Source organism: Mugil cephalus, chromosome 12 (assembly GCF_022458985.1).
Source record: "Mugil cephalus isolate CIBA_MC_2020 chromosome 12, CIBA_Mcephalus_1.1, whole genome shotgun sequence".
NCBI classification, from domain to species: Eukaryota; Metazoa; Chordata; class Actinopteri; order Mugiliformes; family Mugilidae; genus Mugil; species Mugil cephalus.
In genome coordinates, this window is record NC_061781.1 from 6632284 (window position 1) to 6867299 (window position 235016).

General features: G+C 42.5%; 9 protein-coding genes across 15 annotated transcripts; 4 read left to right on the forward strand and 5 right to left on the reverse strand.

Annotated features, from left to right (window-relative positions):
• Positions 1-3350: 3350 nt before the first annotated feature.
• On the reverse strand, positions 3351-5859 carry LOC125017768 (pancreas transcription factor 1 subunit alpha). Its single transcript, XM_047601243.1, has 2 exons — positions 4887-5859; positions 3351-4046 (listed from the first exon to the last, which is right to left on the reverse strand). Exons 1-2 carry the CDS (start codon positions 5464-5466, stop codon positions 4009-4011), a joined length of 618 nt encoding a protein of 205 aa, XP_047457199.1. The 5' UTR covers positions 5467-5859; the 3' UTR covers positions 3351-4008.
• A 29422-nt stretch (positions 5860-35281) lies between these two features.
• Positions 35282-41530, reverse strand: asb1 (ankyrin repeat and SOCS box containing 1). The gene is made up of 5 exons (XM_047602020.1): positions 41125-41530; positions 39998-40136; positions 38740-39042; positions 37438-37820; positions 35282-36483 (listed from the first exon to the last, which is right to left on the reverse strand). Exons 1-5 carry the CDS (start codon positions 41219-41221, stop codon positions 36353-36355), a joined length of 1053 nt encoding a protein of 350 aa, XP_047457976.1. The 5' UTR covers positions 41222-41530; the 3' UTR covers positions 35282-36352.
• A 2128-nt stretch (positions 41531-43658) lies between these two features.
• Positions 43659-63440, reverse strand: traf3ip1 (TNF receptor-associated factor 3 interacting protein 1). Of its 4 annotated transcripts, none has more exons than XM_047601747.1 (17): positions 63201-63440; positions 61333-61401; positions 59533-59694; positions 58731-58859; positions 58139-58543; positions 57994-58062; positions 57793-57813; positions 57567-57590; positions 56678-56753; positions 56233-56253; positions 54949-55036; positions 54181-54267; positions 53793-53928; positions 53676-53712; positions 53476-53552; positions 46473-46690; positions 43659-46178 (listed from the first exon to the last, which is right to left on the reverse strand). In XM_047601747.1, exons 1-17 carry the CDS (start codon positions 63321-63323, stop codon positions 46013-46015), a joined length of 1908 nt encoding a protein of 635 aa, XP_047457703.1. In that variant the 5' UTR covers positions 63324-63440; the 3' UTR covers positions 43659-46012. The 4 variants fall into 4 exon arrangements, with proteins under 4 accessions (XP_047457703.1, XP_047457702.1, XP_047457705.1 ...); XM_047601746.1 differs by having other exon boundaries at positions 54181-54270; XM_047601749.1 differs by lacking the exon at positions 57793-57813 and having other exon boundaries at positions 54181-54270.
• Positions 63441-63973: 533 nt separating this feature from the next.
• agr1 (anterior gradient 1) lies at positions 63974-67827 on the forward strand. The gene is made up of 8 exons (XM_047601122.1): positions 63974-64125; positions 64649-64782; positions 64887-64950; positions 65241-65293; positions 65970-66046; positions 66227-66290; positions 66649-66732; positions 67674-67827. Exons 2-8 carry the CDS (start codon positions 64683-64685, stop codon positions 67721-67723), a joined length of 492 nt encoding a protein of 163 aa, XP_047457078.1. The 5' UTR covers positions 63974-64125; positions 64649-64682; the 3' UTR covers positions 67724-67827.
• A 5277-nt stretch (positions 67828-73104) lies between these two features.
• LOC125017779 lies at positions 73105-76521 on the forward strand. Its single transcript, XM_047601262.1, has one exon. The coding sequence runs from the start codon at positions 73285-73287 to the stop codon at positions 76225-76227; it is 2943 nt and encodes a 980-aa protein (XP_047457218.1). The 5' UTR covers positions 73105-73284; the 3' UTR covers positions 76228-76521.
• Positions 76522-87890: 11369 nt separating this feature from the next.
• Positions 87891-205126, reverse strand: adarb1b (adenosine deaminase RNA specific B1b). Of its 4 annotated transcripts, XM_047600219.1 has the most exons (13): positions 204885-205126; positions 204498-204757; positions 159164-159227; positions 129151-129186; positions 107560-107634; positions 103659-104584; positions 101760-101874; positions 100104-100272; positions 99758-99909; positions 98616-98784; positions 94736-94917; positions 92297-92475; positions 87891-91303 (listed from the first exon to the last, which is right to left on the reverse strand). In XM_047600219.1, the coding sequence occupies exons 5-13, from the start codon at positions 107585-107587 to the stop codon at positions 91127-91129; spliced, it is 2097 nt and encodes a 698-aa protein (XP_047456175.1). In that variant the 5' UTR covers positions 107588-107634; positions 129151-129186; positions 159164-159227; positions 204498-204757; positions 204885-205126; the 3' UTR covers positions 87891-91126. The 4 variants fall into 4 exon arrangements, with proteins under 4 accessions (XP_047456175.1, XP_047456174.1, XP_047456176.1 ...); XM_047600218.1 differs by lacking the exon at positions 204498-204757; XM_047600220.1 differs by lacking the exons at positions 129151-129186; positions 204498-204757.
• A 5828-nt stretch (positions 205127-210954) lies between these two features.
• Positions 210955-212621, reverse strand: LOC125017848 (olfactory receptor 10R2-like). Its single transcript, XM_047601366.1, has one exon. It carries the CDS (start codon positions 212348-212350, stop codon positions 211418-211420), a length of 933 nt encoding a protein of 310 aa, XP_047457322.1. The 5' UTR covers positions 212351-212621; the 3' UTR covers positions 210955-211417.
• Positions 212622-216552: 3931 nt separating this feature from the next.
• zgc:162396 (uncharacterized protein LOC555292 homolog) lies at positions 216553-220104 on the forward strand. The gene is made up of 7 exons (XM_047601131.1): positions 216553-216825; positions 216947-217117; positions 217213-217373; positions 217722-217938; positions 219119-219219; positions 219629-219766; positions 219860-220104. The coding sequence occupies exons 2-7, from the start codon at positions 217007-217009 to the stop codon at positions 219948-219950; spliced, it is 819 nt and encodes a 272-aa protein (XP_047457087.1). The 5' UTR covers positions 216553-216825; positions 216947-217006; the 3' UTR covers positions 219951-220104.
• A 386-nt stretch (positions 220105-220490) lies between these two features.
• On the forward strand, positions 220491-228619 carry zgc:162780 (uncharacterized protein LOC555377 homolog). The gene is made up of 7 exons (XM_047600194.1): positions 220491-220696; positions 223984-224124; positions 224230-224390; positions 225354-225570; positions 227086-227189; positions 227352-227489; positions 228092-228619. Exons 2-7 carry the CDS (start codon positions 224014-224016, stop codon positions 228186-228188), a joined length of 828 nt encoding a protein of 275 aa, XP_047456150.1. The 5' UTR covers positions 220491-220696; positions 223984-224013; the 3' UTR covers positions 228189-228619.
• The last annotated feature ends 6397 nt before the right edge of the window (positions 228620-235016 follow it).

Consider the following 235016-nt stretch of genomic DNA (forward strand, 5'->3'; position numbering starts at 1 on the left):
CCTCGGTTAAATGAGATGTTATCCTATTTTCAGTTACACCAGTTAAAAGCAAAGCTCAGGAGTCAGAAAGTTAAAGCTACTTAAAATGTCGTAGTTTCAAAATTGACGATAATAGGTCACTTATGGATTTAATGGCTTGATAACGCACTCAGTTCTTTAACTCTTTCTGCATATCGACATGTTCAGCTTTGGTTTTTGCATTTTAAAGAGGCAACCTGAAAAAAAGTTCTAGTTCTATCTACAAATCTCTGTTATGTCACATTTTGTGTTCAAGCGTGAGAATAACATGGCAACTGAGTCCAGGGCGGGCCAATCAAGTTGTATAAAAACACTTGCCCTCACAGTACTAAGAAACTGGAGTCTGTGGAGACATCCCACACAAAATCCTAAGCAACTTACAGTTAGCGTTGTGTGACCCTGTCATCTTCATTGACTGTATATACAACTGACTGATGATGTCACATGGGCACATTGAGAAGTTCAAAAACAAACCTGCTATTACCACTTACTGCCACAGGTGTCGCCAAAAACAAACTCGGGTCCTCAAGACTGCCATGTTAAGTACACATCTTTTTGTCACCTTGTTGGTTTGAGTTTGTTCTATACTGTGACAGTTTTTTTATTTGCACATTGGATGTATGTGTTGTTAGAGGTAAACATTTAAAATGAAAAAAAAAAAAAAACGTCAGTGACCACATTCTGTGTGATCCCAAGAGTGCAAAATATACCAGCCGAGAAAAACACTCAGTTTTAACAGCCTCCTCTAGTTTCCCTCTAATTTTTCATGCACTAGAATAAAGAAAGTACAATTTCTTTAGTGCAATAGGAATTGAATTAAAAAAAAAAAAACTAAAGCTAAAATACTTATACTAAAATACCTATACATGTTTTGTATGTGTCTGACCCTACTGTACCTGTGAGTTCAAACAGTATGCAGATAAATAACAGCCTTATGTCCCGTGTTCAAAAATCTGTACAAACAGGTGTTTTTCATCTCCAAGTCTACATCAGTGCACCCTCTGGCTTATTGGAAGTATTAGTGGGTAACGTGATATTTTATACCTAAACTCTGTAGTAGAAAACTTCAAAGTGAGCAATTTCAACAAAATCTTAAATTAAGTTTAGTATACATTTTAACCACTTTATGCAATGCATATATGTCACATTTAAAACTTCGTAGGCTTTTCTATTCTGACTGATTTGTGACCTCTGGGCAGATCTGTTTCAGATCTTCTTTCATCCAGATTCCAACATTGTTCCAACAGGATGTGATGCACTAATTATATTTACAAGTGCAAGGGCCAGACTCCAGAGTTACACTAACATGATAAACACACCTGCCGGCTGATGGCAGAGCAGCCTCTCTGTGTTTGTCAGTATGACTCTGCCGGATGTTAAATCAATAAACTACCTCAACGCAAAAAAAAAAAAAAAAAAAAAAAAAAGGGTCTGATGCAGTCCACAGACTGGAAGAATCTTACTCATTCTGGACCACAGAATTTTCCGCTTGGCTGAATCATATCTCATCTGAATGGAATTCAGGGCTGTTTTTGATGGGTGGAGATCCCGCTGTGATCGTAAGGAAACACTATATGGCGTCAAGCAATGCTTCTATATAGACCATTAATAAATACGTGAATTGACTCTTTCATGGTTTGACTAACCTTGTGTACTTACTAGCTTTTAACTGCATCTCGTGGTCTTCATAAGCAGGTGGAGCTGGGTCACAGGAGAACTGTGTTTAAGTTCTTTTAGAAACTGAATATTGTTAATTAAATTATACTCAGTGTATAATCACTTTTAACTAAGAATGTTATTTGGCTACCTGTAGAGTGGATCCTCTTCCACATTTCATTTCATTTTCATTCATTAGTATTTGTATTTCTTTGTCTGTATTTGTATTTCTTTTCAATTGTTCTGTTGTTTTAATTTCACTGGTCATTATTTGTTTCAGTTTTTGGTCTGGTACAATACGTGGGCCGTGTGATTGAGGTCAGGAAACGTGTCTGACCTCTGAAACACTGAAGTGCTTCCTTTGGACATGGGAATAAAGTAAAAAGAAACAGAATTAACTGATCTGCATCTAATCTGCCAGTTTTTTTATGTCCAAAAATCTGCTTGTCCAGTTTACCTTAGCTGTTTCTCCTCATTAATTTCCATAATAAGTGGGCAGCCCCTGGTAATTTACTGTGACCAAAACCCCCCAAAGCAGAAAGTTATTAGCCATATATTGCCCTTATGACTAAAGTCTAGGTCCCACCACTGGGTTGCTTCATAATTGTTTCCTAAGGGCTCTATTAGTGGCAGTAAAAGTGAATGTGCAATAGGAGAATGGGAGGGTTGTTGACTCCCTTTGCCTGGTTTAAACATCTAACTAGCACCTGGAGCAGCAACTGTGTCCGGTTGAGAGGAAACCTTAGCCTATGACGAACTACAATGTTGTAAAAATAATCTAGCCACTCTACATCACCCGCTTTGCTGATGCTACACTGGCACATCTGAGGAGTAAAACAATGGCTATAAATGTACCTGACATGAATTCCTTAGCAACATCAGTCTTAACAGTGAATGAAAGGACTGAATTAAAACTCCATATTATGCTGAAACTTGATGACTGACCCACTTAATAATAAAATAATAAGCTGAGATAACGTTGCCTCTCAACTGTACTTTTTGTTTAGCATCATTTAGCAAAGGGCTACGGTTGCATTACATTGCACTACAGCATTCTCATTGTAAGCATGTTAGCACAACCTGTCTGTGCTTTAGTACTGGTGACATGCATTAGCACTAGTGAACATGTCTAAAAAACATAACACTGGTGACATACAGAGATAGGTATGAGCGATCCGAGCTCACCTTACGGCTCTCCCCTGTATTTCAACATGAAATACGCAAATTCAGTAATTTTGATGATAACAATGATTAAAACGATTGGAATCATTACATCTGTAGCACAGATCAGCTGTAAACTATTAATATTTATTTTATGATTATTTGTTTTTGCTAGCAAGGCTCTAGGAGGGATGTTTGTGTGTTAGATGGATATTGTCATATTAGAGTGAAGCCACACAGAATAAGTGTAAATCATTTTACACAAAAATCAATTCTCTCTGAGAGAGATGAGCTACATAAAGACCTTAATACAAAAAATACATGAAGTAAGATGTCACAATTAAAACCCTGGTGAAAATGTAGGAATAGAGATGTATAAAAAGAACCTCTCTAAAGAGCTGCGGTGATTCATTTATGAAAAATTAGACTTTTATACAAGTAGCTTTAAATGTGCAGTGAGTCACGATAAAACACAGCATGCTCATTTTAGCTCGAAATTCAACACGTAACTACAATTTGTCTTGAAGCAGATATTCATAAAGCAGTACAAATGTTTTTGACATAAATAATTCAGAATAAATAAACAAACAAACAAATAAATAAATAAACAAATAATAGCCGAGAGGGGTTGCACATGAAAAAAACAAAAAAAAAAACACACAACCAGCCTTACTGCCATCTCTCCACACAGCACCTGACATGCGAAAACATGTTGCACTGATCTGCTTCTCACGCCCATGGTCTCATTTACATGATCATGGCTCTTTTTAACACGTCGACTCGCAGCCTAATGAGCGGGAGTCCAGAAAACACTTCAGAGCTACATGCAGAAGTATGAGTCCTCAGCAAGTCCATTCAGTCTCATGCCAAGGTGCCCCTCTGTGACAAGTGCCATGAATTTGGGAAAACAATGCCAGGACCTCCCCTGCCCCAGCAACAATAGCTCTCAATTATCAGTCAACAATAAATTAGAATATAAAAAAGCCTCCGAGGACAGGGTTCGAAAGAGTTGAGAAAGCCTGAGGTGTGTGACCTGGTGAGAAGTCTGCAGATGTCGGTCGGCAGGCTCTGCCGCGCCCGCCGGCCTGTCTTTGACATGTAGAGGAGGGAGGAACAAACCTGCACCACCTCCCTGCAACAGTCTCCTCGTCTGGGGTGCCCAGTGTTTTTCAGCTAATCCCACTTTATCCAAGAGAGGCGGGCTGTCAAATCTGAGAAAGGGGCGCAAAGGGGCAGAGAGAGACAAAAGCAGGACAAACACATAAGTTTCGATACATTTTAATGACTGTTTAACAAGTCCTAGGGTCTGGGCCCAGTGATTGGGGGCACACTTACTCCTGAAAAGAGGCTTCAGAGCAGATTCCCACAGAATTAGTTAAGCGAATGGAGGCAGTAAGAATACAAGTGCTTGTTTTTTGATAAAAGTGAGGCTCATTTAAGGGCAAATGCCCCGGAGGAACCCACCTGGGGAGAAAAACTCTGCACCGAACACACAGAGAGCTGCTTGAAGTGACATCTGCTTTGTGGGATTATAGTGATTAGCTAACAATTCATATTTTCTGTGCACTGATGACATTATAAATAGTTGTCAAAAGTCTTTCTGTAAGAATAGGTTCCAGACTGCAAATGGTTCTTTCTACTGTGGGTTATGTAAATGTCGGCATGTGCCAGCCGTATCTAAATAACCAGCACACATCAAATTGAGGCTTTAAAGGCTATACTTTACACTTTTTGTTTGTATGTGTTTATGTGCATATTTCACACACAAGTGAACTTGAAGTATAAATAATATTAAGGTGCTCTTATAGCCCACCTATGGTATTTTTAAAAACTGTGCAGACGTGTTCAGCTAAGTCGTGCAAAAGGTTGTAATAATAATGGAATAAATCATTTCTTGTTAATGTCATTGTTTAAATTCTGTCTCTCAGCACATTTAAATTGGACTGTCAGGAAGATTTTATTTGGTTGCACCTGTTGTTTAAGATTCAGCCGTTTGCTTGGCCAGTGACTATTTCATGATGTTGATGAGCTAATGACAGTGATTATCTCACCACTTGTGTTCCAAATAGCGTTGGTTTGATTCTTGTAGCCGTTCTTCATGCACTCGTCCACGTAGGACTTGGGGTCGCAGCCAGACATGAGGATCTCTCTCAGCAGGGCGATGTAGGCTATGGCCAGCCTCAGCGTGTCTATCTTGGACAGCCGCTTCTCGTAGGGAAACGTCGGTACGTGGCAGCGGAGCTCCTCGAAGGCGGAATTGATGCTCAGCATCCTCTTCCTCTCCCGGATGTTGGCTGCGTGCCGCTGCACCTTGTACGGGGGATGCGACAACATCCGCCGCGCTCTGCGCCTGGTCACCTCCAGGGGCTCGTCCACAGAGGAGCTCTCACCTTCAGCGCAGACGCCCGCCCCCGGAGACTGCACGTCGAGGTCGGTGAAGGTCAGCTGTGCGTCCGGAAACATGGACTGACAGCCAAAGGAGGACCAAGGGGAGAGCTGGCCGTTGGCTGAGGTGCAGTCCAGCAGGAAGGCATCCAGTTGAGTCTGGAACTGAATGTTTTGATCCATCTGTCCCCAAAATGCAAAATCCGTGGTACCATCTTGGTCGAGGTCAAAGAATATGTCTTCCATATTAAAAATAATTAAACAAACAAAAAAATGCGATATTTATTTTCCTGACGAGGAGAATAAACTATGGAGGTTTTCTGGAGGAGCAGACGACAGAGTACTTGGAGTTTACCGGAGAAACTGATGAACCTGCGCGAATCTCTGCTGTGTGACAGCCTCATGGGCACATCTCCTGGATTAAATACTTCTGGGCCTCCACGTTGCTCGGCGGGTCGCTCTGGCCAATTCTAAAGGCTGAAAGGAAGCTCTTAAGAAGCCCTTACCCCTCCTTGTGGATAGTTCATTGCTTTAAAAAACAATTACAAAGGGGATCAGTAGATCTCCAAACGACAAAAAGCGGGGAAAACACGTGTCCAATTATAAACTTCCCCCAAGTAGTCCCGCTAATATTGACAAAAACACTTAGCAGACATTGAAGGGATTGTGCCGAGCATTATGGCGCAGCAGGCCATGCAAGCCCGGTGGCCTCTGAATGGGACTGTTTCACCAATAAGCTCAGTTGACAACAAACTGTCACAAACACATGAACGCTCTTTGTTAGTCCAAAATGTAACGAGATTTTAATGTAAAGGAGTTTTTTTTATGTGTTCGCTTTGGCTCTGGTTTTATTCTGGTGTCCACATATTTTTACGCACTGAACTTAGATCCCAAACAGACCTACAAGATGTAAAATATTCCAACAGTATCGCCACAATGCGTCCCACATAATTTGGGTCTAGGAGCCACATTAATACGTTCCTAATTTGCAAATGATACGACTGACTAAATGGCAAACCGTGGAGAGGACGCACGCTGTAATTACGCTGGGGTTAATCAAATAAGCGAGCTCTTTTCTTCGAGGTTGGATGGAGGGCAGCGCGGGGATGAACTTTAATTCAACAAGGCTGTATGTTTGCTAACACGTGGTTTTGATTTGACAAAGTCCTTCAGGACGCTAATTTAAAGGGAATCTGCTTGTTGCAGTAAACACAAGCGGCATGAGGTCTTTCCGTGCGGCGAGAGACTTTATCAGGAGGCAGCAGCTGATTTAACCAGAATTATCCAGACGACTAACAATGCAACAGGTGAAGCTTGCGCCTGGCAGATGTTGGCAGAGCCAAGCGTTTAAGCCTGACAGGTGACTGACAGTTGCATTTTAAATAACACTGAAGTGCTTCGAAATTAAACCCAGGGCTATTGGCAGAAAATATGTGGCCTAATGTGAAAGCATTTTTGTATCATTAGCTGGTCGATTAACTGCAGGATTGTAACTGAAAGTCCAGCAATGCACGTTTCGTTGTTGGTCCTATTTCTTATTATTTTCGTGCACTGATCCGAGTTTATTGAGCTGCTAAAATTATGTATTTTTTATTATATTTTTTAAGATACAATACCAGTTAAAAATAGAAGTTTACAATAAAGAGATTTCTGCTTAGATGGAAGGAGGAATACAGGCCACAATCCAATCAGCAATCATCTTTAGTGAGTTTGATTTGATTCCCCTCCGGTATTTGTCTCAGGAAGCAACGTTGTTCTTATTTTCCAAGGGATTGAGTTACACTAGTTAATGAACGTACAGTTCCAGTGTTGCTCTAACCCTCCCCCCTCCCGCACATCAACTCACCCATGGCACACGAGGAATTTGAAAGGACGACATTTTGATTAATGGGGGCGTTGTTATCGTGGCCAGCTTCCTAATTTAACTCCGCCGATTAACAGCATAAACCCGTCTGCAGCGTAAATCACATACGAATGAGGAAATGCACGGTTCCAATTAATACGTCATCTTCATATTTCTAATCCCCGGATGCCATCTAGTACTTGTTAGGGGCTTAAACGTCTAATGGAGATAATAAAATTAACGACTATGGAACAAATGTATTCGCCTGTGGTATGGCGCAGTTTAATATGTATTAAATGATACCAGATATAAACAGAAATTGCGGCCCTTAATTAGAAGTGTGATATTATAATCTATCAGGAGGTCCAAACACAAAAATCGGAGCTTTCAGATTTTATTTATTTATTTATTGCTGGATTGTGCGTAAAATAAAATTTCGCTGTTAGGCTCAGGTGGACACGCTTTCTTTTTTGCAGCTCATCGGACTGCCTGAGCAGTAAAACCGTGTGATTTTTTGGCTTTCCAATTTAAGAAAGCACAGCAGACGGTCCACATTGAGAGGTGCGGGGCCTGTCAGGACCTTCTGCCGTTCTGTCAGCAGCATCTCTCCCCCAGCTGACGGTCCCGCTCTGGACCCGCTGAAGAGACGCGCCTGTCAGATTCAGATCCGCCTTATTGTTTATACGCGGATACAAGAGGCCGCGGGGGCCTTAAAAGGACGAAAGACAGCAATGCTTTTGAAAAACCGTAAAAAACAAAAACGAAAAAAAAAAATGCAATATCCTCACTATCAAGGCATCTGCTGGTTTCTAACAAACAGTATGTGTCGGGAATCGAGAAATGTTACACTTTGCTCTTTAAACACAGTAATTAAATCCCTTTCCGTGTGTGGTGACTTTATTCACTGACATGCAGGTTAGGCTGGAGCTCAGATGAGCCTTTCCGACGATTTTGCTGTAAAATCCCTTCCACTGCTTCCAGCCCAGAGGGAACCGGACAACCTGGAAAAGTCAAGTGCGCCTTGGACTCTGCGCAAGGCCACATGCTCGCAATTAGGGCTGCGGTTTTGAAGCCGTTTCCCACCTGGGAGTTGGTGTGTGGAAAACAAGGAAGTTAATGAAACTGCGAATCAAACACACATCAGGATTGATCCACACCTGCGCTTTCATGTCCTTTCTATTGTTATAATTTTTAATCAGTGACATATTTTGTGGGGTTAATGCTGGACACTGTTAGCTCATAGAGCGGTTGTGTCATTTCCTACAAATGATCTGTGTTTCTAAGCTCTGACGGGGTTTTAGAAATCAGTGCCAAAGTGCCCCCCACCCCCATTTCTTGCTTTCTGTATCTTTCCTATAAATGTCTTTAACACGGTATGACCAGATTTACTGTATGTCCCTGCTGCGTAATACACAAACCCACAAAGTTGTGAACAGCAGAAATGTTTTGACCACTCGCCATCAATGCAAAAACAAAAAGAAAGATTAACATTTCATGGCTGTGTTCAGTGACGCACATCTTGTTTGTTTGGGTACAGGGACGATAGCATCTTTGTCCTGAAAAACCTCTGTCTTGGCTGCTATGAGAGAATGGCATAGCAGCCAAGTGTAATCTTCAGCGCTGACCACAAACAGCTCTTTGATCCGCGCTGGGACCGAGCCATTACAGTGTCACGGCACATTGAAGTGATAACTCAGAGCAGAAGTTAGCCTTGACCACAGATTAGGATTCAGATAGCTCCGGGCCTTTACCTTTAAAGGTAAACTACAATCAGCATTAATGCAATGAACAGTATGCGGCGGGCATCAAAGTGCATGCCAGCCAACTGAATGAAAATAATGCAGGAAATGCCTTGACTGATTGCGTGCAAGTCTCACTCGCATGTGAAGTATGTAAGGACTTGCGGTGGCATTCTTTTCTTGCGTAAACTCTTAGAGCATCTTTGGGGCAAGAGCAGCGCTTTGTGCATGTGACCCTGCGCACGAGATATTTGAGCGAACTGTACCATCAAAACAAACCCAGGTCCTTATACAAAACCTGCCAACAATGCATCAGATTCTTGAAGTTAAGAAGCAGCAAACTGGCTCTGTGCCATTCTTGTCTGCATTTCAGGTCCAGGTCTGGAAAAAGCATCATAGTCGTAAAGTGGGCCTTAAGCAAACACCCCTCCAGGGGCACCACCCCTCTACCTTGACTTTTGGGAGCCTGAAGCTGGAACTCAGCCCCTAGCTTGATAAAAACACTTTTTTTTTCACAGTAAGGGTGTGTGTACACTGCGTGACACCAGGTGGTATTTAGATAATGTAAGTTCATATGTGTGCACGGCGTATCATTATGTTCCCCCCTTTGCTGCACCATTATTCATTAATCAAGTATGTGCATCCAGTTTTAGACTTTCATTGTAGCCCTATGTGAAATGTATGATAGGTCACAGAGCCCATGGGAGACACTGATACCGGAGAATACGTCATCGGTCAGGAGTGACACCCGCAGTAAACCAGGGGCCAGTATTGTCTTAATATTGTCACTCCCTTTTTAAACTGTCTGACTACAAAGCGATAATTTATTGTCAGACACAATGTTCATTTTCTTCGTTGTTATTGCAAGTATTCAACATCCTAAATTGTTTTAACATATTTCCGCAACCCAAGGACAATGAAACTCGCTCAACCAGCAAAAAGGACAGTTGAACTTTCAGACCCAATAAGAACCATCAAAAGAAAAGCACCAAGACTGCAGTCACATGATATTTCCATGACAGGCGTAGAGTAGTGGGGAGGTTAGAGAGGCCCTTTTCACTTGAACGGATACACAGAAACACCGACGCTGTGTTAAGTTTATACCCATATTTGCGCCAAATGGCAACAGCAAGATACAACCAAGAAAATTAAGGCCAGTATTTGAGGACAACAATCCAGTACCACAGTTGACACAACTTCAGATGAAAAGTGAAACCAGTGCCAAAAACTGCAGTTCCTCAAATGGCCACTTGAGGAGAACTTGAGGTTCCTTAAGTGAGTTGATCTCCATAAACCTCAGTGTTAAATTTACATAAAGTTGTAGTCCCTATAGCTAAATTCCCCACTCATGGCAACTACACAGGGGAAATTTTTCATGGCTGGCTCCTGAGTGACAGGTCGGTGCCAACACATGTTATTAGCCGTATACCTAGGCAGCTCTCCTGGCTAACTGGGCTCTACTTATGATCCACCCCTTTTCCCAAAATAAACAAAGAGTAGGAGTGAGGCACTGCCAAGGTGGCAACAACCGGAGCTACGCTGCTGAGCTTCAAAACTGACCTCCAGGAACACAATGAGTGGCATCATGTCCGTAATACCCACAGGTGTACTCACCCTACCCATGCCTCCAAGAGAGAGCTCAAGTCTACTTGAGTACAAATATAGAAAGGTCAGAGGGGAGACATGTCTATTGATGGAGTCGTCAGATGAGGTAATTACCTATGCCAGAATAGTAGCCTATATTCCACCACTGAACAAGTGGTGGAATATAGTTAAATTGAACTCATATAGACTTTCAACTATTAATCAAGTGCTGCCCTGACAGTTACTTCTAAAATGGTTATTTGTATAGATCGACAGGCTTTACAGAACTAACGGACCAACTGGTGATGATTTCTAGCCCTGGCGATTTTGTTGTGTAACCCGCAGGTATCATTTACGGGGGTCGCCTTTGCTGAAACCAGATGTTAATGTGCTCCTCCTGCAACTCTCCACTTCCTCGGAACAAAACATTATCAGGTCCATGGAGACACACATACACACTCAGACAGAGGCCTGATACTCAGGAGATGGTCTTAACAGGCACAGGGGCGTCTTAGGTCACAGCAGAGACATGCCAGTGGACACACTGCCCCTAAAGACCAGCTGCTAGCTTTGTTGAACTCCCGTTGTCTTCCTCTCTTTTTGTCCTGACCCTGTTGTCCAGGTCAGCGAAGTGTTGCACATTCTCCCAGCTTGATTAAGATAATGAAAGAAATATTTGCCTGTTCAGTCTTTTCTGCTCAGGGTTGGAGTGGCTTTGGATTTGATTTAGAGCTGAAAAGGAACTCTGTCACTTAGGACATTCACACTCTGGACAACAACTGTTTTCACAGATCAAGTGGTGGATAGGATATAGTGTTCGAAGGAGGCCAGTGAAAGAGAATGTCCTGTGGCTGAACTGAGGATAGAGAACGCTGAGGGTAAATGCGATGTTGAATGCCCAGTGTCTGAAGAGACAAAGCACAGAATGCAAATAGGGAGCATCTCTAATGTCGCTCTATAGGAAATGTGGTGATTATCTGATCATCCAATTATCTCTTTTCTTCTGTTCTAAAGAATGCTTTCCTCCTGGTGACAGATGCTCTGTGTCTGTGATGGGACTGATACTTCTCTCAGTGTAAGACGAATGTGATAAGTACGACTGCTGTCTGCTGCAGTAACGATTGTGTAGAATGTATTCTAAAAATCATGTTTCCTTAAATGTATATACGTTAACCAGAGACTTTATGAAGTCAAGTAAGATAAAGAAGTAGTAATGGAAATAATGTCATAAAGCACAACAAACATTCTTATTCTCTCATGTCTTGTCCAGAACCTTATTATTTTATTATAAAATTTGAAATTGAAAAGGAGGGACTTATAATTAATGCTAATTCCGCAACTGCACATTAACACAGACAAAACTGGAAATATAAAAATAAAAATAGGTAAAAACTGGTGAATGTCATTATTTGACTGGCAAGGCCAACATTGTTAGCATCTCTGTGAGTCCGTACGTAGCTACAGCGGAGCTTTGAGCTGTATGCTAACATCAGTATACACCACAGATTCCACCCTCCTGAGACCCTGCGTCCTCATATGGGGACGTAAAGTTTTAGGTTTTATCGCAGCTTGTTCTGCTTTATTTAAACCCGTTGTCCTCATTAGCAGACCCTTTAGTCTGCCACCTAGTGGTAGCAAAGGGTCAATACGCTAGTCGTGTAAAAACGTGATAGTGGATTCATTCTACAGACGATTACAGGACAAAAGTGGACGAGGTAGAAAACATCATTGAATTTTATTGTTGAAATGTATGTATTTATTGTTGTTAACGTTTCTAGTTTGATATGATTTGCAAATTTAACAAATTTTATCGATAGCAACGAGCTACAATGTTGCTAATTAGTAAGCACTCATTTTTGAGGACATTGGGTCTTCATTGTTCTGTCTTTGCTCAGTCATGTTCAATTATTAAAATAAACAGTTTTATATTTTGTCACACATTGGATTACTTTATCATAATATACATAATGTAATAATTCCAGTGTCCACATATGAGGATGTGGTTTGATTGTTTTAAAAACTACTATTTCGTGTTCAAAGATGCTTAGTTTTTATGCATCTTAGATCCTACTAATCCCAAATACCTTGGAGAAATTAAAAACACAGACCAAATAAAAGCAAATAAAAGGGTCTCAGGAGGTTAAGGCTTATTTAGGGTACTATGGGACATAGATGACATAACTTATGCACGTAACCTACTTCAGTGTGAGCCATTCATATTTGTGCGCTCCTCAGTCTGGCTCGCTCTGAAAAAACATCACCCAAACATTACTCGGTGCTGTGTCTTTTTTTGGCAGTCGGGTTATTTTTTGTTTCTCCTTCACTTTCAACATAATTTCACAGAAAACGGGTCTTTCAAATATTTGTATCTCTGAACCTCCTCAGTTAACCATTCCTTGATGTGTTCCATCTTTATTGATCCAAACAAATCAATTCAAAAATTGTGGAGATGGAGAAGCAGCCAGAAATATTTATGACCTCCACAGAGCTCGTGCACCTACCGCAAAGATTCATGTCAGGCTTTGGCATTAGGGTCTGCGTAAGCTCTGTGAAGAGTCTGGGCTGTCACAGTAGCTACGGTCAAATTTATCTTGAAGCCCAGGCCGCCTATGACAGTAACAATGTTTTTACTCTGTTTTTCATATTCACTATTTAAGATTAGATCGGTAGCATGTTAACATCTGCCAGTGAGAACTAATATTAAAGTACTCTGAAGCTGAGTGAAATGTCATTAGTTTTTTATGATGACAAACCACAGTATGAAACAAATGAATAGAGCAGTTATTACTTCACCTTGGGTATGAATGTGTGCAAAAAACATCTCTACAACTCCAAATTCCTCTTGACGGGTTAATCAGCTTTATAATAGTTCATTTTTTGGAGACCTTGGGTAGCTGAACCACATGTTATGACAATCTTTCCAAATGGTGCTTGGAACAGAGTGGTGGGATCATTGTGGTGGGACCAAAAGATTTGCTTCTGAATCCATTACACACTACCGACTGTGTCCAAAAACAAATACAATATTTTGACTGCTTTTTTAGATCTCCCCTTTGTTGCCTGCACTCATGGCCCTGACTCAAACCCTTAGCGGTGTCCTTTCACATTCATTGAGGATTCGGCAGCGTATAAATGCAAAACCAAAAGATTCAAAAATGCATTATGGTCAAAATACATGTTGAGCTTAATGACAATGGCAGATGAGTAGAAATCATCAAAACATCTAAACCAGGATGAAAATCAGGCCCTTGCCAAGAGAGGAAAGAGAGTGGGTGAATAAAGGAAGACGGTTAGGCTGTTAAACATATAGAGCGCTTATTTAAACAGGGCCCATCTGAAAGAATAATGATTGCTCTTCTATTTTCCTTAGTCGTTGGAAGGATTGAGGCAAATCTGGATGCTGGAATGGAATCACAACTGCACCAAAGTGCTCTGGAGGATAAAAGTGGTCACTCAGTGGTCAGAGTTTGTAACGTTAGAAGCCCGCAGCAGCTTGATGACAGCGGTCAAGCTTTCAGGTGAAACCAGAAACCAACTAGGGGACGATCAAGAAATGACTGACTGAACTTTCAATCGGATACCAAACGTTGGAGAGACACAGAGCAAGTGATAGGGTTTCATTTCACAGCAGAGGACGACACATTATACATGATTTCTATTCGACTTTGTAACTTTTCTCTGTACAATAACATTGTTTTGCTTTCAGTTGAGGCCCATATGACCAGTGAGCATGATGAAGAGGAGGTATGGACATTTTAAAAGATTATATTTTTGTTTTATGGTAGGTTTTGATGGCGAACTTAAAACATCAGTTAATTGCAGTTTGCGGATTCTTTGCGGATTGCAGAGTGAAAATACATCTCTGCATTTGTCTTCAGTATGACTTGTGGCTTATCCAATAGTGTACTAAGAAGTAAATCCACCTCAGCTGTTTATTGCCATTAGGCACAAACAAATCTAAATACTTCTTTGCTATCTAAGCTCTGACTATTTGACCTCGTGTTGATTCAGACCATAAGCCTGCAAGTCACGCAAGCATTTATAATCAACGGGTGTTGAATTAATCCAACCTTACAAAGTCACACATTGCGGCTCACACCAAAAGCTTCGGCATCTGAAAGCAATTAAATGTCTGGTTTCCATGAGAAGCTGATTTGCCAGTTGACAGTTGCAGTCGGGCCGGGGGGTTGAACCCTCCCGAGTGCCCCACTGCTTGCCCATACTATACCACCAGCACACATTAGCAATGAGGCCTGAATGATTTTAAATCACATAATCACAGAAAACATTGTTTGAAAATAAGAGCAACAAATGCTAACCCTCTGTAAAAGCCTGTAAATATTCAGATCCATTTGCGGACGTGAGAAGCGCATTCCTGCCTGGTACACCATGCTGCCTTCCCCGTGGCGCCACCTCACGCGCTCTGTGTTTATTCTAAAATGCCACTGAACTATGAATTTTTGACACTGCAGTTTTGATGTTTGCAAGGCTGGTGTTAAAATGCCCAGCCAGTCCTCTAAACGGTTTGGTAATTAAAGAAACTGTTTGACATTATGGGTAATACACGTAGCTATCGAGTGAGAGACAATGAGATGATTAATACCTCATAATGATTAATCTCATGTTTGGAATTCATGTAGACCTGCTCAGCGCAGAGTTTGGAAACATTGGTTTTGTCCAACTGCAACAAAAACTTCCCACCAGCACCTCTAAAGGTTGCTGGTTGACACCTTGCATTAGGTTTGTTTAATCTCTGCAGAAATCAACGTGTAAAAAGGACAATCCGCCATTTTATGAGAGGTTACGTGCCAGACTGTTTCTTGGCAGTAAAGTCTGTGCCTGTTTCACAAACTCCAGGAAGTGTACCAAAACTAATGTTAACCATTGTGCTTTAAAGGCTATTGGTAGGATGTTAACTTTGTACAAGTTGTACAGTCTTGTGCTTTGGAAAAAAGTAACTACTCAAACTTTCTGGACAAAAAAAATAATTAATAGGACTATTATTGTAAGATATTCTTCAGTATCCTTGCATGCATAGTTATAAGGGTTGGAGAGCTCCTGTTGGTGAAAGCCAAATCAAAGCTTTATCTTCCTTAAACAACAACCACCATCCAAGGTATGAGACAGAAACATATTCACCAGTTCTTTGAGGGAAACAGTCACCACTTAGTGGCTTGGTCATGCTTTTTAGCTTACTGTTTTTTTTTCTTCTTCTTTTATTTCAATTTTATTTGGACAAATGTGGAACCAGGATTGCTGAGAAAAGAACGTACTGGCCTTGCTGAGGTGTAATCAGTTTATGGTACGGATCCAAATGTCAGTGGATCCTTCAGTGGTCAGCCTGTCTAGCTCCATACAAAGCCTGTGTTTGCTTGACAGAACGAGCAAAGTCTTCTATGGATGTGCATCTGATCATTATCCCCATGGCTGTGACACAATGTGCTAATTTTGCCACATTTGGAACGGTGCATTTTTCTTTTTCCGCCGAGCGTCGTCCCTCTTCGTACATTAGTGCTGCTAGACCGTCTGTGGGGATGGATGACACTTTCTTCTGTGTCATCTCAATTAATGATGAAAAGTGAGAGGAGCCTAAGAATCCAGGAGTAATCTGCTTTTTCCATTTGATACGAACCTGCCTTCAACACACTCACACTCACACACACACACACCCCACCCCAAATATGGACATTTGGATTAGATTGAGCCCCACGTGCTATAGGTGTTGCCATTTTATTGCTGATTTAACTGCTGCCAAGCACTAAAAGCCCCTCATCCTTGAGTCGGCTAAATCCTGGAACAATTTATACACACAATAAAGAGCAAGTCTGAAAAAAAAACAGAGTGAAGGACAGAAATTAAAAGTGCAAAACAAAAAGGTTATAAGAAACAGATTGCTAAACATAAACACTAATCAGTTGACGGGAGCAGAAACAGGAAATTAGATTCCCAGGAGCTGGAAAATGCATCCACGAAAAGTATCAATGATTCATTGTTCTTCTTCTGCTACAGTTGGATGAAAGAAAGAAGGGGCTGGACAGGAAGAATGAAAAGAAATGAGCTGGAGAATGAGACGAAAAGAGAAAGAGAGTAGAGGGAGACTGAAAAAGAGGAATGAGCTGATCGAGAGGGAGGACCCAAGGCCTCGAGGCTGCTCTGCAGATACTGCACCAGGCTGAGCACGTTTGTCCTGGCTTCACAGGTCAGCAACCTCCTTCTCCCTCAGTTCGTACCAGACATTTCATGCTGTAGAATGATCCAATCTAGACAGTGTTTAAAGGGATGGGTTCTAGGAAATACACTTGTAGCCGTTCTTTCTGAGAGTTTCAGAAGATTTACGCCACTCTCCTGAGTGATGCTACAGCCAGATGATGGTAAGCTGATCATAACATGAGGACCGGTAACAATCCTTATTCCAAGGTGACTTTTTGGTTCAGCTTTGTCTTCTTTAATTATCATTCATTTTCAACACTCCCAGGTTGCCAGAAAATCAGCAGAGATTCCAGGAAGTCACTGGGCTGCCAAGAAATAGTCCAGCTCATAAATTCACAGTAAAACCCCTTTTACACTTCAGTTTTTGTACAGTTTAAACAAACAATGTGTAACATGTTAGTGTTTTTAATGGACAGACTCATGTGCGTCTAGTCTTTACCCAAAGCCAAACTGTTGAACGTATTTGTTGTTTTTTTTTAATATTTTCTACAGACACAATATTTAAACACTGGAAATCGTATGTTGATGCTTTTATAACCACCACCCCGACTGACAGGATCTCCACTCAGCCCCTTGTCTCCTCCTTGTCTCCATTTCCGACATTTCTCTCGTGGGAAACATTTAGCTCTTAGTGTCTTGTGGAAATGAGCATAACATTTTAGATCACAAAACACAGCCTCTGTGATTAATGGAGTCACCTGAAACACTGGAGCCATCTAGCCAATTTGATGAGTCACTGCATTCTTGAAGACAGAGTCATGACATGTCACACAGTGAATTATAGGGGATCGTGAGCCACCCAATTATGCATTAACATCAAACACGGTTTAAGTCAGCTAAAACAAAAAATAGTCAAAAACAAACGCTTAAAATGTTGAGTGCGGCTCAAAAGGGCAGCCACAGCGACAAAAGAAATGTATTTTCCTTCACTTCTGCTTATTTGAAGTGGAATATCTTTGGTGACGGTTTCCCAGTTCCAAAAGTTGACAACTGAAAATAAAAAGAAAAAGTTCAATAATGCAACATGAAATGCTTGTGTAACAATGAAACCACTGTCTCGTGTTTAAAGTGAAACAAAACTGAAATCCTTGACAAGATTTTTTCTTCACTGACCCGGTGAAGATTGGATTGGATTCTCCTACTGCAGAGACGTCTGGCCAGTACGTTTATGATAACACACAGCCTAGTTTTGTTCTGTGGAGAATACAAATGGGTTAAAGGGTATGAGTCCGGCCTGTGAACTGTCTTTCCTGAAGGCCTGACCTCACAGCTGCCACCTCACGGGCTGGAGGAGCCCCGGCCTTACAACCTGAGGACGAGCATGAGCGGCACAAGGCCAAACTGGCAGGAGCCGCGGTGCTTTGGGGGCAATGAAAAATAATTTCCTCCTAAAGATGGGCCTCGGGGGATCTGGCTTGGCCCAAAGCTGAGGAGTGTGAGCCACGCAGGAGGAATTCCAAGGCGGGGTGACTGAGAACGTCAGAGGGAAATGTCAAAGACAGACGGCGGCGTCAGGCTGCTGCAACCCGGACCTGTTTACTCAATGCCTGATTAAACTGCACCATAAAGGAATTCACATCCACTCTGGATATGAGTCAAACAAAAGCCTCTAATGTGCGTTGCAGACATTTCAGTTTCACAATGTTATCCGCAAAAGGCACATTTACCTACATAATTGAATTATACTTGTGGGTAAGATGATACTGTTTAAAACGTACGTGTAGCAGCTTATAGAGCAATGTTTAAGGAGGTTCATTATTAACAGCCCTGGGGTTTTCAAGCAATATTATATTATGTGTTGCGAATTTTTAGTCGTTAGTTGTGAAATCTTTTCTTGATTTAATGGTTGTAGCCAATTTCAGGTTCCACTTAAATAGAAAAGCTGAAAAGATGTTTGATAAAGTTGCACAAAATTATCACCTATTGAGAAAGCTGGAGTCGTGGACTGAGCCAGTATCGTTGGCTTGAGCTGATCAGCAAACTGATCCCAGTGCAGGTTAGGTTGGTTGCGTGTAGCTGATGAAGAAACACTGAGGTATGGTTGAAGCATCTGTTTTAGATAATCAAGTGAAGTGTCAGTGCTCTGACTGACCATGCCTTGATTTGTAACCGGTAGTTTTAAAACTAGATAAATAGAGACACAAATCAAGGACCTGTTTAACAATGAAAACTCTCAGACTGTCACCAAAAGTAGCGATCACCACAACCCCTGCTGCATCTCCCTGGGTACCTGGGTATGGAAGGCTACAAACGTCATATAAGACGTTTAAATTCAAACAAATGGAAAATGACCCAGTTGGTAAAAATTAGACTTCAGCTGATTCAGTCATCCACGGTGACATGTTTTTTCAGGCTTCTCCTGTCAAATCAGTTGGGCATTTTAAGTTTGGAAAAAAAGGTTCTTGATGGAAAATCCTCGTCCTTCTGAAGGTCCGTCGCTGCCTTTTATGAGGAGATGATCACTGGTATTTTTACGGGGTATTTTAGGGTGTTCTTTAAGGTCGGTGAATTCAGCTGTAGGCCTTACACTGCAAAAACAGCATTACTAGAAAGAAGCAAAATAATCTTATATTCAGTCAAGTCATCTGAAAACAAATCTGCCAGTGAGTTAAGATTTTTTTTTTTGCTTGACAAAAGTTCAAAATATAAGGTGTATTTTTTTGATACAAGGATTTGCCTTTCTTGAAATAACTTTTTTTTTTTTTTTTTGCAGTGTACTGTGTCCTCAACATGGCCTAAGACAAGGAAAGAAGACAAATTTTGCGCGAGAATTTAGCCGCAAAACAGTCTTCACATAGAAGCGCGTACATATCGCCCACCTTAGCCCGCTGATTGTTTTCGAACGAGGAGGCGAAAAATGGTGAGCACCAGCGAGGCCGTGACCTTTCCAGAAGCAGACGCTCTGCTGGACTTCTGTATGAAGTTTTTCCACTTTCCCAGGCGCTTGTTTCAAGGCCCAGACTTCAAAGAGCACTTGAAAAGGTAGAGATATCTACTCCAGCCTCACACCCACCACATTTACACAAACGGAAAGTGGAGCAATGTGGTTCATATTATTTGATAAGCATCCCATATTCTCAGAGGTATTTTAATGACCTGCGGCTAGTGTTTTCATGGTCCTGGCGTTAACTCTCCAGTGACACTTTGGGAGCGTGCACATCTAAAGGTCCTGACTGAGAAGGGTTAGCGGGATCTTTATTACACAATGGCACCCGACGTGTACACTGTGTATGATGGAGATCAGTTTTCCTTTCTCCCAGACCACTGGTATTCATTATGTATCTGTGTGTTTATTTTTTGCTGTCTGGAGATGTCAGGGCGGTCGTGTGTTCCTGCCTCGGCGTGACTGTATGAGTGTGTACTGATGGCCGTCAGGGAGGACAGTTTGTGTATTGTTTTAGGCCGTGTGGCACGCCAGCTGTCACGCATGGCCTTGGCAGACGTTTTCTCTCGATGCGGCCTTTCTCAGTCCTTACATATGCAGCGTGTGAGATCCTTGGCAGTTACGTCAAACCGTACACTGATAAGTTCAGACCAAAGAGAACAGGGCTCCCGCCGCACAGGGTTTTTCATAATGTAAAGATTGATCTGAGCCCCGGTGATGGCCACCCACGCAGTCAAGCTGTCAACATGTAAGGATTGAGTAGTCACAAGAAAAAAAAACTAAAAAAACTTGTGTTTTCAGACTGATTGTGTGAACGGTAAGATGTGACATGACGAAGCTGTGTCATATAAGATAGCATCCGGCAGCTGTCATCGTCCTAAACTTTTCTCAAGGTGCGCCAAAGCAACCGCACAAATACCCGGCGGCACGGGTGGGAATGACTAGTTCAATTTACCGTAAAACCAATTTCTCGGGGACGACTACCATCCGAAGGGAAGTATTTCACGCCGGTGAGGTGCAGTTCAGTGTGACACATCTTACCACTTTCCAGTCTCCTGTCCCGTCCCCTCGTCAGCACACAGCTGAATTGTTTGCCTTCATCAAGCTCCACCACAAAAGCCAAGTCTCACCCTTCGGGGGTTGGAGTTCGGCCTCATTTACCGACATCAGAGTTTGTTTGTGTGGATGAGTTATGGACTTACTCTGCTGGTATGTTCTTTTGTGGTGATTACAAAGGCCTATACAGTGACTGGGAAGCTTCCACTAAACTGTCACACAGCGACTTCTTTGTTTCATAGGAGCTTTCAGGAGGTGGCTCTTTACATAGCAAACACCGCGATCTCTCAACAACCACACTTGCCCCCCCAACTGTAAACCTGCCAATCCCTCCGAGACCTACGGCATCTTAACAGAGTCAAACAAAAAGGCCTGGACCCAAACTCAAGGCTTTTACTGTTGGAATATGTCTGGAATATGTATCTCTCACTTTTTTTCATAATGTGTTTATTTTATTTTTTTTGGAATACTACTTCTGAGAATCCACATTTTCCTTTCCTCTAGGGGACTGCAACGCTGGGGAGAGGAGGGGGTGCGTGGGGGGGTGTGTGTGTGTGGGGGGAGTACTAGTCATGTCGTGGTTTTTGCATGCAAAATCACGAGGTTCTTTGAAGTGTTTCGAAACAGACCACGCAGCCCAAGTGACAGTGCCCGGCCCGAGCGCCTACGCTGGCTTCATTCTTGCCGGATTGTCTGTCCGTGATTTCCCGACGTCTTTTATGTCTGAGAAAATGTGTTGTGGATTCCTAAGCTGTAACATATTGTAAATTGAGTGTAAAATGACAGAATCATGTGAATTATGAGGATTGATGCATCATGATCTAAATATGTGGTTTGCGCAGAGTGCAGATTTGGACTGCTCCAGCCTTTTTATTTTCCCTCAAAAATCACCCAGCTCGAGGAGGGTGAAAAAGGGAAATCAATGTGGTGTTGGACTATTTACTTTTCATTTTTTTTCAATACACTGGATCATTTCGATGCAGAGATATCCTATAGGCGAGGATTCTATATATTTTCAATGTCTTTAATTTCCTTAAATTGAACTTACATTGAGTGTGGCCAGACGTTGATGCTTTAAAGCGATGCCAAAGACTTTCTGAGCGGAGAAGAGTCAAAAAGTGTAAAATAAACCAGACAAACTGGGAGGCCGATTACGGTTTTTAAAAAAGCGGAACAATAGACGGTAAACAAAAGCATCCTGCCTCCAACATTCTTCTGGCCACAGTCGTGTTGGCAAATACTTCTCATGGTTCGGTTAATCTTGTTCCAGTGCCAGATGTGGCTGCGGTGCGACAAATAAGGAAGCAGCAGGTGTCGTAAAAAAATAAAACTTTTTGTTGTTTATTTGGTTCTCAGGTTTTTATTTGGAGCCTGTCTGGAGCATGTTTTCTTTTTATTTATCCCTGCAAGCTATAAAAAAAAATTAATAATTTTGAAAAATTACAAGAAGAGACTTTAAATCAAAACTACATTAAATACTGGTAGATTGCTACGAAATAGTGTCAGGGCCCATGAGAAAATAAAACATTTTATTTTCAAAAAATGAGGTAGATTTTTGTTTCTTCGTGCACTTTGAGAAAAAAAAAGTCAGAATTTTGAGGGGAAAAAATGAAATATCGAGAAAAACTGTCATAAATAAAAAATACATTGTCATAAAGCGAACCTTCAAACCGTCAGTACCGTATGTGTACGTGGGGAGGTTTGACTTTAAACTCACTTTTTTTTCTCACAGTGGCCCTAATTCTAATATTCCGCGGTATTGGGGCTTTATTCTTAAAATTGTATTTCGACCTTTTTGTAAAAACTTTGACTTTCTCTCAAAGTGCTTAATAAAAAATAAAAAAATCTACCTCCTCTATTTTTTTTCCTCATGGATTGCCCTGATATTTCTGTATATAAGAGCTATATTTATTCCAGTCATGCATTGTCAGAAATCAAACAGTAAATTTTACCTGTGTTTTATGTTTTATGCATTTTGATACAGCATTTTCATTTGGTTTTAATTGATCCTTCAAAATTAAAAATGTCTTGTTTTATGAAGGTTAAAGGGTTTTTTATGTAGCCATATGTAGACAAAATCGATTTACAGAAGGTAATCAAATTTAACCCAGATGAATGGTAAATGGTCTTGTTTTTAACACAGTGCCTTTGTAGTTATTGGTGCTCAAAGTGCTTTACAGACACACACCAGTGAAACGCACTGGGACAACTGGAGGTTCAGTGTCTTGGTCAATGTGGAACCCTCTACAACCGTTACCTGCATGCAAACACAAGATCGTTTTGGCAAATGAGTGTAAGATCAAGACAGATCAGCATAAATATCTGTGACGGTCCATAAGCCCACTTCACTGTAGTGGCATGTCTTTGTGCGTTTGATCCCAGCCAGTTTTCTTTGTAAGCCTCACGTTAGAATATAGTGGACAGCATGACTGGTCAGAGTTATGGATAACTCTTGACACAGCTGTTTGATCTTAGGCACACAAAGAGAGCGGGTGTCATCAACATACGGCGGAGTGAGAGACACATAAAAAAAGATGGAATAGACAAGCAGGGTATCAATCAAACAGCAGCTGATGGCCGTCTTCGTGAGATGCAGAGTTCAGCACTCTGCCTTTCTCCCCCTCCTCTCCTCTCCCCGTCTTTTCTGTTCTTTTATCCCTTCCTTCCCTTTCTGAGCAGCGCCCCGTCTGTCTTGTCTTCGGCTTTCTTTGTTTTATGCAAAAGCCGCCACGTCCAGAAGGAACAGATTTGCACAGCCGCTTTGATCCTGTTGTTATGATTCTTTTATTTGCCTCAGCCACATCCTTCTCTCTCCGATGCAGTCGCTTCGCAAGGCGCTTCAAATTAGGCCGGAGGACAGGAGAGGAGAGGAGAGGAGAGGAGAGGAGAGGAGAGGAGAGGAGAGGAGAGGAGAGGAGAGGAGAGGAGAGGAGAGGAGAGGAGAGAGAGGAGAGGAGAAGGAGAGGAGATGCTCACACTGATAAATTACTGAGTAACTCAGTCACTCTACTGTTTGGATCCAAGACCTTTGAACCAAGATGCTTACGTAAGCCAAGTAAACTGGTCCCTGAGATGGAGACGATGTTCTCCTCTACTGTGGTTACGTCCTTTATTGGTGAGTGACCCCTTCTTAGAAAACCCAAGAAGGATGATGTTGTGTTTTGTGTCTGTACTGTACCGGTCTCTGCAGGCAGGAGTGAGTGTGTGTATTTGTGTTGCGTGGCAGTAATGATGAACTGATTCCCCCAAATCGTTTTCCACACTGTCCTAGAACCAGTTCATTAAGGTTAGGATCAATAGAATGAACACAGTTGGCCTATTTCTCTTTGTAAATTGCCTGACCTGCAGACTATCTTAGAAAAGAATTTCGTGGAAAAAAAATATTTGGCGATTGATGAAAAAGGAGAAATTTACAAGACACCACGGCGTCTTATTTGAAACTTTCCTGCTGTGCGCTGAGCTTTTCATGAGACTGAGGTTTATGACACTGTGAAGAGCAATGATCTGTTCATTGCCTTGGTTCACCCAGAATGGTTTAGATGTCAGACATGTCTGCCCCGGTCTGAATATGAAAAGATGAAATATGTGAGTGCAAACATTTACCGACGGGAAGAGTGGAAAGATACTGCGAGGACGGATTTGAGCGCGCAGGTCTTGAGAAAGAGCTTAGTTGTACATAACTGTAAACCACGCGGTGAACAACACAGGACAATGTGTCTGTCTGGGTTTATATGTAAGAGGTGTTGCGCTCTGAGAAAATCTGAATATAAAAAAAGCCTCTGGGAAATGAAATGAGTCCATAGTCGACATACACCAAATATGCGGTTGAAATGAGGCGGTTGCTTGATTCTGTCTCTGGTGAGGTAGACTTGGACGGGTACAGACGGGGCAATGAGTGTAGAACAACTAGCCACAGCTAGATGAGGTTTTACAACCATGGTGAGTGATGATGAGTGTTTTGCCATTTTATGCGGTGTAGCCTTATTTTATTTACGACTAAAAACCATCTGCCTCGATGATGAATTACATTTTTTTTTCTTGTTCTTGTGACTATTTTCTGCATTTTGTTATCTGTCTGCGGGCACAGATTTCTGTTCTCTCAGTCAAACATGAAAAATGGATAGATCAGATATGGGTCATCTTGAGTTTGTCAAGAAGAATCTGATGACAGAAGATTTCCATTGCAATAAACAACAGTTAAATCTTTATCTGTTAGCCTACCACCCACTGAGGATATGACATTAAAACCTTTGCATTTGCAGTGTAAAGAACATAGCGACTGTGGAGACGTCCCAGCACGGAAAACAACCTGCTGCATCACCTAGGAGTTACCTTTCTGCAGGAGAGGGAAGGTCGAGCTGATGTTCAATCTTAAGCAACCGACGAACATCACTTGGGCAACACTATTTGGATCTCGAAGTTCAAAAATGGTCCTCCAATTCCAGATTTTGTCCAGAGGTGTCGCCAAAGACAAAAACACATCCAAAAATGCACAAGACAAAAATAGAACATTATTGTGAGCATTATGGTCATGTAATATACACACTGCTCTATAATGTATACACGACTCATCTAAAACAAAACTCACTGGACTGATCTATGTGACTTTTTCACTGCTAACTGACTGGTGGGGAGGTTGGGTTCACATTACTGGGAACCTTCTGAAGTTAACAACTTCACTCAATATCAATCAAATATCATCTGCAGATAATAAATCAGAACTTTCAGAACTTTTACAATTTTGTTGTGAAATCTGTCATCCACCTGGAGCCCCAGCGGTTTGGCAATAACGCACAATACAAATGTACATAAAACTGGGAGAACAAGATTCTCCGCTCAAGTGCGGTGGTGGCAGGCAATAATGGAGAGGAAATGTGCACGGGCTAAGACCTGCACCCACATGTGGGATACATTTGACAGGGTAAACACGAGTACGCACACACACGCGTGCTTGGCAGGACTACTGTCCATCAAACACTTGCCACGTTGCATGTGAAACACCCACCCACACAGACCAAAACACACAAAGTGCACGCATATCCATGCAAACAACCTGTTTAGACACACTTGCGCTGCCCTCTCATATGCTGTATACAACCAATAGCCTTCAGATTTCTGTATATGTATACATTCACACAGACTTACGCTATCAACAACTTCCTGGCACATGCACATACACCGGACCCTTTCATCCCAGAAATGTGGCGACCATAGCCATAGGATGTGGATGTGAGCTGTGATAAATAAAATCAGGATCAGAATCTGAAATGTTTATGTGGTGCGTTATAAAAAAGAAACCAGAGCAGGCCTGTTTCCTACCTCCCTCTCCCAGCAAGGACCAAACCAAATACACAAAAAGAATCAGCAGCAACACATACTGCGGAGGGCTGATTATTTCACTCGCACACACCCAGTGACGAACACATGCACACGTTTAATTTTTTCTGCAGCTAAACCTTTCAGATCGCTCCCAAAATAGATATTGCCCAGAAAAAATAGGGCCTCAAATTTAAAGTGCCACTGACGACAAATCACTTTTTCTGTGTTAAATGTAACTACCGTTAGTCAGTGCAGAATGAGATCAGATGGAGATTCTTGTCCCTCCAAACAAAACAAAACAAAGCTGTTTTCTGCCATTAGTTTCTTCTTCTGCTGAGCGTTCTCCACATTAACATTCCCTCACAAAACCCAATCCACTTAACTCATTTTATGCACATGTATTTAATTTTCTAAGCCATTTGCACGTTTCGGGCACCTTTGTGTTGCCAATTTGTGACTTTTATGTCACAAATAAAACAAAATAAAATATGAAGTCCTCTTGAGACGGTAACGTTGTGTTCTCGTATGATTCTTCTTACAAAGGGAACTCGTCGTCATTATATTCAGATGTTTTTTTTTCCAAACACATGCAACATCCTGAGAAATGAAATGAAACAGATTTGTTGTGGTTCAGTAACCCTGAAAATCAATTCTCACATGTTCGTGCCGATGTTGCATCTACAATCAAAGTCACACAAAAAGACCTGCAGAAGAAATAGAGAGAAAAGTGCGCCAGTGCGTTAAAACACTTGTATTGTAAATTAGGACATAACATTTGTATAATGTTTTTATTTTTCTTGCCTAAATAAAGGCTTTTTTGTTTGCACAGGATGCGGTTCCCTTCATATATTTAGCTGCTCAGTCGTCTCTGGGCTCCCCGGCTGCTGCTCCACCACCACCTGTCCACCTGTCACTGACTCACTGAGGCTTTAACAAACCTCTCTCCCACAGAGCGGGCGTGCCAGTGGGTGAGAAAATAAAAGAGGAGGCCTGCTGCGGTCGACAGAGCGCCCTTCGGTGCCTCCTCCAGCGGCCTGATTAAAGAGATGGGTTGTGCTAATGGCTGCCTGCCTCTCAGACCACAGAAGAAGACACAGATAACTGCAAGAGGAGTGGAAAAAAAAATCTTCACCCTCTCTTTAAGACTGTCTTTAGACTTGATGATGGCTCAGTTGGAGTTGCTTGTAAATAATTTATAGAGCATTTCAAGCAAAAACATTGGACGCATGTTTTTTTATATATATAAAAAGAAATCTTCAGCTCATAATTACATTTTGAATTTTGTGCACCTGCTACAGTTAAAAAAAAAAAGTATCAACAAGACTTCTTGTCAAAATGTAAGTTTGTCTGATTTAATCATTTCATTCAACAGGTTACACCAATTCCAATTAGGTGACTTTTATTTAATGAGATGGCTTAAATAGTCAAATAACACTAAATAATTCCAAATTGCAGTAAATCGTAGCAGCTTTGAACCACCTTCTCCCTACCCACCTGTGAGCTAGCTCTAGTAGGAAATATGTATTTATTTTACAGATGTATGAATGGATGAATCTTAAACAAACTAGGAGGAGACAGGAACAGACAGTAGAATACAACTATACTGCAGTTACCATGTTAGGACATTTAGTAAATGACTTAATAAATAATTCAAGGGCATTTAAGAAACCATAGAATAAAAGTGTTTAGCAGAATTTAATTAGTTACTGTCTCTAAGGTCATGTCAAGTTAAAAGGACGGTGGTAATGGTCTTATTTATATCTGGGATGTTCCCACTGCGACATGTGAAGATTCCCCAACTTTTCAGAGCCAGAAACCACAAGATTTGTCCCTTATCACCACTGGAGATATATATTTTTTCTTTCTACCGTGGTGACTTGTAAGTGAAATATGTGCCACTGAAATTTCCTGCGCATCTCACCGTCAACTGTGATGGGCATCGTGGCGCATTTACGCATCCGACTGTTGCGCAACACCACATCCAAATATTAGCGCAGACACGCCCCGATTTAACAGCAGCAGGGGGACGTTACATCAGCCCCTGTGAATTGAGAACACTATCCCAGATTTCTCTCTGGTATCAAACCCGACCACGTCCTCTCACTTCAGTCTCCGTGGTGCGGCAAAGTGCAAGAGATGACTTCTAGAAACATAAATCAAGCCTCTGTGCTCCCCACGCGCATACATATAGCGCGCACTCGCCGTTCGCTGGGACTCTCGAAAAAGCATCGAGAAAACCAAAGGAGCCGCACACTCCTCCATGGAATTCACTGAGGACAGGATGTTGGCTTCATGGTCACGCAATGCTCCACTCATCCCAGCCTGCGCTCCTTATTCCCACCACACATTATACCGTCATGCATCTGTATCATGTGCCGAAGGCTGCCAGAATGAAGACCTTGTAGTCTGAATGAAAAGGGTGGGTGTCGATACGTTCACTGTGTTCACTCACGTTAAGCAGCTACTTCTGCACATTTAGGCAATGTTAATTCTGTCTTCTTGTATGCTTTATGATTGTTTTGCCTCTGTCACTGTGTTTTTCATTTGTGTCTGCAAATAAGGTTTGGGAATACCGAGAATAGCCTGAGCCCAAAGGGGAATGTTGATTTATTGTGTTGCAAGAAAAAATCAGAAAAACCAAAGACTGCGAACAATGGTAGCCAATCAGCAATAATTAAAAAAAAAAGAGTATTAGACAAACTAGAATTTCTGGAGTTTTGGTTTCCATGTTTAGTTTTTTTTTTTTTTTTTTTTTTTTTTGGAGGAAACCTGCAACAGACAGGAAAGGAGAATATTATCCTTGATGAATAATTAGTTAATAATATTAATTATTATCTGATGCCAAAACATCTGAGGATTGTGAGGAGATCCACCTTAAAATCAATGAAACATTGCTGTAGCTACTCTTTTCAAGAAGCAGTCAAAACCCCTAAAAATATACACTGTAAAATCTCTCACACTGTATGAATAATGCTTCACTCGCTTCAGTTTAACCACGTTTTACGCTTTAGCAACAGAGCCAGCTGCCAAAAACTGATTCCCTAAATGTTTTTCTTTTCTTTCTAGCAGATCTGGGAAGCTGCTTATCAGCGAAGGGAAATGGTTGATTTGATGTGGTGGACCACGATGGCCTCCTAGCTGATCCTGCATGCTCAGATAAATATACATGTTGATTTTCATCGTTTTTCATTTCTCTCTCACGTACTAATTCACCAGGCCACCACAGTAATAAACACATATTCCTCCTCCTGGGACGGGACTTTTTAAATGTCTTATTGGCTGTTTAATCATTGGTCAAAGTATAATTTGGAAAAGAAATAAAAATCTACACAGTTCATTAGGTATATCAGGAAAATACGGAATGATTTCTGCACTAAATCCTTCTTCATGTTAGAATATTAAGCTGATATTGGAACAGCATCAGAAAGGTGGTAATTCATCTGAAGGATAACTTTTGAGGATGTGGTCTGTGGTGCTGTTAAACTGGACTGAATGAAATACTGAGGTGATTCTGTTAATAATACAAAAGAAAAAAATGTAATAGTTCAACAAATTAAATCTCTGTTTTTTAAAACAAAAGCAAGTTTTACAAATAAAAGCTTCAGTCCAGAACATAGTCTTTTCTATCTCATCCTCTGACTTATCTTTTGTTTTGTTTTTTTATTCAGCAGAACACCAACTATGCCAGCCTGCATGGAAAGTAAAGGCACCTTTAAAATATGACTTTTTAGTCCAAACCAAACGCTGACAGTCGTGAGAAAAACTGAGATTTTGTCACAAATCCACAGCTGATGACGTGCCTGCTATGTTCCATTTCCACTGTGACTCACCGTGCATTCACCACACAGACAATGACGAGCCTTAAACTGATATTGGCACCGACTGCAGCAGATATTTTACAGTATCACTGTTGTGGCACCGTCTAAGATCGCCCTCATTCTTATAATTCATCAGCTTGAGAGGATGAAAATTCATAGGTTTGGAAAGAGACCAAGGGGTCAGAGCGACGAGCCCACAAGGAGGCTGTGACAGCAACAGTTTTTTATGCTCGAGCCTTTGTACTTTGTTGAAAGGCGTGTTTGTTTAAGGCACACTGAGATTCGTGCCTCTGTATTTAACAGAGCAACCCAATCTTCATGGTCAGTGTTTGATATTTGGTCCACAGGTTAACTAAAGACAGATTAGCTAAGGACTCTCATGGCAAACTTGAAATGTTGCTGTTTGGCGGAGGATGCAAGATGGTTGGGTTTGCAGGAGTAGTGCACAGTAAATCTGTCACCTTCTTAGACGGTAAGCTCCCATTTATTTCCTTATACCTCACTAAACAAACCTTTCTGTCCCCACTACTGTAATATTTAGATTTTCTGTTCTCCATCAGAGAAAGCGCCTCGCTGCCAGCTCCCCCACACTAAATGATCAAGCAATGTTGTTCTCTCTCTGACATGTCCTCTCTCGGGGGATGCAGGCCCCGTTTTCCATGCCCGCAGGTTCTGCTCTGGTGTGGGATTCCCAAGGCCTCAGGAAAGCACAGTTTACAAGATTCCCACAGTGGTGGCCACCGAATGACTCTCTTCCTCTTCTCCCCTCTTCTGTTAAACTGGGGTTTCTTCTTGCCCGTGTTGTTGTCAGCCAGCGGTTTGGGAAGCTGCCCAATGGTTGCTGGTCCGTTTTGTGAGGGCCGACATGAAGAAGGAGGAAAGGGAGGAGAAGGGGGATGAGGAGGGGGAGGGGGACCCCGCAACCCAGCCACCCCCACCCCCAACCACAGCCCCTCCAACCATACCATCCATGACAGCTCCACAGCTTTGTTCTCCATCCAACACACCCCCTCCTTTCTCCTAGCCACGGGATCTTCTCAGTGGTGGAAAATCCTTCCCATGAGTAGTCCGGTTCTACGGAAGTAATTAAACACGGGCAGTTTGCTGTAATGGACATTGTCATGCTGCCATTAACCGGCCCCCAGGCTCTCCAACTCAGATACCAACCATAATGTCAGTTCCGAACAAAAACGACAGTTTGTTCTTAAACTTTCTCCTCTGACATGTAGCAGAGGAAGAGTCCGTTGAGTGTTCGTGTCTGCTCTCCGTGGGAGGACAGCGTTTCTAGAAAGCTTGAAAAAAAAAGAAAAAGTCAAACTTGAGTTTACTTTCGCTGATAATTCGATAACAGGATGGAGTCACATATTTAATTCAGCTCCACGGTATTGCAGACATTAGCTGTTGAGATGTTTAACCAAAGTGATATTGCGTAGAGTGAGATGCACTGCTAGCAAACCTAAAAATGACATGTGCTTTAGAGACTTTAATGATGCATTTCTTTTTTCCCCCATTATTAAACTTTTTTTTTTTTGTACCAGTGCAGCTGCTTATTTAAGTGGTGAACCAGCACATTTTTCATCTGATTCCAGTGCACATAGCCGCGCTCATAATGAGTTGATGATACTTTAATGCCTGATGTGTAACACCCCTATAGCAGAGCAGCAACAGCAGAACCAGTCCATCATAGCGGCTCTGTTTTCCACACCAGGCCCATTCCCTCATTTCTCATCATCACTGCTAATGAGTGAATATGGATAGTATTAATTTAATGTGATATGCCTTTTTTTTTTTCTCATCTGGCAAACTCTTTAATCTTTGCAATGACAACAGCTGCTTTAGGACTTGGCCCCACACAGTTTTTACAGCTTTATTGTTCCTGAAAAGCAGAGCATTCAAGACGAGCTGTTGCACACACGCAATAACTAAACATCACCCAAATGAGAGGGAGCTAATTAAGTACGAGACTCAAGTTGCAGACTGTGACAGTAATTACAGAAGCAATCACTTCACATCCTTCCTGGCCTTGCCGCATTTCACCACTACCGGCTCCTTTGGAAAGCAGTCAAATTAAGACTCATTAAGCCCCTCTGAGGTTTTTAATTAAAACACACTTTTATTTATGCCTAACCCTATACTGCTTAATTATGTCAATAAAGCTGATGGAATTCCCTGTTTGTGTCGTGCTGGAGCGCTGGATGGGTAGTTTATAGAGGAAGACGGCTTAAACAGAGCAAAAGTGCATCCGGAGATGCAGTTGCAGCCCACATGTGCTGCTTAACAGTATTACACAAAAATGAAAAATGATCAATACCTTCAGGCTCATTCATCCACACCCTGGCTTTCCTGTTCCGCTGATCAAGCCTGAGCTGAAACTGAGAAGGCTGCTTTTATTGGATGCTACACGACTAACCTTATGTCATCTTTTCAAATCACCCTAAAACAGCTCCAGGTTTTGATCCATCTGCTCTTGCAGTGCGGCGGCAAAAGGAGCATGTACCCGATACAATAGTGGCATGTCACTGGGGCACATGCAGAAACACACCTTAGTGTGTGTGGTAGCAGTAAACACAGTAATGCGGTCACTGAAGGAAGCTGAGATTTCCGGAACGCCTGAGGAATGAGATCATTCAAATTAAAGCACGTGGCAATTACCAAATGCTAAGAGGCTAGTCGCCAGCGCAAGTGCAACAGAGATGGCCGCCCAAACAACAGAGCGATGGCGGTGGAAGTACTTAACGAGTTGCAGGTGAGTTTTGAATGTCATACTCTCCCTTTTACACGAACAGGATTCATTCGTGTTAAACAAACACATTCACAGAGCTCACACACGCCAACAGAACGTTATGTGGAAACGCTAAATCCATGGAAATTACAATTAATCCATATCTAAGGGCTGCGGTCGGCTCATGAAGCGGGCCGCGCTGCAGTCAACATCTCCTTGCACGCTGGTCCCCACTCGGAGCGGAACACTGCGGTGATATTAGCAGGGGTTGTTGAGATTTTGATTGCAGTTTGTGGTGCAAATAAACTCAGGAATGAAAAACAGCGTTCAGCTTTTCCAGGCTCCGAGTGATTTTCTGAGGAAATAAACCATTTATCGTCTCTGTTTCCGTTTTGCTGCAGCAACATGATCAGCTTTGGAGTTTAAAAAAAAAGAAAAGAAAAAAACCTGTTAATGTGGATCATTTGAAGTTTTTATGAATAAACCGGTCACCAGTAAAATATCATGTTCTGGTGTTTTGCATTTGCACTTCAAACGAGGGCTGACTGTGATCTTATGCTATCATTTTTGCAAGAGTTTATGGGATATCTCACTTTTAAATAAAGCTCTTTATGTGCAAACCCAACAATAACCCAAACGGATTGATCCAGAGTGAACATTGAAGGGCGCCCTCTTAAACAAATCGTAACATTAAATAAGTCTGACTTGAAAGAGAAAGGCTCTCGCAATGGAAATTCCCCACAGGAAGATTGCGGTCGACCAAACTATCCTGTCTCTTCTTCACTCTGCTCTGGTGCAAAGGACCTCATTCTCCGCCTGTGTGTGAGTTCTGTTAATGAAAGGCTCGCTCTAATGGGATCTGAAAGGATGAGGCTCTTGAGGACACATGCTGAGGTCTGGAGCTGGAGAAGAGAAGTGAGAGGAGAGAAGGAGTGAGGGAAGGAGACATGGGAGACATCGAGATGTCTGCCATGCTTGAAAGGAAGACAGTGCCATCTAGAGACCTCATGTAACAGTTGAGCACTGCTGTGCACAAGTGTGCCTACAAACCTGTTCAATACGTCCATGTACGTATTGGAAAACATTGTTTGCTCTCCACCTCTGCCAAGATTAGTTTTGTTTTTTAGTGATTTCACTGTCTAAAATGTCAAAGAAATTGCATCTTATTCATTTGGATTTATAGTGAAGCTTTTAAAAACATGTTCAGTCTTCTTCCAGACTTCTCAAAAAGGGAAGAACTGCTACTTACATGTTTGCATGCAATCTTCATTTCCGTCCGAGGCTTTCTCAGTCCATCTTCTCAGGTCTTTGCCAGAACAGTTTTGGACTGAGAGCCCTCATCTTCCTCTGCTGTTGTGCTCCCTGCTGCTTCCACTCAGGGTTCCCAGGCTGAGCATTTTCCACTGGGCCAGTTATCACCAAAATGTGGTTTTGTCAAACATCAAAATATCCTGGACCGTTCAGCAGCTATGATTGTTTTATTCTTCCTCAGTGGGATACCAGTAGGTTTCATATGAAACATCAAGGCAGAAGACATAACAGAAAAACACTTTCGACCCATAAGTCGCCGTCATTCAAACCAACCAACAGTTGTGGTAATATACGATCAGAAACTCCAAAGTCAACCTCATGGTGACAATAAAAGCAAAGGTCAGGGTGTTACTTGACTTTTAGCCACTCTGTATAACCAGCGTGGACCAACCAACCAACCAACAGACCCATGGTGCTAGTATACGTAGAGTATGCTAATAGTGAATTTATTTCTATGCAAGTCTCCCAACTAGCTGTCACTGTGATGCACCAGTGTCATTCTTACAGCTTGTGTAATCTGTACTTTATTAGTCGGGCACTCATGGGAAAAACTTTATTGAACTATTGCTCCACTGTTTAAGTGACCCCTTCATTAGCAAAGAAATATGCTAGACCTGCCTTGCATGTTAATCATATTAAGTATGATTAGTTCCATGTTGTTTCCGCTGCAAGAGTAATCCTACCTGGATTTACCCTCTATCCTGATGGGCAAAATCTGCTTAAACACTAATTTTCAGATTTCAAGGAACCTCGTTCCAAGTCAGTCTGTTTCACAGCAGGCTGGGAATTCTGAATTCAAATACGTCATCCATTTAAAATATTTAACTTTTTCCAGTTTTGTTCGAATCAGTGTTTGCATTCCAGGAAAATGGCGTCAGCCCCACTGCCTTCGCGTTTCTCCGTTTTATCCTCGGATCATTTAGAAATGGTCCAGAGCGCCGTTTGTCCAGGTCGTCTAAAATGTCGAGTGACTCACATTAGGTCAGACCAAGATGTTGCTGGTTACGCTCCAGGCTGAAAACAAAAACAGACTTTGCTTGACAGGATGTTCATTTTTATCTCAGTTTTATTCATTGCTCTTACTGGGTCTTGGGGAATAAGAACATCTTGTTTGTGGGATCTTATGTTTAAAGATGTTACTTTTAATTATCCATAAAGAGCAAACTTTTTATTGTCCTACTCCAGACATCCCTAGAGAGGCTACAACTCACCAGTTGTCTTATCAGTCAGCTCACAAGTAGCCTCAGTGGCAGTGAACGTTTATCACTTAAAAAAGTGGCACATGGTAATATACAATACATACACTGAATTATTGAAGTGTATGTATTAGTAGCGCTTTTTTTTTTTTTTTACCTTTTGTGGGCTGTGCTGCCGTCTTATCAACTCCCAAGAAGGATTTTGTCTCACTGGATTTAACCGAAGGTAAACTCCAGATATTTTGAGCGCATAAATAATCTTATAGAGGGCTACCATTAAAGGAGAAGGAATAATTCTTCCCTGCTCACTGGAGCAGCGATCTTTCTCTTCCAGAACCACTAGGGAATAGATAATAAAAACAAGGGACAGGAGAAAATACACAATTGCATCACATTTACTGAATGCAAATAAAGATAAAACATACAAAGCAAAATCCACTGACATTTTAACATGGTCGGCGTCTAAATGGCAACGTCCGAGAGACAGATCTGTGCATGCACAGTAGACGAAGGGGTGCAACAGACTCACAGAGAAGGCAGCTTTCTGGCTAATAAATACAAACCTATTCCCATTATTATTATTATCATAGATTTCATTCTCTAGTTCACCGATTGTCAGTTTTATTAATCCTAAACGGCACTAATTTCTAAAAGGTCTCCATCATATTATTTAATGCTGACACGCAGATCAATATGTAAACTTCGCTCCTGCAACCAGTCAAGATCCAGGGCCGCAAACTGCTCATGAATTTACAAATGTTCTCGTCAAAAACCTCAGGAATTTCATACTTCGGTGGTTTGGTTTATCTTTAGCAGGTTTTGACTGATAAGTCTTTGAGGCTATGTTTTTAAAAACTCAAAATTAAGGCATGTGGCTGAAAAAGAATCAGTCAGCACCCAGTGTGCGGTGGAGTGTAAACAGCACTTAAAAGCAGAGTGATCTAGATCTAAAAGCTTGAGCACTTTGCACTAGTCATCGCTTAGAATCTACATGATCTACGGTATACATTTAAGATTGCCGCGTTGCTCGCACGTTTTTCCTGCCTCAGGTCCAGGTTTACGTGAAACATAAACAAGCAATTCAAGGAGCTGGGTCTGGACGCTGTTGCTCTGCTCATGAACGCGATGCTTATGGCCTGGCGTGTTTAAGATTCTCACTCACATGGCTGCTAAAAAGTGCTTCTTGACAACGGTCCAAAACACGTCCTGCCGATTCAGGAGGTCACAACATTCAGAATACAGTTTCAAGACCTACCTAAGGCTTCTCTGATATGTTAAGAAGCGTTCAAATCGTCATTACAGGGGCGGGAGGATTTTATATTTTGAACTGTTAATTTAAAGAAAATAGTTAGCAAACTGGGTTGACCAAAAGCTCTGTCCTGTTGTTTCTCTTTGGGAGTGACTGAGGTGTTTTTTAGTTAAGGACCGGATGAGCACGTTGGGCCGGTGGTCAGTTTTGGTGAAGCAAGAAGTTCTTGATAGGTTCTGGTAGCGGTAACGACGTTATGTGGTTGAGGCGGTTTTTGCCCATCACTCTGCGGATCCTGATGCGACACAGGTGTGTAAGCCTGAGAGGGTGTCCTGAGAGGAGAGAAAGCAAGAAGAGTCAAACTGCAGTTCAGGTAAAACAGATCACTGTTCATGTTTTCAGTCAGACGTCTTTATAGGAACATTTTACCATGTAAACCAAGCTCAAAATGATAAGAAGTGATGACTGCAGTTCATTTTTCTTCTGCCTTTTTTGTTTAAAATGCACACAAATAATTACAGGGCAAATACAACACAACTGGTACAGAATATCTACAAAACTTATATATATATATATATATGTGTGGGTGTAAGTGGGTGGAGGTGGACAATGTATAAATATTTAAATAAAGTAAATTATATTGAAGAAAAATAAATGCATGAAAGAGAATGACACAGCCTATGAGGCGCCTGGGATATGCAAAAGTTACTACAAACACTGACTAGTGTCCTGGTTAGCCGGTCGTCATAGTGATGCACAATACCAGTGCTGTGTCAGAAAACACTTCCTCGTTCACTCTTTCACTACACCTTGTGTAATCACTTCTTTGTAGCTGGACACCCATGGAAAAAAACTAACTTAATTGAATTCTTGTTCTGTCATTTATAATTGAATCCTTCCTTATTATGGTAGAAGCAATGAGCACGACATACGCAGCCAGAGAAGTGTGCGCTGCCGTCTGGGGGTTGGGTGCTTTGCTCAACTGTGCATTAACCATGGCGGGAGGGAAAAGTAATTTCCATTCGCATCCCTCACCCACACCGTCCTTCAGGGATTTGAACGGATGATCTTAACCTCTCTAAAGTCCCCCTTCGCTGTAGTCATACTCTGTGACGTTTATTGCTAATCCTATTTATGTATTTAATACGACGAAGAATTAGCAAAATCTCATCCACTGGAAAATGTCCCACTTCGCTAATCATGAATCAGGCCCGACTGCTTCCTGCTGGGGCTTCCCCTGAATGATCTCAGTCCCCGTGAGTCCTTTTAAAATTCCTTTTACTCACTCTTTGCTTCCAGGAAAACCCTGAGCGCTTCCGGATCCACCTTCCTCCTGTTGGGAGACTCCAACTCCAGCTCGTCCCAGTGCACAAGGGCCGTGTTGGCTCCGTGGTCCAGCAGCAGGTGGATGAAGGCCACCTCGCACCCGTGTCGCAGCACGGCGTCCAGCAGGCAGGAGGCCAGGCCGCGGGTCAGCGCCTCGTGGCAGACCGGTCCCGTGTAGTTGAAGTCGGGCTGCGCGCCGGCCTGGAGCAGCAGCCGGAAACAGTGGAGGTGGTGGTAGGCGGCGCTGATGTAGAGAGGACACACCACCAGAGTGTTGAGGGTGCGGGCGCTCAACAGGAGCCGGGGACCCAGCTGGTGGTCCATGTCAACGTCAGCATTGAACCTAGGAAAGAGGACACCACAGGTATAGTTTAACTTCTGAAAACCTGGTTACACTCTGACAAAGATACAGGCCGACAAGCACGTCTGAAAACGAGCAGTGTGCGTCTTTTCCTTGTCCAACATGTATGCACCAATGTGGCAACCGTCCCATGTGGCCTGCTTTTAAAACTGGTGGGACCCCTGTGACTAAAAAGGTTTGTTTTTGTGCATTATGGGAACGGGAGAGAAGCTGTTTATTAATGCTGCCTGTAGCAGTGGGAAAATATTGCATCACGCAACAAGCAGCAGATCAAAAATGGAGCCTTTAGAGCATCCACAGCATAAATAAACAAAGAATCAGCTGACATTGTGAAAAAATAAACAAGTGCAGGCAGAGAGATGGACTGGCCTGACATGGGCGTTCCACCCTGGGATCAAACAAATCATGTCGCCAGAATACTGAGCGCATCAGCCACAACATTAAAACCACTGACGGGAGAAGTAAATAACATTGACCGTCTTTTGACAATTCAATGTTCTTCTGGGAAACTTTTGGACCTGGAATTCATGTGGGTATTACTTAGACATGTACCACCCACCTAGACCAGACCAGACACCCCCACCCCATAGCAATGGCACTCCTTGACGGCAGCAGCCATCCACAGACACACATACAAAAATGGTTTAGGAAACGACTCAAAAAACATGAAAAACAGTCATCTGTGGGATGCACTGAAACAAGCCTGATCCACAGAGGCACATAGCACCCAAAGGCCCCCACAGTCTGTTACCAGGACACCCTCAGAAGACCCATGTCCATTCTCTGATGAGTCACAACTGTTTTGGAGGCACAAGGCAGACCTACACAATATTAGGTCATAATGTTATGCCTGATCGGCGTGTGAGGTCCAGGTGTTAGCCTGATCCATTCTAAGCCTCACCTGATTAGCTCCTGCAGTATGTCCAGCCTCCCCACCCGTGCGGCGTGGTACAGAGGGGTGCTGCGGTGGTGCCGGCTCCCGTTGGGATCAGCTCCGGCTTCGAGGAGGATCCGGACACAGTCCAGGTGACCGTTAACCACGGCCACGTAGAGCGCCGTTTGGCCTTTGACGTCGACCAGGTCCACGTCCGCTCCCTGAGCGATCAGGTAGGCCACGCACGCGGCGTGTCCTGCTGTCGCCGCAATCCGCAGGGGGGTGCAGGGCAGACAGCCGCAGCACCACACCGACTTCTCATTGATCCGCCTGGAAACGGGGGAGAGAGAAGACTAATCCAGTACATTGGATTTTTTACCACTTCCACACACACACACACACACACACACACACACACACACACACACACACACGACGTTCTCTACAGACTTTTGTTGAACAACACTGAGCACAAAAAACACATAAAAACAACAAAATCGGGCAAGTCTTACAGTATCACGCTGTGCGGTCAGCAACAGCTACCTACTAAACATTGCCTCAGCAGAGTTAGGATGGGAAGGGCAGGACCAACCCAATGAGCTAAAATGATTTTATTGAAATAACAGCACGTTGTAAACCAAGTGGAACAGAGATGAACAGCCTGAAGCTAGTAATAATGGGTTGGGTGTGGAAACACAGAGGAAAGAATGACGGCTGCAGAAAACTGCTGTGGGACTGGTGTTAATATATGCTGACCACCATGAGGTCTTCCTGTGTGTGTTTCAATTGTCAGAACCAGTGTAGGGATACTACTAATTCCAGCAAAACACAATAAAGTGTTTCCTTTGCACAAGGCGCTGAAACGTTCCCTGTGAGCATTTAGACCTCCAGTGGAGCTGATGCTGTAGGGTGATAAAGGTAAAGGCGGCCAGCGTGATATTATAAGAAGGTTTTGTGGTTAGGATGGATGTATGGACGTATTCTTTACAGAGTTCGACTCTCAAGCTGTCACTCAGCGAAACTACAGCGCAAACCCACAGAGCACAGAAACCTCAAACCACTTAGTGCCTGAGGAAAAGCTGCCAGTTCCTGCAGTAAGAAGGATCATTGACACTACACTACTCTGTATGCCTACAACTAAATGACCGTCTTCCTGCTCTCACACTGTGGTGTGTCTCTGCTATATAACACCTATATATTACAGAATCAAACCTCTCGTCTTGCAGAGAGTGAAACGTCTGCTTACATTTCTGTGTTTTGCTAGTTTTCTGATAATCTGCCTCACCGTCTGAAGTCGTCTTCCTGCAGCAGGTTCCTCAGGGTGTCCAGATCCCCGACATAGGCGGCGTTGTGGAGCCGCATGTCGTCCTGCTCCAGAGGTTTGTCGCAGAACTGCTCCTGGAGCCATTCCTTCAGGTTACGGCCTGGTGATGACACACGTTTGAGAGAGAGGTGGTTAGCGAAAAACACGGCCCTGTGTCGGACGTTTCCCAATTCACAAAAAAAAAGGTGTAGAAGTCTTCACAGTAGATTTGACTGTACGCCCTGCTACTCATATTTAGGACAATTCTAAACAAACCTCAGTTCATCCAAAATGCAGCAGCTCTTCTTCTCAAAGTTAATTTTGGAATTCATACAGATTAGAAGATTATGCCTTTAGTTTTTACTTTAGTCCAGTTATAGATCACTTTACACTTACACTTAACTCAACAGAAGATATCAGCTGATGCAGAAGATACCTTCAGACGTATCTACTTTGTGCTTGCACAGCACTTATGTGCTTAAGTACTATCGATTTATTCCTTTTATTTTCTGTTTGTTGATAGGTATTGTCTTATGTTTTAGTTCCATCCTTTTCATCATACTGAGTCTTGCCTGAGTCTTTTGTATCAAATTATAGATGACAGAGCCAAAAAAGACACTGGCTGCTATTGATCAGTGTCCCTGCTGCATTAAGTTCTGCAGTGAGTTTATTCCTTGTGTTTTAGTTGAACTCCAGATGGGAACTGCAGGTAGTCCGGTAGAAAATACACTGCGGCAGTTTAGTTACAGACAGGTTAGGAAGGCAAGGAACAGTGTTAAATTATGTTGTGTTCCTATTTTTGTGTCCATCCTTTGGAGAACAGATAGCTGGGTTCAGGACCCATGACCTTTGGGATTCACTCCTTTTTAACGCTTTCATCATAAAACAGTCAGTTTGATTTTCACACTTGAGACGTGAATACCTCCTGAATCCACAGGCCACAACTTATAACTCACTCCACAGCAGCACATCTGTAACGTGCTGGCAGCCTATAGAACCCTGCCTGTCTGCCTGCTCTCCCCCCACACACACTGTGCCTGGAAGATAACACGCTCCCCGGCGAGGACTGATGAATCATCCCCGGCCACGGCTCGTCCAGCCCCGGTTACCTGCGGCAGTAGCGCTGGGCAGATCAGAGACAGTGATGAGCGGGGGGAAATTGATACTGGGCGGGTCGTCGACATCGGCCTCTGGACCGTCGGCCATGCCTCCTCCTCAAATGTCAACAAGCCCGTCAACCCGAAACCAGCTCCGATCGACAGAACGCGACAGACCCGGTGGTCCGGATCAGACAGGAGGAATCAACGTAAACAAACGTGACCGTGCTGCTGGTGGAGGCGTCCGCTGCGTTGACTGTTCTACTTCCTGGCCGCGCACAGCTGGGCGCTCTTAAAGGGGACACGACCTCCAACTTAATAAACGTTATAAAATACTAATGAAAAACAAATGAAACAATCGCACAGAGGACTATTACTTTCTTTCACTATAAGTGCAGTAGTTTTAGTGCAATAACTGTGTGATGTGCAACTACCTCACTGTTTACTTTTATACTTGTTTCTTTTTTTCTTTTCTTTTTTTAACTGTTCTATTCTATCAGTAGAACCATTTAAAAAAAAATTTATAAACAACATTTTGGTGTAAAATGCAATGCAACGCTAAAACCAGGATTTTTAGTCAGCAGCCTATAAGGAACAAAATAGTGAAAAATAAATAAAAAGTTACCGTTTTATTTTCCACGGTATTCTCGAAGGTCTCATGCTGTATCAACAGCCTTCTCCACACTGCACACATGAAAGGCTACAAGAGAATCCTTTAATTATTTACTTGGTTTAAAACAAGTCAAACTTAATCTGAGTCTAAACATGTGATGTGTTACAGTCTACCATCTATGGTCACAGTAGACCATTATGAGTAAATATGGGCACAAAAAAAAAAAAAAAAAAGATGCTCATGGTGGTATTCCATTTCAGATCCAGGCCTTCAAATAGCTCTCCGTTCAAATCACTTTTATCCAGTGAACTTAACAATAAATGCCCAAGCATAGACTCTGTGTACTCATGGAGCAGTTACTCAGTTGTAATATTTGGGTGGGTAACGTACACCAGGGAGGCATGCAGCCATGCTGCCTGATGTCAGACACCAAGTTCCGGTGGCGCTCTAAAAATAAATGCACAGGTCAGCAGGGCCTTCAGTGGAGTGGTCGCTTATAGACATCCAGGTCTGTGCATAGAAGGAAATGGAATGGAAAACAAACGTATTGAAAGATTCCAGTTAAGCTAATATCATAGTTCGACAGTAACAGTTTTACTCAATGTAGCCCATGCTGCCACTTGACATGACAAAGTAACACACAAAATACTAACTAGATTGTATTAGATAGATACTTTATTCGTCCCATGGGAATTCCGGTGTCCAGAATCTATGTAATATGAACAGAACTGTTGCATAAAAAGTACACAGCAATGGCAGCGATGACCACAGACCAGTTGGTTCCTCACAGAGGTGTTGTAGTGTGATTCAATCAATCAAACTTTATTTATATAATGCCCTGGGGGACAAACGTCATCCTCAATCTGTCTGTGCAGCAGGACAGAGACAGCAGCCTGTCACTGAAAGAACTTCAGTGACAGGCTGTAGATGGACTGGAGTTCGTTCCACGTCCTTGTCTCCGCCACTGATGTCAGGGACTCCAGTTCTGCCCCTACTATGGAGCCCACCTTCTCTATCAGTCCATCTCAGCGCTGCCTCGTCAGCTCACCACAGCGCAGTAGAGGACACTGACAACCGTAGTCTGGTAGAACATGTCCAGCAGCCTTGAGCAGATATCAATCGACCTTAGCCACGTGAGGTAACAGAGACAGCTCTGACCTTTTTTCATATACTGAGTGTATGTTAGCCAACCAGCCCAGTTTGTGATCCAGCTGTAGACCCAGGTACTTATTAGCAACTACTTTACTTACTTTTCCGAGATTAGGGTTATAAAAGTGACTGAATCGTTAAGTTTGGCCTCATTTAAGGATTAGTAATCTTTAGTCTTGAAAGTCAAAGGTGGAGTCACTCATTAGCAGACCGCACAATTGTGACTTTTTTTTTTGAAGAGGCGGTCATGTTGTGAGTCACTTCTTCTTCTTCTTCTCCATGGAGGCCCACAGCTGAAAGGTGAAGGCAGATGGACAACTGAGCCTTCCTTTCTCTGGCCTGCACTGAAGTCTTTTTGAAAGCACCTGTTGAGACTGGGGCCAGCATCTTTGCCGAGAGCAGGTGTCATGCCTTCTGCAAGAGGCCTTTGGCTCAATCTTGAACTTGCGTCTTAAATGCTCTGTCCAAATCCGACTTAATAGGTATTAAAGGGGTTTCCTAATATGTTTTGTGTGTGTCGCAGCTGTTTCGTGGCTTGCTGCTAGTCCGGCTTGAGGGTCCTAACCTCTACCAAGGCAATAGCACCCTTGAAAGTGTGACTTGGCCCTGTGGGTCTGCACAAGGACTTCACATGGATTCTTCCTAATCACAAACCGGGGTCACTTATCATTTCACTGTGAATGTAACCAGGACAATCAGGAGCTCTCGTTAAATGCCACTGTAAGGATAACTTGACCTTTAAGTTACCACCATCCAAACAAAAAAAGGAGAAAAAAAAGACATATTTAATACAATGTAACCATTTATTTCACTCCACTACAAAATTATATAATTATTTCATCTATGATACAGTCTCCACATATACATAATGTACAGTTTAAAGAAAACTGAGGATATGATACAAATAGTGTACAGTGTAAATAGTCCTTTTATACAACAAATGAGCATGCAGGCTTCCTGCTTTCCAAGAATTTTAGTTTATAGTTTTTTTTTCCATAGGTTACCACTTCCTTAGCCATTTACACTTGATGGAGTGAATATAATACTGTAATAACAATAGTAACATTAGATGGAATGATATCATATTTCAACTGCTGAAGCTCACACCGTACTGTACTGCAGAGTGTCCATTAAGACATTAGTGTAAAATGTAGTTTTCTCTTCTAACCATTAACATTCAGTCTAAAATGAAACATTAGAAACATTCTGGTACAGTTTCAAGCTGTAATTTGTTTTTGTTTTTTCAAAAATAAACAAGGTCTGTATTAGTTATTTACAAATTGTCACAGAATCAATGCACATTGTTAGCATGTGTCGTGTCACCTTTATTTTGGTAATCCATTGGTCTGACCAGGCAGTGAGAGTGTGTGTATGGTCATCACATTGACTTAAACCTGTTTTGTTACATCTGCAATCATTGGTCATTGTGGAAAAATAAAGTTCAATGATGGATTACATTCATCAATCCAACCAGGATTTTTCTTTTTGTATCATTTCTTGTAAACACAGATGTGCAGTATAACTAACAGAGGTAGCAACTGCATGTGTGCAAGTATTAACAGTGTAAAATTACATTGGTTACTGGTACTTAAATGTGGTAACTGCATTTTTATTTGGGCTGAGATTAGGCCACCACACAAGGAAACATCTTCTTTGTATTTCATTCACGCATCGACAGCAACGAGACAATTCAGTTAGTGAAATGTTAAGGAAAACAATGGCTTCTTTCAGTCTCACACGTCTACTACCTCATCTCCTACTACAATTATCAGTCTGGTATTGCTTAATATTTCCATATTAGCTACTTGTGTGAAGCATATGTCTTAGAGTTTCAAAAGGAGCTAGTAAAATAGGATTTAATATGATCTTCTGATTTATAAAGCAAGTTCACAAAAATGCTCCACCTGACCAAACAGTGTGTCAAAAACAGGAACTATTTGGCATATTTTACAGTACCTCCATAATGGTGGCTATCCTGCATGCTCACTGCCAGGAGAAGTTTCCCTGAAGGTACATAAGATTAGTGTGTATGATATTATTTTAAAGATGCTTGAAAGAGAGAAAATTCTAACACTGCGTAGTTGCTAAAAGCATTTCCTCCAAACATAAAAGGTACCTCCCCTAATCATACTTATCAAAGTGCAGCAGTGCTTCAAAAGTGGAAGAGTGGATGAAGCAACAGAGATACTAATTTGGATAAAGTTGTACACACAATAATAATAAAAAAAGATTGGTGTAACCCCTCTTTTTAGGGAAGGTAGCCTGAGGGAATGATGGGGTTTGGAAGAAGAAGGAACGATCACAAAAAATAGTCATGGAAAAATATACACCAAGAAAATCATGTAACATGTAATATTTCCATCAACTTGGTCACCAGGAGCCCCCTAGTGATCCTTGATTTCTCCAAGCAAGTGTTAGAAAATGTCTTTCACCTTTCTTGTGCCAGCCAGCTTAATGTGCCACAAATAAGTCTAATTATGTTCCTATAGGTAGTCTAATAGCATTGCAGCAGATACCATTATCATCATGGAAAACAGCAAAAGAACCAGAAAACAAGATCTCTTACTACTCCAAACTCTAGGCCGAAGTTCTGCTTCCTGACAACAAGAACACAATGCTGGATTCTAAAAATGCAGTTTGAGTTTCTGATTAAGAGAATATGGAAATACACTTTGAGTTTGAGCTAATGCTGAATGTGCAGCATTAACTAAGCATTAAATATAACTATCTACTCTAACGCCCAAGTCATGAGCTGGACACTGGCTCTCTCCAAAAAGGCACCGTTACAGAACAGGGGCCAAAGATGTGGTTAGGCTAGTGCACAGAGCAAGAAGACAACTTTTATTATCATCAAGTGGCTCATCTCCAAACCAATGAAAACCCACTCTCTCCATTCCATCGTGTAACTATTTGTGAATATTGTCAAACCACTAATCCTCTGAGCAGCTCTGTTATTTGTCCAGATCTTAGAGATGTTTTCCGCTCTTTATGTGTGGGAACATATTTGGATCGATCCCCTGTTCAGACAGGAAAATCTAAAAGTGCTGTGTTTGGTCCCGTCCCACATCATCTCCATTGTCCTGAACAAGAACTGCAAAAGCCTAAATATTCAGTGCATTTTAAAACCTTGTTTCTCACTCAGGTTCTGGAAGAGAAGTTGATTCCAGTCACCATCTTCTGGATCTTCTCTTCATTCTTCAGTATGTTGGACCTCACAGCGCAGATCTTGTCCTGCTGGTCCCTGATCAGCTGCTCCAGCTCGGTTAGTTCTGCTTTCAGAGGCTCCACTGCCCGGTCTGTCGCTCTGCAGCATGGACGGACAAACATACGCACAAAGAATTGATAATTAGTTGCTCAAATGAAATCGTCTTCCTTCTCTAATCTGAACAGCAGAAGACCTGTTGTTTATTAGTAAAATATCAGACTCAGACAGCTACCTCAATTTTTTACCCATGGCAAGGACAAACTTTGGGACTCATGCTAACACAAGTATCATTTTGGAATCAGCATTTAAATCAGTAAATGTGATAAAAAGATAACACCATTGGAATGCATTAAACAAGACATAAGAAGAGTGTTTTGTGAGTGTCAATCCAACCTCTGCTCCTGCAGCAAGGCCTGTGCGTGCTCCTTGTTCTCCCGCCGCCAGGTGTGCAGTTCAGCCTGCATGGCATCCATGTCCTCCTGGATGTAGTCCATGATCTTACCCAGAGGCAAAGAACTGCGGCACACCATCTGAATGGATGAGCGAAGCCGCTCGATCTCCCTCGTCACCATGTCCCGCTCTTTTTTCCGTGCCGCTTCAGACACCAAATTCTGAAGTTGAAAGAGGTGCAACGATGCGATTAGTGGGATAAAGTCATTGATGCTAATCTGAAACAGCATATAATCATGAAATACTAGAACAGAATCGTTGGTATTTTCACTGCACGTTTAATTTCATGGACACATCATGGGAAAGAAAGTTTTTTTTTTATATTTATATGATCTGCATGATTTAAAACTCAGCACTGTAGCAAACAGCTGTAAGAACACACACACAAAAAAACACTTGTGTGTCCCTAGACTAAAACATAATAAACTCTCTTTGGGAATTCCACCTTTAAGTCTCAAATGACCAGAAGCAGTGCAAGGCTGTATTTAGTGGTTTAGGATTTCAAGGCTAAAAATGTTAGGCAGGAATTCTACCAACCTAGCTGTATATATAAAGATCAAACGCCCTGCTGAATTGTGTTGGCTGAAGTAGGGGGCCTGGCTGAAATGTTGGTGAAGGCTTCCAGTGTATGGTGTGCGGCTGAAGGGGGGGGGGGGGGGTTCAGCATATCCCAATTATGCTCAGTCCCTTGATGGCAAAAAGGAGGGGAAGGTAACAGGGAAGAACCTCCCTTGGCAGGGAGCAAACCCAAGGATGTTTGCTCAGCTGGGCTTCGCAAGGCCTGTGTGTGTGTGCCTGCGTGTGTGTCTTTGGGGTTGACTACTCAGTGCTTTCACAGGAGACCCACACACACACACACACACCCATCAGAGGATCAGGCGAAGCATACAGTGAACACACATAACCCCTGCCCGCAATCTCGGGTCTTTAAGTCTTGTTTATTTTAGTAACAGGCTGTGGCAGTGGGGTTATTTTACTACAGTATTGAGTAACAACTACTACACTTATGCCTCCTTTCAAGTTCCACTCTTGGCCCAAATTATGCTGTTTGGCTCCACAGATGGGAGCACCTGCCTTCACGAGGCATCAGAAATCATACTCGCAGCAGTGCGTAAACTAAATGACAGCTTCCTCTTCAAAACACACAATCTGTCATAGAGCCTGCTCGGGTGGCAGGCCACATATGCTTGGCGTGGCTGATGCACACAGCATTAGCCTTATCAAGCCATCTCTGAAAACAAACTAAAAACAGCGAACTAATTACAATTTTAAAATTGAGCTTGACAAGACAAGACCACACTGCAGAAATGACATCAGGCATTATTGTTTGCCACCATTTTTTTTTTCAGGAAGCAAGTACAAATTTCTGAAAACCTCAGTCCGCTACCCGTTCGTGGCGGCCCGAGAGTGTGAGGGGTTGAAATGCCTTGGCCCAGTGGTCCCCCAGCAAGGTGGGTGGCTTTCCACTGGGCGCCCTGAACCTTGCAGCTAGACAAACACTCTATGGCTCATTCAGCCTGCCTGACTGTGGTTTGGTCTGCACGGCCCAGACAAGACCCACTGCTTCATTCTATTTGCCGTCCCCTTGCTACCTTAGCGCCTACCCCGCCCCCACCTCCCACCCCCAACACCCCTGCTCTGCTGGAAAATACAAAAAAAAAAAAAAAAAAAAACTTGCCGTGAAAACATGACCTCTTGCTCGTGTGCAATCTGTCTGGATAGATAAATCACAGCTTTATGGAGGTCTCCGTCGGGGTCTACGAGACCCGTGTGCTCTGAGTTTTTCTTCTTCTCGCCCAGATCACAGAACAATATTTAGATGTGGTGACCACAGAGGAGCAGAAGGTGAGAGAGGAGGAACAGGGGCAGGTTTTCTCATTATCCTAGACAGTGATGGAAGACACTGCCTTCGACTTGTGCTAGAAAAGTGGACGTGGTCTTATAAGTGCAAGAAGTAAAGTTTGACTTTTAGAACTTTTCTTGCAAGCACATAGTTTAACTATGGATATTCCAACCTTGCAAATTACAGCACAATTTCAAATTCCTCATCAGATTTTTAATCAGTTTGAATAGGAACTGTTAAAAAAATGATCTATGGATGACTTATAGGGGTTTTTCTGGGATAAGAGACAAACATTCTCCAAAGCATCCTCACAAAAAAAGATAAATTGAAATGACAGGACCTGTCAGTGCCATAGCAACCTATGAAGTATGATTGACTGGAAAAACAATGATGTAGTTTATGGAAAGAGATCCACTTCTCTTTTACATAAAAAGGCGTAGCCCTGTCCATTATTGTTCTTACATGAAACAATCCGTGTAATGTACAATGCAGCACAAGACTTGAAACTACATTGACTCTGTATGTTGCCATTATGTCCGTCTATTAAAAAAACCTTGTTCAATACATGCTTACATGTTTACACTTTACCACTGTTGCAATAAAACAATATATATTTTATATTATAATTTTGTATATTTTCAATATTTTTTAGTATTGGTATCTTAACTTTAGCTGTATGTCTTGTAAATAGTACCTCCTTTGCCCTATTTTGTATATATTTCATTGCAAAAAAAATAAAATATTTTTTTGCAATGAAAATGAGAAGCTCTGCAATCTCGTCATACACTGTATAATAACAATAAAGGCCATTCTACTCTATTCTAAACATCGTTCATTACAGAATGAATTTGGTCAGGACAAGAGCTTGGCAGACGAATGCAAAGGCGTTACATAAAAGCTTGTATACCCGCATTCAAGTTTTCACTGCAAATACAATAGACTGAAATATAAATTGTAGCACTTTAAACAAAAAATAAAATAAATAATGGATCACTAAAGACCAAACTTAAGCCTTTAGAGTGCCTGGCTGGGAGCAATGATCTTGGATACTGATGTTCATTTGGAGACGCTTCCCATAAGGTTCTTATAGTGTCTTTCTCCAGAGATCGGCCAGAGAATGAGAAGTAGGCCTGTTATTTTTCATAAAAGGCTACTCAGAAGTCTAGCTAGATCATAAAAATAACTTGGAGTCACTGAGGTGAGGAGAAACGCAATGAGGTTAAAGGATGTTGTTATAAGGTCATTGTAGCCCCTTGGGAAAACAACAGAGATTCCCACCGAGGGTACGGGGTGAGCTGAGGGGAGACGTTCGGGGGACCATCGGCTATAGTGCACTGAAAGATTGGAAACAGTATTTTTTTTTTGTGCTTACCTATATGTTTAATATCTACCTTTACGAAGAGGAACAGCAGTTTTTAAGGTATAACTTGGAGTAAAAATATGTCATCAAGGCTAGATAAGAACATCTGGCTCCCTCGTAAACCTGACCAAATTCCTCCAACAAGTCAATATGACCTCTACAAAAGTAATATGACTAATGGAATGCCACAAGGTCATTTCCTTGTGTTTCCACAAAAAACGCTGGATGTTTATGAAGAGACAGAGGTCTGCCGAGAGGAGTATTTATTTTCTTGACAATTCTGCAGAGAGTATTCTGGCCCTTCTCCTCCGTGACTCTCACTCAACAGCCATCCATTTGTATGCCACAGCGTTTATTTATACATTACAAACCTTCATCAAGGCTAATTTGATGGGGGCAAAGAAATAGAGGGAAAGAGTACACAAAAAGTCTTATGAAAACGCAGCTGTTACAAGGGGCAGATTCTGTCTAAATAAAAAGAGAAGTATCTTGGAATAATATACAAGGCCGCTGAGGGGTCATGAGGAAGGTCATCCCCATAAATATACAGCAAATACTTAGGTCACAGAGACAGTGGTGGGACATGGCAAAAATCACTTGACTGCCTAAGCTTTCATTTTATTTACATCAGTTTTGCGAGAGCCAAATTACTATAGGAATGACAGAACAGAAATTTATTCTCTGTAAATGTCAAAAATGGTTTAAAGGCTAACATTTCTAAACTAAACCTAACATTAAGAGGTTTTGTGCGTTATTCCATATTTTACTTATATTACCACTGCGTTTTGACAAACATTGTCATAAAAAAAGAAGAATCACAGCAGCTGTAATTTCAAACCAGCCAAGCCACATAGAATGAGGAAGCTCAGTATTTACATTTTTTTGTCCCTGCGTGTTTTACCATGATTACAATTAGAAAAGGGGGGGAAAAATAACTCCATTAAGCTGACCTCTCCAACCTTTCATGTCAGGAAGGAAGTCATTATAGTTCTTTATACAGCTGACGAGGCAAAGCCAATAATGACGGCGGGGTGGACTCGAGCAGCTCGCAGCTCCTAAGTGCAGACATACCTGGCCTCGGTGCCCTTGCAGACCGTACGGGATACAAAGAAAATGACGGTTTGGAGCAGCTGAAAACTGAGGAGGCTGCATTAAGAAAATTGGCATAAACTCTACAAGGCTATGCTCATGTTACTAAAAGAACTCTGCTATTTTGGGTGTTTTGCCTGTGCATGTCTAGTTGGTTGAACTTGTCTTGAGGGTAGAGATACGTAAAAAACTGCATTTAACACACACCGTAAAGTTGGTCACATTCTGAGCTTGCACATTCCCGTCAAGCTAGTTCAATCTACTGCTGGTTAAGCTTCGACAACTTCAGGTGCGCGTTGTGAGGGATGATGTCGGACGGAGCCGCAGTTAGGAAGAGATAGATCAGGGGCCTTTCTGCATGGGTGACAGTCCAAAACAGTGCATCCATCAGAGTCAGGGTGGTCAGTTAGGAAAGGATACAGCGAGCGTATGCCTCAGTGAAGTGGACCACCCAAAGCAGACAGCATACGCCACCTCACACCATGGAGTGCAGACCAAACTGTAAGCTTCACACTGTTTCATACTCCAAATATTGTTGAATGACCACTCTCTCTCTGGCTGCTAAACAGGCTTACAGAGAGGAACCCATGAGCAACGGCAGCAATGTGTCACCTTGAGAAGTCCCGTGCAGAATAAAGTCTAGATCAAAGAGGAGATGAAAAGAAAGAAGAAACCTAACTGTCCTGCCTCTCAACTGTATATGTATTATTTTTATCAGAGGCTGTTCAGAGACAAAATAAGGTTTTGTTGTGAACCGAAAACAGTTCAGATACAATGGATCTAATACATTGTCTAAAAAGTAGAGAAAAAGGCAGCAACAGAAGCCTGGAAAAAGTAATACTAATACAACAAATACCTGTGAAAGATCTTGGCAACAGGCCAGTAACATAAGTGTGTACAAAAAGAGCGTTCCAGAGGGGCCGAGTCTTTGACGAGAATAAAGAGAGGAAGGTGAACCACTGTGTGAAAGAGGTACACAGGCAGTTCAGTAATTAAACAATTATGTTTTATAATTGCAGAGCAGGAGGGTATTTCATCACTTAAACGTGACTACGTATCACGTACGTATCTTTAAAAGACAGAGAACCAGAAGAAAAAGCCATCGAATGGCTGTGATCTCACGAACCCTCAGAAACACTTCTGAAAACTGCACGCACAAATGCAAATTAGAATACTGAAGGAAAAATAAAGATCCAGTAATACTACTCGTTCTGGACCAAAGTTGATTGCAGATGGAAAAAAATATTTTTTTTTATTTTTTTTTTGGAACTCATGGACACCAAGTCCATGTATATAATATATATTTACACCAATCTGTTTCTTCTGTTCATATGGCAATTTTGTGTTGTTGTTTTTTTTTTTGCTTATACTATTTTATTAATTTTATTAGATGTTTAATATTTTATCATTTTTTTACTTGGTCGTTTTTCATGGTTCTCTATGAGGTGCAACTAGGCTATTGTGACCAAGCGATTTCCCTTGTGGATGATTAAAGTCTGTCTAAGTCCTTGAGGCTAAAGGGCAGAAGGCACTTGTTAGTGTAGAGTTCAAAAGCCAGTAACGGATTAATGGGGTGCTTTAGTGAACACATAATGACATATGTCACCATCAAAACAATTTTTCAAAGTGCAGGCAAAGTCTTCTTATCTCAGCAAGACAAAGCCAAACAACTGCACGTATTACAGTAACATATCAGAATGACTCCATATTAACAGAGTCTGAGTGTTAAATGGGCCATTCTGCAATTAATTGTAATATTATGAAAACAAAACTACAACAAAGGAAACTCTGAACTGTTGGCCATCTGAAATGCTATGTCAAACAAGAACAGGAAATGGGAAACAGTTTGCTTTCAGAACTACAGCGACTGACCTCTTTAGCTACAAAATGCTTACAGAGTGTTGTTAAAGGAAGAGGTTATGCATCACAGCTATAAACATTTGTCCTGACATTTTACTGGCATCAGTTCAAAATTGCCATATAGTTTTTGTCTTTGTGCTATTTTCAGATAAATACTGAGCTTAAATGATGGTTGCATTCAGTTTTTATCAACAGTTTATTACTTCCCAAGTTTTTGGGAAACTGTGTTGTAGAGCAGGACTGAAAAAAAATTTGACCAATGAAATACTAGGTGTGCATTGTATGATTCCTATCAAGTTAAAAATTGGAGAAACGTGTGAACTGAAAACAAGTCCTAAGAGCTTGTTCCCAAGATGGCAGATACCTTTCAACAGAGCTGAGAAGTCTGTAAAAAAAAGTAAGCATACCTAAAATATTGAGCAACCCAAGAAAACAAACTCATTTGGCTCCAGACATCTTGATGTGTGTATCAAGTGTGTGTGGTCTGTTAAGGGCCATACTCGCTTGTCTGGTTATTAGCCCTTCAGCTTCACTGATGGGGAACATTTCTGTGGTTTCAAGGGAGTGCAATTACACCTCCGCGTTCCATTTGTTTATATCTCTCTTTTGATAAAAACCAGCGTTTCACAGGGTTTTTCAGTGCGGTCAAAACATGATCCCTAGGAGCAACATTTCCGCAGAGTGGCTGACAGAAGTTGTGAAGATTTTTGTCACTGATGTGGATTATCTGGAGAAAACAGGGCTAATATTGCACCCTAGTGGAAAAACAAAGAACTACGGTGTACAGTACATACCTGCTCTTTAGATTTGGGAGAAGATGGTGACAATTCATAGTCTTTCTTAGTCTCAAGGATCTTTTTCACAAGGCCACCTGAAGTGAGCGAACCAGTGAGAAAAGAAAATCAATGATTTATAAACATCTACGTCATATGGCAAGTCTTCATTGAGTTGTTGAAATAAAGAAGAAAAGCAATAAAGAAATGTAAGTATGTACCATGCTTCTCTTCACTGTTTAGTTCTTGTGCAGGTTCCTGTAATACAGAAGAATAGAAGATTAGTGTCCCGAGCCCCATGTTTTTCTATAGACAACTCACTACCGAAATAAACTTACCAGCTCCATTTCAGGAGCATCTGAGGGTGGAGGGACTGCCTCCTCCACAAGAAACTGCTCATCTTCATCCTCCTCATCCTCAGATAACCTTTTCCCGTCCATGATGACAGGGGCTGAGGGCTTGGCACTAGACAGCCTGAAAGACAAATAGCTTAACTCATCTGACTACTACTAATACGGCATATACGAGAAATGTCTATCTTGAGGACAAATTTATACTGTGTAACTGTTCCAAATGCCTTTGCCAATATTTTTGGTTTGGTCAGAAGTAATCTGTTCTGCTAGTACAAACCAAAAACAGACTAAAAATCATTCACAAAGAGAATTATTTAGTTGTTGTTGGTACAAATTTAATGTGAAGATCCGTGAAGATAAAAGAAGAAGTCACCTCTCAGCTGGGGTCACATCGGTGTAGCTTTCTTGTTTCTTGAGACGTGGCGGCGCTGGGCGAGCGCTGCTTGGCCGTGCTATTCGTCTGCTGCAGTAGAATGAGGGACCGTATATATAACATGGAGTAAATCTTAGATCTAAATCTTACAAAGGCAAGGTTCTGTTAAAAGCACTTTGATATCTGCTGAATGTCCACCTCGTGACAACAACACAGAGTCATTCAGATATATTGGGGATAACTTTTGTTCTGTGTTACATCAGTTGAAGCTGATGTAATACAGACGCTCAGCAAACCAACCATAACCTGTAAATCAGTAGAAGAAAAGAATTTCCCAATCATCAAAACTGTAAATTCTACTGGAACTCGTCCCTGTTCAGGCCCTGGGTAGTTTCAGAAGCAAAAGCCAAGACCAATTTCATATGACACAACATAATGCAGTGCAATAACACTACAAATGACACTGAATAGGCTTTTCTATGAAAATTCTCAACAAAAACAGAACATCCTAAGCTTCATAAATACTTTATCTACTATTTTGCTATGGTACAATATTGCATTGTATATCGCTTGGGTTTTGGTCATATTGTAGAGCGCTTGTGTACGTGCATATTCAACAGATGAATGTGAAGTCAGCCTAGGTTTTGGAAGAGTGATTGTTTTGTGAGCTTGAGCAGAACTTTTTGTGTGAGAGAAGCAATGAACCCTACACAGGAACATCAGAAAAGCCTAGTGAATATAGGGAGGTTGATTGTTGACAGTACAGACCTGGAAGTCATGTCGGATGGCACTGAGGATCCTCCAGTGTCTCCATTTTCCTGGGGGACATGTCTCTGGGCTAACTGAGCATCTCCATCTGTGAAAGGAAAACAATCGGTGGTGGTGGTAAGCTTCACGCAATCGAGCAAAGATCACACCTAGCCCTAGCATATTGAGTCTTGACCAGTTGAACAAATAGTCTTCTTTCTTTAACTGCACAAAACTGGTAACACATGATTTCTTCATAAATAATAAATGTTGCTTTCTTACATTCTTTTTTAACACGTGTTAAGAATAGGCTTCGGCTGAATGCTTCATTTGCATACTTTCTTATAACACCATAAGAATGTATTTTCAAATGTATCTTAAAAAACCCTTTGAAAATCTAGTCCTTGTAGACTTCCCATAGTTATCTTCTCCCCTGGATACCGTGATGTGTAGGTATACTTCAGGATCTAATGACATCCCTTTTGGGTGTGGTTATGATGCAATGGGACACATTTATCTCCACACTCAACGGTGCAGAGTGAGGCCAGAGATAAAACAGGTTCCAAACTGTCAAGTAAAACAGCTTTAACAGTGATGAGGAAGTGCTCAAGATCTGGGATTCGTTTTCTCCACAGTCAACAAAAAGAACCCACAGATTTTAGACTCGTATAGTTTCAATTATCAGATGTCAACTCTGCTCTTTTTTTTGATGTTCTCCTACATTTGAAGTCACCTGATGTTCAAGGATAATAGTTCCACACATATACGTTAACCTTTTGTACTTAACACTAACATAGCTTTCTGTTTCTTCTGCCAATGCGATTGCAGTGCAAATTGCCTCAGGTGTATCTCCTCACTCAGACAAGTTTGGGTTGGGTCAGGATCCATTGTTAGTGTAACCTATTTAGGCACTGTATCTAATACATGGCTTTATAAATAAACTAGACTGACTTATTCAGATGCTTTAACAAAATATTACACTGCCCTTAATCACAGAGTGAGTCATTTATTTACTTAATGAGTTATTAAACTTGTACATTGAAAGTCAGAAATGTAGTTGACTTACTGCAGCTAGCATGGTCTATATCAGGATTTTATCACTAAATATGGGTTATATTATTTATACAAATGTGTGAACAATAGCCATTACTGAAGCTTTGCACAACTAGCCTCAAAATGCATTTTACATTTGTCTGCTGTAATGTTTATCATTTTTCAACTAGATTAAAAAAACAACTTTGTATATCCTTATCTACATGAACGGTAGAAGAGAGACAGAAGGGGACGGGGGGAGTGAACACTTACCTCCCTCACTGTCAGATTCATCTGTTGGAAGCAAGCAACAATGCATTGTTAGGATCCCTTCTTGTAAAAAATAAACATTACAAAGACACACAGGCACAAGTATTGAGTATAGAAAACGGATAAACAGATACCCTGTATATTTCTGTAATATTTATAGTAGAATATCTTTGTAGAAAATGACTTAGTGTCAGTTTGTAGGAAAATGTATTACAGTAATTGTGATGAGTAACTACCAACTCTCATTAAGTGTACTAGCCAACGATTTTATTAGTGGGATGCAAATAGAAGACTGTAAAAATCAAGTTGGACACACTAAAAGCCTCCTGTCGATGATTGAAAGACAGTGAAGAGTACTATCATTTATTTGCACCAACTCTATGAAATGCATTTTGCTGGTACAGGTAAGTTACATAAGATGTAGAATGAGGTGGGGCTGGGGTGTTACCTTGACCTCCAACTTTGGGTCTCCGCCTCTGCCCTTTGGCAGATGAAGGCCGAGGTATTCTGGCTGGACTGTCAGACTGTAACGGGAGGAAAGATAAGGGAAAGTATAGATATTTAGGACGACAGGCGCTGAAAGGAAACACACACTGATGTATTCTTATTCTCATATCTCTCTCGTGTGCAGCTTAGCTTCAACACAGTATTGAGCCCAATCCCAGCTTTACATGCTGCATCACACATTCAGAAATGATCTACGCTGCCAACAAATATTTACTAGGTGTCATGCTAAAGGTAAACGCCTGGAATTTTTCCATTTAACATCATGGTAGTATAGGACACAAACAAAAGTGGATTCCCTTCAAATCAAAGTGTGAAATGACTGTAGAGTGGTAGAATAAGCACTAGAAGCCTCAACACCAGACATCCAATAAAATAACAGTGGAGGCGGCATGCAAAACAATACTGAAAACCAGCCAAAAAGAAAGAGCGCAACAGTATCAAAGGGAATGTAGGATGGAAGTGTAAGCTCTCTCCCGAAAACAGCAACATAGAAGGGCAACCAACGGAGACAACTGCAATTGAATTGCTTTGACTCGACACACACTGATTAACCAACATTTCACATTTGAAATGAATATCACACATCTATCTGGACAAGCAGGCTGGAGATCATATGAAGCACAAACCTATTTATCTTCTACCTCTTTAACACTGGTAAAATGTTTTGATTTGCAACAGTAATTCAGGCTAAACAGTCGAGTAGCTGCCACACAGGAAATTCCCTCAACATCTCACAAGACATTCAAAATCTTAAGAAAAGCAGATATTCAAAGAATCTGAAGCATGTGAAAAGAAAAATCATCTCAGCAGTTTCAACAGTAAGTTCTTACCTGGTTCTCAACTGCTTCTGTGGGCTGCACAGGTAAAGAACACAGCATTACGCCATAAACTAAATCATCACATTTAGAATTAGAGGAAACAAGACCTCACGTTTGTTACAGCCAGATTAGTACTAAACCAAGCAGCTAGCCATCCCAAAGCGACTACAACCAAACACTAAAACATCTGCTACATGCTAGTCTATTTTCTACTGAACATTACTACAGGCTTGAATACCTCTTCAACTGGATTAGGTTCCTTGCAAGAATAAGAGGCAGAATTTTAGAAAAGTAATTTGAATGTCTTACTACCTTTATGTCACGTTTTATTTGTCTAATGTGTGAAGTCATTAGCCAAGTCAGCGTTTCTTGGCTTTGTCGTACAGAAATCTCAGAAATTATAAACATTGTCAATTGCCTGTCTAAAGATAGAACTTACTGCTGGCACAGTTTTGGCTGTTTTGCTGGGCTCTTCAGGCTTTTGCTGTGGTTCCTCGGATACCGTGGCCTGGGCACAAACGTACACATTTAATGTAAACAATGAGAACTGTAGCCAGCATTTAAGCTATGAGTAAGTGCCATACCTTGCTGTTGCCTTTTTCTCCACTTTTGATCCTCTCATCCCCATCTCTGTGTCGCTCTCGCTCTTTCTCTCTGTCTCTTCGTTTTTCCTTGTCTCTTTCTCTTTGAGAATCTCTTTCTCTTGTCTTCTCCCGGTCTTTGTCCCTCTCCTTGTCTTTCTCCCTCTCTCGGTCCTTGTCCTTGTCCCTATCCCTGACGCGTCCTTTGTCTCGCTCCCGATCTCGACTCTTGTCTTTGTCACGGTCTTTGGCATGGTGGTCTTGTTCACTGCGCTGCTGCTTATCAGAGCGCTCCCTTTCCCGGTGGTGCTCTTTTTCTCCATCCCGGCGTCTGCTCTCATGCTCTCTGGACTGGTCTGGTTCCTTTTGGTCCCGGCTGCTGCTGCGCTCTGTAATTTTTTTCTTCTCCTGGAATTGTGTGCATCAACACAGTGGGTAAGAATTCAACTGTAGTCAGAACACACTGGGAAGATGATCATTTCAACAAAAGCATCTGACCGCAAAGTCAAATGCCAACACATTTCACAGCATACGTTTAACTGACACAATGTAGCAAATTTAAAACTCCAGTATTTAAGTGGCCGAGGACTCTCACCTCTCTCTCCTGATGACGTTCACGTCCCTCCCTGTTCTCTTTATCCTGTGACCTGGAAGTGCTGGCCTTGGACTTTATATCTGCCTTCTCTCCTTTTAGCACTCGCTTCACTGCATCTTCACTGGACATCTACGCATCAGATACAGAAGAATCATAATGCAGCAAACAAAAACATGCCAAAAAAGTTCAGCCATAGATATTTATATTGCTATTTCTTACACATATGAGCAAACATGTTGCATTTAGTGCATTTAACAAGGTGACTCACATACCCATTATAAACACTGTCATACTGCTTTGAATGCATTTTACTGTCAGAGCTAAATATACATTAGCAGAATGCTTGTCTATTTGATCACTTTTTATTAGTTTAATACGCATTGAAAACTTTAAAATACTATTGCTCTTGCAACTGAAACCAGATGTCTTCAAAACAGCAGTCAGACACCGCATAAGATCTGAGAAAAATCCCCAAGAATTGACTACGCACAGTTTAGAGAACAACTACGGCCCCGGCATCAGCTCGTCTGTTTACAGTCAATCGCCAGGGTTCAATTAAAATATTTTGCATATCAACACTGTCCCTGAGGCAGCCTGTTTTCCCAAAAGTATAATAATTGGATATGGAAAAATAACAGTGAATTTTGTTTTTATGCATGTTTTTATGCAGTGCCATAACTACATGTGGGTCTCTTCTGCAACAGAAAAATTGTTAACAATAAATAAATTGGACAATCCCACATGAAGTGTGAGTGTTTTCAGTTTGTGTATGTTTGCTGCGTAATCTTCTAAGAACACAGACCTTACTAAGGCAGCACTTAGCGATGGCCTGCAGCAGCTCATTGGTTTTCTCAGGCTCATGGCCGGCCACAATGCGTGCCGGCTTTGCCGCCAGAGGCTCGCCACTCACCAGCATCACAACATCTATAGCTTTCTGAAGGAAAGCTATCTTAGAGTCTTTATCCTGGAAAGCAAAAACATGTTGTGTTGTTTAAAAGAGACGACAAAGGGTATCAGCTTGTTAAAGCAAATGAAGTTCAGCAGAGTTATTTCACACCAAACTTTAGTATGAGTAAATCCTTGAAATACACACATTCTTGCAGAGCACAAATTACTCCTAACACACTAGGATTCTGTAAAGCCAGCATATTTAAGCAACACCTGTAAATAGCAACATAGTCCAACTAAGTCCAACTTCTGCTAATACAGAATTTCTGACTAGGCAATAATAATAAATTGTGTCTACCATTCAACTCTGATTTCTTTCCTTATAAACTAAACATATTATATTTTACCTTGTAAAATGTAGATACTAATTTTCCACATGTAATAAATGTAACAGGACTGTTTCTCAGATGTTGCTATGAATTCACGTTCAAAACTTGAATCTCAAAGAGACAGCATGTTGCCTAATACAATGTGGCACGAAGGAGGAAATGGAAAACACAAATTTAAAACAAGAACTACCTTCAGAAAAGAAAGAAAAAAACAGTGCTCCTTTGATTTAACTCTTGCACTTGTATGTATATAAATAAAACAGAGCTTCTTCTCGACAAATGACTCGGATAAGCGGTGCCTCTTGTCTATCAGCCTGCTGCATCTGAGAAGCCAGCCAACTGTGTAACATAAGGACTTGTATCTGGTGCAACCACCCGGCCCTTCTGTGTACCATTTGACAATAGGCTGGCCTTTTCAGCGTTGGCTGCTTGGTTGCTTTATAAAAATAAAAAAATTTTATTCCGTAACACACAGGGGCTTTCTAGAAATTTAATAAAATATAAACTGATAGGCAATTTATTAAAAAAATATGTCCCACTCAATTAACCAGTGGAATATCTATTCCTAAAGGATTTATTGCTGTCAGAACCTTTTCTCAGGTCTACCTCAGTTTGATTTAGCATTAATTCTTGTGTAGTTCATAACGACTTAAATGGTCTCACACCAAAAAACTGAAGCCAGTTGAATTTATTGTTCTCTGTGAATGCATAACCCTGCTGACTATTACCAGACAGTAGTTTTAATAAAATAAGTCAATTAAAGGGTAAAAAATAAGGTGTTCAAACACATTACCATCATATTTATGGACTGTAGTATAATGTCAGATGATGTATAAAAAAGACATACGTTTAAAATGTGATATATTGCTTTCACTACTGAATATTTGCCTATATTCATCAGTCTTCTTGTCCTACACAAGCAAAGAATCAAGTTTTGTACATAAACATTTGTTTAAGGTCAGCTAAAAAGATTTTTCTCCTGCCAACTTAGCAAATTCCTATTTAACTTCCTATTTTTACCAGGGTCATCTCACAAAACAGCCTTGACTTGGGTTCTGAAACCTTAGTAAGCTCTCTCAGCTGTGTCCTGCCAGATCCACTCACTCAGAGTGTTACAAAAGCAATGTGTAGGGTTACTGCAACACACAGACACTAGCAGCCTGCCCCGTGTAACAAATGGGCAGTCAAGTGAGGCTGCTTCTTAGGACACCAAGCAAGCACATAAACAGAACACAGACAGGACAGGAGCTCTATTGACTGAAGAATAGTGATAGTGGAGCAGGAACCCAGGGGTAACAATAACAGGAAGAGAATGGTTAGCTTACCTTTACACTATCTGACTTCATCTCATTTTCCTCATATAGGCCTTTCATAAAACCAGTGGTTCTGATGACCTACAAGTGGTAAGGGAAAAAGGTTACACAGTTGTTACATAATTTTGGTGTATCTGAAAGATACACACTGTAAACCACACACATACTCCAGCACAAGCTTCAAAGTGGCTTCTGGAAATCTATTCAGAAATTTGTTGTTGTAATTTCAAAAGTGGCAGTAGTAACTTTTTTGCAGACCAACTGCTAACAATATCATTCAATTTAAACTTGAACATAGTGGTTTAGTTGAAAAGAAGATGGAACTGTTTCATAAATTATCACCTTGTCTTGGACAGCTTAATGACCGGTGTCAAACTCAAAGATATTGCTAATCAGAGGAGAAGAGTCACACGTAAAGGAACGCTTCCCTTTATAAAATATAGATGAACCTATAGTGAAATATAACACTACCTGACAGGTGGAGAGTGACAATGACCTCTGCTTAGAAAGGTGAAACAGATTTTTACTCTGCTTGACATCACATGTCAGATGTCTGCAATGTGTACTAGTTTAGTAATTAAATTAGATAATCTATTATATAACATAGGTACGATTAGATTTAAAGATCTAAAATATTTTGAAAAGAGGTTTGGTGAAAAAATGGGCTCAAATTAACTGCCAGTGTGTTACATGTGTCATGTGTTAGGTTTTTTTTGTTAGCTGCGGTTTGAGAAGATAAAATGCATATTAACAAACTGAGGGCAGTTTCAACCCAGGGAATTGTGTTGGTATAATCTACATTGTCTGTGGATTAAAATTTCTTTCATATCATTTGATTCTTCCTGTAGTTAAAAGTGTACACTAAGTAGATAAAACCAAATGTGGGAGACCATTCACATGATGAAATACTCTACATTAAATGTACACACTCACTGTTCAACTCTGTTGTGCATATATTCTCTTGCCTTTCCTTTTTTTACTTCCTAAAGTCTAATTTATGCTGTACAATTTTATTTTTTAGATTAGGTTAGGTTAGGTTCTGTGTTTTTGTACAAGTGAGCAAAGTACCCAGAGTTAGATTCCTCGTATGTGCACACAGCTGATTGTGATGCTTGTGACAGGAGGACTGCACACAGCCACTTGAGTGTAACAGCTGCTGCAGTGCTACTGAATGATCTCTGCTGGCAGGAAAATAGACATTTTAAAGTGTTCCACCCAGGATGTTACTTTAAATATATGAACCTTAAGCAGTTGTAAGCAGCTTTAAGCTACTCGAACAGAACCCTAGAACATCAACGCTGTTTTTGGCGAGCAACAATAGAACAATGTAACTATTGATTACCAAACGATCCAGTTACGATAATCTGCTCAACAGCCCTGTTTTCAACGTGACGACAACCAGACACAGCCTGGTGTTTCGTCCACCTTGTCTCACTCTAGTTAACCAGTAGATCACTGATACGGTTTGTTGATCATAGTGTGGGCTGGAGTCGTGCCTAGCAACTGGGCGAAGCTATTGGCATGTCTAGCTATCTAGCTAGCCTACAATGTTAACTGCGCATCCCAACGTTTAAGCTTATTGCTAAGTAGCAACCAGCTCTTTAGTCGGATATATATTTGTATTTTAACTGCTTGGCAATAGAACAGATAGTGTTAAGCAGCAGGGGAAGTAACGTTAACGTTAACTTACGTAGTAGTTAGCTTAGCTCGTGCTACTGCTGGTGTATTATCTAGCTAACTGGTCGCCCCGTTTGTGTTTCTAAATGACACAGGTGCCGTTGGCATCAGCCTTTCCTTAAACACGGGGGAATAGGTTCACGGCTCCGGTTAAAATAATGCCATCTTGCTCAGGTTGCCGAACATTAGCAGCTCAGTCTCACCTCGCTTAAGATGTCGTGCAGGTATCGAAACGGCGGCTTGCTGAGCAGTTTCTCCGTGAGAGGTGGCTTCTTTATCACTTTGCCCAGGGTGTCCTGAGTCTTTTTCACCACCGCGGCATTCATGGCAGCCGTCGAAAATAAAGTGAAGCACTTTAAGCGCGGAGCACAAAACGAAAAAGTACTCTGAAGTGGGGAGGAAAAACTTAGCGGTTCTGTCGCCTGGTTGCTATGTCAATATTCTGCAATCCCAGAATGCACTCGTGATGGAGACTGCGCCTGCGCCTCTGGGTTTAGGGTTGCTAGGCATTCTTTGTGACCATAGCAACAGCTAACAAACGGCAACAAATCAGATAGATAGTTTTTCAGGCCAAGGACCCCAAAGTGATGGAGACATTAAGTAGGGAACCCTACCTACTATATGTGTTTATAAATATAAATCATTGTTTTTATTATTTTGCATTCAATATTAAGCTACTAAAATAATGCACAGGTTCAAATATTCATTTTTTTTTTGTTATTATTATTTTTTATTTCAGACATGTGCAACAGTAGGGTGGCCCTGCAACAGCTGTAAACATAAACATACCTGATATAAGCATAAATACATACATACATACATGCATGCATGGGATTTCACTTTAAGTATTACAAATGTCTTTATTTTCAGACTGGCACACATGGCGAACAAGAAAATCTTCTTTTGAACCTCTGGGGTCAGATTTCATTTAAGAGCCCTAAAGTTTTCTTAATCCTGAGCTTTGATTTTGTGATGTACTTTGAGTGTGTGTGGTTCAGTGTGTGATAGTCATCTATATTGACAGCACACTAATGCTATACCTGTTTGGCCAGTTCAGTTGAAAGAAAAGCGTTTCACAAAAAGAGCCGGCATATGGGAGCGTGACTGCAGATGCTTCACGCTGTCAAGGTAAGACCTCGCTGCAATGTCTGATTTATGAGCATATTTTATGTCTAAAGCAATATGTTGTCTTTCAGAATAGCTAGATGTTTTTTTAAAATTTGATTTGAGTCTACTGTGAATAGTAATAGGGTTGTTGTAGGGAGTTTCAAGTCATTGTTTTAAGTTTAATTTGTGACAATGCCACAACTGATGCTTTTAAGTGATGGTAAAGTGATGTATGACAAAAACGTGTGTGATTAATATGCCTTGAATAACAGCACACACAAAGTGAAAGTGTTAACACAGACGCAAGCGAAGTTTTAAACAGTAGTACACATTGTGCTTGAAGACAACGTTTAGTGATTCATTCTTAGCTGCTCTAGTGCGTATTCCACTCTGAATCCCAGACCTGTCAGGCTAGTTTGGTGAGTCACCGTAATGACAGATATCTGTGAAGTGTGCCGTTGGCCAGCGTTGTTACTGCTGCAATATGCACATATAAAATATAGATGTGCCTATTGCTGAATTTTCTTCCTAATGTAATTGCCAGTAGTGACTCCAATTCTCACAAAGGACGGGGAGGGATGATGCTTCGCTGGGTCTTGTTAGCTCTGTTCATCGGCATCTGTGCCAGTGCTGGAGAACAGAAAAAGAAGAAAGCGAAGCCTCAGTCCTTATCAAGAGGTGGGCAGTCCTCCTTCTGTCAACTCTAGTTAATATGCCATGAGATACAACTTGTTTCAACAGAACAATAAACTCTCATTGACACTGCGTTTTTTATCTTGCAGGATGGGGGAATAATATCAATTGGGTCCAAGGCTATCAAGCAGGCCTATCAAAAATGGTCAAGAGGTAACAATCTCATGTTCGTTTATCTTGCTTAGATTAGTTTGTTGATGTGTTCCAGTATTGTGCACTGCACTGATAGAATATGTTGATAGAATATGTTGCCTCATTACTGTGCAAAGTGTAAAAAAAAAAAAAAAACGCAATTGCAGTGCCTGTGCTTTTCTTTTAAAATGCAGCATGCACACATCACAGCTTCTGGTATTTCCTTGTGCAAGACTGCTTACACACCCATCTGTGTGCTTGTTGTGATGTGGAATGCGTTGAGTTTTGTCTTTGTGGTTTTGCTTTCACAGTCAGAAACCTCTCATGGTCATTCATCATCTGGAAGACTGCCCGCACAGTCAAGGTACCGCAGTAACTCTGGTTAATAGAAAAATATTGAATGTAAAATTTATAGACGTAGGCATCCGTCACCGGCCCTCTCACCCAGATTTAGATGCGGTTTCACGCCGAACACAATGGGTGCATTCCTTAATACCTGCAAAGCAGGCAATGAAGTGGGTGAGAATTATATTCATAAATCACTCAGTTGGTTTCCTGGAAGTCGACTCGATGGAGGCCTCCACCGGCAATTCTCCACACACAAACAGTTGAGACCACCTACGGGCCAAAGTCTGGCTTTTACTGTAGACTTTTGCTAGGTCTGAGCAAAAAAAAGAGAGTTTTGCTATTTCCTCCCTTTGAGTGCCTGAACATAACGACACTTCATTTCACTACTCTTTATTCTGGTGCGTGGTGTATCCACACCATTTAAGAAAAGATTTAAATGAAATCTGTTGCATACAATTATGGTTCATGACCGCGTGAAATCTAGAGCAATAAAACCAGACATGGGTGTTCTGTAGGTCCAACCTGCAAAACTTGTTTTTAACTCCCTGTGTCTGCATAAAGGGAAACTGTGACAGAGGACAGGGATTACCGCGTTTGATACACCTTTTAAAAACATATATAATTCCAGAACATACAATACTGTCCTGACTGGTTGGAGAAAAATATGAAACTAAACACAAATGTTCCAACAGCACTGAAGAAGGCATTCGTTGCTGACAAGACCATCCAGAAAATGGCCAAAGAGGATTTCATCATGCTCAACTTAGTGGTAATTAAAAAACTTTTACATTCAGTATATATGGAGAAGATCTCTTCTGTTGTAGTACAGCATGTTAACACAGGAACTGGAATGATCAAACCAAATCTCTTCAAATATGATAGGTGTGGAGTCGTTACTAAATTAGCAACTTTAATACATGTGCAATTAACTACCATCGTCATTTTACAGGAAGAGTCTGGGGACAAGAATCTGGTACCTGATGGCCCCTATGTTCCCAGAATCCTCTTTGTTGGTAAATACTTTCATTCATTTATTCTATATATGTGTAAAAAAAAAAATATATATATATAAAAAAACAAAAACAATGTATTTCCTGCTGAGATTGGATCAGAGCTAATCTAACGGTCAACACACACTGAGCCTAGCGGCATAACAGCGACGACAGAAATGGTGCTGATGAGAATGAAAGGGTCAGTCATGTATAATTAACGATGCTAGTCAGCTTTAACTCGGCCAACTCTCACCGTTTGCTGTCCCTCTGGGTCATTTCATATTTTCACTTTCTGCTGCCGTCACAAGCCGTCGAAGGCGGCGGTGCAGGCATACGACGAGAGACATTCTCCTCATGAGTGTGACACGTCTCTCCGCAGATCCATCCAGGACCGTGCGTGCAGACATCACAGGGAAGTACGCCAACCGCCTCTACACCTACAGCCCGGACGACATGGAGCTCTGTGAGTGACTGCCCGCTGCCTGACAGACTGAAGCCCTCCTGCTCTTATTCCTCCCTACCCATGACAGTGTTGACAGAAACTTTTCTAAAGAGAGGGGTCTGACAGAGAGAAAGCCGGGCTTTACATGGACGTTAGTCGGGAAGTTTTGCAAGTTTTAGGTTTCAGCCGAGGGACAGGAGGAGGGTGGGGGAGAAGTGTACGCATTTGTGCTCAGTTTGCAGAGGTAAAATCTGGTTAATAAAACTGAAGTAGAAACCACTGAAAGTACTGAAACTGACCTGGCCTCCAAATTCACTAGATCCCAAACTGAAACCCACAGATACTGAACGTATCTGTGGGATAATCCACAAGTAAGTCAAAGAAGGCTTAATAAATCTAAAATAATATTTTGGAGGGCATTTAACAGACTTAAATGGGCAAAGAGTCAAAGGGATTTACGTAGTGCTTTGTTCTGAAGGTTCATGGTTTCTTGAGACTGATACCCTGAACCTGAAAGTTAGCTTCAACTTAACTGTGTGCTTCAGAATACTGCGTTTGTTCTTCTCCAAAATCTGTAATCTCCATTAAAGTTGGCCATGCCAAAAGAATAAAAACGCGCAATCATACAACTCATAATAGTGATAAGCAGCATCTGCTCCTCCGCTGTCGGCTCGAGTGGGTGTCCCCAGGTGCTCCAGCTTCCTCTCAGCAGCCCAATGATATGCTCGTTAGGTTAACTGGCGATCGACCGTAAGTGTGCGTGCGAGTGTGCGCGGTTGTTTGTCTTTCTGCGTTGGCCCTGTGATGGACTACCTCGCCTCTTGACCGGTGACAGCTGGGAAAGGCTCCAGCTCCTCCACAAGCCTCTGGAGGATTAGTTGTAAAAGATAATGGATGAATGGATGTCAGGGACGTGAACGCACCGTGTGTGATCTTTATCCTTTCTCTCTCTCTCCCGACAGTGGCCAGCAACATGAAGAAAGCCAAACTCTTGCTGCACACTGAACTCTAACGTGCCTCGGCATCCCCGCGTTTTCTCCGTGCCTGCCCAGCGGTCAGCACTGAAAACATTACTCAAAACAATAAACTCATTAAAACCAAAATGGATGAAAACAATTAAAGGTGTCAGTTTTTGTTTTCTGGTTTAAACTTCAAGCTTAAGAATCAATAGGATTTACTTAAGATCGGTGAATTTGAATTTGCACTGGATAAAGGAGAGTGTATCTTTAAAAGCACTCTTAGAGGAGAGACAATAGAAATATGTTTTCAAAGTGACTTTTACCTCAGAGAATTCACTATTAAATGCTTTGTTGAACTGAGGTGTTTTTTCCATGTGATAACACTACGGAAAGAATTTATTCTCAGTGGACAGAACCTGGAAAAATAGTCTGGGTCTCACCTCACCTGACAGTGGCGCGGTTTTTACCACTAGGTGGCAGTACAATATAGATTCACAAAGTGTCACGGCTCTGTGGCTTTTCCCACTGAAATGCAATTCATTCTAAATATTACACATTAATTAGGAGGTTCTTCTGAATTCATGTTGTCAGTTGTATAATATGATAATGTTCAGGTAGTGTGCATCATGCAAACGCACATTTCAAACAACACCTTCACTTGCTTTAGAGACACTTTCACATATTTTTATTGCATATTTCACTGCGTTTACAGTGAGCTCCTCTACATGAAGCTCAACATGCATCATGTAATTGCGTGTTCAGTTATTATGTTACTTCAGCTACAGCGTAGTTCCCGGACAGCTCTTGCAGTGAGATTCAGGCTGCATCTCTGTTTCTCCTGTGGAACAATGGCAAAATAAATAAATCACAAATAAATAACAGCAAAAGAAATTCTAAATAACTCAGCAGGATGGGACCGTGCTGCACTGCCACAAATAACCCAGATGCAGTTTTCTGCTGTCATAGCTTGAGTTAATGAGCCATTCTTCAATTCTTAAGGCAACACTGAGCTGCCTTTACATTTTTAAAGGAAAACAGGTGGACATAAATCAACGTGAGTCAGTGTTTTCCAAGCTTGCACTCGCACCAACACACACTCGGAGCCATTATGACTAATAAGATGCATCCTGGATTAATAATAAAAAACACATTTTGCATTTCTTTGAATTCAGGGACAATTAAATGGGTCTGTAGGTTTCATTCCTCAATTTTTCCCCCAAACACAAGAATATGATCTCCGAGAAATGATTAAATAATTCACACTTCTTTTCCCACAGTAAGCGCACCCCTTTGAAGCAATTGTGCGCTTGCTTTTCCTTCATGTTTTTCAGCTTTCTGTCTTTCCCATGGACCCAAGATGATTCCTCAGGAACTCTTGAGAGTTTCCAGATATCTCCCCATTTCTTTTCTTAAGAGATGGGCTTTATGGGCTTACACTCCTGGGTTCATAACAAATGTGTTTTCTGCCCAGACTTTCCTTTATCCTGGGCTCAATAATTCCCTCTCTGGATCAGTGCGGACATGTTTCAGTGCTCCGTGAAAGAGAATTCTGCTTCCGAAATCCTCCAGCACCTCTAAAAAGCTGTCACGCCATATAAGGAATTAAACTTTCTCCAGCATTACTTGACAAAATGATGATGTGAAGTAAGTAAAACAAATATATGGGGAAAAAATAGGACAGGCTTCTTAAAATGATGAGTTGGCTTTATAGCATACTATACATTTCTCATACAAAATAATGGAGAAAATATGGGTTTATTTACTGTATATTCGCAGGTGACTTCAAATAAGTAGGTATTTGACAAATAACTTCTCAAAGTTATACTTTCAGGTTACTTCTCAAACATGGTTGTTCCATTTCTACTGCAAACCTGCAGGCCTCATTTAAAACACTACCCCAGTGTGCTGCTTTCAGTCCCAACCCCGGACAAATGAGTCAGGGAGACACTGTGTGGGATGTCAACGTCAAATTACAGGGAGCATTTCTCGAGAGACACACATATCCTGCAACAGAAATAAATACTGGGGGCGCTGGAGCCTATCCCAGATGTCATTGGATGGGGAGGTGGGGTACACCCTGGACAGGTCTCCAGTCTCTCTCTGGGCTAACGCAGAGAGACAGTCGACCAGACACTCACACCTACGGCCAAATAAGAATCACCAATTAACCTAACGAGCATGTCTTTGGGTGGTGGGAGGAAACTGGAGAACCGAGAGAGAACCTACGCAGACACCGGGAGAACATGCCAACTCCACACAGAAAGGCATCGGTGCTAAGGCATATTCGCCTGTACAGTTGTCATAATTGGTAATGAAGTTTGTAAAGCATTTGAGAAAGTTTACCTCCCAACACACTAAAATTTACATGTGAAGCTTAAGCTATTATGTTTTATCTTATAATATCATCTCTGCAGCAGTGACTTACACTGGGTCATCACCAAATAATCGGCTTTAGACAAAAGTTAACCAGACCTCATGCTGGCCCCTACTGTGAGAAAGATTTATTCTCCGTATTTCAGGGTGAATTATTTTACAACAACAGCTACGGCAGTCTGGTAAACCCTTGGGAAACTGAATGCATAAGTCATATACACCGATGAGCCACAGCATAAAAACTACTGATAGCAGAAGTAAACAACATTGACCATTTTGTGACAATTCAACTTTCTGCTGGGAAACTTTTGGACCTGGCATTCATGTGGATGTTACTTAGACATGTACCACCCACCTAGACCAGTCACCCCCACCCCATAGCAATGACACTCCTGGATGGCAGCAGCCATCCCAAAAATGGAAAAATGGAATGATCCACGGAGGCCCCTCCCCTCAACCCATAGGACCCAAAGGCCCCGACTAAAAACATTCTGTTTCCAGACACCACAGGACACCCTCAGAAGACCCATGTCCATTCTCTGATGAGCCACAACTGTTTTGGAGGCACGAGGGAGACTTGCACAATATTGGGAAGGTGGTCATAATGTTATGCCTGATCCGTGTATATATGTGATGGTAGAGTCAGATGAAAACTGAAGATGCAGGTTTAGGTGTCTAGACTTAAAGTGGCAAAAGACAACTCTTTAACTTTCCCTCTTCATCATTTCGAAATGATATTACTGGTTCAGCCACTATCACAGGGACTAGATCTTCTCAGAGTGACAAGTATGAACACCAAGGGACACAAAATGATCAACGCGTCTTTAGCATGTCTGCTGAAGGCGTTAAACTTTCATGATTTTATTTCATGCGCAACAACAACATGGTATTACAAAGAATTGCCTTGCACAAACAAGTGGCTCCACAGGGGTTCAGATGGAGTAGTGGGCACAGGAAAACAATAACAAATCATGGCTTTATTCGCTTATTTAGTCCACAGTGGAGATATGAAAGTGGCATAATGTTATTTTATGTTTTTACAAAATGAAATAAACTCTTTAAACAGAGGCTTAAGTAGTAGACACTGCCTCATATGGAATGCAACAGACAGGAGCGTTTATAGCACAGACATATATACCTATCCACATTGACTGCGGCCACTCACAGAATGCTTCTCGCTCCTGTGTGCATTACACTTATAGAGAAATTATGTGTGTACACAATTATAGCTATATAAATAGTTCAGTTGTCAAGCTATTTTCATGGGGTCGTTAGAAAGGTCAGATATGATAGATATATTGATAGAGACAGAGAGATTGCCCCTTTTGCCTTCAGAACTGCCTTAATTCTTTGTGGTATACTTTCAGAGATTTTGGTCCATATTAACATGATGGCATCACGCAATTGCTGCAGATTTGTCAGCTGTACGTTAATGATGCCAATCTCCCGTTTCACCACATCCCAAAGGTTCTCTATTGAATTGAGATCTGGTGACTGTGGAGGCCATTGGAGGACAGTGAACTTATTGTCATGTTCAAGAAACCAGTTTGAGATCATATGAGCTTTGTGACATGATGCATTATCCTGCTAGAAGTAGCCGTCAAAAGATGGTACACTGTGGTCATAAAGGGATGGACATGGTCAGCAACGATATACTCAGGTAGGCTGTAACATTTAAACCATGCTCAGTTTGTACTAAGGGGCCAAAGTGTGCCAAGAAAATATCCCCCACACCATTACACCGCCACTACCAGCCAGAACCGTTGATACAAGGCAGGATGGATCCATGCTTTCATGTAGTTTACACCAAATTCTGACATGTTGTGTGTTCAGAGATGGTATTCTGCATTCCTTGGTTGTAACAAGTGGTTATTTGAATTACTGTTGCCTTTCTATCATCTCCAACCAGTCTGCCCATTCTCCTCTGACCTCTCACAGCAACAAGGCATTGTTGTCCACAAAACTGTTGCTCACTGGATATTTTCTCTTTTTTGGACCATTCTCTGTAAACCCTAGAGACGGTTATGGTGAAAATCCCTGTAGATCAACAGTTTCTGAAACACTCAGACCAGCCCGTCTAGCACCAACAATCATCCCACGTAAAGTCATTTAAATCCTCTTTCTTCTCCATTCTGATTCTCGGTTTGAACTTCAGCAAGTTATCTTGATCACCTCTACATGACTAAATGCATTGAATTGCAGCCATGTGATTGGCCGATTACCTATTTGTGTTAAACGATTTAACACCTGTACCTAATAAAGTGGCCATTGAGTATATATGATATTTATTATTCAAATTTTTTTGTCATTGTTTTAGGAGGGTGAGATTTGTATTTAAGTAGTAAAACCAACATTTTGAAAATATCATAAGCACCCTGTATCATAGCTACATGTGTGACATTTTTAACAAATCAAACAGTTTGGAAAGCGGTCCAAAACTCAGTGACTAATTCTACTCTAAAATTGCGTAGAGAGAGTAGAGTACCTCTTTCTTTCGTTGGTTTACATGCACCCCTGCCTCTGTATTCAGTCAAATGTCTGTCGGCCATGAGCCCAAAAGGAATTTAAGAAATTTAAGATTGTCTTCATGGAGCTGCGGGGAAGTCATAAGTTCAACAGCCTGACAATTAGAAGGTATTAACACATAATTTTATTCAGAGTTATGGGGATGTTGGTCTAATTTTGTGTATTAACGTACAGACGTACAGACATACGTGCACACTCACGCACACACGGAATGATCAATGAGACAGGGCGACCTTTGATGATGTCATAGAATGTTTTCTTTCGATGATGTCATAAAATTCTGTCCTTTTATGATGATGTCATCAAATGTTTTACTTTGATTATGATGGCATAGAATTTTTGCTTTTGATCTTATCGAAAGTTTGTTTTATATAAGCCTCTGTTGATCTGTACATTCTTTAGTGCGCATCAGAGCTTCAAACTGACTGTAAGCAAGACAACGATCACACTTGAACAAAGTTTCGTTTTTCGTCCACATTTTTACATACCATTTCCTGACTAACAAGCATCAATGGCAACCAACAAAACAGCAAAAGAGCTGAATATCTCCGTAGGGAGCACACTGGGCAATTGCCTGAAAGTGGAGTCTTTCCTCGGAGAGGGCGGCTTTGGATTTGTTACCAAATGCTGCAATACAAAAACCAACGAGAAAGTTGCCGTCAAAGTCAACAAGAGCCATCCTGAAATTTTCAAACAGGCAAAAGTTGAAATTGACATGCTGAAACAGCTGCGACGGCTGGATCCAGACGCCTGCCACATTGTAAGGTGGAACGGCTTTTTCTTTGACAAGGATCGTATCTGTTTAAACTTTGAACTCCTTGACCAAAGCCTGCACGCCTACATACAGGAACAGCACAACCTAGGTCTTCCCGTCACCGAACTGAAACCAGTTTTATACCAGCTGGCCATAGCCCTGTCCCACCTGAATTCCATAGGAATAATGCACGCAGACCTCAAACCTGAAAATGTGATGGTTGTGAACCGGCATCAGAAGTCGCTCCAAGTCAAGGTTATTGACTTTGGCCTGGCGCGTCCTCTGTCTGATGCCGCTCGCGATCACTATGTACAGACCCTCTGGTACAGGGCGCCAGAGGTGATGCTAGCCGCCCCATTTAATGAGACCATTGACATGTGGTCTCTGGGACTGGTAGCTGCAGAGATGGTTACTGGGTGTACACTCTACCCTGGAAATTCAACTTATGATGTTCTCCGGTTCATCGTACACACTCAGGGCCAGCCAGCAGACAATATCTTACACTCTGGGAGTGCTACAGATCATTATTTCGAGATGGATGAGGAGAAAAACGAACTATTCTGGAAATTTAAGACCCCAGAAGAGTATGAGATTGAGACGGGATACCACCCTCAAGATACCAGATACATCAGACTCAACAGTCTCGATGACCTTAAGCAAGTGATGAAAATCAGGAGAGGACATCACGATGATCAGCATCTACTGGTGGCCCTGATTAAAAGCATGCTGAACCTGGATGCTAATCAACGGATCAAACCAATGGATGTTCTGAAGCATCCTTTCTTTGCATCCATCCTCCCTCAGAGCTCCTATGTAGACTCCTACACAGACAAGAACCCTCAAGTTAGTCAACAGCAGCCATTGGAGGAGAACATAAACAGTCAGAAAGATGACTACATAATGGAGGAAATTCTTGGGCAGGGTGGCTTTGGAGTTGTAATGAAATGTCATAATAAGAAAACCAACAAATCTGTAGCCGTCAAAGTCAACAAAAACATACCTGAAACAGTGAGACAAGCAAAACTGGAAATTGACATTCTAAAACGGCTGCGATGTCTAGATCCAGATACTTGTAACATTGTGAAATGGAATGGCTTCTTCTTTGATAGGGAGCAAATCTGTATAGACTTTGAACTCCTTGATCAAAGCCTGCACTCCTACATACAGGAACAACGCAGACAAGGTCTTCCCATGACAGAAGTGAAGTCAATTATACAACAGCTGGCCACGGCCCTGTCCCACCTGAACTCCATAGGAATAGTACACGCTGATCTCAAACCTGGCAATGTGATGGTTGTGAACCGCCATCAGAAGCCACTTAAACTCAAAGTTATTGACTTTGGGCTGGCACATCCTGTGTCTGCAGCCACTCCTGGTGTCTGTGTGCAGACCCTCTGGTACAGGGCACCAGAGGTGATGCTAGCTATCCCATATAATGAGGCCATTGACATGTGGTCTTTGGGACTGGTAGCTGCGGAGCTGGTTACTGGGTATCCACTCTACTCTGGACTTACAGACTATGATGTTCTCCGGTTCATCATACACACTCAAGGCCAGCTGGCAGACCACATCTTACACTGTGGGCAGGCTACTGAGTATTTTTTCCAGGTTGATGACAGCGGCCAACAATACTGGAGACTTAAAACCCCAGCAGAGTTTGAGAATGACACAGGATACCAAGCTAAAGATACCAGATTCATCAGACTCAACTGTCTGGATGACCTTGAGCAAGTGATGAGAATGAAGACAGGACACCATGATGATCAGCATCTGTTGGTGTCCCTCATAAAAAGCATGCTGCACCTGGATGCTAATCAACGGATCAAACCACTGGAGGTTCTGAAGCATCCTCTCTTTGCATCCAGCAAAGACAAAAATCCTCAGATTAGTCAGCAGTCACTCTGCTGGCAGATTACAGAACCAAGAAATCATGACACAAATCAACCTGGGAATCGTGTCAAGCTTGACATTAATGCCTACATGGAGAAGGACATCATCATGCAGTCGGCCCCTAGATCCCAGAATAATGACTACACGGAGGAGGATTTACCTTCGAAGGGCGGCTCTAGATTTTTCACCAAATGGCGTAATCCAGAAATCAACCAGCCCATCAAACCACAGGAATTTGTGCAGCCCCCTGTCGGCAAGTCCAGCATCCCTCAGAGATCCTATAAAAAGACCTACACTGAAATACTGGACATAGAATACAAAGACCCTCAAGTTAGTCAGCAGTCTTTCTGCTGGCACATTGGAGAACCAGGAAAACCTGACACAAACCAACCTGGCCATTCCGTCAAACGTGACATCAATGCCTACATGGAGGAGGACATCATCATGCAGTCGGCCCCTAACTCTCAAAATAATAACTATGCGGAGGAGGATTTACCTTCGAAGGGTCGCTCTAGATTTTTCACCAAATGGCGCAATCCAGAAATCAACCAACCCATCAAACCACAGGAGGTTGTACAGCTCCCTGTCCTTGAGTGCAGCGTCCTTCAGAGATCCTATGAAAAGACCTACACTGACATACTTGATATAGAATACAAAGACCCTCAGGTTAGTCAGCAGTCTTTCTGCTGGCAGATTGGAGAACCAGGGCAATCTGATACAAAACAATCTAGTCATTCTGTCATATGTGACATCAATACCTACATGGAGAACGACATCATCATGCAGTCTGTCCCCAACTCTCAGAATAATGGCCACATGGAGGAGGATTTACCTTCAAAGGGTCGCTCTAGATTCTTCACCAAATGGCGCCAACCAGAAAGCAACCAAGGCATCAAACCACAGGAGGTTGTGCAGCCCCCTGTCATTGCATCCAGTGTTCCTCAGAGCTATGAGGACGGTGAAGTTAGTCTGCAAAACTTTCTGCTGCCAAATTGGAGACCCAGGAAACACTGAGCCTAGGATCCAAAGTTCAACTTTATTACTGGTCGATGCATCAGAAGAGAACACAGAAAACATCACCATCCAGCCTGGCAGAAACCCTCAGAAAAATGGCTACACAGACGAGGATTTCCTCTTGAAGGGAGGCTCTAGATTTTTCACCAGATGGCGCCATCCAGAAAACAACCAAGGCATCAAACTCTTGATGTTATGCAGCCACCATAGGAACACCAGCCCCACCTGAATCAACAACAATTAATTTATCCAGCAAATGCTATTCATTAGACATAATATACTACTATATATATAGCTATACCTGCTTTAAGGGTGCATGTGGCTCAGGTGGTGGGTTATTCACTAATCCTAAAGTTGGTGGATCAATCCACAACCCCTACACATGCTGTGTGTTTGTATGTTTGTGTGTGTGTGTTTGTGCACACGTGTGATGACCTTGTGTGGTAGCCATGCAGCCTTTAGTATGTGTAGCGAGTACAGCTAATAGATTAAAGTATAAATAGCATTTTGTTGATAAATTATAAATATGTAAAAAATAAAAAATAAAAATAAAAAAAACATAAAATTATTGACTAATTATTAGAATTATTTTGAGTCTCCTAAAATCTACCAGCTTCAATAAAAACAAAAAAACAAAAACAACATTAGCATTTCTATGCCAATTGTTGAAGCGTGTTTGACATTAATTCATTCTTGTACAGTATCAAATACAGAATATACAGCATCTAGCTCAAGATACCACTAAAGAATGTGAGTGGTCTCCGCTCCTGTTACTTGTAGAGTTGGCAGACCTTGGGTCGTAGTCGACAGCTAAATGACTCGTTTCCTCGTTGCAGGGTGTTCTTGGCAAACAGGGAATCTTAGTCAGGCTCTAGTTCGGGCAAATTCGATTGAAACTAGGTAAAACTAGGTAAAACTTCAAGGCCTTGTGTATTTTATTTAATTTTTTTACGCATTTCCCATTGCAATCTCAAGGTTCCGATATAAAAATTAAACAAGGTAAGCATTTCCCAATTGGAGGCTATATCCACCCTCAAATAATGAGTCAAATTTAAGATAACCAGAGAAACCAGAAGAGAACCTGAATCTAATGACTTATTCCTGATTGCATGCTTTTACTAAATTGGCATTGAAATGAAGGACTGTTGCTGTATATTTGCAGTGTAACAGCTGAGTTTTGTGGAAGTATTTTTATAACATAATTTATATTCTTGGGGCGTGTTGGGAAAAATAGAAGGTTAAACTGTTTCACAAGATGTTTTCTCTATTTGTAATTAAAAGTTAGACTCTCAGCTTGGAAACCACAGGCATCCTTCTGAGACCCTGCGTCCTCATATGGGGACATTAAGTCTTAGATTTGTTGCAGCTTATTCTTCTTCCCTAACTTAGTGGTAGCAAAGGCTCATACATTCATTCATTCTACATCCGGCCACGGGACAAAAGTGGACAAGGTACAAAACCTCATCAGGTTTTACGGTTTACGCCTCTAACTTTTCTAGTTTGATTTGATGCAGAAATTTAACAAATTCTATCAATAACAAGCTTCAACATCGCTAATTAGCAAGTACTCATTTTAGGACATCGGGACTTAATTGTTTGCAATCCTATTTTTGCACAGCAATGCTCAAGTATTGAAATAGCTTTATACATTTTATTGTATTACACAATGAAATAGATTTTTTTTTTCCAAAAACTAGTTCCCATTAAAAGATGATGTGTTCAGAGTTTTTATACTTCTTAGGTTCTACTAATCCTAAATATCTTGGAGAAATTAAAAATGCATTGCAAACTAAACCTTTGGGTCTCAGGAGGATATGTAAAGAGAGGAAATCTTCCGTAGATAAAGCACAGACACAGCTGCATCCACTCTATAACCTCTTTAATATATTAATTGGCTTCACACAAAACTGTCTCTTTGTTATTGTATCTAAGGTGGGATGTGCTCTATATGACTGAATGGAACTTTACTATTTTCAGCAATATATACTGTTACTGTATCTATATAATATATATTTGTATACGGCGACTGAGATATGTGCGATTCCTCTGACAATTCTACTTTTTTGTCTGAGTTATGTAGCAGCAATGGATCCATCTTTATGGAGAAATTCTCGAAACAACACCAAAGAAAACGGGAGAACAAAACATTGTTTTTGGTACCTGTGGATGTGGCCCTGCATTCAAAAGGGTCCAGTCAGAAAGATTCGGATCTGTCATTGATGGCAGGCAGAACCGTGCAAGCCTTATGCGGTTGCACCTAAAAATTGGATTTGTGTAAACATGGTCTTATTGCGGACTTAATACAAGAATAATCAGAGAAACGCAGCACACATTTAACTAAGTAAGGCCTTCCCACATTGCAGTGTTACAGTTTTTCGAAACTAAAAATAATAAAACAGATGACACCTTTACAGTAAATACATTGTCTACTGGTTTACTTTTGTTAGTTTAGTAAGACTAGTGCTTTAGCATTGTGAATGTTGTGTAAATCAACACAGGCCACTTCAAGTTTTAACTTTTAGCTTTTTATTATACTATTGTTGTATAATGTTTGTATAGTTGTTTTATAATGTTTTAAGAGTAGTTTTGACTGTGCTTGCTGTCGTTTTGTTTCACGATCACTTGTTGTTATTGTGACCTCTGTAGTTCTAAACCCAGAGGAAGACGGGTAGGTCATTACAAAGTCACTACAGGTTAACCGTACATTCACAGTGTTTTATGTGTGTGTTTGTGTGCTTGCAGATGGGTGAGTTGCAACAAATACAAACCTCCTCACCTGAAACAACAACGCCATTTCAGTGTATAACACATTTATGTGTAAAGACATTTCAGGCAACAACATTACCAGAGCTGCAATGAGTTTATAGTAGGTGTGTGAATGATTGATGATCAATATTATTGGCCCAAAATCAAAGTTTGCTTAGGGCCGGCTATAGCCAATCCATTGCGAAACCGCATCCAGTTGTAGAAAGACTGTAGTGCATATCCCAGGCCTATGCATGGCGCTGTTTCTGATACTTCAGTCAAAAAAACAAGATCAGGTGGAGCATGCGCATCAATCGTAGACAACTTTGGTTGAACGCAATTAAAAGAAAGAACTGGAGTGAGACAATGATCAACAACGCTTGCAATGCACACTTGATATCAGTTCAGATTAATAAGTAATGCATCATCAATTTCAGCCTGGATGACGTTATGGGTTAGACTAAACTGTGACTGAAATTACGTTAAATTAATCATCACTTGGGGATTCTCATTACATGTTAATGTTAACTGCTTGCTAACACAACATTAGTTATTTTTTGGGTGTCCAAGCAGAAGTTAAATTTGCTACGTTACCCTCCAAAGTGGTTCCACTTACTTCTTGTAGGAGAGACTTCAGTATATTCTCTACAATATGCGTTTTCCTCGTCCATTCTTGCCAAAACAGTCTGTTAAAATATACTAACACATCATAGTGTTTAAGATGTTTTGCCTCCAGCTAAGCTCCACCCCTCAAAAAACGTCACATTGTGACAAAGGGAAGCAAAGGATGAAGTTGAGAGGGCACGAGCAGATCCAAAAATGTGCACCATAAGCAGGAGAGACCAGTCCTGTGGAGCTGTTTATAGCTCTTCCTAGCAACTCCTAACGCTTTCTAGAATGACAAATTCAGACTACTGCCACCTGCTGGAATGGAGAGTTATTTTCTTTTACACAGGCACAGAGCGTACTCCAGTGGCGGTGGGTTGCACTCTTTGCAGTGTGCTCAAGTGCTAATTCTCGGCTCAGTCATAGTCCGCATTTGTTGCCGGTAGTTCTTTGATATCTGTAACGTGTCCATGCCCTTACTCTCATAAGGCATAATGGGGCTAGCATCAGAAAGCTTACTGTTATATTTATATTTTATTAAAAGCAGTCTCACCATAGTGAAAAGAACCATTGTTTTCATAGAAATACTGTCCCTGGCTATGCTGTCAAACACAGACACACTTACAGGTCTAAGCCGCTTCAGTTTGACTTTGGCAGTGACAAGGGCACTGGGCTATTAGTCCTCGTTTGCACACTGCTTGGACAATTTAGCTATTCAAATAGAGGCCGCTTACCGGAAAACAGCTCCTTAATGAGGAGATGGCCAAGTAATGCGCCATAAACCTATTCTTTTATTCTTTCCCACACGCTCATAAATACACACGGCCTGTATGCGTACAAAGCCATTATGTACACCTACGCATAAGCAATCTTAAACGCATACTTAAATGCACAGCTTTACACATGCACACACACAAACATGCACGCACACACAAACACACTAATGATTATAATGTGATCTTGAGGAAACGGTGCCAATTTTTGCCACGTAAGTCAAAAAGGTCAAATTGCAAATGTCAGCCTTTTTTTTTTTGCTACCGGATTTTAATTATTCTGTCAGGTTCAAAGAACCTTCATCAGAAAGGAGCTGCTCTGACAAAGGAAGGCCTGAGCTCCCAGATAAGCTCAATCTGCGTCTCCTCTTGACACTTCCTTCTCTATACTTAGCCTATCTACACTCCTCTCACAGGCAGCGACACTTAGCATCACCTCAGAGTAAATCGCCACGTATCACAGAGAGCAGTGGCGCCGAAGACATGGTTTAACAGCTACCAGCAGGCTGTCAATGTGGAGTCAATTAAGGTGAGCTGTGTTTTGTTTTGTTTTTTTCTTTCTTTTTTCTGAGCTTATTCAGAAAACGCAGCTGAAACACAATAAAGAGTCGGGTGTTGGTTCCAGTGACATATTGGTACCAAACAAATGATCCACTTTTAAGGGCAGCATAGCGGTACTGTGTCCTTAACTAGACTGGCCAGAGAAAATATTTATATGAAATCATAATATTTTTAATACAGACTGCTCCCAGCATTTTGAATGCAGACCACACTAAATGTATCATATTTGATACATGAGGTGACACGTATCATGTTGAGACATCTGCACCATCCCCATAATCGGTAAGTAACTGAAAAATATAGAATTTGATGCTTATTTTCTGCCCCCAGGTGGATTGATCCATGCTCTGCAGACAGTAGCAGGAATTTCGCATATTTCCAAAATAGCTTCTTCCATGGATTGACTCTCTAGATTGCTAGGCTATAGTAATCAAAAAGGCGTTGAATAAGGGCTACTAGACTTGCTGGCTTCCTTTACTCCTCTGTCAAACCATCTGTCCTATCTGGCAAGGACTTTGATGTTTGTATCTTTAAAGAAGTGTCTTTTGTCCTTCAGATAGAGGTGAACTGCTGAGTCACTCCCTGATGAGCTGGCCCTCCTGTGTTGAGCCATGCATTTATGGATGGGTTGTTTGGTCTCCCCAATATACAAGTCTTTACATTCCTCACTACACCGAACAGCATACACTACATTACTCTGTTTCTGTCTAGGTGTTTTGTCTTTGGGGTGGACCAGTTTTTGTCTTAGCGTATTGCCAGGTCTGAAATAAACTGGGATGCAGTGTTTTCCGAAAACTCTCCTCAGTTTCTCCAATAAACCAGCCACGTAGGGGATGATGATGTTCTTTCTCCTGCTGTGCTCCTCTTCCCTGTCCTTTTTGGGATATCTTTTTGAGCCTTTAACAAAGGCCCAGTTGGGATATCCGCATCTTTTGAAGGTTTGTTTGATGTGCTGCCCCTCCTTCTCCTTTCCATCCTGTCTAGTGGGAACAGTCTGTGCTTGGTGCTGGAGGGTTCTGATGACTCCTAGTTTGTGTTCCAGAGGGTGGTGGGAATCAAATAATAAGTGCTGGTGTGTGTGCGTGGGTTATCTGTATACTTAGATGTTGAGGCTTCGGTCATCTTCAACATGTACCTCCTCTGTCCTGACTGTCCTCCGTCCTGAGGTGTCGTCCACATACCTGTACCAGTGGGTGGGGGTGGGACCTGCAGAGGTGTCCAGGGCTCTGGTCTCTAGTTCTTCCACGTAGAGATTGGCCATGATTGGTGGCACTGGTGACCCCATTGCACAGCCATGTTTCTGCCTGTAGAAACCTCCTGGAAATAGGTGGTGGTCAGGCACAGGTCGAGTAGCACACAGACTGGGGTGAGGTTTATTCTTGAGGCCAAGGTGTCACCCTTTTGCAGTCTTTCCTGTACTACATTTGTGGCTTCTCTGGTGGGAATGCAGGTGAACAGTGAGGTCACATCATAGGACATGACGGTTCTTGACTGATGTGGTGTGGGGTGTTGCCCACCAACGGAGACAGGATGGATGCCAAATGCCAAACCGAGTTAATGCTGCTGACGATGGGTCTGAGTGGGGCTCCTTCCTTGTGTATTTCGGGGAGTCCATAAATACATAGTGTGTCTTCCCCTGAGTGCAGCCGGTAGTAAAGGAGTCTGACGATGGCCTTCTCCTTTTCCAGCTGTTGTAAGTAGTTTATTATTCTGGTTTTGTATGTGTTGGTTGGGTCACGTTGCCCTTATGCAATTGCCCTTACTCAACGCCTTTTGGATTACCATGACCTGGATGACTGAGAACCTTCACGGACATAGACTATAGTAAAAAAAATATTGTTTCTGATATTTGCATCAGAACTTATCTTGACGCAACCTATACAGACTTCACACTGTGTTGAAATGGTGTGTGTCAAATGTGAGACAGCAGGTATAGATGTAATTTATTTCAGTATCTCTCATGAAGCATGATCATGATGCATTATGCCTGACATAATGGCAATTATTTATTTTATAATTGACTCAATTACATATTTAAAAGATTACAATGCCATCTTAAAATCTGCATTCATTTGTTTCATATTATAGGAACTGTTGCATAGAAATTATGTAATTGCTGTTTTATTGTTCTCATTTTATTTCACACAATTAAATGACTAATGATAACCTAATCTAGTATTTATCAATCCAGAGAAGAAATCAGAGACATACATTTCTTTTTCAGTTCATCTTTATCAGAGCAAGGACTAGGATGACTTACAGCTGCCATTGTTACTACTATTTTATTTGAACATCCAATTAAAGGTTATTTCAATTTCTCTATTAAAAGAAATTTGGGTTTCCTTATTCCTGTCTCAGCAACCCCGACCAACAGAACAACTACACTGAATCACTACATATATATATATATATATATATATATATATATATATATATATGGAATTATACAATTCTAATGATGAAACCATGTAATATTTCCCATTTAAACTCATACATTAATGCACAAGAACCCCCAGCAGCGTCATTGCTACTGTACTTTATATTCCTTTAATGGAGAATTATTACTGCAGCATGTGCACTGCAGGACAAACGTACTTTCATTTCTCCTGAAACATTGTTAACAGAATCATGATTGGAGGGACCTCAGGCCCGGCTTCGCTGCAGTCTGCGGTCCCATCGCACCTCATTACTGTACGCGGCCCTCTCTTTCCCCGTGGCATCCATCTGCGTTCCCCCTGCATTATTTGCCACTCATTATCCATGCACCCTCCTATTTTATTCAGTATTGTCGAGATTACCAAACTGTCAGGCGAGAGCTCATGCCGCCGTGAAAACAGCGCAGGCCGCGGCGTTCTATGAATTTCTCTATTATTGTACCTGTCATGGCGTTTTTGTAAGCAGGTTTGCCGGCCGCGCTACGCGGGGACCGGCATATCATTTTCTTGTTTAACGCCACGCCGTTCGTCTTCCCCGTCCAGGTGCACGCACGCTCCGTTTTGTCCGTTAGGCACGGTTCACGTGCTTAATTCTTCATTGTCGGCTCACGTCGCGGGACGTGTCACCCCGCGACATGCGCCCCGAGTTAATTCGCCTTTTCTAGACACACTTCTATCTGGAGGCTCTCCTCACTTGTCTCTTTGCTTTGTATTCGGTGACAATGAGCTGCGGCTATCTCTGGGTGAAACACACACACACACACACACACACACACACACACACACACACACAAGGACGCGGGGGTCGCAGACGTCCTCTAACCAGTGAATAACAGGAGGCTGGAGACGGCCGAGGTGCAGGCTGGTCTCGCCACGTGATTCGCCACATACATCAACGCTGCTGAGCAGAAAATTGAAATGGAAATGTGGGCCTTGGAAGAGTGTGGCTCCCATTTACCCCTGGACCAGAGCTAATGATTTGTCATTTCTCTCAGGGGCACAAGCTGCTGCTGCCGCCGCCGCCGCTGCCCTCTCCCTCACACTCTCCCTGCACCGGCGTGTAGGAGCTGCCTCCTCGTCCTCACCTGCACGGACTCCTGCTTTCTTTCCAACTATTTGTGTTTAACTCCAGCGTAAGAGGCTTGTTTAAGTTCTGGACGAGGTCTCGTTTTCCCGCTACAGCCGAAGCAGGTAACATTTTGACGTGAGAGTTCTTAAATGAGGCGCTCTGATACATAGACGTGATAATACTGTTTGTGTAAACAGCAGCGTGGCTGCTCAGACGCAGCAGATGGTCGTTGCATTATTAAAGGCTGAAGCTGCGAACATGTTTTGGTCTGGGATGCGTTCACCTGTCAGGGCTGTTTGGATCCACTTCCCCGGCTTTCATCAGGCCAACCGAGTTATGAGCAGCAGGGGGCTCCGTGTTTAAAGCAAGCACGTGTGATTTATTATTGATCTGATGTTGGCGTCTGCGGGGACGACCCAGACAGACACACAAACAAGCTCGCATCGCTTTCGGAAAGAGTTATCTCCTGGCTGGAACGTTTCTGTGATTCCTTCCAGATCTTTTGAGGACTACTTTGAGGTCAGAGATGTACACCATGGTAGCATGAAACATGTACGTATGCGATCACATGTTGTTATCTACTCCTCAAGGCGTATGATGGGACATACGATGGCAAGCTGGAGTCCTCCTTACAGGTACAGGTTCAGTCCCCGCGCAACCCGGAGATTAAACCCCGGCGGTAAAAATGCATGAGAAGGTTTGCGGCTGACTAATCCGGCCTCGCCCCGAGTCTGATTGACACCGAGCACGTTTGAAGTTGGCGTCCGCTGAAGTTTCTCTCTCCGCAGGAAAAACAAGCTTCTGTTCTAATCATCTAACGGTGTACGCAAGCGTCAAATAAATATTTTAAACTTCTCAGAAAGCTCCCATGCGTAATTCATTGAGAAACAAATATTTTACTGGAAACATCCTAAAGACGATATTACACAGCACAAAGGGTGCACGTTTTCTAAACGGATGGCTGATGCCGTTTCAATTCAGTCCGTTCTGTTCTGCCAGATGGGAGTCTCGTCTATGACTTGATACGCCATCAGTGCGGGAGATGCTGCCCCTCTAACACTTAGTGCTCAAACTTTAGAGGTCCAAAAGTAACAAGAATAAAAATGGTAAAACTAATTTGTTATAATCATTTGACTCATGCACGTCAGCAGGATCTTTGTACCTTCAACAAGTTAAATGCATTTCAGTCAGGCTGATGTCAGGTGATGGATTTGAACGTCACAGACATGTTCCATCTCTGCATCCTGAACACCTCTCGGCTTTCTTCAGCCGCACGCCTGCCTGTGTTTTTGCCGCTGAATGTGGAAGCGCGGCCCGTCGAGTTCTGACACATCGGCCTGAATCTAAGAAGACAGAATGCTCCAGTGTCCATCTCCCCGTTGCTTCTTTCTGCAGCAAAATCATCCACAGACGTGCCCGTTCAGACAGCCTCACACACTCGGGCCATAACAGAACCAGCTGCTGTTTCATTCTGCTCGCTGCTTTCTTAGTTTTGCTCCGGCTGGCCACAAAATACGGAGCCCCAGGCACGGCAAAAAAATAATAATAATAAATCCAGGCCATGAAATACTAATTCGTGGGCAATCAATATTAATTTGTGAGCGCTGAATACCTATTTCATGGGTTCTCGTTAATGTCATGTCCATAAATTACCTGGATACACCGCCAACTTCTCTGGATATTGCGGGAACTGCATCTTGAAGGTGAGTGTCTTTTGATTTTCTGCTCTTGACAGTATCATGTTATCTTCATGCAGTTATTTAACTGTGTGTTATTTTTTTGTCATAGTCGGTACCCTTTCTGGTGATGTCTGGTTGCATCTATCCTTATGCTGCTGCTAGCTTACACATTGTTTTCCTATGCTAGTGTGTGAACGGGAGCTCACAGACTTATTTCTTTGGACTAAACAGAAAAAACGGAAATGCAACTGCTGCGCTACTGTAGTTTCAATACATGTCTTTTTTTTCTCAGATGTCATCTGTATCAAAAACTTTGCTTCTCAGGCTTACCCACCAAGTTTAAGGTCTCCAAGCGTGTAGGCGTACGGTATATTCCGTAGAGCCTACTGCTGATTGCTGAGAAGTCATAAATGGGGTTTTCATCTCTGTAAAAACTGCTCACCTCGCCTCCTCATATTGACGGCAGCCTCCTCTTCGATCTAAAGGGCGGCTTGAGACTCTCAGTCCACCGTGTCGTGTCTGGGCTGTTTGGGCACAGATAAACAATGAAGGACTGCTCAGGAAAAAAATAGTAAATAAAGTAAATAAATAAGTAAATAAATAATAAGTGCAACTACCCAATTTTTATAGGCTGGACTGTTTAAATTACACTTAAGATATATTTTTTTCTTCCTCCAGACTCACTCGTGTTTTCATTTAATTAATATCTGCTCTACTTCCACCAACTACAAGGAAACACTGGATTATACACTGTATTTATTTTTAAAAATAGTTTTTACAACAACTCAGTCCAATACGGCCCCTTTACGGAGCAGTTGGCACACATCCTGTTTTTAAAGTGTCAAATAATTATAACAAAACTTATCCAAGAAAACTGACAATTGAGCATGCATCAACATTATATTAACTACCTAAAATGACTGAAATCATCCTTGAAAAAATAATATGATGTCTATTTTAGTTTGTTTAACTCCAATCCACTAACATGCAGGAGGTGGAGCTTATGACCGATACTGCAGCCGGTCACCAGGGGGAGCTCTACTTGCTTTGGCTTCACTTATTAGGAGCACTTCTGCCATTCATATTTATAGTCTCTGATTAGTACTCAGTGCAGTTTGCTGCCACAATGTCACACCTACCCATTCACTTACATAACCAACATATATATATGTGCATATGAACCAAACAGTTAATTCAAATCTCCACTCAGATGCATCTCTCCATCCTCTCGGTTGGTGGTGGGCGTTCCTCGAGCAGGTAAAAGAGCTCCCTGGATATCCTGCGTGGCTGACCACTGCTCCAAGGCCTCATTGGGACAGATTAAATTCCGTGAAGAAATGACCCTTGCATGTGTGCGCATGTTAACACAGAGAATAAAAAGAAGTTTGACTGGATTTTTCTTGCCTCTTGGCTCCAGCCCCTGAAATAAAGTGTGTCTGTGTCTGTAAAAATGGTTCAAACTAATCCAAATGGAACAGCTGCTATTGCAAGCGTTTACATACATATTAATGACATAGTAATTTAACATAAGTTAAATATGATATGCATACACCACAGCTCTTACAGCCACAGCAGCAATTTGTTTTTGTTTCATCTTTGATTAAAAACGCTGTTGCACTCCGTAAAATCTGCATTTAGACTTTGTGTGCATTCATTCAGTGCAGACCACACAGACAACAAACAAACACTTTTTGATTGATTATGCACCAGTACAGTGAGACCTCGTCTCATCATTTCAAACACACACAGAAAGCAACACTCGGCATCGTGAAATGAAAGAACTCCAACCATGTGCAAAAGTAAACTAAGAACTCTTTTATTCTTTTTTGTTCGTTTTATATATCTATCTTTAGCTGTTTTTTTTTTTTCTTCTACACGAGTCCTTTAAAAGTTTGTCATCATGCTAGGTGCAGCTTCAGTGTTGTAGAACATGCAAGGTTGTGGTTTTTTTTCTTCGTTGGTGGAGGATTTCACACACTGGACAGCTGGAGAGAGGGAGGAGGAGGGGAGGGTAGGGAGGGAGGAAGAGGAGGAGGAGGAGGGGGGGCTACCCAGAGTGAACCAACACCGACCAGCTCCGGGTTCAGTGAAACGAAACCCGAAAACATAACCCCACCACGGGCGCAGCTGGGGGAGGGGGGGGCGGTAGGGGGTCAGGGGGGGTTGCACTGATCATCATCGAAGATTCACAAAAGGGTTAAGCAGAAGCGGTTCAGTCCTCGCCGTCATAGTCCGATCCATCCGATCCAGAAACGGGGACGTTATTGTTATTTTCAATTTTTTTTTATATATATATATTTATATATATATATATATATCATGACATCATCAGTTGACATATTTAGTGCAGTCAAAAAACAAACAAAACTCTAGAAGCAGGCAGTCTTTAGAGGGAAATATACAAAAAGAAAGAAAAGAAAGACTTCAGACAGCTTTGTAGAGAACAGAAGAGAAGACGACCGGAGGGGAGGAGAGAGGAGGGGAGGGAGACTTCGTTCAGACTCCTGTTTGTGATGGGCTCACAGCAGAGGAGACATCAGGAGTATTGCTCATGACTTTGGTCTGGGTCTGTTTGCCAGGGAGGACTGGATCCCGCCGATTTAAAAACCTAATTTCCAGCTCTTTACCTCTTAAGTCAACACTGGGAGATTCCCTTTTCTTCCTGCTTCTCTAACACCGACTCAAAAAAAAGTTAGTAAGGTACATACATGACATCACATGTGCCAGCTGGTGGATGCCACTTTTAGCTGAGGCACTTTACAGTGCATATATTCTTCTTTTTAAACATGGGTGGCTACAATGGGGATGAAGCGTGTTAACCCCCGGCAGTGTTGGTGCCATGCTTCACGGTGCCCGGTGAGTCAAATAGAACCACAAGTACTTCACTCAGGAACAGCAACACCTTCACAAACCCCGGCAACAAGAGGAAGGATCGGAACGGGTTTTTTTTTTCGGGGTGGCTCCATTGTACAGGGAAGAATCGTTGTCACCTTTGTTGCTCCTTATATACACAGAACTACTATTTCGTAGCAATAATGATCGCAGGTCACAATATACACGTGGTCACCGACAGCTACAGATGCACTAGAGAAGCCTGACAGTTCGATTGCCCCCCACCCACACTCGGTTGGATACATCACTTTTTGTACAAAGCAAAGGAACACTGTTGAGTGGAAATACAAACAAACAAAAAAAAAAGGAGACAGTAAAGGGCGGATGCCGAAAAGTTTTGCATGAAATATTAAAAAAAAGGAAAAGAAAGCTCAGTAAGGAAAATACTGGGGCAGAAACACACATGGACATCATCCTCTTTGGTGAAAATTTGACAGAGTATGCTTAAAGACACCTGAGCACACACATTAATTGTACACACATTTTCTTTTTTTTTTTGTTTTTTTGTTTTTTTTCCATTTCCCCTACAGCTGGAAACAGGAATTCACTGCAGTTACTTGGAAACGTGTCCTCGTTTAGAAATTTAAAGGACGTTCGGGGTGCGGAGGAGTCACAAACAGACGGGAGTCTCTAACTGAAGAAGGTAAGAGAGGAGGATGCATGTGACATCACGCTGTGATATATATTTGGTTGTGATCTACCGGCAGAGTCGACCCGATGTCTACGTACGAGTCCGTTCATGCGGGGCTGGGGTTTGCATGACGCTGCACTGCTATTCTAAGGGTTCCCTAAGAGAATTACGTGGAAGGATTTGCCACAGGTTTGCATCTCGAACAATCACTACTTACTGGAACAATGTGTCACGTGCTGCACGGGCAGCTCCAGCACGTAGACGGCTAATCTGACAGCTATCGTGGATCCCTGCCACAGCGTGACATAATTACAAGATCTGAGAGGTCTGTTATTTTCACTGCAGTATCATCCCCATCCCTTAAAACATTTTAAGAAAAACAAATAAACAGTCGAACAAACGAAGAAACGAACAGAACAACCTGTCCCCGCCCCTTAAAAACCAAACAATCAGGATCACGAGAAATCTAGAAAATAGAGACAAAGATTCAAAGCTGCCTGTGGAGGAAGATGCTGGCATTCATTCTAAATCATTCACTGATGGACGCACGGGGCTCCCCATCGCGTGTTTTCTGCTCTGCAGGCCTCTCAGTTCAGTTTCCATGCAAAGCCATGGCTTAGATCGAGGAAAAAAATACAACGTGCAGCACCTCCCAGAAAAGCTTGTCCCCAAGACCCAGGCGAGAGAGGAGGCGTCGACCCCGACCGCCCTCCCCCACTGTTCAAGTATGAAATGAGAGTCGACACAAAATAAGTTACAGAAAACACACGCACGGATGAGTGACATAAAAATCAACAGAAGTGTGCTAAACTGCTGTCACGCCTGCCTCGCGTATATTCTTTCCAGTCAGTGAATCAAACAGGGCGACTTCATTTAGTAGCATGTCCATGTTTAATACAAGGGCTAAGAGCATGTGGTCTCCTCTAAGGAACGGACCAAATAACACACATTATATGGAACTATTTTATGTTCGCTCTCTTTTATAAGTATTAGATTTACATCCTCAAGATTTTCATTAAATTAAAGTTTACCATTCATTTTTGCATGTATATATACGTTTTCTTTAGGTCCATACACGTTGGTTCTAGTCAACAAATGCCTACGTTTCACCCTAACCCGGCTACACTCAGGACTGTATAACTTCTTTCACGTCTACAGCATAAGATTAAAATTTATCTGGGAAACATAAAACACCAAATGGTGAGAAAAATAATAAAACGCATTCCAGTTTTCGAACAGAAAAAAACACGCAGACGGACGACGCCATCCGATAAAATCTAAATAAAATACGATGAGAAACAGCATGAGGTCCTCTGAGGAATGAGAATGATGGAGCTATGGATGGTTTGTGAAACTACGCACGTTCATTCTCACGAGTACAAAGTGCACGTGCGAGCCCACGCATGGGACGGAAGAAGACGTTGTTAATAAGGGGCTCTCTTGCTTTCAGGCCTGGGTCAGGGAGGGAGGAGTGGGTGGTTCGGGAACCCCTTGGTCTCCCGGCTCCCTCAGGAGCTGAGGGTGAACTGGTCTTGCTCGATGGGCTTTTTGACCCAGGCCCCCAGGCCGGCCTTGTGGAAGGCCTTGATGAGCGCCTGCTTAGCGGAGTGGTACTCTGTGGCCGCCTGCTTGGCGTCGTGGTACGAGCTGGGCTTGAGCACTTTGATCCGCAACAGGGACGACAGCTGAGGAGGAGGAGGAGGAGGGAAAAACACACAAACGGTCGTTACTGTAGGATAAAAGACACAAAACTCATAACATTGACTGGAGCTGAATCTGTCCGTCTGTGCAATAGGGGTGTAATGATCCAAACCAAACTGAGAAAACACATCCCACGGTATGTACCACAATACAATATTTTTATTAGTTAGCAGATTTCCTTTTAGAGAATAGTATTTTATATTTTTACTAAGATCATTTTTATTTGTTTAGGTAATGCATAACGTCTAACTAGTGATCAAAAGTTATTTAATTCATATATATCGTTACTATTTAAAAGAAAAAAATAGTCCAGTGTTCTTTGGACTGGTTTAAGTTAAACTTGCACTGGCTCGCTTAGTTTCTGCATCTGATCCATGCAGAGATTGTTAAGTTACTCTGGGTTCAGAGTAAATGTGTGTAACAGCAGTTACACATAAGGAAGTAGAGGTTGTAGATTGTATGTATGGAGGAGGAGGAGGAGGCTCATTTTCCGGGCCTGTCTGGCCCCTGGATGACTTTTGACATGGACTAGTGGATGTTTTTTTGTTGCAACGTGTAGTTACATTTCTGAGAAGGTGCCTGTCAGGCTACAGCAAAGCACAGAGCTCCTACTTGCCTACGGCAAAGACCAGAATCTAAATGGAAGTCATAAATCTAGCCCTAGCTTGATATTTAGAGTGCGAAGGAATTACTAGCTGTTACAGTTTTATGCTTTAATTTTTGCTTCAAGGCTGGAATAGTCATCGAGGACTATTTTATTTGTCACGCTGCAGTGAACGTTCACCTCCTCAAATTTCTCAGGTGCAAAAATATTTGTTGCAAGATGTACGGAATTTAATACCACGCTATATGTGCCCGGGCTTGTAAATTCATGTGCAATCTTTCGGGTACGTTGCGACACCAAACTGCTCCAATGCACCTGGGGGCAGTATGTCTAGTGACACGGCCGTGTGCGTGCTGCCTTGGCCTCTCCGTACCTTGTTGTGTAGGCGCACCCAGCGGCTGTAGAGGGCGTGTTTGCAGAGACGTGAAGCTCGGCCCATGTCGTCCTTGCCTGTGGTCGCATTGATCACCTCCAGGGCTTGGTCACCCACGGTCCAGTTCACGCTGAAGTTCGGTGCCTTGCCTGGCTGCCGGGCTTCTGCATTGCTTATACCTGAAACCAGAAACGCACGTGGTTTAAGTCTGCAGCAAAACACGCCAACGTTTCAACAGACCTGACTTGCTTGGTCCATATCGGGCATCACAACAACTGGTTCCCACAGCAGCTAAACCTCTCACTACCCCACCGCATGGATGTACTTAACAATGGATGAGATATCCAAACACGGCAGCCCATTCCTTTAAATGGCAGCTGTTCCCACGGCTGCAATAACTTTAACAGAACATTATTTCTCTCTTTTCCATTTGTGTAACTCAGTAGAGAAAACTGTAGCCTCCACATGGGGGGTCTCTGAGGACAGAGCATGCTCTCTTCCAACACACTAAAGGGCTTCGGCCTCCACTGTATCTCCAGCATAAATGGGAGATATATGGATGTCATAAATCCCCGTGTCCTGCACTTTGTGTGTGTGTGTGTGTCTCTGTGTGTGCGTATTAAGCTCCTCGGTTCCATTTGGTAGCACTTGTGGCAGAAGATGATTTAAAGGGGATGAAATCCTCAGTGCTCTAACGCCACAGCCCTTCACCGCTACAAACTCTCTAAAGCGGAAAAGGTTAATAACCCCCGACTATTATCTCCTTTACCCGCCATTTAGAGAACAACCAGAGAGGAGCAGCAAGGGGGAGCAGCACGGATATCCAGGCTCTGTGTTTTGATGCCTTGGGATCTAACAAAATGACCATAGTGTCATTCACTTCACCTGTCTCATTCTGATTCTGAGTGCACTCTTTTCTCTAAGACAGTGGTTATATTGAAATTTGTTGCGCTGGTTTATGTGGTGGACACAGACAAGGAAGCAAAGGGAAGATTGTCGAGGCTTTGAAGGAAAATGAGATTTTGTCCGGAGAATTAACAATGATGATTTAATTGACAAAAGCGAAGCAAATATTATAGTGACTGACGGTTTGTGAGTATCTGTGCATAGACTGTATATAAATATGGACCACGTATATGGACCAGTGTAAATTATGCACTTTATCTTCAAGTTAAGCCAGCCCTTGAACGTAGCATTTACATAAACTGAACCACTTTTCACTTAACCTTTAAGCTCATATATTTAACAGGACTCATTAAGAGGATGTTTTAAGTAGCTGCTGGTGGAGTAGTACTCAAGTAGTGACTCCAATCACGGCTCGGCAATCAAACTCCGCAAGCATGACTTGGATTTTAGGTTTTCTTCCTCTATTTTTGCCTTTCCTAAACCAAATTACCAGAAAAAAAGATATAATGAACAGCAATAGTTAGCATGTCTAGCTAACTAGGTTCTAAGAAGAAAAGTCCTGTTCTTCATCACTTGTCTACAGTAATCATTTTGCACTGACTGGATTGGCGTATACTTCCATCAACCACAACCTCTGATACCTGAGGTAAGAATGTATTTGCCATAAGCATCAGTTAATCATCATCCAAAAAGCCTTTTCACTTCTGTGAAAAGTGAAATGATTCTACTTCTGAAATGCAGTAAGTTAAAACACCTGCTTGTCTTTTTTTGTCTTTACCCGTTTCATTTCAAGGATTCATTTTTTCAAAAGTCACTATTAAATGTATCCTCCAGCATTAACACTGAAAACTACAAATGCGTTGATAGAGCAGAGAGCAGAAACTCTAACTGAGGAGCAAACAGCTTGTTATTTACTAATTTAGGATTTCCACTTTAGCACTATCATGCATTCTATTTGATGTACAAATAAGAGGGAGAGAGAGAAAGCAGAGAAACATATGTACACATGTAAAATAAAGAAACACAGATACATAAATGATTCACACACACAAAGAAAAGAATGAGGACAAATAACAGCAGGCTCCGTGTGGTTGCTGAGGAAATGATTTGGTTTGTTGCAGTAAAACTTTACATCATATTGTCTTCCAGAGTCCCCTGAACAGCCAGAGGGCGAAGACAGAATGTTCTAAATCTAAAAATGGAAAGTACTAAAAACAAAATAGAAACAAAACAAAAAACTACAGGAGTGCCGGTCTATACGGCCTTTTTAAAAGGTCAAGCCAATGCTGAGAATTTACACAAATGATAAAGCAATTCAAATTCCACAGCAACTAGGTAAATGTCAGCTCAGATCAAACAGAGGAGGAAAGCAATAACTGTCTTCCTGTCCCGGTGGGACTGACCAGCGAGGTGGATAAACATGTTTATCACTCAGGATTAAAATCTTCCTCCTTGATATTTAGACAGCAGGAGTTTGAGTGGATGGCGTCAGGTTCGCATTTGTGTGTTGTGGAAATGTGAGAGGGCCCTTACCACTGAGTAGGGGCCTGTTGAGGGTGAACTGCTGGGGCAGGTCCTCGATGTCTGCAATGCGTTGGTACATGGCCCTGGATAGGTGGTCGGCGTGGTAGAGGCTGCCGAGGATGATGCTGGAGAAGTAGATGGGCTCGGTGAAGTAGCTCATCAAAGAGCCCTGGATGCCCACCACATTCCACCTGCAGAGAGGACACACACATGCAGGAAGACATCTGCAATTAGAGCCAAGTTAAACAGAAAATGAAAAGAAAAATGACCAGGTACATGTGGATCTGCCTGACTTTACTCCACAAAGCTACAGCTTAGTACATTGACATCAGACCAAACCAATTACCTGCATTATCTGCCACAAGCTGGAAAGCTCGACAAATACTTAATGTACTTGAACTTGACAGAAAACACAACTTCTCTAACAGAACCTTTGGAGTCCTTTATCTGTTTTCAGTCAAGTTACTGACAATTTCCCATCTTTTTCAACATGTCAATGCACAACAACTTCAACGGATCATATGTAAGTAAAGGGTGTCCTTGGCAGAAGATTCCTTAACCACTGGAAAGTGCGGAGAAGAGGCAAGCACACACAAGAAGAGCACAAACACAACCGTATTAGCACAAAGCCAGCCGAGGCTATATGTTCCACACAAAGTCACACATAATTGTACAGTTGTGTACACTGTGAGGCATCCAATTTCATTTTTCCAAGCTTCTGTGTATCCCTACGCTGTGTCATTAGACATCTCTCCCCAGTCATTTTCCCATTGATATGCTCTGTGAAGCAGCTCCTGCCCACCTCTCTGAGAGAGAGGCGAACAGGAGAGAGAAAGGGCTGAAGGACTTCAAGTCTAAAGGTGTTTTTTTTCTTCCAATGTATTTCTTATTGTCAGTCATTTCCATTGAAAACCAATAATGAGTTTCTTCCTACCTCTCCAGACCTTGCATACGGCATTCGGCTACGTCCCCCCTTCAATTCCAAGACTGTAACAGTTTATGAAAACATCCTTTTTTATATGGCTCAATTAAAAATGTGTTAGGAACTATTTTCTCCTGTGAGTGTTGCTAATTCATTAGCAGGTTAAAATGCGTTGAATTTAATCAGGACATTCCATTCATGCCAATGGAGAAACTTATCATTCGATTGAGACTCGTGCTTTTAAACAGGTTATGGACAACAACAGAGCTGCACAGCAGGGATGAGCAAAGTATATGAAGTGTTGGCTGCACACACAATACTAGTAATTACTGTAGTAGGATAAACTACATGTTGGTTTTGGGCTCGTTTTTGCATGTACTGAGAAAAACACTAATCATCACTGGCCTTTGCAGTTAAAGGAACTTAATGTGTGTTGATAAGTTCTCTTCATTCTCCGTTTCACTCCAGGCAGACTATTTGAAAGTGTGTGAAATTACAAACATGAACCCAGAACAATGAGGGATGTGCACACATAAGACCCCTGGCTACACATCGGGTCCATTGTTTCCATATACAATATTCTCTGTGTATATGTGTGGGAGGAAGTGGTGTGCAAAACTGTAGGAGGGCAAAATGAAATCTTTGAATTCGTAGCTGCGAGCAGCAAAACACACATTCAGCACAATAGAAACAGCTTCATAATATTCTGCGGCACGCACAAACTGCAGCAGTACATAGGTGCACTCCGTTTCGCCACGGCAACGGGGTGACACGAGCACACCTGGATACCTCTGAGAGACACACGCGCTGTAGAATGGGAAGAAACGAGGGCGCGCGCACATTTTGAGTTATGTTTTCAGAGGCATTCAATTTCATTCCTGTCAACACATCACTGTATTTCTTTTTTTATTTTACTCGACGGCGGGCTGAGGGCTTCTACGAACCTACGAATCATATGCACAAACACACACACGCACACACAAAACAGGGTCGGGGCAAGTCAGAAAGCACACGTGATGAGCTGGTATGGAAATAAATGACACGAGGAAACAGGACAGACTAAGAAGGAGAATGAAGCCGGTTTGCTAATGAGTTCACTGAAATAGTGGAGGACAGACAGCGGGGAGAGGACGGCTTGTTCACACAGACGCTGCAGGGCTGGGCATGTAATCAAAAGACAATGAGGGGAGTACAAAACAATGTGTAAGGAGAGAACACTGAGGGCATGGTTAAAATGTGCCAGTCAGTGCTCGTATGAAATAGCAGCCCTGCGCCTAACAATCACTCACAGAGGGACAGAAGCAGGTGGGTGGCAGATTCTGACCTGGTTAATAGCTGTGTCATGACAAGGCAGAGCGATAAGTCATGCATAATGGGAGTCCTCTCACACTGGAAGAGAGTTGCTCATAATACCTTAATTGCTTACCGGTAATGGGTTCTGTTGCCCTATATCAAGCCTGAAACTGTCAATGGTGTCAATTTTAAAATATTTCATGGTCTCCGCCGGCCTGGCCGGGAAAATAAACCCTCGTGGCTTTACGCGCGGTCTTCAACCTTATTTTGCCCTCTACTGACTTGGATCCCTCCACATTGGACAAACACACAAAATCTAAATCACTAGCACCACTACCGACACGCTGAAGGGGCAACTCACTGGGTGCAAACAGCATTCGCTACTCAGTAGACATGTCCCTCATCAAATACACACTCAGCATTCAATCACTCTGTGCGTTCAGGCAAAATATTACGATCCGGGGTTGGGGAGGAACAGGAAGATGATGATGATGATGATGATGAGGAGGAGGAGGAGGAGGAGGAGGAGGAGGGCCCGTGAGAGGAGTTATGGAGAAGTTCCATCGTTCATCACAAGAGAGGCACAGTGTTGCCTTGAACACGGACAGAGACTAAAGACGCTATGATCTGCCAGCAAAAATACCCCCGGGGACAGAGGATCCATCAATTCAGCTGTCCCTGACACTCTGCAGAAAACCAGAGACCTGAAATGACACAGTGGATCAAGAAACCAAGGCTATACACTATAGTAGAGTGTAATGCCTGTAAATAAAACATGAAAAGAGTATCAAGAAGCACGGTTAATATGGCTGAAATATGAAGGTCTGGGTCAGCGCAGTGATTTAATATAATAAATGGTAAATTTTAATACCACACAGAAAACAATCTGATCTCCGTTTTATGGCCAAAGAATGACAGAAAACCTGTTAGCAACTTGAAGCTGAAGCATAATTATTTAGATTCATATCTTTGTCAGTACTTTTTAGCACAGCAGACTATTTGTACTTTTTGTAATTAAGTAGATTTAAATTATAAAACATAAGAATGGAATTGGTGGGAGAAACTAAACTAAACCAAGCCTGGAAATTCATCATTGTATCGGCCCTGAAATTTATACCTACATTACTGAACACAGTTAATTGCGACACATGAAGTGATCCTTCACAAGCTGCTTTGGTAACCATTATATTTATTTTCTTCCTTGCCAAAAGTTTCTATTACTTTGTTTTCTTTTAGAGCTAGATGGATTTATTTTATTTATTACCCTTGAACACAGACTGTTTCCACCTCCTTCAAATATTTCTGCTAAGCTAGACTACGCTACACAGCTCCCGGTTGTAGGGAGGGTCGTACTTGGCCAACATGCAGACAGTACTATCGATCTTCTTCTCTCAGCAAAACAGAACATATATTGGGAATTTATTCGATGAAAAGTGAAGCAAGAAACAATAGCCAAGAACCAAGCAACAGCTCATGGTCGTTGGAGCTGGTTGGATAACATGCCGATGCGTCCTTGGGCAACACCAGAGTTGCTCCTGATACTGGTGTGTGAATGTGTGTGAATGTGTATGTGGTGGTGGGAGCAAACAGGCAGATCTGTCATTGGGACTGCAAAGTGCGTCGAGCACTAATTGGTAGAAAACCATTTAATTCTGATCTACTAAATGAAATTACCTTGCAATTTTGTCACTGCAGGACATGGTGAGTAACCTCTCTCCTTGAAGCACACCGTCCCAGGTCTGGATGGTGTTGCTGGATCTCACGGGGATGGTGCCCTCCCCTGACTCTATTTTGGTCCTTAGCTGACCCCGTGCTTTCCGGTTGGGATGCCTGTCTCCTTGGTCTGACACGAAAGGAGGAGCAAAGAAAGAAAAAGATGCACACATCGAACTTTGGATCACTTAACAGCACGCTACCGCAACATAACCCTGTTAGACTCATATCGTAGGCTGTGTCAAAAATTTATTTGCTCATTAATTTGCAAACAGCATCTGTCTCCATGGAAAAAAAAAACAAAACAAAAAACAAACTGCGGGCAAAGACTCCCTCTCATTCATTCATTCAATTGATATTTCAAGCCCTTGCATCATTAGTTAACATTATTACTAATAGGTGTTTTTGTCTCAGAAGTTTCTCCGGGTCATCTTGGTCAAGGTATGTCCAAAAAAACAAACTGAAACAAGGTCAACTGGACTTTCATAACATCTTTAAAAAACTTTACAAGTCCAGTTGACCTTGTATTTTTTTGGGGGGGGGATAATATGAGCTGTTCAGTTGCACAACAGTAATTTTTGCATCCATATAACGCAGAGCGCAAACACACCGCACATATGCCAGTAATTCCAAGAAAAGAAAGCAAAAATGGCTTCCACACAGCATGACCTATTATTTATTATTATGTTATCAAAGTTTTCTGCTGTTGCACCAGCAGGCGCCATCTATTCAGTGACTAATTGAATGTGGCTGCGTTCTATTCAGTCTGCCACGTGCAACGGAAAGCACTTTGACAAGAGTAAGAGGGAGGTTAATCAGACAGACAGTGTGGGAGGGCTGGGCGGAGGGAAGACTGATAGAGGCAGACAGAGAATGACAAAAAGCTCTAATTACTAGCGCCTTGTTTAAATGTGCCTGTGTTGCGCGTGTGGACATTGGGGTAAAATTCTAATTAAATGAAACGAAGCATAAGAGGAAAACCTACAAATGTAATTAAGTAAAATAAACTGTTGTTGAAACCGAATTCCGAGCCGAGACGAGGGCCAAATTAAAAGCAGTTGAGTTGAGGAAGAGACGTGCGGGGGCTGGTTGTGAACGCGTACCTTCCACTCCGGCCTCGTGCGGAGAGAAAATCCTGGCGTCTCCACAGGGCGAGGTGCTGATGTAGAGGTGGAACTGAACGTTGTCCTTTAACCTGTAGCCTCCCTTGTCACACTGCATGAATATTGACTTCTGGTGGTCGTCCTTGCCGTTGCTATGACAACAGACAAATGGTTAGGTTAAAAAAAAATCAGTCTGGTACAACTTATTTTACTGGAAATGAAAGTTGCTTTTTCTTTTTTTTTTCTTTAACAAAAAGTAGTTGCAGTGAGATATACTCATACCATCAACTTGAACATTGTCCTAACGCAACAAAGCAAAGCAACAGGTTTTACTCCATCCACTGACCTGAGGAAGAACTCCAGCTGAGTGTAGAGGTACCTGATGAGCGAGCGTCGGGCGATGATCTCAGCGTGGCAGTCGTTGAGTGCCAGGCCGCGGTCGCTCATGTACTCACCGTTGATGCATTTGGTTCCCGTGGAGACACAGATGACTTGGGCTTCCTTCACATCTGTCCCTGTGGGGGGACAGGAAACCAAGACACATGGGTCAACAGAGACTTACCGTACACACAGTCTAGCTGTGCTGCAGTTGACAGGTGAGGCTACAATAATATGGGAACTGGCTACAAAGAAGTACTTAAATAGAGTAGATAAATCTAGAATCCTATAATGTGCACCATACAGTGAGTTCATGTTTATATATCCCAAACGCTGTGATCGTCAGAATCAAACAATCTCTTAAAGGGATTGATGAGGGATTATACATTATTACATACCAACATCCAGAAAATATGGAACAACATTTTTATTCATTTTATTCATTTATCCGTGCTAATTTGTAACTATGCCTGTCTGAAGTGTTGATGGTCAACACACTATATCATAATGATTCATTATAATTAAAGAAACGACTGTCATTGTCACGTTTATAATTATTATCTAAATATTAACTACCTCTTTATTTGTAACTGTCTCCGTTTCATATCGGTACGTACCGTAAATGTGCACAGTTTTCCTACTATTCGCTGTGATTTTATTTTTATTTATTTATTTTTTTAAATCATTGCATTTACTCTCAAAAATAAATAGGCTCCATTTATTGGGCAAATTGACAAGGTTTTTAAACGGTACGATACACACATGGCCATAGCCTACCAGAGGTAACCGTCCAGGTGTCACAACAACTTATTCTTCGCGCGTCAATATTAAAGCATTGCGCAGCTTCCTCTGCATATTTCCAAACCTTCTTCAGGAACTTTTACTAAAATTGTATTCTTTACGCCAACCTGCTAAAGCTGCTAAAGCTCAGTGTTGATTTCACAGTGTTTCGTTGAAAATCTGGGTTCATGTGGCACTTCAACTGTAGCTACTGCCACCTGTGGTACAAGTGTGTAACTACACCTATAATTGGCCAACTAGCGGACCCGGCCTGTATCTGAGGCCTTTATTTGTTTGTGGGAAATACGGTAGCATAATTTAAATATAGTAGAATACTAGTATATAAAAGTAATAGTAGAAAACCTACACTATAAAAATACAGTACGGAAAATGCACTAGATTAAAACTAAAATATTGGTAAAGTGCATCTCTAAGTATTAGGAATAAAGCACTAAACAACAAATAATAATCCCCTTTAGTATTACACAATCAGATAATTAGTAATAGTAAATTCATGGGTAAGTTAGTCTCATTGTTTGAGGTGAAGCAGACACAGCGTATTCTTTGCTGTGAACATATTCGTTGGAGTGGAATAAAAGGATGAAACGGCATAAAGCCAGTAAGAGCGATAAAAGCAAGTACAAACTTGTGAACTTCCACGTTTGTACCAAATTACATTTCACTGTTGGTGTCAAACTGAATTTTGAGACAGTGAATTCTGTGTCAGTTGCTTTTTCAGGTTTTGCGACCTAAATATTCCTTTGGATTATACTCAAAGACTGACTGGATCAGCGCTGTGTTCTGGGAGCAGAAAAGCACCGAACGTCTCTTCCCCCAACTGTACCTGTTGTCATGACGACCCCGGCTAGGACTTTTCGTCGCGCATGGGGGGAGGTGAAGTTGTCTGTCAGCTCACTGAACTTATCCACCACCAGGCGAGACACGGCGTCAGCCAGAACCTAGAGTCACACACGCAGAAACACAACAAGAAGACACATACACGCAGGCACACAAATACGAGCTTGTGTCAGATATGTCAGCTTACAAAGCATGTCTGATGTTATCCTCCCCTAGGGCGCTATGTACCTGTCACAGCGCTCGCATTCAGCTTCAAACAAAAGTCAGAGCTTTCAAACGGCAACAAGTGAAACTGGGTTGACCCCCTGAGGTATAAATAACCATCTTTCGCTAGCATGACAGTTATAATTTACTACCTCCGTTCTGTCAATGAATCACGCAAAACAACAAAAACCTCATCAACAAAGAGCTCATTTACACAAGGATTAATACTCCAGTCTGTATTCTAGGGGAACCTGAAGTGAACTTCACACATCTCTTGTTCATGGACGGCCAGCTCTCTGAGCTGGGTCTTTATCCTTTGCTAATGTGATGGAAAATGACGACAACCAAGAGGAGAGAGGACGGCTGGATGATCACAAATTAAAGAGATTAGTCCAGTATTACTTCTCCGCTACTTCAGAGTCAGCCACTCATAGCTAGATCATTTTACTTTTGACTGCCAAGGTCATATATGACATTTATTCTCCTGGGTTTGAAAAATACATATCACTTCCTCCATCCTTAGACAGGTAGCACACACGCAGAAAAATGTTCAACAGGTAACTGTCAATCTTTACTTCTCTACCATTTTCTCTGTTGCATGACTTCATATTTGTGCAATGATTAACATGGACTTTTATTTCATTTTGGTTTGCGCATTAAGGAAACCAACTGAAACAAAGTAAAAACCTAAAGTTCAGTTCTTCTGTAACAGCAGTGGACTCCAACCATTTTTCCCCATTAGTGCCTTGCCAGATGGAAACCGGCGACAGAGAATTAATAGAGCAATTAGTGGGGGCGCTATCGTTAAACCGAGGTGCTTGTTGAATAAATCGGTTGACAAGTGGGGAGAGTGGGTAAAGAAAGAACAAAAAGGCTTTGGGGGAGGGGGTGTTGACTGTGTGTCGAGCTGATTAGCTTCGCTGCCCGTGTTATCTCTCTTCACAGTGACAGTCACCTCTACAGGGGCATCTAAAGGTACCACCTTCCTTTAATCCCCGCTAACCTGATGTGAATGAGATTCTACTGATAGCCTAGTAGCACAGCAGAGTTCGACAGGTGGAGCAGTTTGGAGTAGACCTCTAAGCAACAAAGAAACAGGAAGAATATACCCGTCAAACTCTGCTACATTTTATCAAAATGTTAAAGTTCCATCTGCTTACGAAACCCATTTCCTATTGTCATGTGAAGTTTAGTATTTTTTAACTTTTAATTACCATTTCAGGGCTATGTATGATTGACAACGTCGCATAAATCATTTCACAGATTTAATGAAGACAGAATTTGTGAAATGCTTTCACGGAATATGTAATTATCTGGGGTCTGCTCTTACTCCCACAGCTACATGGGGGTAGTTAAAAAAAAAGAGTTATTCCCAATACATTAGGGTGTTTGCCAATTCTTAAACCGCGAGAGGTTAATTCAAAATTCCCCAGACTGACTATTGAATGCCTTCGAATTAAAAGTCCTGCATTGTATCTGCAATTTGATTAACCCATACACAGGATACATATTCAATAAAACATTAACAGGGGAAATACAAGTGCATTGTGTATGCTTGTGTATTATAAAACTACTAAGCTGCCTTCCAAGACACCAACAGATTCCCCCAAAATGTTAATTAACTGGAATGCAGCGTATGATTTTAATAGTCAAATTCTATGCATATGGAGATATATCTCACCTGGGGTAGGTGAAGCTGCAATCCCTCTCTTGGTATGGGTTGCCGGGATGGTGTCTGGTCGAGCTGCATGTTGAACAGAGCAGACAGGGCGGCTTGCGCTGCCCGGGCTTTCGCCAGCTTCTTGTTGCGCCCTGAGCCTTCAAACGTCTGTGCATCCACTGTTACTGACATCACAAAATTCTTGGCGTGACTCTCACCGCTCTCTGAGACAAAGTCATATTTGAGGCCTGGCCTGAGCTCATTGAGGATCATGACTGGGTTTTTGCCACTGGAGGGCGAGCTGAATGCAGATGGAGGGGGCAATGGGGCCTGGACAAGGTTACTGCCAGGTGGTGTGGGCAGTGGGTACTCCCCTAGTGAATTTAAGGAGTTGCTACCATTGGAGCCTAGATAGAAGGATTCTTCAGGTGCGGCTGGTGTCTCAAAGCCATTAAAGAGCATGTCTGGGAAGTCAGCTTGGTCAGATGTAAAGTCTGTGTTCACTGTCAGTGTTCGGCCCATGGCCAGGTGTGCCTCAGACGCATTTGGGAACTGGACAAAGGAACGCAGTGCTTTCTCCGCTGCATTCAGTTTGGCCTTCTTCTTGGTAGGGCCCATGCCCTCAAACATCTGTCCATTGACCTCCACAGTCATGACAAAAACTGGTGCATGGACCGGTCCAGTCTGAGACAGCAGTTTGTACTGCAGACCTGGTTTGATTTCATTCAGCTGCATCAGAGCATTCTTGGGCAGGACTGGCCCGGGCGTTTTCTTGCGCTTCTTGGCCCGGAACTTGGAATGCGTGTGGCCATTATTTCCCTCCTCTAGGGGGCGCTTTCGACTGCCCAGGCCACTTCCATTCGGGAGCTGCTCAGCCACTCCCACCCCGTCTTTGCAGGACACGTTGTCCAGGTTTCGGTTTTCCTTAACGTCGGTGCTGCTTGAACCTGCGGTGCCCAGAAAGAGTAACTTACAACGCCTTCGTTGCAGGATCTTGTAAATGTAAAATTTATAGATTCCTTTATCACTCTTTGGAACTGAACCAATGATTTGTGTTCCTTTATCATAACAAGAGATGATGCCTTTTAATTAACTTTGAACATGTTATTTTAATATCACTAGATGTAGAAAGTGCGGTATTTAATTTTCGAAATGAAAACCTTAATATATCTCCACAGTAAAAATCTGTAGTTACGATGGTTTATTATTTTAATTAAAAGGTTAAGTGGAACACACGTTTTTTTTTGTTTGTTTTTTTCAAATAAAACACTCAAGTTGCACGGCGTTATGGGTCTCAAACAAAAATGCATACAAATATGAGCGCAAATCTCTACACTCGACATAGACACACACACAAACAAACAGAGCTGTTCCTTTTCCACTCCATTCATTTTTTAATAGCTCGAATGCCTACACATAAAATCAAGAGAATTGTACGTGTTCAGCGTTAAACCCAAATATACTGGAATGGGGAACACATATCACTGAATCCAGTTAGCAAAGTGGATGGAATATTGGCAAAAATTTTCATTTATAACATCCTTCAGCAAAGGCTTGATAGGTTACTCCTTGCGGTACTCAGGAGAAAGAGAGGCCGCAGTGTGCATGAGTGGGATTGTAGGTTGGGTTGAGGGAGTGCAGGGGAGTAGTGCAGGGGAAGGAGCTGAGGACCAGGCAAATAGGAGAGTACATCAAAGAGGCAGAAGGAGAAGACTCCACCTACTGCAGGATCCTAAAGGCTTGACTGGTGAACACGGTGGGAGGTTAAAATGCTGTTTACTCCATTTACATGAGATTTTAAAAGGAATGACAGTTTTTTTTTTTTTGTTTTTTAAATGAGGAATATCTGAATTAAGAAACTGTCTCTAATGAGGTGCCATTCATAAGACCCTGCGCCTCTGAGATCCCCCCCATGGAGCTTGTCAGAGAACACAGTGTTTTAGGTTGCAAAATGTACTGACATGCCATAACCATCTGCATACTGCGACTGACATGTCTCAAGGCAAGAAGAAGAAAAAAAAGATTCCTAAGATCCCAAACAAAAATGGCACATCCTTGATTTTATGAGCTGAAAACATGCAAATGCTTTGGTTTGTTCGTGCATTCTGCAAATTGGTGTTCATGTTTTTTCAAACAAGCTCAATGACAAGGCAAAGGAGGGACAGCGTAACTCTGAGTAAGAGTAGCCACGTATGCCGGTGAAATCAGTAGTCTGAACAGGGACACAATTTGCTCCATTAACCTCTGAACTCAATATACAACAGAATTAGTCGTGTGATTTTAGTAGGGGCGGGAAATAGGAGAAGCTGAACCTGGAATTACAATATGAAAACAAACAGCATGTACTGTCACGCTGTAGTTTACGAGGTTTCTCTGCAAAAGACAGAATGCGAAGAACAATCAGGTAGTCTAAAATAATCCGGTGGGATTAAATAAACACGTCTTGCTCTTGATCAATATATCTCCTGAACAGTTATATTTTTTATATGTGATGGTAGACCAGTAAGCTAATTGAACACATAATGAAAACTCCAACATGCAGCAACAAATACAGAGAATAGAATGGCACACGGAAAAACATGGAGTACCCCTTTAAACATAAAACATAAAGTGACTATCTAAAATTGAAAGTAGCTATTTCGTAACATAATGGATTCGCGGGATGGACGTTCAGTAGTGCTCAGAAGCCTCGGACCAGGTCGGATGACAAAAGCCGCAGAGTAACAGCCATAACACCATGCACACACGTGCAGCTGTGGTCGCCATCATGCAGCATTTGTGTAATCAGCATCCCTTAGCTAGGCAAAGAAAAAACAACTATGCGCCTGGATCTGTCAAAGTTAAAAATCTCCTTTGGGTATTGCAGGAACCAAATGGTGCCCTCTTTTATCACAACTTCACACTGAGTGTTACTTGTTTGTTGGGGTTTTGATTTGGGACGATTCATGTGATTAGCGAATTTCAAGAGCTGCTAAGGTTGTCACATAAAAAGTTAAAGAGTCTTTTATGTTTTCCTCCGGTGTTCCTTTGGTATTAAAGTAACTGTCTTGTGTGAGCATTGGACGGTGTTTCATCTTTTAACCTATCTTCTGACTGGCGGTGTACATGTAAGAAAGAGGCTTCAGAGGCTTTGGAAGACACCAAAGACATTTTGCAACAGCTTACTTGACTTAGCGCATAACAACATATTTCTCTACAGCACAAAAACACCAAGAATAACACTACAATAAGAGCTGCTCATTTGTATTTTGGTTAGGGCACTACCTTTGAATGTGCTAGAATGACAGCTACCTTTGAATGTGAGTTCAGAATCAATGTAAGTGAGGGGAAACACGTTCAGATGTGTCTGTCTGTGGGTTCTGAGCATCGGTTATCGAGTTCAAACCAAACTGTCTCGTTAAATTTCGAGAAGCTGTAGTGTAGAAGCCGAGATAAAGAGAATGATAAATATGACCTGAAGCATCTCAGATGTAATGATTAGCTCTTTAAAAAGTTCTTCGGGAACATTAGGGTCATGTATTTGCGTGGGCATACACAATTTGTGTTTTGGTTCAGGACGAATGATCCATCCTGCTCACAGAATTCGACAGAGAGAATAAATGAGAATATAATTCGCAGCAGACACAGGTACGGTCAGTATTTTTGTTTTACACACATATTTTTCAAATACATTTATGTGTAAAGGTCAGATTTACTGTTAATTTTTGTGCCGAATATCGTATTGTCTGTATTAAACGTGGTAACACAGAAATACTCGCATATTAGAAGCAGTGATCACACTGATTACACAGCAAAGAAAGACGGGGAGACAAACGAGAGACATGCAGGCAGACAGAAAGGAAAAGGTACAGGTACACATTTAAATGGAGAGACAGGGAGACGCACAGACAGATGGACGGACAAATGAGAAAACTGGACTCACTCATATTCTCTTCCTCGTCCACATCCATGGCGACGGGCTTATCCTGACCTGAGAGCAACCTGGCCCCCACTGCACCTGGGGATCGGAGGACAGACAGAGTGATACACATGCACGTAAACATATTCCAAGTGCTTGGGTAGCTACAGCAATCATAAATTTCTCGCCTGATGCACCTGCACGCACACACAAAGCACCATGCACACAATGCCTCGTGCAAGTAGCCTCTGATGTAGGCATATAAATATTCAGAGACTGAGAAATATCAAGGTGAGAGAGGAGGCCAGGGCTGACAGGCCTTAATAGCAGGAGCAGTCTATTGTGACTTTAATATCCCTCCGATTAGACCTCATTTCCCACTGCCTGCTGAGAGATATACAGCTTCTGACATGGCCAAGTCACTCCACTGCCACCCACACACACACACACACACACACGACTTATCCCAAGGTGGAGAGTGCGATTAAAGCTCCATTAAGCAATACTTTCACACTAACATTGAATCAAATGATTTCTTGCAGTCAGAAAGGTTTGCTCATACTGACAACGAACACCAAACTCTCGGGGCCACGTCTGTCTCTTTTTTCAGTTTCCTTCAACTTTCGGCGCTCGACTGAAAAAGCCACATACGTGAAAGTCAAACACCAAGAATGTTGTTCAAAGCTCGTAGGAGGTGTCGACTGTTGCGTTTCCGTCGCCCCTAGAAATGTGCAAAGCCTAAATATCGCAATAAAATACTGGTTATGGAAATGCTTACATTTAAAAAAAACAACTCAAGTTTCGCTAAAGCACGTTTATGTTCTCATGAGGTGGTTTTACACCTGGTTGGACGTATCGATATAAAAGTGTATTGCAAAAGTGACGTGACGGGAAGAATTAAGAGAATTATGGGATCAATGGAAACACGTGTAAAGCGCAATTGAACTTTATCGAAATATCAAGAATATTGCTTTTTATTTAGTGAAAAATTGTTATGGAAACGCAGCTACTGTTAAGCGGAGTTCATGTCTCTGCGTTTATGTCTCAGTTAATTTTATTAACTGATCCAAAACAATCGATTTTTGAAAACTGTGGAGAATGTTCTTCAAGGAACAGCTCTTGCGGTCTGCGTAAATGTAACGCATGGTTACATTTCTGGGGAGGTGCATGCCAGGCTACGGTGTTAGGATCTAGGCTAATGCTCTAGCTACGACAGAGTAACCAAAACCACATATTACCCAGCTCTTATCCAGCGTCAAACTAGTTTCCAGTAACCTGACCTGACAACTGTGGGCTCAATATTCATTCTCCTTTTAGCTCTGTTTTGGTCTCCACCAGTTAAATGTCCATTTACCAGCTTAGTTAACTTTGTCTTTTAACTGGCGGGAAGAGGAGGTTACATCGTTTTTTTTGTTGTTGTTGTTGTTTGTTTGTTTTTTTATTGTTTTTTTTGGGGATTTCTGGCCTTTATCAGATAGCAAAGTAGAGATTTCACAGGAAATGGGGAGGCAGAGAAGGGGGGAACGACATGCAGAAAGGGCCGCTCGGTGCGGGATTCGAACCGGGGCCACCTGCAGCAGGGACTGTAGCCTGTAGCATCTACACATGGGGTGGGTGCTCTACCCGGTTACATCATCACTTTATCAGAGAATTTTCAGCAACATCCGAGCCTCAAATAGCTTAGATGTAAACCAAATCGATAAGGTTTTGGACAATAAAACACAAATAATGATCTGAAAGATGCTAAAAGGCTCAATTGAGGTGAAAGTAATCTCATACTCGCATAATGTTCTGAGGATTCATCGCTGTGAGTAACCATTAGTCTCTTGCCCTCTTCTTCATATAAAAATGTTCATTAGTGCAGCTTTAATTACTCAAGTGCTTTTATGTGCGGTCCACAGGACTTAATCCGATGCATGGCACACACTCCCCCAAGCTTTTTGACAAACACAAGCATCAAAAGCGCTGACATTACGGCAGCAAAATTTAAATTCGCTCATTTAACCACTGGCACGTTGTTGCTGATCAGGAAAAAAATACAAGTCAGAAATTCAATTGGTGATAATAATCAATCTTCAGAGTACGTTTCATAATCATTTTAGCCTGCATCTTATGAATTTCATAATGTGCAAAAAATCCATTTCGGGAAAGTAGTCTAGTAATTACAGACTTTATAGTTCTATGACGGTTTCTACCGCACCACTCGACTTCCCCGTCAGTCGCAACATCAACCACTTGAGAAATAATAGAGCGACAAAAAAAATATTGCTGAGAGGAGGACAGATGAGGAGAAACTGGAGAAACTACCAGACTAAGTTAGATGATAAAAGGGGGGGAAAGAAGAGAAGAAGCAGAGTAGGGAACAACACAAAGGGAGAGCAAGAGCGAGAGAGCAAGGAAAAGATGGCACTATGATATAGAACAGATTGTGCTGATTCTACTCTCTCTCTCCGCCTTCCATCACTGCCCCCATTCCTCAGCCAGACACTTTCTTAAGCTAAACTAAATGGGCTAATTAATCTGGGCTAATGGTGGGTGACAGCAAATATGCTAGCACAATTATCACCCTATTAAAGATTCATATTCCAACCCATAATTGAAAATGAAAAGGTGGGGTGAAGGGAGGATGGGTGGGAGAAGGTCCAACAGAGTGGGAGATGAGAGTCATTTTTCTCAGGTAGCAGGAGCTGGACGCCCACAGCCCACAGCTCCCCCCCCCCCACCCCACACCCACATCCATCCAGCGTCTCAGAGCCACATCTACACGCTAGACTGGCCCTCCACAAGTTCTTCCTCCCGGAGTACATGGTGCGGTATGATTTTATAGCTCCAGGTTATTAATTACTGGGAGTGGGTGATTTTGATTAAATCAATTAGAGTCTATTTAATCTAAGTACAAAGCTAAAATATAAGGACACATTCTGTCTTAGTCCTCCAACACACACTGGGGCATCGTCTAATCAGTAAGGAATGCAAATGTGCCTGTCAATTTTCAGATGAGGCCACCAGGACCATAAATCTGTAACTATTCCAGAAATCAGGTGCAATCAGCAGGGAGAGTCCTGTGTGTGTGTGTGTGTGTGTGTGTGTGTGTGTGTGTGTGTATGTGTGTGTGTGTGTGTGTGTGACTTCAAGTAGCAAATGTGGAAGTGAAACGGCCACGCTGTTCTAAAGGGCACTGGACCTTGGATGAAGAACACGGTCACTGCATTCTGCTGTCTGAAATGGAAGCCTACGTTTTCTTGTGCTCAATGAGATTTGTGAGTGTTTGGGGAAAAAAACTATTCAACTAAAACGACAGTAACGTTTATTTTAATACAGCCTGATTGGTATGAAAGATATATGCCCCTATATGCTATGCTATGCTACATATATATCGCATGCCTGTCGTCTTAGAGGAAATGGCATCAGTGCTAGAGTAGATATTTATTGCACTGGTTGGTACAAAATGATAACAATTCACTTTTCTATAAGATAAACAGTGTAACGGTCCATGCTGATATGCTAGCTAAGAATGAATTCAATTTTGAGACATTCGGTGATTTTATTTGGCATGAAGTGGATTTAGCTTAAAACTGTCCAAGAACTGTGAAATAGATACATGGAAAAGAGATATTTTTTCATGTCGTTTCAGCATTTTTCTTCAAGGAACACATATTTTAGGACATTAAAGGCCGCATAAATAATTTGCACCTTTGTACGCATGAGGACTTATAAGACACTGGAAAAGGCAAGGCGGGATCCTCGATAGATTTTGGTATTGGCCATTTTTGAACGCACACGAGTGGAGCAGACCATTTGAAGTGAGTCAAAAGAATCGGAGCCCAGGGCCGCCGACTATCTCGCTCCACATGCATAAACGACAGTGCGTCATCAAGTTGTGAGACAGCTTGGTTCCAGGTAATTCTGAGTGGACGCCAAGGGAGGCAGGGAAGGGAGAGAGATGAGAAAGAAGATGAAAAACCTCAAATTCAATCTGGCACGGTGAGAGGGACTGAGGGGAAATAAGGTGGTTTTGATTTGTCTCTCATCCCTCGCTTGCTCTGTGACGGAGCGATAGAGCAATGGCACCGTGGAGGGAGTACCAGCAGGGGCCGACCGACGGAAGGAGGTGGGGCGGGGGGTGGGGGTGGTGGAAAGGTAAAGGTGAGCGAGGAACGGGGTATGAGAGAGATAGAAAATGCAATTCTATTCCAAATAAAAGAGAATCATTATCTCCTTTAAAACAGAAGGAGATGGAAAGGTCTGCCCTTGGCTGGTCGTGGAGTACATACCGTCTAAAACAAACTGCCTTTGGAGGCTAGTGCCGGAAGACTTTACGTCAAAATAATTTCGGACCAACTTCCGACCTTAAAAAATAATGAAAGAAAGAGGCAATCTTGCTTGCATGCAGGGCAACATTTATTACTTTCCAAAAATGACTATGCAAATGGGATTGTACGAGTTCTAAGAAGAACTTGAAAGTGAATGTGACAGGGAAAAGAGCCACAATACCATAAAGACACCAATGCGACAGCATGCTGCATAACCTTTTTCTTAAACTGCAGCTTTATCCCAAAGAGTCAAATCTGTCATTTTGAATTTACACAAAACCCATTGTCTTTGTTCTCCAAGTTTTTTGTTTTTTTAAGAAGTACTTGCTATCCATTGGGTCCATCTGCTGCAAAGAGTCCGCAGAAACTCAGATCTTTGGTGATTTTTTCCTAAATATCTGGGAAAAAAAAACGTGTCCACATCTGTGGCAGTCTGTTGGAGAATATTAAAACTGTGCACTTTGTTTGATAAGCACTTCTACCAACATGTGTTAGAACTGCTGAGGCAGTGGTGGCTGTTATTTTTTTTTTGTTTTGTTTGTTTTTTTTGGTAGGGAATACAATTTGCAGCTACTTCACTCACAATTCGCTCACAATCCCCACATAACCTTAGTGTTCTGTCTCCTCGTCAAGCAATGCCCGCCTTTTCCAGTCTCTGCAGTACCTTATCTACCTGACCTTTCACTGCAAATGGTAAGTGAGAGCTCTTAAAATGCCTGGGACATGGATCTACCTGACTAGGAGGGTAGCTTTTACAGAGTGTGTACCGGAGGTCTGAGTGCCTCTTTTCATCCTCCCGTACTGTGGTAGATTCTAGTCTGTGAGCTCAGCCTCTCTTTATTTGGTGGCCAGTCAGCTTAAATTTGCAAGGCCAGTTCCATCCACTTTTTTTTCTTAAAACATCAAACTGCTCCGAACACTTGGTTTCCAAAATTTTGTCCAACATCTGATTGGTGGCGGTCATTGATAACTGAAGAAGCTTCTTGAATGAGAAGCTAAACATCTTCAATAAACTCCCCAAGTCCAGTTGTTCGTGTTTCAGTGTCTGTGCTGGAACTTAAATTTGGGCTTGGGTTTGAGAAGTTGCAATTTACAATCAGTAAAGAGAAATGGTCTAACTTACCAACACCAAGAGGCGCGAGAGTAAGGACTTCTGCAAAGCTCGTCAATAGCAAGATGGTGGGCTTTTTTTTTTCTTTAGTTGTGGCATGGTCTGTCATTTCAGGCAAATTACTTTGACAAGTTTTTATTTTACAGGTGCAGTTACACATACTAGTGGTTAGAGAAGCAGATTGGCACTGCAAGATTACTAGTTTGAATATGTTCTATGTCCACGACTGAGATGGACGTAGAAGAGATGCTAAGGTGTCTTGAACAAGCTCCTAGACCTTCCAAAAGAATCACTTAGTGGATGCCATTTTTTAGTTTCAACTTTAAACTTGACAAATACCCACGGAGAAAGCAATATCATCACTAGATTGCTTAGTGTTAATGTGTGCCTGCTGATGTGTGATGGGTTGAATGTAAACGAAAAATGAAACACACAATGTAACCTTAAAGGACACAGGGCAACACAGATGCAATTGGTATCAATGATGACATGGCAATTGGTCCACTCACGGAATGATGGCTTCTAATTGGTTTCCTCGACAAGATGATTGGTTCAACTATAAACTCAAGGTTCAACTGTCGTCTCACATAAAAAGTTTGCTTTTTCAGGTGTTTATACAGACACTTGGGACGGTGGTCACAGTTTACAGCACTTACATCCTATACTTTTAATTTCGTCTTTCACCTTTCACTCAAGCCATGTGGGTCCACTGTAAGTGAAAACCAAAAACAACAAGTTTAAAAAGAAGTCAACAAATAACACAGCATGTCAGCCATTCAATGGTACCAATAAATGGTAATATGCTGGACTTGAATCTTGCCATTTTGATGGATGAAATGTTTAATAATTTCCTTTAGCACTTTTTCCCCTCGCATAATATTTTCAGTTTGCAGTTCTGCCAGAGACAGTCAGTTTTCCGCTAAATGAAAGCGATATTTCCGAAATTTCAAAAAAGTAGAATTGTGCTCTGTATGCGTTGCCACTGAAAGGTGTTTTCCAAATGAGCTGTAACTCTCATAATATCCCACAATTCTCTTAAATTATCATCACGCAGGACTTCATTTTGAGGACGATGGACTTCAAATGAACTGGTCACGTGAGCCCCTGCGACATTTCTGGTGATGGGGAAAACGCAACAGCTGACACCACCTACGGCTTGGGCCCAGTGAGGAAACCTACCACTGTCACCTGGACTCCATTAACAGCATAATAAAAAGACAAAAGCTTCTTTCTTTAAACTGAGCAGCCCGACATGTTGCCGTGTTGACAGGATCTAGACAGGCTCTAAAAACAGCTCCCGCTTAGCTCCCGTCACCGGCATACAGAGCAAAAGCACGCATCCATGCGCAAATTCAGGAAAGTACACACTCATCTCTGTGGTGCTGAAGGAAACCCAGACAAAAAGATTCCTTAGTTGCAAGAATCCCATTTTTTTGGCTAGACTACCATCAATGACGTTCCATTGACTATTTTTTTAACATGTTTATTATGTTTTTCTGTGTTTCGCAGTAATCTGATGCACGCATGTCGGACTGTGACTTCTTTTAATGGAACAAATATTCCCTTCGTCAGGGAAGTATGGCAGAATAGTGCATCGCCTGAACGCACAGTAATTGCGTGCGAGCCTGAATCGTTCACTCTGAAAAGGCTAAGATAAATGTGTTGCTCTCACAGGTTCTATCACTGTCATGATAATATCTTTTAATTTTTTTAATGACATCTTGAAAGGTAAATGCAGGCCTGCAGTGCGTGACAATAATGCAGAACAGCGAGAACTGGGAGAAAGGAACTGTGCTGTGATGCTGTGTTTTCTGTGCAGTGTTTAAACTCAGTAGTCTTGTCTTACTTTTGTGGTATTTGTGGTGAGAAATGAAAGGAATAGATCATTCTCACTATTTCAAAAGTTCTGGATCTAACAAACCCCATGCAATGTTGAATAACAGTCAAACAGTGATGAAGAGTCGAACAAACAGAAAGGCATGGTGAAGACCTGCTGCGTTCAACAGAGCTAGCTTGTGTTGTAAAGGGAAAGTCAAAGGAGAGAAAAGGACCTTGTGAATGAAAAGACAAATATTCAACGGAGACAAAAGCATGTTATATACTGTACAAAGTGAAAAAGTACTTCAACAAATGTCATCAGATGAATAGCTTCATCTGATCTGGCACTGACCTTAAACTCCTTACTGAAAAATACATAACAATAGCAGTATACAAATATGTTTTTGTAGAAAAATGTATTTTCACAGCAGACAGAGCTATTATATATATATATTTGAGTGGAATACGTTGAACGCCCTAATGTCGGCATAATGTGCCAACTACGGAGGCCCCTGCTGACAGGAACAACAAAGCTGACCAAAAAACGCTGAACCCAAACATCAAAAGACCCAGTAAATTGTATTCCCCTCCCCACTATAGGAGCGCAGCTATGTACGAGCACCTCCACAGAAAAGATAAGCTGGCTGTCCTACCTCAAAATGAAAATGTGCAGCGGCAGTTTTCTGGACATATAAAGTGAGTTTTGTCTGACGGTTTGTTGGTGGTCAGGGCCTAGAAGTCTTGGTATATCCAGAAAGCTTTTAAAAAAGCAACTGGACTTGTTGAGTTTTGAGAAGACGTGGCCAACTTCACAGCATGAAGGCTCTGGGTTCCAATCCGCCGTAGGTTGAGGACTTTCTAATGACATGTTAGGTTAATGTGGTCCTAAACTGTTGTAGGTGTGCGCATGAGTGTGAACAGTTAAACTGCATTTTCAATTGCAATCAGCACAAGTTATTGAAATTAAATAATGTTAACACTCAACAGGCACCTGAGACACTGATAAAAATGTATCACCTTCATAAAAGATTTGCCTCTCCCATCCCCTCCTCCCTTCAATTACTATCATTATAATTATTAATTGTAGTGCTGTTTGTTTTGTTCTTTTTAAAATCATTATTAATTGAAGCTTTATATTATTATTATTGTTGCAATCACTATGTTCATAATTTGCTTTGTGCTAATGTAATTGTCTTTGTTCATATCTGTACTGTCCATTTCACAATAATAATAATAATAAAAATAATCGCAACACTATGTCTGCAAATAATGACACAATAATGGCAGTAAAATATAGTTTGAAATAAAATATGTCATCATGCTAAAGTTTGAATTAAAGTTAAATGGGGAAAGATCTGCTTATTAATTATGTAATCAATAGATCAGTCAAACAAATAATGACAATAATTTTAAATCATTACATCCTGTTTAAGTGACTGTGGTCTGACAGGCTCTCTGCGGTAGAGCTGTTGTTTGCGGTAGAATACCGGGGCGTCCTGGGTAATGGACCAACGCAGGGGCTCAGCAGGCTGTTGGGACGGAAAAATGGACGCTGCCCTCGCACACCCACTGTCACCTGAGCCACTGTGGCACAGCTAATTCATAGGCTGCACTGCTCAAATTCAATACTGGGGCGTTACTTTGAAAAGGAAACGCACGACAACTTGTCTTTCACTTTAAAATGATAGGAAAGGAACTAAGTTTTACTGATTATACAGCAGATTATTCTCTCATTTATATATATATATACATATATATGATATGATTGTTGCTGTTCTGTCAATTCACCGAACTGTTACTGAGAATGAGAGAACACACATTAGACATGAAGTCCTTTTGTAATGGTAACACTTAACAGTGCTTACGGTGTTTTGTCAGCAGTGAGAAAAGGAGAAACGCAGGGACGGAGAGGTGTGGAGGGAGGGGAGAGAGAGAGAGGGGCTTTTATTGTGTTCCAGACTTTAATATTTGACAGTCAGTCGTTTATCATCATGGACTGCTGATGGCGAGAGTGGAGAAAGGTGGAGAAAACAGAGGCAGAGAGTATCAATATGAATTTTTTATTTGATGGATTTTATGGGGGATTGCATTTCAGAAGGCTGTCAGAGTCAAGGTTCATGGAAGAGTGAGTGAGAGAGGGAGTGAGAGGCTAAGTCATAAAGGCCACACAACAGATAATGGTGTCCCCGCTCATGAAGAACACACAATGTTCGCAACACACTGTAATCTATTCACGGCCGTGCGCATAAAAAGATGTGGAATAAAATATTAGCATTCAGCTTGAAGTCGCTAACTCCCTCATGCATTTTCCATCTTTGGTTTCTTTAAACCCACTCGCACCTTTTTACCATCACACACACACACACACACACACACACGTCCAGTACACACACTGTTTGTTACTTGTCTCTTTTTTTATTTTCTCGCTCCAACAATTTCACAAAAACACACACGCACACACACACACAAACAAACAGACGCGCGCCAACGTCTACGGCTGGCTTCAGGTGTGCTCATAAATCATCAGAGTGAGTGGTTATGATTCCCTCCAGCATCAGCAGGGCCGGGAGTGGGGGTGGGGGTGGTAGTGGGCAGGGAGAGGGGGGTTGCGACTAAATGGCTGCCCTTGCTTCCTGTGTCCATCAAGGCCAGAAGGACCCACCGCTCGGCCCTCGGGTGCAGCACACCGCGGGCGGCTGACACCGGCGACACAAACACACATAAACACTTTCAAATGAACAAACTGGAACTCGCACACACCGGGAGCCGAAAACCTGGTGTTAAAACACATCAGCCTTTTCTCCGCTTGTTCTAACTTTCAGGGTGGTTTTAACCGTGTTCATGGGCAAAACCCTGAAAGAGCTGTTGAAAAATAAAAGCAGTCATCTTCTCTTCTCCGTTGCTCTTTGACACGTTTCATCTTTCATTGTTTCATCTTTCATCGTTTCATCTTTTGGTTTAGATTTTTCGGTTTTGATCACAGTGCGCTACACTTCATTCCAACCTCTTTAAAGCACTAAACACAGTTTAAGGACACGCACCGCTGTTAAAGCCACAGCTGTAACTACACTGGGCAGCACGTATACAAGGTGGAGGATGAGGTAGGTATGACCCGCCTCAAAGGAACCCGGGGGTAAACATGTGCCCGTGGCTTTATATGGTCTGTTTTCAGCTGCGTTGTCGTAGCTGCGGAGTTTAACACATAGTAAAGCGAATGCCACAAACATTAGACAACCGTGTTGCTGCCTGGCACGAGGCTATCGTGGGGAAACATTTGGAAAGCTGGCAGAGTAAGTCATTATGAAAAGCATGTCTAAAATTATGGATGAAGTGTTCTGCTGCTCTGGAACAAACTGTTTACTATAAAGTATTCATTACTAAGCAGCGTTTCTTTCTCACTTCTGATCAGTGACGTGCTGTGAGGTTCGCGGCTGGTGAGGCGCAGATTTACAATAATTGGCCAAAGGAATAATAAATGGGCCGTGGCCGTACAGTTGACCCACAGACTGTGTAAATATGGACAACATGTCTCCACTTCCTTGCATTGGCCAAACCGATCTTGTGAGTTTGGAGCCAGGGTCTGATAAGTACGGTCCAAGAATGGAGTCACGATATCGATGAACCAACCACACTTCCTCCGGACTCACTCGCATTTTCGTTTATATAAAACTACGCTCTGCTCTACCTCTACCAGTTACAAGTAAAAACTGGATTATATACAGTACCTTTTATTTATTTATTTTTTCACAACTCTCACAGTCCCATCGGACTGCTGATTGGAGTGGTTGGCATGGAAACTGGCAGTCGCCACAATGTTACATCCTGTTTCTATGGCGTCAAATAACTAAGTAAAATAAAATGTATCCGTTAAACTGACACCTGAAATGATGAAATGACTACCTAAAATGATAGAAACATCCTCGAAAAAAACAACTTTGATGTATATTTGGGCCCAAGTCCCAACCACTAACATGGAGTGGGTGGAGCTTATGACCTATACTGCAGCCAGACACCAGGGGGAGCTCTACTGGCTTTGGCTTCACTTTTGAGGAGCCCACCTCCATCTTTATTTAGTGTATTGGTTGACTCAGAGTAGAAGAAGAGCAACAGCATGAACCCGTGGCTCACTGGCGCCCTCTTCCATGAGACAGAAGCAGGCGTACTAGATGCCTCATGTCATGTTTTTTCAGTGCAGTTCAGCGTCAGATCAACAAGACTGAATGTGTTACACACATACATGCGACACATTAACTAGGCTATTGGAAATGGGAAAATGATGACATATGATAAAAGTTTGTAAAACTCGCATCTTTGCCTGTACTGTACTGTAATTTCATACTGAAATTACATTTATATCACAGATCAATTTGAGTTTCCGGGTGAAACACCATCTTCACACATCATAAAAAACAAAGCCAGGAATATTACCAGGAAAAAAAGACAAAGACGACATGTGAGACTGACTCATTAAGCTGACTTCAACAACTCCCATCATCAACATAGTAACATAAAATGTAGATTTTGTCTGATTATCAGGATGAACTAATGGAACGGATACTCGTCAAAATAGCTGGTTGCAAACTGGTACTAATAAAAAACGTGTTTCTTAAGAACAGGATGTGTGTTGTGTGTGTAAAGCCAAAAAAGGAAACTTTTCTCAGAGCGCATGATGTCATTAGAGATCAGCAAAGTTTAAAGCTGTTAACAAGCAGCGGACATACTGCTCTGACCTCACTTCCAAACATAATCAACTCTAACCTTAAACACTCACCAGGTTTATTTCTCTTTTTAGTCAAAGAAATACCGATCCAACAACTTCATAGTTGTTAAACAAACAAAAAAAAGCTAAGCAACTTGATGAACACAAACACAAAGAAAGCACTTTAAAGCATCTTTTAACTAAACTGATCATTAGTAATATTAATAATTTCCTTTGACGAAAATAAGAGGGACTACGGGAGCGTCGCATTGCTGGAAAAAGCAAAGAACCATAGAAAAGAGCAGAGAAACAGATCGAACAAGACTGAGAGTCCAAAATGAGCAATCGAAGATGAGGGGAGGGGGGGAGATGAAAGCGGGAAAAAAAGGGGCAAGGAAAGGGAAAGAAACTGGACAGAGACAAATGGCCATGGGAAATGGTTGGTGAAGGAGAGCCCGCCTATGAGACAGGCCTCTCAGCAGACCTAACACAGACTGATCGGCCCACCAGGCAGCGCCACCACAATCCTCCACCCCCAACCCATTCCATTTCTGCCCCATTCCTGCTTTATTCTTAAAAAAATAAATGAATAAGTAACATCTCACAACAGGCCTTCACCACTCACCACAATATGCTATTAGAACTGGAAAAATGCAGGCTTACTTGAAGCTAAAAATGAAGTGGCTCATTTTGTTGCCAAACTTGGTTTAGGAATTAGAAAATGAATCAAAACTGTTGTTTTCTTGTTTGCCAATAGTGGCGTGACACAGACCCGTGAAGATTTCTCGCCTTTACTAACAACTAACCAAGTAAGCAACAGGTTTCAGCCTTTCTCTGGTGTCTAAGAATTATTTCTTTAACCTTTAAAGTCAACGAGTCTATAAACTCTAAAATATCCAAAGTTACAACTATTTTGTCACTGTGACAGATGCATTTGATGATGCCGTCATAACCATATGATCTAGAGCCATATGTCGCAGTAAATGAACACATGAGGCTGCAGAATTGTCCCTTTAAAAGACAAACACTGCAAAGAAACAGACTTAAAAGCAGCGGATGAGGGAGTAAAAAAAAAAAAAAAAAAAAATGAAGACAGGGAGGGATACAAGGAGGAGGGCAGGGATCATTGTTAACTGTCCATGTATGCAGTTAGATAAGTGAGTGCTACTGTCGCCATCCCAAAAGCCCATTACTTTTCCCAATAAGGCTCTGGCAGCCCAGTGATTACCTGAAGAAAGTGCAAGAGAGCAAGAATCTTAATAGAAATAGGATCAGGTCTTTTTTTTTTTTCGCGGAGCCAGAAAGCAGGGTCTCCAGGCGCTGACCAGGTAATGCGGCGTAATGCAGTACATGTGTGGGCGTCAGTGGCCTAATGTAGAGGGGTCGTGGCAGAAAGGGGGGGGGGGGGGCCTGTCGCGGCACCTGATTGAAACTGATGGGCCAAGGTAAAGGGGCCGCGGAGTACGGCCACCCAACATGGCCCTCCCCGCCTCATCAGGCACACGCAGACATGAAGACGCATACATGCACACCTAGCCTCAGAGTCCATTATTCAATTTGGCCTTTCTAATGACCAGTGAATTAGGCTGCCAGAAGCGATTTGCTTTCTGAGCTCCACTGCTGGATGTACATGCTTTGCTCCATTCTGCATATTAAGAGGCCGAAATTCAGACGGCGACATCCGATGAGCTCCCCCAATCATCAGTGCGTTCACGCGCTTGGGTGAGGAAGGTACCCGAGACGATGGACACTTAATGAAAATGGGTTTCATTTTTCATTTTTTCTCTGCATTTTTAAATAAGAATCAGGAATCAATCTGAAATTTCAGATCACAAGAATTTCTTATACATACAGATACATTTTTTGTGCTCCAAATTAAGGCTTCATTTGATTCAGTCACCTTAAGGACACATTGATTCCATTAATCAATCAACTTAATTCTGAACGGTCAACTACTGGGTCTTGTTTCTCCCATTAATGATGCCAGATAGTTGAGTGCGATTTAACGTCCAGAAGTAGCGCAGCCTGTAATCAACAAAACCACCTATATTATTTATCTGCAGGCGGCTGCTTACTCCCACTTAGACCATAATTCTGCTCCATCTCACAGGTTGCCATAGTAGCCATTCACATCTACCATAGGAGGAGTCTTCACTGAGTTCTTCTCTTAGACAAGAAAGGCACCGCGGTGACTCCCGGGCATTAGCCAGTCCAACGGTTAGCTCGTCCCAGGATGATCTTTACCGAGGTGCTTGTGCGTAGCGGCTGTGCTGCTGAGGTAGGTCATTTAAATTTTATTTAGGGTCTCATGCAGCATTCATGGCAGTGGGAGCTGCCATAATCAGGAGGAGCGTAAACACGGAGACACGCTGACGAATCCCAGACATCAGTGCGCTTACATTATTGATTGTTGCAGCCTTAGTTACATGCCACGTTATAACGTACAAGTAGAGCTGCAACAGGCTATAATATGTCATTATATGGTAATTATAAAACTTACCAATTATTTCCTCAAAATTGAAAATAACCTTTTTTCTTTAACTGCATTTCAGATTCTCCCAAACTAAATCCTAACACACAGACTTATCTATACTCTATACTTATCAGAAGGATAAATACAGCGTAGATGGAGCGGCCAGTGCAGTCACACATCACGCCTCCCCCCACTGAGATACTTTCAGTCTGCCTGGCATGTTCACTCAGTAAAAAAACTGCCCTGCCAGTCTTCATAGATTCCTTTGGTCCAAGTATCAGCTTTGATAATAATAAAACTCCTCTACTTTTGCTTTCTTCCATCTTTTCAAGGTTGTTGGGTGGCTGCCTCTCCTCCTTTCACTAGCAGCTGTAAAATCTATTTGACAGCTCTGATTTATGACACAGCATAGGCACCGAGTGCCTGTGGGGGGAAAAGAGAGTATGTTTGAGTGTGTTTGGAAGTGTGCGAATGTGTGGGTGTGCGAGCGTTCCCGCCTCACAGAGGGCCGCCGCCGCTGCTGTGTTCAATGTTCATGCACCAAACAGGGCACGGGATCACAGGTTGGGGGGCACCCCACGGATAACCAGGGACTGGATGCTCTTAATACCACAGACACAGTAATTGTGCTAAAACCATGAGCGGAAAAAGCCTAAATCCTTACATTTAACATGATGTTGAACCCCTTGTCTCGTAGTCCGGGGACAGGGGCTAAATGCAATGCAAAGAATATCTAAATGGAGTTTGTGAACATCCCACACAAACACTTAGGAACCCCTGGGTACATGCACGGTGCCTTTTTCTTTTGTCGCTTCTTTGTTCTTTCCCTCCGCTCGCCTGTGTCCATCTAACCCTGTCACCGAATCCTTTCCTCTGTCCTTCTGTTCTCCTCGCCTCGGTGCCCAGGGCGCTCACACCTAACGCCGTTTGTCACATCCAAGGCCAGGTTGGACGCGTCCTGGAGAGAGATGTGTGCATATGCTTTAACGGGTTAGTGTGCGCTGCGTGAGCGGGGACGGGGGGGGAAAAAAGGAAACTCTGTGCAAGGACTCGGACGCATCCGCGTATGGATCTGAGCGCAACCGAGACGGCGCCGTCTCCGAGCTGAATTCCACACCTCGCGCCTTCTCTATGTCAGGCAGCACTGATGGACAGTTAGGAGGGGACGTGGTGGGAAACCTTGCGACAGCAGACAGGAGGAGGTGCTAATACATCCTAAGAGGATGAACGTTGGTGGTGGAGGGAAAGAGACGAGGAGGCGGGCTGATATACAGTCTAAGGGCTAACACCAAAACCAATATGAGCCACAATTAAGCTCTTTCATGTGGTAAGAGTCTAACATTTAACAATGAACTTTCCTCTACATCACTGTCAAAGGTTTCCACATGACACACGTGTTGGGAAAATCTCATTTTCATCACTACATGCCTTGTTGCATTACCTCAAAAGAAAGTCCACCGCGACTACGACACGAAAGCTGTGCAGTAAACAGCCGCAAGAGCAAACTTCAATATCCATTTGGGTCCACAGTGACACCGAATCTAAGCTAATCAAGTTTATCTGCACGGCGCCGACACAAATCCCCGCACACGGGGTCAGCACGCGTCTCTCCACCAGCTGAACACACCTCGGCAGCCTGTGCTGTCTCACCGCAAGTTCTTTTTTTCCCCCCTCCTCCCTCCATCAATCTGTTACAGTCATTAGCAGCATGCTAATCAAAGCTAATTACATTGAGACAGGCAGACACAACTCATTTCTTATCGTGACAGAGCGCCACTGAGTTTGTGGTGCTAAATGAGGCTCCGCTCGTAATCAACGGTTCCGTTTTTTTTTTTGTTTGTTTGTTTTGTTGCTGTTGTGGTTAGGTTAATGAATGCAGCCGCGTTGCCTATTTGATTTCCTTTGTTACTGTTGTCAAATGTTAATCGGATTGTTGGGGCTTGTTCAGAGGCTGTAAATCTATTCTCGTGTCGACACGCGGCGACGCAGATTATTCTGAATGGAAAGAGCTAAATCATTAATCAACTCCATTTGGTTTTATGGCAACAATAATGTCGAAAACAATTTCAGCCAAAGCATGGATCTATGAATAATAGAATGAAATTAACGACAAAAGAGGAGGAACGGGTGGTTAGAAGGAAAAGATGGGAGGAAGATATTACGTTGGAAAGATGTACGATTATCTGAGGGGAAAGAAGAAAAAAAAGAGTCTCGTTTCAGGCAAAGTCTGTTCCACAATGATGGACTGTTAGCGTCAGGCAGTGCAGAGCCCCCTCTCTGCCCCCCTATTCAAGTTGCAAAAGCTCATTTTGGAGATTTTGCTGGCATGGCAGAAAAGGCCTCTGTTCCCCATTTTCCATATTTCATATACGGCCCATTGGAAAGCATCGTCTGCAGGTGTCATGGCTTGGCACATTTACGAGAGATGCATTGAGGAACTTATAACTTGGAGGATATGCTTAAGTTCAGCATTTTGAAAGTCACTGTGCACCGTGTGGCAATTCCCTCACAAAGATAAGGTAAACTCTGTTTATTTACAAGCTATCAGGTTATTCCATTGACAAACCAAAGTCACTGCATATTTTACGCAGTGTTTAAATTGGAATTAACAAGATTAGGCAAATATAATCACCACAAAAACCAAGAAGGGGAACGGAAAAAAATCAGAAAAGACCTGGATGAAACATGAAAAACATACGGTATCAATGAGAAAATAAAAATCATTCAAGTACTTACGTAATTGTAAGTCTTCAACAAACATTGCACCGCTGTGAGATATAAAGAGCAAACCTTATTTTATACAAAAGAGTTTTTCCACGCAGGACTTGTCGACTAACAAGGTCTTCTAACTATTCACATGCTCTAATAGACTGTGGACAAAAGCCCAGCAAACAAAAGGAGGCCTTGGAGAATGAGAAAGGTAAATAAAAATGCGCATTCATTACCTATTGTTGGAGAAATCTGTTTTGGTATTCATTTATTTCAATCCACTTATTTTTTTATAATTCTTGTAAATATTGTGTAAAGAGCATATTGTGTTTTTCTGTTATATAGTATGTATGGCGTTGAGTCCCTATACATCCATTCATCCATCTATCAATTAGTTTCAAGGTGACAGGAGCCTAACCCTAATACCTGTGGGTTGGCACAAACTGGTGTAAATACATTTAATCTCTTATTTGCTTTCCGTTCTTACTTTTGTGTTACTTTATACCCCTGGGAAACATTGTTTCTTGATACAGACAACATGTTTACCTTCAGATGCAGTTGGATTTCTTTTAAATGTGTCCATAACTGGAGTCCAAATGAGCGCTCCCCTTTTGTGGTATTCACAAACTCTCATTTTTCCTTCATTAAATTGTTGGTCATTAGCTTAGCCGTTAGGTGACTCCTAGGCTGCAGCTGCCTGAGATCGACAATTTACAGCTGATGCTACCACTTGAAATCCAAGCACATTGTATCCAGAACGTCCCGTGTGGTATCAGCTGAGGAGTTACATTCAAAGGCATGACTCAAGACTAAACCATCAAATAGCACAGCACCAGACACTACACAATAAATTTGCTGGCATTCAGGTAAAAACCCTGTGATTTGAACTTTACTGAAAACTTTACTGTCTCAACTGTTTTAACTCGAACCATCCTTCCCATCCTATAGGAATAAAGTATTAACCCTTTAACTGGCAGTGTAACTGCATGGTGGATCTTTTTTATAGCAGTAGTAGTAGTAGCAGACAATAAAATGTTTAATTTCTCATTTTCTGCCTGTTTTCCAACCATTGCTAGTCACTCAGTTTGTAAGATACACACATTTGCCCATGTGTGAAAACATTATGCAGTATAAAGAAATATCTAAGCTGTGGCTTTTTTACTTTTAGAGATATACTTTTGAACAGATGACCATAGCTGAACATATAGGTCATAGAGCTTCAGTATTTATATTTTATGAGTCTGTACAATTGTGTGAACGTTTTAATAATGACATGGCAAAATATTCAGGGATTAAAAACCAGATGAAAGGTTAAAAATTTAGATTAAAAATGAACGATATTTAATCGAGATTAATCGCATTTCCCAGTGTGGAAGTCAAAGGGTTGAAGTGCATAAACGTAGGAAAACAAACCTAAAAGAGAATGAAAAGTTGTCTGTATGAAAAGTTAGTATTCTACATGAGACATTAGCACAACCCAACCCCCTGACTATCGGCTGACACCATCATCCACTGCCCACCGTACTCCTGAAGTGGTCTTTGTCAGTCATTATAGCAAGGAGTCACACAGGTCGCTTCCACCAACAATCATGTGTGTTGTTTAGTGTAGACGGAGCTTTAGGGAGAAAGAAAATCTTTCTCGTCAATAATGAAATGACTGTTTTTGAAGCAATAAATAGAGGTCAAAGTGTGGGGCGTGGATTAAAAAGAGGCAGCCTCTCAACCAGCTGACCCTAGTGCACCCTTGTATCGACACGCTGAAGTGTCCTTGTAGAAGACACTGATGTACTCCTAATGGACTGTCCAGTCCAGTGGTGCGGCACTGACTCTGCCCCCACTGTCAAGGAAACGGAGCGAAGGAGATTTCCTTGAGTCAGTGCTAAATGATTCTCTTAAATAAGTATGTGGCCTCATCACCTCGGCTAGCGTTAGCTGCTAACCCGACGGGCTCTCGGAGGAACTCAAGTGCTTTAGGAAACTTATCAGGGGGCTTCCAGCGCAGGGCATTAAAGCTGAGAGAGCAAACGGAGCAGCATCGGCCCAAAGTCGAGCTTAGTCATCGCTTTCCTCAGTGTGGTGGAAAAGTGCCACTTTCATTCCCATGGTGATAAGGGAGGGTGAAAAGGCGGGAAACAGACCTGTGTAATGCTGATGGACGTAGTCAGTTTCTGAGTGAGCGGGGCTTGGGGCGCCGGATCGGAGGCTACAAAAAAATAAATAAAAAAGTAAAAATCCGCCGCATCAGCAGCGGTGGATTTACTTGGATGAATGGACTCGCGGGGGGAGCCGGGAGGGGGAGCGGAGGGTGACCGGGTGTCAAAGCAAGTGGCTGAGACATGGCTAATACTGCCAGTGAGCTGTGGCCACCTAAGTAATTACTACCTTTGCTGTTAGGCTAATCCCCAGAGCAGAGCCGCAAACTCAGGAGAGAAAAGCTTAGAGAGCATCCGCGGGGCTCCCGTCACTCGACTTCAATTACACAAGAGACACAGACCTGCCTCAGCCAGAGAGAGGGAAGGAAAGGAAGAAACCTCTCTACTTGAAATCCATTTAAATAAAACAGCTCTGTGACTTGTAGGACTAAGCAGGCAGCACAAACTTAAACAAAAAATCATGTTAAAATGAAAACAGATCAGGTTTATCCGGACTTTTGATGTGAACTTTTGAACTTAAGTTTTTGTGACGCATCAAGTGTAGAAAAGAAATATTTGTTAGAATCATCATGAAATAGCTGAAGATAAATTATTGACATGCTCTCGCTTTATGTTGTTGATTGACGTTAACATTTATGCAGCTGATAAATGGTAAAACATCCTTTTTTGTTTAAATATCATAAGACCAAATCAGCTCATTGTTATTTGTGTGAGGTAATAGTTTATTTTAATACGGGTTCCTTTCCTCAGTTATACATGAATACACGTGTAATGTATGTGGTTGACAATTCTACAATGGATCTGAGAATACACGGTCAAATTTGTCACAAACATGTAATACAATACATTTGATATTTTTCTGACAAAACAAAAACATGAGAAGTCTAATTTAAATTGCAATAGAGAAGGACACTATCTGTAGCCGTTGTCTTGTTAGTCCACATTTATGATAAAATGTGAACAGTATTTTTACCCTGGAATTCACAGTTACTCAAATTTAACTCCCCATTTAAAATAAGTTTTACTAACCGCACACAAAAAACACACAACAATTAAAAGCTGTTAATTGCCTGTGTCTAATTGTTCCCTTCCTGTCCCCTGGTCTCCAAGCAGCCAGCTCAGCTCCAGTCTCAGCCACTGAACTCTGAAGTGTTACCTTTGCGCTCGGAGCGTTTCTTGCGCCTCCTCTTGAACCTGCGTCGGATCAGGCAGTAGTAGGAGCCCAGATTCTGCGCGCCGCTGGTGAGAAGGGCCATGGCTTGATCCACACTGCCGGAAATTCAACTAAACCAGCTCTCGTACTCAGCTCTAAACTAACCGCGTGAAACTTCTCACCACCAAAACGTGGTCCGCCTGTCCTACACCTCTCACGGCCGGCGCTCGCAGCCTCGTCCGGTTCGTGATGTCAAACGTAATGACATGCAGGAGGCTCAACTCCACGCACCTGCAGCCTTTCTTTGTTTCTACTTTAGACCTTCCCTGATATCCGAACTCTCTTTCCATCGCTCCCTCCCTCCCTCCCTCTCCTCCTCCTCCTCTCGCTGCTTCTCTCCTCTGTTGACTCCATGTCTGCCCTATCAGTAGGCAGAGAGGGGAGGCGATGGAGTAGAGTGTGGAAAAAGTGGGCGGGGACAAGCTGATGAGAGTAATTCATCAGCAACTTGTTTTCAGAGGGGTTGGAATTAACACACGGAGCAGAAGGAAACTCTCTACCTGTCTGATCCACTCTCCAGCAAGCTCAAGCTACATCATCAAACTACATCATTCACCCCGATTTTGGCTGTTAGTTCATCACCGGGCTCCGTGTTGCATGATATCAAAGATCTCTCTTTAAATATTCTCTTACATTTGTGTACACAGAGTACAAAGCCAACTCTCGCTTATACAGACAGAAGCAGTCAGACTACATTCACACAAGCTAATATATAAAAAAAATAAGTTACCCTAGTAGTGGTAAATAAAACAGAAGTTGTCATCTGGCTCCTCTCACTAAGATTTATGGCATTATAAGTTGTGTTCGTATTCCATAAATAATAGAGGCTCATCATGTTTAAGCATGATAGTAAACTGAGAAAGAAATGCTCTGCTTCCATCAAGTGGCCATCGTGTGTAATTACATGTGTGATTGTATACATATATAACGCTAAGAAACAACCTCAAAACTTCAAATTATATTGACTGCACTTGAGTTAAGATCAATTAAAATGTTTTATTAAATAAATGTTTGCAAAAAGTCTGTACCGAGCCAAGACAAATGGGTTATGCACAAAAGGAAGAGAAAAAAAAGGAGGAATGGAAAAGGATAAAGTAGAGGCAGAGAAAAATAACAAAACACTCACCCTTGGCTCAGATGCGACGTCTGAGATCAGAAAAACCTGACGGAGAGAAAGAGAACGGGTTCCATGTGAGTGAAGCAGAGACTTTGGCTGACAGGAAGTTCCTGTCTAAGATCTTAAATACACCAGACATGGAGCTAACTAAATAGTGGTAGATCGATCAGGGGTGTAGAACTCATTTTAGTTCGGGGGCCACGTTCTGCCCAATCTGATCTCAAGTGGGACGGACCAGTAACACAACAGAATAATAACCTATTAGTAACAACAACCCCAATTTACTTCATTTGTTTTAGTGCAAAGAACATCAGGTAAGACAATGTTTACATTTAATACACTATACTTAAAAAAAAAAAAAAAAGGAAGAAAAGAAAGAAATTTCTTAAGAAAAATAAGTCTAATTTGGGCACATTGTTGTCTGCTTTTTAATCCTGGGTCTCAGTGTTGTGTTCTGTCCACTTCTCGGACAAATTAAGAATATCAGTTTTTATCGTTTTCATTCAAAGATTACAGTCTTGTAACTTTCTCTAATACACCTGTGTGGTACATTAAAGGAGCAAGGAGAGGGAGCTTCATTCTTACCACATATTTATATGAATTGGTTTCTATGGTGGAACTGCACATCAGCCTCTAGAGTGCTCTCTGCTGCCACTCTCCATTGTACTTTATTTAGTGGTCAGTCGGTGTAACTGCAAGTAAATTTTCTCTGAATCCAGCGTGGTCCCCAGACGGCCACACTCCTCGACCACTGCTGGCACATCCTCTCAATCTCTCCATTCCAAAAGAATTATAAAGGTAAAAAATACGATGATGTGCAGTAACATCTAAGTAATGATATTACTCTTTTATTTTAGAAAACTTGCATTAAACCATGCGTCCACTGAGGTGGATATTTCAACACAATTCACATAATTGCTTCACCTGTTATGATGACTGTTTTGGATGTATGTTAGTGTATATTTATTTTATTTATTGGCTATTCATGTAAAAATATACACCTTTTTAGATGTAGTTTGTGTGAGTAACAATTATTTTGTCACATTTTGTGACACAGTTTGTGCAAAGGGAACAGGGGAGGGTCCTCTGTGGATAATCCCACAGATACTTGAGCTTGTGATGTTCTTTGTGTTTTTAAGTTGTTCCCAAACAGTTTTTTTTTTCTTGCCCTAAGAAGAAAAAAAAAACACTAAAGAAAAACATCTTGACTCAGACTTTCATAATACATGCATCAGAGTGTTAAAATGTAGCCACAAATGCCACATGTGGATGGAAGAACTGTCACTTCTCAAAGTGTTTCAACCCGAAGCTGAAACAAAACGACACACCACTAGCAAGGCCATCTGAATTACAAATTATGAGTCTCACACCAGTAATAATGAGATGTTCCAACTGTTTTATCGGCCTGATTATTATTTAATAATTACTTTATTGGAAATTTTTGTCATTTCAGTGTCTGCTTCGAGCAGATCTTTTGTAAAAAGGAAAAAGAAGTAATAAGATAGACTGTAATTGACCGATGTAATTACCATTCAGTATAGGCTGTAACATATCCAGGCAGCTGTCACAGACAGAAATCTGAGGTTGGACTGGGCCTGGGAGCCAGACAGCCTGGGACTCCCCCCACCCACAACTGGTTTTGATTGGCAAAGACCCGATGGGCCAAGCAAAACTTTTGGGAAGGTTTTGCGCAGTGATGGACAGAACAGCAACACTCTAACTCTAACTCGCAAGATTACTGTGACTGGTTGGAGGACTATCCAATTCCATGTGGAGTTTTTTTTTTTCTCTGCATCAACGCCCCGTAATGAAAAACAGCGTCGGCAAACACACATCCTGAAAAGAACTGAGTCCAGCAACGGCGGGCGAGGCTGAAGATTAAAAACGTATATATATTTAAATAAAAAAGCTGCACCATAACAAACCGCGACCAATCATTAGCTCATTGCGCCACGTTTCTAATATTTAGTCTGCTGACGGACTTTTCATTTGTTCAATCAACCTTTACCGTGTTCAAATCCCCACCCTAGGGAAGAAAGTAATTAAGTAAGGGTTTGCAAGTTTTTTTTTTTACCCCCCCTCAAAAAAAAAAGAATTTAAAGCCCTACACTGAGGAAAATATCAGTTTTAGACAAGAAGGAAACTTCCTTGAAGGTTAAATGAACGGCATGGCAGTGTGCCGCGTCTCACGTGGAGCGATAGCAATGATGACGCAAGTTACGTACTTTACAGCGTGTCTCTTCCCAATATTGTCCTCAATTCTGAAACACAACGTGCAGGAAAAACAGAGCTACAGAGATGAGCTAGTACCTTCTAAAAACTGCAACTCGGATTCAGATTTTTGCCCATGAACTGCGAAAAATGACTGGAAGCCCACAGAGCTAAAAATAGCAGCAAATCTACAGGCGAGTGTGACAAAAAAAAAAAAAAAGAAAAAAAAAGCCTTAAAGCTCCGTAGGCTTTCTGTTAGATACAGCAGCTGGGGATGGTGATGATAGTGGAGGAGAATAGGAGAGGAACGGGGAGGCGAGAAATGGACACACAAAAGCTTGAGAGGGGTAATGAGGAAATCTGAGGCGAGGACGCTGAGGGAAAAAAAAAAGCCTCGAGTGAGTGAGGAGAGAAGATCAAGGAATGAGGTGAGGCGAGGCGAGCACCAGAGGAGAGGTAAGACGAGGTGAAAGGATGCATTCGCACATCAGACCGGAGAGGTGCGCAGGCCAAAGTGGGACGTGTGACCTGTGGGGTTGTCGAAGGTCAACGCAGTTTTGATTTAAAACGCTGTTAAACTGAGCAGGAGGAAGCAAGAAGGACGCAACCGAGAAGCCATCCAAATTTATGACAAAGGAAGGCCCGTGGTCAGGAGAAGAAAAAGAGAACGTACAAGCAAACAGACTCCAGACGCAAATTCATTCATGCTTCTGTGCGCAAGCCAACCATAACGACATCTGGCCAAGTTTCACCACAACCGTCTTGGCTGACTTCTTTGTTTTGCTTTGGTTTTTGTTTTTTTGTTTTTTTTTTCCAAGAGGAAGACCAGTCAGTCCGCTTTTCCTTTAGCGGCTTAATTTACGGAGACGAAAGCAGGAGACAGAAGAGAATAGAGGCACATGTTGTTCCACAGGCTGAATACTTCACCCGCGCCCCTCTCTCTCTACCTCTCTCTCTTTCTCTCTCTCTCCCTCTCTCTTCTGGCATTTTCAACACACGCTGAGCGAACGAGAGGAACGAGGCCGTGGTTATGCAGCCAGCACTCTGTGGTTATCCAGACTGAATTTAAAGGCACTCCGGACTCAAATAACACCTAAACCCCCGGTGGCCTTTTCCCGCGGTTTGACAGAGAAACACGACCATTGACAAAAACAACCTCTTAAACAGTTTTACAGGGATGAAATCCAGGCTACTGTGGCGAGCCCATCTGCTGGTCCATAGATGTGTTCGTAGTCGACGCAAAAGCACAAAGATCTAAAAATACACGCAGTGGGAACAATTTTCTTTTTTTTTTTTCCCTCCAAATCTTCCTAAAGCCATCTGAATTCGAGAGCCAGTTCTGCGGATGTAGCATTAATGCAGCTGACGGACTGCGATTAAATCTCGACTTCCCCGGTAGTTGGATTTGGCGATTTCACTTTGCTAACTTGTGTCAAATTGCCACAAAACGATCGGCGCGATACCGGCACCCGGAGCGATCACGTTGAGAAACGCACACGACCGTGCAAGGCTCGGTCCGAGGAACGCGGAGACCGCTCGCATGTGCGCCGACAACCTTATTTACATGCCACATTAATGCGCCGTCCTTGTTAGCATTCATCAGCACGCCTCATTAAAAACTTCGGGGGCCAAAAAAGCCAACGCTGGCGAGCTAGTTCAAAACAAACAAAAACAAACAAATTAGCCGACATCTGAAGACGAAGGAAAACCACAAACCTCCGAGGTTCCCCCTAGATGATGATAAATGTTTGAGGAAAAAAAGAGTGCCCCCCCTTCAAAAAAAAAAAGTGTGTATTTTAGCCACCTCTTGTCGCCGCGGACAACCAATCAAAAGGCTAAGTGTTTTCGGCAGCGCCTGAATACTTGAATATGAAGGCACATGAAAAATGTCCAGGCAGGAGTGGAGTTTCATTGCCTTGTGAGGAAGTCACGTTCCTAAAGCAACACTCGCTGAGCCTCATCTTGTTCACAGAATTTGGCAAGAGAGCGAAGGGGAGATTGTGTGTGAGAGATTAGTAGAGACAGAGGAGGGGAGGAGGAGGAGGAGGGAGGGGGGGCTTCACAGACCTCCTCTTCGCTCTTTGAACACTTGAGGTCGGAGGCAGCGGGTGAGTGGGAATAATAAATAAACGGCCATTAAATAAACAGGGGTGATTAGGAAAACTGACGCAAAAGGCTGTTTGATATCAGTCTGAGGCATTAAAAAAAATCAAAAAAAAAATAAAAAAAAAAAAAAAAATCCCAAAGGTTGATTAGGATAAAACACGGGTTATGAGAGAGAGAGCCAGTCGACTATGCGTGATAGGAGGAGTGCGTGACTGTAAACCTCGACTCCCGGTCTTCAGCCAAAAAATTAGGCCAGTGGCTCTGTAACCACTGGCCGCACACACACACACACACACACACACACACACACACACACACACACACACACACACACACAGAGTATCCAGGGTCCTGATAAGCCATTAAGCACTACCCCTCCCTCTGACCTACCTTTTTTCTTGCACACACACACACTCACACAGGGACACATTTAAATTAATGGATTTAATTAAATGTGTGATTTGACTTAGATTGATTCTTTGTTGTGTGTGTGTGTGTGTGTGTGTGTGTGTGTGTGTGTTAAAATCCACAGGCGACAGAAGCTCAATGCGCAGTTGTTCCGGGGAACCTTTACCTTTTGACGGTCCTTCAATGTTTTTGTTTTACTCCCACTAGCCCAGCAGAGGGCAGCACTGCTACAGCGTAATTAGGACTGCGCTGCATGCGCACATGAGACACAGTTTTTCTCTCATTTGCTTGCATACTCCATTCGAGTATTTCAGCTATAAATCCTGACACGTGAACGTCCCGCTTTATGTGCTGATGGACGAGGTGGGTTTTCCTCTCCGACGGCCACTCGGGTGATCCGCCGTCCCAGGTGTCTGTGCGTGGACGTGTAAAAGTAATGACACATCCGAGCGAACTAGGCACCAGCCGGAGCAGAAGGTGCTGACTAAGAGAGCACATCTGATCATGCGCACTCACGCAAACACTGCACAAACACGACTGCTTCTAAAAAAAAAATAAATAAAATGAAAAAAGTCAACACTGATTTGGCAGTTTTCACTTTCCAAATAAGAAGCCAGCAGCCTGCCCACACCGAGTGATGTTTTTTTTTTAGTTTGCTATCAGCAAGGCTTTCGGTACAATGCGGGCGCATAGAGCTCCACGTTTGGTGCTGTGACTGTATCTAGATCCACATTCTCTGCAGCATTTTAATAGAAGGATTACGTGATGCTGAACTGAAGATATCTCTGCTTATTCTGGCACTTCGAGGTTCCTGCGTTGCCAAAAAAGAAAAAAGAAAAAAATGAAATAAATAAAGTGTCACGGACGGTCTCTGCAGGATCCGCCGTCAAGGATCAAATGATACATCTGAAGGGCTGCTATTACGCGGGGCAGGCCGTGACGGAGAAGCACTCCGTCAAACGCCAACGACAGCACGAGGAGCCAGAGAGGAGTCAGAGACGCGGCTGGCTGATAACAACTAATGGTTGGTTACATCCATGCAGGAGGATTTAGAATCTGTGAACTTTTCATGTTTGTTGTCTCATCCTGATGAGGCCTGACTGAAGCAGGTGACAGAGCAGCTGGTGGCTCCGTGTGTAACAGAGGAGCCACATGGCCCTCTACACCACCGCCAACAGCGACAGCAGTAACGCGGAGCATGAATCGCACGCGGGGAAATTCGATCCGGAGTCAGGAGACGATACATACGTAAAAATGATAAATAAATTAAGTCCGACACGCGACGAAGGACGGGCCACGCCGGGGCCATTTGGCACATGATGCCCGAGCTGCAGACAAATGCGGCGTCACCGAAGGTCAGGAATATTGTCGGGACGCGAACGGCACTTGTTACCACCGAGATAAGAGAGAGAAGCTAGAGAGGAAGAGAGAGGGAAGCCAAACAACACGGTGGTTGCCTTCTCCAAAATTAGACTCGAGCGTGAGGGAATACACACAAAGCAACACACACACATCTACAAAGTAACACCACAACCATCCAAGAATAATCCATAAACACACCACACTGCCAAAATAATCTTGTGACGTCTGGTAGTTTTCAAAAAAAAATAAAAAATCTGATTATTTCAGCACCCTCATTATGGTATTTTATATAGCAGCTGCTATAGTTCACCGTTCCTCTCTTTAAATAGGGCTCTGATTGTGTTCTAAATAAGGGGGCCCATGAATAGGAATGACCTAATTCTTCCTAAGGGAGTTGCCATTGGTTCCCAAGTCAACAAGTCGACCATCAGCTCCCACTACAAGGGTGTGGTCCCCGCCTTAACCAAACCTCCAGCTCTGTGCCTGCGACACATCCGCTCCAGCGCTCGTGGCTGGGCTGGAGTCTGGCTGGAGTCTGACCAGCGGCTGTGTGTGTGTGTGTGTGCATACAGTATATGTCTGTGTGCTGGATATAAGCAGGGGGAGAACAATGGGCAGCCCTGTGTCCGTCCCTCCGGCGAGATATATACCTGAAGGGCAAAGATAGCAAGCAGTAAGAGAGGAAGGGTGGGAGAAGGGCAGCCCCGCAGCGAGCCCGCAATTATTTTTTCAAAAGACCGAGCTTTCAAATTTCACAGCGTTTGACCTGCGCATTACACACCACTGTACTATAAACCAAACACGGGGAGGCTGAAGAACGCTTGAGAAAACGCATCACTCTCCCGTCACCCCCGTGGTTCTCCACCGAACTGAATGCTAATGAAGCTGAGCTATTTTGATTTCCTTCCACAGTCGTCATGTTGTCCCTCGTGCTAAGCTCGAGCTCCTGCAGGCAACATTTTGACAACGGCGTCAGAGAAATCCTAAAGATTTGCACATTGTCATAGCAACGCTGACAAGATCCGAGTTGGGTGCCCAGGTCCCAGTCGTTGCAGGAAGGGCTGCGCGTGGATGCGAGTTTGCAACATTCGCAACTGAGAAAAAGAAAAACTTCTCTTGGCTTTCTGATCTCCGCCGGGTCACGGCGACAGCAGCGGCGCCGGGCCCACTTCCATGTGAACACGACACATCGTCTGACACTTGAAAACGAGTGAGGGCGAGAAGTGGATCCTTCAAAAGACGCTCGAGAATGTTTTATCAGTAAACTGATGGGACGGTAAATAGTGAGGCCCCCCCACCAAAGCGCTTATGAGTTAGTCGCTCATCATCTAGAGCAGAATCTCCATCATGATGAACCACGGCACATTTCTCCTCACCTGCATCACCCTCTCTCTTTATTATATGTAACATCACACACGTCAGCATTTTCTCCTATGACGAATGACTCTGTTTTCGCAGCCAATTTATCTTTCTACCCCGCTGTGTGCCCATGTGAGCCCTCCCTTTCCTGTGTTACGGAGAACGGGGGGGTGGGGGGTTAACGACTGAGGCCATGGTGGAAAAATAGGTGGTCACAGAGAGGAATGGGACATAAATTTAATATTATATATAGTGATAGAGGTATTTAATTATCAAAAACGTAAGATAGATGTAATGAGGTGGAATGATGGAGAAAGAGACAAAAACAGACAACCAGGGCATTGAAATGAGTAGAGACACTGTCAACTTTATTTAAATTCCTGCGCGACACTTAGATTGTTAAACAGAAAACCTACAGATGCTATCCCTGAAACTGTTGGCCTGACTGGATAACACACACACACACACACACACACACACACACTCTCGTAAGGTTTTTACTGCACTGCAATGCAGTGTGACATTGAGGATAATGACTCCACTCACACAGATGCACAAACACACGTGACTGCAGGGGAAGAAAAAAAACACACGCACACACACACACACACACACACAAAAAAAACACCTAAAAATACACAAAGAAAAGCCAAGGTGGGCTGGAACAGTCGCAGCATTTAGTCCCTGCACAGCACTACATCCCTAATGATTTTCTGGGGGTCAGTTTAACAGATAAGCCTGAACTCGCCCTGCCCTCTACATTTTCGCGGGGTACGGTTTGTTTGGAGTGGATCCATTGGGGACAGATTAAGATCTGCCGGGGTAATCAAATCATTTGGGCTGGCTTTACGTGGTGATGGACCGTGACGTGGTCACACACGTCATCTGGGCGCTGTGCAGTTGAATTAGTTCACTCTGGTTGATTGGTCGTAGGACCATCAGACTGCGCACAGACACGCGTTTTATTCATTTATATCAGTTGAAACGTCCGGTGATGAAATCCAAACGGCACCATGCAATCAACTGAAAACAGCAATTTGCTGTTTGCACCTGCCTCCTGCTGATGCAAAGGCTTCTGTCCAAAATGGAGCTCCATGTTGAAGAACCAAAACAACGAGCTAAGTAAAAGCTCTGAAAATAGGAGGGGAGCTGCCAGAGTCCTCAACAACCTGTCATTTGCTGCTTGTTTATAATACAGTCCTGCCAAGTACAACTTTCGAAATGTTTAATGTAGGCAACTAAAGTTTCTCGGTCGAGGCAGAAATGGTCGCCAACGGGATCAGGCAAAGAGGAAGAACGTTCTAACCGGCCGTAGGAGAACGGCCAACAGAACAGGTTTGAGATTAGAATAACAACATTACTCGGACAAAACAGTCTTTACTCGCACAGCCACAAGGAACCACACATCTGGGAAAATTTTTGCAAGATCTCGCTTCGGCGGTTGACTGGTGTTATTAAAGCTGATGAACGGCCGTTTGACTTTTCAGATTGATTGAACCTAATACTTCTAGTTTTACTATTTCCAGAATGTCGAGCGTCATAGCCGTGTTTAATAAATCATCTCTTTGGAAACGTCTACTCAGTGTGCAGGAGCGCTTTCCTCTTGAGAATCTCTCTCCCTTTGGCTACGCACCGTCGGCGAATGTCGAAAACCCCTCGCCACGGCAACAACAGCTACCCCGCGATGTGCAAACTAGTGCAAGACTCGAAGACACCTGCTGTGCAGCACAACTTTTAACAACAACGGATCGCTTTGTGACGGAACTTTGCTGCATCAGGAAAGTTTGAGGTCGTGCCAAAAATAATCCGCTGAAACTCTCCGGCTTCACTCGCTCTAGTGGGACTACGCGAGCATCTCTGCGCGAGGGGTGTCCACGCAGGTGTACATCCGAGCGTGCGTCAGAGAGACCGGTTGTGTGTGTGTTCCTCTTGGTGTGTCTATCTGGGTCAGCCATCTGGGGAGTTGCCAAGGTCTTGGCGAAGTGGGCAGCTGGCCATCACAGCTGGCTCGCAATCGCAAGCGCACACAAGAAAGCACAGCGCCACCAGGTAACATCTGTATTGCCACCGCCCAGAGCAAGCGTCCTGTACTGCCACCTGAGCCCTCGTTACACCCTCCGGACGTGGAGACGTCACAAGAGCGAGCTTTACGAGGGCGCGTAAGGACGAAACGCTCGAAAATGAATCTGACTGTAATTACAGGGGAATGTGTAAAAGTGTTTGTGTGTTTACGCGTGTTTGCATGGCACTCCGACGCTGTTCATTCTCACAGGATAGGAATGTGGAGTTCAAGCTAATTAACCACTTCCAAGATGGAGGCTGAATCCAGCCAGCTCCAACCTCCTTTTTCTTCCAGCCGTCCTGTTGTAGTTCAGGCTTTCCCACACCGACTCTATTCACCGGTCACAGATAGGATTACAACACAGGTACTCAAAAAGTAGGCCACAGCATGTTGTGTTCACATTTGTGTGTGTGTGTGTGTGTGTGTGTGTGAGTCTTACATTCCACGAGATGACATTATAAAATCTGGGTATGCGGCAAAGTAGGTTGAAGCTTACACCTGATAAAATGAGAACCAACAGTTTACACATCAACAGGAACACTCGAGATTCCAGAGTTAAATTCAGTTTCCACGAGCCGTTCGGATATTTCACGATTTCTTTCGGAGGCTTCACCTTGCAATTTGTCTGTAAACTTAGTTCAAAGGATGAGAACAGCAATTCCAGGATTTAACACACAAGGACAGCTCTGCCGATCCAACCGGTTCAAAGCCAGGTGGAGGATAAATGTGGAGCAGATCCAAACAGCTACCGCAATCACAGCCACCGGTAATCTTTGACAGTTTACCCCGGGAAAATATAACTATAAAGGGCCGGGGACTGGGAGGCTAGAGATCTGTACAAGGATGTATTTTGTCACAGGTGCTATATCTGACAGCCAGCTGGTTTTCCTGGAACGGTGCGGCGGTGCTGCATGAGAGACGCGACCCAATTCCCTGGCAGCTACGACGGCGAAGCATCCGTTTTCCATTTTACACATTCCCGGGGAATGAGTGACGACATAATGAGTCAAAGCTACCAGACACTGCGAGCGGTGTGGTGAATTTGACAACAACTTTACATTGGTCATAAGCTGTTGGCCGAGGTCCACCGACATGTTACCGAGAAAGGTCAAGCTCGGGTGTGTTTATCTGAAGCAGAGCAAGAAAATCAACAACTGGAAGACTTGACAATTAACAATTACACACAAAGGAAAGTAATGAGAAAGCGACTGTACTGCTGTAAACAAAAAGCAGTGACAGCCTCCAGATACATTGATGTTGGTGTCAAAATGCCAGATCAGGAACAACAGAGGGGCAAGTGAGGCGTGGGCAAACGCACCTATGACGCTCCGGTCCCTTTCCTTTGCCAGACATCCCTTCCCCCCCGTGCTCCTCGCTTTGCATTCTTTGTTTTGCCTCCCTTTTTCTAAGCAAACATGTTTTGCATGAGTCCTAATTGGCCGCACTGGAAGGCTGCGGTTGTACCCTGCAGCTCTCAGGTATGTACAGCAGCTCCTTCCTCAGTGGAATCCTCTGCTAACGTTAAAATGAAGCCACACTGCTAAAGCACACACAAGCTGAAGGCAGTGAGTCAGTATCAATAAGATAGGATGGTTGAACATCTTTCAGGGATTGCCATCTGTCCATGGCTGCCCAAGGCCTGCTCTACTATGGACCAGTGAGCAAAGCTGGTCTGACTTGCTCACTGGCTGCTTTCTATCTGGCTACGTTTGTTGAAACCAAATATGTATATTCTGCAGTGGCTTTAACGCATAGGTTTTAAGTCGGCTACCAACAAAATAATCAATCATTTGGCTCTAAATATCTGTTATCCATTTAGCAGTCGCACTCAGAGAAATATTTAAAGCCATTATGCAGCAGAACTGCATTTGACATCTCCTCTCACTGGGTAAAGGCCATGGTTACATAAGGGTTACTATTTTAGTTTGGCAACCGATGTGCCTCGGATGGAAGGACCAAACTGACTTCAGCCAGTGCTGCATCCCTAATGCAAAAAAATAAAAAAACAAAAATAAAACATAACCTGCAGAGGATCAATATCTAATTTATCCACCTTTTCTTTGTACTGACTTTTAATTGTTATATCTATTGCAATAAAATTATGTAATAAACCCTAAACAAGATTTCTATTTTTTTATTCTTAGATCTCCTGTTTTCCCCTCGTTTCAGTAAAGCCTGCTGTACTTATGACAGAAAATACCCAAAGAAAATGTGGTGTTTTTAATTCATTTCATTAATTAACTGTAAAGCATGGACATGTGCTTTGGGGGAGAAATACGCAGCGGGATGAAGGACTAATGAATCAAAGGGAAACATGCTGACTAAGGAGGGTTTCAATGTCATTTGCCCATTTGGTCATTCAAGGTAAACCAGACAATGAGATGGAGAGAAGGGGGAGCAGATAATCAGCGGAGAGAATGAGAAAAGCAGAGAGCTGATGATGGAGTGGAAATGGCACTGGGTGCAAATGTAAATGTAAAACTGAGTGCTTTGTGAATGCAGAGAGAGAGAAAGGTGAACCAGCTGAAAAACAATTCACGGCAATCAAACGCTGTGTGAACCTGATGCACCCGATTGTTTTACTATGTGAAAGGCATTAAAAAAAAAAGTGTGTTGTGACAGGAAGGCAGAGGATGGCAAAAAGTTAACTGCAAAATGTTTAAACTGTGCGTTGTTTACATCTACACCATCAGGCATAACATTATGACCACCCTCCTAATATTGTGTAGGTCTCCCTTGTGCCTCCAAAACAGTTTTGACTCATCAGAGAATGGACATGGTTCTTCTGAGGGTGTCCTGTGGTGTCTGGTAACAGAATGTTGTTAGTGGGGGCCTTTGGGTCCTATGGGTTAAGAGGAGGGGCCTCTGTGGATCATCCCACAGATATTTTTTCTTCTTAGTTCTTAGTAGGTCCTAAACCGTTCGTGTGTGTGTCTGTGTCAGGCTGCATCCTGCTGGGGATGGTTGCTGCCATCAGGGAGTGTCATTATTATGGGGTGGGGGTGCCTGGTCTGGTCTAGGTGGGTGCTACATGTTTAAGTAACATCCACATAAATCTCAGGTCCAAAAGTTTCCCAGCAGAACATTGAATTGTCACAGGATGGTCAATGTTCTTTACCTTGTGTTCGGCGTTGGCTTTTCATCTTGCAACATCAGTTGATGTGTAATAGAGATGCCTCCTTCTTTTCCAAGACTCAAGTCTTCGTCATACTATGAGTCAATTTGGATTTTATTATGGGGTGATACAGAGAAAACATACCTCTGCACACAAATGGATAGTTCTACAACCAATCAGAGCCATTTGGTTCTAAACCCGTTCAACTTGTCCTGTCCAATCTAAACCTATATCTTTCAGAGATGTGTGCTTCCTCTCATAAGGAGTGCCATCTTTCATTGGTATTTTTTTCTTTTTGGTTCTGTCAAGTCAATATTTTAAACTTATTCTACAAACAGGATGTTAAAGGTTAAAGCAGAAGATCATTACATTCGAGAAATCACAAAGCCTCCAAACATTTCTAGGTATTTTTCTGCATTTAAAAACGTATGAAAATGAAACTTCAGTCGCGTCTCAGCGTTAACTGATGTGTTTCTGGGAATCACTTGGACAAACCGTCCCTGAAACCTCCTCCGTCACCGTTCTATAGCGGGGTGGGGGGCATTCAATGCAAGCAGCAATAAATGAGCGTTTTGAAAGTCCTTCTTGACAGTGTCTCTGGAGATCGGCCCCATTTGCTCCAAATTCTTTTGTCAGGCATGGACGCTTCAATGCCGACAGGAAACAACACATTAGAACTTCAGAGCAAACTGTCCCTTGAGCGGCAGCAAGTGAGCTGCTTCCCTCTTCCGCGCTAACTTTTTGCTCCCTTCTCCTCGCTGGTCTGCTGGGGTAGAAAGAAGCGATCTGGCTTGGTATCTCTGGAAATGGAAGTGTATTTTATGAAATGCAAAGTCTCTATTGTGGCTAAAATATGCAGTAGTTTTACATAGTAATTTGCATGCGTGTCATATTCAGTGGATTGACAGAACAATCAATTAGAGAAATTTACTCCATCATCTCTGTTAGAGCACATCATCACTTCACTTATGACAGTCTAATCAATTCAAACAGCCGCTCTCTTGGCATTTGGTGCCGATGTGTGTGTGTGTGTGCGGGTGTGTGGTGTCAGGTTATTCGTGGCACAGAGCAGCAGCAGATGTGAGAGGTAATTTGGAGCCCCGAGAGATGCTCTCTGGTGTGTTACAAAGCATTATGGGTAGCCTTGCTGTCATTGAACTTGGGTGGACGTCAATGACACAATGTTTTGCACTGGCACTCATTCAGGCACATTCCTTTTTTCGGGCAGCCTCGAATTTCCGGGGATTTTTCGCGGGATGCTGAGACTCACCTTTACCGAGGGTCAAAAAAGAAATCTGAGTTGTGCGCTGAGTCACTCTACGTGAAGCAATGGTCAGTCTTACTTTTTTACGTCTTTTTGTGTTTGCTTGCATACATTGGAAATCCCAAATTCTTTACGGCGTAGATTCTGCACCGTTGAGTACCGTGTTCTGGGCTAATCATAGGCTGACACTGGTGTGGTAAAAGGCTCAAGGCCATGTTTATGTAACTAGTTTCCTAACGTGGGAATAGGTCACACGCAATGGTGCCACAATAGAACGAGAGACGCAGAGTGCAGGAGGAACACTGAGTGAAGCTGAAAGAGCTTAAATGCTGAGCAGTAGAATAAGGTATGATTTACGGCACTGGATGTCCTAAAGCCGGGCGTGTGTGCGTGACAAACTTTTGATATCAACGCAAATGGTTGTAATTGCAGCAGAAAGAGAGAGGAGGCTGGAGCCGAGTTGAAATGAGTTGAAATGAAATGACATAATGGGACAAACCAACATCTGAACGGTGGGCAGTGACAGAAACAAGCAGAAGCAAACAGACAGTTGGCAGCAGCATTTTTGACATGAACAGACAAAGAGGTCATAGGCTGCCGAGGCCGTTTCTTGTTGTTGTAGTTCTTGTTACCGTTGACCCAGGGCCTTCGACAGCACCCAACCGGAACGCAGCTTTAGCCTTATTGATGATGGCTTTTCCCTCGGCAGTCTGGTGGTGCTCTCTTGATACCAACTAGGTCCGTTCAGAATGGTTTCAACCTTTCCACATCCGCTCCTCCGTTACCCTAAGAGGCACCGATGTGACGATGCTCTTCCCAGAGCAGCACACAAAGCACAGAGGAGAAAGGAGAGAGGAAGATGCAGTTGCCGGGAATGGGAGGACCATTTAAACCATTTAAACAACTTCGGCAAAGTAATAAACAGAGGATCAGCTCTGCCGTTGCGTGATGATTGTGTTTAGGTCAAAAGCATTCATAATGTCACGTGACTGCTTAGAAGTGCACTTAAACAGGCCAGATAAGTTGGTGCTATTTCGACATGCAACATTCAAGAGGAGGCCATTTGTCACGCTGTCGCATACATTTTTTATATATTGACTGAGTCACAAATGGACTGGCATTCAACTACATGATGACATGTCTTAACCTGAAAAAAAAAAATTCAGTCCGTTACGACTAAACAGGAAACCGAATTAGAAAAAGGTTGAAATGATTTTCAGCAACTTGGGCTTCTCCCCATAATCATCCTGTGAAACCGGGACATCAGTTCCAACACTACACAGCTTTTCCAGTAGCAGAGCTGATTGTGTAATTAAATGGTACCACCTATGTGAAGTCTAGTTTGGATATTTCGTTTAGAAGTGTTGCCAAATTCTCCCCTTTAGTTCTCTTTCCCTTATTAGGCCAAAGAATCCCCACTACTGGCTTTACTTCACCACTGTGATTTCGTACTTGACGGGTTGCAGTGCTGGGTACTTCAAGTACAACGCAGCTTTTTGAAGTCGTTCGTAATATTTTCACTAAAACTTTCTACTACACTTTCCTTTGTCATCGCCACTGAGGGTGCTGACAGACAGAAGTTTTTTAATTACACAATTTCCTTAAATAAATCTGCAATCAACCCCTTCCCAGCAGACAGGGTAAAAACAAGCAGTGCATGAGGAAATGTGGCACAGCGACATCCAGGAGTGCATCTTTTTCTGGTCCTTTAGATGAATAGTCGTCGAGAAAGATGCAAGCAACGCTTGGCCCATTTACAGCAGGCATGGTTTGAACTGGCACAGCACTAGTTCTCCTAATGAGCAGCACTCCAAGTGTGGAACGACACAAACAAATAAACGGCAGGAGGCAGTTTCAATTAAAGATAAGACAGCAAAATGAGCAGCAAAACGAGCAGAGATGCTTTGAGTAACTAAAGCGCTGCTGAATTTGTAGGTAAAAGCAACCTTTAATATACCTTAAGCACTGCTGTTGTCAGAAACCCTGCCAGAACATTCATGGAGCCCTTCCAGAAGAAAAGACCTATGACAAAACACCACAGGAATCACAACAGCAAAAAACCCGCCATATTTCCTCGGTTCACATTCAGTCAGCTGGAGGCAGCGAACTAGATGCCGAGAGCTGTGAAAATAATTATTACGACCACAAACATTCTGTTCGTCGGGAAAACAAACCGAAATATCAAATATATAATTCTTTATTTGGAGCGTTTGCTTTCCTGTAAATAGAAGACCTGAACAAGCAAAGCAGCCCACAACATCCCACCTCCTGCCAACATACACAAGGACGATAATGAGTGACTCATCATTGCTAATTTGCTGTGCTAATTTTATCAGCCAACTTCACAGGCTCGAAGGAACCTTGCTAAGGCAGAATGGGTAAACAGCATGACGCCTAACACCAACGTGGCTGTCAAAGAACCGTTCCGTACGTGCACCGAAATGCCGACATCCTTTCAGAGGAGCACATATTTTGGTTGTCATGGCCCCAGTGAGCGCTGTAATGACGAACGCGATGTATCGGTGCGCATGGGGTCCTTTATTCCAATCAGCGGCAATCAAAGACAGACTACGCCTCTTTAAAATCTCACTAAGTGCGCCTGCTGAGGCTCTTAATACCGCCGGGCTCACCTGCCTCTACTTCTTTTTTCAATCCACATTAATCCTAAAATAATGAACCTTGCTATGAAAAACACGACATATTGGGAACCGTCTTGTCTGAGCAGTAAGGCTCTCGCTCCGGCGCCAGCCAACCAGCTGGAGCATTTTGGAAATGTGTGCGTGCAGTATGAGTGTGCGTGTGTGCAGCAGTATGTCGGTTTGGCGTCGCTACTCCGCCGATTTTAGTTCTTACATAACGCAGATCAAAATGTGACAGCAAACTCATGCCATGACGCAGTCATGATGAAAGGGCCCACTGCCGCAGGGAGGAAACAACATCACTGCAGATCACAAATGTTAGTCACACAACGCGGCCAATAAAGCGCGCGCACACTTCCCAGCAATCCCAGCGCGGACTGCTGCTGCTGCAACAACAGACGAACCTTTAGAAGTTGCAGCATCTGAAGCACTTTTAAAAGGCTTTCTTTCCACCGATACATCTGCGCTTGTTTCTGATCAACGCACGCACTTTCATTTAGTTTAGATCGGACGCTGATTATTCTGATTTAGCCTTTGAAAGTTAAAACGCAGGTCCACAAGTTTCAACAGTATTATAAAGGTTTGACACTTGGGAGTTCCTGTCTGATGATTGGTAAAATACAACATCCCTTTCAACAAATTCATTGCAGCGGAAATGTTTATTCCAAAACTGGGAGGGACAAATATCACTAAACACGCATGAGGCACTTGTGTTGCTCGACCTCAATATTGGCGAGTATGTCAATCTTGAGAAGCTAGGGGCTAACTGGGGGCTCTATAGGGGTAAATGTAAACTAATGGTAGCATTAAACATCAATCTGGCATAACGTTATGACCCCCTTCCTTATTCTGTCTAAGTCTCTGGGTGGCCGCAGTGCATAGTTACATTTCTGGTGAGATGCACGTCAGCTAAGGCGCCAGGGTCTGCGTCAGGGATGCGTGATCCACTTTTTTCACTTTTGATACTGATATCTGAGGTTTAGTATTGGCTGATACTTATCCAATGCCAATACAGAAAAACAATGTCTCATTGTGTGGTAAAAAAAAATAAATAAACTTTTGTGCAAAGGAACATTTCTTAATGTATGAAAGAACTGTCCCAGTACAGCAATCTCAAATGAACTAATATCTTCACAAGCTTTATCAAACACGTAAAAAACATAACATACCTCTTCTATTTCAGTCAGTGAAATCAGGGAGTATAACAGCCAATTTAAAATACCAAAGGAGCAGTAAACTGAGAAAAAACATGTAAAAAAATAAACAGGAACAAAGGAACTTGAAATGGTTCAGTCAGCGTTATTAAGAATTCAAAATCCGATTTAAAATAAATAATAAAGGAGCCGAAATTGTGATTTCTGTTGCCTGCACACTATGAGGTGGAAACTTTTCACCTCTTTCCCTCGTCTCCTTCAAGGCTTGCTGCTTCATACCGCCTCCTTTTTATTTATTCAGTTCAACAAACTCAACCATCGGAACATTCACTGCGCAGGTATTGCACATAACCGTCCAATGTGTTGGCTGAGGTGGTGCGAAAAAGTTCCAGATGGCCGATCGGTTCGCTTGTTCCATTTTGAAAACACGGGCCACGTATGCTAGCGACACACACTGTGTCAACCAAGCTGTGTCACACACGCCGTGCGCTGAGGATGTCGGCACTAGGTCTCTAAAACTAGCCCTAGATTTTACTCACAGGACATGACATAGAACTAGGCTCAATAGATCCGCCAATATGGATCCGGCCCATTGTCACGATACCCGACCTAGAATTTTATTCAATGTTGAGACCAATATCGGTGCATCCCTAGTCTGCGCAGCGTCTGCATATGATATAGCTTCTAGTCCAAACCACCTCTTAGTTGAAATGGTTAGGGAAAGGAGCTAGGGAATTCATTATGTTAATGGGAAGTCCTTTCAAAGACAGGAACACAGCCTTGTGTTTGTGTGTGGATGTGTGCATATCTGCATCGTCTAACATCAAATAACAATGTGTCAACTTAACAGCTGTGCAGTTAGTAATGTTGTACGATGACAGATTAGAGGCCCGCATTTACTCTTTATTAGTGTTGTTTTAAGTTCCCAGAGTATATATCTTAATCCTCCACTGCTAACATGTGAGTGTAATTTCCAAATCGCAAGAGGAGTTTCATCTTCGACTTTAATATTTAAGAGCGCCTTCACAAGCTATAAAACAGCAGTTGGTAACCATTAATATTCCACTGTCGGTAAAGAAAACGGCCAGTAAATGTAGTCAGCTGTGTCAGAGTTTTTCTTTCATTTGGCGGACAACAAAAAGGAAAACTTGGCTGCCGCCCGGCTATTCTTCTCTCCCTCTGTAGATAGAGCCGTGGGAGGACCTCAAAACAAGCAACTGCATGACTTCATCTGATTCTATAAGTGTGAAAGCAATGCAATGCTTGTGATTAAACTCGGTGCAGTTACTGTGTACGTACGTAAGTATAGGCCCGTTGTGTAATTTACAGAAAACAATCGTATTTGCAGTGTTGGTTAAGCACATTTGTTAATCTACTTCATGCTATAGTAAATACCATAAAGACCATAAGATGTTTGAGAAGGACACGAGAGAAGAGGAACTCTATCTCTGTCTACGCCAAAGCTTTTCTTGAGATACTACAGAATTGAAACGAGGCCTCACAGCTCTGTCACCGAGGTACAATCGTTGTCGGATCTGCGTAATCCATCTCCTGTCCATTTGCCTGCTCTTCCATTCTGCTTGGCCAACTGTGTTCACTGACTGAGAGGTTGCCATGTGGTGGCAGGGGGTGCTTAGCTTGTTGGAAATCCAGAGTGCACACAAACAGCTCATGCATGCACGATGTCTGATATACACTCCATCTCTATTAATATTTGAAACCCTGCAGCTCAATCTCTCATTGCTCTTTTTTTTTTTTTTTTTTTCGCCCCCCACCCCTCAGAGGAGCTCCATACAATCCATCTGGTCCGGACCAACTGCTACCTCAGTGATCATTTAAGCATAAAGCGGAAACCTGAGAGTCTGGTTGCAAAATGCTGTCGAAAGTGCAATTTAGACAGAATTTATATCCCCCAGGTTCATGGGTGTTAAAAAAATTGCTTTGTAATGATGACTAAGTTTGGAGGACATCCTGCAAAAATGTATACTAGGGTATTTTGAAAGCCATTTATTTTCCTTAGACGAAGTTATATAAAAAAAAAAAAAAAAAACATGCAAATAAGTTTTAGAGAATGCAGCTGATGCCACTTGGCAGCGAAGTTGGTTTACATCACACGGTGAGGGACAACCAACAAATCTTCTTGACACTGGCTACGTTTTTATGGGCCACATTACATCAAACCGATTAAAATAATTCTCCTCAGAGATTCCAATGTATCTGTTTACATCAACACCAAATGAAATGATCTGGTAAGACGCTCACATGCTCCATTATTTTGTAAGATTTGCAAAGTTGTTCTGACTGATATGGAGCACTGGAACTCCCGGCAATACAACTGAAAACAAAGCGACACGGAAAAAAAAAAAACATCTCTGTGGGCAAATGGATAGTCCTGCAACCAATCACAGTTATTTGACGGTAAACAATATCAGCCTGTAAGCCTTTAGTCCATCACTGCATAAAACCTGCCTGAAAGATTTGATTGGTCCGGCATATCTTCGGTGAGGCGAGACTAATAAACTTGTCCACGGTATTTTGTAGGTGGGCACGTCAGGCTTTCTTCCAGGCTAGAGACAACATTCATTCACCATGTAATTTTCAACACACTGCCCACACTGATTCTGGCTTTATTCACCAACTGATTTTGCTACCACCATGTTTCTCTTTATGTGGGGGATACTTCACACCAAGCACACATTTATTTCAGAGAAGAATGATCAAAACAAATGTTTTATTTTTTTGGTGCAAACCGTTTGTTATTTAACAGATTATCATAAGTTCGTACCACTCCTCTCAATGTGATCCGGACAATTTGTTCTGTCTGAGTCGGTTACATGTCGCATTTCTATTCTGATTGTGCCATTATTCTCATCTGTTGTGGAATACGAGGGTCGACGCCAAAGCAGCAACATTTAGATGCAAGTGGAAGCATTTTCAAAAGCCATCAAGCGAAAACTCTACGAGGACAGGAAATGTCAAACTCGAGTGGCAAACCAAAGGCAACCCAACAACCAACGATAAAGCAGACACTGGGTAAAATATCCTAGGAACAACATAGAATTCAAAAGAAAATCTTATGTGGTGAAGTGCTTATCACTTTCACTAAATGTCCATCTCTTCCACAGCCTCATTTAAGGTACTGTAATCTACGTGTAATCTACACACGCTGATGTGAGCCATTTAAACATGTGAAACTTGTTAAACTTGTGCCAGTTGTGTTAGTTTTTATTTCCACTTCCTGCTTCACTTTCAATAACGGCGACTGAAACTTTTGCCAAGACTTCGCCAACGACAAATATTTTCGGAGATACAAATGTTTGTATCCTCCCACGTTCCTCCACTTGTTCCATCCAAGACAATCAAAAGAAAAATTTAAAAATTGCAGAGATGGAGAATCAGCCAGAAATACTGAAGCGGAAATACGCAGCAACCAAGCGGACCAATCACAACTCTCGCGGTCTGCGTTGCAGCTACTGCGTCGAGCTACTGCATTCAGGTCTGCGCTGCATCAAATTGACGCAGAAGCCTAAACCAACCATAACAGTAAATAAAGCGTTATATTATCTTGAACAGGAGTTTCCTTGCTCTCTGATGTGTACACCGCTCTCTCACATTCATCTGACGCTCATTACCATCTGACAAACGGACTCTCTGAGGACTTTTGTGATAATGAGTTGAGTATTATTTTTTTTTAAGCCTGAGCCAATTACCATTACTTCTCCTACTACTGCAGTTAAACACAATCATTTACACACACACACACATTCACACAATCCCCCTATACCCAGAGTGCTAATTATAGTTTGCCCATTAATCAGTGACAGCTGTAATTATACTAATTCCGATGTGTAATCTGATCAAGGTGAGGAGGATCAAATCACAGGCTTTCCCTCCTGCTAGTCTTGCGGGGGGAATTTCAGTAATGATGGCGGCATGTGAGGTTGGAAGGAAAATTGGTTTAGACCAAAACAATCTGATTTGACTCGGTGTGGAGGCTGATTAGTGGGGCAGAGCACAGGCATGCATGTAAATAAATCTATCTCTGTTATCCTCAGGCGATTATAGCAGCTAAATTGCCTTTATTAATTTAACAATAGGTGTATTATTTTTAGAACTGAACACCAAGTAAGGGGAATGACTGGCTTCCTAGACTACTTTTTTAAAAGAAGGCTGTGGCTCAGTGGGTAGACTGGGTTGAACCAGGGGGTTAGAAGTTCTATCTCTGGCAAGTGGACCACAGGCAATAGTGTCCTTGAGCACGACACTGAATGTCTCCTATGTTTGTCCGGCTCTGGTTTTATTTAGCAACCACGAGATTTCATTAAAAAAAAAAAGAAAGAAAAAAAACAGATATTAGGCACAGGCACAGTGTCCACATTACTGAATTTAGACATATTTAATTCTCCTCCGTGCCGCTTGTCTGGTCTGGAGACCAACAAACACTCACACTAAGTGAGTGTGAAGGTGATGAGCCCGACAGTTGACCACCATGCTCTCGTTTATCTGAGCTAATGTAACATGATATTCCTGGGTTTGCCATGCAGTCTGCGTTAGCGGAGAGTCTGCTTGCCATCGCTCAGTGATCAAATCTGAATTTCAGTGAGTGGCTGATTGAGGTAAGTCTTTTGTCTACATCTGAAATGATCCACGGGGATTAATGCTTACAATGACAAATAACCAACGCAGACATGCATAATGGATTTTTATTACCGTGGGGTGCTTCCATAATGTAGTGCTGTGCCGTTTTATCTGCCAGCCTGTAGTTATTGCGTGAATGGTCTGTCAGATCAAATAGACTGATTTGAGGTAGCAATCTGTAATCATCTTGCCAATCTGGTGTTAATTTCCACTAAAGCAACAGCCAGATAAAGTAAACAAGTAAAGAGCAGATAAAGGACTCTAAAATATATATTGTTACATGTTAATAAAACATCTTGGATTTCGAGACGGCGAATTTGTGGAATCATTTTTACTATTTATATGGACTTGAGAATGAGGACAGCAGTGAACCCTCATATAGATCATCATTTTTCAGAAAACATGAAACATACCCACGTACTATCATGATACATATGCGCCTCTCTTTGGACACTTGCTTACATAAGGCTGACACTCATCAAAGCAGAAGTTCAGATCAGTCAGCAATCATTATTGACCGATATTCCGCCTAAATACTCTTATTGTTTAACTCTGTAACTGCCAATCAGATGACGTACGAATTGCGAGGCGATTTCCCGATGCACACCAAAATGGACTCAAGCCCCAGGTATGTGGTCTGCCTTTGTGCCCTCTGTCCTGGCCACTGGATGGGACAAGCAGAAGCTAGCGGCCCCAAGCCCCCAGGAGAAAGTACCACCATCTGGCCCCTTTGCATGCGATGTATGCTGGCGTCAGCAGGCTAGCGTCATCACAGATGAACATCTACCTCAGAGTCAGTCGACCCTCGAAGCGGACAGAGGCTTGTTTTTTTGGCAGGACAACAAAAGATGCTTTTCCCGATTTTGGTGCCCCGCACAAGTCCGGCAGAACGAAAGCCCAGCCTCAGTCTACCTCTGTGTGCCGCAAAACAACTATAGATAGCGGGCGACTTCTCGGCACTGACTGCAGGTCATCTTGTAAATGAGAATTACACTGTTTTCGTTTCTTCCATTAGCCTCCTGGAATTTAATTAAGGAGTAAATTGATAAAGATTCTTTCTTTTTCTTCTCTCTATCAGTAGATTAGTAGATAAGAATGCTATTGTTATCTTCTATTAACCGACTGGAAATTATTTTTGTGGCTTCAGTATAATTCATTTAATTTCAAGCTTGGTGTTCTGTGGACCTTTCACTTTTTTTCTACATTTTAATTTATTTAAATGTATATATGTATATGTTCTATCGTTTAATGCATTATAAATGTGTGTGCTTTACTATTTTCCACCAACTATACAACCAACCAACCAAGTTCAGTATTCCTGTGTAATAGATGAAAACATTATCGTGAATTTTTGTTGTTGTTGTTATTAACCTCTATTTAGGACCACACTACACGCATATAAATGTGTTTTTGTTTTATTTTTTTTTAGACAGACCCTGTGATTGGCTAGCTCTCCTAATGATTGGCCATCATTGTCAAGCTTAATGGAATGAAAAGGCTGTTTCCCCAACTAATTTGTAAGAACCGTGTAACCTAATGTCAAATGGGAAATTTCTTGGCTAAATAAAGGAAATAAAGGCACCAGAAAATGTCAGAGTGAAGGAAATAGAAGCTGGATGTGTCATGTGTCCCTTTCTATTTTTACATCATATAAATCACTATTAAAGCTTCCAATAAGTAGAGGGGTAATAATCGAGATTACGTCTATCAAAACAACTAGCCCAACAAAATTCTGCACAATAAATAACTACTGGGATATGCTTGCTTGTTCTGTAAGTACCGTGTTAACATTACACTCTTGATAAATATCGCTAATGTTATGGGATATGTGTCAGGCTCTATTGGACACTCTGCATGTCACATAATCAAAATGCCACTAGTGTATAATTACACCTGCACCGACTATGTATACAACATGTCAGCACTAAGTAATAACGACACGTCGCCTATCATTTATCCACGATGTTCGCAGGGATGATGTTCAAGTGAAGACATGTAAACACAAACCTGACACTGGAGCAATACGATGTTCAGCCTCCGCACAGAGGCCTATCTGCAGTTTGTACAGCATTAAACACATGTCACTGAAACACTAAGCAGAACCCGAACCTACACTATCAGTGACTGCAGCCATGACAGCAGACTTGCCTGAATGACTACATTGTTTTTGCATCTGGTCACTGTTCCCGCTTCCCGCTTCCAAAACAAATGTAGGCTTTGATACCGAATCCTTCCCATTTCCCGTCCGGTCACAGGCATGGACACGAACCAGCATACATTCACAATGGATTGTTGCACGACAGCTAGCGAGGGTAAAAACAAGCCGAGGCAAACTGAGAAACAGATCAACAGGGTGTGCGTGGTAAGTGTGAACGAAGGCAGGTACCCTCCAGATGGATTCCTCACATATAAATGCATGTTAATCAGCGTGACACAGTGTTTTGAACGACTTTGGCTCCTGGATCGCACAGTACATATGTTGTCAGAGCATCTGAAGGGAGAGGAGCCAAAATAGAGTAACATAACTCCATTAGAAAATAATTCCATGTTTATTTTATGATACTTTAGAATGCTGATGTTGATTTTTTACACAGACCACTAGGCATAATGGTAAGAGCCCTTATCAGCAGCTTTCCAAAAGCAACACTGCAAGGAAATGATTTATGAGGATGAGAATCTGAGGAGAGGATGGATGTTGGAAGGAACCTTTGGACGGGAGCCAACTTAAAGCAATCGTGTCTCTGTTCTACCAGTTAAACTGATGCCACTGCAGCGCGTTGACTCATTAAATAGTTTATTTCGTTTCTGTTTGAAGATCAAACGTAAGGTAAAGGTAAATCTCCCGGAGCACAGCTCGCAAACGAGCCTGGTTAAGGGTGTCAGTCCAAAATGTAAAAACATGACCTCCTCAGGGGAAACTCTAGAGTGGAGTCTACTGTATCAGCGAGATGAACAGTCTGGACCACGCATGCTTTCTGATTGGAACTTGGAACAACTATCTGGCCTTCTGACCTGGCGCATCAGACTAGCGTTTGAATAGATAGAGCCCCTTTGGACTGGTCACAATTGTTCAAACTACGAGGTGAGAGGGGAAGTTGGACTTGCAGGACTTGCCACTGAGGCATGAACACTGCGTGAGGTGAAAGGAACAGATGTATGCCACGTTGTAAAGAACAGCAGGTAGTTGGATTGTGGAGTTTGGCGTGTTGGTTTGCAATTTGGAGCTGCAGCCATCGCTGTGACACGCAGATTCCTGTAGAAACGGTGTAATTTAAAAACTTTACTGCCTACAGTTTGACTAAAATCACTTATCGTTGGACTCATGACTGCGTCAGGGTGACATATACTGAAATCTATACAAGGATTTATTCTGTATACTGTCACGGTTAAACAACCATAAATGTGCTTTAACGCCAACAACATGTTTTTAGTCTTTCCTATAGAAATTGTAACAGAACCACTATACTACAGACCTGGGGTCGGTTGCACCAACCTGACAAACACCCGGTTGAAAGGCTAGGTCAAAAAATATGAGTGATGACCCACGTGGAACTTGTTGTACCAGGTAGGCGTACTACACCTACCTCTACCCCTGACTAGGTCCAAAAATAGTTTTCATGGCACAAATAAAAAGGCTGATGCATTGGCAGGTCAAACATACAGGCTTCATCATCAGTGGACATTCAGGTTTGGAAGAGTGACAAGAGCTGTGCAAATCATGGCATGATGTAGGAAGGATGGTGACTAACCATTCGTGTATCCTAACTGTACTTCAACATTTTTTCTTGTTTCACACCCGGAGTAATTTTTGTTTCTTCAGCTCGGCAGTCGTTTTGAATTTCTCCGCACAAGGGTTAGCTAGGATGAGGTTAGTAACCACAGTAACGCAAAAGCCGTGGCAACTCTCACTGTGGTGGAAAGTGTCAGGGTGGACGTGCATCTACTCCACTCAGCTTAGCCGCAGCTAACCGGTACAGATACTTATCACAAGGTTGGACATAACTGAGCCCAGCGTAGAAACCTTTTTAGATCCGGCTGGGCAACTGGCGCCTAGATGATTGGCTTGCTTAGCTAAACGCTGTCTCTAAGGTGCTAAATGTGTTGCTAAGTTTGCTGCCGTTTCTTGAGCATAAAGTAAAACCTCGGTACGTCACAAGGTGTACAGTTAAAAGTGAATACAGTGTGTTCTTCAATGTAGGAGAGAAGGAAAACATGCAACTTCGAGATATGACGATTCTGCCCCATCAAGCCACACAGCAGACCTTTTCTCAGGTTCATATATTAAGAAGCTTTTTTGTGACCCAAGATACCGTCCTGAATTATAGGGCCAAGCTTACGAACCGAAGGTCACCCTTCCAGCACTGCACCATTTCACGGGCGCTCTGCTTAAATGTACAACCTCGTACTCATGACATGGATGAAATATGGCTAGCCTAGTTCTATTTGGCATGAAGATTAAATCATCTGAGGGAGCGAGCTTTGCAGCAATAACCGAAGGAGGAAAAAAAAAAAAGATTAAATTAAGTGTGTTATTGTTTCATTTCTTTCATCTTCAACTTCAGTGGCAACCTAACATTGAATCATGTCATGTCTCATAGCCGTCCGTATACAGTCGCTGCAGAAAGTTCTGATACGTCCGGTCTTTGGACACTTCATTGCACTGTAAATTTAATTTTAAATTAATAAAACCTGGTTTTCTTTCCATCAGTTGCAATAGTTCCATAGTTGCAATAAAAATGACAGTAAAATATATATTTGGAAAAGAAATCTCTCATTCTTAAAACACTTGGCTGCCGTGTTCCAAATGTGGTCAGACAATTTAATGATGGTTGAGCTGCATCTAGAGACTGCTTGAAGTCCTCCTGTGGCTAACTTAATGGACTTGACAGCTTAGACTGTCACATACCTGTGTATAAAGAGCAAAATTTACACAATTCCTGTCACATGTCAAGAAATAAAAATACGCCATGAAGTCAAAGAAACTCTACAGTGGCCGACCACAAAACTGTGGCAAGGGATAGATCAGGGAAATCTATCCTAATTCTAAAACTTTGTGTGTTCCCAGAAACGGGCCAAACAAGAGGGGCTTTGGTCAGCTTAGAGAGAAACTGACCTGTATTGCCAGAATCCTAAGCGCTGATGATAAATTCATTACAGGGGTGGGAAAATCATGACACGGCTGCTCTTTTCAGCCGCTAGGACAGAGACATTTGTCAAAATTAGGGGAAGAATGATGGCAGTCAAATAAAAGAGACATGTCGTAAGAGTGCATGCAACCTCAGACCGAAACGAAGGTTCATCTTTCAGCGTGGCGTTGACCCCGAGCACTTAGCCAAGGAGCCGCTGGAGTCGTTTCAGAAAGAGTTTGTGATAAGACACTGGCGTGTTCCCATAGAACATGAGACGTGAACACTGCAGTCCACAAATGTGTGACAAGATCTTTCAGGATGAATCGGCCGAACTGGCCGACTCCAAACATGCAAAGCCTGTAGAGACTGGCACAAGACGGCTCAAATGTGGCTGTCAAATGGGCTTCAACAAAGTACGCGATTAACGGAATTGATAGTTTAGTGGAGGAGAGTGCGAAACCCAAGTGACTATATATAAAAATCAAATCGCAAAAATAGACAGTTTGCAAAAAGTGAAAAGGGTCTCAGGGTGAATGTTAAAAATAAACGTACTTAATTTTTCCTTCCCGATTACATTTTTATTTTATGTTGTATTCAGGACACATTCACATGACACATAATGTCAAATGAATCTCTATTTTCTGTAATTAAGTCACGGTGCACACCACTGACTCCCCGGATTGTAAACAAAAATATTCAACTGCGGTGCTAAGGAGCTGCCAAACGCTCGTCTTACTTCCCCTGCAGCAGCACATCACACTCTAGTTGGACGTGCGTTGGCCATCTTGCGAACGCTGCACTAAATATTCATTATATTAATGGAGGTGAGGTGAAAGCAAGGGTAGGTTGTGTTTCCAGCCACGCAGGCTACGAGAAATGTTGTTGCCATGAAGCAAACAAAATACAGAACACGCAGGACAGTACACTGGCTCAAATTCAGAATCACAAATAATGGGAACGCTCTGATTTTTCAAGTAGAAAGCGTACGTTCCCGTGCATGTGCCTTTGGGGTCACACCGGAGGGGATTAAGGAGCGTCTGATTTAGGTGGATGGGGAAGTCAAACTGAGTCGACAGCGGTGTTTTATACCTTTTTATAGCCCCACACTTTTCCCCTGGGAGAGTTCTTAGAAGGGCAGCACGGCTTCATCACCTGAGCACCACTGGGTGCAGCCCCCATGCGGGGACCTGCACTGATCAGACTCTTTCTCTACCTGACAGTTCCTACCCCCCCAGCACCCAGCAGGAAAATGAAAACTATTAAAAGGTGTGCAAGGAGGACAATAAATGTCCCCTCCTGTCAATAAGACCACCTGTGTCTGAGCTATACTGATTATTAGCTGGGACAATAACCTGCATTCAGACTGAGACCTAAAGGTGCTTTACAGGGTTACTTCATCAGTTTAATCTTCATAAAGTTGGCGAATTGGAAACGTGACGCATCAGAGGCCAAAATATCCTGGCCTCAATATTCTAGATCCTACACTTCCCATGATGCAACTTGGTTGGTAAAAATTAATTAAATCTCAAGCCCGATATGAAGTTAAGCTGTGACATCACTATGGTATCATCAGGGCAATTTTCTAAGAATCCATAAACTCCTCAAAGGCCACAGGACAAGTTACATAACGCCCTTACTTTTCTTTTTTTGTTACAGACAGCCTAGTACTTTGAGTGATGATTAAAGTGCTCTTCATCTTATCTGAATTATTAACCAAGACATGAAGGAACTAAGGGACATGTGTACAGACTCTGTGCCCCGTAAAAGGATCTATTTCCATTGCAATATAATTAATCATCGTTACAAAGCGAAACAAAGGTTTTGACATCCAGTTGAACCGGGGGTAAACGTAGGAGACGGACCAACAGAGATATAGAGAGTGAAGAGTCCCCTGATGTTTGAGCCTTTCTAAGAACAGCCCCTCTGGAGCAGACACACACCACAAATTGTATTCCTCAAAAAAAAACAAAAAAAAAAACACAATGAATGAAAGAGAGGGGAAAAAAAAAAACAATAACTGCATACATGCACTCCATTGTAAAGCTGAGCGCTCGGGATGATGTGTTTTGGCAATGCGGTGCCAGTGTGAATTACAGCACTGTTTATGAACCGTCTCGTATGGAACACAAAGCCTCTTCGTTCCTCAATGAGCGGTAATGTTACCCCTCGTCTGGCCATCAGTCACTGGAGCGGCTCCAGGTTTTAAAGAGCCGTGTTGTCAGCAGGCTGCAACTTAAACTGTATACAGCACGGAATTTGTTTTCGCGTGTGCGATATACAGTAAATGGCTTTTTGTTGACGTGCCTCGACTCCGTGGATCACAGAGCGGCGACCAGGAATGTGCTGTCCTGCAGCCAAGCGGCCGCAGCGTATCTGCACACGTCAGCATCTACGTTACCCAGCATGCCGTCCTCCACTCATTTTTGTTTTGCCCCTATGATGCTGCTTTCTTGCTTAAGAACACCAGCAGAAATACAACTATCCTGACACACTATGTAAATACCTTTAATATCTTCAGCTCCCGCTGGTGTGAGTCAGCTAAATGAGGGAAACGTCACAGGTTTGGACTTCTTACCGTTCTTGCACAGCGCTCGGTCTTATTTCCCAAATCCTCTGCTGTTGAATGCCACACACAGCACCTGCAGCACAAGAAAGCAGATTATTAATACATGCGCAGGCTCTATAGAGTGAGTGTTCTGAAACGGTTCATACAGCATCAGGTCACCACGTTAATATCTAAAAAATAAATATTACATGAGAACCAAAAAGAGAAAAAAAAAGTATTTTGGGTTATTGGATTTTTTTTTTTCACATTAAAAATTAACCAACAGGAGTCTGGTTTAGAGTGATCCTGTCAGTCAATATAGAAAGCCTGCTGTACAGTGGAGTGCTGAAGTAAGGATTAGCGTGTCACGCACAGGGTGTAGTATTACTTAAAAGGAGCTGACATATGGCTTTTTTTTTCTTGGCTTTTTTCGAAGAGAGTCTGGAGGATCAACGTGAAGCATAAATGAAACAAATCAAGGCCAAGAGTATCTCAGAACATCACAGGTCACCACCGGCATATGAAGAAACCGCTGCCCCGCCGACCCCGCCTCGGGCGGCCGGCAGCTCGACTCCGACCAGAAACAACCGGAGCGACGCCGCGGCGTAACAGCACGCACAAAGAGCGGCAGCGAACAGCCAAGGAGGAACAGGGGAAGGGACCAGATGCCGCGCTATTGTCCGATCGCATTAGCGACTGGGATTCTACTGTTACACGCGCAAGGACGGAGGGGTGTCCTGAGAACAAAAAACGGAGGCGATACGAGAAAAGGTTAAGCTCGGATCGAAACTGAGCAGCGGGCTTCTCACACTACCCGACCAACCTGTCCTTCAACAGCAGCGAACAAAGGAAAGAGCAAACATTACATGCTCAGGCAGTTTCCCACAAAATTTCATGACACTCTGACTGCAGTTATGACAATCCCAACTATTAAAGACTATTTATACAGCATATGGCGCATAAAATAAGATTATGAGTTTTTGTATCTGTCCGTCTTTAAATTACTGTAACAACACAGATGTTGGATTTGGGGGCAAATAGTAGCAGTCTGTGCAGAACACTGTTTTTTTGTTTGTTTGTTTGTTTAAACCAACAAATGGATGTAATTTGGTTAAATAAAAAGTATAAAATATCAAGTAGCGAATGAATCTGATTTATAGTAAACACCTGAACTAGCGAGAGCCTCTAAAGTTTAGACAGTTAGCGTTACGCCTGGAGTCGTTCCTTCAACTTTTGACCGTTTTCAAATTATTTAAAATTTTCCTGATCTAAAAAATGAAGAGCACAAACATCAGGTTTTAAACAGTGGCGGAAACATCCATTTTTATTAGTGAACAACACAAATATCTTGTTAAATTGTCAGTGCTGGTGTGTGGGGAGACGGCACAAGAACAACGTTGCATGAAACATGCAAAAGAAATTATTTCCAATTTATTATGAGACCATGAAGGAGTAAATTAGACCCTGATGGGTTGCCATTGTATTGTCATTGTGTAGGACATCCTGGTTGAGGCATATACCAGGTATATGTGTGTGTGCCTAGCGAAAGGCTGAGATTTGTCATTCAATTACTTATTTTTCCTGTCACAGTGCTGCATTGTTCTTGAAACGTAATAAAACCAAAGATCCTAGGTACCTAAACATTCCTGACATTACAACGATAATTAAATAGAGAAGAAAAAACACCACATATACAGGCCACCACACATATCTAACTAACATATTAGTCTTTTTCATGATTTGTTCAGTTGTGTTATTGCATTTGGCATGAAACTTTTTGCTGAATTGAACTTTTCCCCAGTTTATTGAACTGTAGCAGCGGCCGGAAGGAAGCAGTACGAGATATGGATTAAGGGGGGGTTGGCTGGGATCAAGTGCAATGGTGTGTGCTCTGCGTGCAGTGGCTGTGCTACAGAGGTCTGAGAGGTGGGGGGGCGGGGAGCCCAATGAATTTAGCAGCTTTACGTGTGATCTGGACGAGTTCACTCTTGCTGGGGGGCCGATTGCAACGTAACAGATTAGCATCTAAAAAGTATCCCCACAGTTCCACCTTCATCACCGACTCAAGCCAGATACAATTTTCTAACACAGATCACATCCCGTTCTTCAGATCTGGAGGGGGTGAGCTCGTCCAGAATCACCAAGAGGATCGCTCAGGCAGCAGCGACGACCTCCACATTTATCACAGCCAGGTCATATTTTGAAATATTCAGCGATTCCCTTTGATGTCCCCGGAGACGTGGCCTCAGAGATTTAGGTAGTGCCATGCCTTCCCACATCCCTACGTGTTCTAATTTTATCCCAAAATGGGTTAGCAAGCTTACATTCCCAGAAAGCATGTCAAAATGTTCCTCTTTCTGTCTGACATTTCCAACACATAATCACTGGTTAGCGGCCCCATCATATGAAGATTAAATAGAGGGACATTAAACCTTGTTATTACTTACTCTTATATAAAAAAAAATCCCTTGGGGCTACCTTTTGCAATTCCCAGTGTATCATCACTTCAACCATCATATTCATCACAGATGCCTGTGTCAGATGATTCGAAGATTTTTCCAAAAGTGAGTCCATATCCTGAATGAATGAACTTGTAAATACTTCCAAAACGGATATACATTATATTTCTGAAAAACATTATCTTGTGAACCCCAACAAATTAGATTCTCAAAGTTAATTTACTAAATTAATTTAGACACTGTATGCCACCGTGGGACATTCCCAGATTGCTACACCCAGACTACTCTCTCCAGAGAGAAGTAGGGTCACAGGTTCGCACCCCCTACATGTCAATGGTTGAGGTGCCAAACCCCCTAATTGCTCCCCGGGTACTAACCAAGCAGCAGCACGCTGCTCCAAGTGGACACACTGCTGTGTTAACGAAATGATGGGTCCAATGAGAATCTCCCCTTGAGGGATCAATTAACAAATTACCCCAATGCTGCTTCATTTTTCTGGACAAGAACAGAAAAACGTATCCTCCTTCTACCGCAGTCACTTAAACACACTCCTCAATGTTTCGCTTTGCAGCTTTTCCATAAAAGTAACTATTTGTCAGAGAAGTTCCACGGTGAAAAAGAGACGGCCTGTGAATTAAAAGCGGCTTGTGCGAGTATTTCAGACCATATGGCATCTGCCTGGGCATATGGGCATGACCAAGGTTGGGGAGGGGGGCTTCCTACAACATCCTGTGAATGTGTGTGTCTTCATCATCTGTATTCAAGAGAGCCGCCGAGGTGCTTTAGACCTCTCTGAGCTGCCACAAGGACTTCTTGCACCTTCCTAGAAGTTTGCCTCAGTTTACATATTTTATCAAGCTCGTCCGTGTCTCAAGACGAGGAAAAGCGAGCGCATTTGTGTCAAATGCTTCATTTAACGTGTTACCTATAAGAATGAAATGAAGACGTCTATGACTCTGTGTTAGAACATTTTGATTTAACAGGAGGTTCTGGTTCACCACTTGATTTTTTTTTTTTTTTTACCATCGTTGTGCGGCTCGATCTGAAATAATGCAGCAGCGCTGCGCGGAGGATTTAGATAAATTTGGCAGCGAAACTGGGACATCTATGTACTTTTCGTTGTTTTTTTTTTGTAAACAGTGCAAGATTTGTTACATAAGTCAGCTGCAAGTTGCTATGACTCATCCAGCGTTTCCTCCCTTTTGTGTTTTATGACCAAGCAACGCAACGAAGGAGGAGGACAGGCAGCACTATACGTGCGCCGCCTCGTCTCAAGGGCGCACGCGTGCACCATGGGTAATTTAGCAGTGGCGGACGCATCGGTTCGAGTTTAAGAACATTCAGCCGCCGCTACTATCCGCTCTGGGGATTCTGGCTTGCCTCCTCCACTAACTATCAAGAGCGCAGGAAAACAATCCGAGCCTAGTGGAGACAGCAGAGAGGACGGGGCTTTTGAACTGTGATGATGAGTGCGTATGGTGATAAGTTGAAATGTCCCCCCTTCCTCCTCCTCCTCGCCCCGTATAGCGGAGGCAACGAATCTGCATTATGTGGTTCATCCTGACAGTCATTTTCACTGCGATGCCAAGAAACGCACAGCATCTGTAAATCTTATTGGAAACAGGTCCTGATTCAGGTTTTTTTTTTTTTTTTTTGCACAGACGCTGCATTCCTAGCAACTACGGCTGCAGTTTCCGCACGAGCAGCCAAAGGCAGTGGCAGATGTCAATCGAGATAAATTAAAGACAACAACTGGTAAGCAATTAAATGTTAATGAATCACGAGCAGAATGCCTAGTTTGCCGGTTTCTAAATGAGCTCTGCACATCATGTAGCTTCTCCATTTTTCAAACACAAACCGTCACCAAGCGCCAGCTGCTGTTAGAGGAGCCTGTCCTGAGATAATCCAAGTTTTCCACACAGAGCCCTGTGCGAAGAGAAGAAATCCCTTGGACTCTTAACAACATCTGCGGCAGTGGCGAGGAGCCCCGAAGAAAGATCTGTCTTTATATTTCGGATAATTAAGAGGCATCGCTACAAACAAGAAGTCTGGATTCCTAAAAACCTGTAGGTTTAAGGCACTGGCGCTTTGAGAGAGGCGCTGGCGTCGCCCCTTTTGACCCAACCGATCGTACGGATGGGACAAAACAGGAGTCTGTCCATCCCGGGCTGTACACGTCCAGCAAAAATCACAATAAGGACAGAAAAGCCCGTTTGTGGGAGTGATGTTGTTCGCGAGCGCTGTGTTGTCACGATATTGTTGTCATAGAAACAAAACCCACGAGTGGCACGGCTCCCGATATCAGCGCTTTTTTTTTTCTCCCTTTCTTTTTTTTGTTAATAAGCCAGAGAAATACGCTACACGGTCACGCACAACAACAATTGCCTGTTGAAAGTTTCTTACGGACAGAAAAGTGCGCTAACCGGACCGTTGAAAATGCAGTTGGTGCTCGGCTCATTTCTCCAGACTGCGTCTATCGCGGCGCAGTTCAGCGAAGGGGTAATCTTTATCTCATTCACATGTACCCAATAACATTTTTTCCTTTTGACAAGGTTTCCAAGAATCACGGAAGCGTGACCATCAACAGAAATCGATGAAAAAAAAAAAAAAAGAGTGACCAGTGAAAAGTGATCCGAGGCCATGCACAGATACGCACAGGATACAGATCAGGTTGTTGCTCAGCTATGGAAAACAGTCCTCCTTTAAACCACTTCCCAACAGTCAGTGCCAGTGGACTGTGGAGTGCGCGAGTAAAGAAGCAAACAGTCTTGAGTTAATATTAATGATGACTGACAGGCGGTGTCGGGTGCTGGAAATACCCTTTCATTTTCCATGACCTCACTCAGTGACCTTCAAGTGCAACTAACAGGTATTAGGCACTAGTCAGAATAATTCCTTACGACCCTTAATATCTTATTTCTTTCATCTACAGTAACATTTACACTGCAGACTGTGTACATTGAATAAAATGCGATTGCAAATCATCGCAGGTCAAACTGACAAGCCAGGAGACGCTGTGAAGGTGACAGATGACGGCGAAAAGCTTCATCATTATGCAGATGCCGTGGCAGCTGAGGGTTTTTTTTTTTTTTTGAGGCTGTTTGCTGCCAAAATGTCTTCACTTCTGAAAAGTGAAGTCTGGGATTAGGATGGAAGTCACATACTGTGGAAGTTTGCGACGGGAGGGGCGTGTGTGGGGCGGTGGGGAGGGTAGGGGGATGAGTCACTCTCCCTCTGTGCCGCCGTGAAGTTACCTCCGGGGAATTAACATCCAGTCACTCCGGCGGAGCGGCTCGGCGGCCAATAGCAGACGGCCGTGAGCGCGGGTTGCTGAGCGGAGACGGGGCACACGCGGTACCGCGAGCCCACGTCGGCCGACTCGTCGAGTTGTTTCTGTGATCCGTGCAGCAGGATGAAGCCTTTCGCCCTTTAAATTAAAGTCAGGATCAAAGCTGCCCTGCTAATGTCAAAATATGACACGAACGTAACGCTGATGCAACACAGGCTTCGAGCTGGATGCGTCAAGGAAAAGTCCTGATGGCGTGCTGTGAGAACAACAAAGCACTTTTTCGAGGATTCCTTCCACCAAAACTGTAATTAAAGAATTAAATGAAAACGCACAATATTATCTTCTCTCCAGTCTCTTTCTCCCTCGTTCAACCCACATCCTTTCTTTCCCTGATCCGTCTGTTTTTCTTGCTTGCTCAGAAAAACTTTTTGACACTTCTGCTGACGGCTTCGTGCGTTCGGTTAACGCGCGAAGCAGCAAAACATTTCAGCCCCAGCCCAACAAAGGGCTACAGTGGGTTCTGCTTCAACTGATCCTCGACTAAACGGCAGAAGAGGAATTTCTTATCAGTTTTCTGAGCGGGAAACTAAACAGTCCTATATGGTTTTCAGCACCAGAACAGCTGTTTTATTATCTGCGTCTTCTCCAGACTCGTAACTGGAACATGTTGCTTCTCTTTGCATCGTTGCACACTGTGGAGGTGGGGAGTGGATGTAGGTGATGAATGTGACAAAAATATGTTATATTATGAGACGTGGTAGCAGCACTGATGTGAGATGAGATGTGTGCAACTGTGATTGGTTATCAGACTACGCCAGGGTCAATAACTCGCCCCACAGTCAAATGATGGGACGCTCGTAGCATGAAATCAGGCTGTAAATGGCACACTCTGCATCTCATTTAGTCAAAGGCAGTCGAGTCTTAAAGCACTTCTTCGTCTCAATGATTCCTCATTAAAGTGGCTCAAAGGGACCGTTCAGACGGCGCGTTAAGATCCGATCTGGACGACGCAAGTGGCCGGTTTTAAGTGCGCGCGTTCAGACTTTGCATTAACACGTGTCTCCAGGCGCGTCTCCGGATCCAATCTCATTTTCGCCCTTTCTATGCAAATAAACATCGACATCACGTTGGGCGCCGCAATATATTCTAACCGGAATTATGAACAGCTCTGATTTGTGCGTGTGTCATAACTTTGGCACGGACGTTATTATTTATTGATCTCAGCCCTGACGCAAAACTCAGATTATGACTCCTGAAACCCTGGAGGTTTAACGCAGAATCACACTAGGACCTCTGCATTCACGCTACCTAAAGAATGTGAAAACATCCGACCCAAATCATCTCCATCTCTAAAACGCGATCTCAACGCGCCCTGGGGGCGTTCACACCTGTCTTTTTACGAGATCACATCACCAAGATCGTATCTCAATGCGAGGTCTGAACAGGCCCAAAGTGGCAAAGTGTGATGTCATGCCGCGCAACGCTGAAACATGAGAACATTTGCAGCGACCTTGAATGGCAACATTGTTTAGAGCGATACCGACAGATTGGAAAAACTGGTTGCAAGTCGGAAACCGGGTTTTCATTCTCAAGACAAACAAAATTCAAGCTGTAAAGTCAGTCAAAAAAATATGACGGAAAAATAAATCTTTCAAGCGCAACAAGGCGTCGTACAACCAACTTATTTGACCACAGGGCCAACAAACACCTCTAGCATTTGAGAATGTTTAGTGCTGCATTGCACCTACGGGTGCATCTCAACGCTAAAGAGTGACTACAGTTTGACATTACTACAAAAGGCTAAATGTTGATTGCCGGAGGAAAACACGGAGGCTTCATGAATGATTGTCACTCCATCAAGAGAAATTATGTCTGAGAGGCACTTTGCATAGCTCGCTACAAAACAGTCTACACATACTGTATACACAACAATGCACTGACACGCCATCAGGCCGATTAAACCTCCGGCATTAGTACACACTATAGATTATAAGTCAAAGCCACTCATTAGGGGGGAGCTAAGCAGGGCCGCTGCATTGAAAGAGGTCATTCTCGTTTGACTGAGCCCATCACATACATTTTGACCCCATGCTGTCACCGTGGGCAACAATGTGCATCTGTGTGTGTGTGTGTGTGTGTGTGTGCGTACACATACATGTTCACTACTAATGGTATTGACCATGATGGTATTTTGCTTTTAGCTTAGTATCTGGATATCAGCAGTGGGTTTTACCCCTATGTTCATTTTGGCGTGTTTGTTGGAGCCGTAACGGTACACTAAACTGCAGGCACTTGGTAGTTAGGCACGTACACACACGTACCGTATTTCTGTAAGTCAAATGAGTCTTACACTCCATCGCTGTGTAATATGTCCAATTTGAAGATAAATTATTCACAAATTGTGTGCATGGTTGTGCCTTGCAACAATTGAGTCGTGTCAATGTAATTATTTGGTATGGCTCAGAAGAAGATTGCCAAGTCCATGACTCCCGACAACCCACGCTTGCAGCAAATTCCGTCTGCCTGCAGAGTAACAATAACACAGAGCTGGTCCAGATGGCAACCTTGGAGGCACCAACACTAGAAGCAAAAAAGGCCAACCTTTGCAACTTCGCAAGAACTGAGCGAGAACGCAAATGAAACCCAACTGCTAGCTCCAGTTCCAAGAGGAGACCACCCTGACCTCTCAACAGCTAGACACCACCCTCTGGTCTACCCAAGACAAACATCACTACGAGGGTTCAGTGGGAGGAGGCAATGGAGGCTGCCTTCGGGACCGAGGCACATAAGCAGGATGGGGGCGATCATCCATCATGTGGACGTCGGCTGCAGACGCTTCGCTGCAACGACTACTTGCTGCTCGCTGAAATCTCTTGGACGTACTGGCTTGAGGTTGAAGAACATGCTTTAAGTCCAGGCAGATGAAGCAGAGCAAGAGAGTTTCTGGCTTCGAATCAAAAAGAGGGACATGGGGATGAGAAAATTCCTGCTGTGGCTGTGCTTCAATCTCACCATAGAACTGTGATAGATGAACATCTAATTTGGTTTTATTTACTGGTGCACATATTGGCCAGGTAGCGAAACGTAAGTACCTTCCAAAAAGTCTCTACAAAAAGTAGAATTGTTGCATCCCTAGTGAGTATTTATTCTAAGCTCAGAAAAAGCTTGACATGTGAGTGAATATGCCAAACAAAACGCTTTTCCTGTTGTACAACTTCCTATGGAGTAAAATCCAAATCAATCCACTGTGCAGCATTGTCTATAAGCCTGTAGACAAAGCTGGTCAGTGATGAAGCCCACAACCAAAACATCCTCCAACAGGCCACTAATGCGCTTTTTCACAAAGGAAAGCAACAATAACAACCGACAAAGGCTTCAATGAGCCATTTTCCACTGCTATCCCTGAACAATTTAGCTTGCTAGCAGGGCGTGCAGTCTGCTTTTAGTCGTCACTAAATTACAGCCCTCCCCTTCTGCCTGTCTCTGAACAACCAGTGTTAGATTTGCCGTAAGAGTGGTAGAGTCCCCATTGGATCTGAGAAGTTGCACATGCAGGTACGTAAAATGGAATCAGAGCTGATACGCTATATGTGTGGTCATGCAAGTGTCTTTGTGACACTATACTTTGGAACAGCACTGCCTCGAGTGCAATACAGCAGCCCATACACTGGCTTCCTGCGTAAAACGTAAAAAAAAGTAGAAACTTTCACTATGAATTTTGTTTTGACTGCGAGTCAACGAGTTTCTGATTAGCACGGTGTACACTTGGCAAATACAGCAGATGGGTTCATTTAGCCAACATCCTCTTTGGCCTGGAGGGTTTAGCACTCACTCTTCCTGTACTTGCGCCACATGTAAACAAAGACAAACAAGGTCCTGACCTAAATCAAGCATAAACCAGACCAGTCCATCAAGTTCGAACCCGGGGTCAATCTATTAGCGTGTCTGATCAAACGTCCCATTAGTAACGAACAAAACCAAGAATATTAAGCAGCTGAAGCGAGCAGAGAGGGAAAGGTTTGCAGAGATCCACTTCAATCTGTCTGCATGTTAAAAACCTTAACATTTAGGATGTCTAAACGATTTACTTCAACCCTGTTTAAAGCCTGGCCAATTCATTAAGTACAATGCAAACATGTCAAATGTTGAAGGGCCGAAATCCCCCTTGAAGGGCATTTATTTGGACACGTTCTATCCAGTCATCACTTTTTCCAGACGGCACTGTCCCGAATGTAATGTTTCCATGACAACCTATCAAACCGTGTTTACAGTGATGTGTGACAGCCGTGGACTGGGGACCTCAAGACATGTATTTGCTGAGTGTACTTTGTGCAGAACAGGTAAGCTAACCTAGCAGAAGAGTCCAAAAGAAGTTGTCCAGAGAAGAGAGAGGCGCAGTTCTCCTTGGGTTTAATAAAAAGAAGCAGCACGAGAGGTTCACAGTAAGCAGTGAGGGTGGAGAGCTCTGGGCAGTAGACTGTGATAAATAACGCTTGCATAATGCATTCAGGCTACAAAAGTAATTAGGATACTTTTCTCTCTCTATTTTTGTTGCCATGATTCTATTTCTATCAGAACAGATACGTCTCTCCTTATCTATACAGTGCAGCATAATATAGTATATGTTTAAGTAGCTGTGTGCTAGAATAATTTATGCCGTCATACAAGGTCTGAGTGCATCTACAGCTGTGAACACAATCTCAACAGCCTCCAGGAATTGTTTTCTCACAATCCCCCCCCCCCAGCGACATCCGCTTGAACGAGGCAGGAGTTGCCTGCCTCGTTCAATTCAGAAGCGAAGAAACGTCACAAATACAAAGCAAGATACTGTTCATCATCGATACCTATGCGTAACCTTGGGTGGCAGCCACAAAGCAGAGCGCATTAGTCGGGATTGAACGGTTTACTAAAGCTAAAGGTCGAGTCAATGAGCGAGAGAGAGAAGCTACTATCAGAAGCTTGTATGTTTTTTCCAGTAGATAATCTGACCACACGCATTACAACAGACACTTTTTTTTAACTGACCCAAACTAAATGGCTGAACTTTTCATATGCAACCTTTTTCCAAAGGAAGATGATGCTTCAGATAAAGGCACATGTAAACCTTTTAAACTGTGCAACACCACTATTATCGTTTCAGTTCTATCCCCAATTGGACTGTTCCAACCAACACTCATAAGTCACATTGATTCACAATAGTGTGCATTTGTGGTTCTCAATCTAAAGGTAGATATCTCCCAGATAATAGAAAAGAAACAAAACAAAACAGAAAGTATGCTCTGGTTCTTCTAGTGTCGTCTGGGTTTTTCAGAAAGGTTTGAAAGGCTGGTTTAGAGAGAACAACATGTACAATACAGAGAGATTATTGAAAGTAAAGACTCTCTGAAGATTTTCATCAAAATACAACAACGTCTATGCGTCTCTTTTTGACTTCAAACATCATCCATCATCCCGTTATGAATAAAAAATAAAAATAACTCTAACTACGTTTTGGTCTCCACCAAGCTGTGAGGCAAACGTCTGTCTGTAGAGCTGCTAAACGCTCTGGCTATGAAACGTTTTCTTGATGTGAAATGACGCTGGAAGGCCCGGGTCAGGTGGTAAATGGTGACTATTAGAGCACTTACTAATTCTGCTGATTAAATCTTTGATAGATAAAGAGGTCAGAGTGTGATTGCGGGATTCGTCGTGGCAAATCAAGCGCCGCATTAGTCTGATCAGGAGACGTTTATTCGTCTCCGTTGTGTTACAGCGTTGAGCGCGGTGCCAGCTGAACATATGGAAAGCAGCGGGAGAGAGAAAGAGTCGGGAGATGTGTTGCGGCCCGGCTGTGGTGACGGATGTCTGGGAGACGGACTATTTTCAAACAGCTTCTCTTTACAACTCAGCCCCACCCATGCCGTTCTTGCCAACCACATTGGCCACCAGTTAGCGACACAGGCTGGGGTTCTGCACCTAGTCAACAATGGGCCCTTTGTAATTATCCACGGCCTCCTAACGGCTTCCATTTTGTGTCGGGCTACAAAGCAGAGAAACAAAATCAATGTTTTTCCACACGAGAAAGTAAGTTTATGACTCGCGCGTGTACACCGTCGATGAAGTGCGCCGAAGGCGAGAGCGGCGTCGGATAATGGAGAAATACATTAACAGCGCAGAAATTAAAATCTGCACAGAGAGGGAGACGATTAGATCGATGCAGATGTAATGAGAGATGTAAGCGCGCACGTGTGCTGTCCCCTCTCAGACCCCGCTGGGATAATTCTCTTAAAGCAAGTGTAATGCGGCGGGTTTTCCTGAGCCATCAGCTTTTTTTTTTCCCCCCTCCCTCATTTCTTCTTTCTTCCTTTCTCATTCATTAGATATGCTTCCTCCTAATCTTCCCTGGGCTGTCGACCTCACAGAGACACACAGGACACACTCAGGCGTAGCGCCTCATTCGCGCGGCAGAAAAAGCTTTCCTTGTTCGGCGCGCTTAAGTGTTTGGCCCCGTCGTTGTGTGTGTGTGTGTGTGTGTGTGTCTTTTTTATTTTTTTTTTAACAGTCTAATTTGCTGCATGATATCAGAGTTGCCAGCTGCTGAGAAAAAAAGATTTTCTACATCTAATCCATTGTGGTAGTGAATTAAAATTCTGTAACTGAGTGCTGCACTCGAACTCAGCTATATTTTGCCGCTCATGAATGGGAGATCAGTGATTCAGTAATGAGTGTTGATGAGTCAGTAGCTTTAAGGGGAACGTCACCCACTTTTCGAAGCAAAAAATAAAACGCACTTTTCGTCTGGCCCTGACGGAAATGCCAGGCTTGGCTGGGAGAGGTCAAGTGACTTCTTACATCGGATGCTTTTGGGGCATGCTCCAATTTCAGAGCTGTAAAAAAGACACGACGCTGTTAAATAAAAGGCTACATCTATCCCAGTGAGACAAAAAAAGAGATTCTAAAGTACTTCCCAAGTACTTCACTGCTATCCGGACGCGGACAAACAAACTCTCCCCGTCGCCAAGGTTTTATCTTATTTTATTTTTAGATTGTTTATTCGTAACTTTGTGTCCAGCGATGTCTAACTCATGAGTCTGTGTAACGGAGCCCCTTCTGCCTGAGCCCTGAGCATTAAGTTATTCCCTGGTTGCCACATTTTTTTTGATTGTTGTCATTGTTGCGGTTGATGGACCATATGTGCACTTATTTCCACCCCCGCCCTCCATAAACTGTAGCTAAAAGCAGATTAAATAAAAGGTGGCTGCGAAAATACTATTTGGCGTTTGAAACAACAGCCGACAGAGACGGACACTCAAGAGTTTTTTGGCCGTTACATGCCTGTTTATGGCGCTTAAAGGGCAAGTGGGAACCGGGGTAGGGTACGAGCGGCTTGTAATCTGACAGGACCGAGCCTGGTAGTCCTTCAGAAAATGATAAACGTCCTTCTATAATTACAGCAAAACACGGAGAGAAAAATGTACGTAGTGAAAGGAGGAGAGGAATTAAATGTAAAAAAAGCAGGCGGCGGTTAAAGTCTCCAGACCAGGAGGGAGACATCAGATCAGATAGGTCAATCGACATGCTCGGCTTCCCCCGAATCAACCACTTTGGACCGCTGAGCATTTAAAAGTAGTAAACATGCATTATTCCTTCTCCCAAAAAACGGGCACTGACAGCACGAAGGGAGCTGCTGAGAAAGAGCAGGCACGCGGAATGAGACTGTTTCAAACTCTTCTCCTATTATGGCCACGGGCTTCTGTAAATCCCAACATGCCACGATAAAACTCATCGTTCCTCCAAGTGCTTTCAAAGTCATCCATGTCTGAGATATCGCTTGTGACACACGGACAAACAATGGAGATCACCCTCGGGCCAACTGGTGTAATTGTGAAAACGCCAGAAGAGGGTGATGCAAAAAAATGAACAACAATAATAACATTTGGAAAATGTGATGTACGTACGTTTAATTAAAACACGATCGATATGATTGTCGTGATGATATGGAGACGTGAAAAGCTGAAATGATGGGATTAGTTTTGTAAATCATGACAAAGTGGTGAGGGGAATAAAAAGTGACAACAACGGGGCCGCAGAGGAAAACTACACCACCGCGATGCAATCCGTGATTCGTAGTTCATGGCCAGCAGTCACACACAAGGCATGCTCTCCAGCTGTGGGGTAATGACAGGGGGTCATGAGCATGATACAACAACATGTTCTGCCTTAAGTGTAACTTGAGGTGTAGTTAGTGAAATGCACTGTGGTTGGAGAACTACACAGAACTTTATTTTGGACCTAAATGCACCTTCTCTGCTCTCCAATTGGTATTATACAGCGATCAGGAATAACATTATGACCACTTGACTTATATTGTGGATCATCCCACAGACACTTGATCAGTTTGGGATCTAGTGAATTTAGAGGCCAGGTCAACACCCTGTGCTGTTTTCATGTGTTTTTTTTTTGTTTTTTTGAGTTGTTGATAAACCATTTTCGTGTCTGTGGGGCTGCATCCTGCTGGGGATGTCTGCTGCCAACAAGGAGTGTCATTGCTGTGGGGTCGGGGTGTCTGGTCTGGTCTAAGTGGGTGGCACACGTCAAAGTAACATGCACATGAAGAAATGCCAGGTCCAAAGATTTCTCAGCCGAACACTGAAAGGTCACAAGAAAGAAGCGTATGGCCATTAACTTTATTAACAAACTGTACATATTTGGATATGTTCAGAGTAGAAGCTCTTGTCTGGGTACATGATATTCTCAGATGACAATATCAACAAAACTACAGCAGCAAGACTCAACCTGCAGCTCAAATTCATGTATTGTATGAATTTGAATTAAAAGCTGTAACGAAAAAATTGCCAAGTCAATTCATTTTTCTGGAATTCTCATTAGGATGCAAAGGATTGTAACATTAATCTTTTTACTTCATTTAAATTTAAAATTTAGGAACATTTATCAACAACTTCACCAAGCTAAAGAAGAGGATAATTGGTATTATTTATCAGAGAACCTTTATTTGTCCCACAAATGTCTCTCTGAGGACACATTCAGTCCTGCGTGAGGTCACAACTAATGTGAATTCCCTGCACTTGTTTGAATCAGTCCTAGTGCTTTCATTAGTATTGTTATTACCAATGTCTGAACATTGGTAAAATGATCTAACTTGCATAAAAAAAAAACACACAGAGACGACCTGATTAGAGTGCAAGTTCCCAGGAGACCATTCATCTGCACAGTTTCCTGCAGAGTTGTTGTTGGGACCCATTAGATCAATTAGTCATTGCGTTTTTAGCTGGTGGCAGCCAACCACAGCTGATAAATGATCATACCTGGCTCACCACACAACACGCAGCTGACACACTTTCATTTCTTCATATATATGGTATGTATATAGAGAGTGTATATGAACCCCTGCAGATGATGACAGGTCGTTACTCCATCTAGTGAAAACAAATGCATTGTAACATAAACAGCCCTGCATTAAATCTCAGCTTCATGAAGGTTATGGGTTCAGCATTTGTTTCAAACAACGGAGACAGCTTTCGATTCAGCTGTGTAAAAATAACATTCAATGGTGATTTAATTTTGGAACGCCGTTTAATTGCACTGTGTTGCAGAGACGCGTGTTTCTATTATTGTGGCAATCACATTTAGACTAAATCATAGAAACACTCTGTCCGACCTTAACAGCACCACAAACTACGATCCTCCACCGAGTGTGGCGAGGGCCAAAAAATCTAAATGCTAGACGACTGGGGTGTTTCCGGTCTGCAGTGGTCGGTATCTATCAACAGCGAACAGAGGATGGGGAGATGAGCTTGGCCGGTGCGGTCCAATCCAGACCACGTACGCGCTTTCACAGAAGCCGTGTTCCTGAATGCCTCTTTGAGCAGGAGAACGCAGCCTGCTCCAAAGCAAAGATGGTTCAGGAGTGACCTGAGAAGCACAACAACGAGGTTGAGGCGTCGACTCGGCCTCCAAATTCCCCAGATCTCAATCCGATTGAGCATCTGTGGGATGTGCAGGACAAACAAGTCCCATGTATGGAGGCCCTGCCTTGCATCTTAAAGGATCTGCTGCTAACGTCACGGTGCTAGATACCAGCACGATATCAGGAAGGTCATAATGTTACGCCTGATCAGTGTATATAGGTTATGCGTTGCACTGTTTGCTCATGACAGTGACTTGCTATTACAGCTCCTCTCTGTTTGTGCCTCGTCTTTATTTTGCAGGAGGCGCATGCATCTTCCCTGTACCTCTCCCTTATTAATTAATCATACAAGAGTTTGTCCTGGGAATGCGGCGGAATCTTAAAGTGTTTAAAAATACGTTGTTCGAGCGTGAGCCCGAACGCGCGGGCGGAACGCACGCATTTCGGCTTTTTTCGGCGGGGACCTATGATTACCTCTGATTATCCATATCATTATCTCTGATGTCGATAGCAAATAAATGGGCATAAATCATGTAAATGGGTCACTCGGGAGCTTGTGTGAAAAGCATCAGATTTCGCGGATGTCTTCCTTATCAAAGCAGTGCAGCGAGGGGTTGAATGGGACTCGGGACAGTCTGCCCTCCGTGCACCTTGCACACTGGGACGTGGGTGAGCAAGGACACTGGTATGTTGTCTTCCTGTCTACATTCTCCCATCCATCCAAGATCCGTCCAACCAATCAGGAGAGTAAACACTCAAGTGGCCTTTAAGTTCATTTGTCATTTTTCCACGGTATTGCAAACCAAATAAGGGGTTGAATGCAGCAGGTTAATCAACACGTTGACACAAGTTTATAAAGGAGAACATTTTGTGCCACACTTTTAGTTCTTGCTAATAAACGAAGAAGCAACATCCCCAAAGTTGAATGAGACCAAGCTTCCTCAGGTGATTCAAGGACAAACAAATGATGCGTGGCTGCCCCTCTCAGATTCCCTGGCTGGTATAAATGGAATCAGTCACAGGGAATAACCATCTCACTAATAACAGAGGACATGCAACTGTCATCGAGCATCCAGTCAGAAGCTTTTTCTCTCGGAGTTCATGACGGCTTCATGGAAAGGTCCATATTCGACTGAGGTGGCGGTCGGGTCGGGGGCTGACGAACCGCAGCTCTATTTATCTGTACAGCGCGGCAATCTAACAGTGCCCTCATAAATCATGAAAGCTGTCATCATTGTCTGAGCTCCTGTTAGCTGTCCGCAGACTGCAAACAAATGGAGGGAAAATAAATATTATGAGAGCCGCTCACTGTGTGCATGAGTCAGACTCCAGCCGGCATCACCCAGATAAATATTTCATCGTCTGTGGTCTTTACGCTGATCCGCCATTCGAACACGTGTCAGAGGTCAGGAGAAAGTACGCGACCGCGACGAAGGTCGTGAGCGCGTCACAAAAAAAGAAAAAAGAAAAAACAGTGTATTGGCTTTGGGGAGCAGATCCACAGTTACTGATCAGTGACTTCCAGTTTTATGAAATGTTATAGTAAGGGCATTGTGTAGGCTATAGATGATTTTGTCAGTGTGACTTGTGTAATAATGTGTCACATTATTATGCAGAGATGACAGATCACTAGTGACATTTGTGCTTCTCTGGGCCTGCCTACCCTCTGTTTCTACATTTTTCGTTCCACTTTCCGAATATACAAATGACAAACAGCAGGGCACCAGCAAACAAACACCAAACTGACAAAGGTTTGTATACACAAATGATTGTTCTTCATGAATAATCATGTAAGTTTTCTGTTAAAATCCTAAATCCCTATCCAATTTTTTTCAACTTTTCAGTGGGGTGACTGTTAAGATGCACATCGTCTCACCATATTTGCATGTTCTTACATATTGTAAATACAATATTCACATGACAGGTATGTCATGACACCAGACACGTTATAGTCTATTCCAATATCACTTGAAGTCCACAATTCTCAATGTCGCACCAGCTTGTCAGACGGCTCTCCCGGCAAGAACGAAGCTAACGTGCATTTACTGTCAATGGGAGCCAACTCAAGTCACAAACACCACCCGCTGGCACACAACCGATACAGACAGCTCCTCTGCCTCTCGCCAAAGGCAAACCGCGCCGGACAGCCAGGAACGCACAAACAGCGTATCCTCCAAGCCTGGAGTTCCTTTGAGGTTAGTGTGGAGAACGTTCTGGACCGTATTTTTCACTGTGACGGATTGTTGTAATGATAATAGCACACGACATTCGCATAAAGCGAGCACATTTGTACGTTCCCGTGTTGGTCGGGGTGTTAGAAATTCTGAAAACATCTCTTTAAGGTGCATTTTGAACGGGTAAGAAAATGTGATTAATTTGCATTTAAATGAGCCTCAATTATGGGAATCGGGTGATTACTTGCAATTAAGTATTTTAACTTAAATAAACTACTGCTCATACACATGCATGATGTTATTTTTTTACATACTGAATGATAAGGATACAAATATTGAAATCGACCGTGTGAACGCAGCAATACAAGGTAAAACTAATTGTTAGTAAGAGACACACAGCATGTATGAATTTTCTAGACAGACAGGGACGCTTAAATGAGCTCCTTAGTTTAAAATGCTCTATGATGTTTTATACATGCCACATGTTATTTCTCTATAAGTCGTCCTCCTTCAGATCAACTATCTCCATACATGTGTTTCCCACCTGTTCCTGCACCTGCACTTCCCACCAGCATTTTATGTGTCGTTGTAGAGCGTTTCCATCTGGGGTACGGCATAAGGGCCGGGCATCCAACCCCTTAGCTCCGTGGAATTAAATCTTTATAACAACTGACATAAAGTGTCTGTTGTGAATATGGGGCCACAGCATCGAGCGGCAAATCTGCCTTCCAGAGGTGCATGAAGTTACGGATGTTGAGCCAGTGAAGCAGAAACACGTGGAAGACATGGGAAGTACAAGATGATTAAGGCCTCGCCGTAGGCACAGGTTAAGCTGGAATGCTATGTCCTTGTCATCTTAATTAGGAGTCATCATCCATGCAAAAAAGGTCTCTCCAACTCCTCACTCTGTTCGAGCCGAGCACTGAAAGACGGAGCCAAACGGACGTTCGAACTGAGTTATGGATTCATGACATCAAGGCTGATGCGCATAGTTCCAGTAAAATGAGCCAGAACCGAATTTGATTAACACCAAGAAATTCTCCGGCAAAGCTTAATTTATTTGGAGGAATACGTTTGGGCTTGCCAGGCAGCACAAGTCATCGTCTGTTAATGACGAGAATAAGCGCAATCACGGATGCATGGAATAGAAAAACACGGCAAAGAATGAGCATCAATAACGGACAAAGTGATGAATCATTACCTTTGCTGTAGCTACATAACTCTACCATCAATAAACAGGAGGGAACCTGTGTTGGAAACGCAACAACAGCAAATGAAGGCACAAAAACACAAACGATGTGTCTATGTAGACACGTAGCGCCCCCTACCCCCACCACCACCACCCTCCAGTAGACAAGCAATAACAGAAAATGAATGAACGATTCATTTTATTAATCCAATTGCTCACATTTGATCAATTACTTCCCAGTTAATTCTCTCCTCATTCGATTCAAAATTGCAAAGCACTTTGTAATGTCTGTTTCAATAAGTGCTCAATAGATTAATAATTGATTATATTTGTGAGGTTCAGCAGTAATGTGTAGGATATTACCGTGATTGGTGCAGTTACATGGAGTGAATGTGTTAGTAGAGGTGCTAAAAATAGACGCAGCCATGTGTAGCGGTCATGTGAGGTGACTGTACATGTAACATCTACGCCTTGTTTCAATTGAAACTCGCGTACGAGCGCCTCAATCCACAACGGCTGAGATCTGATTCATGAAGCAGAAGTGGGCATACGTGCGGCCTTATTAACGTGACGAGCAGGGCACGTGCATGCACATTTCTGGCATCGCGAGGGCACACAGTCGTGAATCTTTACAGAGTTTTATGCATCTGGCCCCAGGTCTGCTGCTGCCTTACTCCTACTCTGAGAGTAGTTTCAGCGGCAGCCACATGACAGATGCACTGTGAGTAGGCAACGTCAAACTTGGCGAGGACCCCAACTCTGATGCTTCATAAGTTAAGAATAAATCTAAAGACGGATTCAATACAAAGACTGGAGAAGCGAAGCATGGAGTTTATTTTATGATGTTGTTAGGGCTGTTAGATGAGATTAATCGGATTAATCACATTCATTTTGATTAATTACGATAAAATATCATTCATCTTTAATCTATATTAATCGTGTTTCATTTTGCATGAGCAAACAGACTCAAGAAAGAAGGGATTATACGCACTTAACGTGTTTATTAAACACCTTCAACAGATTCAACACAACAACTTGAAACAGCTCAACAACTTTTTGTCTTTTTTTAAACAAACATTTATCCACATTAATGTGACCCCGTTAACCCTCTTTCAGCAGCTTCTAAGACAAACCAACTTGTTGACATTGTCTGAGAGGAGAGCTGACCGCTTCTTGTTTACAATGTTGCCTCCAGCTGAGAACAGTCTCTCACATGCAACAGTGGTTGCAGGAGTGGAGAGACATTTGCAAGCCAGCATCGTCAGCTTGTCCTTGTCCTGGTTTGTCTTGGCGTGTCTCAAGGTGGGACGCGTTAGCCGAAGCGCTAGCAGAATTCCTGACTAACGTGCGCTTCACGTTAATGTGGCATTTTACGCTGGAAGTGCTTCAGTGAAAAGAAAATACTTTATGTTGGTCGGCTGCTGCATCCTGTTTTTTAATGCACTCAAATATCCCACGGAGAGGACCGACGTGCTATTCGGCGTTTTCCATCTTTAGCGGTTAACTGTGTCCAACTTTTCAATCAGATGAATCGTGATGATGGATTAATTTGACAGCCCTAGTTGTTGTTGTTTTTTTTCTTTTAAATTTAAAGAGGTGTGGATAATCCTTACAAATTTTACATTAGACATTACTCGAAACAACCACTCTGTGACTGAAAGTCTGACAGAGATCACAGACCTGAGGGGAAAATTCTAAATCTGCAAAGTGTAGTGGAAATGGCTATTAATTACAATCAGGCTGGGCCTTGTTCACTCTCCTACCTTCAATAAGACTGCAAACTGCCATTTTTACATGGCATGACAATGGATCTTTCCAATTTAAACTGTATCGTAATGTGTAATATCAAACTGTTTCATATCCTTTTCACGCAGTTTGGCGACAGTAAAATTTTTTAAAAAACCTCCCTCAGCCTTTCCACTTTAAACGTAAGCAGCTAGCCATGAAAGACTCGACTCTTTCCATGAGCCATGGATAAGCTGGATATCAACTTCCGATCCCAAAATTCCAGGGGGATTATTTGGCAACAGCCCAGTCAACTCAGGACATTGATGCAAGACACATAGCAGGGCTGGATCCACCGCTTCCTCTGCGGATCAGGTTTCTAATTTTGAGCAAGATGCATCAGGAATGCAAGCCCGTCAAAACGAAGCGAGAAACAGGTTGCACATCTTCTCAAATGTGTCTCTTATCAGTAATTTAGTGCAGGGTACTTTTTACTGCTCTCCTCTTCCCGCAGATTCACGAGAGAAGATGTATCCTTGATACATTCATCTCTTCTGTGGGTTTGACAACAACAGAGCAGTGTAGAGGCATCGCTTTATAGCCACATATTGCACAACCTTCTACACCTGCTCTCTCCTCTGCACAGATCTGTAACAATGGGAGCACTGGAGGGCAGGGGCTGCCCAGTGTTCCCCCTCTTCACTGACTCATCACTAACAGACAGTCACAAAAGGGGACTTTTTTTTCCCGATCACCGAGCAGCAGTGTTTGGAAACACCTAAAGTGCTTCTTTGACTTGCGCAGTCTCGGAGTACCAAAGATTTACTCGTAGCCAGAGCCGTAATTTGCAGTTCTTAAATCCCTGAGAGATGCTGCTGCGGCAACAGCACTTGATATTCAATCAAAAAAAAAAAAAAAGCCACCTCAAAAGCTCATTCCTTTTTTTTATAGCCTTCAAAATGCAAGCGGCCTTCAGTCAATGAAAGGCTGGTGCCTGCTTCACAGCTGAATTAAAATCATTGGCTTTCATAAAGCATGCAGAGTGTAAATCCTAGCTTGCCTTGCTACCGTGGCTAGCGAAATGTTAACTGTTTGTCACAGGTATCTGTATGTAAGCTTCTGAAGAAGAAGCAGGAAAAGGTTAGGTTAGTTTGCGTTCATTAATTAAGATGCTATCTCTCCTTTCAAAGAGGAAGCCGAGACTAAACACTTGATTTTACCTTGTGCAGCCATGAAACACGCACGTCATGCGCATGTACAAAAATCTCTTATGCTCGAGTGTGGCTTCAGAAGATACATGTGCAGCGGGTGTTTGACTTGCAGATTGACTGACCAAGAGCCACAATTGCCCCGATGACCAAGTCATAAAACACCTTCACACAATGTCACCTTGGCTTTATGCTTCCTATGATAGCAGCTTCAAAAGATCCTCAGCGCTGATTGTATCGTGATCCAGTTCATGCAAGAAGGTTTAGTGTGGTCGTTAGAAAAACATGAGTGAAGTATCTGATAAAAACGTTTGAATACAAAGGAAGAACCAAAGTCAAAGGGTTGGTTGTCAAAGAAAAGACAAGCGTGGGATGAAAAGAAAACAACGGTGGGGGGTTGTCACGCCATCATCTCTCTGCGACTGGTACCTAGATCAAAAGCCACCTGTTAACCTTGAGAGGGGGTTTTCCTTCGCTGCCATCTCCCAAATTGATGGTTACAGTATGAGAAAAACGGTGTTACACAGGGTTATAATAACCCCTACTTAAAAAATTTTCCATGTGGATGAGCCGAATAAATAGCAGCATACCAGCTCTCAAGGCATACATTTATATTTATAGGCACTAAATGAAATATTTTTAGAGGCGAGTACCAAAAATGACAGATCCCAACCCACCAAAACTGGAGTACTCAGCAGCAATTTAGACAAGCAAAGGCAACTCCTGGCAGTTGCTGGGTTAAAATTAGGTCTATTGCACATATGTAGTAACAACTAATCTCTAAGCAGGGATTAGTTTTTTGTTTTAATTCTGGAACCCGTAAATCTCCACTTGGTGAAAACAAACACTTAAACTTGGCTAAGCTTGAACGTATGAAAGCATTGTGCAACTGGATCCATTTTTGACCATAAACGTCGTCTAAATGTCCAACATTCTACGATGACATGCCACACAGCCAAACTTCTCCACAACATGGACAGATCCAATAACATCCATACAATGTTAACACCACGAAGGCCCGCCAGCGTCTAGTTTACCCCACCGTGGTCTCAGAAGGAATCAGAAATATTTTTGCACGTTTCAAACAACGTCGTGCCTGCACTGTTTTTCCTATCGCTCCTGAAAGCATCTCGTCCTCCCACCGGCCGCTCACCTGATCATTCTGAATTTGACCTGACTGAGAAAACAGCGCAGACAACGCAGCACGTAGCATGAGAAGCTATGTGTGTCGTTCACTAATAAAAATTATTTAAAAGGTGTAGGTCAAAACCTGAAGGAAATGACTCCAGACAAAACATAAACGAGCTAAACTTTAGAGGCGCTAGCTTGCAAAATTTAGCAAAGACTGAAAGTCAACAGATTACTATAAATTTGATTCATTCACTGATACTTTATTTAACTTAACATCCACTTGCCCATAGAATGCCACATCTCAAAAGCATTTTCTTTAGTATTCATGTACATGAACTGACTGCTGCTATTTGTCCCTAAATCTAATATCCACATTATTACTATAATTTAAAGAAGGACTCTTTTTACTCTCTAATCTCTCTCTAATTACTTTTAGACTGTATAACTATGTTTAGAAGCAAGCAAAATAAAAGTGCTGCTGACAGGAACTAAAATGCACACTGGTTAAAGTGAGGAGAGATAGTGACAAATTTTCTAGTGTCTTTCTATGCCTCTCTTTGTCGTACAGTGAAGTCATACATCGTCTCCAGTATAGATGTCAAAATGATCCCAGGCTACTTGAATCTATGTGAGCCGTGTAGTTCCAGCGTCGAAACGCGGGAGCACAGCCAGCAAGAAAGGGCACTTAGAGCAATCACATCCATCCATCCATCCATCCGATTTTTTGTGCGACCCTTTTTTTTTCCAGTTGGCACGCCGGCTTCACCCTTCACCTCCCACCCCGTGAGGGGAGATTACATAACGGAGACGGTTTGAAGACCGGAGACAGAGACGCCGCCTGGCATCGGGCATATGCGCCAGCAGACCCGACGAGTGGACGCGGGGAAGGCTTCAGTTTCGCAAGGTCACACCAGAGGACGAGGAGACAGATCGGGGAGCGTTACAAACACAAGCACTACAAGGGCAACAGGAATAGAGACTGACTGCGAAAGACGGGGGAACTAGTCGGAGAGGGGGATGAATCAACAAAACCGTGCTGTCAGCATCCCTGGGGCCGGCGGGGAGCTTTAAGTGAGTTGACGTGGGCCACTGAGTCTCCCCCTTTTCTCCTTCCTCCTCTCCTCCCTTCCATTTTTTTCCCTTTTGTCTTCCTCTCTCATCCATATGGCAGCTTCCACCCCTTCCCCTCCCCCCCTGCCCCGCTGCTCACTCTATTGAAATGGCCTCTCTCCCACACACAAACCCACGCTTGCCTGCACAAGCATCCCGCATCCCCTGAGCCGCGTCTTATTTACGGTTCGATTACGGACGGGCGGCCGCCCTCCAGGACAACCATCCTCCTCTGCCACCTCCCTGCCATGCGCCCAGATGTTGTCCAAATAATTTTTGCTGTTTTGTACAGAGAGGTCACGACGACATCTGCGGCGAACGCAGCAAGAAGCATCGCAGCGCTGGTGTCGGCGAAGGAGGGCAGAAAGATGAAGGCCGATATGCATACCGGATACTACCCGGCGCTGTTTATTTAAAAATACACAAGAGCCTTTTTAGAAGTTGGTTCACATTAAAAAAAAAATGCCACAAAAGCTCAATTGTTTCTGTAAATACTTAAAAAAATCCCAGTGCAACACACAGGTTAAGAGCAGAGGGCTCTGCAGCAAACACACACACACACACACACACACCTCCACAGAACAAGGTAATAAAGTGTGCACCAGTGATTGAACAGAACCCCTGGGAGGCACAACGCAGCACTATCCCTGCTACAGAGGTGAGTAATAGAACTGCTACATCTTCCTTCCAAAAACCACCGGTGCCGCCCGCCTGCCGACACATTCCACTGGAGACCGCAGCGCTCGGCTCTGCAGGATGTGGCAAACGATGTAAAGCTCCTCTGTCAGATAAAAAAAACACCTCCTTCATACGGGCTGATGAATCTAGCAGCCGGGGCTTGATGTGAAAGCTTCTGATGAATATTAAGAGGTGTTCTAACCTAACAGACTGTGGGTGTAACGTGAGGTCAGAGATTAAGCATGTTAGTTACAGAGAGGATCCTACGTCCAACGCTCCACATCACACTGCGGCCAATACATCAACAAGCACTGCTGGAAATGAGCACGGAGAGGTATGATTTAAAGTCCACGGCGTTAAGGTTTGGTTTTAAAAAAAAACTCAAGGACGCAATCTTTCATCACTTTGTCGATGAGACAGAATAACATTTGCTCTCTCTGGGAATGTCGGAGATGAATTCCCCTGGAAACATCTGAACCAGTTTTGAGGTGGTGTGTTGTTCCTGGTACACGAGGAGCGTTTCACGAGGAGAAATCATGAATTATTCGTGGTGGTCAATAATCTAGCAACTACGTGGCGACAGAAGACCATTTAAAGTTAATGACATTCAGGGAGCCGTAGCGACGCCAAACCAAAAACCTTCGGTGACACAAACGGGTCACGGAGTTAGACTGAGGTGACGACCAATGGGAGCATCCGATACGGTCGAAATGACGTAAGCAGAGTGTTTACCACAGCAGAACAGCAGCCATGACATCGCCCATCACAAATAAATGTGCAGTGTGAAAAGCTGACTTGGCGTGTCGGGTTAACGCGGGTGGAGCAGCGGTAGCACCTTTGATGGAAAGTTTTGCTCAAATAGAGAGTGGTGACACCAAGGAGACCGAGCTCCATCCACACACTAACATTAACGTTCTGCTTGGATCACTTACAAACATTTGGTCGTGGCAAATATGCAAGAGGGTTACAAAGGTAGAGCCAGAGCCTGATCCAGTAGCAACCAGCAACAGGGAAACTTTGCACATAAAACAGCCACAACATTAAAACCACGGACAGTGGCGGTAAATAACACTGATCATCTTGTGACAACACAATGTTCTGCTGGGAAACCTTTGGACCTGGTATTCCTTCATGTGGATGTTACTTAGACATGTAGCACCCACCCAGACCAAACCAGACACCCCCACCTCAGAGCAATGACACTCCTTGATGGAAGCGGCCATCCCCAGCAGGATGCAGCCTGACACATACACACACATATCCACATACACACAAAAACAGTTGAGGAACAAACTTAAAAACACATAAAGAACAGTACAAGGTGTTGACCTGGCCTCCAAATTCACTAGATCCCAAACTGATCTAGTATCTGTGGGATGATCCACAGAGGCCCCTCCCCTCAACCCATTAGGACCCAAAGGCCCCCACTAACAACATCACAGGACACCCTCAGAAGACCCATGTCCATTTTCTGATGAGTCACAGCCGTTTAGGAGGCACAAGGGAGACCTACACAACATTAGGACGTTCATTCATCCCTCATTAATTAGAGCAAATGCTACTTTTATATTATTATTTCCTGTTTTGTGTGTTTTATATCAAACGAATAAACCACCTGGGTTCCTGCTCACGATTTTGTTGCATACACCCATACAAAGACAAATGACAATAAAGACCTCTGCTTTTTCTGTGGGGGTTTTTCAGAGACTGTTTACAGTATAGTCATCACTGAATTATTGCCTCCTCTGAAGAATTTCCACCCACACTACACTACGTTATTATGTCAGCGTTGTGGACTACACTCTATACACACACACACACACAAACGGAAAGGTATACACCTCTGCACTGGATATGCGATCACTCGCACAGTAGTGATGTTCTGATCTTTTCAGCTGCTTTGGGATTTGCTGGGAGTAGAGGTTTCCCCTTCCCCGTTCAGCGTTAGATCACTGCAGCTAACGGAACCTGACCAGAGGTGTTGGTGAAGCAACTGCAGCGCTAATAAGTCAGAAAGATGGATCTTTTTTTAATGATTAGCAAAAGTTAATTCATCTCTTGAGGAAATAAAAGGGATCTGTGGAGTTCAACCATGACGCATCTCTGAAACAGCTAATAAGACATAACATACAGAGCTAATAATGTCACATTTCAAAACCAGTCTACAGTCAAAATGTCTTGAGGCCGCTGCTCCGACCACAGTCTCCAAACAGAGAAAGAGAGAGGGAGGGGCGTGTCCAGAGGCAACAATCCCACAGTTTGCTGTTGAGGACTAAAAGTGGGTGAAGTAATACGAGGTCCTGGCAACAGGTTCTAATAGTGGGAGGAGAATTATTTGCTCAGTGCAATTCACTCACAGAAATACACTGTACCTTACAGGGCTCTCTCTCCACCACATATAAACTCTTTGGATTTTGAAAATTTAACTGAATAGAAAACCAAAAATAAAGCAACACTGCCTGAAAAGCGAGTTGTTTGCATCCTTGATCATCAAAACTGCAGCTATTAAATTACATGTTACAAGAAGGGTTAGATTAGATTAGAATGAGGTCATCATGGAAATAAAAAATGAAGTGACATTAAGTTAGGACTAAAGTCCAGTCTTATGTTGTCATGTCTTAAATCTCCCATTATTTACGCACAACCTGCGCAAAATAAGTAATGCACAAAGCCCAGACATGTTCAAGTACGACCGAGGATCAAATCCCGACTCACTGAGTCGCAGGCCATTTATCAGCCTAAACAGTTGCACAAACTTCCCGTCAACTCACTAATCTGTTAATTAACAAACTGTTGCAACTCTAATCTAGACTTTACACAGAGGTCTGGTGCAGACGTAAACTTGCGCTGATGTGGAAGTGTTTTCTCTCTGCGGTTCATATAATTGATTTGTAGCGAGTGGGGAAACAGACAGAGTCACATAGCTGTGGATGGAGATTGAATCGAAACAAAGACCTCTGTGTTTACCAGGGGAAGGGAACAAGTTGCAACAAAAGCTGCTCAGTGCAACATTAAAAAAAAAAAAAAAAAAAGCGCTGCCCAAAAAGCAAGTGGCACACATTCCTTCTACCCGAGACTTAAGCTCTTCTTTCTGAAGGGTGGATGTTTCATTATAGTAGCCTTTGAGCAGTCACGTCGCACAGATTCACACCCTCGCTGTTTCTTTCCTTTCCCACCAAACCCAGAGAAATATCTGCAACGGCGACTGCGCGCTGTGTCTCTGACCGCTGCGCTCCCAAGTAATGCTTGTTTATTCTAACACTGCGAACTGTCCTCAGACAAATGGATCAGACAACTGCCAAAAATGTCATTAAAGTGGAAAGCGCGCAGAGAAGCAGCCACCTGTCCGGCTAATCCCAAACAAACCGGCGTTACCGAAACTGCTCTTCCCAGACTTTCACATGCCTCCGGCTCTCAGACGTCCATTTAAAGGCAACGCATCCCTTAAATGCATGCGCGCGGGTCGCCGCCGCTGCCAGACAGCGCTGCCGCTCCGCAGCCTCTATTTGGGTCATCGGGTTGGGTTACGACACAGCTCCAACAGCTCAATCGCTGCATCTTGTCAGCGATGAGAACTGTTTCCCTACAATGAACGCTACGCAGCGTAAACCAGCGGGGCCGTGAGATACTGCCGCGACGGGTAACTTAAATACACTTCGAGATTAACGCTGAGTGCTTCCCCCAGCACACCTTGCGCAGCCGGGAGGTTTGTACGTATCCGCTGGCACCGGGAGGGCTCTTGAGGCCTGAGTACATACAGTACGTTTGTGCGGAGTAATGAGCATGGGTAATTTGCTCCCCTTATAAAACACTGCTGCCAGACACCAGAGACCCGCCTCTCCTCCCCTCTCATTTCAACAGAGTAACCTCCTCCTCGACACCCGTGCCATCAGTTCTTCCTCCTCTTCATCAGCCAGTCTTTCAAAGTCACGAACGAGCTATCAGTTTATAAAAGTTATTAGCCAGCGGCTAGCTAGATGCAGATACTTCTCAGGGTAGTATTTTCTTTACTAATACTCCTTATGGAACATTTAGCTTACATGGGCCTGCATGCAAATATTCACATTTCCCCCATTTCAATGTTAATATATGAATAAATAAAAAAAGATTAGCGTTTTATTTTAGCGCAAAAGCCACAGCTTAACAAACAATGCACGTGGCCAATAATACAATTTAACACAACTAAACAGATGTATAAAATGTAAACACGCTCCCTCAGAGAGAGTGTTGGCAGCGTTCTGTAATTGCGCCGCTGAACGGCTAGTCTGCTGTGTGGAGGTTCTCTGTGTAGCTCAAACAAGAACGCTTGGAACTGAGCGGCTTACGTTTGAGAAGGAGCTAATGAGGAGTAGATGGTTAGCAGGAGGCAGAAGGAGGTCCAGAGCTACGTCGCACCTACGGCACCGACGCTCCACCATAAACAAACCAGTGTGTGTGGATGGCACGTCCAAAACAGTTGAAAAATAATAATCATTCACAGACTCTTTTTCAGCCTCTCAAGCGCAGACTTTTTTATTTCTTTTTAAATGAAAATTTTTTGCTTGTAGTCTCTCAGAAATGGTCGCAAAATCCAAACATTCGGGTACGATCTGCAGCCCTGCAAACCGTTCATTCTTTTTTTCCCTTTTGTTTAAATGTAAACAGCCCTGTAAAACGGTACCACGCCTTTCCTGAAATGAAACGCTTGTAAGCTTTCAGGCATTTTAGATATCATCCAAAACTTCACTTAACTTAATTCATTTAATGTGTCACTCAGACCTACTTAAACGTTATGACGTTTATTTAAAGGAATAGTTTTCAGATCACACTCATTTCTGCGGGAGATGCGTTTTAAGATTTTCTGCGTTATGGCCTCCAGGAAAAGAAGAAAACAATTAGTACGCGTGAAATATCTACTCTTTTACTATCAGAATTTTCCAAAAGCATCAATAAAAAATGGGGCTATATTATTTGAACGTGCGTCTAATATAAATGCCCGGTTCTCTCTGGAAATGTTTTTTGTTTCTCCCAAGAGCCACCTTCAGATTCATCAAAGCTGAACTTGTTAAACATCCGAACGTTTGGACGCGGGCCCGTCAGTATTTGTTGCCACTGCAGGACATTAATAAATCCGCAATATCACCGACTCTGTGCTCCGAAATAGAGGAATAACACTTTAACTTAATACTCACAAATACTCTGGAGGCAACTTAAGAAGCTTTTCACTTAAGAGAAACCAAGGCTATGTGAGCAAATGCTCTAAGGACACAATGGCAGGCTTAATCACATACCGCATTTCAAGGTGTTGATAGAAATGTAAGCTTATTTCTGTAAGAAAAAAAAAAAAGCTGCTAATGAAAAGTTCAGCACCACACAGGGCAAATTTGAAATGTGTAAGATCTGGATAGAGGTGCTAAAAACTCACACCTGCCCTGGTGCAGCAGAACACCCTAATTTGGGCACATCTTTCAACATCACTTGATCAGCGAGCGTGTCGTGTTGAGAGAAAGATCCTCAGCCCTGGGAATAAGAAGGAAGCGCGCGTGGTGCCTGCGCACGCACTTGCCCGCAGAGAGATGAAAAAGCGACAGAGGGAGAAAGCCGGAGCGGAAAAGAAAAACCCACTGATGATTCATGCGATTCACAAATAATACCCGTGTTTTATTAGTAATTGTCGGCTTCGTTTGAGGAGCGGCAACACAGGAGACAAAGACGAGGAAAAGAGTCTCGTTTGACCTCGAGTGGTGAACTCGAATCAGATCTCGGCCCTGATACGCTTGTCAAATGAGCAGAGGCAGAGAGCCAGAGCTGAACTGACAACACAGCCTTCACCCCAATGCTAATGAGCGAGGACAAGGAAGCCGTAAACTGTGATTAAAACTTAATGAAAAATTCTCCTTTTGTATTGTGAAATGTTAATGCAGAAAAAAATAAAAATAAATTCATATTGTGTGGGGAAAAAAAATCAAAGTTAGGGCTGACAGACGCCGATGACACTTCAACAAGATGCCAGCCTCTGGAAATGTACTGAACAGAGCCTCTAATATTACAGCTCCCAACTCAGGTACCACCCAGGTGCCCACACGACGACTTTCACAAAGGTCCATAAATATCCGAGGCTGTCAAAGCTCCACCAGGCTTCTCGTCTTTCCAGCGGAGACGCAGAGTCGAGGAAAGTCTGAAACTGCCAGCTCTACGGTGCTGCCCGTGCTGCACTGAGTGATGGGTCGTCAAACTCGTCCATGTCCTCGGACACACTACATAGCCACGAGGCCAGGAGTCTGAGCAGTCAAGGCTTCTTCTGTATTAAACATGCTTGGAAACAGAGGTAGCGGTGCATGAATATGAGGCTGCAGTTACTCTTTGATGGACAGGGTTCCATTACTGACGCTCAGCTAAAAAGCAAAGTTTCAGGTTACACCATAGTCTGTATAAAGACCGACAGGAGAACAGCTTCTCAAAAGTGAAGCCAAAGCAAGCAGAGCTCCCCCTGGTGGCTGGCTGCAGTAAAGGTCATAAGCTCCACCCCCTCCGTGTTAGAGCATGAGACTTCAGCCAAATAAAAACACTCAGATATAGATCAACTCATTTTTATTACAAATGATGGTTTCAGTCCTTTTAGGTAGTAAATATAATCTTGATGTATGTTCAATTGTCATTTTTTTTAAAGGTTTCGTTTTAATTACTTATTTGATGCTACAGAAACAGGATGCGACATAATGGCAACCACCAGTTGCCATGCCAACCGCTCTGTAAAGTAGTCCCGTGGGACCGTGAGAATTGTAAAAAATATTTTTAAATTTAGTACAGTGTATAATCCATTATTTTCTTGTAACTGGTGGAGGTAGAGCAGAGAGTTGGAATAATTAAACAAAAACAGACTGAGTCTGGACGAAATCGCAGCTCTGTGTGGCATCTCGGACCGCACTGATCAGACTCTGGCTGACTAGATGGCACCACCCGCATCCCCGGATAAACAGATAAATAGAGACAGTTTGGCCGATGCAACGATGTGGGGACACACTGTCCATATTTATACAGTAAAATATGGACGGTATTTATACAGCAACAAAAATAGTTTTGTTATAAACAAGAGTTAGCATCAGGGCTCAGCCTTTATTAGAGTCTTTTTCTCCCATGTGGACCTACACGGATCAGTAGCGTGTCTTATGCTTCATGTAAAACAGTAAAACTCTCCAAAAAAAGCAACAAGCAGCTATGCACTTGAAATGATGCGAGTGTAAAGCTGCCAAGCAGGAACAGTTCTACGCCACAATGAGCGCATGACAGCAGGGCACAAGGGTGGTATTAAAGCAGGGCAAACCCAAACCAAAACTGACATAAGCCATAAAAATAAAACCAACTCAGGCGGATACGTCCGCCCACAACTTACACAGGAGACGAAGAAACACAGCGAAACCATTAGAGGAATCTCTGGGAATTTTACATATTAATTCTGATTGTTGTGGACACTGAAAGAAATTTCAGCGTGGACTAAAGTAGTAAAAAAAACAACCCGACACGGCCACTGCTCAGCTTGAAGGATCGGTTTGGCACATTGATCCATCCCACCACAAAGATCTAACAGATTATAGTTGATGTCTGAAGATTGTAAAAGAAGAAAAACGTCTACATAGGACAGATCATACGCTGCAACACTTGCCTACTAACTGTAAATACAGTGGTTCTAATTTCTGTAACAAGATAAGTTGGAAACAAATAAATGAATCTCTGAATGCTAAAAAAAAAAGTGAAGATGTGCCCAAAAGGTTCTTTTAGAACTGGCACTGAGAGGAAATATATGGAACTGAGCACATGACAACTTTCAAAAAGTATTTTAAAAGCACAACAAACAGACATGGCTGTGCCCAAATGTCCTCCAACTACTAGTAGTAGTTCCTCCAACTGCTTTAATACTGACATTTGTCCTCTTTTTTTCTTTCTTTTTTTCTTTAAGTATACCTGCTGTAGTATTAAGGGATAAAAGTTAATATTTAGGAGCGATGATCAGGATTAGGGGAACAAATGACCTGCAACTTTAGGCACGTTAAGTCAGAAAAACAAAACATTCCTACGTGACATACGTAGATTTTCCACTTTGGGGGAAAAAAAACAACACCGTCATTATCTGCGGCCGACGCAGGCTGCATGGTGGAGAAATTTGTGATCAACTTGTCCCGATTATTCTCAGCATTCCGCTGCAAATAAACGCATGCATTTAAGAATAACAGCGCGGACGCTCGGTGAAAGATTCTGGGGGTATATGCGGGGTAAGAAAAACGACAGCGTCACCTACAGCGGCCTCTATGGCATGTGGTCTGGCGGAAGTTAAGCCAACATGCGAGCACCTCCTAGGTGGCCCAACTAATTATAAAGACCACCTTATTAAGGAATTCCAAATACTGAGCGAGAGTTCCGATGGCTGTTTCTAACAACACACCACCCCTGCATCACTACAGTTTCCGTACAAGCGCTGACACAAACTGCCCGGGGGTAGAACAAATCCTGACCTGTTTTATAGAAACAAAGGAATCAAATTAAAATGTTCCCACTGACTGAGCAGAGTACACAAATATGCCCCCATGGACTGGCAGCACCTGCTACGCTCTGCTCCAGGCAAACCCCCCCATCCCTTTTTCCCCAGCGCCGCGTTTAGCTCCGCTCTACCATTTCTATCAGTTTTTCCAAACACCTGGCCAGAGAGAATCTTACCCACTGATCAGCCTGTCAGATGTGGAGGAATGAGACAGCTATAGCCTCCCTGTAATAAACCCTGCCCAATCATACTCTGCCAAATGTAATCATGCAGCGCAGAGAGCTGCACAATTTTCCTGTACATCTTTATTTAATTTTTTTTTTTGTTTTGGCACATGCCACAGAAGAAGGAATAAAGCTGTATCGGGGGATGCATCTTTTTTTTTTAATTGCCTTTACAAAACCACGACTGCACGAGCAAATGTGCAGGGAATGGATATGATGCTGTGTTTATTATCTCTACTTCCAGTAGCACATAATTCACTCATTTTGTTTAGTTTTGAATTTTTTCAAAAAAATAAAAAAATAATCTAACTGTAGCTGTAGGTAAATAAACATAAACTTGTGAGGTTTGGGATTTCAAAAGAGCGAACAGGGAGTTCTCTCTCAGCCACAGCGGAGAGGACGACACCATAAAACCATTGTCTCGTCAATATCAGTAAGAGGCTCTATAATAAAACTGTATTTGCTCAGTTCAGAAACTTCATAAATATAGTAGCGGAGGAAGAAAGGGCGATATAAAGGCTGTCCTTCCAAAAAGGGCATTTTGCCAGAAGGTGTTCTGGTTAATTGAGGAAGTCTGACGCAGACTGCTGAGGCTCAACCTTTAAACCCTGAGTCAGTCCAGCGCTGACAAAAACAATCCACCGGCTGCATGTGTGCATCATTAACCCTTTCGAACGGGGACGCTCCGACGAGCTTCCCAGGACAGCGCGCTAAAAGGCACTCTATTTTTCTTAATCTCGCTCCTCCTTTTCCGTCTATATATAGACGTATCACCAAGGGCTCTGCAGAGCTCCTTAGAATATGGAGGACAAGACGGAAAAGGAGAAGGTTGATGAATACGAAAAGGCCGTGTGAGCAGGAGAGAGAGGGCCACTCCATTCATTCGTTTATCCAGCTGCAGACTCGCCTCGGAAATCCAAAGTTTAAAGGACGAGCCGTCGTCTGCGGGCGGGGGATTTACCGTCTGACTGTACCTTCTTTGAACGCGCGAGGCCCGAGGAGCAGAGCGAAGCTTATAAAACAAGCTAAAAGTGTTTTCACGGCCACTCCATGTGGCCTGCATTATTGATAGGCTTAGCCTAATCCGCGGTGAATACACGTACAGCCACATCATGACACAATCCGTGTTTTGGAGGTGACACACTCGGCGAACCGCCGCGACGTGAGCCCCGCGTGTTCTCGCGCACGCGCTCGCGACGCCTGCCCAAGATAGCGCCGGGGAGCGAAAGTCGACTTCACTCAAAGACACGGCGGCCCGCTACAGCTTCAACCCCCGAGGCAACGTGACTCGTCCTCCGGGACTCCGGAGATCTGCCGAGAGCTCGTACGTGCAGAGGCAGTGACAGGTACATTTCTGTCGAGAGTGGAAGCATCTGGGAGAGATGAGGAACAGGAGTTTCCTCCCCGAGCGCTTTCCGAACATTTTATTTCGAGATAATGCTCGATGAACTGAGAGGAAAATGCAGAAATGCAAAATGCGTCCAAAAAGGAGACAGGCAATGTGGTGCGAATGGACAAAGTCGTTGTCCAAAACGGTAGTGGTGTAAATCATCTTTTTGTTCTAGGTATAGGGTCATATTAAGACGTTCAAAATGAAGACATAAATACGGATTTCGGGAAACTCATAATTGTATCTGGGTATGTATGAAATATGTGGATCTTCTGTTACAGTAACTAATGACACTATATTAGTATGACATCATCACCTAAACTAATGCACTTGTTTGGGCTATAAAAATGCCTTTCAGAGAACATAATGTTCTTTCCAAGAACAAAATATTAATTCTCATACGTGACAGCGAACAGGAACATATTTGAGAACCCGAAACCAGAATAACCAAGGAAATCTATAGCGACGACAGTTGCAGATTATTTGTTTCTGTCAACTGACTTATAATTGCTGTTAAAAATGAACTTTGAGTTCCTGTCTTTCGAGGAGGGAGGGAGCAGTCATTTTTAATGCCATTCAAACATCAGGTTCCACACCTGCTGACCCTTATATTTCACATCCATTTATCAGAATTCTAAGCCGCTTCATCGGTTTATGTTTTTATAGGATCTCCGTGTTCCTAATGAGTTCAAAGAACAACCACTAAAACATGCTCCTAATGGTCCGTGCCACACTTACAGTGAGTAAATTAGCCATGCGAAGGCCCAGACGTACCACACCGGCCGCCGTGTCTGGCGTCACCTGTGTCGAACACAAAAAGCTGAATTTAAACGCACTGCAGAGACTAAAGCCAGCTAGCATACTGTACAATGTGTTCAGCACCTGTGAGTCAGGAAATAACCATCCCAGCAGGCGGAAGTGAACTGTATTTGTCATTTAACCTCGGAGGCCAGGAAGCCAGGGAGAGCTGTAAACAAATGGTGGTAGATGGCTGGATTACACGGATCAAGCCGTTCTTCGGTTTACTCATTCCACGTAATCACACCGTTCTGAAAACGCTCGCAAATTTCAACGTTCAGATGAGAACCGAACACAATCCTGCGTGCGCTATCGACCCTGTTGTTTGCATGCATTCATCCTTTCTCTTCTCATGCGAGGGTTCGCTAAGCTGAGCAGCCAATCGGAGAGATCTTTCTGACTGAAAGACTCTGTGCAGATGCTCGTCGTTGGCCCAACATGCCGGCATTAGTCAACAGTATTTTGACACGTCTAGCCAAGAATACTGTAATTAGAGGAAACCTGGGTTTCCAGAGCACCCCCGGGTACGGAATTATCAAAGAGATCCATCTAACCAGATAGACGGAGTTGTTTTACGGAAATGTGTCATTATCCGGTATCGAGGAGGCCAAGGAGGCCGCATATCAATCCCATATCAACCACTACTGTGACTAATGCATCTGCCTTTCTAACTTACAGTGAAATACCTGGCTGACACCACTGCTTGCAATCCAACCTCCTCCAGTGGAGCAGCTGTGCGGTCACAAAGTTGTGGCTGCAACTACGAAGGAGTGCAACCATTTAAATGTGGAGTGCAGCGAAGAGCGCATAAATATTCCGCCAGGTGCACTCGCACCGGCAAAAGGTTACGGAACATAAATAAACATCCTGACCCATCCACAGTCCAAATACTTTCTGTCACGCATGATACTGTTGCATAAGGTGGTTTGGCCGTGTTTTATCCGCATCACCTAAAAGCCGGACTCCTCTCAGCGCCCCCTGTAATGGCAGCATTCAGTGCAAGAAAACAAGCAGCAAGGCGATGGCGCACCAGCAACACACCCAAACCACAGTCGGCGTAATAAGCAGGACGCACATAATTTACGAGTGACGGGGAAAACAATCCTCAAGTCAGAGGCAAATATTATATCTGCAAACATCCTGCGCCATATGCCGTGTGTTTCTACAGATCCACATTATTATATAATATATAGAATAATTATTAATATAGCCTCATTTATCATCTGCCATTTCCTCTAGTACAGTTTGTATATACAAACTATTACAAAAGACAACATATGTTGTCGGTTTAGAGTCTATTTTTGATGCACATCCAATGCATGTGTATAAAATGTTCATAGCACCTCAATCAACCATTGTGAATATCACTCACCTGTATATATGGTTTCACCTGTACACACTGTCCATATGCTATAAACAACCTGTACCATACTGCTACATACCACATGATTTATGCTACATGTACGTCCTTACTGCTTATTGCACTTGTGGTTAGATGCTAAACTACATTTCATTGCCCTGTACCTGTACACGTGTAATGACAATAAAGCTTAATCTAATGTAATTGATTTTTTCTTTTAACATTTAATGAAGACGTAACTGATACATTAACCTTAATGCACTCTCAAGGAAAAAAAAAAAAAGAAAAAAGAACAGACAGAAAATTTGTCTGCAGCATTTCCACTGAGTAGTCCGGTCAACTCTGCCCAGCCACAGTCCCGGTAGATGTATGCAAGCCCTGTCCCACCCTTTGCAGCGATAACATGCTCGTGTGCACGTCGTTGACTGTAATGTCACATTCACGCTCTGACGCTAACTGCGTCTGGCATGTGCATTAGCCCTTTCTTCTGTTTCCACTGAGAACTTGTTTCCGGCGAATGCAAAAAAAAAAGAGGTTACAAAACTCCCTTAAAAAGGTGCAGTGTGCCTGCATCCTCCCGGAGCAGTCTGTGTGCGCTCGACAACTGTACGCACCCTAACCAGTCACCTTTAAAGGTTACGCTTTTCCCCCAAAGTGAAGAGTATCGTACATTATGCATTCGCAAGTGTGTTGCAATCTTAATGTAAGCTACATGACTAATGGCTGCGACCTGCGGCTTGCTAACAATTTGGTGACGGGGTGATGGAGCGGCATTGATGTGGCTCCCCTCCGGGAAGTACACAATGTCTCAGTCAAGCAAGTCAGGGTCATGCTGCTTTATTTGTACAAACGTCTACCCACTACTCCATCCTCTAAATTACAGAACGTTATTCGGTGCGGCGTGCAACATCAGGATATAGAATCTGATATAGACAAATCCTCGGGTTTACGTATATTGCGGTAAAACAAATCGGCAATTACTCGTGCGCAAACGTCTCCCTGCGTGGCCTAGTTTGGTGGTTCATTTCCACAGCGGATTATGGAACTCAGAGCGAGGTCTGAAGCTGGATGTATGGTTCGACTTTCACGTCGGGCTGATATATGGACCCCGAACACACATTACAGTGGTATCTGTAACGGTTATTTGTAACATGCACCCCCTCTTTACGCTGTGACTGGCCAGATGTGTGGAGGTGAGAAAAGAGCAAAGAATTTTCATGTGTACAACTCAATTCACCCCATCACCGCCTCCATTGAGACATCATTTGAAAACATTTTAGAACTTGGGTTCACTCTCTATGATTTTGAGCCTTTCCCCTCAGAGTGACTGCAAACGCGCACGCTTTCTCACCGCTCGTCTTAAGAACCTTCAGCCCGATTCCAATGCGATGCACAAATACTTGCTGCGTTTCAGCACGAGGGTGCATGAGACTGTGACGTGGAACGAGTGGACACATCTGCACATGAAGCATTTTTTGTTTTGTTTCACGTTTTTTTTTTTTTTCCCAGAATGCTAAGTGCACTTAACACGTCATGCATTGCAGGTCACGAGGAACTTGGAAGAAGGCGCGAGGTGCTTTAGTACATTGCGTAACGAACCAAAATGCACGGTAGTACATGAAATGTCAATTTGCGACACATACAGCAAAGTGTCAAAAAAGATTATACCAAAATTTTTCCCTTTGCGTAAGGGAAAACATTTAAAATATCTGGACCCAAGCGGAGCCGAGGCCACCGATTCTAAAATACTGCAGGGAGCACGCAGCCTTACGCGGAGCTTTGTTCAAACCATCATTATATCTGTGCACCACACCATAGATAAATTTATACCCTTGACCCTTTACTTTCCAGCGGTTCAGCAGAACGGTTTGTAATTCAAATTAACAAGGCAAACACAACTGTCTCGCAGTCTAACATTGACGTAAAAACGTGATAATATGCATCTTTTATACATTGCGCATACAAGTATGAGAATATGACTTCTATGCTAACGAGGGGCTCTTGTCACCGTAGCTGCGAGCTGGCGGTAACAGTAGCCTTAAGCATACATTATCTATTAGAAGTATGCTTTACATTGCCTTGATTAATTGATTGAAACTGTCTGCTCATGTGAAATTAAGTGAAAAATCCATTTCAGTTCTAATTTGATCTCGGTGGGGGACAACAGCCTTTTTGACAGTTGCAGTGGAACAGAAAGGTCATATGTGGCCTCATTATTTTCGCTGCAAACTGTCATGAGCTGCATGGTACAGAGACGGCATTCATATTCTGATTCTCCGGCAGAGTGGGACAAAGAGCTTTACAAAGCCTCTCCATCACCCACACGTCACTGTCACCGCTGAATTCACATAAAAGAGCGATAACATATCGAAGTGTGATCGATGCAAACTGATCATTTTCCACAGCATGGCCGTATTATGTAAAACCACTGACAACCAAGCTTAGAAACATAAGGCAGTCGCACAAAAAAGAAAAACACTTGCACTACAAAGGCCGACTGTGACGCCACCTCAACAATATCTGGACCAAATAATTGCAGTTGATCAAACCGCAAGAACTACAGACAAGCGGCTGCTGTGCGTACGGTGGCAGTAGAGTATTCATCATCGAAAAGGGGAAAGCAGAAAGGCTACTATTAGCCAGAGGGCTAGGAAGAGCTGATCTCCCCTGAATCACACCGACCAGAGAGTCCACGCTTGATTCATTCCCGATGATCATCGCTACCGTTCGTCATCCGCCGCATTGTGTCACCGAGCTGATCAATCAGAGAGATCTCTCTCACTCCGATCAACACGCTCAGCGTTGTGGAACGGAGGTCCGGCTAGCAGCAACAGCGTGGGTCACGCCACCATAACTAGGGCAACAGACGCTGCGACACCGATAAACGATCGACCGTCGGCTCGGTGCGTCACGGCCCTCAACCCTTTCCCCGAGATACCGAACGGTGTCGACAAACCTGGATTAAAATGTTGCTAAAGTCTCGTGATCGTACGCCGATCTGGCTTGACGTCTCCCTCGCGCCTCCGAAACAGTTGTGCCTCATCAGGGACTGACACGGGCCCTCTGAGGGCGTCCTGTTTCGTCTGGGAACAGAATGTTGTCAATGGGTGTCCTTGGCCTTCATCAGTCTGTGTGGAGGACGTCACAAAGGGCCATGAGTCAAATTTTTCCAATTGATATGTTTGACAAACGCATTCCTTCACACAGGCCGCCAACAACTTCTTAGTCAAACAAATCGGCCCAGATATAAGTCACGTTAATGTGATCGTCTTATATTTGGCGAGACGCGTACGTACGACTCAACACGTCGGGTGTTTTAAATTAAGCAGGCGGTGACAGTCTCGTAGCTCAGGGCAGTCCTACACAGCCATGAATTATGTTCAGTCTTACTGGTTAGACCGAGCCGCTCAGTGCGAACTGAAGCAGCTACGAGGCAAGGAAGGCTGAGAAAGAACAGGTACTGAAAATGATGTCATGTTCGTCATGCCGGGACACTTAAGCTTTTGTTCAATCAGATACGGGCCGAGACAAATCCAAATGGAAACGCTATCGGAAAATAGCGCAGTGGCCGTCAGATGAGAGAAGAAGTGCAGCACGCTGAGAAGTGAACCCCGGCGGATGTGTGTGTGGTGAGGCGGAGTGACAGCACCCAAAAAGCCAGGTGGGCTTGCTGTCAGAGTGAAGTCAGGTCACCAGTCAGCTGTGAACAGCGTGTGTGCGCAATGTGAGCCGCCGTAAAACGGCCCACTTCAACTCGGTTTTACTGCTTCGGCATACGTGCTATGTGGACGCACATAAAAGCGAATTTAACAAATGATTAATTCGACAGTGATAATCTCGCAAAGGTACATTTAATTTGATAAGATAAGATAATAGAGTCAAAGAGAAATCTTAAATTTTATCTCGTAATTACTAGATGCAAATTAGGGTAATTCTCCAGGTTATCAGTCAAGTGTATCAAGCGAGTCTCTGTTAAGGAATTACTCAGACTCGCTGCAGCAAATGTTGTAATAGTTTCCGTACAATAACAGAGCTGCGACCTGGTGCGGCTCTGTTCAGCCACGCTTAACTTTTCCCGATCGGATTCGGATGGTTTTGTTACGTCTGTGACTCCTCCACGACGGGCCCAACTGACATTCTCCCCAGAATCAGTCCTGGCCCCGGACATAGAGGAGAGGGCTAGCGCTGTCATGCGGAGGGATTTTTACTTTCAGCTCATGTGCAGATTTCCCTCTTGAAGCTTTGCGTATGATGTATGTCTACTGTAAGCTTCATGCAAACACTGTTTGTCTGGAAAACGGCTCGATGGGAACTGATTATACTTGGGTATGATCAAACCAATTAAATAAAAAACACACACACACACACACACTCTCTAATGTGGTGATGGAGAGTCATCCGTGTCATCTGAGAGCCGTAGGGACGATTTTGTTTACAACAAAACATCTCTAATCAGTTGCAGGACTATCTAATTGCACGCAGAAGTATTGTTTTCTCTCTATCGGTTGAAACAAACCACATAATGAAATCCAAATGACGTGTTACCAGACTTTTTTTTTTATTTTAACACCAATAGTAATATATCTTGATGCATATTGCTTTCTTGTTTGGACAGTATTCCATCCTCGGAAGGTTTCCTTGTGTTGTTTTTGAGTCTTCCTGACCACTACAGATGGAAAACTCATAGCGCCCAAGTCACATTTATAACTTCCACTTATCCATCATTCTTTTCTGCACAACACCCCATAAAACACACTGCTACCGGCGGACCGGAGTGACGGGGTCTGCACAGATGGCAGATTTAAAAGTGGTAAATTGCGAAACAGAGACTCAACCGTGACATTATATCAACTTGTTTGGCGAGTCCTGCGCTGGAGCTTTGAAACTAATAACGACGAGAAGAACTTTCCTCACATGTTTGGCTTTGGGCAACTCAAAAGCAGAAGAGAAACATGAGGGTGGGGAAGCTGTTGTGCGTCACACGGGGCTGAGGCAACACCACGAACTAGTAGCTGCTGGTTACTAAAATCAATAATTAAGTGAGACAGAAGAAAACAGGATGCTTGGCGTTCTTCAGGAAAAAGTGCACAAGACAGAGGATGAATAATCTTAGAAGCCTAGAGTAGCAAGGAACTCAGGAGATTGCTCCTCGGTGAAGGAACGTGTGGAACTAAGAACAATTTATACCCCTCTCTCATTTACACTAGCATTTATGAAATTGTTCATGACACGTTGTATAATCGCTCTTCCGCCAAGGGAAGTCCAATTATCTTAACCTTGTCAGGCCAATCCTACATCGAGACTAGACTCTAACGTGTTTTTTTTGTTTTTTTTAGTTTTGTTTTTTGCTCCACTAACACTACCCTGCCTGAGAAAAACAAATACAATCAGAAAGGAATCCAGAGAGCAGGCGGGCCGGACGGATTCAATTTCATCCAAACTATACGCGCTCAAATATTTTGCTCGCAAACTATTTCGAGCCGCTCTAGCAGGTGCTCCTCTCGCCAAGGGGACAATTTGTCCAAACCCAGAGCTTGGCAGGTGATTATTTGGTCTGCAAACACCAGAATTCCTGACAGTGTGGCAGCGGAGACACAGAGAAGGGAAAGCCAAGTTACACAACATGCCCTTTCTCCAAGGGTTCATTATGAGTTTTAGAGCTCATGCTTATTTCATCAGCGGTGTATTTTATTCATGTCGGTTGTATTATAAAACAGGGGGAAGAATCCGGCAGCTCTCCTCGGCAACGCCGAGCCCGTGTTGCCTTCTTCAAATGTTTATCCTCATCAGCACCCATGAGTCCGCAAATCCTGAGGAAACGCGTTGTCTTTTTATAGCGCCTTGTCCCAGCGATGAGCAGCGGCGCGTTCACCGGGGTCCACGGAGTAATGTCCACAGGGCAGGGAACATATGGATTGATGGCAGAAGCCGCAGTGTCCACATGGGGCTGCGCGAAGGTGATGGGTAGTCTCTTTGTTGCCTCTGGGTTTGCATCACAGAGGCATGAAAGGAGGGCACGCACACAGCCAGTGACAATTTATTAGCGCGAGGAGCAGCAGCAGCAGCAGCAGCCTGCTGCACAGGCCCACTCACACGGTGCGGCGTCGCAGCTGCATGCAGCTTTTCAGAGAGGAGGTGCAGCAGAACCGAGTGAACTTTGCGCGCTTCGCCGTGTGGTCATCCTGGCACGGCGGCCTCAGCGCCCCGCTCTAAGCTGTTTTCTCCTCTTTAAACTTGTCACCTCAGCAAGTGGAGCGGCGCTGCAGCAGTTTTATTAAAAAAAGAAATAAATAAATAATAATTAAAAAAAAAAGAGTAAGTCGGCCCTTCAGCTTAGCTTTGATTGGTATTTGCTAAGGTTGCCCCCGACAGTGTTTTTGTTTTAGGTGACTACTCCAGCTGGATTTTGCGAAAACCTCAATTGCTCCATTTAACTCCGCAAACCAGCGAAATTGCTTCTCCCCACACAGCTGCAACCAGATTCCACATTCCATATAATTCCTTTAAACGAAAACAAGCGTTTGCATGCGGACGGATCCTCACGCACTGTGAAGGAAGCGCCGCGACGTACGCGCCGCTGTTTCGCCGTTCAAAGGGAAAACTTGAGTCATTCAAGTCCGTTCTCACAAAGCGCCGCTGACATACCTTCAGGAAGGAGGTACCTTCACAAAAGAGACACCACTTGGCTCTAGAAAAATGTTCATAGCACCGCAAGAATGTTACTCAATCGGTCTTTGTTCAGAGCGGAGTGAAAACATGCCCTCACAAAAACAACTGCGCACTGTCTGCGCAGGTCAGAAAAAGAAGCTTCTTACTGTCTGTGCTGAGAGACGACACTCAGGAGCGGCAACAAACTTCTAGCTGGAGAAATAAAGTGAATAAAGATCACGTATTTTCTCCAAAAAATACAGCCACACTTTATAAAGGTGGTTTGCAATATTCACAGACGATTAAAAGTGATTATGTTTTAATAAACTGAATTCTGGCTTTAATCGACACAGAATGAGGAATACGAGGAGTAGCGGCAACTACGTGGACGGCAGTTCCTAAAATGACACCGACGGCTGAGGGGTCAACAGTTCGTCAGGGTAAAACGAAGAGGTTGATGAAAGACACAAATACGTGCACACGGATATCCACCCGAAAAGTAACTCATGCGTGCAGTGATATTGTTTCCGATGTGGGAGGGCAATGAGGGAAACGAAACTCCTGATTCATCCACTCACTAACAGTTCATTCAGCAGACTAGAGGAAACAAAAGCATTCGGATAAAGACAAGATGAGATAAGATAAGATGAGATAAGATAAGATAAAAAAAGATAATCCTTTATTTATCCCACAGTGGGGAAATTTGTAGCATTGCAGCACTGGACAGGTTAATGACGGACGCAGGCGAGGGATAAAAAGAAGGTAATAAAACATTAAATAAGTACAAAAAAAATCTAAATAAATAAATAAAAAAACGGAAATATAAATAACGAATCAGAGAAAATAATTAAATTTTTATTTAATTATTTTCAAAAAACATAATCATAAAAATTAAACAGACAAAATGGAAAGAAAATAACAAATGAGTCAATAACATTCTTATCTTTATGAAGGTGATAATATCCGTCATGTGTCTCAGACACAATACCACTGAACTGTATTTTGTTGTACCGACACTTCTATTATTTTGACAACTCTGTTAATCAGTAAGCCAAGCTTATCATAAAAAAAAAAAACACTTTAATGTTAAAACATTAATCATCCAATATGATCACAATGTTGAATAACCACGACAAAAACAAAGAAGAAAAAAAATTAGAAAAGCCATAGAGGGAGACTTAGTGCAGGACACTTAGATTAGACTGCACTTGTTTTCACTAGCGTACCTCATTTTTTAGCAAGTGAGTGCAGAACTTCTTGTTGCTGCCTTAGTTTTAATTATTGAATTAAAGTGCCATCGCAATTTGATTTAATGTGACTGACTTTTACAGTGGTCCAGCTGTTACATCTTTGGACATTGCTACTACCAGACAGACAGACAGAGACAGAGAGAGGGAGAGAGACAGCCAGACAGACGGACAGCAGCAGCCTGTCAGGAGGCACTTTTACCTCGCACCGTATCGTGTGCAACTCATGTCGTACGCTTCCCTGCCTCCTCTTTAAGGACTAAAAATTCAAATGCGTGTGTGACCAGAGCTGGTGTGAGTGTGGACGCGTACCTGCGTCGCAGCAGCTAGCATAGCCTTAACACGACGGTATCCCTGTGAATTGTACATGATGCGGTATCCTCAGCAGACCTCCGCTGCTGGGTAACGAGGAGATAACAGCCACAGAATCCATCGGTAGCCCCGCGCACAAGCAAGGTTATTTGACGAGGCTCGCACGGGCACACGGACACGTTTCTCTCAACCATTCATGTCATTTTTGACCGGTGAGTCCCGACGCACGGGCTGCTCCGGAGCCCCGTAGTACCGCCAGCCTAATATTATATAAACACAAACCGGAACCCAAAATCACATTGCCATGTTTCATCCACCGCAGCCCCCCCTCCACAAAAAATAAAAAAAAAATAAAAAATAATATTAACGCGCAGACGGGCTACTCACGGTCAACGGAAAGTTAGGATGTCCGGACGCGGTGGAGGTCTTCTCCGCCGCTACAAATCACAACGCGGACGTCTGTTTTCCTCCGGTGTCGTTGGCTGGTGTGGAAGAAAAAAGAAAACACACACACATACACACACACACACGCACACACACAGAGACACGGACACGGGCTGAGAGCGGTTGCTGTACGCTCGCATGTACTGCAGTGTTCACACAGCCCGACCGTCGGCCCCCTTCTTCGACTCCGCGCTCGGTCGTCGCTGGTGGATGAGGCGCTGCGTTACTGCCGCCGAGTGGCAGGGAGTGGTAGTGGATAGATAGATAGATAGATAGATAGATAGATAGATAGATAGATAGATAGATAGATAGATAGATAGATAGATAGATAGATAGATAGATAGATAGATAGATAGATAGATAGATAGATGGATGGATGGATGGATGGATGGACGGACATAGTCATTTCCTGTTGCGTTCTTCGAGACAACAAAGTGTCTGACTGTCATACTTGCCAAAATAAAATTAAAGTAGTCACAAAACGGTTATTCTGATACTCTGATACTGTATTGGAGGTTTCTCTGGTTCATTGCTTTTGTAATTGGAATCAAGTCAGTACAGTGGAAAAGAGGAAAGTTTATATTCATTCTCATGGGATAATACACAGTCCACTGAAAGAATTAAACTTATCTTTTTGCCCGTTGGATCCATTGGACTAGACGACACGTTTGTTGGACACTGCACATCACCACAAACGATCCACCGCCACAGTGGAGCATGGCGGTAGCAGCATCATGTTGCAGGGATCTTCTGTGCAGCAGGGCCCTGGACTCACTGTAAAGGCCGAGGGTAAAATCCTGGAGGACAATCTGATTTGGACTGCAAGTGATACACGACTTGGGAGAAGATTTATTTTCAAGCGAGACGATGAGCTGAAGCGTGAAGCGAAATCTATGCAGACAGTTGTGTATTGGTGAGTCAAAGCCCAACTCTCACAAAAGACAATTTTTGTGTGAACTTCAAAATCTCGTCTCCCCACACAGCCTGAGCTTGAGCATTATGGCAAAGAAGAATGGGGTAAAAGTGTCTAGATGTGCGAGCCTGACTGCGATCTATCCACTCAAACTGTACTAATATTAATACTAATACTAGTAATCTACTAATCTAATCGACTAACTCGAGGGGTTAAATTCATTATTTTACATTAAATATTTCCAATAAGCTGTTTTTACTTTGACAGTAAAGATATTTTTTGTTTTGTTTTTGTCAAAAAAGCAGACTAGAGTAATTATATTGATTAATATAATTTATTGCTGTTATAAATCCATTTGTAACAGCAATAAAAGTCAACAAGTCCATATTTTAGAAGTATACTAAAAATAGTTATTTATTTCAATACATTAAAGCCCAAACAGACACACGCATGTCAGCACGCACTGACTGTAGTTTAATAAAGCGCAGATTAACATGTAAGTTTATTGTAAATAAAATCTGCACAGAGCTCCTTCCAGAAGTCTGAACTCCAAGCTTGAACAGCGAGTCAAGCCACCCAATAAAGGAAACTCATTTAAGCCTCCTTGGAACTGTGACTGTTTCAATTATTGCTGAAAGGTCAGCCTCATTGCTAGGGAGAGTCACACCATCACTACAGGCGAACCAAGTAATTGTTTAGGGGCCCATGAAAATCAAAAGAGAAAATGGGTCCCCAGATGACATGCCTTTTGGCAAATTCTGCAATGACAAAAGGCCTTACAGTGCATCGACAATACTCTGCAGGTTTATTTGAAGAGAGAAGATGTTTGCAATAGTTATAATTGCGTAGCAGCACATTCAAATAATGGCAACACAATAATGGCTCATCAAGAAAGCTACTTGCTTCTTAGCAACTTTACATTAAAAGCCTTTCATTTTAAAGCGGTCTGTGTAAATAGTGAAAATCCTACACATTATGTCACTTATGTAAATAGAGTATTTTATTTCTTTCATAAACTATTTCAACTAAATCTTAAACAAACACCATTCATGGTATACTATACTATACTATACTATACTATACTATAAATACTAATAAAAGCTAAATGCTTGTATTCAACATGGAAAATGCTCTAAAAAGATACATATACACACATATTAGACATGTCCATGTGTGTAAACTCAGCTGGCAGGCTGGACATGCCTCAGAAATAATGCTGAACTGTTCCCAGTTTCTTCATCATCCTGGGATCGATTCATTTAGGTCGACTTTATGAGGTTGAAAAATATTACTGAAGTGAGGCACTCATAACCCAGTTAAACACCAGGGGCCTGAATAAGTTCATGATGAATAATGGATTGTGTGTTAGTCAACATCTTAAAAACTGTTGGTCTCAGGAGGTAATACGATGCAAAAAAAAACAAAAAAACTAATTACAGACAACAGAAATGTAGCCCTTGTGAACATTCGATGATGGTGTTCTCATTTTAGATAAGGCCCAAAGAGGAGGGATGATCAGAAATACTACAAAACACGTAGAGTGTGCATTAGGAAGCTGCTTTTGTGATTCATGTCAGTTTTCCCATCTGTCCACTAGAGTGCACTCCAGCCATTGACTCAAGCTCGGCCTGCATCTCAGCTGAAACATTGGCTTGATAAGGAGAGGTCTGACAACTAAGTTTGTGACAGCACTTATTTTATTATTTGCTCCATACGGCCCGTCTCCGTGTGTCACATTTGACAGTTTCACTTTACATTACGTTTACATTTATCTTTTCTGCTTTCGAAGCGGTCACATGAGCATTTTGCGTTTATGTAAATACCTGAAAAGATAACGGCCAAGCTGCAGGCTTTATATGCACGTACGTTTTATTCCTGGATGCCAAGTGATAATCGGGTTAATCAGATAGTTCTAGAGAATGGGTTTGATCCAAAAACAATTCGGCACATCATCGGGCTTCTCCACGGCTGGAACCGGAATTCAGTGAAGAGGCAGCAAGTTTTTTAATCTGACTTTTATATTTAATGACGATGATGATATAATAATGATCCAAAGCACACGTGGCCTGACACGGCCATGAACAGGAGATGCTCTCGTGAGCAGATGCAAATATAAACAAAACCGAACCGAATTTTGACAGATTTAAAATTTTTTAAAACCAAAAAAAGAGAGGAAAATATTCCCAAGTCTAGATGTAATAAAATCTGTTTCAGTGTTTCAGTGCCTTCATTAAATATTTGCTCAGGGTATGCATTGCTTTAAGCTTCAATTTTATATATGTGTCGCATTGGTTTTAATAAAAATTCATTTTATTTAGGAAGCACCTTTCAAGTCACCCAAGGACACTTTACAGAAATGAACTGACCAATAGAACAATGGATAAAAACATCAATGGACACATGATAAAACAGCATTCGGACATACAAATACAAGAAACATACAATAAGCAACATTCAAGCATTAATGAACAGACATGTTCATGTGCAGCATTTAACAAAACAGCATGAATACTCCTTTGGAAATAAAGAAGGGAGAAGTAGGAAAGTGTTGGAGTTAAAGGTGGTGGAATGAGTAAGCGGTTCTAAACAGGCGGGTTTTGAGTCTGGTTTTGAAAACAGGGAGCGAGTCAATATTACGAATGTCGGGTGGTTTAAGAGTTCCGTCTCATTTTGCAGGCTGTAATTTAAAAACCATGTACAGGCACAAAGGTTCTGGTATGATTTATCTTAGTTTCATTGGAGTGAATGGGGGGTTTTGTATCCACAGTATGAGAAAATGACATTAAAAACAATATATATTTGTAATCTATTCAACATTTATACAGTGAGATATTTAACATCACAATCCAAACAGCACAAACATAAGAATAGAGATTGTAAAGATTCCTTAGGCCAAATACATAAAAAAAACATGGAGCTGAAATGATCCAAGGCTACACGGATCTGTCTTTATTAAGTATGAATAATGTGTTAATGTGGAGTGTGGTGGAAGTTAGGAAGGTCACTGAAAGGCTTCGGGAAGGCTTAAAGTAAAGGCTTTTTCTCTCCTGAATATTTTGCGTAGGATGATGAGAACGACATAAATGAAGGCGAGGAAAAGAAGTTACTGGAGACTGCCTTTGCCTTTGGGGATTCTTCTCATCTGTTAATGAGCAGCAAAGTTATGTGCAGGATTAATGTTTAGTTTCCGCAGTAATGCCACGGTTCTCTGCCAATGATTTTCTCGCTCGGAATGACAAATCCTGTAACCATGACCAACGCAGGGAGACCGAATTCAAAGGTCAGACCTCAAAGAGGTTTTTAATGTCATTTCAACCATACACATACGGCCCATTTCAACCACACATGAAGACATGCAAAAGATGAACTGATGTGTGCAAGGGGTTGAGTGTACACCCGATCCGGTATAACATTATGACCACCTTAATAACATTGTGTAGGTCTCCCTTGTGCCTCCAAAACAGTTGTGACTCATCAGAGAATGGACATGGGGCTTCTGAGGGTGTCCTGTGGTGTCTGGAAACAGAATGTCGTTGGTGGACGTCTTTTGGTCCTATGGGTTGAGGGGAGGGGCCTCTGTGGATCATCCCCCAGATACTTGATCAGTTTGGGATCTAGTGAATTTGTTTTTTTTTTTTTTCAGTTGCTCCTCAACCAGTTTTTGTGTATTTGTCTGTGTCAGGCTGCATCCTGCTGGGGATGGCTGCTGCCATCAAGGAGTGTTATTGCTATGGGGTGGCGGCAGACCTGAACAAGAACGTGGACAAATTACCGAACCAGTGGTTTCGATTAGTCACACGCCTCCAAAACATCAACAAAGCTGTGATCCGGGCTTCTGAGTACATGCATCATTTTATGATGTTTGTACAGTATTTTGAGATTCTTTGTTTGTAGACTGCAATACAGTGAATTATAACTTTCACTTGCTGAGGCCTGCCACATACCCAGCAAGTATTCACTGGTTAAAGCCTAGTCTTGTTCACCTAACCCCAGCCATAACCTATAACCTGCATTTCCACAGCGCAGACACGATGTGTGAACACACAAGTCTTGTGTGTTTATTTTAATTTTCTAGCCCGAAACAAATGCTTTGTAATCAACACCATTCAGCTTTGACTGAATGTCTGGCAATTATATCATTTCCTCAATAATCCCTAACTGAAGCATCCAAAGAATGCTCCTTCTGATATGCACGTAGTGAAAGCCTATCTCATTTAAAGCCCATCTTTAGACGAGCTTATCTGCATGATTTATGACTGGTCAAAGTTCATCATATTTCCAACATTTCTCAGTGCGTTGACAGAAACTGGAGCAAAAAAAGGTTTTAGGTGTCATCCATCAAAAACATTGCTACAACTGAATCAAAATAATTAATCCTGTGTATTTGTATTAGTAAGAAAATGCAAGGACCTTATGAGGAATTAACAACGGCGTCCTCGTTCGCAGTAAACACGTCTCAGTGTGTAACGGGCAAGAAAACAGCTGCGGGTTTGTTGTGCATTTATTTATGCTATGGTAAATTCTCTTGAGAGAGCATTTGTTTCTTATCTCATGTAAGGTGACGAAGCATGTCACTGACAAGTTATTTCATTTTCATTCCGTGTCCGGCTTTAAAGTTGCAGAATTCACTGATTCTTCGGCAACATTCACGCCCCAGTTTTGAAATCTCACCCCTGATGCGAACGGCCATGTGTGTACGCTTTCCATCTTTCCATCTCCTGTGGACTAAACCGTTGTGCCAGGGTTTGAATAAGTTCCATCCACCATACTGTTCTTTCTGAAGGCCTGCTTGGTGTGGCTTTAGTTGTTTTTTTCAGTTAGAGAGAAAAACAACAAAACTCACAGAAGCATGACTCATGACGATTTGTAGCTCTTCCTCGATAACTACTCCGGCCCCTCTGAGCAGTTTTGTCCTTTGACACAGGTCCACAACATGTGCTATATCAGCTGCAGTATTCGCGGTGTGTTCGAGTGCGTGAATATGGTCCATACCGTTAGAGAGATCTTAAGCTCTTCATTTACATCACACACTTCAATGCAAATACATGTTAGAAGTTTAAATAAGACACTCCCTAAATAGGTTCTGATCGTGGAATCTTTTATTTATTCAAATCGTGTACATGATTCTAAAATGTCTTGTGTCCCTCATTTGAGGTCACCTCCGTTATTTATCGACACTCTTTCAAAGAAGATGTGACAAAAAGTCAGCAACACCCATGTGATCACTTAAACACACGGTTCACAGATAGAGTAGATACATGTGAGATACGTGTCGCTATTTATTCTTGCATTTATTTCACAGTACTCAAACTCCAAATCCAAAGCAGGAAGCTCCCACAAAGGTGTGAGGGTAATCTAGTTAGACTTTTTGTTTTACTGAATACAGTCACAGACTTTTCAGAACAGATCAGCAGAAAGGAGAAACCCTTCAACAGATTAAAACACCTCCTTTACTAGGACACACTTATTATGTAAGTATGTAATAAGAGTTAAACGATGACACAACTCAGTCTAAGTCTGAGAGCCCTGATTAATTGAACTATCTAGTGTTCAGCTCACAGTGTTAGAGACGCTTTGAACACGACAACATTCTTAAAATACATTTTCTGATATCCGGTAACTTTAATCCATAAACAAGAGGATTCAGAATGGGAGGTATAACAACAAATTCCAGGGACAGAATGATGGCTAGAAACGGATTGAGCTCTTCCAGGTTGATTCTGCTGAGGGCAACGTCACAGAACACAGTAATGGAATAGTTGACAAAAGTGACAACGTGCGGCAGGCAGCTCTGCACGACTTTGCTCCTGAACTCTGACGAGCGCTTCCTGCAAATGAGTAAAATCCGTGCGTACGTGTAGAGGACGAAAACCAAGGGCAGAAAGACCGTGGTGGTGGACACCAGCATGCCAATAAGGTTGTTTAGGTCAGTGGGCACACATGACAATTTCACCACATTCCAGTTGGCACAAAATACCTTTGGTATCTCATTGCCGCACAGAGGAAGCCTGGAGGCCAGATAAACACAGGTGGCGACGGAGAAAGCTGGATAAATGGTCGCTAAGGCCACCAGCTTGGAGATCACCCTGGGAGTTAATTTGCTGCAGTAATGTAAAGGGTGGCACACGGCGACGTAGCGGTCGTACGCCATTATGCCTAAAATGGTGAGCTCGTAGGACGCGTACGTGTAAATGACATAGATCTGAGTGAAACAAGCGGGTCGCGAGACTAAGTGAGTGTCAGACAGAAGGTCTCTCAGGAATCTGAAGAAAAAGCCAGCAGAGCCGTACAGAGAGTTCATGGAGAGGCACAGGATGAAAATGTACATGGGCTCATGCAAAGACTTCTCTCGCGTTATCACCAGTATTATGACAAGATTAGCTGAGATGATGAAGGCGTACACAAAGAAGCACAGGACAAATGTTGGGTAGCGGTAGTTGCCTATGTTCACAAACATCGTGAGATTAAAATATAAGGGATAAGTATTGTTTTCCATCTACCCCCATAGGCTGTATCAGAGGTTGTCTGACGAGTATCCCAAACAAGAGCTACGTCGATTCCTTGTTTCCTGTTTAGTCACAGGCTGGATGATGTTAATGGAGAGGTACGGTGCATGAAAGACACTGGAAAGATTTTCAAAACTGATAATGCACAATGACATAAGACACTTACAAGTGAGACATCTGCAACAGATTGGAATAACAGTCAATAAGAAAATAAGCCAGTAGCATTGTCAGGTGTATTCACTCATTCAGAAAACACTCTGTCTTTTTTTTCCGTCTCACCACAGCCAAAGGCTCCTCGCGTTGTCTGTGAGTGGTCTGTGGTGTGGCAGGTAGCCACTGTGGATTCACAGCAGGAGCTTTAAGTAGTCACGAAGAATTACCCCATCGAGGTCTCCACTCCACTGGGAAACAGTTTGCACACAAACACGTGTTTGTTTACCTTTCCAAGACACGTACACAGCTTTAACGGCAAAGATGAGGAACTAGTTTTAAACCTTTCTCACTGCCTTTTCTCTCACTGCTCTGGTATCGTAATTTGTGCGGTTCATCTTTATTTGTGCACCTTTACTTCAGTATTTCATGATCAGAGCTTTTTTTTGTTTTTTTTGTTTTTTTTTTTGCTTGCTTTGGGTTACAGTGTGAAAGACGTCACTGACAGGAATGAAGTAGTGAGGGAATAAGATAAAAAATAATAATAATAATAATTACACATAGCACCGGGTTAAAATATAAGTACAGGTGCATAACTGAATAAAAAAACAAAATCATAAAATAAAATGTGAACTGTAATTGGCAGACTGTGAATTTTCAGTTTTATAATTATTTGTTTGAAGGTGAGATGATGCAGAGGCTGCTGAATTGCTGATCTGACGTTAAATCAATGCGATCATTAGACATGGCTGCATAGAACAATTCAATATAGCAGCTTGTGAACTATGATAAATACAAAAACTCTACACTGATGTGTAGCCCCATTTGTCAGATGAAATAACGAGTTTATTTTGGTCTTAAAGTGAGAAGAATATTCAAATATTTCAGATTAAAAGGTTCATAAACTGACATCACTGACATCAGTTTGGTTTAACTAGTGGCTCTGCAGTTTGAGGGAAATGTTTTTGTATAGACATCAAATAAACTGGAAAGCTCAGACGCATTATTATGTTATTGTATTATATTTGTAACACTAGCATGTTAAGTAAATCAAGAAAGAAAGATATTTGAAATTTTTCCCTTAGAATCTCAATATATGTTACATTTGCTCCGACCTACTTCATACATCCATTAGAGAACAATGTGACTCAAACACGCAGATGTGGAGTCCTTTTAGTTTATACGTATGTTTTGAAAGCTATAGCTGCATAAGCTACGGCCATCGCCAGACATACACCAACCCAAAAAGATAACTACGCTGGCACCATCCGCTATAACTGCAAAATACACTTGTCTCTCACTGATCGGACAAACAAAATTCCCCCTCCTTACCCCTCAGTATGTTTAGTGGTCTTACAATGTGCCTCTGAGATCCCTTTATCAGTGAAAGTAACTATTGTGCAACATTCATCAACATTTGTTTCATACTTTGCAGTTTTGTGCCGAATAAAAGCGATATTTCTGAAATTTCAATAAAGTACGATTGCACTTTCTACATGTTTCCATTGACATATGTTTTGTGAATGAGCTGAACATGGAACATGTCATATTGATCTGGACGACAGTAGACTCTGGTTACACAAACATTGCTAACAGGATTAATTCCTTGTTGTTTAGATCTTTTTGTGGCCTATGTTAGAAATAGTTATAGAATAGAATAGAATAGAATAGAATAGAATAGAATAGAATAGAATAGAATAGAATAGAATAGAATGGAATAGAATATACTGATATCTTTATTCCTCAGTAGTGAGACTAACAGAATATGACTATTAACTAAGGTTTAAATACATGTGTACTTTCCAGTTCAGGAAGACAACAAACTTATGGCATGATTTCTGACACTGGGAATAGCTAATTTGAATAGTTAAAAAATGTCTTATCAGTACAAATTCTTTGAAGTTCCAGCATGAAGTATGGGACACAGTCTTGAAATTTGCACCTTTAAAATGCATTGTGACAAACAGGAAAGTGGGGCGTATTGTAATATAAGCACCTTCACACCTAGAGGTTTCAATAAGTTATTAAAGGTCTTGCTATGGCTGATCAATGATCTGTCTGACCATAATTTGTTTTACAAAAGAACTGGTCGCAAACACGAGGCTGTGAATGATGTAAAGTTACTGTAACGACTTTCTCAAGTCTCTTAGCCCTCATTAGTGCCCACCACTGCTAGGACATCCCTAGTGCACTTTCACCAAGGAATTAGTATCACAGTATGCTGACACGAGACATGTTTTACATTGGTGTAAATCTGATAAATGTGGTTTTAACTCAAGTCTGATGACAAACCTAATGAAAGCCCATGAGATAGAATACTTCAGATGGTCAACACGTAATTAACCCAATCATCCCCAAAGAGCAATTAAGCACATGGTGCCACCCTGGAGGGCCAACCTGGGAGCCAAACCACAACAAAGATGTTTTTCAGCTTAGCAAATGGTCAAGAGGATAAACCCCAAGCTTTGGCAGTGAAACCAACAAATGATGACTGGCCCACCATCACAAACAAAGGCTTCCTATTGTCTTCTTATCATTTTTGCTCATCAAATAATATGAAAGTCAGTTGGCATGGATGCCAATTTCAGTAGATATATGTATACTTTACTGAAACATTTCCTTTCCTTAACTCCTTAGAAACATCACAGTATTATCTAACGAGCTAGTCCAGGTTCAGTGGCTTCTGAGAACACCCATCTCTTTCTGTCTCTCTGGGTGTGTTAGATGTTTAATTAGTCATCTGCTTCCTTTAATAATAACTGGATGTGTATTAATTATAACCTTCATGTAGTGTAGGAGGTGAGGCTTACTGAATTGGAAGCAAGGAAACCTGTAGCTGGACCTAACACGGCTCGTTTTAGCCATCCCCTGGTCAACCTACGTCTTTTAGTTTCAAACTGATTTTACACTTTCAAGGAAACGTCTTACTCTGCTAACTGTGGTGGTCTATTAAGCAACCACAGTTAAATGTATTATGAGGCCAGAGTGGTCAAGTCTTAATCCTGTTCGGCAGAAGTGGCTAACAACAGGCTAGCCATCTAGTGCTAAACAAATTCCACTCAGACGCACTCGGATGATGCTGGACTGTGTCCTCTCCCGTCCATCACCACATAACGGCTGCTGTGGCATAGTTATGAGTTAAAAACAGAATTAAATTAAATAGCGGTATATGCAGCATACATACAAAAGGCAATAAGAGATGGAAGATCACTCCCAGTACAGTGACTCTAACTTTTGTCTGCAAAAAGTTTGTGGGCGGGATAAGTCAGGCTGTTTGTCAGTTGGAGGTAAATAGGAAATTATGTGGAATTTGTGTGCAATTTCGTCAAAATCATCTCTAACACATAGGTTTCTCCAGACCCTAATTCCAGCAGTGCCAACACTTTTAGCCGTACATGTTCTTGTTCAACAGATTCTCTGCGTGTTGACTTGCAACCAGTGTGGTTGACCTGGTTTGATTGGGAGAGGGGAATCCATTGCACTAGGCACAGCTCTGAGGTTAACCCTTTCCTTTCTGATGAAGCTTATAGTTATGGCTGTCTCACGTGATCCAGGCCCAGGCTTCATATGAGTATCTCCCCTTTCTCTTTTACATTTCATACTTTCACATGCCATATGACATACATGAGGTGTCAAGCACATGGTTGATGAATCCTTGGCTGTCAGTCTGGTAGCACTGTTAATGAGATTGTCAAAGAAACTGGAGCCCTAAGGAAGGAGTGGCATCTGCAATTTAAACCTGTAACAAGTTACTAATCGGAGGAGACCTATTGAGCTCCAAGTGTTTTATTACATCCTCAAACTTTCCTTGAGCCACAAATCATTGTTGGCACTTGGTTAAGATTAGCTAAGAGTGGATGTTGAGGAGAGAGCGTGAGGCAATTAACACACTAAGCTTGGATCACAAGGTGCAATAAAAGGTTGTTGAAAGCAACTGATTGCCAGGCCATGACTAGCTAAAATTCAATCTGCAAAAATTCTCCATGAAAGGGTTAAATAATATGTCCAGCCTCCAGCATGCGCTGCCAGCACATTTCGCAGCTCCACTAACTCCTGCCGTCAGACGCAGCTTCCACACACTTCTCAGCATACGATCCGTTTCACTTTGATTTGTGTAGCGCTACCTTCTTGTTGCCAATACTGTCCATGTCTGACTGTTAACTGTTTCCTTCCCTTTTGGTTTTGTATTAAAAGTATCTTGAAAAACTTCAGGAAGTGAGTGAGTTAAAGTTCAGCCAGAGCACAGCGTCCAAACACAGAAGAGCTTTCACTAAGACAGTCGTCAGAGGATACTCAGATTCAAGACAACAGAGAGGTAATGACCCAAAATAACATTAAGGGGACAGATATGGAGGCAAGGCAAACATAAGACTGAAGAACAATAGAGTTGAACTTTGACCAACAAAGGAGCTTGCTTATTTGGCTTATTTGCACAGGTCGGTGATCCACAGCTGTCACAAGAACAGAGAGGAGAGAGTGAAAAGAAAAACCCCTCCATGGCGTACCGGCTCTTTGAAGGGAAGGATCATGCTGTCCTCTACCAGAAGTATCGCTTTATACCTCCAGAGGAGCTTGTCAAAGTCATTATTCAGTACCTAGATAAAAAGGTATACCACACCTGAAAACAGTATAACACTATAGCAGATGTTAACCATTTACATGCCCTATTAACTAGCATCTTCACCTCTGTAAATATCCTCAGAAGGGACAGCCACATGGGCTGGCAGTAGACCTGGGATGTGGATCAGGTCAGCACACTCGACTACTGGCGCCGTACCTCAAAGAAGTGGTGGGCTTGGACATAAGTGAATGGCAGTTGGAGCTGGGCAAAGCTGTGCCAGGGTACCCGAACGTTAGATACAGGTAGGGGTGTGTGGGTGCTGCCTGTAGAGGGGTACAAGGTAAAGCTTTGCTTAGTGTAGTTAGGGTCTATATTTGTCATGGTGATGAGAAGAGTAGAAAGCTGTGGCTTTACATGGGGTGAGGAGTGGATCCTGATTAGCTTGACTTGGAAGCTACTATCCTCAAGCTACTGATGTTTGCATTAATATGTGTATTGTACCAACAAGCTACATGAAATTCAACTTCAGGAGGAATATCTTGTTGAAATAAAATACAAGAATCCTTTGAGTACTCCCTCCAATTGTAATTGTGGTTTGCTAGAAGTGGCAGCTGCAGCAGAGTTATATGATCTGTCTGTTGCTCATGCAGTCAAGGAACAGCAGAGGAGCTTCCTTTTCCAGATGCATCCGTGGACTTGCTGACGGCAGCATCAGCGGCCCACTGGTTTGACCAGTCGAGGTTTCTGGCTGAGGCGAATCGAGTCTTGAAACCTGGGGGATGTGTGGCTCTGCTAGGCTTCATGGATAATAACACCAGATTGTGCTACAAAGACTGTGGCGAGAGACTTGACCTCATCTATGCAGAGGTAAGTGCAGAGACGGTTGTCCTCTAGTTTCAGGGGAGTTCAGTCTTATCAGTAGTCTAGAACACTGAATTCATTCTGTTGGGCAGTATTAATCTTCTCCATGGTAGCTGTTGTTGCAGTGTTGCAGCATTAAATCCTCTCAGTCTCCTTATACTACATTATCATTGCTGCTTAGCTTTCTGTACCATCACCATATAGCTGCGCACAAAACTGATGTGTCCAAACAGTAGATGTCCTTCTGTGCCTTTAGACTATGGTGGAAACACTGACAACCAATGGTCTGAACGAGCCTTTTGGTTCCTTGAGAAAGTTCTAGGGACTAAAATATCTAAAACAAGCTAAAAGAAAGGCAAGGTTTCTTTAAGACGTTTCACCATCACCCAAGTAGACTGATGGGGAGATTATCTGCTCATCTCATCTTCTGCTACTGCTTATCCTCACTAGGGTCACGGTGGTTGCTGGAGTCTGTCCCAGCTGTCATCAGGCAAGAGGCGGGGTCCACCCTGGACACGTTGCCAGTCTATCACAGGGCTAACACTGAGACAAACAACTCACACTCTATGGTCAATTTAGAATCACCAGTCAACCTAACAAGCCTGTCTTTAGCTGTAGAAAACCCACACAGACAGGAGAATATGCAATCTCCACCTTTTCACTGGGAGGCATTAGTGCCAACCACAGAGCCACTGGATTATAGACTATACTATCCCCCACACTAAGGGGTTTTCTCTCTGAAGTGAACAGAGATATGATCTGGGATATAATCTCCCATCAGATGTTTTGCCAATCAAACAGTTCGCTCCAACTATAGGTAAGTACCTGCTGGTTAACAGATCCTAGTTATGGGCATTTTTGATAGGGAACACACACAGATGTTTTTATTTAAACTCCTACTCTTGATCAGTCTCTTAGAACTAAAGAAGCTACATGGATGAGTAGTGAAACATCTTCAAGAAACTCTAAAAGTCCAGCTGCCTTTGTTTCAGTTTATTTTGGATATACCATGACCTGGATGATTGACAACTTTTAATGACACCATGGACTCTTTCTTTCTTCTTATTTTCCATCAGCACCATGTACTGGATTACTTGCCTTTTATATACAGGGACACTGCATCAAAACTCAGTGACAGAAGGAGGGCAAATACTATACTTAAACATCTATATGAACTCACTTTCAGGTGAAGCAGGCACTTGCACCATACACAAGTGGCCCAGTAGCTGTATCTGAGGGTAAGCTCGATGAGCTGTACTCTGCCATCCCCTTTCCAGACAAAGAGAGGTACTTACATCAAAAACTTCTTATTCTATATCTACCGCTGTCATAATAAAGACAGGTGCAGTATTAAGCACACTGCTACATTTTTACTTCATGTTTAGAAGTTTCATTACCAGTAACTGTGCACACAGCTAACTTCTTGCTTGTAAAACGCAGACTCCTCTAAATGTGTTGTTTATAGAAAGGCATATGCATATATTAAGAGTCTAAAAGAAAAAGATGATGGCATGTTAAAAGAACATTAGAAATATTGGATAGGGCAGTTAATTTAAGTGTTATCGGGATTAATCGAATGATTTCCATTGCAGTTAACAATAAATAAATGTATTCTATGTTTTAAACCTGTGTACCATAAAGGGATATTTTCAATATAATATAAATGTAGTTAATGATATTGATATTGCTTCAACAGGATTGAGTCTTTTAAGACGAAGAATAATGTTTCAGTGAGGGATTACTTGGGTTTCATTCAGTCCTGGTCCATGTTCCAAACTTACAAGGCAAAAGATCCCAAGGGTGCTGAAGACCTGCTGTTGAATACCCAGAAAAGGTTAGTTACACACAAAGGCTCACACAGCATTATATACTATTTAACTGTACATGCTTGTTATTGTTCCATAACCAATGACTGTGCTCCTTACAGGTTCCTAGAGGAGATGGGAGTCATGTCTCCTGACACTGAAATGGAGCAGGAAATGGATTATTTCTGTGTTCTGGCATCCAAACCACAATAATCAACACAATAAAATGAGATGCACACAAGTGTGTAATTTTGATATGTTACCATAAGTAAATAACTTTCAACAACCAAATGTTATTGTGTGAAGGAGAACACTATGCTATGGATCATTCTAAATAAACATTATTCCACTTAACCTCTCAAAAAAATTGCATTCCTCTGCTGTGGTTGTTTCCCGGGTGGGTTGCTTAGATGCTTTGGTCTATTTGAAGCTTTAAAATTACTTAATTGCTTTTGAAAACATGAAATTATAGGTTGTCTTTCCATTTATTCCCAACTACTACAGCACACATTCTTTGTTTTGTTTTCCCAGACAGAAGGTAGATTACCAGTGCTGACAATTTTTAACTCATCTGCTTTGTGTAAATACATCTGTTCAATGAATATAGGGGCAAGCTGTGGGAAATTCATTGCTCAGTTAAGCAGGTAAAATGCATGGTGTTCATTCCCCATTTTTGCATTGGGAAATCACTGCAGCGAGCCTACACCACGAGTTCAAAGGAGCTGTGAGTGCAAGAGAAAATAGGTCATCCGTAGGGTGCAAAAATCAAACGAATCCAACAGGGAGATAGCAGGGACACTGGGAGTGGCTAAGTGAGCGGTTTGGTATATACTGAGGTCAAAAGAACGCACTGGACGTCTACAATGGGAAACAGCGGTGGATGATATCAGGACCCCTTTCCATGGTCAAGAAAAAAAAAATTAAAACATCCAGCCAAGTGAAGACCATTCTCAAAGGAGGTAGGAAAATCATTACCCAAATGTAGAGTCTACACTTTAAGACCATATTCATTACACAGTGATCATATATGGTGGAAAAAATGGCTAAAATAATCTAAGTCTTTCAGTGTCCAAACACACTGAATAAATCAATTCAAGACTAATTATCAGCAATATAAATTATGTTTTTCAGTGAGGGTCCTCTTTACATGGCCAACATATAACCACCCCTCTAGGGGTCACAGACCCCCTGTTGAAGACCTATGTTCTAGTTTGTATTCAGTTTGATGCAAGCACATATTCTGCAGCTTTAAGCAGTTTTTCTAGCGCACCTGGAAGAACGCTGCACAGCAAATACCATTTAGCTTTATGGCATGTCTTACAAGTTGCACCATATCATTTTATAACATGGTTTTGAGATTGTAAGTTAAATTGTGTCGCTGATGAAAGTTCGGTAAGATCGTGTGATCGCTGTGAATGGCTCCTTTAATACTTATCCAGCTTATCGATTTGGCTAGACATCAAAGACATCGTAACCCACCCATGAATGGTGAGACCTGTGGCCTCATTCGAGCCTTTAAGTACTGTAGCAAGGCTCTGTAGTGACCAATGGGTTAACATCATACCAAGTGTCTTCCTGGGAGCACTTTGAACCTTAGCGGGAGATTTCCTAGAGATGCCAGGTATTTAGGGTGTCAAACACATTTAGTTAACCTGATGTCAGAAGTTTCTCAATTTTCTCTCACATTCTAGTCCAGTTCTAACTAACCTGATTTAGCCCAGTAGACATCCATGGATGCTGGGTGGTAGCCGTCTTGGTCCCCTGCAGTTTTTACCGTCCAAAAAAAAAAAAAAAAAAAAAAAACGTTAAAACGTTAAAACGTTACTCTATGTCAAACAGAAACGCATCAAGCACTAGGACCAAGCGGACAACGGCGTGATTGTGTGATTGGCCGTCCCCGCTGTCACTCCATCACGTTGTAAACAGCACCAGGACTTGTAATGTCAGAGGTTTCATCTACAATAACGTTTGAATCGGTGTGTGTGTGTGTGTGTGTGTGTGTGTGTGTGTGTGTGTGTGTGTGTGTGTGTGTTTGATAATTAGGCGCAGCCATGATGTCTAAAAAAAAGAAAAGTGGAAATCAGAGACTTCTTTAGAAGTTAAAGTGTAAGTTACTCAAATGCGTTACACCCATCGTGCAACACCTTTACTGGCTCCCACTAAAGCAGCATATCCTCATCAGTTACGAAGCTCTCAGTAATCTTGTGAAGTGTCTTTGAGTGCCAGGAGTTTATCTCTGCCAATGATCGGAGACAACATGTGTTGAGAAGCTTTGGATGAGTTGATTATGTTGACCCTTCTGTGTTCTGAGTTCACTTTTCATTAGCTTTTCATTTACATCAAAAATCGGATTTTCTTCCTTATAACTGCCTAAAAATAATGCTAGTGGTTCTCCGTTACACTCATTTCAAATAAAATTGATAACTTGACTTTTTACACTGAATTATGGACATTTTATTCAATTTCTCCCACCTGTGATATTCCGGCCAGTTTGGTGCTATGTAAATGAGGCCTGTTCACCATATCTTCAAAAAATAAGTGTAAAATTGTAAACTTGTTGATACTGAGTTGGAGTGAAGTTGACTAACAAGGTGAAACACAGAATGGGGTGATAATGTTTTGCTACATGCTTTACAACCAGTCAACCCACCTACACACACACACACACACACACACACACACACACTTCTGAAATCAGATTTTCATCCTTGGGTGGTAATATACCATCCATGGTAGTAGGAATTTCCAGAAGTACACACAACTGTGTGAGGTCAGACATGTTACAATCAATTATAATTATAGTCCACTAACTGGACAATCAAAAGTGTGAATATTCATACTTTTGATTTATATATAGATATAGTGATGCTTAAAAATTTTTTTTGGGGCTCTTGCTAAAACCTAATCTATTTGCTGCTTTGTAGTAGTCAACTGTACGACACAGTTTTCAGTCACATTTGTCATGTGGCGTAGCAGCTATCTGACAGCCCTTCCTGTTTTTCCCAGCAGCAGAAGCACACCCTGTCTGATGACTCATCAGTATGGAAAAAAATAGCTGAGGTTATGTGTAGAAAGTTACCGTAGCTTTGTTTTTTTTATTTGTTTGTTTTTTTGGACGGATGGGAGAACGCTTGCCCAGAACGTGCCGAGATTTGTGGTGTGATGCTAGCTATTGAAGGTCTTTTCTTCAATGCAAGTCAAGGGGGCTACAAGGATTAGAGTTTGTGAACTTATCATGTGTGGCGCATAAAGATGAATGACCCAATGGTAGATACACACCCAAGAAGGTCAGGTCCGATCAAATAATACAGTTCGGTTTAACGAGACAGATCTATAAGCAAAGGTGCAGCAGGGCTGAGGCAGGGCAATCTAAAAAGTGTCCAATAAAAGTAATGCCAAAAGCATATGAAGTCAAAGAAACAAAGTAACGGGAAACACTTGGAAATGCCACCTAGGAACAGGGAGGGAGCATCTGCAAAAAAAAGACTCATGGAAAACTGATGACAATCTGACAAAGAACAAAAATAGCTAAGAAGTAATGAGGGAAGAAGATATAGGTAAGACCATTTAGGGAGGACCTAATAATTACAGAGGAGGGAACATAGAGAAAAAAAAAAACAACAGTAAAACCATGGAAGAGACATGCAAAATGAAATGAGGAAACACCAGTAACCTAACACTCAACCCCTAAATTCCCAATATTGTGAAGTACTTGTCCAGTGAAGAACATAAAATATTATGATGACCCACCACATGGCATTTTAATGAGCAGACTGGTCAAATATCCCCAACATTTTCTCTCTTAATCCACAAGGTCTCCAGGGAGTTTGAGTGGTTCTGACAGAAACACATTCCATCACATGACCCATAAGCTGACCCTCACACAGACCGTTTGAGTTTGACCTAGATTTCCACTTAATGGGCTTGTCATACATGGATGGGTTTCAAAATGTGGAGAGAGGAAAGAGAGAACACATCATATGATCACTTAGATTTACCGCTGTGGCTTTAAACACCCTAATTATAAAACATTTCACGTAACGAGTAGTGGAACCTCCCCGTCGTCAAGACCCCAACTGTGTCCTCCTTTAGTTTGTTTGTGCATGTGTGTGTGTGTGTTTCTGACTGCCAGCAGACAGGATTTCAGTCTTTTTAGTGAGAAAGTTTGCTCAGTTATCCGGTAAAAAAAAACAACAACAACAACAAAAAAAAATGCTTCCTTTTGATTCCTTATTTTTACTCATAGATCAGCTGTTCAGGAAGCCATCACCTAGCTATGACTCACCGCCTGTTTGAAGGCAAGGATCATGCTGCTTCCTACTGGAAGTATAGGGTCTCTCCATCACATAATCTACTGCAGCAAGTGTTGGACTTCCTGGAAAAGAAGGTAAACAATTTAGTTTCACTAATTTATATTGAAATTTACAAATGTCAAAATCCTCTTCCATGTGTCTTTGTCAAAGTATTAACTTAACAATGATCCATCTGTCAGAAAGGTCGGCCCTTTGAGCTAGCTGTGGATGTGGGTTGCGGATCAGGGCAGGGCACGGTGGTGCTGGCCAAATACTTTGCCTCTGTGGTGGGAACAGACGTGAGTCCTGCCCAGCTAGAGATGGCTGTACAACATGCTAAAGAGCCAAACATCACATACAAGTAAGCATGACCCAAACGGGAGTGAGAATGAATGTTTTTAAGAGAAAGGCTTGTCTGCTAACAAATACTTTAAACTGGATAAAGTACATCAAAAAGACACTGAATGCACAGTGTCTAATAATAATTTGGTAGATATTTTCTAGTGCCATACTTTTGAGAGCCTAAAAAAGTTGACAGCTTGTTAAAAGAATATTAGAGTTGGAAATCACAAGATTAATCACGATTAAAATATTTAATTGAGATTAATAACATTATTGCCATTCCAATAATTTGCAAATTAAGCAATTACAATTTTTTTTATCTGTTAGAAATGTTACTTAAAGGAATATTTTCAAGGTTTTAACACTGAACTTGGCAGTGGATATATATGACTGCTTTTGCAAATGCATGTTATTAAAATTGCAACGATCCAGAACAGTGACAATGCCCCAGGGGTCAAATCACAAAAACATGTGTTAATCGTGCTTTGTTGCCTTGAAAGGAACGTGCATGAATGTATAATTATCTCGTTAACATTGACAGCCTTATTTCCACTCACTGACCAGATCGTTAGGTACACTTGCACATAAAAATACAATTCAATAAATCTACCAAATAAAAACATACTTAAATCAACAGCTCTCTCAGTTGTTGCAAACAAATGTTGAATACCATGGAGCTTTAATGGAGATTTAATGCAGGATTGATATATTTATATGTTTTCGCTAATGAACTGGTAAGTGAGTGTGTAACACATCATTTGTTCAGCTCTAGTAAGCTGCTTTACTGAATCTTGGCTCAAGCAAGAGCAGCGTCGTGCGGGCCTCACAGCGTGACAGACTTTCAGGAGACAAGGCTCACATTGTTTCTGCTCGAGCCCTGCGCTGTCAGAACTCCTGCATAAACATCCCGCATTCATGTCCACGCTGAAAAACGCCCCTGCGGCTGGTCAGAAGTTTGATTTGGTTCCTGTTCCATCTTTAGACAGTGTGTGGCAGAGGAGCTGCCGTTCGCTGACAGCTCAGTGGACCTGGTGACGGCCATGTCTGCCTTCCACTGGTTTGACAGGCCGCGCTTTCTCCAGGAGGCCCACAGGGTCCTGAAGCCTCGTGGCTGCCTGGCTCTGCTCAACTACACCGTTGACATGGAGCTCAGCTACCCAGACTGCTGCTCGCACACACTAAACCAAATCTGCAAAGAGGTACCCACAGGACATTCACCTGAGGGAAGTTAAAGTGAATGAATACACTGATACATCAATCATTTCTTTAACAATAGAGACACTATCAGGCCATCCTGTTTAAATGTATTGTTACATACAAGCAGGCATTATCAGTTACACTGTACTCAAAGTCTGTCTGTCTGTCTGTCTGTTTGTAGTCAAGAATCCTACTGACAGATGCTTCACGAAACCTATTACAGTTGTTTTTGGTTATTACCAGATTTGAGTTTGGTCTCTATTTAGGGAGCAAACTTTAATACTCTTCCAGTATCAGTGGTGGAAGAAGTACTCCAATCCCACTAAAGGAAATTCACATAAAATATCAAAAACACAAGAGCTCTGTGTCCAATAAAAAGGTCCCAGCCAATGTTTTACAGTATTACAGTATAATATTTGTGTTTTGAATTAATATTGCTGCTCCATATATGATGCTTTTTACTCATGGAGATGTCTAAGGCTGGGCTAATTGCTAACTGCTTTATATAAGCCGGTAGTGGTAGTTTAATCTTCAGCAATGCATCACGTTCTCCATAAAAAGCCAAGGTTTCAGAAAACAACCGCTGTTTTCAGCTTTGCAGCTAATACAGTTCATATTGTTAATTTAGCATATGGAGCTAGAGGATCACCACATTTGATGGTATACATTTCACAGCAAACTATCAGACCAAAGGAGTAGATTAAAAGGCGTAGGTTGCTCCAGTTTTTATAATTTATTTGTATTCCTTTATTTGAGTTTGTTTCAGGGAAGGGTTTTAGTTTAACTTGTATTATTTAGTTGTACTTTATAGTGTATGCTACATTATTTTTTATTTAAAACATGAAGGATATTTGGTATGACATTACAAACACTTGGCAGCTGACCCAGAATCATGTAGATATTCCAGTCACAATAAATGCTTTCCTCTATAATTAATAAAAATTAAAAAAAAAAAGAAAGAAAGAAAGGGGCATTGTGCAACCACATTATTCACAATTATTATTATCACATTATTGACAATTGTGAACTGAACTGGACTTGTGTTTCGTTTTTTAATGCTGGTTTTAAAAAGAAAATTTCTTTCTTTTTTTTTTTATAATTTGTCTTTTACTGGAATTTTACGGAGGAGACCTGCATCGCCTTTACTCATGCAACGGCTGCAGAGAGCATTCTCCTGATGTAGAGGAAATATTCACATCTTATCAGCTGTGGAATCTATTTATTCATGTATTTATTTATTTAGTTTTGCCAGATCAGTTCATTGATTTGAATTTAAAAATGAGCAACATTGCCATCTTTTGGATGCCTTTGGTAAATACACCTTAACTGAGTGGCACAGTTTCAGGTCATTTGGTTGGGTTACACTATGATGTTCAATCCTTAATACTAGCACGCACAAGTATATACACTAACTATTAAGAGTTTGCACATGTCTAGGTTTTAAAAATGCAACATCACATTCATAAAATTATGAAAAGTAATCATCTAATGAGTCGTTTTCTCTGAACTCTGATCAGTTTTATGCAGCCTTGCAACCGTACCGCAGTCCCCACCTTGGCCAGAACTCTATTGAGTTGTACCGGGAGTCATATCAATCTCTCACCTACCCTGACAAGGAATGGTGAGTGACAATGTTTTTTTTTTGTTTGTTTGCTTTTGGTAACTAGTCCTGATCCATGAGCCCTTTTCCCTTTAAATTTATGGAAAAGAATTCTATGAAAATATTTGCATCAAAGCATTGTAAACTGAGAAAAAAATAATCGTGTTCTCTACTGTGTTGCAGGCAGGAGGGTGTGTGGGACAGAAAGACCATGCCTCTGTCCAACTTCATAGGGTTTCTCGAGTCTTTCTCCTTTTACCAGACTATGCTGAGGGAGGACCCAGAGAAAGCCACCAGACTCTCCCAGGACTTCTGTCAAAGGTGGGCCGCCACATACATACATCAGGGTTTGAACTATGATCAGCCATAACATTGTGACATCATGGTCGTGGTTATTTGTCAGTAGCAGTCAACATTGGTCTAAGGAAGGAAAAGCAGTGGCAAAGGCACACAGGTGCATGAGGGGAGCAAAGGCTGGCGACGTGTGAGGCGCAAATTGCTGAAAAAGTTTGTGCAGATGTTTTGTATGTGACTGTGAACCTGCAGACCAACCAGCCAGAATGCCTCATGGGCTGTTCACATGGGCATCAGAACTAGACCATGGAGCAATGGAAGAAGGAGGCCTCGTCTGATTGATCATATCTTCTTTTTGATTCTTTGTGCATATGTGTTGCCTCGGATGTAAATCGCGGTAACATTTACATAAGATCCTCAGGTTTCCCAAAAGAGCGCTACACTGTAATGACATCTTAAATGCCCTCCACGCCACTTCTGGTCGGTTTTAATGTTGTGGCTGATCGGTGTGATAGATTTTGTGGATGACAATATGGATGATAAGAATGCATAAAATAGTCCTGCTGGTGAGGAAAACTTTCTGGGTTGTTGTGAACTAATTACGATGTCTACCGTGTTCCTCTCCCCAGGCTGATGACTGAAATGAGGGTGACCTCTGCAGATACAGAGGTGGTGGTGGCTGTCAAGTATTACTACCTCCTGGCCTGCAAACCACAGGACGCCTGAGTCCTGCCACTTCCTCTGTCCTGGACAAAGTCATGGAGCTGGTTCAGGACACACAAACTCATGCTACTTTTCTGTGTGCACACGTTTCTCTGTGACGTCTGAGATGTAGCACTAGTTAGTGTCTCAGTTAGTGTAGTATTAAAAAGTATTTACTTTTAAAACTACATTTATATCTAACAGTCTTAGCTTAGCTTAGACTTGGTGAGGTTCAGATGAAATAATATTGGCAGATCGTATCCTGTGCATGTTTACTTTGCAGACATGACACTGATAATTCTATGTTTTAATTGATACCTTTTTCCCATCACATCTATTGCTGTTAAACCCATAAATAATAAACGTTTTAAACATTTTTAAACAAACGGGTGCCATGACTGCATCTGAATGTCTTTGCATCAAAACATTTATTGTGACATACACTGAAACATGCACTAACTTGCCACTTCATTAGGCACGCTAGAACACAATCTTCAACTACTAAATCTTCAAAGATTTTTTCTGATTCTGACTCTTAGCATCACAAAGGCCATGGTTTTCAGCATTTCGTCAAAAATAACTGAGGGAGCTGCAGATTCAGATGTGCTTTCATTTTGTTGTACTATTGAATAGAACTCGGTTGTGCCGATGTGTGTTCCTGCCCATTTTAGTCAGTGAGCTAAGTAACTGAGGGATCACACAGTTGAAAAACCTCTTTTCTGACACATGAAGGAGAATTCGGTGCAGGACCGATTCATTACAATGCATTTGCTTTCCTTAGAGTACCTAATAAAGTTGATTGTATGAGGCCTGTGTGGGTGAATACAATGTTGATTATTTTAGTCTTTTTGAAATGAAGGGAAATAGTTTTCTGGGTGGAGTTTGCATGTTCTCCATGTGTCTGCGTGCATGCTCGTTAGGTTAATTGGTGACTCTAAATTGACTTGAGGTGTGTGTGTGATTGCAAATGGTTGTCTGTCTCTGTGTTAGCCCTGTGATAGAGTGGAAACCACTGACAGCTGGGATAGGCTCCAGCAACCACCACAACTCTAGTTAGGATAGGTGGTAGTAGAAGATTAGATGTGATGAGGTTGTTGGGTAAACTTCCACTAGAGGGAGATATTGGATTAAACATCCCACTGATTGCTTTACTGAACACAGGTCAGCTTCCTCTCTTTTTATGCAGGTAGACATAAAGACAGCATGCAATCTCACAGGTTTCAGGTTTATGGCCCAGCCGCAATCCCAAAGTCTCTGGTGACAGGTTATGGGAGGGAAAGAAACTCTATCACTTTTACCAGGAGGTGTAAACGGAACCCACTGGATTGCTCTCTAACTGTCGGTGTGTTGATGTACTTCTGAGTTTCGACGAACGTTGTGTGAATGTTGAGCGGCGGATTTTCCCGAATCTAGTCTGTGGGAGAATCTCGGTGAGATTGTTGAAGTTGCCGCCATTGTCCACAGTTTCACAAGGACAACTACTTAACAATTCACAATGCACAATCAACTCCTGCTGATCTGACTTTGTGGACTAACGTGCTTGGATTTTGTTAAGCAAAAGGGTTTCGTGTTTTAAAGAGCTCTGCTCAGCACAAATTATCAGCTGTCTACGCTGCAGACATTTGGACAGAATTCTTCGTTAGACTTACAGAGTTTATCATTGACCATGACTGTTATCCTTAATCAGCCTCTGTTTTAAAATCTGAATCTCATTCCACGCTAGAGACATGAATTACAAGGAAACTATAGTGTTGCTCAAAAGTGTTCAACTGTCAGTACTTTTGTGCTATTGGTGTAGATGTTAGAGTGACTCAGTGTCCTCGCTTGACTTTCAGGTCTTTGAGTGGGCGTCTCTGTTTTATCTGTACTCGGTAGCACAGAAGCAGAACATCCGTTTATCTTTTGTGAGGTACTTCGGGGTTTTTGAACTCTGACCCGCTGCTTTGCAGCGAACCCGCCTGGTAATTCGGAGGAGTTTTCGTGTGGGCGTAGTTTTGTAATAGACAGTGTTGCTGATCAAAAGGAATAGTTGTAGCTAGCGCAGGTTTCTTGTGTTTCCTCTCTTCTTTTGGCCTGAATGCAGTGCAGTCCATGGTGATATTGGTATGGAGGTGCGAAGGAAAAGGTGCCAGAAAAATATATTTAACCTTCACAGTTTAGTTGTCATATTCTTTACAGTCTTTACTGTTTTCATAATGTTTCTTATTCACACTGTAATAACTTTGTAAATAACTTGTAACTTTTTTATTTTAACTTAACAACAGTCTAACTAATTTTAACTGAGACACAATCCAAACCAAGGCTACATTCAACAATGTTTGTTGCATTCAGATCATTGTCGGCAAAATGAATGAATGCATGATTGCAGATGAAATCGATCTCTGTCCTCCTTTGCCGTCAGATCTATTCTCACAAGCTGCTTTGCAAGGTTCATCTTATTAAGTCAGTTCATTTTTTAATTGAATAACTGTTTTCGAAACATGTTTTTTAATCCTCCCTTTTAGTCTCTTCCCCTTCATGTGCTGTCTGTCTGAGGTTTATATGAGGAATACATACTCGGGCAGATTGCTATGTGAGGGTTGGTTTTTATGACGTGTTGTACTTTCTGTCTGTGATTAAGTGGTTGAGAGGATGCCGTTTGTCGATTGTTCTATCATACATTTGTAGTTTGGACATGCATACGATCCCATTTTTTGTTTTTTGCACAAGGGTGGCATCACTTGAAACAGGTGGTCAACAGCACTGGGGTTCCACAGGGCACAGTCCTCTCCCCCTTCCTCTTCACTGTCTACACCGTGCACCTCTACCAAACAGAGTCCTGGCCCCTTCAGAAGTTTTCTGATGACTTGGCGGTAGTAGGATGTATCAGGGGAACATGGTGGCACAATTATCCTTATTTTATTTTTTGGTAAAAAAAAATCACTTTGGACCAACTGAATGAAGTTTCAAGAGTCTGTCCAAAAGGTGTTTAAAAAAAGACAACTGGACTTGTGGAGTTTCTTGAAGATGTTTCACCACTCACCTGAGTAGCTTCTTCGATTTTAAGAGACTCGTGGGAAGTTGAGGTTTCAATGGGAAACTCTGTAAAAACCCATCAGAAACTTGCTTGACTTGTTTCTGTAAGAACCAGAAACTGGTGTCACTAATTGCAATTAACGGCTGGATACTTACCTGTTGTGCCTAAACCACTTTCCCTATAAATGGTATGAATGGTTTTACCTGCAGAGTTTTCCTATTTAAATCTCAACTTCCCACCAGTCTCTTAGAACTGAAGAAGCTACTCGGATGAGCGGCAAAACGTCTTCAAGAGACACAAGTCCGGTTGCCCTTTGAGCTCATGACTGAGAACCTTGGACAGTCTGCCTCCCGTACAATTCATGCCACTCTGGCTCAGCTCCCCACACCATCTTTTAATAAAATAATAAGGAAGTAGTGTCAGGCGTCGCACTGAAAGGATAAGAAAATAAACTTCTTTTCATGTCTGAACATACAGAAATGAGTTAGGGCTCATTTGAATGCTCATTTGTTTCAGTCAGAAAATACACTCTTTACGTCAGTGGCACCAGGCTCTGTTAGTAAATCTCGTTGTGTTCGAAAACTGCACAGAGAGCTGAACCACCTTCAAACCAAGAGAGTCGCTCTGTCAAACAGAGGATGTGGCGGCTGCTCTACAGGTGTTTCTGTCTCCATGGCCAAAGTCTGTGGCACAACTATGTGTTAAAAGTAGAAAGCTATTTTATCTCTTCTTTAACTTGATTTAGATATTTTATGAATAATACATGCGTGTATGCTGCCTGTGAGATCACTTTAGTTACTGTGAGGCCCTTTAAGTACTTATTAAGCTGGGGAAGTAGAAACGCTGCGGTGCTCTGTCATTTGTTCTGATTTGAGGCAGATTTGCTTTCCGTTGATTTGAATGGTAATGATCAAGTCATTGCGGACTTTGGGAACATCTATTAATCATCTCTTTTCCACATCCATAATCATTTGAAATGGAGCACTGCTCTAAATGGCTGATGTGGCAATAAAAACTGGGCTGCCTGAGTGGAGAATCATACAGCACAAAATGGGATTAGTATCATTATGACATGAGCATTAGTCATGTTCTTGCAGAGAACTTTTATTCTTTAAACTGGGGAGACACTGCTCACATCTGGGTCATTTGGTCCAGTGGGGAGAGCAAACCCCCAGGTGTAATGCTGTGTTTCTACATGATTAAGATTGGAGCCACTGGGGCAACTGTCACGACCGCTGCGGTCGTACTCTGATCTGAATTGACAGCCAGACGTGATTTTAATTTGTATTCCCAGTAACAGCACTGTCATTTTTTTGTTCGTTTTCCTTTCAATATAAACTAAGCGATCTACCGCCATCATCATGTCAAATTTTTAATTTGTTCCGCGTTGTGGTTTGTAATGAAACTTCTGCAAAAATAAAGACATTCACATCAGCCACAGCTGTGCTTTGTGCTCAGTGCCAATTAGCAACTGATTAGCGTGTTAATTAGCTAAGAGAGTGAAGGTTTCTTTCGTGCAGCTGGCCTCCCAAGTCACAACGTCAGACATGAATGAACAAACAACGTACCACAGCGAACATTTCTCTTGGTCTAGGAGACGTCAACACGTTTTAAACGCACTAGGAAAAGGGTATAATCTGTAAAAACAAATCTGGGGAAGCGGACACATCCCTCCCTTAAAAGAGCCGTTGATTCTGATGTGTCAGCTTCAATGGCCTGAAAAGACATCAACCATGCTGTGCCGCTGGTGAAGGACAAAGACAAGAGGGAAGGAGGGACATGACAGTTCAAGATACTGGACACAAACTTAGCACGCGCCCCGAGTGCCGGATGAGTCATCAACATTTTTAGATATTTTTAAGAAAATGAAAAGCTATCAAATACAAAATGACAAAGTGTGTCAATTTAAAAGAGAAAAAAAGAGAAAGTTAATCTGAGAAGTTTCCAGCAGAAAATCCTTGTGTTTTTCCATATTCAGAAGATATTCAACATTCAAAGCTAAATTCAGATGACATACCTGGTGTAAGGAAGTCTAAAATTATATCTGAATGTTATTCCAAAGTTATATCCCTGGTCCGTTTTGACCAACAGAAAAGTTTTTTGTAGAGAGCTACGAAATCATTGACTTCTGTAAACAACTTCTTCTTCATCACCTATGAAAACTCCAGGTTTCATATGAATCAAATAACTAACTAACTAAATAGATTGTTTTCGGTTTTGCTTTTTAAATTAAAAATCAAACACTTTTAAATCTAAATCTAACACCACAAAGTACATGGAACTATTGAGCTTGAGTGGGAGCCACCAGACTAGAGGCATACTGAGGTAACAGATGGGGCAGGAACCTTGTCCTGACATCTTCTGCTGAGCAGATTTGTTTGGATTTCAATGGTGTCTATTTACAATGTTGTTGTTCAGCGTGCAGCCATCCATTAGCAACACACACAGACCCTAATAAGTTTGTTAGAAATATTCCTAAAAGGCCAGATGGGGGAAACTGATGTTGTAACCTTTTGCTGTCACATGATATCATGGAGATGTGTATAACTACCATGCCACTTAAGACATATTTAGTCAGTTAACGCTGTGAAGTCACCTATTAGCGTTAAGACTGAGAAAAGAAGTAAGCTGTCCATCATCAAAATTGCCGTGCCAACCGCTCTGAAGCAGTCCTGTGGAACTATGAGTGTTGAGAAAATTAGTACATTGTGCAATCCACAGATGAATTAATCAAACAAAAGGGAGGTCATCGATAACGCGGCTCTGTGTGGGTCCACTCTTGGACCGTACTGCGCCGACTCTGGATCCAAACGTGCAAGGTGGTGCCTCCAGTTTTGCCAGGTATCCCCGGGAATCCCCAGACCAGGATTTATAGGGCTTTCAGTCCAGTGATCATACAGTCCTGAGTCCACTCATCTAAACACCAGGCCACAGCTCCTCCCCATCATCTTAGACCTGGTTGTTGGTTGCAGCAGACCAAACCTAAAAATGGTCCAATAGCAGTCTGAGGCCAGGTCTGCTTGGGTTTAATTTCTGACGTGTCTGCAGGTTAGACTGCAGTCATCAAAGCCGTTAATGACTTTAAGGCTAGACGTTACTGAATCATCTAATGACTGTTGGCAGCGGTACCAATATGGCTTCCAATCAGTCCACAATAAAGCAGCAAAGTCAATTCAGTTTCCATTTTAGTAGTCATTTATTGCATAATTATTGAAATCAATTTTGGTTTGCTGGTCTCTGCATTAAATGATCCAGTTCGTGTATTTATCTGTTGAGGATTTTTATATTTTAAGCACTGATCGCCACATCTAGGAAGCAGGATGTTCGCTCCATTGAGTATTTTATTACTTGCTCGAACTCTGACTCATTGAGGTTCGTAGAAGTTGAAACTACTTATCCAGTGGTATCATTAGCAGTCATCGTGGTCTGCATTTATGCGAACTGTTGGCTAAGATACTCGGAGCTGAAATAAATAAACATATAATTCTTTGTCTGAGCAATTTGCACAGAGCTGCTAAACACAACAGTAGGTGATTTGTCTCGTTTAGGTAATGCGCTTCGATGCCTTGAGATTCGTCATTTGTTTGTTACCAATAAAATAAATAGTCTACATTTTTATTGTGGATCAAATTGCTTTAAATTTATATTGGGGGAAATAAAACTATGAATCTTGTTACATTTCTGTTTAGTTTTACGTCAACATTATAAATGTGCAAGACAAACAACCAGATGTGATCATTAGTATTCTGTTTTTGTTTCTTTTTGTTTTCTTGTACGCCGTCCTGTATATAGATCACATTCATATCAAAGTCAGTCTTTGCACAACAAGGGAATGG

Bases quoted from the DNA above. Each gene is read 5' to 3' on its own strand.
- LOC125017768 (XM_047601243.1), bottom strand. From the start codon at position 5,466: ATGGAAGACATATTCTTTGACCTCGACCAAGATGGTACCACGGATTTT. The intron at 4,047-4,886 runs GTGAGATAATCA...CCCCTTTCTCAG, and splicing joins CGCTATTTGGAACACAAGTG to ATTTGACAGCCCGCCTCTCT.
- asb1 (XM_047602020.1), bottom strand. From the start codon at position 41,221: ATGGCCGACGGTCCAGAGGCCGATGTCGACGACCCGCCCAGTATCAAT. The intron at 40,137-41,124 runs GTAACCGGGGCT...TGTCATCACCAG, and splicing joins GCCCAGCGCTACTGCCGCAG to GCCGTAACCTGAAGGAATGG. The intron at 36,484-37,437 runs GTGAGTAAAAGG...CTCTCCTCTCAG, and splicing joins GGTTTTCCTGGAAGCAAAGA to GACACCCTCTCAGGCTTACA.
- traf3ip1 (XM_047601746.1), bottom strand. From the start codon at position 63,323: ATGAATGCCGCGGTGGTGAAAAAGACTCAGGACACCCTGGGCAAAGTG. The intron at 55,037-56,232 runs GTAAGTGTTCAC...TTCCTTTCACAG, and splicing joins TGAATCTGACAGTGAGGGAG to ATGGAGATGCTCAGTTAGCC. The intron at 53,553-53,675 runs GTACATACTTAC...CGCTCACTTCAG, and splicing joins AAACAGTGAAGAGAAGCATG to GTGGCCTTGTGAAAAAGATC.
- agr1 (XM_047601122.1), top strand. From the start codon at position 64,683: ATGATGCTTCGCTGGGTCTTGTTAGCTCTGTTCATCGGCATCTGTGCC. The intron at 64,783-64,886 runs GTGGGCAGTCCT...TTTATCTTGCAG, and splicing joins GCCTCAGTCCTTATCAAGAG to GATGGGGGAATAATATCAAT. The intron at 65,294-65,969 runs GTACCGCAGTAA...ATGTTCCAACAG, and splicing joins AGACTGCCCGCACAGTCAAG to CACTGAAGAAGGCATTCGTT.
- LOC125017779 (XM_047601262.1), top strand. From the start codon at position 73,285: ATGCTGAAACAGCTGCGACGGCTGGATCCAGACGCCTGCCACATTGTA.
- adarb1b (XM_047600217.1), bottom strand. From the start codon at position 128,067: ATGGCCCTTCTCACCAGCGGCGCGCAGAATCTGGGCTCCTACTACTGC. The intron at 99,910-100,103 runs GTCAGTGGATGG...CTGTTGTCATAG, and splicing joins CAGCTGGAGTTCTTCCTCAG to CAACGGCAAGGACGACCACC. The intron at 98,785-99,757 runs GTACGCGTTCAC...CTTTCGTGTCAG, and splicing joins GCACGAGGCCGGAGTGGAAG to ACCAAGGAGACAGGCATCCC.
- LOC125017848 (XM_047601366.1), bottom strand. From the start codon at position 212,350: ATGGAAAACAATACTTATCCCTTATATTTTAATCTCACGATGTTTGTG.
- zgc:162396 (XM_047601131.1), top strand. From the start codon at position 217,007: ATGGCGTACCGGCTCTTTGAAGGGAAGGATCATGCTGTCCTCTACCAG. The intron at 217,374-217,721 runs GTAGGGGTGTGT...TTGCTCATGCAG, and splicing joins TACCCGAACGTTAGATACAG to TCAAGGAACAGCAGAGGAGC. The intron at 217,939-219,118 runs GTAAGTGCAGAG...ACTCACTTTCAG, and splicing joins TTGACCTCATCTATGCAGAG to GTGAAGCAGGCACTTGCACC.
- zgc:162780 (XM_047600194.1), top strand. From the start codon at position 224,014: ATGACTCACCGCCTGTTTGAAGGCAAGGATCATGCTGCTTCCTACTGG. The intron at 227,190-227,351 runs GTGAGTGACAAT...ACTGTGTTGCAG, and splicing joins ACCTACCCTGACAAGGAATG to GCAGGAGGGTGTGTGGGACA. The intron at 227,490-228,091 runs GTGGGCCGCCAC...TCCTCTCCCCAG, and splicing joins TCCCAGGACTTCTGTCAAAG to GCTGATGACTGAAATGAGGG.